Source organism: Amblyraja radiata, chromosome 32 (genome assembly GCF_010909765.2).
Source record: "Amblyraja radiata isolate CabotCenter1 chromosome 32, sAmbRad1.1.pri, whole genome shotgun sequence".
Taxonomy (NCBI): domain Eukaryota; kingdom Metazoa; phylum Chordata; class Chondrichthyes; order Rajiformes; family Rajidae; genus Amblyraja; species Amblyraja radiata.
This window is the reverse complement of record NC_045987.1, coordinates 8,472,783-8,694,773: the sequence shown is the minus strand read 5'-3', so window position 1 is coordinate 8,694,773 and position 221,991 is coordinate 8,472,783. Positions and strand designations below refer to the sequence as shown.

General features: G+C 39.6%; 7 protein-coding genes and 1 long non-coding RNA gene across 20 annotated transcripts; 4 read left to right on the top strand and 4 right to left on the bottom strand.

Moving 5' to 3' along the window:
- Window positions 1-10,624: 10,624 nt before the first annotated feature.
- gle1 (GLE1 RNA export mediator) lies at window positions 10,625-41,839 on the top strand. Of its 3 annotated transcripts, none has more exons than XM_033049069.1 (16): window positions 10,625-11,263; window positions 13,818-13,985; window positions 17,813-17,923; window positions 21,536-21,684; window positions 23,978-24,038; window positions 24,434-24,688; window positions 25,485-25,698; window positions 27,528-27,640; window positions 28,507-28,576; window positions 30,039-30,181; window positions 32,439-32,629; window positions 34,480-34,609; window positions 35,534-35,638; window positions 37,185-37,267; window positions 37,818-37,881; window positions 39,978-41,839. In XM_033049069.1, exons 1-16 carry the CDS (start codon window positions 11,165-11,167, stop codon window positions 40,044-40,046), a joined length of 2,025 nt encoding a protein of 674 aa, XP_032904960.1. In that variant the 5' UTR covers window positions 10,625-11,164; the 3' UTR covers window positions 40,047-41,839. The 3 variants fall into 3 exon arrangements, with proteins under 3 accessions (XP_032904960.1, XP_032904958.1, XP_032904961.1); XM_033049067.1 differs by having other exon boundaries at window positions 10,626-11,263; window positions 17,810-17,923; XM_033049070.1 differs by lacking the exons at window positions 10,625-11,263; window positions 13,818-13,985 and adding an exon at window positions 17,669-17,689.
- Window positions 41,840-47,441: 5,602 nt separating this feature from the next.
- Window positions 47,442-124,905, top strand: sptan1 (spectrin alpha, non-erythrocytic 1). Of its 9 annotated transcripts, XM_033049058.1 has the most exons (60): window positions 47,531-47,588; window positions 50,284-50,347; window positions 55,640-55,716; window positions 56,550-56,712; window positions 57,896-58,021; window positions 59,900-60,040; window positions 60,773-60,919; window positions 61,752-61,885; window positions 62,349-62,493; window positions 62,919-63,073; window positions 63,901-64,036; window positions 64,580-64,681; window positions 65,792-65,929; window positions 67,213-67,323; window positions 67,416-67,493; window positions 67,909-68,064; window positions 68,704-68,908; window positions 70,801-70,982; window positions 72,545-72,788; window positions 73,727-73,849; window positions 75,226-75,443; window positions 76,037-76,129; window positions 76,299-76,433; window positions 76,931-77,079; window positions 78,723-78,782; window positions 81,234-81,432; window positions 81,728-81,826; window positions 87,251-87,289; window positions 88,616-88,651; window positions 90,259-90,306; window positions 91,399-91,490; window positions 91,674-91,818; window positions 92,179-92,360; window positions 93,466-93,565; window positions 93,990-94,187; window positions 94,408-94,554; window positions 96,146-96,249; window positions 97,734-97,896; window positions 98,304-98,318; window positions 99,037-99,168; window positions 100,048-100,185; window positions 101,998-102,102; window positions 102,683-102,891; window positions 103,052-103,172; window positions 104,073-104,194; window positions 105,314-105,446; window positions 105,952-106,050; window positions 107,438-107,597; window positions 108,595-108,671; window positions 110,424-110,633; window positions 111,093-111,389; window positions 112,511-112,623; window positions 113,984-114,001; window positions 115,440-115,502; window positions 120,351-120,405; window positions 121,663-121,859; window positions 123,038-123,091; window positions 123,174-123,320; window positions 123,574-123,721; window positions 124,590-124,905. In XM_033049058.1, the coding sequence occupies exons 2-60, from the start codon at window positions 50,318-50,320 to the stop codon at window positions 124,713-124,715; spliced, it is 7,539 nt and encodes a 2,512-aa protein (XP_032904949.1). In that variant the 5' UTR covers window positions 47,531-47,588; window positions 50,284-50,317; the 3' UTR covers window positions 124,716-124,905. The 9 variants fall into 9 exon arrangements, with proteins under 9 accessions (XP_032904951.1, XP_032904950.1, XP_032904949.1 ...); XM_033049060.1 differs by lacking the exon at window positions 50,284-50,347 and having other exon boundaries at window positions 47,442-47,588; XM_033049059.1 differs by lacking the exon at window positions 98,304-98,318 and having other exon boundaries at window positions 47,530-47,588.
- Window positions 122,448-123,042, bottom strand: LOC116990916. The gene is made up of 2 exons (XR_004416654.1): window positions 122,844-123,042; window positions 122,448-122,719 (listed from the first exon to the last, which is right to left on the bottom strand). It is a non-coding gene; the product is annotated as an uncharacterized LOC116990916 (long non-coding RNA).
- A 2,383-nt stretch (window positions 124,906-127,288) lies between the features above and the next one.
- Window positions 127,289-150,211, bottom strand: dync2i2 (dynein 2 intermediate chain 2). Its single transcript, XM_033048710.1, has 8 exons — window positions 149,634-150,211; window positions 138,642-138,751; window positions 136,856-137,013; window positions 133,780-133,889; window positions 132,740-132,904; window positions 131,723-131,949; window positions 131,189-131,346; window positions 127,289-128,357 (listed from the first exon to the last, which is right to left on the bottom strand). Exons 1-8 carry the CDS (start codon window positions 149,967-149,969, stop codon window positions 128,119-128,121), a joined length of 1,503 nt encoding a protein of 500 aa, XP_032904601.1. The 5' UTR covers window positions 149,970-150,211; the 3' UTR covers window positions 127,289-128,118.
- A 44-nt stretch (window positions 150,212-150,255) lies between these two features.
- Window positions 150,256-160,903, top strand: set (SET nuclear proto-oncogene). Of its 2 annotated transcripts, none has more exons than XM_033048712.1 (8): window positions 150,256-150,586; window positions 152,315-152,372; window positions 153,535-153,677; window positions 155,057-155,160; window positions 156,120-156,233; window positions 157,051-157,221; window positions 157,732-157,878; window positions 158,059-160,903. In XM_033048712.1, the coding sequence occupies exons 1-8, from the start codon at window positions 150,514-150,516 to the stop codon at window positions 158,080-158,082; spliced, it is 834 nt and encodes a 277-aa protein (XP_032904603.1). In that variant the 5' UTR covers window positions 150,256-150,513; the 3' UTR covers window positions 158,083-160,903. The 2 variants fall into 2 exon arrangements, with proteins under 2 accessions (XP_032904603.1, XP_032904602.1); XM_033048711.1 differs by lacking the exon at window positions 150,256-150,586 and adding an exon at window positions 150,789-150,948.
- Window positions 160,904-162,106: 1,203 nt separating this feature from the next.
- On the bottom strand, window positions 162,107-168,091 carry LOC116990768 (protein cereblon homolog). Its single transcript, XM_033048713.1, has 2 exons — window positions 167,698-168,091; window positions 162,107-162,313 (listed from the first exon to the last, which is right to left on the bottom strand). The coding sequence occupies exons 1-2, from the start codon at window positions 168,059-168,061 to the stop codon at window positions 162,159-162,161; spliced, it is 519 nt and encodes a 172-aa protein (XP_032904604.1). The 5' UTR covers window positions 168,062-168,091; the 3' UTR covers window positions 162,107-162,158.
- A 6,859-nt stretch (window positions 168,092-174,950) lies between these two features.
- pkn3 (protein kinase N3) lies at window positions 174,951-206,409 on the top strand. The gene is made up of 22 exons (XM_033048962.1): window positions 174,951-175,132; window positions 176,874-177,168; window positions 178,951-179,105; window positions 179,922-180,051; window positions 180,686-180,825; window positions 182,340-182,547; window positions 183,084-183,266; window positions 183,543-183,652; window positions 184,513-184,656; window positions 184,984-185,059; window positions 185,452-185,617; window positions 186,998-187,109; window positions 188,039-188,124; window positions 189,057-189,123; window positions 191,125-191,216; window positions 192,394-192,570; window positions 194,923-194,985; window positions 196,707-196,783; window positions 198,924-199,066; window positions 199,597-199,704; window positions 199,847-199,927; window positions 204,160-206,409. Exons 1-22 carry the CDS (start codon window positions 175,112-175,114, stop codon window positions 204,367-204,369), a joined length of 2,844 nt encoding a protein of 947 aa, XP_032904853.1. The 5' UTR covers window positions 174,951-175,111; the 3' UTR covers window positions 204,370-206,409.
- On the bottom strand, window positions 206,159-211,437 carry zdhhc12 (zinc finger DHHC-type palmitoyltransferase 12). Of its 2 annotated transcripts, none has more exons than XM_033048974.1 (5): window positions 211,192-211,437; window positions 209,648-209,784; window positions 208,691-208,792; window positions 207,777-207,946; window positions 206,159-207,683 (listed from the first exon to the last, which is right to left on the bottom strand). In XM_033048974.1, exons 1-5 carry the CDS (start codon window positions 211,286-211,288, stop codon window positions 207,368-207,370), a joined length of 822 nt encoding a protein of 273 aa, XP_032904865.1. In that variant the 5' UTR covers window positions 211,289-211,437; the 3' UTR covers window positions 206,159-207,367. The 2 variants fall into 2 exon arrangements, with proteins under 2 accessions (XP_032904865.1, XP_032904866.1); XM_033048975.1 differs by having other exon boundaries at window positions 207,777-207,943.
- Between the last annotated feature and the right edge of the window lie 10,554 nt (window positions 211,438-221,991).

The window sequence follows — 221,991 nt, the reverse complement described above, 5'->3', positions numbered from 1 at the left end:
TTGTTCCGTTGGACCTTCAAAGGTCTGTGTATCATCTCAAAGATCTGTGTACCTTCCCAGTGATCTGGCCCTCCCTCCACCAATACTCGATAGAACTTTGGCTAAGTGGTAGCACCCTTTGCCTCCCTGATTTTACTTAACTCTTCCTTTCTTGGATCAACACTTTTGCCGATGAGTTAAAGCTCTGTACATTTCAGTTACATTCTAGAGAAATAAATGGATGCCCAGGCTTCACACAAAGGAATTGTTCACTGTTGGAGGAGTTGTTTTTCGATGAAATGTTAAAGTGAGTGTACATAAGAAATCTCACAGCATTAATTAAACACATGTCTGCAGTGTTGTGATATTAATTATCCCTCAACAAACATTTATCTGCTGATTATCACATTTCGTTTAGAGATACACCGCGGAAACAGGCCCTTCGGCTTACCGAGCCTACACACCGACCAGCGATCCCCGCACACTAACGCTATCCTACACACTAGAGACAATTTACATTTATACCAAGCCAATTAACCTACAAATCTGTATGTCTTTGGAGTGTGGGAGGAAACTGAAGATCTGGGAGAAAGCCCACGCAGGTCACGGGAAGAACATACAAACTCCGCACAGACAAACACCCTTAGCCAGGAACGAACATGGGTCTCTGGCGCTGTAACTCTACCGCTATGCCACCGTGCCACCCACTGACCCCATTTGTAGGAGCTCCGTTATTTAGTGGGAACATCCAGAGATGATTAGCGGTGCTGTGTGAACGCAAACGTTCCCATTCACCCCCATCCCCCTTTTCAACCTTATGTAATACGCTGGGTTCCTTCCAGGCAGTTAGCTTGTCAATGTGCTTGTGTTACAGAATCTTCACGTGCTTCAGATCCTCACTTTGGACAGTGACAACTGTCACCACCACTTCCTCCAAGACTTAATTCTCCTTGTATTTGTCTCTCCCAATATTTCTTCCTACATTTCTGAGTCATTGACTACTAAATTATATGGCAGGGTATTTTCATTCTCAGTCTGTACCCAGTTGGTCGTACTCTTGACCCAGTTGCAAGCTACCAATTCCATTCTCAGAGACAAGCACAAAGTATTTTAAAAGTGAAGTGGTTTGCGATATTCTGAAGCCATGATAAATGCTGTGTAATTTTTTTTTCTTAACTTCATCAGACAAATGGGATTACATAGCTATAAACGGGAATACTGAATATGTTATACTCCATCACCACAACCATAGAAAATGTGCAACCAACATCTTCCTCTTACTTGGTAAGAAGCAATTAGAAGAAAGTTACAATTTATTATACAATCTGCAGATGATATATGTAAGGGAAGGAAAGAACTGCCGATGCTGGTTTAAATCGGAGATAGGCACAAAATGCTGGAGTAACTCAGCGGGACAGGCAGCATCTCTTGAGAGAAGGAATGAGTGATGTTTCGAGTCAAGACCCTTCTTCAGATGATATATATATATATATATAATATATTTAGCACAGCCTTAATGATTTCTTTATCCAAGTTGTAAAAGGATTGGTCTCTTTCCAGGGAGTTGATAACATGTTTAACTAAAGACTATTTGTTGCTCAAATCCTTGAACCTGATTAGTGCTGATGGGGTTAATTGAGGAAAAAAATCCCTCAGAGGAGTACTTCATGTTGGAGACGAATATTAACTATCTAGCACGTTCCATAGATGTAAGCTATAAAATTTTGCCGAGCATATCTAGACTAGTACTATGACCTTTCAATTCAATGCCCATGTTTGTGCTGATCCACATTTTTCCAATGGTAGTTTATCAACACCTTAATTTTGAAATTCACATTCCTGCTCCTTTCAAAGCTCCATTGCTCCCTGCTTTTGGAACATCCTATATACCTCCAACCCCAGCTAGAACTCTGCATCTCCCACTGCCTTCACCCCACCACACAGCCCAAACCTAAGTCACCATGGTCATAAGTTCAGTTTGTTCACTCGATCTTAAAATCTACCCAGAGCCTAACTGTAAGTCAATTTCTGTCTGATTGCATTCCTCTTATGATATCTTCATCCAGTTAAGGCACTATAAAAATTTTAACTGTTCTATTCCTGCACAGGCAGCCATTAACACTCTATGTTTACATTACATGTGAGTTTAATTCTCAAATCAAATTATTCTCCACTGATAACATAATATTGCATTCAAACTCAGTTTATTGAGAAATGCAACACAACTTGTCATTATAGAGAAAAGCTAGGAGTGGGAAAGCAGATAATTAAGGACTTTGTAATTCTGGTATTACATGTGTAGTATATCAATATCCTCTGCAAAGAAATGAAAGATGATTTCCACGAGGTTTGAAATACAGATAACAAAATATATTTATGAACATCATTTGCCCTGCAAAATCTCGGGATGATGTTTGTAAAGTGGTTTAGTGGATGCACAATATGAATTAAATTCATAAACTCTGTCATCAATTAACAGCCATTTTTCTTTGCAGGGAAAAATCCAACAGCAAGTATTGACATCATGGAAAGTTTCAAGAGGCTGGCAGATTGTTCAAATATTCCGGAGCTCACAATCTACACACTACCTCAGGAAGACGGTAACAACAAGATTTCTATGAACAGACATAAATGCTTTTGGGAATACTTGTCGACAGATTTAATCACCTTGCTATTGAATTGAGAATAATACTTTGCAAAAACGTTAAAGCACATTGTTTTCATATTTTGGTAGATGAGATTTTAAATGCCGTTACACAGCAAAACTTTGAGAACTTCGGAGAGATGTGATAAAGGTCTTCACAGTACTAAAATATAAGGCTTCAATAAATTAGGTCACAAATTTGAAATCTGCAGTCCTTGCCCGAGATTAGAGGTGATATAAAATTTCAACATAAAAATAATACTCGGCAGGACAGACTTTGTGTTTTGTTCGTAAATGAGTAAGGACTACAATATCGGTTGGTCTATTGCATTTCTTGGAAAGTGCTGTTCTGGGTTGGGGGTTCCCTGATGACAAAACAGAAGCTGTTGAAGTACAGCAATTAAACAACAGAGCAAAACAGATAGATTAATGTTCACCAAAAATCAGTATTGGTTATACATTTATTGCATCTACTTTTCTTTAAAGGAATCTGCAAGATCAGCACACCACAGGTTGGTATATATATATATATTTTAAATTCATTTAAAACATTTAGCTAAATACAGAACTTGTTATTAACAAAGTGCAAAAATGAATATTACACTTTGTTTAAAAAATACCATACTGTATTAATGAAACAAAGCTTTCAAGATTCAACATTCAAGAAAATTAGAAAAATACTGTAGACTGCTGTTTGAATTATATTGTTCCATTTTTTATCCTCTCAAAGACCATCTTGACTTTGCAACTAATAGGGCCACCTTAAGATATTGCAACATTAGTATATTAACTGAGAGTTTAACATGCTGCACAAAGTAAAACTCGGTAATTAATGACAATTACATTATAGTTATGATATAATTTGAAACATTCTCTCAGGCCCAGAATGGGAAGGATGCAACGTACTCAGTCTCATTCTTGCACGTAATCATAGTCAAGTCAAGTTTATTTGTCACGTACACATACGAGATGTGCAGTTGTTAAAGGTCTAAAACATATCACATTTTGGTTCATTTTTCCAACATTGCCCCTTTCTCTTTTTATTTCTCTTTCTAAACCCAATTTGATTTTACTATTTACTTCTCCATTTTATCTTTTTTTTCCCCTTTCTGTATCCTTAAATCAAATTGTTGGTGCTATGATACCAGCTTGTACCCATAAATTAACGTCCGAAAAAGAACTTCACTTAAAGGATGCAGAAAAAAATCTAGTTAACATTGTGAGGTGACAAAAAACATTGATTCCACGTTCCACGTTCTAGTTTGTTATATAGATTTTTGAGAGTCTGCCCAAGTTTGAAAGACTTGCTCTGTCGCAAGCAAGTTACGAACAATTGTACCCTTTGACCTTTTTTAAATTAATTAGTTCTAGGTTCTGTCAGATTTTAGTTACAGTGTTTTTATATTACAGAAATAAAGGAGATCAATTCGAACAAGAGACCGTTTGAGCAAATCGACCACAACTCACCATTTTGGAACCAATCTACGTTCAAGGATTCTGCAACAAAATATAAAATTATAGCTTTCATTTTCAGTGTATTTAGAGACACACGTGTTAAGAAATCTTGTGATTCTATACAGATTTTTGCTTTTTTAGCAATTAAAATTTGCAAACAATATTTACATAAAATATAATAATGGTTGTAACAATTATACTAGCAAAGAGGACAAAGATTTTTCTGTAACAGCATAGTTGGCAAACTTGTATTTAAACATTAATTGATCATTAATCAACTTGAAAACATCTAAATATAATACTACAGTTCATATTAAATGCAGTGTTATTATTTGTTGCAAGTTGATGCTGAATATTATCAGCAGGTGCATGTTTCCAGCTCGCATCCTTACCTTGTACAGTAGCTGTTGGTACCAAATAATGAGACAAAATACTAATAACTTGATTAACTCAGCCACATGAAAATTGAACCCTCATAAAGAAATGCAATATTTGCAGCTAATACTTGATAACTCCCAAGCGAATCTTTGCACTAGAATTAACAATCCTACGTGGTCACCGAGTCATACAGCATGGAAACAGACCCTTCGACCCATTGAGTTCACACCAACCATTGATCCATGGGCGGATATCCCAGAGGGGGACACGTCCCCTCCACGTTTTGAGAGGTGGGGGAAATCACCCCCCCCCCCTCTCCCCATGTTTTATAATCCGGATTTTGAAATTCAGTGAAAAAAAAAATCTATTAATCATCTACTGATGATCGAGGGCGCCGATTGAACGAGGGAGACGTCAGTCAGCAGGCAAGGGGGGGCGGGACATGATTCAGCGCGATGATTGGAGGGGGGAGGTGTCGGTCAGAGGTGGAAGTGGGGGTGGGACAGAGGATAGAGAGCGGTGATTGGCGGAGGCAGACGTCCTGGTGGAGCAAAGGTCATAGAGCAGAGCTTGAATCGGCCCGTTCGCGGGGCTTTTCATCGCCCAGCCCGGCGCTGCTTAAAACCGGCCGCGGGATCTTCCATCGCCCCGCGGTCAAATTGCTGCGTCGAGGCGATCGAAGCTCGTGATGTTGAAGCCCCCGCCAGGCAATGGATGATCCCATGGCCGGTTTTAAGCAGGCGAACGGGCCGATTGAAGCCCCACGATTCAGTGTCGGTCACCAACCAGGTCAGCTCCCAATATTATCGGCCACAGGGCCCACGGCCGAAGCCTCGGCGTGTGTGTGTGTGTGTGTGCGCGCGCATGTGGCGACAAGAAATTGTGTTCCCCTCATGTTTTGACAGCGATTTCCGCCCCTGCATTGATCACCCAATCACACTAATTGTATGTGATCCCCATTTTCTCATCTATTCACCAAGACACCAGGGTCAATTTGCAATGGCTAATTAGCCGACTAACACGCAAGTCTTTGGGAGGAAATCGTAGTAGTCAGAAGAAACCCACCTGGTCAAAGGGAGAACATGCAAACTCCACACAGACAGCACCCAGGGTCTCTGGTGCTGTGCAGCATCGGCTCTACCAGCAGCGATACTGTGCCATGAGGAAGTAATTTGAAGGCGTACTCTTATGAGCCTGGACACAATTTAATACACATTATCTGTTAGAGATTGAGGAAACTCAGTATTATGAAAAGCAGATGGAAATACTTGGAATATAGCAGATTCTTCAATTGACTTGGAATGGAATGGAATACTTTGTCACATGTGACAAGGCACAGTGGGATTCATTGCTTGCATACCCAAGGTCTGCAAATAGTCACTACATACTGCGCTGACAAAGTTACAAAGTACCCCCGCTGGCTCTCCCCTCATGCTCTGTTAATTTCAGACCTGCACATAAACCCAATTGATAGATCCAGGTCTTAACCTTTTCAAATACAGTCAACAAAATAGAGAGAGTAGTCAACAAAATAGAGAGAGTACAGAGGAGATTTACTAGAATGTTGCCTGGGTTTCAGCAACTAAGTTACAGAGAAAGGTTGAACAAGTTAGGGCTTTATTCTTTGGAGCGCAGAAGGTTAAGGGGGGACTTGATAGAGGTTTTTAAAATGATGAGAGGGATAGACAGAGTTGACGTGGAAAAGCTTTTCCCACTGAGAGTAGGGAAGATTCAAACAAGGGGACATGACTTGAGAATTAAGGGACTGAAGTTTAGTGGTAACATGAGGGGGAACTTCTTTACTCAGAGAGTGGTAGCTGTGTGGAATGAGCTTCCAGTGAAGGTGGTGGAGGCAGGTTCGTTTTTATCATTTAAAAATAAATTGGATAGTTATATGGATGGGAAAGGAATGGAGGGTTATGGTCTGAGCGCAGGTATATGGGACTAGGGGAGATTATGTGTTCGGCACGGACTAGAAGGGTCGAGATGGCCTGTTTCCGTGCTGTAATTGTTATATGGTTATATGGTTATAAATAAGATCAATTTGTTGTTAGTTGATACTAACTTTAAAAGAGAATAACAAAAATCATAGACAAGGCTGAAAGAAATATTTAAATTATAACTGAGATCGCCATTTTCCACACCGGTCCCCTTTTCGTATACACTTAGAGTCCTGCAACTTATTCTTTCTCAGCCAGACCCATCATCCCTTTCAGGAAGAAAGGAACTGCAGTGCTGGAATAACTCAGTGTGTCAGGCAGCATCTGTGGAGGGGATAGGTATTTTCTCAGACTCTCTTTTGAGTCCTTTATTTCACTAATCCACACTAGCAGTATTTTACAATAGTCAATTAACCTACCAATGTCTTTGGGATTTGGGAGGAAGCCCACACTGTAAAGCGGAGAATGTTTTAACTCATCAACAGCACTCATGGTCAGGATCAAATGGAGTTGTGGTGGTGTATAAACATAAAAGTCCAAATTGGTCAGTAAATAACAGTTAATTGAAAGATTACTTTATGTTATTGGCTTTGTACTCCAATCTCTCCAAACCTACCAGCTGTGAAATGCCTTCAAGTATGCTAGAATGCATTTCATGAGTACACCATGCACATTTGCAGGCGAGGGAGACTGTCAATGGGACCTGTTGATGATCACTGGCCATTTCCAAAGAAGACTATTTGGAATCCAGAGCAAAAAAAAGACATCTGCTGGAAGATGGGCAGGGCAGGGCAGGCAGCATCTATGTAAGGAAATGGACAGTCAATATTTTGGGTTGACATACTTTCTCTGAACTGAAAGAATATGGGGTGGTAATAGCCAATATAAAGGGTTGAGGGAAGAGCTAACAAGCAAAGGTGGATTAGTTGATAAGAGTCAGGTGGGAGAAGAGTAGGGTGGAAAGAGCAACAGAGGCTGGGAGGTAATACATAGATACATAGAAAATAGGTGCAGGAGTAGGCCATTCGGCTCTTCGAGCCTGCACCGCCATTCAATATGATCATGGCTGATCATCCAACTCAGTATCCCGTACCTGCCTTCTCTCCATACCCCCTGATTCCTTTAGCCACAAGGACCACATCTAACTCCCTCTTAAATATAGCCAATGAACTGGCCTCAACTACTCTCTGTGGCAGAGAGTTCCAGAGATTCACCACTCTCTGTGTGAAAAAGTTTCTTCTCACCTCGGTCCTAAAGGATTTCCCCCTTATCCTTAAGCTGTGACCCCTTGTCCTGGACTTCCCCAACATCAGGAACAATCTTCCTGCATCTAGCCTGTCCAACCCCATAAGAAATTTGTACGTTTCTATAAGATCCCCTCTCAATCTCCTAAATTCTAGCGAGTATAAGCCAAGTCTATCCAGTCTTTCTTCATATGAAAGTCCTGACATCCCAGGAATCAGTCTGGTGAACCTTATCTGCACTCCCTCTATGGCTATAATGTCCTTCCTCAGATTTGGAGACCAAAACTGTACGCAATACTCCAGGTGTGGTCTCACCAAGACCCTGTACAACTGCAGTAGAACCTCCCTGCTCCTATACTCAAATCCTTTTGCTATGAAAGCTAACATACCATTCGCTTTCTTCACTGCCTGCTGCATCTGCATGCCTACTTTCAATGACTGGTGTACCATGACACCCAGGTCTCGCTGCATCTCCCCTTTTCCTAATCGGCCACCATTTAGATAATAGTCTGCTTTCCTGTTTTTGCCACCAAAGTGGATAACCTTACATTTATCCACATTATACTGCATCTGCCAAACATTTGCCCACTCACCCAGCCTATCCAAGTCACCTTGCAGTCTCCTAGCATCCTCCTCACAGCTAACACTGCCCCCCAGCTTAGTGTCATCCGCAAACTTGGAGATGTTGCCTTCAATTCCCTCATCCAGATCATTAATATAAATTGTAAATAGCTGGGGTCCCAGCACTGAGCCTTGCGGTACCCCACTAGTCACTGCTTGCCATTGTGAAAAGGACCCGTTTACTCCTACTCTTTGCTTCCTGTTTGCCAGCCAGTTCTCTATCCACATCAATACTGAACCCCCAATACCGTGTGCTTTAAGTTTGTATACTAATCTCTTATGTGGGACCTTGTCGAAAGCCTTCTGAAAGTCCAGATACAACACATCCACTGGTTCTCCCCTATCCACTCTACTAGTTACATCCTCGAAAAATTCTATAAGATTCGTCAGACATGATTTACCTTTCGTAAATCCATGCTGACTTTGTCCAATGATTTCACCACTTTCCAAATGTGCTGCTATCCCATCTTTAATAACTCTCTAGCAGTTTCCCCACTACCGATGTTAGACTAACTGGTCTGTAATTCCCCGTTTTCTCTCTCCCTCCCTTCTTAAAAAGTGGGGTTACGTTTGCTACCCTCCAATCCTCAGGAACTACTCCAGAATCTAAAGAGTTTTGAAAAATTATCACTAATGCATCCACTATTTCTGGAGCTACTTCCTTAAGTACTCTGGGATGCAGCCTATCTGGCCCTGGTGATTTATCGGCCTTTAATCCATTCAATTTACCCAACACCACTTCCCGACTAACCTGGATTTCACTCAGTTCCTCTATCTCCTTTGACCCGCGGTCCCCTGCTATTTCCGGCAGATTATTTATGTCTTCCTTAGTGAAGACGGAACCAAAGTAGTTATTCAATTGGTCCGCGCATATCCTTGTTCCCCATGATCAACTCACCTGTTTCTGACTGCAAGGGACCTACATTTGTTTTAACTAATCTCTTTCTCTTCACATATCTATAAAAACTTTTGCAGTCAGTTTTTATGTTCCCTGCCAGTTTTCTTTCATAATCTATTTTCCCTTTCCTAATTAAGCCCTTTGTCCTCCTCTGCTGGTCTCTGAATTTCTCCCAGTCCTCTGGTATGCTGCTTTTTCTGGCTAATTTGTACGCATCATCTTTTGCTTTGATACCATCCCTGATTTCCCTTGTTATCCACGGATGCACTACCTTCCCTGATTTATTCTTTTGCCAAACTGGGATGAACAATTTTTGTAGTTCATCCATGCAGTCTTTAAATACCTCCCATTGCATATCCACCGTCAACCCTTTTAGAACTAATTGCCAGTCAATCTTGGCCAATTCACGTCTCATACCCTCAAAGTTACCTTTCTTTAAGTTCAGAACCGTTGTTTCTGAATTAACAATGTCACTCTCCATCCTAATGAAGAACTCAGCCATATTATGGTCACTCTTGCCCAAGGGGGCACGCACAACAAGACTGCTAACTAACCCTTCCTCATTAGTCAATACCCAGTCTAGAATAGCCTGCTCTCTCGTTGGTTCCTCTACATGTTGGTTTAGATAACTATCCCGCATACATTCCAAGAAATCCTCTTCCTCAGCACCCCTGCCAATTTGATTCACCCAATCTATATGTAGATTGAAGTCACCCATTATAACTGTTTTGCCTTTGTTGCACGCATTTCTAATTTCCTGTTTGATGCCATCCCCAACTTCACTACTACTGCTAGGTGGCCTGTACACAACACCCACCAGCGTTTTCTGCCCCTTAGTGTTTCGCAGTTCTACCCATACCGATTCCACATCCTCCAAGCTAATGTCCTTCCTTTCCACTGCGTTAATCTCCTCTCTAACCAGCAACGCTACTCCACCACCTTTTCCTTTCTCTCTATCCCTCCTGAATATTGAATATCCCTGGATGTTCAGCTCCCAGCCTTGGTCACCCTGGAGCCATGTCTCCGTGATCCCGACTATATCATAATCATTAATAGCTATCTGCACGTTCAACTCATCCACCTTATTACGAATGCTCCTTGCATTGAGACACAAAGCCTTCAGGCTTGTTTTTACAACGCTCTTACCCCTTATACAATTATGTTGAAAAGTGGCCCTTTTTGATTTTTGCCCTGGATTTGTCTGCCTGCCACTTTTACTTTTCACCTTGCTACCTATTGCTTCCGCCCGCATTTTACACCCCTCTGTTTCTCTGCTCACCCATTTAAGAACCACACCACCTCTTATTCTCTGTTTATTATTGTTTTCTTCTTTCTCCCCTACATGTTGGGTCTGAATGCTTTCCTTCTCTGCCTCCTGCCTCACACACTGTCTAATAGCTTTCTCTATTTGAGTCCCTCCCCCCAACCATTCTAGATTAAAGTCTAATAAGTGGACAAGTGGGGTAGAAGATTGCAACCTTCACGTGGTTCGCCCAGTTTCGACGAATGCAATCAACCCCGCGTGCACAATCAAATAGAACAAGTTGTCCTACAACTTTAGGCTGTGCACACCATATGAGAGAAGAAGAAGTGGACAAGTGTAGAAGGATCTGGGCCAAATACAGGTAAATGGGAATAGCTCAGATAGGGGCATCTTTGTCACCTGGAACTAGATGGGCCGAAAGGCCTGTTTCCATACTATATGACTCTATATACAGATCACTGTCCTATTTAGAACAATTTGGAATGCTTCCTTGCATTAATATTGTGTGTCTCTCACACACATCAGTTAAGGACTCCGTGCTCATTTTATCCTCTTTATGAGCCACACACAAAGATAAAATAACCTCGCCTTCCATCCATGCAAAGCCTGGTCTCCATGGCGACACGTGGGCGGGCCATAACCCGGAACTGGAAATGGATGTGGGACGATTTTTTTAATTGTTGGTCGGGGATAAGACGGTTTTCGGTTGTTTGACCGATAAGTTGCCTCGAGCGGGATATCATGCCTGCCGAGGATAAACGCTGGGAGACTTTGCAGGCGTTGCGCAACTCGAAGAAAGGGCGGCTGACCTACGACACGAGCTGGCTGGAGGACGGGGAGGTGAGTCCGCCCAGCATCTGTCTCCCGCCTGGGCCCCAACCTCAGCCCCTCCAAGCCTAATACAATCATTTTATTTTTTTGTGATAGACCAGTATCTGGAGGCCTGACTTTCCCCAAGAAGGAGGGTCCCAACTAGAAAAGTAACTGTTTACTCCTTCCCCGGATGCTTCATGACCCACTGAGGCTCTTCTGTACTTTGTGTTTTGCTAAGGATAGGTTTAGTGTTTAGGTTTATGATTGTCACATGAACCAAGGTGAAGAGGAAAGCATGTTAGACAGACAAATCATATATTATACACAAATACAATCAAGCCAAACTCGTGCAATAGGTAGAGCAAAGAAAAAGATTCGGGGTGCAGAATAGAGTTCTCGGCATTATAAGATGACAGTATATTATTAGAACAACTAGAAATGAAGCTATATTTATAAATAGAATAGAGATTTAAAGTAGTGGGGTGATTGTATCAGACGCTAGCAGATCTTCCTCTGGGACCATCATTGCAAAGAACCGCCATACTGCGGTGCCAGATTCCAGCATCTACACTTCCTTGTGTCTTCTAAATTCTGCTTACTTGGTATTACAGTTATTGATTTAGTGCATTAGTGATTTTTTAGTATCCGTGTGTTTGTAAGCCTGTTAAGCTGTCCCAAGTAAGAATTTCATTATTTTGTTGTTGGTACATGTTAGTAATTAAACACTCTTGATTTCACTCTTGACTTGTTTCCTCCCACCCCACACACCCCAAACATAGATTTTAAGTTTAGTTTAAAGATGCAGCATGGAAACAGGCCCTTAGGCTTGCTGAGTCCATGCTGACCTCTGATCACCTGTTCACACTAGTTCTATGTTGTCTTACTTTCTCATCCACTCTATACACATTAGTGGCAATTTTAGAGGCCAATGTTGTCTTTGAGATGTGGGAGAAAACCAGAGACAATCCATGCGGCAATCACAGACAGAACATGCAAACTCGAAACAGAGGCCAGCCAAGCTCAGGATCGGACATGCAACACTGGTGTTGTGAGGCAGCATCTCTATCAGCTGCGCCACTGTGCCAAATTTCTTTTTTTTTACATCCCAATTTCCCTTCAGTTGGATGTCAAAAAAAAAAAGAATTGCAGATGTTAACAATTTGATATCAAAGTAGAAATCGTTGGAAGTACTCAGCAGATCAGGCAGCATATGTGGAAAGAGAAACTGGGTAATGTTTTAGTTTGGAGACCCTTATTCAGTCTTTGACCAGATACGTTAACTCTTTCTCCTAACACAGATGTTGCCTGATCTGCTGAGTGTTTCCAGCATTTTCTCTTTCTTAGCCTACTTAGAAACATAGAAACAGAAAATGGGTGCAGGAGGAGGCCATTTGGCCCTTCGAGCCAGCACTGCCATTCATTGTGACCATTCTTTTGGTGGGTTCCCTGTTCCCTTCGGAGCTTCTGTGTTAGATTACCCAAAAGCCTCTTTCCTTCCCCCCCCCCTTTTTGTTTCAGAGGTTTTGGGAAAAAGGCAGGAGAATGGGGTTAGGAGGGAGAGATAGATCAGCTATGATTGAATGGCAGAGTAGACTAGATGGGCCGAATGGGCTAATTCTACTCTTATCACGTATGACCTTTGGAATTCCTTGTCTGGACTGAACAGCCCTCTTTTGGGATGCCTTGTTCTTTTTTTTTTTTCAAACATATGTGTTGTGGTCAAATGTTATTCTCTTTAATCAGCATAACTTCAACGCATCTGATGCCATTAATATTTTCCATTCCTGATATTGAAATCAACAGCAGGAAATTGCTTCAGTATTCTTGAAACACAGTTCATACAATGTTTTGCTACCTCGATCTGGTTCTACACTGCTCCCCACTCGCACACCCCCCCCCTATCCTTGTGAACCTACTTTGATGAGGGTCTTTGATAATTCAATACATGCACACGGTTTGAATGTGTCTGTACTGTACTTCACGAACTCTGAAATATCTCCATTTATATCACTCTGGCAATGGCTTGTAGAAATACAGGTGGTAGTTACAAGATGAGTGGGTGAAAATTTAAAACTCGGGTGCTCTGAATGCTCAGAGAATGATGGATCCCTGGGATTTTCTGGTTGTGGAGGCCAGATCACAGGGTGAGTTTTAAAGAGGATTTTTTTGAGAGATCGGGGAACTGGATCCTCGACTTCCTCATTCACAGACCACAGTCTGTTCGTATATTGGTGAAAACTGACACAAATCAGCCCTGATCATATTTGAGGGGTGTGTTAGATATTTTATGTGACATTGGAAACTATATTGATAACCTGGATAGGAATGTGATGCATATTAACTAATCCAATGCAGATGTAAAGATTAAAAAATGTATTTCTTCTTGTTGCTATAATCCTAATAAAATGTGCACTGTGTTATAGACTTGAGGAGAAAGCAAATATGTTTTTGAAATAGAGCTGGGAAGGTTTAAAAATTGAATGTTCTGCAGGTCATTGTGCATTTTGGTAAAAGTCTTTCGAGAATCAAGTTATTTCACAGCTCTTAAATTTTATGTCATGCAAAGCCCTGTTTTTTTTAGGATATTTTGGAACAATGCCAATCATCACCCAAGCTATCTGTAAACTCAGCATGGGTACTGGACCACTTGTCACGACCCGAAACTCAGTCTGGAAACGACCAATTACCAGAGAAGTCTGTTCCTTCTCCAGATCCAAGAACAGAAGAGGAAAATAATAACAATGAGCAGGTTAGTTCCCATTCATTAATGTTAATTTTTTTCCTGTAAATACAGAATAATAGATATTGTTGATCACTGACTTTGTTTAACTGAAACACTAACCAGGGATGTTACAACATTTTGAGATATTAACAATCAAGCCTATAATTTATCCCATCAGATAAAGCATAAAAATAACTTTAATTTGATACCGAATTCACTTTCATATCTTCAGTATTAAAAACGTTATGGTCATTTTCGTACTCGGAAATTAGCATCTTGTTCCCTATTGCTTTTCCATTAACTTAAAACAAAAGCTGTGATCGAGGACAGTCAAAAGCCCATAACTTTCTTAAAAATTAAGAGAACTGAATGAAATTTGCAGTTATTATAGATTGAAGCATTCTGAAACAAATATGATACATCTTACTTGGATGGCCTGAAATTAAAGTATATAATTAGTTAATTACCTAATTAAGTAGCTAATTACAAAATTAACCGTTGTGACAGAAATAGTAATAAACACCCAGACGGCCTTGAAAATTCAAAAATGTGATATTCTCATGATCAGAACTTTAATATTAGTGTTATATGCTGTAAGTCCGTAACAGACAGGTAAAGAAATTACAATTTCTAGCAAAAGACCAAGTCTTCATGGGGAAGACTATGTGGGGTACATGGGGTACCTGCTAGCTGGTACATTGGCATATCGTAATCAGTAGCATCATCATAATCCTCAGACTAACCAATAAGCAACTCTGTACACCTTGTTTTTCCTCAACTTTTCAATTTTGGCATTGTGAACTACAGGTTTTTGCTCTTCAAACCACGTATGACATGGTTTTCTGCCCACTACTTTCCCGTTCAGACTGTCTTTTTCCAAACGAGGTATACAAGGACAATTTTTAATTGTCCATTTTTAATTTAATATCCCTCTTAGACTCGGGCATGACAGAGAAATTAATTTCAAGGTGAGCTTTAGCTGGGCATTTGGATTGACAATTTTGCATTTCTTCTTCGGTGGCATTTGAAAAATTTAAGGAAAAAAACCACCGAACAGCATCAAGTAGAAACAAGTTTTTATTTGCAGTTTTAGGAAAAAAAAGTAGAAATTATTTAGTTCAACAAAATGCCTAAAGGGCCTGTCCCACTTTCACAACCTAATTCACGACCTCTGCTGAATTTGCCCTTGAATCATACTCACAGCATGGCCGTCACGAGGTCGTAGGTAGGTCGTAGCAGGCCATGATGTAGTCTTAGGTACTCGTGGCATCGAGTAGTGTAGTGGCCATTTGGCCTGTTTTGCATGTCATTGTGGATGGCATGTGCCTTTAAATTTTAGACTGCCCGTTATAATGTGGGTGGGATTTATGACGTGTCTTTGGGGCGTGTTTGCAGCTTAACTGCTTGCGCAGAAGTTTAGTTTATAGATTCGTTTTGGAGAGACGATGGAGAAGGTTAATCCTTCGAGCATGTCAAGGCATGTAATTGTTACGGAGACACGAGGAGCTTTCTAATATCTGAAGTAATGAGCTGGAGTTCGAAGAAGATTGCCGTAACAAGTCGGAAAAACCTTGGATGTATTTTACTGTTTACTATCTACAATAAAGAAAATATTCATCAAAAGACTGTGCTGAAGCTTTATGAATGGAGAAGCTCTTTATAGATTCGTTTTGGAGAGACGATGGAGAAGGTTAATCCTTCGAGCATGTCAAGGCATGTAATTGTTACGGAGACACGAGGAGCTTTCTAATATCTGAAGTAATGAGCTGGAGTTCGAAGAAGATTGCCGTAACAAGTCGGAAAAACCTTGGATGTATTTTACTGTTTACTATCTACAATAAAGAAAATATTCATCAAAAGACTGTGCTGAAGCTTTATGAATGGAGAAGCTCTGAAGGTCTCTGAGGCAGCTTGCATGCGTACCGAAGATATTCCCCTTATCCATTCTCATCCAATTAGTGGCTAGGGTGCTAATTACCTGAAAGATATGAAAAATCTGCCGCTACAAGTAGGTCGTGGCGTTTTTCTAGCATGATGAAAAATGTCCACGAGTAAAAAAGGTTGTGAATTAGGTCGTGAAAGTGGGACAGGCCCTCAACACAAGTTAAACGTTAAAACAAATAGTAAATATCCAACAAAAAATTCATATTCATCCGTGTCATCAAATCAATTAATCTAAATGTATCAAATTCATCTAAATTCAATTACTAGATCTAAACATCTATCCCATTCTTAAGAATAGGCTAAAAATAACATTTTAAATAGCCAAGATATCCAAATAACAAACTGATCCCATTCACGCAAGAATTCACAATATAACATGATTTTTAAATCTCACTATGTCATGAATTTCTTTGCCAAATTTAAGGAATTGAATGTTTAATTCCCATAAATTTTATTCTGTAAAATAACACTGCAGCAGGCAAGGCCCAAGGGCCGTTTTACACAGACATGTGTTCACAAACATCCCCTCTCGAGATAATCAAAGTCTTTTTTTTTTGCACAATCATGTCATAAGAACATCTAAATTATCTATATTTTGTGTAATTGTCTATCCATGATCAATATTTTCATACTAAATATTTGACTAAAAACTATGTAGTGGAAGTTTTGAGTCAGATATTTAGTATGAAAATATTGATCATGGGTAGACAATAACACAAAATAGATAATTTAGATGTTTTTATGACATGATTGTGCAAAAAATAATGAGTTTGATTATCTTGAGAGTGGATGTTTGTGGATTATGATACAGAGATCGGATTGTGGCCACTGCCATGATTTTGCTCACACTCACAGTAACTCACAGTAACAGCCGGCAGGCAGGACACGGCCGATATCGGGGCCTAAAAACATATTTCGCATTATCAGATTAATATGAAATTACACCAAACACTAGATATGATAAACGTCCTACAGTACATATCTTTGGTTTTGTCCTGAACTTGCGATCCGTGATTTTGAAGGCGATGAAGTTCATCCAGCGATTCAATAGTCAAGCAACGTTTTTTTTTTTTTTTTTAATCAAGAACGGAATGACAGAACAAAATTTCCTCATAAGCTTGTCTCACTAAGAAATCCCTCCCCGACAACCTATAAACACCTTCATTTTACTCACCCCCCCCTCCCCCCACAGCCTCTCGAGTCGCACGCACAGGCAGTGGGCAGATCTAGAGCGCCACTGATGGCAGGAATTTGTAACAACGCTACACTAACATCCCAGACTTGCCTGACTCTGCTATACAACTTGAGGATTTCTCCTTTTATCATATGGTCGGTACAGAATATGGTACAAAGAAAATGGTGGTGGTGTCATTTTGAACATGCTTCATGGTACACTGATGTGACAGTCATAGCTCAATTCTGCTCCCTTGACCTGTAATTGCTGTTCATAAGATGCCGTCCCTTTTATCTACCAAGGGAATTCATCGCTACCATCTTGTCTGCAGACTACATACCACCCCACCTTAAGGTGGCATCTGGCAAATTATACTTTGTCTGTGGCTCTCTTGATACAGCAAACTGATTCCTTATGCATCACCACTGGTAAATTTAATCATACCAGAAACATACTTCCTGAATGCCATCAGCACCATATATCATTGGCAGCTGTACCTTCAGCTGCCTCAGTCTTTATCCCTGACTTTCTCTCTCTCCTTTCAGCTGCTGCTTTGAATTTCCTCATTGTCCAAACATTTTTCAAGTTGTCTTGAATCCTCCCATTGAAAATGGTCAGAGTTGAATTCTGTTTAATATTTCTGTGAGGTTCCCTGGGATGTTTCATATATGTTATCTGAAAAGTGTTTCAAGAACAATTTCCTTATATTCATTTTGTTCCTCTCTGTTTTCAGCAGTTGGATGAGGAATTGACTCCAGAACGCGCATTTCTGCTGCTTTCTCCTGAAGCCACTCAGATCGAAGGCTATGTTAAAATGTATGAGACAGTCCACAAAATTAAGGGCCAGGTGAGACATGGAACATAAAAATATTGTCTGTGTTTTGTTATGAAAATTTGGGCAAGTACTGTAGTTTGTGGTCTGCTAGTACTGGGTATGCTTCTAGGCTACAAGTGGTCAATTTCTGGACATTTAGACTACCTATGAATATCAGACAAATAACATTTGGAAGAGGAAAAGGAGGAGGTCATTGACCTTTAAGACTTCCTATTTATTAATAAGATTCTACCTGGTATTCCACCTCCACATTCTAAACTACAATGCTGAGAACTATATTCTGTATTCTGTATCAAATCATCCCTCTTTCTGCTTTCTCCTTAACCATTTCTCTGCTCCTCTTTGCTCTACTATTGTTTTTGAGTTTGAGTTGAATATATTTATGTATAGCATCTGACCTGGAATTAATGTAATGCAGTAGGCATGGTCTTTAGCAAGGCTTTTGACTGTGGCCCTGCATAGTAGGCTGATTCAGAAAATCAAGGCACATCAAATCCAAAATTTGCTTGACGATAGGCACAGGGTAGTGGGCGAGGGTTGTTTCCCTGACTAATAACCAATGGTCTACTGCAGGGATTGGTGCTGGGACCTTGTGTTTGGCGTGCACATGTCTGGGTTTTGATAGATACGTTTGCTGAACCACTAAGATAGGTGGAATTATGGATAGTGAGGATGGTTGCCTAAGGTTACAGAGGGCAATGGATTCGCTGTAAAGTTGGATGGAGTGATGGCAGATGTAATTTAATTTAGACAAGTATAAGGTAATATATTTTGGGTTGTCTAATACTGGCAGAATATGTACTGTTTATGGCGAGGAGTTTGGAACCATTGATGTACAAGGGGTTCTATGGACGCAAGTTCATAACTCCTTGAAAGTGCTGTCACGTGGAGAGGACCATGTAGCTTGTTTGTCTTCACAGGCATGGGTATTGAGTGCAAGAGCTGGGACCTCAAATTGCAATTGTATAAGATATTTGTTCGGTTATTCTTGGAAAATTATGCACTGTTCTAGTCACCATGCTTTGGAAAGGATATGGTAGAGTCAGAATGAGTGCAGAATTGCGTCACCAGGATAGTTACAAGGAGAGGTTGGGTGGAATAGAATTGTTGTTAAAATTGAGGGGCGTAGATGGTCAGTCCTTTTCCAAAGATAGGGGGCTCTAAAACTAGACGTCATGGGTTTTGGTGAGGGGGCGGAATGGGTGGGGGGTGAGAGTGTCAAGTTTTCTACAAGGGTTGGTGAGCATATGTAACAAGCTGCCAGAAGAAGTGGTAGAGGCAGGTGCAATTACAGCATTTAAAATATATTTGTACAGGTGCATGATTAGGAAAGGAATTGAGGAATATGGTTCAAATGCAGGAAAATGGGATTAATGTAGGTGGACATATTGGTTGGCATGGGTGTGATTGGTTGAAGGGCCTTGTTCTGTGCTGTATAACTCTGTGACTCCAAAATTTGTGAGGATTCTCTTCAAATATTGTCCCAAGGTCTTCCAGTGAAAGATACTGGGGTGGGGGGGACGACAAAACATGGAGTGGCAGAGATGTGCAGAACAAGAATGGCACTTTCTGCACACCATATCCATGCTGGCCCATTTTGCCTACTTTAGGCCAATAGCTATGCCTTGCCTATTCAAGCGTCTGTCAAAACATCTCTTAATCTGATTTCACTTCTTATTCTGGCAGCACGATCCAGATATCAACCAGTCTGTATGTAACAGAATTCCTCTCATATCCCCCTTAAAACTCCTTCCTTTCACTTTAATCCTATGTCCTCTTGTTATTAATTCCCCTACTAAAGGTAAAAGATTCTGATAATCCACCCTATCTATGCCTCTTATAAATTTATATCTTATCAAATCATCCCTCTTTCTGCTTTCTCCTTAACCATTTCTCTATTCTCTGCTTCATAATGTTTTGATTTATATACTGGGTGGAAGCATGTTCATAAGGGCCATTGTTGTAACCTGTTTGATAATTACTTCACGTCTTCCTAGCCATTGATGCTCTGAATACCATTCGAAATGTATCTCGGTGCTCTGGTAACAAATTCAATCCATTCCTGTAAGCCTCATAAAAGATTCTAACCTTGTAAGTTTGCTAACTGCAGAGCTGAGAGCCAGAATAATTTACAGTTTTGGTAAATGAACTGATTTCCTCAATTCGACTGCCAAATTTTGTGTGCTTTTATTTTCTCGTAATCTACATTTATCTTTAAGATGGCTAGTTAGTTATAAGCATAGCTGGAAAATGTTTTTTAATTCCCCTTGAAGGAACTCAGTGTTTGGCTGAATTGTTCATACCATCACAAAGTGATCCATGACTTTTTTTATTGTCTGAGTATTTTAAAATGACATTGGATAGGAGATGATCATGGTATACTCTCCTCTGTCCATCGGGCATGATGCACAGAAGTTTGAAAACTCATAACTCCAGATTTGGGAACAGTTTCTACCCAGCTGTTACCAGGCAACTGAACCATCCACTCATTGGCTCGAGTGCAGTCCTGAGACTGGAGACCTTTGAACTATCTTTAATCGAACTTTATCGGACATCAGTATTATATCTTTGCACTAAATGTCGTACTCATCCTTTATCTATGCACTGCGAATGTCTTGATTGTATTTATGTTTAGTATTTGACTGGATAGCATGCAAATAAAAGCCTCTCCACTATCTCTGTACACATGACAATAATAAACTAAACTAAATCTGCCACTGACGCTTCAAAGAGTCAGCATTCTATGTTTAGAATGAATGCCTAGCTGAATGAATTATTTTATGGCTACTCTCTTTTGTCTCAAGAGCCTCCAAGGCGAATTGGCCCATTGAAACTTTGCATAAATGGTTTGAATCCGATTTTTCAACCCATTCTAATTTATGTAGCTTGTGCTGCACCATTGAAAGGGATGAGGCATCCCTAACTGTCTAATGTCTTGTGTCACTGCTTAATGTGTTGAATGTTATGCAACAGGCCAGTCAGCAAAATGGATTTGCTGGCATTTGCGCTCAACTTGAACAGTGTGTAAATATTGAAAAAATTACTTGTTGCTTTAATAAAACAGAACTTTTACATGGTAAAAGTGTGGGGTCTTTCTACCCCTGCTCAAAACAGCAGAGGTGCTTGGATTTGGATATCATTTGGATATGTGTGTCCCGCACATGATCATCATTTTGATATGTGTGTCCCACATTTCCATGAAGCTATATTACTGCATGGATCCAAAGTATTTCATTTTCTCAGTTGTGTACAGTAATAATTACATTGTCAAATGTTTTTGTAGGGGTGGTGAAGATCAATCTGATGGCACAATAAAATGGAGCATAATTCAATTAAAAAAACCCAACCTTTTGTAATAAAAATAGGGATGGATCCAGTTTTAGATATTGATATTAATTATTTAAAATTGAGATTACGTGTGCAGTACTAATGAATCGACTAACACTTCCTCTCTCAACCAAAAGCAGGTTAAATCAGTCGTTGATCATCATTTTTTCTTTTTATGGAATTTTAATCGTGCATTCAGCTAATGCCTTTCCTTGGTGATAAAAGTGACTACTTCAGTAGTATTACGTGAACCCTGAAGGATTTAATAACATGGAATTTAATTTTATCTCTCCTCAGGCTGAACTGAAGCATCGCCAGGAACTTCAACAGAAAATTGTTCATGATCTCTCGACATCATCCACTGAACAAATGAAACGATTTGAAGAATCCCTGGAGCTTAAGCAACGGCAGGAATATGAGGAGATGCGTGACATGATGGAGAAAGGGTAAGAAAATTGAAGGGTATGGGATATGCTTTTCTGTCGCTTCAGACAAATAGCTAAACTGGCCACTCTTCATAAACCTCAATAATTAACCACACATTTAATGAATAAAAATAACCCTAGGGTGACTTATACTGATGTGTTTACCCTAACCCCTCACTGGATTTATTAATTCTCTTGTGCTGAAGATATAATTGTAGTTTAGGGATGAATTGTTAACGAATCAAGTCAGCTGGTACCTCTTTTTCTTCCTCTTAATACCACTCTGTATAAATTGCACAGGTTTAACAGAACCGAATTGTTGTTTCACCCCAGTCTCCTGACGCAAAATCTAAGATGTTTGCTGTGTATAACAGGGTGTATTGTACCATCATGGATACAGCATTAAACTAAAGCTCTTTCTGACACCGTCACTGATGTGCTGACACAAGGAACTGCACGAAAGGTTCTGACCCAAAATATTGCGTATGCATGTTCTTCACAGATGCTGCCTGACCCATTGGGTTACTGCAGCGCCATGTGTGCAGAACTGTTTCAAAGATGAAAGCAGACGTTTGTCCTATTGTCCTGATTATTCTTTTGTTTCTCATTCAAAGTTCTGAAATGAGAACATTATGTTAGAAATTTATTGTAGAAAAAGTCTGGCCCTTCTGTTCAATGTCAAGAACAAAAATGATTTTCAATTTGGCTAATCCTGTGTCCCAGTTGTGGTTTGTAATTTTAAAAGGCATGACACCAAGTGTCTAGAATATTTTATGTACCTCAAACCTCGCCTTGAGAAACATCTCTAAAGTGGTTGATCTCACTTCATAATTCAAATTCTTCAGCCAGAAACCTATCCTTTGTAGCTTCTCCAGTGCAATCACACCTTCTGTTGTGTGATGACCAAAAATATATGGAATTGCATTGGCCTTACTGAGTGTTTTATGCATTTTGTAATATTTTTTAGCTTTGCAAAAGGACAATTCCCAATGGCGTTCCTTTTACTACCTCCTTTCCTGCCCCCTGTAGGAATCTGAATGTTCACTCCCAAGATCCACTTATTCCTCTAAATTGTTTATCATTTTATAACAATTATGTATTCTCTTGCATTTATTTTCCAGCCCAATGCATTACCTTGTATTTCTTTGCATTTTCTTCAGTTTGTGTTTTTCCTGGCCTCACCTGTCCAATTATATCTAAATGATTCTTACAACCTTCTTCCTTAATGTTAACCACAGTCTTAATTTTCATTTCAGTTCCAAATTTAATCTTGAGTTCTATTTATGTGTAAAAGCAAAGGACCTAACCTAAAAAGCAAAGGAGTCTTACCTTTTGTTGACCTTTACTCTTTGCCCATTTATGGATTCAACTTACTGCTTCCTCTGGATCCAGTGGGCATTTCTTTTACTAATCATACTACCATGTGGGTCCCTCCAGATGCCTTTGGTAGAATCCATGCGGCCTACACAGTTTAAATCAAGTTAACAAAACCCTGATCTTTCCTCAAATCCATGCTATCTTTGAATGTAGTGTTTCTAAATTATTTGTATTTTTCTTCATAATTTCAATTTAATATTTTGTTCACCGCTGATATTAAGCCATCTCACCTGTAATTTCTTCGGTCCATTATTTTATCCTTCTTTATGTAGCCAGACATAAACATATTACAGTGCTGCTTTCTTGGTTCTTACTGTGGACATATTGGCTGCTAGGTCACATTATATATTAACTACGTACCAAAGGTGCTTTCATGGCTGTAAAATAATCTAGCGCATTTTGAGGTCTTAAAAGCTGCTACTTAAATGAACATTTTCTATTTTCATTTGTAAGATGCACATTGCTGAAAATGAATCTTTGTTTACGTTTAAATTGCCTGGTCATGTGGAAACAAGTTGGGACAATTTCTGCGGTGACAATTTCCTTCAGTAAATTTATATCACTTTTGTTCTTGGGGATGTAACATCTTCAGATTCTGGTGTTAATGATATCTTTCTAATTTTATTATTTATAATGAGTGCTTTTATTAATCAAAGATAATAGAAATGCTTAAATTATATTATCTTAATTTTAAGTTGCTCAATTACATTTCTTTGTTTAATACTCTGGTGTTTGGTTGACTTTTTTTTAGACCACCATAACTGTGACTTTGAATGAACTATCAATTAGTTCCAGTCCTGCTGATGGTCCTTTTTTGGTCTGTGCACAGATGCAAGCCAAATCTAAAACTTTTCGTATGGCTTTGGGGAGGGGTTGTGGGGGAAAGGGAGCAAAATGATTTTGCATATAAAACCAAAACAAAGCATTTCCTTTGTAGATCTCTTGAAGCTCGAGGACGTCAAGAAAAGTTAAAAGAAGAACACCGGCGTAAAGCTAAGGTGAATAATAGACTACACTCTGCCTAGTGGAGTTGTTGGCGATCGCAAGGCGCCAATAATTATATCCACAGCTGGAAAATAATCAATAGGATGATTCTGGTGACTAGGAGCTCCAGAGCTAGGGTGCATGGATGTAAGATTAAATACGAGAACATTTAGATAGAGATCAGGGAATGCTTTTTAAAGATTGGCATATATGTGCATAGTATTTAAAAAAAAAAAAAAAAAATTCACGGCACTGAAAAAGCTTTTTAAACCTAATCAGTTTACACAATCTGTTTTAATTTTAACCAGCGCTTTCTCCCACCTTTCCTCATGTTGCGTGCAGCATAACTTTCTATTCCATCCTGGCTGCTGTTTCATAGTTCAATGTCCTTTTTTCCTGTTTTGTGTAGAATATGAACCTGAAACTACGAGAAGCCGAGCAGCAGCGGCTACGGCAGAAGGAGTTGGAGCATCAGAGGCAAGCAGAAAGCCGAGATCGACTGCGCAAGTTGAATGCTATCCAGGCAGAAGTGTTACATCTGAATATGCAGATCGAGCCCTACTTGAAACAGAAGGACCTTGTGGGACTGGACCTCTCGGAATACAGTAATCGTGGCAATCAACTTTGCAGCCTGGTGTCAGGAGTTATTAAGCTCACATCAGAGGTGTGTGTGTGGCATGAATGAGCATGAAGTGTAGATGGAGTTAATGTTGAGGTCTGGTCTGTGTTGACTGGGCTACATCTCCAACTCTGCACTTTCTTGTGGATTTTGGCAGAGCTGTTCCCACTAAGAAACCTTGGGTGTGTGAGGAAATGTCAGTGACGGAAAAAAGTAGATTCGTCTGTGCCAGTGCAGACTATGAAAATAAGCAAGTTCAGTATTCAGACTGCGCATGCCCAGGTCATAGGTAACTCGCGATAACCATTCTTGACAGCTGTGCTGCTGCATGGAAACAGACCTGCGTAGTCAGGATCGAACCCGGGTCTCCGGCACGGCAAGCACTGTTGAATTGCCACTGGACCGTCCCCTCCCGAGTGTCCCATCCCTGTTTGGGGGTGGCCGAAGATGGCTGGGGTGACCCTGGACTGATGGGACATGGGCCCGGAGCAGTGGCAGCCTGGAGCAGTGGCAGCCCAGGCTTGCAGCCAGCGCCAAGTCCAGGGCTGTCGGTTAACCCGGCGGGTCAGGCAGAGTTGAGCTAGAGTTAGCGCTTCTTCCCCACGCTGGCTGTAAGCCTGGGCCGCCACTGCTCCGGGCCGGTGCGGCTGAAACGCAGGCCTGTTTCCATGCAGCAGCGCAGCTGCCGAGAATGTTTATCACGAGTGACTTTTGACATATCCCATGATTCCTTGCAAATTTCGGAATACCAAAATCGCTTATTGCCAAGAGCAGGAAAGGAAGCATATTACTTGCATTGTGAATGTCCATATTAAAAAAAATACTAATTTGCTCTTTGTAGGGTGGCTTGCTACAACAAGAGGACATGCTGAATGCAGAGCGAGCCCTGCTGCAAATGAGAACGCTGATAGCCGCTATGCATGAGAAAATTGCTGCTGTAGCAGCAGAGAAGAAGAGGGTAAAAGAAGAAGAGGAGAAAGCACTTCAGAAAAAACAAGAAGTCAAAACTGAAGTAGCACCACCAGCTCCTCAACAGAAGCCCACTCATAAAGAAGGTATTGTAGTGTTCGTATTTGTGAGAAATCTATTTTTGGCCAGAGGATTGGGAAACTTTGAAAGGACAAAAGAAGCTAACAAAAAGTGCAATACGGGGTGAAAAGATGAAGTACGAGGGTAAGCTGACCAAGAATATAAAGAAGGATAGCAAAAGCTTCTTTAGGTATGTTAAGAGAAAAAGATTAGTAAAGACAAATGTAGGCCCCTTGAAGGCAGAAACAGGTGAAATTATTATGGGGAACAAGGAAATGAGTTGAACATGTACTTTGGTTCTGTCCCGAGTAAGGAAGACACAAACAATCTCCCAGATGTACTAGAGGACAGAGGATCTAGGGAGACAGGAACGGAAAGAAATTTGCATTAGGCGAGAAATAGTATTGGGTAGACTGATGGGACTGAAGGCTGATAAATCCCCAGGGAAATTGGATGAAGGAGAGCCAGTGGATGTAGTGTATCTGGACTTTCAAAAAGCCTTTGATAAGGTCCCACACAGGAGATGTGGGCAAAATTAAAGCAATTGGTATTGGGGGTAGGGTATTGACATGGATAGAGAATTGGTTGGCAGACAGGAAACAAAGAGTAGGAATAAACGGTTCTCTGTCAGTGGCGAGTGGAGTGCCACCAGGCTTGGTGCTGGGGCCGCAACTATTTACAATCTATATTAATAATTTAGATGATGGAATTAAAAGTAACGCTAGTAAATTTGCAGATGACACAAAGCTGGGTGGCAGTGTGAACTGCGACGAGGATGCTAGGAAGTTGCAGGGTGACTTGGACAGGTTGAGTGAGTGGGAAGATGCATAGCAGATGCAGTATAATGTAGATAAATGTGAGGTTACCAACTTTGGCGGCAAGAACAAGGAGGCAGATTATTATCTCAAGTGGTGTCAGATTAGGAAAAAGGGAAGTGCAATGAGACCTGGGTGCCCATGTACACCAGTCACTGAAAGTAAACATGCAGGTACAGCAGGCAGTGAAGAAAGCTAATGGCATGTTGGCCTTCATAACGAGAGGATTTTAAGTATAGGAGTAAAGCGGTCCTTCTGCAGATGTACAGGGCCCTGGTGAGACCACATCTGGAATATTGTGTGCAGTTATAGTCTCCTAATTTGAGGAAGGACATCCTTGCTATTGAGGCAGTGCAGCGTAGGTTCACGAGGTTAATCCCTGGGATGGCGGGACTGTCACATGAGGAATGTTTGGAAATACTGAGCTTGTATTCACTGGAATTTAGGATGAGAGGGGATCTTATAGAAACGTATAAAATTATAAAAGGACTGGGCAAGATAGATGCAGGAAAAATGTTCCCAATGTTGGGGGCGTCCAGAACTAGGGGCCACAGTCTAAGAATAAAAGGGAGGCCATTTACAACTGAGATGAGAAAAAACATTTTCACCCAGAGTTGTGAATTTGTGGAATTCTCTGCCACAGAAGGCAGCGAAGGCCAATTCACTAGATGAATTTAAAAGAGAGTTGGATGGAGCCCTAGGGGCTAACGGAATCGAGGGATATGGGAAGAAGGCAGGCACGGGTTACTAATTGTGGATGATCAGCTATGCTCATAATGAATGGCTCAAAGGGCCAAATGACCACCTCCTGCACCTATTTTCTATGTTTATTGAATAGTGCACAAACAAAAGCTTTCATTGTATCTCAGTACATGTGACAATAATAAAACAAAACTAATAAGTGTGATTGTGTTATTCAGGTAATATTTAAATAATTTGTATTTGATTTATTAGAACTGTACAAACAAATTAAGATTTGTGGAAACAAACAATGAATTAAAATCTAATTTAATTTGCATTATCTTTTTATTTCTATATAGGGCTACAATTAAAGGCAGATTCAAGCATTTTGCAATGGTATCAACGGTTGCAGGATAGCTGTAATCAATGTGCAGCATCCATTAATGATCTTAACAACAGCAAGGATAGTAAGGTAAAATAATATTAAATGCTTTTGAAGTAAATTGTAATAATTTTACTTCCAGACAATTTCTGCACGAACGTTGTCAACATAGTTCAGTCCCTTTTGTAAACTTTTCAATGGAAATCTCTCCAACTGGCCTCATTTAGACTTTATGGAGCATCAGATTTAATTTGCATTTTGAAGAGAAAGCCGATCGTTACAGTTGGGTGATAGTTGATAGCAATTTTAACCCTGGAAGGTACAATTAATTCTCCATTCTACAGTTTGTATGAGTTTTGCAGGGCTGTAAATCATTGCATTGTGGCATACATGATTCTCTACTGTACCTTTTTATGTAACTGAACAAGGAATTATCACCTAAATAATTTCAGCAAAGTATCCTATGGTTACAATCTGTCTGTAATTTAGCTCTCGACATAGTGTGTGCCACGTACAAAGTGCAATCTAGTTATTTAACTTGACTCATCTGACAAAAATCTAACTTTAGAAAAAAAGCAGGTATGTGGGAGCACCATTATTTGTGGGGTTTCATCCAAGTTGTACACCGTTTTGACTGGAAAATGTGTGGCAATCCTTCATTGTTGCTGCATCTAAATCCTGAAATCCCCATCTAACCCTATTGTAGAATCCGATGATTAGAAGGAGAGTATAGTTCATGAAGGTGGCTTACCTCTACATTCTCAAGGATAATTAGGAATCCTTGATTTTACTTATAAAAGTCACAACCTGAAAAATTAATTAAAAAATACAAAATCTATTTAACTTGGCTGGAAAATTAATACATGTAGGCAATGTTACCCAATATCAATATAAGTAAATAATATTTCCCATTTAAGTTATAATGCACTCAGAAAAGTTTGTACATATGTTTCTAGGTTAAGAAGATTAAAATGGATCTTCAGAAGACAGCAACTATTCCCGTTGGTCAAATATCTTCTGTCGCAGGTAAATGGAAAAAAAACAACACATTTTTGTTTTTCAATTTAGTAATGCCATAATTTATCTGTTCTACAATTTGCCCCTTCCTTTAATTTCTCCTGCCATGCCCCATCATACATAAATTCTGACCTCATGGTCTCATACTAATCATTTGTTCTATTTAGGGGTTTTCTCCTATTGCCTCCCGAATCTATTGAAGTTTATGATTACTTGCTGGAGCACGGCTGCAGAAAACTAAACAGGAGAGATAGCATCTGCAGAAAAAGAGTTGTTGAAGAGTGCTTAGTTAATTAGAATTGGAGAATAGATATCTGGTATTATTTCGAACATTAAGGGTGTTTTTTTTAGTTAAAATGTATCTCTCAGTTAACATCATTGAAATAGATGGTTTGATAAAAAAAGATAATAAATTACTGAACTAGTATAATATCATCAAGAATTAGATGGAACCTGGTGAAATAATAGGCTTTATCTGAATATCTAGAATTGGTATATAACGATCTTTACTCTGGGTGAACTATTAGTTTTGTGATACTGTAGACCAAAGAGGGGTAAGAAGGCAGACAAAAATAAACAAAACTGGAAGTAGTATTACACTTAACCCAGTGATTAATATCAGATTGCATAGATCTTAATTGTTGTTGGCTTTGCTTTAAGCAAGTGTTTTGATTGTTGTGTTGGTTTAACACCATCAAGCCTCTCGGCAACAAATGCATTCTGTGGTTGTTGGGGCAAGATTCCCAAGCCTGGTTAATATCTTGGACTCGCATTCATATGATGTCCTAAAATTTTTAATAGTCGGTAAAAATGGTTGATAATTTCTCACATCGCCATTTGTAGGAGTTCTCTGTGTAGATTAGGCTGCAAATTTTGAGTTTTAATGGTATTACATTTCAAAAGTACATCATCGGATGTCAGATGCTTCAGGATATCCTCGGGATGTGAAAGCGGTTGTTTAAATGCAAGTCTGTCTTTTGACATTTGTTCAGCCAGAGACTTTTCTGTTCATCGTTACAATTTAGTTTCTGCTTTTATAGTATGTGGAGTGTGTTCTGGAATTTATTTCCTTTACCATGTCATCAAACTTTCCAGCCAAGGTATCCAACACAATGTAAAGTACTGTTTTGCCTGAGACACATGGCACATGAGACTTCCTTTGGGATTTATTTGTGGAAATCCGGGCAGTTCACTCTCAATTATGTTTGCACAGAAGTAGAAGTACATACTGGGATAATTTAAACAACTCAATAAATGGGGGGGCGGGGGCATCAGTGACAAACAGATGTGAACTAGAATTGGATTTGTTTTGAAGTAAATGTAAACATTTGATTGATGTATTATTTTCTGTTGAAATACAATAGTGAAAATACTGCACACAGTGAAATCATTTTTCTTCTGCTGAAATACAAAAGACATGTCAAATAATTTTTGCGCTCTTTTTGTACCCCTCCCCGTCTTCATCGCCAAGCATCTCACCTGCGTGAAATCTTTGACAAGATCAATAACCTCCTCCTTGGCAAGCAAATATCATCAGGTGGGAAGTTGGTGTCGATTTCTCAACACCCACAAGGTCAGGAGTTTGTCTATTACAAACTGGCAGAAAAATTTGTGGTGAGCAATTAATATTAATGCCTGTAAAATGATTGTGCAATGTCAAACCAAGGACCTGCTATGTGCGCTAAAATACATGTAAAAGAAAAAAAAATGGTGTAGCTCCCATTTATGACCTCTTGATATCCTCGGGCGGCATGGTGTCGCAGTGGTAGAGTTGTTGCCTTACGCGCCAGAGACCCGGTTTGATCCTGACAATGGGTGCTGTCTGTATGGAAATTGTACGTCCTCCCCGTGACTGCATTGGTTTTCCCTCTGTGCTCCGGTTTCCTCCCACACTCCAAAGACGTACAGGTTTGTAGGTTAATTGGATTCGGTAAAGATTGTAAGCTATCCCTAGTGTTAGGATAGTGCTAATGGATGGGGGATCACTGGTCGGCGTGGACCGAAGGGCCAGTTTCCACGCTGTATCCATAAACGAAACTTATTAATTAGCACAGAGGCCGACTTCAAAAGATCCTTCAGGGGGGGTGAACCCTCGGAAAGCGCCTGGACCTGATGGTATATCTGGTCGAGTTCACAAAACCTGTGCAGACCAACTGGCTGGGGTTTTTGCAGACCTTTTCAACCTCTCACTACTGACGTCTGAGGTTCCCAAATTTTTTTTGCTCTCTCGTTTATCATATTGTTTACAGTGTACTATGTTTACATATTCTGTTGTGCTGCAGCAAGTAAGAATTTCATTGTTCTACCTGGGACATATGACAATAAAACACTCTTGATCTCTTGATATTTATAGTAAAGCTTCTCAAAGTAATGAGAAATTAAGATAATGTTCAGGTGAGATTTCTATTCACTGTAGCAGTAGAGTTTTTGTTTCAGTGCGAATTAAGATAACTATCTTTTTCTTTTTCTTCTCATTCTGTCCGTCGGAACCAGCACCACTGCGTCGCTAATGTTTTCAATGATTTAATAATAATAATTCTCATTCTTAATACTTCATTTAACCGGAGTGTCCGAAGGAGATGGGCAGATACTATTTCTTGATTTCCAGTTGTTAATGGTTTTTACTTCTCATTCCTCTCTCTCTAGCTTTGGAGTTTTGTTATCCTTTAAAGTTAAAACCAAATGCCTGTTTTTCTGTTGTTTTGAAGAATCTCATCAGCTGCAAAATTGAGGCATACTTCCCTATGTATCTATAAAGCATTAATTGCATTCAAAACTCCCAGAGGGATAATGAGAGCTCATTTTAACTAAGTGCTATAGAGAAGAGCAAATATTAGTCACAGAGCTATACAGTAAGGAAACGGGTCCTTTGGCCCAACTTGTCTATGTTGAATACGATGTGTACCTGAAATAGGGCTGATATCTCTCCAAACCTCACTATCCATGTACCTGTCCATATGCACATATAAAATTCTTAAAGGATTGGACTGGCTAGATGCAGGAAAAATGTTTCCGGTGTTGGGGGAGTCCAGAACCAGGGGTCACAGTTTAAGAATAAGGGATAGGCCATTTAGGACTGAGATGGGGGAAAGGTTTTCACCCAGAGAGTTGTGAATCTGTGGAATTCTCTGACACAGAAGGCAGTGGAGGCCAATTCACTGGATGTTTTCAAGAGAGATTTAGCTCTTGGGGCTAAAGAAATCAAGGGATATGAGGGGAAAAGGCAGGAATGCGGTACTGATTTTAGATCAGCCATGATCATATTGAATGGCAGTGCTGGCTCGAAGGGCCGAATGGCCTACTCCTGCACCTATTTTTCTGTCTAACATCTTTTAAATGTTGTAATTATAATTAACATGCATTCCATCGTGGTGTTGTACGATGCAGCAGAGTAGGTCATTGATCCGAAGATGGCCACAAATTGCTGGAGGCAGTATCTCTGGAGAGAAGGAATGGGTGACGTTTTGGGTTGAGACCCTTCTTCAGACGGATCTTCTTTGAGACCCGTCACGACCTGAAAAGTCACCCATTGTTTATCTCTAGAGATGCTGCCTGTCCCGCTGAGTTACTCCAGCATTTTGTGTCTCTTCGATTTAAACCAGCATCTTGCAGTTCCTTCCTGCACGGACCATTGAACCTGTAGCGGCAAAGGTGCTTTTGCAATTTCTTCTGCAAGCCGTTTGAACATTACATTTCATGATACAAAAGGTTGATTTTATGCGATCTGTTATAAATACATGGTGGAAAAAAACCCATCCTAAATTCTTTGGTGTTTGGGTCGGGTATAAAATGTTATTGATTTTAATTGGAAAGCCATAAGTACAGTGTGTGCTCCCATTCTAATGTTGCTTTATTTCATTATTATTTGCAGAAACAAGGGGAGGAGGAGGTTGCATCTCACCATGAAGCTGCATTTCCAATAGCAGTGGTTGCTTCAGGGATCTGGGAGTCTCACCCGAAGGTTGGCGATATTTTCTTGGCCCACTTGCACCGAAAGTGTCCCTATGCAGTCCCGTTTTTCCCTTCATGGAAAGATGGGTTACCAAAGGAAGAATACCAAAGGTAGAAGCCCCCAAACAACATTATACCCTCAAAACTGCAAGCATAACTGATCTGATTTCTGCTATCTGCCAGGTGGTTATTCATCGCCGTTGTTTTAGTGCTTCTAACCCGTTAACTACAATGACAAGCTACTTCAGCTGTCTCGCTGTGGCTTTTGTAAATACCTTTCTATGTTGGCCTTTTTCCATTTTCGAAAAAGATATTGATTTATGTATTGCAATTTATTTGATAAAAGTTGGGTTGCCATGTAAACGCTGTAGACAACTTTGTGTCGTTCACTAGTATGTTGCTGGGATTGGAGTGTATTCGGTTTTTGGGGAGATTGAGCAAACTTGGATTGTTTTCTCTGGTGGGGGGGGGTGAAAACTGAGGGGTACGCCTAATAGAGTATATAAAATTCTGATCGATAATGATAGGGTAGATGGTCTTTATTGCAGAGTGGATATGTCAAATGCCACAAGGCATAGGTTTTTGAGGAGGAGAAAGATTAAAGGAAGACAAATGTTTCCATAGACAGAGCGGTATGTGCTTGGAACATGGTAGAAGCGGGTATGATTGCAACATGAAAGAAGCATTTAGACAAATATGAACAGACTGGGAATAGAAGGATACAAGTCTTGTGTTGGCAAATGGGATTAGTTTAGCAAAAATCAGACTGCTGGAGGAACTTGGTAAGCTAAGCAAGGTCTGTAGAGAGAAATGGACAGCTGACAGTTTGGGTTGGGACCCTTCAGACTGGAGGGGGAGGGGAGAAGGGGCGATGGAAGAAGAGGTCAACATCATCTTGGAACTCTGAGGTGTGGGTGCAGGGCTATTGAGGCCAGCATCAGAAAGGGCGAATGCAGGAAGAAATGACAGGGCTGGAGCTGGATCAAGACCATTACAGGCGGATGGTGGCTTAGAGGAGAGTGGGGTGTGGCTTAGGCAGTGGCATATGAAGTGCGGCGGTGTGGTCGGGGCCCCAGCCTGTATGTGACTGGAGGAGCTGTGGTCTCAGTTTAGATCGACATCATGGCTGGTGCAGACATGTTGGGCCAAAAGGCCTGATCCTGTGCTGTACTGTTCTATGTTGATGTTGTACCTCTTGTGTGGCTGTTTCAAAAGTACAATGATACAAATTGCTTTCCTCTACTGAAGAAAGCTGTTGTGCAATCTGCGACTCTCAATAAAACAATGAAGTAAAATTATAGTTTCCAAAAAACAAAATTGAAGTAGCTTTGGTAAATTTATAAAACTCTATGCTTATGAACAGACACCGCTCCAATGGCATCTTGAAGTTTACCAACTATAGCACTGTTGTTGGATTATAATGGGTCATTAGTCAGAGTAGAGGAGGGAGATCAATATTCTGGTTTAGTGTGACAGAACAAAACTCTTGCTGCCAATGTTAGCAAGGAGCTGATTGTTGGCTGAAGAATGAAGGAGGTTGCAGAAAGTGATGGGGTTGCCTGGACCATCGTCATCATTTGAACTGTGATCATATTTTCATGGTTTAGCTTGATACAAATTCCATATTTTACTATTTTAGTACTTCTGGCAAACCATCCTTTTCAGAGCTCGTATGAGATGGTGTTTCTATTAGTACAAAAACAAATGTACTAGAAATCGGAAATAAATATAATTTGCAGGGAATACTTAATGGGTCGCACAGTGTCTGTGGAGAGAGAAACTGTTAATGTTGAAGATAAACAACCCTTTGTTTCTATTAAAACTCCTTTCTTTGTAAGTTTGTGTTTAAGGATTCATTTTGTGATTCTTTCTGGGGGTGATGAAGTGAACCAGTAGAACTGCAAATTGCTCTTCCCTCCGGAAGTATAATTAAAGTTTTCTCCTTTAATCCCTGCTGGTAGGTTATTGGGGTACAGAGTGCAGGAAAATTGTGTTGAGCAGCAGGACAACTTTCTGAAACGGATGTCTGGAATGGTTCGTCTGTATGCAGCCATCATGGTGTCAAGATGGCCCTATGGAACAAAGCAAGGGGTAAGTAGAATAACCAAATGCTATTGCATTAGTTGTGCAATTAACGATGATTTGTTCAACTGCTGACTTGTCCAAATCTGAATCAAACCCTAATGAATATGGGACCACATTGCATTGGACTTAGCTTGCACCTTCCCGCACTAAACTTTTTCAACTGTGCTGCCCCAATTGCATTTCTGGTGTTGCCCTGGGGCCTGTTTCAAGCAGGCTTTTTCTGCTGCTGAATGTATGACTATCAGAGATGTGTAGAAGCATTGAGGATGAAAAAGTAAATAATTATAATTTAAACCATCTTTAAATGGGATTGTCAAACTTAATTAAAACAAATGAATGAATCCATGCTAGATGTGCCAGAAATGGGTAGTGATTAACTGATGAAACTGCAGTTAGCTACTTGGCTCAGTAAATCATGCAACACCCCTTACCTTGGTGGCAAGTTCAGGCGTGGAGCGTGAAATCAGATATTACCGCACCTGAGTTTCATACCTGTGCACAGGTGTTGAAATCTGGAGCATGGGATTATTTTCTTTGTAAAATTAATTTATCTTAAATGTGTTAAAATTGTGTTCCTACATTTCTCTCACAGTACAATTATTTACACAAGCTGTGTATTTATTTCAATGACTACCCCTTCCCGCAAATTCAATTTTTAAATTAGCTGATAAATTTTTAAAGAGGAGTTCCACAGGTACTACCCATTATACAGCATTATAACTGCATTATAATGTAGAATTTATAGCAAGGAAAGGGTAGTGTGTCAACCTTAAGCCTCCTCCCACCTCTTCTATCCCTATCAATATATTTTTCCCTTCCTCTTCCTTGTGTAACAGTCCAGATCTAAGAAAGATAGTTGCGTTATTCTATTGAGACTTGCTAATGATTGAAATTGACATTACAACAATTACTGTATGATTCTATGCCTAGGAACATCCACATGACCTGAATCATGCTTGGCGCTGGTTGGCTCAGATGTTAAACATGGAACCATTGGCTGACGTGACTGCTACACTACTCTTTGATTTCTTGGAGGTATGACACTACTTGCATCATACTATTTTTCTAATGTAAGTAACAGACAGTAACTAGACTTTGGATTCCACTTAAAACTGCTTCAACAATTCAGACACCCTTATCATTATTGGTAGGCTGTGGAATAATGAAATGGTTGGGAGACTTTTTTTGGATAAATGGACTTTGTTTTCAATGATTACCATATCATATATGCAAAGCTTAACCTCAACTAGCCTTGTGACAACTTTGAAGCACCACATTGAAATAAGTAAGCCAAAGCCAAAGCCAAGAGATAGCGCAGAGGTAATGCAGTAGAATCGTACTATAAATTAGGACGTTTGATTATTGTTGATCATTGTCACTCATGTTATGAGTCATACTTTGCAGTTACGCCCACTAGCTTTACAGTAACCCTCCCTGCCTGGTTCCCACATTATTAGAGAAATGTGCTAGCATGAAGTTACCGATGCTGTAACGTTAATAAAGTCTTTGGACCTTTATCATGGTGTAAGGCTTCAGTTATTTGGACAGTGACATCGCAACAGTTATGTTGATGTTAGAAAAATTGTATCATTCTCCTTGGAGTGGGAAAGATTGAGAATTTGCATAGGCGTTCAAAAATATTTGATGGTTTGACTAAAGAAATTATTTCTACTTGACATTGTGGGTGAATAAGCAGCGAAACAGCTTTAACAATTTAAAAACTGATGAAAGGTTAACCCTGTTTCTGTCTCCTCAGACACGGCCTGATCTGCTGAGTATTTCCACCCTTGTGTGTTCATTCCAAATTTCCAGCATCAGTAGTATTTTTATTTGGTTTTATAATTTAGTCCACTGCTACTTTTCCAGTGTTCTTTGCCTCTATTAGAGAGAACAAATGCAAATTGGATGACCACTTCAAGCATGAAGCACGACTCCAAGCTTCCTGTTGCTTTAATTGTCTATCTCACTCCTCTTTGACTTCTGTCCTTGCCCTCTGACATTGTGCTAATAAAGCTCAATACAAGATCAAGAAACAACATATTATCTTCTGACTGGCACAGTGCACCCTTAAACATTCAACATTGAATCAACAAGTTATTTTTATCAGTACCTTTATCCAGCTTTCTTTACAGAATCCTTTGGTGATATCAGAAGTTTTGTATTTTCACCTACTCTTGAGAATATCACTGATTATGTCACTGTCTCTCCTGCCTTATACCCTATCACATATTTTTCCTTTCATTCTTTCTTCATGTCTTTGTGTCCAAATAAAAGTATTTCAAGCTCTTCCCAGATCTGATGGTAGCTCCTTGATCTTAATCGTAAACTCAGTTTCTCTCTGCACAGATTGTTGAATGTTTCCAGAATTACTATTCGTATTTGTTTGTAGGAGATGCAATAGTAACTTTCAAGAAAAAATGAGGAATTTACTGGGGAGGGGGATTCATTGGATAGGTTTTTCAAAGAGGAGGCTCCGGTGGAATACATTAAGTTATAGCCTGCACTGGAGTATGACAAGGTAGATGTGTATTATTCCCATTAATATTATGGAGTTTAATATTGCTACTTGTTTCCCCAACAGGTCTGTGGCCATGCTTTGATGTTAAAGTACCAGAATCAGTTCTGGAAAATGATCCGACTAATCATGACTGAATATTTCCCCAGGTAGGAAACTAATGATGGTAGCGGATATTTATCCCCTCATGGAATACACAAAGATAATCCAAGAATATTGGGATGTTATGTTACTGTTATTAAGTTTGATGTTATTTTGCAAACAAAAATAACGTATTACTTTACTAATTTTTGTGATTTAAAGGCACCCCAAAATGTGTTGATAAAGAAAGAGTAACTATAATTTAATAATATTAGTTGAAAACAGCTTCAGAAAAAGGTGCAGGAATGGGTAATTTGTCCCCTTGCGCCTACTTTGTCTGAGGTTCAGTTTTTCCTTTGACCTGAGGTTATTTACTGAGTCTGAGCATATTCATCCCTGAACTAAAATCACTAAAATTAGATAAAGCTTTTACAATAATACTTGTTTGTAGGTTATTGACATGTGTAAATCAACAGCTACATTTTTAGTAAAATGACAGATTTTGCTAATCTTACTACACATCGGGAAGCACTTTGAGATGAATTGATATTACAAACAATCTATGAATATGTGTGTATTAAAAAATATAAATAAATTACTTCTGATATTTTTCTTCAGGATTGAAGCTGTTACAGGCAATGGTCAAGTTGGGGCCGTAATCCGTTTGCGCCAATTCCTCGAGGTAAGTGCTCCTCTATGTATGATATATTTTCTCAATTCAAGCTCTGCTATGATTTTTGGACGTTTTCAAATTGATGTGTATAGAGTAAAATAAAATCCTCTCCCCATACAGTGATCATTAAATACACATGTCAGCAAAAGGACCTAGAGATAGCAACATTTATATTTAATTTAATGCAATAATGTGTCCCTAAGTGCTTTGCAGGAACATTATCAACTGAAATTTAAGGCCAAGAGATTTAGTAGGGGTTAATTTCAGAATTTGAAGGCTTGGCAACTAAATGCACAGTAGAGGAATAGAGGGATTAACGTATTGGAGCAAGGAACCTGCTGACATTTAATGTGTGCACTCAATTTCAAGCCAAGTTTCTGTATTACAAATACAGATTGAAAGTACCAGAAAGCTTTGATTTATTTAGCACCTTGCATGACTTTGATAATCCAAGCCAATTCACATAAATAATCCCAATAGAGAATACCTGGAAAAAGTAATTTTGCTGCCATTAATGTTAATCGAAGATCATTTCTGTTTGGTCTATCCACTGGACACTAGGTTAATGACCTCTGTAAATTGCCCCTAGTGTGTAAGATATGGTTGAGAAAGAGGGAGAGCATAGAACTAGCGTGATCAATGGTTAGTGTGAACTTGATAGGTCGAAGGGACTGTTTTCATGCTATAATCTTTCAATCAATCATTAATAAAGCTTGTGTATTCTACACATTGCAGGAGAATTCCACATGTTAAATAACATTGTTTTCAAATTGCACATTTCAGAATTCAAAGTGCCTTTACTTGTTTCATTAGCGTAATTTAAAATAATATTTGTGGTAAAAGTGATTCAAGAAATTTGGCCATCTTTCAGCGGCTAGTTATTTAATGTTATGATCAGCTGTCCAGTCTAAAATATCTTGAAACTTTAAAATAGTTTGAAAAATATAAACAAGATTCTAACAATAAAATTGGAATGGGCTTCAGTACAACATATCTGATCTTTTAGATCAGATTTGCCTGAGAAATATGTTTCCTACAAGTGCTGCTCAACCTGCAGAGTTTCACCAGCAATGCCTTCCTTGAAATTAGTAGATTTATCAATAGCAAGGAAGATTATATAAAGGTAAAGCAGGATACAAATCCAATGGAAGGTTGGGCGGAGCATTGATAACTGGAATTTAATCCAGATGAGTGCATGGTGATGCCTTGTGGGACACTAAGGAATTTTGATGAACAGAAGGATCTCGGCTTTCAAGTTCATAGTTTCCTAAAAATGGCACACAAGTAGATAGAATGATGAAGAAGGCTCCTAGCATGTCTGCCATCATAGATCAGGGCATAAAAATTGGGATGTTATGGGGCATCTGTAAAAACACTGGTTAGTGTATTTGGAGTTAGACACAAAATGCTGGAGTAACTCAGCGGGAGAGGCAGCATCTCTGGAGAGAAGGAATGACGATCAGTCTGAAGAAGGCTCTCTACCTGAAACATCAACCATTCCTTCTCTCCAGCGATGCTGCCTGTCCCGCTGAGTTACTCCAGCATTTTGTGTGTATCTTTGTTTTAAACCAGCATCTGCAGTTCAGTCCTATACAGTGTATTGGAGTATTGTGTGCCCTTCTAGTTTTCTGACCACAGGAGGATATGTTTGCACTGAAGTTAATGCAGAGGGGGATAACTGGGGTGTTGCATTGATTGGAGGACTTTAGATATGGGGAGAAATTAGACAAGCTGGGTTAGTTTCGGTGATCTTAGAGGTATTTGAAAATATAAGGGGCCAAGAGTGGGTAGATCGTCTGAATCTTTTTTTCCCCATGGTACGGTAATAAGTTAAGGAGATAGGAAGGATTTTTTAACCAAATGGCTATTTTGTAAAATTGCTGCCAGAAAAATTATGGAATCCGATACGATGATGAGACATTTAAATAGGCACTTGCACGGACATAGGCAAGGCATAGAAGAATATGGACTGAGTATGGGTAAATTGAATCTGTGTAAACAGGCAAAATGGTTGGCATGGACGTGGCGTGCCAAAAGGCTTGTTTCTGCGCTGGACAATGCTATGACTCTAAATTTTTGATTTCTCCTGTCTGTCTGCGTTACAGAAAAGCTTGAAACAAAAAGATTTTCCTTTACCGAAGGGCTACCTAAAACCTGCATTCTGGAAGTCGTGAACAATTCAAAGGACTGGATCAACAAGCCAAGGAAATTTTACTTGCTCTCGACTAAATCATTTTTTAAATTTTACTGTTATATATTAATATTAAAAATAATTAACTTAAGTGGGATTGTCGATATTAATTGAATGTTTATACTTAATTTGTCAGTTCTACTGTGACTTAAAGCTTTGTGTTGCTCTTGATGTTCAACATTTTGTAGTCCTCTAAGCTATAGTAATTGACAAGAGGGCAAACAGTGTTTGAGAAGCTGTATATTTTAATTGATTGTTTGTGATTTGGGGTTTATTGTGTAACATGAAATGATCATGTGACTATTATTGTATGAAGTAATCAGCATCCACTGTCGTCACAGGTTGCATCAAGTATTTACGGATCGGTGCAGTTGATGTTTCTTGAGAGTATTAATAGGTTGTGGGAAGCCTTTATAATATGCTGTATACTAACTTTGTAAAAATATTTGTGGTATCTTATGCATTGGACACTCAATCTAATGATTGATGTGAATGGTGAAGTAACTTGCCTAGGATTTGGTGAATTATTTCCTTTAGAAGGCATCATGTTCTTTTTAAATATTGTTTTGCTAACTACTTGGTTTCTGTTAACTGTGTACCTTGAATAGTTAAGTAGCCTGCTATACTTCAAACTTACTATCTTCCACCAAGCACATTCTCCCCTTGAAGTATCATTGATTGTATTGAGCAACGACTTTACTATATCTGTCCTCTCCACTGAGGAGTACTCTGGTAATCTGCCTGATGGGGAACCAGTTAGATGTGGGGTTGGGACGTTTTACTCAGCCCTTTTCTGCTTATCCCATTACTATATTTTCTACACTTTATAAGGTGTATTTTGCCACTTCCCTGGGAATAGTTTGGGACAATCATGCATATAAATAAATTAAGTATTTAAGGCATTTAAGGCATTTCTAGAAAATTATAAAGACCATTGCATCCTTCTGCTTTGTGACTTTGTGGTCCACTTAAGCTGCCCCCTGTTGTATTTTCATTTTTCAACCGATAATTCTATTTATTTCATCATTATGCTCACTGAGTAGAATAGCCTTGTGCAGAAATTTCTATTTGCATAGAATTTTCAACGCCTCGGATGGCTATTTGGCCCATCTAGTCCAAATCTGCATGAGTGGATATAATAGGCTCTTCCTACCCTGCCCCATCAGCAAAATGTTCTTTCTTCATTGAATTTATTGGTGGTTCTCTTGTATTTATGAACCCCCGTTTTGGATAACTTCCCTACAAATGAAATTTTTTTTCTCCTTTAAATAGCCATTTATAATTTTAAAGATCTCTAGGGTAGACACAAAATGCTGGAGTAACTCAGTGAGACAGGCAGCATCTCTAGAGGGAAGGATTGAGACCCTTCTTCATACTTTAAAGATCTCTACCTCTCCTAGAGTTTAAAAAAAAATGTTGTCACGAAACTGAGATTAACTAGCCTTTTTTTTTAAATGGAAAAATAACCATGTGATACCGTTTCTGTATTTCTTCTGTGCAAGGAGAATGAAAATTAGAGGTCAATTCATAAACAATTGTTGAATGAACATGGGCTATCCTACTTGATTTTGGTCAGAAGACTTTTTGTATTGCATTGTGTCAAATCTATTTGCGTTTTGCGAAGAGCGCTTGTGTTAAATGTATTCCTAAATGCAATAGTTTAGAGAATTTTTGGAATTTAGCATTTATGAATTCATGGGTTTTGTCCTTTTGTATGCAAGATGCAGTATCCACTTTATGTAATGATTTTAACATAGCAAATATATTCCAAAACAACACTGACATTATCAAACAGAAAATTGATATTGTATCATGTGAAGGTAGTGGTGCAATACTAAACTTTTAAAACTTAAGTTGGATTTTAGTCTTCAGGAGGGGTAGAGAGATCATACGACATAGGAGCAGATTTGACCCATTGAATCTGCTCTGCCATTCAATCATGGCTGAAGTATTTTTCCTTCTCAACCCTATTCTCCTGCCTTCTCACTGTAATCTTTGATGCCCTTACTAATCAAGAAACCTATCTGTCTCAGCTTTAAAGATAAATATAATCTGCAATCACCGCTTTAGAGATAAAGGAGAAGATCTCCAAGCTTTTAGGAACTTGGATCTAAATGGTGGAGTGATTTTGTTTTTAAATAATTTTACTGAGTAAGCCAAAACTCAAAGTATGCAGAGGGGCTGAAAGAGGCCGTACAGATAGAAAGGGGCAAGACATGAAAGCGAGGATTAGAATTTTGAAGTTAATGCTTTTCTGAATTGCCATATCATGGAGAACTGATAATTGGGATGATGCTGTGTATAATGTTCGTGTTTTGAGGTGAGGGATTCAGCAGAAGATGGGCGAGTTGGATGGTGATAATTGGTTGGAACAGTCTAAATCTGTCACAGAAACAATGTTCAAAACTTATCTTTGTCAGAAAACATACCTTGCTTGTGAGCAGTGAATCAATGTTCCGAAAGATGCGATGTGACAGATTCCGTGTCTGGGGAAACAGTCTTTGTGACAAGTACTTTATTTTTTGTCACTGAACCATTCCTAAATGACAGACAGGCTGACAATTTATAAATACCAGGCCAAGAGAGTGATTTGATAAACGTGGGTATTATTATGATATAGTGGAAACTGTTGTGCTTTAGAATGATGATGCTGAGGAGTAGCACATAGGCAAGCATTAAGAAGGAAGTTGAAGGATGAATCAAGAGTGTTTAATTGTCAATTGAACCGAAAACAAAACAATTGAATTATTTCTGACTTAGTTTCTTACTTGCACAGTGTATTATGTTTACATATTCTGTTGTGCTGCAGCAAGCAAGAATTTCATTGTCCTATCTGGGTCACATGACAATAAAACTCTTTTGACTCTTGACTTGACTCTTGACAGATCTGTAAACACAGCACTCATGAATAACACAATAATAAAAATAAAATCGACAAATTAAAACGCATTGTTAACGCAAAACAAAAGCCCGGAGTCCCTAGTTCAACCAGGACCATTGTTATTAATAATTTATTTGGTGTTTGTAGTGTTTAAGAGTCAGATTTTTGGGAAGATGCTGTACCTGAACCTGAAGATCACAATTTTCAAACTCCAATATCTTCCTGATGAAGAGGAATTGGCAGTAATTCATCCAACAATAATGGCGTGATTGTTATTTAATGGTGGGTAGGAGCTGTGCCTGGCTACACAGTCATGGGTATAGAGTGAGTATAGAAGGAACTATACTGTGTCTGTCTGTGCTGATGGTTATCGAGGAGGAAGTGTTATCAATTCGTAGCTATCTGGTCTGTGATGAGGACATCACGATCCAGTTGCAAAGGATGCACAGAGACCCAGTTCTGTGAGCTTGGTAAGTTTTGAGCGGATGATGGTGTTGAATGCCGAGCTGTAGTCTATGAACAGCAGCTTGATGTATGTTTTCTTATTGTCCAAGTAGCCAGTGCAGAATGGAAAGCTAGCAAGATTGCATCTCTTATTGATCTATTGTGGTCGTGGCAAATTGTAGTGGGTCCAGGTTCTTGCTAAGGTAGGTTGATATGCGCCATAACCAACCTGTCAAAGAAGTTCATCGCCACAGATGTACTACATGTCTAGTTATCAAGGCATGCTATCTTACTCTTTTGAGCACCAGTATTATTGAGAACTGCAGATGTCTGTAATGAGTTGCCCACAAACACTCTAGACAGTTGGTTGGTGCAGGTATTGAGAACGCCACCAGGTTTTTGAGGGTTCAAACTTATGAAGGATCTTATGATGTTGTCCTCAGTGATTGAGATAAGATTGTCAGAGGATAATATGATCAACTGTCAGTCTGCTGGTTGGTCAAGGAGGATTATCCCTTATGCTATAAGAGGAGTGCAATAACTTAATCCCACTCCTTTTTTGGCTGAGAATGAGAAGTATCAGCTGGGTTTCTAGCTGATTACCATTTAAAGACCTTTGCTGTGAATTATGTCAATCTATTGTAAGTGTCTTAATTGCATCTAGAGGTTTCTGATCTAATTTATTTCAGTTTATATCAAAATGTGTTTCTTTGGCCTTTGCACTATCTTGGTCGGTTTATTGTATTTAGAATAACTGATTTATTGTATTTCTCTTTTGTTAACTAATGCTCCTATAAAGCTGCAATAAATAAGAATTTTGTTGTTCAGTTCATATGACGAACACTCCTGAACCTTTTGAAGAGCTTGGGGGATAAAGTACCATCTGTGGAGTAAATGGATGTCAGTTTCATGTTGAGACTGCATCAGAACTCAAATTAGAGGTAAGGTAGTCAATGTATCAAAGTGAGAGGGAGAGGCGAGTTGGAGACTGGTAGTGGTGGGGTTATTCAGTTTGTGGAATGATGAGCCAATGATGGGCTGGGGGAGGTGGCATTCAGATGGCTTGAGGTTGGAAAGTGTGAAGGTGTGGAGAAGTTGCGGTGGTCATTGTTACATTGGTAATTTGAAATTAAAAGTCAAGAGAGGGTAAGAGGCCAGGTGAGGGTTGTCCAAGTGGAAGGGGAGAGCTGGGGACATAGAAACAGATTGTCGGTAAGGGGTGCGGATTCCTTGCTGAAGAAATAATCAAGTTGAGTTTATTAACATGCACAGTTAGTCTGATTTTTGTGGTGGTCCCCGAACAGTTCATCTAGAGATGTTAATGTCCAGGAATTTGAAGCTGCTGCTTCTATTGCTGACCCACCAATGAAAACTGGCACATTTTTAAAAAATCAATGAATAGTCACAAAGACAGTGACAGCAGAACATAACATCTTGTTAGACCCCAAACACGGGGTGCATGGGTACAAACATGAGTCTTCTGTGAGGACTGCCCACTTGGTGTCGGGGAGGATGAAGTTAAGGGGGAGGGAGAAGGTGACAACATGGCATGGGGTGAGATATTACATTGAGGGTGGGGGGGGGGGGGGGGGGGGAATTAAATTTAACATTGAAATTGACAGAGAGGTGAACAGTTCTTTGCCCCAAGCATTCACTGCGTAAATCCTCGGCAGGAGGGGACATTTAGTGGGGGAAAGTCCTTGACTCTGTTTGATTATTCTGAGCCCATTTGAATTTAAAAATATATATTTTGAATGAAGGTACAGAATCACTGCAGATGTTGATTTGCACTTGGTTGTTTAATACCCTAAAACTAATATGGAAGAGAAATATGAGGGAAGTGACTGAAAAGTATGTCATTTGGGAGAATAAAAATGTTTACAGCAATGTGCATGCCTGATAGCACAGGTAAACAAGTGCTAAATAGGAAATCTGACTTTGGAGTAGAAAAAAGTACAACTTTTATTTGTTTCCAAATAATGGATCTTTTTGTAGTATTAGACAAAAAGAATTAGATCTTTTTGAGAATAATAGCTTTGCCAATACTGGCGACAAAAAAAAATGCTGAGTAATTTGAACAGCTGCCAATTTTTAACTGCATTTTCCAGAGCCTTTCCTGGTGGAACGGTGGTATTGTGGGCTCTGCAGATATTTGGTGCAGTGTGCACAATGCATAGGATTGCGTGATTAGGTTTGGGACAGAATTGCATGTGGTAGAAAAATCTGCCTTATTTAAAGGGGAAATGTTCTTAACCTGAGTACCATTAATTGAAAGGAAAAAAATAAAATAGGAGGAGTGTAGTGTGTTGATAGATTAGTTAATTGTCCTAGACTGGACAGGCAAGAAACTGCAGATGCTGGAATCTTGAGCAAAACACAAAGTGCTGGAGGAACTCTGCAGACAAGGCAGCATCTGGGGTATGAACTTTTCAGGCTGGGACTATTCATTATCCTAGACTGCTGAGGGACCCTTGTAGCAGCAGCTGAGATGTATTACCTTGTACAACTCCCATTGTGATAGGATTTCTCGCTAGGCATCTGGTCGATATTTCTCTCTGGTTTATTGTAATCTTTATCAGATTTGGCTCTAGTATTTTCTGCATCAGATTCTACACTAAACATGTAGCGTGTTGGATACATTGTTCTTTGGATCATAAGACAGAGCAGAATTGGGCCATTCAATCCATCAAATGTGCTTTTATTCTGAGGCTGTGCCCTCTGGTCCTAGATTCTTCTACTACTAAAAACATTGCATTTGCCTTCCTTAATACCGACTCAACATGCAAATTAAAGTTTTGGGAATCCTGCACTTCCAAGTTCCTTTACTACTCCAATTTCTGAATCCTTTCTCCATTTAGAAAATGGCCTACACCTTTATTCCTTCTACCAAAGTGCCCACTCAAAGTCCTTCTGCAGCCTCCCTGCTTCATCAACATTACTTGCCCTTCACTTATCTTTGTATCATCCCATGCAATTCCAACATCCAGATCATTCATATATAGTGTGAGAAGTACACTTCTCCCAACACCGACCCTTGCAGAACACCATTAGTCACTGTAGGAAGGAACTGCAGATGGCTTAAACAGAAGATAGACACAAAAAGCTGGAGTAACTCAGCGGGACAGGCAGCATCTCTGGAGAGAAGGTTATTTCTTCAACTGCTTGTTACTTCCTCAAAGAACTCCAAGATTTGTCAGGCAAAGTACCCTGAAACCTCATCCTTAATAATGGCCACTAAAGTCTTACCAACCACTGAAGTCGGGCAAACCGTCTTATAATTTTCTTTTTTTTTGCCTTGCTTGCTCCCTTCTTAGACAGTGGAGTTACATGTGAATATGTGTTATCTTCTAAAACCCATATGGGGTGAGTATACCTCGTATCCCGTATCTATAACTTGCATCCCTAAATATTCTCCCATCAGAATAGTTGTAAATGTATAGGCTTGCACACGCCCCTATGTCATTTAATCTGTGTCCCAGTTCTCCCTTACCAAATATCGTTGTAAATGTACTTTTAACAACTGGGTGCTCTCACAATAGTATGAAGTCCCACTTCATACTATTGTGAGGGTACCCAGTTGTTAAGAGTAGTTCACCACCCACTTCTTAAATAGGCAATACATGCCATATTTATAAAAGAAGAATTCGAGGCATGCGAAGTATTCGTATTCTAGTATCGCTTTCTCGGGACAATTAGAAATGAGCAGCACATATGGTCTTTCTGATGTCACCGACAGTGCTTGAACAAAATAAAACCCCTTCGCGTATAATCAATTACTTCGAAGAGATGATTTCAGTAAATGTTAATTCGGAATGGTGCGTGGTTGCCGATGCAACACTGCAGAGAGGATATGCGGAATTTACCGAGGCTGTTCGGAGCGAATCTTAGCGTTTGATCTTTCTGCTAAACACCCCAACATTCAAAAGCCTCTTGACCTTGAGAGGATTGGAGCGGTGCAGTGTTTGGGCGACGGCAGAGCTCGCCGAAGCAGGCGCCTCACCCCGATGACGGAAAGTGCCGAAGTAGCTGCCGCGCCCGCTTGACGGAATTGGCCGAAGGTGCTCGGGTTTTGCTCGTTTCCTTGCTGCAGAACAGTGACATCATCATCGCGGTCGGTAAAAGAGGCCGGAGCGAGCTCGGAGGGCGACAGTCTGCAGCGATCGGCGAGCGAAGGAAGGAAGGAAGGAAGGAAGGGTTTTGGTATGTTTTACATTTATCTGGAAATATGATGGTTTAAAGTCAGTAAATCATCCATTTCAATGCTCCGTTTTTTATTCAACCTGCTTAATATATACAGATATATATATATATTCATATTTTAAGTGCGGTTGTTGAGAAAGCATTTGATTGAATAAACTATTGAGGTAAAACATCAAATTTCTGTTTGATTTTGCGTTTTGTTTTGACTGATATGGGAGAAGGGTTTCCAGTCAACGTGGTTATCGGGCGTTGTCTCCGGTCCAAGGAGCGAGGAATTTTAATATATACATTTGAACTGTAATTATTGAACTGGAGAATTGAACTGAATCTGTCTATCTGACATCTGGAGTATTTTTACAAAAATATCCAAAGACAAAATATGTAAAATATTTCTGTTCCCCGCGGCTGCGCATTTTCAGTTTTTTTTCTTATGTGCTGTTGCATACAATTGAACGGCATGTTTAAAATAATGTTAAACATGGCTTTTCTCCCCCCTGGTTTTTGGTGTTTTCAATCACAATGAGCTTTAAAATGGCTGCGGGGATGGGTTTCCTGCGGTTTCGACCGCAGCAAGGTCAGAGAACACAACTAGAATATAAATATCCACAGATGAGAGAATCGGTCCAGAGGTTGTCTTGGGGAGAGGACTCGTCTTCATTGTGGCAATGTGGAATTCTTCCTCCAGGGAAGGAAGGTCAGAGGAGAGCGGTGGGTGGTAGAAGGAAGAAGAAAACAAATGTATTCTCTCAAATAGGTTGGCAGATGATCTTGGATTGAATGAATGGGGAATACATAATTTGATAGAAATAAATGGATTTGGCGAATGGCCCGAAAGGAAGAGAAAATGTATTAGAATAGCTAATTCATTGTTCGGTATTTATAAAATCCATGATATGAAACTATTTCTGGAAATCAAGTGGGGGGTGGCCGGGGGAGATTTAAAATATTTTATTGCGACAAAATGGACCTTAAAATAATCCCACATTAATTAACAGAACAGTTTGAAAACTGGTTAATTTAGATTCCCAATAACAGATGTCAGGGCGATTCCTCTAGCAACAGTTGAGGAATGCAATGTTTTTTTTCCCCCAATGATTAACTATATCCAGGAACATGTACAGTGAATCCAAATCAAAATGTGATGTTGAAATGAAAGCAGTTTTATGGCCATAAAATTATGGAAGCCTGAGTGGTACTGGAAGCAGGAGTTGTGTCAATTTTATCATTTCTGTTCCAGGACCGTTTCATTTGTTTAATGCAAAGGTTTAGTTGGTTAACATGATTTTAACAATTGTTTTCTTTTCGTTAATTTCATGAAAACATGAAATTAAAGAAATCTGGCCTCCACAAAGACATTGTTAATATACTTTTTAAATATGGACATGCCAGAGTTTATTCCATTCTGCTGGATTTTTGATGATTTAAGCAAATTGTCCATGCTTATTTTTTGGAACTGTATTTTATCACAATTATTACATTAATCAGTCATGTATATTATGAAACAGTGACCCATTCTGTAGGAATAATAGATCGATGGGCCATTCAGATTACATTTGGAAGATGTTTGCAAGGGATTCCCAGCTCTTTCCTGGAGCACAATTTATTAAAAATCCTCATGTGTTTTGCAGTGCTGCCGATGTGTAATCTAAATTTAATTATCTCAAACGTATACAGGGAGGGGAAGATATTTTAGTCGGGGCAATAGGTTAAAATTGCATAATGGTGAAAAGTCCAATTGGTGGTGTGGCAGGATATCTTTCAGGTGATGACAGTAATTAAAGCTGTGCATCATGTTATTATTGGTATTTTGTTCAAATGTTTATGTATCATATTTATAAACATATATACATATAAACATACTGCATAGTTAAAGAAGATGGTATTTTCTTTGAGCTGTTGCAAAATAAATGTTTTCTGTATTAGGATTTGACACGGATTTAACTACATAAATAAAATACTGATTCTACAGTTAGATCATTTATGGGGGGGGGAGGAATAGAACCAGTCTGATACACAATGTTTTTAATTGCCACATTTTTGTAATAGGGTGTCTGTGCACTAGAATAACAGCTCAAAGATTTCGTAAAGTTGAAGATGTATGCAAAGGTTATGCAATTGGAAGCTAGTGGAAAACTGCAGTGAATGTGTTTTGTATACTGCATCAAAAACAAGGTCAGGGTGGAGTTAGTTATTGCTTCACTAGTTGTGATGGAATGCAAGATAGACACAGAACGCTGGAGTAGCTCAGCGGGACAGGCAGCATCTTTGGAGAGAAGGAATGGATGACGTTTCGGGTCGAGACCCTTCTTCAGATTCTTCAATTGGAATTTAATTTGAATATCCTAATTTTATTTAAGGTTATAAAATTGTGCCGCCACAGTTTTAAATTAAATTACTTTTTAAAAAAAAGTTCCTTTGCTAATAATCTAAATAACGATGGTTTTCATGGAAGAAATTAGAACTGAGCAAACCCGCCATTTCTAATCGAAATAGAATTGGGAATTTGATGCGGTTGCCTAAATACAAATCACAATTACCTCGTGTTTGAGGAGGCCTGAATATAATTGCCTTTTTGGTTCAGTGTTCAAATTTAGAGAAACAAATACTAAGGAATTTAACAATAACACTTTTTATATTGAAATATCCGATCTTTATGCAGAATGTATTTTGTGTGAATTGTTTTATAATTATTTAGCAGATATACTGCTTATCAAACAGCACCGCTCATCATGTCTTCATTCCGTAAAACCAAACTGCAGGTATTGTGTATTTGTGGAATATAGTGTGATTGACTGACTGTTAATTGGTATGTACTTCAGTAACATGAAGATGATTACAAGAGCAATAAATTGGGTGACGCATGTAGCATGCTTTGACAGTTGCATTTTACCTCCGACTGATATAACAGAATTCCTTAATGATTTGGAGTCTCATTTGCATTTTTATTTGCTCTTAGAACTGTTCTTCTAACTGCCTTTCTTCAATTAATTACTATTTACAACAAAAATTCTCAGTTGAAATATTGGCAGCTGACGCACATTTTTTTTTGCAAGGGCAATTGTATAGAAACTAATGTCCTACCTTAGTATCATAGTCCTACCTTGGGTAATGTTTCTTAAAGATGTCCTACAAGGTTATCATTCAACACGCGTTTCAATTAACTTAAAGTAATAGTTAGATTATTTATAATCATTCTCTCAAGGGATCTTTTTCTGTGGAAGTATTTATGTTACTATAAATTAATTTAAACTTAATTATAAGTTTATATGGCAGATATTAATGTTTCTCTCAAACTGTTGTAGAAAGACCTGAGTATGCTATGTAGGATTAATCTTTTAATCTTGGTTGCCTTTTTGTAAAACAAAGCTTGCACAAAATACTTTCTACGTGTGAAAGTTTCATTTATTTCTGTTCACTTGAGCTTTCTGATATTAATTTGGCTCGTGAATAAGTTGATTAGTTTTAGTCTGTCAAGCCCACTTTTTATTCTCAGTCTGAATATTAAACAGGATTTTAAAATTATTTCTTCAAAATTTAGTTATCACTGACTGCAGCCCATTCTTTGCTTATTCACATGAAAGGCAGGTAGATGTTTTGCTCCATTTCTTTTTCAATGCTTTTATAAACTGTTCATACACTAAGAAGCATGAATTACTTGGGCCAGACTGTTTGGTGATTTTTAAACAATATTCAACTTCTTCCTTTTGTCCCTGCATCTGTTCCCCATAGCTTTCTGAATACTCTTGCTGCAAATGTTGATCATTTTAAATTATGGCATGACCTTGGAGTGATAATTTTGGCCATCGTTTGGTTGCTGGTTTGTGTCGATGTAAGGGAATGCTGTCCATCAAAGTGTGCAAGTGATGCTGTTGAGCAATGATGCTGAGACATGACTTATCTTTTCAAATAGCATGTATTTTTGCCCCTGGCATTATAGAAATTGTTGACTACCTCAAATGGTTTTATAATGTGGAAATAAAACACAATATATATAATCTTGGCTTGGTTGTATGTTTATATATATATTTCTAGTGCACAGCTGAAGCTTTTATTATACTGAATGTAATTGTACACTTGTCTTTTTGTAAGAATATAACAGTAATGAAGCATGTTTGGAAATACAAATTAAGGTGGCAGCAGCAACTATCTGTTGTACTAATGACAAGTGCTTGGTAACTGCAGCCATAAATTAATGACCACCTTCCGTAAATGAGGTATGGAACAGTAATTCCATTCTACTTTTATCTATTGATCATTCAATTTCACGTAATTTAATCATACTGGATAGAATATTCTAGTAAGTTGCTGATTTGTGTTATCAGTCTGGGCCACGATGCAATGGGAGTGTCTTATTCCTGAGCAGCTGGTGTGCAGTATTGCACATCAGCAAATGGCCCCTTGAGATTTGGAGTGGAGGATTGTGTGGATTGGAGACAAGCTTAGCTACTTGTCGGCTTTTATTAAAGTAATATATATGCTCTAGAACAGGTGTTTTTTTTCAGTACTGTTTTCATATGTATTATGATCCTCAGAAATATCAGACAGTTAACCATTTACAGAGCCTGATCCTGAATAATTTCTGTGAAATTCACTAAGTAAATTGTCAGTGTTTCTTTGCTCTGGGAAGAATAAGGGCCAGCAATGCAGAGTACAACTGACATCAGCTGTTCAGCAGAAATGCTGGATGTTATCCCAGGTGTAATTGTTTTAATAATACATCATATAAACTACACAGCTAAAAATATTCAGTTGTTTTGTAGGAATGTAACACAATGAATTGTAATGTAAATGCAAACTAAATTTATGAAACAATATAAAATAACATGATTCTCAAATAACAATATAAAATAACATGATCTGGCATTCTTATCTATTTAATTCTGGTAAAGAATGCCTTCTGATGATATGTGAGGAATTTATTGTTGGATTTCGCTCCAGAAATGCAATTAATCTGCAATGTTCTATTTGATCACAAGCAAATCATGATCTATAAGACCACATTTTGTTTCCAGAGGGAATTTGCCAAAGGCTCGATCTATATAACAATTGGCCTCTGAATTTGCCAGATACTATGATTAAATTGGACCAGGCTGTTGTGAATTCAGACTGTGAGAATTATTTTGACAACATGACACCATCTTTAATCAAATTAGAATGGAATTTTAAGCACAAAGAGTAATGATTCTGTCTAGCATTAAATGAATAGATTCAGATTAGGAACAACAAAGGGAGTTATCTCTTTTGCAGTAGTCATGAGATTTAAAAAGTGCTCGTCTGCTGAACCTATAATCTATCTCTGTATTCTGCAGGGTGGAAGGTGCAGAATTGTTCCCTACTGCTAATGTTGTTGTGGTAGAATGTATTGTATATATATATGTATTTATATATTTCTGTTTGCTTTTGAAGTATACAATTGGGACCCTGAGAATCTTGTGTTTGGAACTTCAACCATAAATTCATTTTTGCACTGTGGGTTATTATGTATGCAGTCGAAGTGCAACATTAAAAGCCATTCTTTTAATTTCCTTCAAATGTTTCCCTCTTCCCTAATTACAGTATAACTCCATGACTTTCTAGACTGGGGGATTTTCTGAAGCATTGAATGTTATTCCCAATAATACAGTAATGCCAATGGACTCTTAATTCGCTTCTTTAAATGTTACATAGTATATTACTTTTTCCAATGAACCCAGTAAGTTTAAAGGGAGTATAGGAAGTGGGGACCTGGTAAGTTTCAAGGGAACACAGGAAACATGACCTGGTGATTCAGATGTCGATTCATCAGAATTTCCAAACAGTCAAAGAAAGATTATCAGAGTTTTACTACATTGTGTCTGTGATTTAGATAATAGCTGTTGAATTTTACACACTCCTTCAGAATGTGTACAGTTTGTGGGGTGATAGCAGAGAGGGCAGGGGAGACTTGTCATGAACATTTGCAGCTCTATACGTATCAGCTATAGGAATGTTGGAGAGATCCCTACATTTTCACCTTTTTGAATTGCTGACTAGGAATATATTTTAACTTACCAGTGAACATTGTTTCCAGTGTTTGAACAACTGCTTTTGTTTTCTCAATTAACAATGTTCTGACTGCTACAGTGGATTTTAGTCATTACTTTTCTAAATCATTTAGTCATTTATTGTCTTGTGAATGCTAGCATGGTATTTTGCTATTTTTTTCTGAGCATTTTTTCCCCATGTCCGCTCCTCTGGTGAGGTAGAATTCTATGCATTCCATAACTTGCGCAAATGACCCCCCTCTTGTTGAGATAAGTGCACAGAAGGCGCTCTAACAATGGGAAAGGGGGACAGATTGAACTAACACACAGAATTGTGTCACCTGTGGTTATGTTGCAACTGTTAAAATGGATTTGAAGTTTAGCTGACTAAATATACAAATTAATCTGAGATGAACATGGATTTAGAAATGGGCAGTAATGGCTTTGAAGCTCATTTTGGACCAAAGATGTGAGACAGCCACTTTGGCCTGCCCAGTCTTTTAATTGGAAGAAATTTCTGTCCGTATAACTTTGGGTAATGAATAAATAGCTTGCTAGTTTTGGCGACAATGGAGTGCTTTGGAAACACAGTATGGCAAGAGGCCCTTTAGCCTTGACTTAAAGCATCTAATTGCACTCGCTCCAACAGTAATCCTATTTTATTCTGTGCACATTCCAAGCAGATTCTATCAATTTAGAGAGATAGCGTGGAAACAGATTATTTGGCCCACCGAGTTCACACCGACCAATGATCACCCATACACTAGTTTTATTCTACATACTAGCGACAATTTACAGAAGCCAATTAATCTACAAACTTGCCCGTCTTTGGAATGTGTGAGGAATCCGGAGCACCCGGAGAAATCCCACTTGGTCACAGAGAGAACATACAAACTCCAGACAGGCAGCACCCATAGTCTGGATCAAACCTGGGTCTCTGGTGCTATAAGCAGCAACTCTACTGCTGCGCCACTGTGCCGCCCCGATCACTTGCCTGTGTGCTAAGGGCAATTTACAGGAGCCAATTAATCTACGACCCTTTACAATTTTGGGATGTGGAAGCAAACCAGAGAACTCGGAGGAAACCCATACAATCATAGAGAGAATGTGCAGACTTAACACAGATGCACAGGTGGTCAAAATAGAACCTGGGTCCCTGGAACTGTGCTAGCTGGACCACTGGTAATGGTGGTAATACAAAGCCTGGTGTCACTCGCTTTTGTGAAAGTGCTGCAAAACATTGCTGACCTGGTGAGAATGTTCTTGTTTGTGTTGGGAACTAGTGGTTGTTGTACTGTGTGAGGCCGACCCATTTTTATGCATTTGTGAAGGGGGTTACTGATATTGGAGATTGATCATGTGTACTCGATTGAGATCCAAAGGCAGAAACAGGGTCTGATTCTGTGCTGCATATTATGTTGTGGTAATTCACCAGATTTTGCTTGTCTAGTAGCCTTGATATTTTTCAGCTGATGGATGGCTTTATCATTCTCTTGGTGAGCTGTAGTAGTATTGACCTATTGAGATGTGGTGGTATTGAGATTGTGGTAGTGTTCTGCGGGATGAATACGTGGATCCTTCCATCAGTGGCTCTCTTTGTTTGAGGAGATGTTGTAAAATGTTCCTTCCAGCAGGGACTAACTGCTTCTCTATTTTGGAGTTTCTTCTTGGCTTTTCGATAGGTGAGATGTTGAGTGTTCGGGTGCTGGATTCCCTATATGCTTTATCAATCTTCCATACATTAGGTTACAGTATTAGAAAATTTATACTATAAAAGAGTTTGAAATCCATCAATAATTCTGACAATGTCATGACTTAAAGCTACTCACAAAACATTCCATGTTGAATAATTTATTGTAACTTGAAGAAGCTTGCTCTGGTTCTATATGTTTTAAAGTCAATGACATCGGGGGGGGGGGGGGGTGAAGGAATGCTTTGATTACGGGGATGGAGTTGACTATTAGTTGACATGTTTGAGATGGCTTTTTAATGTTGTCTTCATTTATTTCTAAAATCAATTTTTAATATGTATTTTTATGCCTGTAACAGAAAATGGATTCCACTGGAGTAAAGATTCTAGATTCAGCAGATGACATCCAAGAAAGACGCCACCAGGTGCTAGATAGGTATGAGCTTTTAATTGAGACATATGCAGTAGATGCTGGAACCTGGAGGGAAAAAATGTATGTTAATTACCTTGTGGAATTTATATAGAACAATTGAAGTTGTAATAGTGGCAGCTTGATGTCCAACAAAGGCATTTCTCATCTGCATGAGTAAGGTCCAGACTAAAATGGTATGCAGGTTCTTGTATCGAACGACTTGGCCAAATTAGCCCTATCTGACCATTTTAGTCTATCTCCCCTATCAGAATTGCATTCAGTGACCTGCTGGATATCTACAAGTGAATTTTCATTTCTCTGCTTTTGTTAAGTTCAGATGGAGTCAGTTTGGAGATCACAGTAACGTACATGGGACAATTTGGAGCCATTAGCCTTTGCACAGGAGGGATATAGTTATACAGGCTATGTAAAATTATATCCCCAGGGAAGGGTGCAGTGCATAAGGACATATTGCTAGCACAGGATATCGTGATGTGATTGCTTTCATACACCTGCTTACCGGCCTGTGATAGGTAGCAAAGTTAGAAGCCAGAAGGTCTGAGATGAATGCTGGTCACTGCCCCATGTTTATTTCAGTGGATGAGCACTTGTTTTAAACAGCCGCCAAGAAGTCTCAAGAATACTTGATCTGGTATCAGGTCAGATGTCTTCTAAGTGTTTGAGACATGAGATATTTGCACTTTTGTTCTTTGGTGTGCCTGTTTTATAGGCTGTGATTTTCTGATTTGTTTGCTATCATCAGTTCTCACAATTATTTTTTTTATTTTACTTGGGTGTATCTGGGTGAGGGAAAAATCAAGGGCCACAATTCAAGTTACTCTGTTTTTGTGTGCTAGGTACCAGCGGTTCAAGGAACTTTCTATTTTGCGAAGGCAGAAGCTAGAAGATTCTTTCAGTTTTCAGTGTTTCCGCCGTGATGCAGATGAATTGGAGAAATGGATTCAAGAGAAACTTCAAATTGCATCTGATGAAAATTATAAGGATCCCAGCAATCTGCAGGTGCTTGATATTTCGGACCTCTTTTTGAGAGGTTTAGCTCTGTGAAAGTATTGTTTTGCATCTTGTTGTTCATTCCAGTAGCAGTAAATCTTTATGTCAATTTGACATTTTTTAGAATGAAATTTTCAGCTAACAAGTAATTTTGATTCTTTGATATATGCAGTTTTATGTACAAAGAACTTGCTTTGCATGAACTCTGTGTGCATCTGGTGATTAGTGGTGTTCCACAGGGGTCAGTGTTGGGTCTGCCACTTTTCAACTTTTCGCGTTGTATATCAATGATTTGGCTGATGGAATTGATGACTTTGTGGCCAAGTTTGCGGATATTACGGAGATAGGTGGAAGGGCTGGTAGCGTAGAGAAACCAGGGAATCTGCAGAAGGGTTTGGGAGAATGGGCAAAGAATGGCAGATGGAATAGAGTGTGTGGTCATGAATTTTGGTAATGGGCATAAAGGCTTAGGGTTAGACTATTTTCTAAATGGGGAAAAGATTCAGAAATCGGAGATGCAAAGGGACTTGGGAGTGTTGGTGCAAGATTCCCCAAAAATTAATTTGGAAGTTGAATCAGTAGTAAGGAAGGCAAATGCAATGTTAGCATTCATTCAGAGAGGATGAGAATATAAAAGCAGGAATGTAATGCTGAGACTTTATAAGCATTGGTCAGACTGCATTTAGAGTATTGTGAGCAGTTTTGGGCCCCATATCTGAGGAAGATGTGCTGGCATTGGAAAGCGTTCAGAGGAGGTTTATGAGAATGATCCCAGTGATGAGCGTTTGATGGCTCTGGGACTACTCGCTGGGGTTTAGAAGGACAAAGGGGGATCTCAGTGAAACTTAGGGAAATTAAAAATACAGAAAAACAAACTTAAACATATTTGAGACATGGTAAAGTCAGACATGATTTTTGTTTTTAAACTTTCATTCCCTCAATGAAAAAAACTGTTGTGAGCTATTTCTAAATATGTTCTGCTGCAAAAACATGTATTTCACTATAATTGGAGTTGCAATACAAGTGCTTGCAATATCCTCAGTTTTATAACTTTTCGTAACACCTGCATAAATGAAGATTGTCCTTGCAGGTAAAGATGCTGCTTGTACCATACAATTATTGCCAAGCATGAGGTAATGCCTTCACTAAAGGAAATAGGAAAATTATGGTGTTTTGTTTTTATCTTTGGCAGGGTAAGCTGCAGAAACATCAGGCATTCGAGGCTGAAGTGCAGGCTAATGCTTCTGCCATCATCAAACTTGATGAATTTGGTAACAAGATGATTACAAATGAGCATTTTGCCACAGAAATTATTCGAGTAAGTGGGTTTTCTGTTGTATGGTTTCATGTTTATGTATTGTTAATTAGAAATGTAATTTTTATTGTTAATCTTTAGTCTTTCACGCCCTACCGGACTACACAACGACCTATTGTAACCACAGTACACATTGGTACTCACATGGAAGTAGGTGCCCCTTGCTGTGTAGTGCAGTGCTTATGCTTTGAATTTCCTCTCTTGAGTTGAAAATGTAATTATTTTACTTTGACTTTATTATTGGCTGTCCTTTTAAAATTGTTAATATTGAATTTCTGATCTGAGCCTCGGTGTCACTTTGTAATTGGCTGAGAACATTTTAATAATAAAGTTGAATTGCCTCGTAGTACTATCCAAGCTTCGTTCATAAGTGAAACGTGCTGGTACTGCATCATTTTCAATATTGTGGTTCTCTTCAATCATCGTAGTTAACTAAATGCCTTTCTTTCAACTTTGAGGGTAGGAAGCAGTTTGTAGAGTATTTTCTGACAGTAAATAAAAGCAAAGCATTATTTGTGATAACCCCATCAGTACAAGTAGAACGTTGCTTATCAATTAAAAACCATATTATTCATGGTGGGGATAGTTGTTTTGAAACTGCAAGCATAAGGAATGTTATCTTGCATTTGAAGTGTATTGACTCCTTTTGGCATCTTTGCATGTGTAAAATTACACTCAAACGATTAGCTTTGGTTTAAAATGGTTTACTTCATCTTTATAGTTTTAGCTTATCCAATCTAGTTGGGATCCACTTAAATTCACGACATTTCTCTTCTGCCTGTTGTATGGCTGCAAAATGGGGAAAAAACCTATTATGACTTTAAATTCTAGTTTTAATTTAAAAAAAAAAAACCCAAACCGTTAACATTACTTTTTCTTCACTTCAAGTAATATTCACATCTTTTTTTTGTTTTCATGTGCTCCTGGTGGTATAGTCTAATGGTGTTTAAAAAAAAAATTTGTATACTGTTCAAGGTTTTCCAAAAGAGTTTGCTGAGTGAAACAATCTTCTTTACAAATGGAAGCTCTGAGAGCCTTTTTAGACGAGAGGCTGTGAACATCTCTCTGTCTTATAAATGGGATCTCTTGCCACAATCAGCTTTTTTTTGCTGAATATTACCCACAATTTTTTGTTGGTTATGATTCTGGTGGATTTTCATTTAAAGCCAGAAGGGGAGGCCAGTAATATATACTATCAATTGCAGTAATTTTCACCTTTTAAGCTTTGGGGGAAAAATTGTGATGAATGTATCATCACAATTCATCTAGTTTTGTGATTTTTATCATTCATACCTTATCATAAACTTTCTACTTCCCAAAATAAGAGTGAGTCCAATGCTTTCAGAGTGGCACAATTGGTCTTCTGGTTTGAGCATTTTACATTGGTTAGACCATTTAATTTCCTGAAATTATATTTATGGTAAAATAGTAATACACGATTAACCAAAATGGGTGTCAAAGCTTCTTATTTGATCACCTTTATTTTTGAATGTGTGTGTGTGTGGCACTCATGTGAAAAATATAATACAAAGTTGAGAATATAATGTCCAGTTTGAAATCTGTAGTGTGGTTGCAGGAAGCCTTTGTTGTAATTTTATCAACAGAAACAGCTGTCAGAGGTTGTTTCCATGTTTTCTTCTGCTTCCTTTGAAAGAATGCTGTTGTAATAGAACTTGATCAATGTAAAGCTCTTGAAGGTAATCTACCACTACTTACATATAAGAAGACAGCTGCAGTATTATGTGGGACACCAGTTTGTACAGAAACATTAATTGTAGAATTGTGATGTGATGGCATTCAGAAACCTAACACCATTTGCCTTCATTCTGTTTGCAAAAAAAAGCTGATTTTCTTTGATCAGTTTCGTTTCTGTCTTTCAAGACCCGACTGGAGGAACTTCATCAACTATGGGCGCGCCTGCTGGAGAAAATGAGGGAGAAGGGGATTCGACTTCTTCAGACGCAGAAGCTGGTGCAGTATCAGCGAGAGTGTGATGATGTCATGGACTGGATCAATGATAAGGTCAGTAGTTTGTTTTAGTGATAAGAATTGGAATATCCAGTTGCACAGCAGGAGAAAACGTGCAGTTGAATTAGATTAAAAATGGCCTTTGAATAGTTAATGAGAGCATCATGTTCCATCATACCCTGCAACGGCAGCTTCTCCATGTTAGAAAGATATGCCCGTACAAAAAGCTGCATGTTCTTAAATGGTCGTATTACTGATGGAGAGGTCAATAATTCATGTTAACCATTAAACCCCTGTGAGAGTTAGTAGATGGGAGCGTTTATAGCAATCAACGTTGAAAAAAGAATATTCACCCAATCATGTCTCTGCTAACCTTTCGAATGAGCAGTTCATACCTCCATCACAAAAGCCTACTGACTTTTGTTTCGTGTTTGAAATTGTGCTTTGTTTATTAAAATGTAACATTGTGTACTTGAATAGTAATATCATCAATGCCCTGGAGTTTCACAAGTTTTATTTTGGGGGATCTAAGATCTAAGATCCACGTGGCACAACAGATAATCTGCCTGAAATGAAGTTCTGAGCCTAAATGTCGGGAAAGATGCTGTGGATTTTTTAAAATTGAGAAATAGGTCTTATTTTTAATTTGGTTCAAAGCTATTTGATGAGTTTCCCTTTTTGTGGTGCATAATTTCATTGATTAACATGGATAAAATATTTTACATTGTACTTCGTTTCTTTGTATTTCAAAATAATACTTAAGCTAATTAAAGTTTCAACTTTTAGGAGGCTTTTGTCACATCAGAGGAAGTTGGCCAGGATTTGGAGCATGTGGAGGTTTTGCAGAAGAAATTTGAGGAATTCCAAACTGACCTTGCAGCTCACGAGGAGCGTGTTAATGAAGTTAATCAACTTGCTGGAAAACTGGAACAGGTTTGAGAAAGTTTTTTAAGTTAAGAATGGGTTAGCTATTTATCTATAGTTCTGTTCTGAAGCTAAATTTGCACTGCAATTCTGCATTATTGTTCGTCAGCAAGACAGAGTGGGCAGTTTGCACAGCAGATATAACTGCTAAAATTGGGGTTATAATATTTTCAGAACATTTAGAAGGCCCCTGTCAGCGAGCTTATATGTGATGTGGATGAGCATGCAAATACATTTGTTATTTATGGGTGTGGTGGAGGGGAAATACCAGCTGCTGTTTTCTGAATTGCAACCAGGCAGCTGCAATTCAGGATCTAAGAAAACGGGATGTAGAAAAACACTGAATTCCAATTACCTGATTTTTGTGAAGCAATTGTTCATTCCACAACATCTCTTGTATTCTTCCAAGAAATTCTTCAGAAGCTCATCTAATTTGCTTATATTTACTTGCCCATAAGGAGATACTACTTGTTCATGGGCAATGTTTTAATTGATATTTTTAATGCAACTATACACCCAATTGCACTGTTGCATTTGTGTAACAATATGAAATAATGTTTAATTTTATAATTGCATTTTGCCTCTTAATACATTTTCAAATTGATGGATTTAATAATATTAAATTTAATTGAAATCTCAAGGGAAATATCAGTTCAATTATCTGCAGCTAAATGTTTTTTTTATTCAAACTATCTCAAGTCCTCTTTTAAAATTCTGCCTCATTACGTTTGGATGATAACATATATACTGCGTATTTTTCTGGTGCGTTCCCTTAGGAAAGTAATGTAAATACGTTAATTGTGGAGAGAAACCTGTTACTATCATCTTTCTCTTTCTGCAGGAGAATCATCCTGAGCTGACACTTATCACCCATCGTCAGGATGAGGTCAATGTTGCTTGGCAACGACTCAAAGGCCTGGTACTACAACGGCAAGGAAAACTTTTTGGAGCTGCAGAAGTACAGCGTTTTAATAGGTGAGTCAACTGTTACAATCATGTCTGAGAAAATAATAAAAGCTTCCTGAATAGTGAGAAGGATATCCCGGATTCCAGTACTTGGTAATCTGCTTTGAGGAAACTGCATATGCCATATTTAATCCCAATCAGTTTAATTTTCAACGAATTATTGTTCCAAACTCTGCAGGAAGCTAAATAGTTCCTTTTTGCGGGTTTGGGGAATAAAAGCTTTGTAATTTAGCCTTTAATTGAGTGGTGTTTATGTGTTATTTTAAGTTGGATGCAAAATAAACAAGAACCCTCTTTTCAATACTTTAATTCTCTTGCATTGTATGAAAAATAATTTTCACTAATATACTTTTAAAACTATTTTCATGGTAAAAAAAACATTGAATGGAAGCAAAGAAGAGTTAGATAGTGTGTGTGTTAAATTAGTGTTGCAGTTTCAACTTCTGAATAAATGCTTATTACAACATTATAGAGATGTGGATGAAACCATTAGTTGGATTAAAGAGAAAGAACAGCTAATGGCTTCGGATGATTTTGGACGTGATCTGGCCAGTGTGCAAACACTTCTTCGTAAGCATGAAGGCTTGGAGAGAGATCTAGCAGCTCTGGAGGATAAGGTAATCCTAGAAATCTGATGGCTAGAAATCTACAAATTATTTATGTGCTGTTAAAATGTAGTTTTGGTTTCTGTATGATAATTAAGTGCTATTAGCACTAAATAAATAATAGACTTTTAAATAAATTCATGTGCTTTAGCTACTGGAAAGAGCTCAACTTGTTTATATGGTTGCCGATGACCTATGGTGACTGATATCTGACATTGTAATGTTACAGATTTAATAATACTATTTATTCATTCCTAGTGCTATAAGCGTCAGATTATAAATGAAAAAAATCATTCCATTTGGCATGGAGAACAGTTATTAAATTCTTAAATATTTAAAGTAATGAAAAGATAACTGCAGCTAAAATTGCAACTATTATTTGGCACAAACATGAGATATATTTTCATTGATATTAACTTTGTATTTTTGTTTTGCAGGTGAAGGCACTCACTTCTGAGGCAGATCGCCTGCAACAGTCACACCCACAGAACGCAGCCCAGATTCAGGTCAAACAAGAAGAGCTTATTCAAAATTGGGAGCGAATCCGCACCTTAGCAGCGCAAAGGCATACCCGTCTGGATGATTCATACAGGTAAAAGTGGCAGTGAGAAGGCCAAATAGTTACACTGGGACCTCAAGAAAGTGGCAAGGGAATTTGCTTTCTATTTAGCCAGTATTAGTATTCTAATACGGGGCATATCTTGCAAACCTTTTATTGAAGTAACCATAAATAGGACTTTCAAAATCTTTGTTTCATGTTGACTTGTCAAAGTGACATTTTGCCTTAAAGAAGCAATTAATTATTTTCTCTCATATGATTAACAGAGCCGCACTGGCTCTGGTATGTTTACTGCTGAAACCTATTTGTATCCTAAACCTGAACATTTCAAAGTGCTCCAAGCTAGCCTCCCATCTTCCAGTCTTTGACTCATTCAAAGTTTTGTTGCTTTTAGCCAAGTCTGCATCGTCACATTATTTTGTTTTTTCTATGTTGCCCAATATCGAGGTTTGTTCTTGTGTTTTCACCTCCTTACTCAAATCTTGCCCTGACTTCTTGTCATTTTGTGAACTACAATTCTGGTCTCCTTTTATCCCCACTCCTATTGTTAGCAGCTGCCCTCTGTAGCTGTGGAGCTCCTTCGCCTGGAACACATCGCTAAGTCCCCGCCCCTCATATTCTTTATAATCTTTTCAGTTTGCCTTGGTCTTTGTCGTCATATTTCCTTCCTCGCTTAGCTTGTGGCCTTTTCTTTGAATGGTAGTCTTGACTATTGGATTAAGCAGAATAATCACAAGACTTCAACAGCTACAGTGCTTGAAGTGTTTAATTGTCTGGTTTTGTAGTAAAGTGTTCTGTGATGGCTGGAGAATTGTTCATGAAAGTGACCATAGTTTGAGACTATGTTAAATTTTTCCCAGGCTGCAACGTTTCCTAGCAGATTTCCGTGACCTGACAAGCTGGGTGACTGAAATGAAGGCGCTCATCAGTGCTGACGAATTGGCGAATGACGTGGCTGGAGCAGAGGCATTACTTGATAGACATCAGGAACATAAGGTGATTCTAGTCTTACACCATTCTAAGTGTGTAGGCTCACTTGTTAAGGGATGTGAATAGTCCACTAATTGCCTAGTCAAATAACTATTAAAAAAAATTACCAAAAAAAATTACTATAACACGGAAATTGTTGAAGAAGCACATATAATCATACTAATTACCTTCTCTACTAATTTACACAGCATAAACACACTTCTGCTATATTCAGGTACTCATTTTTTGATGTGATTGTGATGCCTGATCGATTTTAATGGTTACATACTTGTTTATTCAAGTGTGAAACAGTCATGAATGGAGCTACTCTCAACTGGTATTATTTATTAAGCTTGAAGATGAACAGGCTGTTTCCAACTTTGATATATCTAGATCAATCCAGGTTTTGTTTCATTCACAAAATGCAGATGGAGAAATTCTGCACTGCTAAAGACATCACTGCCTAATTACAGATTAATATTATTGTAATAAACGAATAAAGCAGATTATAAAGATTTTAATGACCTGAACAGAAATTAATGTAACCTTTACATATCTGATATTTTCCAGGGTGAAATTGATGCTCATGAAGACAGCTTCAAGACAACAGATGAAGCGGGACAAGCCCTGCTTGCTGGTGAGCACTACGCATCTGATGAGGTCCGAGAGAAGGTACGATACTCCCGCATTGAAGCTGTCAATATTTTTTGCTGTTAAGGAAATTGCAATGTTGCTCTTTTTTGCTGTTAAGGAAATTGCAATGTTGCGAGTCGCATTTGCCCATGGCCTTATAAACCCTTCCTATCCATATACCTATTCAAATGTCTTATAAAAGTCATAATTGTATTCATGTCTCTCGCTTTCTCTGGCAGCTCTTTCCAGATATGGATACCTTCTGAATGAAAATGTTGTCTCTGTTGTCCCTCATAAGACTCTCATCTCTCCCTAGGCATATGCCCTCTAATTGTATAATCCTCTATCCTGGGTAAGAGACTCTGAGCGTTCACTTTATTCATGCCCCTCCTGACTCCTCAATGAGGGATGAGAGTGATATTTCACAAAGGAACTGCAGATATTGGTTTACAAAAAAAATACCAAGTGCTGGAGTAATCCAGCATGGATAGGCAAAACGAGACACAAGGGTGTCAGATAATGTATGAGCAGGCATCTTGTACCTGTCAAGCTGTGCAAATTTATCCACCTTAATGTGCTATAAAACTGCTATTGTTTCCTTGTTGATAATATGTATCGGATCTTAGACATCACACTTTGCTCTTTAGTAAAATCGGATGCGAAATATTAATGTAATATCTCCCTCATCTCTTGTGCCTTGGCACAAAGATGACCATGCTGATCTATAAAGCGAACAATTATTTCCCTAGCTCCCCGTTTATTCTTAATATACCTGTAGAATCTCTTGAGATTTTCCTTCACCTTGACTGCCAGCTCTGTTTCATGCCCTCTTTTTGCCCTCCTGGTTGCTTTGTTAAGTGTCCCACTATTCTAATACAGAAGGATTTGCTTGATCTCAACTGCCTAAATCTGACATGTGCTTCCTTTTTCTTCCTTGATCTCGTGCTTAAATCAGTCATATACTTCCTTTTTCCTGACCAGAGCCTCAACATCTTGTCAACCAGTTGGGATTGTACCTTTCTACATAATAGAAAATTGGATTTTTGGATATCTAAAATTTGTCTATTTCTGGTAATTCAAATAATCATAGGTGTATATAATTTTTCTGTTTGAATCTAATGATTGTAAATGTCTTGATTTATTTCTTAGCTGGGAATTCTTGCTGAGGAGAAAGTTTCTCTTCTCGACCTGTGGGAGCTCCGTAGACACCAATACGAGCAATGCATGGATCTGCAGCTCTTCTACCGTGACACTGAGCAGGTGGATAACTGGATGAGCAAACAGGAGGTAAGTTAATTTCCATTACTTTCCTTTTTAATTATTTTACCGTTCACCTATGCCTCTAGTTATCATAAAATTATTTTATTTTACCCCAGTTGCCTCTGCCTTGGCCTAGCATAATTTAATTCTGCAATATTAAATCTGTCTTCAACTGAACTCTTCAGTCCCCTGGTCCTATCACTACTTGTACTTTGGTGGTCAAAATTGTACTGTGCACTTCGACATAATATTTTTCTATTATGCACAGTATATACCTGCCCTTGTATTCTGTGCCTTGTCTACTTGACCTGCTATTTTTGGGACTATGTAGTCATGCACTTGCAGCTCTCTCTTCAATTGCACTTTACTATTCCAGCACTTTGCATTAGCTTGCCTTGCTGGCTCTTCCCAAATGCATCAGTCTGCATTTCTCTGGATTTAACTCATTTTGCCACTTTAACCAATCCATTGGTATGCTCTTTAAAACCTATTATGGCACTTGTGTTTTAACCTTAATAGGTCCTTTACCTTTCTGTATTTATAAAAGCTCTTGGTGATATCCTTTTATTTTGCATACAATTATTTTTTTTTCATGCATCTACTTTGCTTTCAAAATGTATTTAAAATCATTCCTGCACTTTCTGCGGTCTGGAGTATAGAAGGTATTGCCTTGTTTGTATCTTAAACCTTGTTGGACCCCTTTCTGTTATGCTTATTGGTGCGGAGGAAGTCTAGAAATGGGGGTTCTGAACATTTTTCATTGATTCATCCGTTTTTAATTTATTAAAACAAATTTGCTTGAACTGTCTCCATTCTGAAATCCTCTCATTCTGCTGGCTCAGTTTACATTTACTGAGGTTTGGGAATGGAATTTCACATTGACAGCTGTATATTGAATGAGAAGTTGAAAGATGTGGTCTTCAACTGCAAATTACAGATTAGATTGTAGGATAATGAATGGCTGGCGAGCTTTCATGTAAGTTTTCAGCACTAGAACTAGAGAAAACGTACAGTATTTATCATTAGGTGCAAGTTTATGCTAAAATCATACACCCTTTTTATACATAGTCATCTCAAACCTTAGCTAATCATATTTCATAAATGTGGTTTTGCTGAACAAAATCCATCGTTATATCAAAATAATTAAAATATTGATTGTAAATTTTGTCTACTGATGTCTTCTAATGCTGCCTCGAGCAATAATTTTGGAATACTAAGCTCTCTCAAGATTTCAGGAGGTGGCAACAAATATGGAGATTTATTTTCTGGTGGAAACAAATATATATTTTTTAACTTTTGATCTTATGTAGGCTTTCTTGTTGAATGAAGATTTGGGAGATTCACTTGATAGTGTAGAAGCACTCCTGAAAAAGCATGAAGATTTTGAGAAGTCCCTTGGTGCTCAAGAAGAGAAAATTACGGTAGGATTGGCAAACTTCTTCCAGTTCATGATATTTTTGTTATGTGTTTTGATCTTCACTATTTGTAACTATACCATTTTTTTTTCAATCAGGCATTGGAAGAATTTGCTACCAAGTTGATTCAGAGTGATCACTACGCTAAGGAAGATGTTGCAGCTCGTCGTGATGCGGTAACTTTATGTTGCTTTATCTTTTAAATGTCCATGAAATATTTTTTTTTCATTTCAGAGATTTTTATATTGTGTAATTGTTTAATGAATAGATAGTTTTAAATTATTTCCATTTACCTACTACAGATACTTAATGCACGAGAAAGTGATCTCTTCCCATTAGGATAGGCTTATCTTATCAACTAATTGTCACAGAAGTGGGCATTGTACCCTTGTGCTGCCTCAGTAAAAGAACGGACCTATTAGTTGCACTCAATTCATTTTTGCCATTGCTCAGCATTTAATTTACTACTTTGAATATACACTATTCTTTTGAAAGTTGCCAATGAATCGACCTCTATCATCCCTTCTGACAATGCATTTCAGATTTTTAACAACTTGCTGAGTTTCTCATCTTACTGATTTGTGTTTATAGCTGCTGAGCCGTAGGAATGCTCTCCATGAGCGTGCCATGTATCGGCGTGTGGTGTTGGAGAACTCCTTCAGTCTGCAGCAGTTTTTCCGTGACTCGGATGAGTTGAAGAGTTGGATAAATGAAAAGATGAAAACTGCCACCGATGAAGCTCACAAGGTGAGATTGTGCAGTGGTGTAACGCTACTGGTATACAAATTGTGTTGATCAAAATTTATATCTGGATATTTAATGTCTCCTGCATTGAGCAGTCATGCTCTCTGGAGCATCTTAACTTTAATGGATCTTAAAACAGTTTGTATCTAGTTACTTAAGGGTGGTGCAGCTGGTCAAACTGCTGCCTTACAATACCAGGGACCCAGATTTGATCTTCACCTCGGCCGTTATCTGTGTGAAGTTTGCACGTTCTCCTTTTGACTGTGTGGGTTTGCTCTGGGTGCTCTGGTTTCCTTCCACGTCCAAAAGATGTGGGTTTATAGATTAATTGGCCACTATAAAATTACCCTTAATATGTAGGGTGTGGACAAGAGAGTGGAATAACAGAACAAGTGTGAAAGGGTGATTGATGATCTGAGTGGTATCAGTGGGCATAAGGGCCTGTTTCCATAGTGTATCTAAACTCAAACTAAATCAAACTATTCTATTTAAATAGATTTTATTCTAAAATTCCTAACCACAATTGGGATTTTTAATGTTTAGGATTAGTTTTAAATAGTGAATTGTTCACCTGGGATTTATTGTCTTCAATGCAGCAATATTTTGAAGCATTTCTTTGTCTTTGTAAATTCTTGGATGTAGGATCCCTCCAATTTGCAAGGAAAGGTTCAAAAACACCAGGCTTTTGAAGCAGAACTTTCAGCCAACCAGAGCCGCATTGACACTCTGCAGAAAGCTGGCCAGGAACTGATTGATGCTAACCACTACGCCTCAGATGAAGTGTCTGCTCGTATGAATGAAGTCATCTCCCTGTGGAAAAGGCTGCTCGAGGCTACAGAAATGAAAGGTCAGGAAACAACAGATGTTTTGTATAGATCATATGATGGTCTTGCCAAGAGCAGCCCTGCTGCTAAACCCAGAAAAATATACTTTGTTGAAAATATTAACAATGGTACAATGGACGTTTGTTGTTCTCGTACACCACCTGACAGTGCCCACTTTGTGCGAGTCTGGGCAGTGGATAATGCTGCACTCTCTTGTTATCCAGTATTTTACAATCATTCAGACTTTTCCAAAGAGGTAATTAAATGGTGATCAAAAGTCTGAACACACAGGTTTTTCCTCCTTCCACTCTTTTTTGTTTTCCAGTTCAGTCTGACACGACCTCCCATTCAGTAATGACTATTATAGCACAGATGCCACTTGAACGGTTTGCTATTGAAACCAGGATTGGCAATATTATCCATTCTAAGGAATAAGGTTTTATTCTGCAGGAAGAAATCAGTACACTGTTTGGGTATGCTTGTAAATGGCAAATAGAATTGAATCTGGAGAAATTCGAGGTGGGCGGGATTGGGGAAACCAGTTGATTGGGAGACCTTGTAATGAAAGAACGGGGAGGGGGGGGGTTTAAGAATACATGCCCATTGATCTGAGACTGTTTGATAAAATATTATGAAGCCATATGGGGAGACATGGCCAAGGTGTAGAACTTAACAACGTGGCACAACTGTATATATAGCTTGTTAGGCTGCATCAAGTACAATTCTGGATAGCAGATGAAGGATGTGTTCGTGGAATAAATTAGAAGATGCTTATCTGAGTAGAGGAATTACAGATAAGAGGAGAGATCAACTTGGGCTGCAGCAATTTTAATGGGGGAGGGGGGAGGGGGAATCTAAAACATCATGTAGAGAGGTCGTTCTGGAACTATCTGCCAGCAAGGGGATGGAAGTAGACACCCTGCCACATTGAAAAGGTATCTAGATAGGCATGAAGAGCCTTGACTCAAGACTAATATTTGTAGAGTGGGAGTAATTATAAAAACCCTAGTTTGTGTGGACATTGAAACTGGTTCCTCTGATATAAACATCTGTGAAATATCCATGTTCAGTTATGTTTGCTTGTCGTGCCTTTGGCTCTTGAACTGTCTTGATTACAAATTATTTTCCAACTGTTTTGATGTAGGTATGTGATGGGACTTTTTTTGAAAACCTCCAACCTTAGTTAATGATATAGTTACTTAAAGGGAAGGTTTCTTGGCTTAAGCTTGACCTACTTACTGAGACATAGGTAGGCCTGCAATCAGCAGTGAGGCATCTCAAAGCTGCTTGCTTTCACCTTTTATACCACTGATTATCTTCTCTGCTGGCTCAGTCTTGCTGGTGGGACAGGATGTAACCAGGGGTGGTGACTTGTGATGGAGAAGTCTGTCTATCAATAATGGTTCTGTGAATATGACTGTTAGGTGTTGCTTAGGCAGCTTTTGGAACCGCTTTCCTAATCTCAATATCAGTCCTCAGATTTTACAGGATTAACTGAGCAAGAATTACTTTGCATTATCTGCACTTGGTGCCTCGATTAATGACACTGAATTATTTGCCAAATGTTTTTTTGTATTTTAAGATATTGGCTATGATGCAACTGAGTGACTTGGTCAGATCATTTCAGAGGGTTGTCATCCTGTGCTGGTCATGAAGGCTAGACTGGGTAGGGGTGACTGATTCCCTCCCATGAAAGATATTAGTGAACCTGAGGGCTTGTTGACAATCCAATAATTTTGAGATTGTCACTCCAGTTAATAATTTGAATTTAGTTCCACTGCTGTCTCAGTCATTATCTGATGTCTTTGATTTACTAATTTGGTTCTGCCATCATTATGTTAGAGGAAGGATGGGAGAATATTATTGGGAGTGAAGTTGAGTCGGTAATGTAGCCTTTGTTTTTGTTTACATACAGGCATTAAACTACGTGAAGCCAACCAGCAGCAACAATTTAACCGGAATGTGGAAGACATTGAACTATGGTTGTATGAAGTTGAAGGTCACCTTTCTTCAGATGATTATGGAAAGGATCTGACCAGTGTGCAGAACCTGCAGAAAAAACACGCACTGCTGGAGGCTGATATTGCAGCACACCAGGTATAGACATTTTTAAAGTGCTGAACTTGCAGTTCTTCAAGTGCTGAACTTGAAGGTCTGAATTTCCTGCAAGGATTATAGTTACAGGGGAACACAGTGCCATTTTGTTCTCTATCCAGATGCTCAATGTTCAAATTTAAGTATCAAATCTTGAATTTATTCCTCCTTGACATGCTTGTAGGTATCGATAAACATCAGTTGGAAATGGGAATGATGGCTAATTGTATTTACAACATTGATCAGTTGTTTACAGCATCCCAACTGATTCAAGGCCAAAACCAGTTAATTGATTGAAATCAGACGTGTAACCTAGGACTTTCCTGGTCTCTGTGATTCATCTAGTTACTGAGCTAAAGGAACTTTAGCGAAGGACTATAAAGGCCTCAATAAAGAAAGGAAAAGTAGGCTGATGATTAACATTAAAAACAGATGGTCCTCCATAGAAAGGAAAATAAAAGCTTAATGTAGGTCTGTATGTTGCTTCCTCCTCCTGCAGTCTCTTGGGATAACTAACTTTGACTATTGGGTCTCATTTATATAGAATTATAGAGCCACACCCTTTCACAACATTGATGTATCAGATTTCATAAGAGAATTGATATTTCAATATCTGCCAATCCTGGCTGCGAGATTGGATTCTGATTGTTTCTTTTCCTCTCTGCATGTCATTTTCTTTAGGGATTTGTCTCCACCCAGTAATGCGTTGTTTTATTTGAACGGCACTGTGCTGTTAAATAAAATGCTGCGTGGAAATAATGTTTACTTAAATAAGACTCTGCCATAAATATTTAGCAGATATAAACTAGTTTCCAGCTGCTTTTAAAAGTGAATCACATTATCCTCATGGAAGCAAATAACACCAATCAAAATGGTGAACTTAGGTATATAAGAAATAGATGTGGGCGTAGGCCATTTGGCCTCTCGTTCTTGTTCCACCTTAAACAAGATTATGGTAGATTTTTCATATTGGACTCTTTCCTGCATTATACTGCTGTTGTTGATGAGAACAACCAACATTTGTGGTGGTTTTAGTTTGTTATCCAAAACATTAGGTGGGATCATTTTACAGGAAAATAATTTTCACTTAAGACATGGTTATAAACATTTGGCTTGGCTAATTTTTAGGATTTTATTTAGTTAGCTGAGCCAGGAGTGACAGTAAAAAGTTAAGATGCCACCACCGGCCTTGTTTAGTCGTCATCATCATCATCGTTGAAAACGTCAACGGGCAGGGTGCCTTACAATGCTATGTACGACAGCGATTGCAACTTCTACTGAAGTATGGATGGCCGTTGGCTCGCTAGGAGCTCATCCTCCCTTTGACAGGTCTTGTTTTTGGTCCTGTCGAGGTCCACAGCCCCCTCCTCACCTGGCAAACCAGGTGGGGAAGACGATTTAGTCGCCGACCATGGAGCAGGTAGCACGGGATTACATGGTACCCGTGGCGGAGGGGCGGGGAACTTAGTAATACCACTCATTAATCTTTTCTACAAATACTTTCATTGTAGATGGTGCTTAATGCAAGAATAAAACCAATTTTATTTGCCTTGTTTTGCTTGAAGGACCGTATTGATGGGATTAATATCCAAGCCCGGCAGTTCCAGGAAGCAGGACATTTTGATGCTGATAACATCAAGAAAAAGCAAGAAACTTTAGTTAGTCGTTATGAGGCATTGAAAGACCCAATGGTGTCCCGAAAACAGAAACTTGCTGATTCTCTCCGACTTCAACAACTTTTCCGTGATATTGAAGATGAAGAAACATGGATTCGAGAAAAGGAGCCCATTGCTGCTTCCACAAATAGAGGTTAGGCTTATTTGGCATGTTACAGAATGTTGGCATACTTATTTCCTCTGTGTATATGATCGTTCAAAACAGAAAGAGGAGTTTCAGGAAACATACACAGAACTGCAGATGCTGGTATTCTGCCTTCTGAGCCAATTTCCTCCCATCAATTAGATTTTTCTATTAATTGAACACCACCCATGTCAAGACATGTTTGAATCGCACAATGCAGACTGGGAACATAAGTAACACATCTGAAATTTAAAAAATGTCTAGTAACAGTAAGCAGATTGACATTAAATAAAACATCTGGCTCAACATTGTCCTTTAGGGAAGGGTGGTGGCTTTCTAACTGGATGTAAGTGATTCCAGATGCACTGTGATTGACCCTTAACTGTCTCTTCGGGTCAGTGGCCATTGGGAATGAGTAATAAATGCCTGTATTGCTCGCGATGTTCACATCTTGTGAACAAATACTTTTTAATAAATCTTTGTGGTGTTAATTTTGATCTTATATGTAGACCTAAATAACATTGTGATGCACTCTTTTGGTTCCTTGCAAGCATGCCTAATATGCTGTGTTGTCTTGCCTAATCCTGGCCTTGGTGCTTCTGAATTAAAGAAGGTTTGTATCTAAGATGGTAGTAACCTCCTGCCACCTAAGATGGTAGTAACCTCATCCCACCTCCTCTTCCAAGGCCACCACCACCATTGGAGGTAATTATGTTTTGGCATTGACTAGATTAACCTGGTCTTATTAGCCTATGTGTCGAGGCAGTCCTCGGAAAGATTTGAAGATTTCCTCTGCCAATGAGACTGCTTGCTTCAAATGTTGGAACCTTGCATGCGTTTAGATAACTTTCCAAACATTAGACTTGATAAAACTTGCTGTTTATAGATTTTAACAAGCATTCTTTGGGAGGATGATTGATGCTCAGATTTTAAACCCTGTGTTTCAGGAAAGGATTTGATTGGCGTACAGAACTTGCTTAAAAAGCACCAGGCGCTCCAGGCTGAGATTTCTGGTCATGAACCACGTATTAAAGCAGTGGCTCAGAAAGGCCAAGCCATGATTGAAGACGGTAGGTGTTGTTAAAAGCATAACAATTCTGTCATTGCTTTTTATGTGCAGGTTTGGTGACAATAAATTTGTGGAAGTCCAAGAATGCTGATTTTAATCTCCTGATTCTGCAGATGATACAATTAACTTGAATTGTGCATGTTTATAAAATGGCAGTATGATGGATTCAAGTTGTGCTCTGGCAGGGAGGGGGGTTTAAGATAATGAAGAGCCAGTGTGGCTTTCTATCTCATTCCTTCTCTCCAGACATGCTGCCTGTCCCGCCCGCTGAGTTGCTCCAGCATTTTGTGTCTACCTTGGCTTTCTATCTCATTGGTGCACTTTACACCCAAGTCTATTCCAGTATCAAGGGCAACATGATAATGCCGCTGTTGGTGTTGCTGCTTCACTGCTCTTAGGATCTGGGTTCAGCCATGGCCTGGGGTGCTGACATATGCATTTGTATGTTATCCCCATACTATGGTTTCTTTTCACATCTCGTTCTGTAAATATCCCTTGGGAAGTTGGCTAAAACAACTAAAGGGCTGGACATGTTAAGGATAAAGTTTATTCAGAACTATCGAGAAGTGAGAAGGGCAAATGGACTGATGTGATAGGACAGTTTGTAACTGGCAATGCTAAATTACGTCCTATGTGGAGTAAAGTAGGAAAGATCCTTAAATAAATGCTTCCTTTTTCTAAAGAGGTGTTTTACACACTTTTCGAAGTAAAGTGAAGGCAAAATTGAGGTGGAAAATGTGGAAAAGAAAGGTGTGATATATGGAAGTGACACGTCATTTAATGTCAGGAGGGAAGAACGTGAAACAAAGGAATGCAACGTAGCATTTTTTAAAGAGCTACTGGTAATTATGTCCATGGCAAAGGGAAAATGAATGGCTCCTGATATGCCCATTTTAGGGATTAAAAAATACTAAATAGAATTACTTTATTCAAGCTTGTTAAAAATGACAATTTGCTGTTGAATCCAAGCCTGTGGAAACCTCAATGGTGTTGCAGCCAAAATTGGAGAATGCTCCAGACTACATCCATTCTATATTGTGCTATATATTATGGATTTGCTCTTTATGCCAATACTCATATTTTAATTAGTGGGTGTATAACTGAACAAGGAAAAGAAAAATGGATTGAATACAAGTTATGAGATTCCTTAGTTACAAGAGTGCCATGTTTAGAGAATTGAGTTATCTTGAGTGCCAACCTCAACGTGTTCTTGATGTTTTCTCTTTATATTGTCCGTAGTGAAAGTTGTTCAGGACAAGGTAAAGATGGTAAATGAGATGAGATTCATAAGAGGGACAGGCAATTTAAATCCAAGTTGGCACACCAAAGATGAGAGTAATTTTTCATTTCAACAAAATCTATTTAATTTTTTTTCAGGTCACTTTGCGAGTGAAGAGGTAAACACCAAGCTAAATGACCTGAATCAAAAATGGGATTCCTTGAAAGCCAAGGCTGCACAGAGGCGTCAGGATTTGGAAGATTCGCTACAGGCTCAGCAATACTTTGCTGATGCTAATGAGGCAGAGTCTTGGATGAGGGAGAAAGAACCAGTTGTTGGCAGCATCGACTATGGAAAAGATGAAGATTCTGCTGAGGTATGGTTCTTTGTTTCTGCAAATATAGTTTACTATGCAAGCTCCATAGGTCATTGGAGCTGGGAAGCATGGAGTGGAATATATCCTGTTTGCAGGATGGAAAGGGGCTCTGCATGAAGAAATGGGAAATTAAAAGTGGAAGAGATAACTTATCCATAAACACTAGGTTTACACTATCATCCAAAATCAAAATTGTGCCTGCTGAAATTTATTTCCAAGGAGATTAGTGCTTCACTCAGATGAAGTTGTGCTTGACACTTGATGCAGGTTCAGATAGCATTACGTTGAATCTGAAACTTATTAACCAAATGGCACAGGATGCCTCAAAATTTCTGGATTCAGATCGGGAATAGGGAATCTGTCCATTCTTTACTTCGTAACTGAGTTGACACCTTTTTGAGCCCTTCACATTGCCCTCTGCATAGAGGAGCTAATGTTGTATTTGAGAATTAGACTTTGAAGTTTTGTGAATGCCTCATTCCATTGCTGGATAAAGTGGGTGAATGTCATCCTCTGACTTTATGCTGTTTGTTGCAGTTGTTCATGCACTGAATTTTATTTGATGGTACAATAAAAATCAACATTTTTTCCAGGCCTTATTGAAGAAGCATGAAGCTCTGATGTCTGATCTAATTGCATATGGAAGCAGCATTCAAGCATTGAAGGAACAGGCTCAAGGCTGTCGTGTAAGTAATTCTAAACTTATAACCACGTTGACAAATTTTCTTTACTGAAACTATAATTTAAAAAAATTGGTGAAGCTTACAACTTTTAGCCATTAATTTACTTCAGTTGTAAATAAATATGTGTCCGATGGTTGATTTAACAGGTCTCTAATTACTCCTGTCTTTTCAGCAACAAGTAGCTCCCTCAGATGATGAAACTGGGAAAGAACTGGTTCTGGCACTGTATGATTACCAGGAGAAGAGTCCTCGTGAAGTAACCATGAAAAAGGGTGATATTCTTACCCTGCTAAACAGCACTAATAAGGTAATATAATGCCAGGACAGACTGTAGGCGTAAAAAAATGTGTGCTGGTTTTTTGTTTTGCTTATGTTAGTGCCGTAAGTCATTTTAATTTCTTCATCTTTAATTATCTAGGGAGTATGCTTCTGTTTTCTGGGTGAAACATTTCATTGCATTATCAGTTGATATTGGATAGAACATAGAAAATAATATCTATTTTGTCTTTGGAAATGTAGCTCAGTGGTCCTCAGTGCTGTAAGATACAGTTATTTAGACATGCAGTTGTAGAATGAAAAACAAAACACATGGAACAGTCGTGGATTTTTCACATTATTTTGTAATAAATGCAGGTCGTCTTTATTCTGATATGTGAGCACATCAAAGACCATATGGGTAATGCTATGTCTGTCATATCCAAGTTAGGCAAGGTCTATCAAAGGTAGTTTATCTAATAATAATTTACTTTGACTTGTGTGCATTTATGTGCACTGTTGATATATCTCTTTGATTTTATTCTGAAGGATTGGTGGAAAGTGGAAGTGAATGATCGTCAGGGATTTGTTCCTGCTGCCTACGTTAAGAAATTGGACCCAGCGCAGAGTGCATCACGTGAGAATTTACTGGAGGATTCAAGTAGCATTGCAATACGTCAGGAACAGATAGAAAACCAGTAAGTAACTAAATTTGCTAATGTATCACCAGGCATAGAATTTTGTAGAAGTATTAATTTATTAAAGAGCACTATGCATTTTTAGTGGTTAGATTCAGTATTTCCATTTTGTGTTGGATGACACCCCAGACCTTTGTTAATAGCGATCTTGTTTTTTTTTCCTTCAGGGGATAATTGGTTGAGAATGGCAAATTTAGAGTGCTGGGGCTAGTATGAAAATTGTGCAGGACCTTGGGGAAAGAGCAGAAGTATGGTACTTATGGAATGTGTTGCACTTTGAGAGGTCGATTGTAAGGGTAAAGTAAAGAGTTAATAGCAAGATCATTAACAGCATTGATGTACAGAGGGATCCTGGAGTCCTAAGTCCATGGCTCTCTGAAAGTTACAACACAAGTAGATAGTGGTAAAGACAGTGTATGCTTGCCTTAATCAGTTGGGGGCATATAGTTAGGGAGTCATGCAGCTTTATAAAACTTTGGTTCGGCCGAAGTATTATGTGCAGTTCTGCTCACCACATTACACCACATTGCAGTTCTGCTCACCACATAATGCTGCCTGGTTTAGAGGGTATTAGCTTTAAGGAGGGATTGGGCAAACTTGGATTGTTTTCTCTGGAGTGTCGGAGGTTGGGTGAATACCTGATAAAAGCATTAAAAAAATTATGAGAGGCTTAGCCGGGATAGACTGTCACAACCTTTTTCTCCTGCTGCCAATATCAAAGATGTGAGGGATAGCTTTAAAGTCAGAAGGGGAATATTCAAAGGAGATAATCAGTGCAAGTTCTTTGCATAATGCGTGCCTGGAACATATGCCTGGCAGTGGAGGCATATATGATAATGGCATTTAAAAGGCGTTTAGATCAGCACTTGGATATGGAGTGATGTGAATCACATGCAGGAAGAGGAGTTTAATTTGATATCATCAGCACATACATTGTGGGCCAAGATGCCTGTTCCTGCGTTCTATGTAAAGGGATGGCTCTTTAAAAAAAAAGTTGAGCTAAATGGTCCCATTTGGTGCTGGATTGATTAAAACATTTTTCTTTTTCCTTCAATCTTTTCCTTTTCTTCCCGACTTCGATAAATTACAATAATAATAAGAGTGAAAGGATGGATTAATATTCAATAAATATGTATATTTGACAAGTGTAGGCCTATACAGAAATCTGGTTCATGGACAAAGGGCTGATGTCTCATCTTGTGCTGTAAAGGTTCTGATTTCTGTGCACATATTCTGATTGCATTGATTTCTAACTTTCACTTCTGCACAATATATTTATGGCTTTCCCAGGTATGCAGGCTAAACATAGTTGGTTAATTTGACAGTGTCTGGCAACTGGTAATAATTTAGCAGTTTGGAGTGAGGTAAATTATTAATCCTCGACGCAATTTGCACGAGTCTTTAATGGTTTCTTTACAGATTCCTGAAGGAGAACTGTTTTTACCAACCAGTTCAGTTGCTTGTGGCTCATCAAACCTCAGTCATCATCTATTGCTGTCTGCTGCACCTATTGACCCAGAGTCTTTCCTTGATCCTTACTGATCCTTACCATGTACTACTAATTTTCCTTTCTTCAACAGCTGCTTTTAATTCATTAATCCACTAATGATGCATGCTGTACTCTGCTCCCTTTGTCTGTCCAGGGCTCTGCTAGCTAAGGAGGTTGGCAGCGTTGTGCTCCGTATGAAGCAGGTGGAGGAATTGTGAGTAGGCTTGGCTGATCCTCACTAGATGTGATCTGTGCATTTCCATTCACTATTGGACTGCATTTTTACTAGTGTTTATGGACACTGGATGAATCTTTTTTTAATATCTTGCTAGCTTAAAGATGGAATTGCTTTGAAATGGGATACCTATGTACTCACCACATTACAGCTCAAGCTATAGTGAATGAGTTAAGTTTGTTCTCCTTGTCAACTGATGAGAGTGTGAAATTCATCAAAGAGTAAGCTATTTGACAGTGAATCTACCACCTTATGGACACTGGATGAATTATTCATTATTTTAGATGCATGGCTTTTTAAATTGTTCATATGTTTATTTCCAGCCAATGCTGTAGATAGCACATCCTTCTGGTTAGGTTACTTGAATTAACAATATAAATTAAAGTGATTGAATGGTTTGTTATCTTCATTGTGCGGAGGGGGGGGGGGTTGCAAAATAACCACAAAATTGCTGGTTATTTTGAAGTTTTTGACAGTCGGCTTAGTGAGATGAGGTAAATGTTTACATATCTTGGTGAGTAAAAGCTAATATGATACGCTGTCTGGAAATGAAAACCAAATTTGATAAATTCTTAACAAAACTATTGAGCAAACAATGTGTGTTGATAATTTGGGATGGAGAATTTTAGTTCATCTACCTAAATCCCTGAATTTTATTCTAGGTAAATGCATTAACTAAACTATTTGAACAAGGATTTATTTTTGTACTGGGATCCCAATGAAAAATAACAAATTAATTTGAATCCTGACAATTGTGTACATATAAAATCACGTCTGAATGCATCCAGTGACCATGCTACTTTCTTGTCATTTCAAAATCATTTTGAGTTTGGTTCTCGCCAGTTATCAAATATAAATCCAAAAATGCAATGTTTAAGAGAAGTGAAAAATAATTTTTCAGCACGAGGGGATAAATCCACTGTCCACGTATTTCACTCAAATAAGTTTAAGGCCCTGTTTCTACAAGTTTAACTGATACTTGTGAACTGCAAAATGTTTTTTCATTGTTAAAGGAAATTTGCAGTCAGTAATGGTGGTGGAAACTATTGATGCTGAATCCATTCATGCGTTCAGAAAGAATTGGATAAATAACTGGATAGATAATTGAGGGAGAATAAATAATGGAAAGAGGAGGAGTGGGACTGGTGGAATTGTTTTAATTGGAGGTGGTAGATTCACTGTGTCAAATAGCTTACTCTGTGTTGTGAAATTCTGATTTAATGTAATACAGGCAGCTTGGAGGATTTTAATTTAGTCTGGAGATGCAGTATGGAAACAGGCGCTTCGGCACAATGAATCCTCGTTGACCATCACCCATTCACGCTAGTTCGATGTTATCCCATTTTCTTATCTACACCCTACACGCTAGGGACAATATATAGAGGCCAATTAACCTACAACCCCGCACGTCCTTGGGATGTGAGAGAAATTCCATTTGGAATATTTTGGAGGACCAAGAAACCAAGAACCGGAGCACCTGGATGAAGCCCAAATGGTCACATGGAGAACGTGCAAAGTCCACCTGGGACTCTGGCACCATGAGGCAGCGGCTCTAGCAGCTGCGCTACAGTGCCCCCAACTCATTTAAGACCGATTTATTGCTGAAATCCTTAAGGGCTTGTCCCACTTTCACGACCTAATTCACAACCTTTTTTACTCGCGGACATTTTTCATCGGGCTAGAAAAACGCCCTGACCTACTAGATGCCACGAGTACCTACAGCTAGCATCACAGCCTGCTACGACCTACGACCTCGTGATGACCATGCTGCGAGTATGAGTCAAGGGCAAACGGCAGAGGTTGTGAAAGTGGGACAGTCCCCTTAGACCACCTCAATTACGATTCCAAAAATATCTACTTAGTTGAACCTTTTGATTTTTTGATAAAGAAGACTTTTGGCATTTTCAAAACAAATGATTTAAGTATACGCTCAGGATTGGAGGATGCATCTGAAGTAATAGTGTGAGGTAAAGTGAATGGGCAATGTGAAATGAGGCCAAATGTATTCCAAAATTTGGAAGTACTCCTCAGATCAATTTAGTGATATTTCGGGTCGGATCGGTTTTGAAGAGGGGCTTTGACCTGAAATGCCATCGATCCATGTTCTCCAGAGATGCTGCCTGACCTGAATTACTCCAGCACTTTGTATCCTTTCTTAATAGAAAGCTGAAATTGGTTCTCTAAGTATACATTATCGCTCGTATCCTAAGTGCAATGTTGCTTCAATTTATATCAATAAATGCAATTGTTAATCAGTCATCAGGTTTTTATTCTTTTAATCATCAGACATTTTGTATTTGTTTTTTTCTGATTTGTCTAATGATATGGACAATTCTATATTGTGATAGTTGTAGTTTGTGTTGTCATAGCCTTCCTTTTAATTGGTAGAGATTACTGTTGAGTACTTTTTGCTTTTCATCCTTTCTACAGATACCAGTCGATTCTGGAACTGGGCACGAAGCGCAAGGATATGCTGGAAAAGAGCTGCAAAAAGTTCATGCTTTTCCGTGAGGCCAATGAACTGCAGCAGTGGATAAACGAAAAGGAGACAGCATTGACCAGTGAAGAGGTGGGGACTGATCTAGAACAAGTGGAAGTACTGCAGAAGAAATTTGATGACTTCCAGAAAGTAAGCACTATTTCTAAATTATTCTGATGGGTGGGGGAGAAAGTGAAACCTTCAACTCGTAACCCAGATGTGAATACCATAGTTCTTGCATATTTGATTACTTAATAACATTAATAGTTAAGGGTTTGTGTCAAATTGTATTTGTTTTACTGTAAACAAATTTACATTTTGAAATCTTGGGTTTTATTTTAAATATTTTTTCACCATCCAGCGCTTGTGGCAATATTAATGTGTTCATAGTGCATAAAAATGTTCAAATCGATTAAATTGTTCATTTAGCTGATTTATTTTTAAGGATTTGAAAGCCAATGAATCTCGCTTGCAAGATATTAACAAGGTGGCAAATGATTTGGAGTCAGAGGGTCTGATGGTTGAAGAAATACAAGTAGCTCAGGTAACGTAACATTCATCCACATCATCTCAGTAATAATTCAATGCCAAGCCAGATCAGTACAGGTGCACAACCTTTTATCCGAAAGCCTTGGGACCAGACACTTTTCGTAATTCGGAATTTGTTGGCCTTCGGAATGGAAATTTTTTAGCGTAGATTTTAATGGCTGGCTCAGTGGTAGAGTGCTCGGCTCATATCCGCAAGGTCGCGAGTTTGCGCCTTGATCCCGGCAGTTCCTCGGTCGCGAGTTTGAGTCTTCAATGTAGTTTTTTCTTGCAGAATAAATGTCTGTATGAAATGCAGTGTGTTGAATGAATTCCTGAATTTGTAAATGTGACCGCAGCATTGAATCACCTCTCGCACTCATGTCACCCTAGCGGGGCTACATGCCCTTAGGCGGCCTAAGGCGACATTTTCACACTCTTATATCCATGTGCAGCAGAGGCGACGTGCGTTTGGCGCCAAACGTGAGCTTTGGCATGCCATGTTTAGCGCCAAACGTGAGCTTTGGTGAGCTTTGGTGTGCAGACGACATCCTGGAAAAAATGTCCGGTTTCTTCCAGGTAGGCGATATACCCTCCCGGGCAATATACCCTCCACTTCTCTTTTATAGAAACATAGAAACATAGAAATTAGGTGCAGGAGTAGGCCATTCGGCCCTTCGAGCCTGCACCGCCATTCAATATGATCATGGCTGATCATCCAACTCAGTATCCCGTACCTGCCTTCTCGCCATACCCTCTGATCCCCTTAGCCACAAGGGCCACATCTAACTCCCTCTTAAATATAGCCAATGAACTGGCCTCGACTACCCTCTGTGGCAGAGAGTTCCAGAGATTCACCACTCTCTGTGTGAAAAAAGTTCTTCTCATCTCGGTTTTAAAGGATTTCCCCCTTATCCTTAAGCTGTGACCCCTTGTCCTGGACTTCCCCAACATCGGGAGCAATCTTCCTGCATCTAGCCTGTCCAACCCCTTAAGAATTTTGTAAGTTTCTATAAGATCCCCTCTCAATCTTCTAAATTCTAGAGAGTATAAACCAAGTCTATCCAGTCTTTCTTCATAAGACAGTCCTGACATCCCAGGAATCAGTCTGGTGAACCTTCTCTGCACTCCCTCTATGGCAATAATGTCCTTCCTCAGATTTGGAGACCAAAACTGTACGCAATACTCCAGGTGTGGTCTCACCAAGACCCTGTACAACTGCAGTAGAACCTCCCTGCTCCTATACTCAAATCCTTTTGCTATGAAAGCTAACATACCATTCGCTTTCTTCACTGCCTGCTGCACCTGCATGCCCACTTTCAATGACTGGTGTACCATGACACCCAGGTCTCGCTGCATCTCCCCTTTTCCTAGTCGGCCACCATTTAGATAATAGTCTGCTTTCCTGTTTTTGCCACCAAAATGGATAACCTCACATTTATCCACATTATACTGCATCTGCCAAACATTTGCCCACTCACCCAGCCTATCCAAGTCACCTTGCAGTCTCCTAGCATCCTCCTCACAGCTAACACTGCCCCCCAGCTTAGTGTCATCCACAAACTTGGAGATATTGCCTTCAATTCCCTCATCCAGATCATTAATATATATTGTAAATAGCTGGGGTCCCAGCTTTTTAGTTCCCCTTTCTTCCAGGACCGACCGGAGGTTCCGCTGTCACGTCTGCGGGCCACCCTCGGTGAACGCTCACTCAACTTTGTCTTGGGATTCCTACTCTCCCGCGCAATGTACCCTCACCTTCTCTTTTATGAATGGGGATTTAGTTCCCCTTTCTTCGAGGACCGACCGGAGGTTCCGCTGTCACCTCTGCGGGCCGCCCTCGGTGAACGTCCTGTCTCCCTGTCCCTGGGATAGTAGGGGGCGATCAAACAGCACAATACCCCCCTCCCCCTCCAACTCCAGAGGAATCCGCTCCCCGATGGGCCGCTACGGCGACAAGTGGCAGTTCGCCCACAGCCCGAGCTGCGCGACCCCAAGAACAAGACGTACCTTGCACACCATCAGCTTCTGCCCATACGGGGAGCGTGTTCCTCTGGAGCTGGAGCAGGGCTGGGCTGGAGTTGCTGATCTGGGATCTCCGTGCTTGCAGTGGGCCTGGGGGTCGGTGTCCCGATGAGGGGGCACAGCTCGGGCTGTGGGCGAACTGCCACTTGTCGCCGTAGCGGCCCATCGGTGAGCGGCTTCTGGTGGTCCTGACGTCTCCGGCCAGTTTGCAGTTTTCCTCTGGAGTTGGAACGGGGCTGGGCTGCTGCTGGCTGTGGGTCTCTGGGATCTCCGTGCTTGCAGTGGGCCTGGGGGTCGGTGTCCCGTTGGTCCTGACGTCTCCGGTGACTAGCACTGACCTGCTGGCATTGCCGACGTGAAGACAGTGCAAAGCCCCCGCGCCGGTGCAATGGGCGGGGAGCTGGAGAGGGGGGGGGAAGGGGTCACACACATGGCCGGGAAGCAGAGGGGTGTAGGTGGGGTGAAACTGAAGGGAGCGACAATCTGCTGCTGCCTGCCCGCTGAGTTAAAAAGTTCCCACGCAAGACTCACGATACACTGTGTATCGTGAGTCTACCGTGGGAACTTTTTAACTCAGCGGGCAGGCAGCAGCATATTGTCAATTATTAACCCTCCCGCGCAATATACCCTCACCTTCTCTTTTATGAATGGGGATTTAGTTCCCCTTTCTTCGAGGACCGACCGGAGGTTCCGCTGTCACCTCTGCGGGCCGCCCTCGGTGAACGTTTTCAAGGACCTTTCTTCAAGGACCGAAAAAATGTCCGCTATTCGGAGGTTTTCGTTATTTGGATCTTCGGATAAAAGGTTGTGCACCTGTATTATACACAAACTCAACATTACTTGCTAAAATTGGGGGTTTTGTTTTGGATGTCTAGGCAGTGCTCCTTGATAACTCTGTGCTATTTTGTACAGCAGTTCCTTTTGGTTTATTTTGCCTTGTTTGTTCATTTGAGTCTTGTTACTTAGCATGTTGAACATAAAAACATGAACAGGAACAGGAGTGGGGCCTTGAGCCTGCTGCTCAATTTCGATCTGATCATGGCTGATCCAACTTTAGCCTTAACATCACTAATTTCTCTGCATAAGTTCAATAGTCGTCGGTCTCCACCTAGAATGAATTTGGCGAGTCTGCCTCCACAACTCAATTAATCTATTTTTGTTCCTAAATGACTCTTTTAATCCCTAGTAATTTACTAATTCAACTATCCTTGTGTCATCAGCAAATGTGGCTAAACTTCACTCTGTCCCTTTAAATTATCAATATAGATTGTTATAGTTGTGGCCTCAGCCCTAATCCTGTGGCGGCAGCTCACTAGTTACTGACTACAACTCTGAAAATGACCCTGTCATCCTGATTTGTTTTCTGGCCATTTCCTTGTCCATGCCAGTATATTGCTCCAACTCCATGCTCTATTGTGCAATAATCTTTTATTTGGCATTGTCTAGAACTCTTACTGGAAATCCAGGTATACCACTGATACCCCTCCATCATTCTGTTTGTTACATTCTCAAGTAACCCAAGCAGATTTATCAAACCTGATTTCTCATTCAATGTTTACTACTTGAAAGTCTTAGGATTTTCTAAATGTCCCGTGAACCTCCATGATAATGGATATTTACCCAATTATAGATGTTATACTAACTGCCTGCTATTTCCTGTTTTGTTTCATTCTTGAATATTGGAATTACATTTGTGTTTTATCCAGTTATCTGGGATTCTATAATGGAAAGATTTGGTACATTTGCAACCGGAACAGCCACTTTAGGACCCTAGGATGCAGCCGATCAGATTCAGGGAACTTGTCATCTTTAATCTTTTTAAAGTGGATATTGACAGGTTCTTGATTAGTAAGGGTGTCAAATGTTATGGAGAGAAGTCAGGAGAATAGGGTTTAGAGGGAAAGATAGATCAGCCATGATTGAAAGGTGATGTAGACTCGATGAGCTGAATGGCCTAATTCTGTTCCGAGGACGTGATAGATTGCCCAGTGCTCCTCTTCTAGTGATAAATAGATACAAAATGCTGGAATAACTCAGCAGGTCAGGCAGTATCTCACGAGAACATGGATAGGTGATGCTTTGGGTCAGGACACTTCTTCAGACTGATTTATTATTATTATTAGAAATATTTGTGTCTTCTGCTGTAAAGACAGGCCTAAAATAAATCGGAATTTCTGCCATTTCTCTTTTCCATTATTAATTCTCTAATATTGTCCTCCAATGACCCAATGTTAATTTTACCAACCATCCTTTTTTAATAGCTGGTGAACCAACTGCATTGATATACTATTATTTGCTAGTTTATTCTCCTTCTATTTTCTCTCTCCTGTAAATTTAGCGATCTTTTCTGAAAATTTCCCACTTCTCTTTACAAAAGGGTATGCTTTTAATTTGATGTCAACCCCAACTCGCTTAGTTAGCCACAGATAATACATTCTTCTTGTAAAGTCTTTCATTCTCACTGTAAGATCCTTGGAGATTTATGAAATGCTTTTGCTGATCTACTGCCCACGTGCTACTACCATTTTATCTATTTATGTTTAGGACAAGCTGAACTTTGTAATTTCACCTTATTAATCAATTAATTATTTATTTTATTATTTATTTGGAACAGAATAAAAGAATAAAAAGCAAGTGTGAAACAGCATACAAAAAACAAAACAAGAATATTTATAAAGTGTCATAAACAATATCTATAATTAAATGAAATCGTATGTGTCCGAAAAGGAGCAGGAAGAAGCCAAAGCTTATTAATTCCCACCCCTGATTCAACTGCTTGTAATTATCTTATACAAATTTAGCAGCTTTATGTACACCAGCCACTATATGTACACCAAATTATTTACATTTATACAGTTATACCATATAATCTCTGTTTTCTTGAGATCTTTAATTTTAAGTATGTGATTAGTTTGAGCTTCAAAACACTCCGAGACTTTCTATATTTGACCAGCTCTGTGCTGACCCTCTTGTTGGTGTCATCGGCAAGCTTGGTGATCAGTCTTGAATTTTCGTCTTGAATTCATTTTGGCTATATAAATAACAGCCCTAGCATTGATCTGTATTCCCTACTAATTCCAAATTTGGTCCTTCACTTCCTCTGGTTTAATCAATTTTAGTGTACCTCCCAATTGCCATGATCAGTGGTGCGCAATATAGCAAGAAATATTATTCTTTGTTTCCTGTTCGAAACTTTGTTTTAATTGGAATTCACGTTTTCTGTTTTGCTACCATTTGTGTCTTTCCTAAAATCCCTGGACTCCAATTGAGAAGGAAGCTTCAACACTGCTAAGCCATCTTAATCATGGGGCTTAAATTAAATATATTGATCACCCTCAGATCGGTCTATTGGATGGAGATTTGGAGTCTTGAGCCAGTTACATATTTGTGACTTTTCTGTTCCTTTTTCTTATTTCAGGAACAATCTGTTCTATCATCTGCTCCTGTGGTTGTTAAGGTAAGAATCCCAATATTTAAATGAGTTAATGGTATGAAGGGGAAATATCAATTGTTATCCTGTAAACAGTGGTTATCTTGGCTGTAAATGATAGCTGCACAGTTTTGGTCTATAGACTGATGTAAACAAGAGACATGAGCATTGAAATTCTCGTGTGTTGCAAGTTCTTTGGGTCATTAATTACCCTCTTTTTTTTGGGGGGGGGGGTTCATAGTTCCCTTGCTGCAAACTTCAGTTGCATGTGCAAAGACCAGATATTGTCTGAGGCTGGCTTTGGAATAAAGGAATGGTGAGGTAGCCTGTGGAGATGGAGTGGTCAAGTCTATGTCCATGATTGGAACAGAATTGAAGCCCTGTACTGTCACAGGGGATTGTTATGGGGGGTGAATAAATGGTTAAAGATTGTGGAAGAGAAATAGGGACAAGACTAGGTTCAGTGGAATGCAGGCGAGGAGACCGATGCTATGGCTTGTGGAGCAAGGGAATGGGGATCAAGATTTGGCCAGCAGTGGAGAGGGGAATTTGGGATGGGTGCTGGGCAGTCGGAGAGAGTGTACTGCAGCCTTGGGTTCTGGTAGTATTAAGACTTGGGGTTCATGGATATAGTTGGGGATGTTTAGGAGTGGTGTAGTGGTCTGCACAATGTGGTGAGGAGGAACATGGAAAGCTGGGTTGAAAATTTGAGGTAAATGTGGAACTTCATTGGAATTGGTCCTAATTTAACAAAATAGAAAAAGCCAAAAGCACTAAGCAGGTTTGTGGTTTTCAAAAATAAATGCGAACTGCTCTACTGCTTGTTTTGGGCATTGCTTTTTTTTTTCCAATTTAAGACATTAAAATTGTGCGTTAATTTGCAGTTGTAATAATCACTTTTTAAGTCTTAATCACAATTTATAATCAGACTAGATTTTAGATTTCCAATCTCCTGCTGGGTTTTATTATCTTTTACTTTGGCATCTGTGCAATTTAAGGTGCATTTACAAGGGAGAACATTTGCTCTGGTGTGATTTTTCTTTTCAAAATTTAATACGTTTAGACCATGGAGACAAAAAAAGAGGAAAGTTACTATTTTTCTTGTGTATTTATCTTAAAAATGCAATACCGTGAATACTGCATATAGTATTGGGAGGAATTTGACTGACGTCAAAGGGAATCTCTGTTGTAATTCCTATCTTGTTTAAATCCATATTGGGCATGAGCTGCATACAGTTTTGTGATTCATGCCATATTGATATATTGGCTGCATTGATTTGTATGCACGTGTATCTTATATTTTATTATCTGTATTTTCTCACTTAAAAAGCTTGTAATTTTTTTTCCCCCTAGGATGAATCTGATTCAAAAACTGCATCGCCATGGAAGGTATGAGTTTTCTTTTCAAGGATCCTACACTATTTTCCTGAAAAGCTACCTGATTTGTGCAATTCTTTCATTTTCCAAAGGTATAATTCTACCTGATAACACCACTTTTGATTTGGTCGCTTTCAAAATTCTCTCAACTCTGCCCTCGGCCAAGGCCACTGTTATACAGTAACTGGAAACAAAATAGTGGATAACTTTATTCTTTGTACTGGTCTTTAAAAGTTGTATATTGGTAGCTTTTCCTGTTGCTTAATTTATACTGGTATGAATGGCAAAGTTTGAAATACTGATGAATTCCATTTTGACATCAGCTGCAGCTTGCTGGCAATCATTTAGGATAAATTTGTAGTGTCAAATTAAACATTTCTGATTGCAGCTTGACAGGATTTTCTTCAGCCTTGTTCTCACTAATTTTCATTATCATGGCTACATAACTGGCTGTTATTTGAAAGCAGAGGGTGATGGTGGAAGGTTGTTTTTATTGTTATTGTTTGTCATCTATATCAATAATTTGAATAAGAATGTACAAGGCATAGTTAGTAAGTTTGCAGATGACACTAAAGTAAGTGGTATCCGAGACGCTGAAGAAGTCTATCAAGAATTACCATGGGATCTTGATTAACTGGGTTAGTCGGCTGTAAAATGTCAGATGCCTTTCCATTCGGATAAATGCAACATGTTGCATTCCGTGAAATTAAACCAGCGTATGACTTTTGCATGAATGGTAGTGCCCTGAGAAGTGTTATAGGCATAGGTGTACAAGTACCTAGTTCCCTGAAAGTGATGTAACAGGTGGGCAAGGTGGTGCAGAAAGGTTTTGGCATGCTGGCCTTAATCAATAAGAGCATTGGGTATAGAAGTTGGGATATTATGCTGCTGTTGTACAAGACATTGGTGAGGCCACACTTATGATTGAGGCATGTACAATGACAACATTGAAAGAACATTTGGACAGTTACTTGGATAGGAAAGGTTTAGTAGGATATAGGTCAAACAAAGGCAAATGGGACTAGCATTGTGGGGCATCTTGGTTGGCATAGATTAATTGGGTCAATGTCCTGTTTCCATTACTCTGTAGAGGGTTGCCAATGTGTAATTTCCGGAAGATGTCAAGGAACACCTGATGAATAAACACCAAGTCACAGCTTGCAGTAATGTAAACTTAAGCAAACTGGAATATTTTTATTTGCTTCCAAGATAAAATTAAGAAACTGTTAACTGGTTTTGCAAAACCAAAACTTTGAAGCGCTTTTATTTGTGGAAGAGCTCGCATCTTTCATTATTCTCATCTCATCATTATACTTGTCTGTACCTTTTTAACCTGGTGTTTATGATTCTTAATTCATTGTAACTTTGGCCTGGGAAGACTTTATTAATTGTTGATATGGACGGGTTAATGGTGCGGGGTGTAACCTGCATTTCCCATTCTGCACTTTCTCATGCAGTCCATCGAAAATGAATTCTAAATGAATAGCTGTTGATGTTGGTCTCTTGCATGCCATGGTGGTTCTAAATAGGGATATTTCTAATTTTAACATTTCTCTTCACTAACTGATGGATCGTGACTGATTTGGTTTTCCGCTGCTGTGACTCATCGTTGTAATTAGTCTGCACGACTGATGATACAAGCGGTGACTAACTTTAATGCCATCAAGGTAAGAACTGATGGAGCTCCTGCTTTCTGTCACTGCCTCTTCTGCGTGGTTCTCAAGACTTTTGTATTTTGCTCATTTGTTGAAGTGCCCGGTTGAACTGTCAGTTTGGTTATTGTCACATGTGGCCCAGTTCTCATTCTTCATCCGTACTTGTTAATAAACCAGTCTTGAAACAGAGTGACAAAAATTGCTATGAGTAATAGTGAGGTAGTGTTCTGGTATTATAAGTTAACCCTTTGCATCAATTTATGATTTTTCTGTGCATGCATATGTATTTTGCAACATGATAGAGAAGTAGCTGCACTGCAAGGGTAGAGAGGGAGAAGATGAAGATTTGAGTGTAAGAGCAGGGAGGTTCTACTGCAGTTGTACAGGGTCTTGGTGAGACCACACCTGGAGTATTGCGTACAGTTTTGGTCTCCTAATTCTTGCCATGGAGGGAGTACAGAGAAGGTTCACCAGACTGATTCCTGGGATAGCAGGACTTTCATATGAAGAAAGACTGGATAGACTCGGCTTGTACTTGCTAGAATTTAGAAGATTGAGGGGGGATCTGATAGAAACTTACAAAATTCTTAAGGGGTTGGACAGGCTAGATGCAGGAAGATTGTTCCCGATGTTGGGGAAGTCCAGAACAAGGGGTCACAGTTTAAGGATAAGGGGGAAGTCTTTTAGGACCGAGATGAGAAAAACATTTTTCACACAGAGAGTGGTGAATCTGTGGAATTCTCTGCCACAGAAGGTAGTTGAGGCCAGTTCATTGGCTATATTTAAGAGGGAGTTAGATGTGCCCCTTGTGGCTAAAGGGATCAGGGGGTATGGAGAGAAGGCAGGTACAGGATACTGAGTTGGATGATCAGCCATGATCATATTGAATGGCGGTGCAGGCGCGACGGGCCGAATGGCCTACTTCTGCACCTATTTTCTATGTTTCTATCTAGCAGAAATTAAATTTTAATAAATCAAGTAACTCAATTTAGATGATACTTGAACTACATTGTTAAAATATAACAGATAAAATAATTGAAAGGATTACATTTACAGTGATATGTCTGTGGATTTTATTGATTTGTACCTTTCCATTATTGTCAGGAACTGAATGAACAATGGAAGTCCCTACAACAGCTGGCTGAGGAACGCAGCCAGGTCTTGGGAAGTGCACACGAGGTACAGAGATTCCACAGGTGAGTAGCTGTGTTAGATTAAAATAAATGAAATGCAGGAAATAAATGGGTTTTGGTGAATTAACTTTATTTAATTGCAAAAGTATTTATAATTAAATAATTGAGTAAGATTGACTTGATAGTTTTTTCTGTCCAAGTAAATCATTAATAATGGTTTAAAATACTTGTATTGATATTGTGCAGAGATGCTGATGAAACCAAGGAATGGATCGAAGAGAAAAATCAAGCTTTGAACACTGATAATTATGGACATGACCTTGCAAGTGTTCAGGCCCTGCAGCGCAAACATGAGGGATTTGAACGGGACCTTGCTGCTCTGGGAGATAAAGTGAGCTGGAATTTTGGAATTTTGGTCTGTATTAAATGTCCTAGTTTAAATTCTTTCTGAAAATGGTCTGTTACTTCCATAGTAAATAGCAGGCTTGTTTTTGTAAATGTCTGATTTGACTGAATCTCCAGGATGCATTTTAAAGAGAGAAATCATTATCTCCACCCTAAAGCAGCAGTACAAATTCAACGTCATTTTTTCTAAAATCAGAATTGAACTAAATACATAGAAATTAGGTATATCCTAATTCATACTGGAACAGAGATTTAGCCTAATGCATCAAATGCTGGTCCAAAATTTATTTTTGTGTGTTTTCCAGTGGGATTTGTTACCTGACCGAATTTTAATTGTTGAATGCAGGTGAATTCTCTGGGAGAAACTGCAAACCGATTGATTCAATCTCATCCTGAGTCAGTTGAGGATGTCCAAGAAAAATGCACAGAACTGAATCAGGCCTGGACTAACCTGGTGGAGCGTGCTGACCAGCGTAAAGGAAAATTGAACGATTCTCATGACTTACAGCGTTTCTTGAGTGATTTCAGGTAACATGGTAACTCTAGACTTTCTTGTAAAGTGCATGTTGGTGGCTATTTTGTACATGTTGTCACTGCACAGATATATAACTGGAACACCAACCTGCATTGTTGATAGAACAGTACAGTATAGGAACAAGCCGTTTGGCCCACTACGTCCCTGCTAAATATGATACCAAATTAAACTAATTTCCTCTGACCTGGTGCGTGTTCCAACTATGAGTTTAAAAAAAATACTTGCCCCGCACATCTCCTTTAAACTTTGCCCCTCTCTTTGTCCTCTAGTCTTTGACATTCCGATACAAGGAAAAATTATGTGTCTCATAATTTTATATACTCCTGTCAGGTTTCCCATCTGCCTCCAACGCTTCAGAGAAAACAAACTAAGTTTGTCCAAACTCTCCTTGTAGCTTTAAAAAAACAAGCCTTAAAATGCTGGAGTAACTCAACGGATCAGGCAGCGTCTCTGGAGGATGTGGTTTGATGATGTTTTGGGTTGGGACCCTTCTCTGCAATTTCTCCAATTTCCCCTCAAGGCACTTGAAAATCTCACTCACATTAGCCTGAACCTTGTACATTTGAGAGAATATGAACCGTGTTTGTGTAATTTTGCATAATTTAAACTTTAAAATCTATGTTGTATTCTGGTAAATCTTTGTCTTTCCTCCAATGCTTGTATGCATTTCTTAAAACTTGGTACTGCTCACAGTGTTCAAGAAACTTGGACCTGGTATATCTGAGACATAATTTCACAGTGTGGAAATAATCCTATACTAAGACCATGTTATTTTTCCCACCTTGCTCTCAACTCTTCCTATAGTCTACCGTTAGGAACACACAATAGCACAGGGAAAATGTGCAAACTCCAGGTCGCAAAGAAGGTCATGATGGAACCCAGGTGGCTGCCGTTGTAGCTGAGCCACTGCTAATATTTTTCTCTTTTTACATTGGAAGTGATAACGATGTTGTCATTTCTAGTTGCCATTTCCCATACTAGAACCCTACAACAAACTCAAACTGCCTCCTTGGATAAGAATTGTAAAACATTCGTATTTACCTTGAGGAAAGAGCTGTTAGAGGTTATGGTTAACCCAACCAATTACTGTTTTCACAGGGATCTTATGTCCTGGATCAATGGAATCCGAGGATTGGTGTCTTCTGAGGAACTTGCCAAGGATGTAACAGGAGCAGAGGCCCTTTTGGAACGACACCAGGTGATTAAAAATCTAAACTGATTCTTTTCCCAAAGTTGTGATGGATGATCATTGGAAATTGTCTGCTGGATTACTTTACCAAAGTTCCATTGCTTGAGTAAGGAACAGTACCAGAAAATATTGCAATTTTAACACTCTTAACATCTTAAAGTGGGGCACTTTCTCTCTGGAAAGAAAGGTGTTTATTTTTTTTAAACTATTTTACTAACTGCAACAATCCTGATCTGATAAATACATCAATGTGTTTTGCTACTATTTCCGATTCCAATGCTTTTTATTTTAGCAGAATAGAAAATCTGTGATTTCATGGTGTGTGTGCAGGAATGCTGATTGAGGAATGACAAACTATGAAACAATTTTCTTCAGGTAATACTGCTCTTAACTGTGTTTTATTTCTCTCACTCTTGCCCTTGGGACGCTACAGGAACACCGTACTGAGATTGATGCCAGGGCAGGCACATTCCAGGCATTTGAACAGTTCGGACATCAGCTCTTGGCTCGTGGGCACTATGCTTGTCCTGAAATTAGGGAGAAACTGGATATCCTGGAGCATGAACGTGCAGATTTGGAGAAAGCCTGGATCCAGCGCAGAATGATGTTGGATCAGTGTCTGGAGTTGCAGGTATTTGACCACATTATGTTGTCAAGCAATTACCTGTATAGTTGATAGACTAAATCTGTGGAAGGGAGCTTTGTTACTGTGGTTAAGATCTCAGTTGAAATGTATTAATTTTGTTAGTCAAAACTACAAAAGTAAATATTTTCTCGTAGATTTAGAACAAGGTGTAATCAATTACAGTTACAGTTACAATTGCACTTACAGTTTATTTCTCCTTTTGCAGCTGTTTAACCGTGACTGTGAGCAAGCTGAGAATTGGATGGCAGCACGTGAGGCATTCTTAGCCAGTGACGACAAAGGTGATTCCCTGGACAGTGTGGAAGCCCTCATCAAGAAACATGAAGATTTTGATAAAGCTATTACTGTGCAGGTAATTTGGGGAAACAAATCTGATGCAGTATGACAATTTATAGAAAAAGTGTACGGGGCGAGATTGAGTAGATTGAGCCTGTTTTCTCCAGAGTTTAAAAGAATGAGAGGTAATATCATTAAATCTTGAATCTACCGTGGCAGCCTCAGACTAAAGCGTCAAGGACCAGGAGTCATTGTCGCACAATAAGGGGTAGGCCACATGGTGCTGTGTTGAGGAGGAATGTCTTTGTTTAGAGTATGATGAATCTTTAGAATTCTCTGGTACAGAGAATTGTGCAGGCTCAACTGTTGCGTTTTAAAACTGAAATTAATAATATTTCTGGATATTAAGAAAATCAAGGCAAACAAGGAAATAGTGCAAGAAAATTGAGCTGAGGAAGGAGGTCACGCAAATAATAAATGGCAGAATTTTTGCGACGGGTTATGTGGCCTACTCCTGCATTTTTGTTATTATATAATTGAATAATGTACAAGTAGGCATGTCACATTTAATCATGAAAAATGCGAAGACACTTCGAGTGGGCAGATATTAAAAGATGTTTAAAAGAACAGTGGCATAGCGGTAGAGTTGCCGCCTTACAGTGCTTGCAGTGCCAGTGACCCATGCGCGATCCTGACTATGGGTGCTGTCTGTACGGAGTTTGTACGTTTTCCCCGTGACCTCGTGGGTTTTCTCCGAGACCTTCGGTTTCTTCCCACACTCCAAGTTTGTAGGTTAATTGACTTGGTATAAGTGTAAATTGTCCCGAGTGTGTAGGATAATGTTAATGTGCGAGGGTTGCTGGTTGGTGCGGACTCGGTGGGTCGAAGGGCCTGTTTCTGCGCTGTATCTCTGAACTAAAAAAATGAAACTAAAGTAAGATCATTTGAGAATGAAGAGAGAAATAAAGTAAGGTAGAGCCGTTTGGAAGAGAATTCCAGTGTGCACTGGCATAAATGCTGGAAATTGGGCAACTAGAATTTTATATGATGTAGAAAATAAGTTAATTTTCTGGTTCTGGTAATCACTAAGAATTTTCTAGATAGAAACATATTTCTGTCTCGGGGGATTTCAGCCATTTTGATTTGCGCAAACTTTACCTACTTAACAATACAGTGACATCCAGTGGCTAGAACGGGATATTTCAACATAATTGATCTTCAATAAGGATTGTTCTGTTCTTGATTATTCTTTCAGCATACCTCCTTCATTAAGAACTATTTACATATTTAGCATGAAGCCTTGTTGATTGCATTCTGCAGCTGCTAAAAGATTTAGATATTGTATGTAAAATTTCAGTCACTAAGGCGTAAAATTCAAATTGCCTGGCTCAAAGTAAAAAAAATACTTTGATGCTTGGGTCACTTGAATTCCAAGGGAAAAGGCCGTGGTTAATTGCCAGAAAATACAAAATGCAGTCCATATTCGATGTAAATTTTGTGACTTATTTTTATTACCAAAGTAGTAAAGTACTAAATACCAAGATGGCATTCTTTGACAACCCTGCAAACACTGATCAATAGAACATAGCTATGTGTGAATCTGAACAAGCTTTGGGTTGGAAGCTGCCATCAATGTGGCTCATGTTTGCATTCTCTACTTGTGATAGGAGGAGAAAATTGCAGCACTGCAAGCTTTTGCTGACCAGCTGATCGGTTCAGAACATTATGCAAAGGGAGATATTTCAAAACGTCGCAATGAGGTATTAGATAGGTGAGTGATTTAGTGTACAAGATATTGATTTAACCAATTTTTGATGTTTCTGGTCAAAGAAGTTTGATTTTTTTTTGAACTCAACATTTATTGACATAACAAAATACACATACAGACAAAACAAAGAAACACACAAAGACAGTCGCAAAATGACAAAATACAAATCACCTAACCTCTATTAGCATCGCATCAAATCCTCTTAACATTCTATCATAAAAGCATCCTAGAATGTTAAGAGGATTTGATGCGATGCTAATAGAGGTTAGGTGATTTGTATTTTGTCATTTTGCGACTGTCTTTTGTGTGTTTCTTTGTTTGATTATTTTAAAGTAATAGATTCAGCAATTGGAAATTTTTTCCCATGTATTTGGCATTGATACTATCACAAATAGGTTTGTGATCCAGCTACATCTATAACCAAACACTTGAATTTGAACAGGAGCAGTTCTGCATTGCTAAATCATAGGTGAACCCGAGTGTGAGAATAACACAGAATGTTTCCAATAATAGTGAAGCTATCTCCTCTTGATGGAAGCGGATTTTCTGTTTGCAGCAAGGGTACACTGGGTCCACCTCTGTGTTCGAATAGCTTGGTTCCAATCAAGGCAGCATACCATTTTAAAGGACTTTCTGCTCATAATCTTCCAAAGTCTCCAAATGTACTATCACTCTTCATCCATAACTTAATTTTCCTTGCTGCCCCCCCCCCCCCCCCCGGCATCATGCATACATGTAAAGCAGAAACAGGTGGGTTTGCTCAATCCCTCTAGCCAGCTCCACCATTCAGTGCCATCATGTACCATCAATATCATAACCTCAAATCAATTCTCCTGCCCCACTAGTATGTCTTTTACTCTACTTCTACTATAGCCCTGAGAGGAAGAGTGTATGAAATGCTTCTGACCTTCAGGGAGAAAAACCTTTGTGTTGCTCCTGTCTTAAATGGTCAACCCCTCCTTTTTGAAAAGTAATTTGTACTTCTCAACATCTTCTCCACATTCACACTTTCAAGATCTCTCAAAATGTAATGTTTAAGTAGTGTGCTTTCATTTTTTTGAACTCCAGGTATAAGATCTAATCTGAAGCCTTTTGCAGATGTCAGTCTAGTAAACCTCTGAACTGGTTCCAGTCCATTTACACTCTTTATGTTAAAAAAAAAATCATAATGTACCTATTACCACAGATGTGGTCTTGTTCATTCCCAAGATGATGAAAGCCAAACCTCTCTATGTTTGTATTCAATGCCCCTCACTATAAATAAGAAGATCCTGTCACATTTTCTAACCACTTACGATACACCAATACCTTCATGCTAGTCTTTGACAATTTTTACAGCAGGATACCATGATTTCTTTATTCTCACCTCCTGAAATGTGAAAGGAGTTCTTGGAAACAAAAAGGTACTGTGTAGATTTCAATCTCTTGTGTGCATCTGAGGGGATTTTGTGTGTCTTTTTCCCCTCATTGTTACAATGCCTTGATAGGTGGCGCCGCTTGAAAGCTCAGATGATTGAGAAAAGATCAAAGCTTGGGGAATCACAGACCCTTCAGCAATTTAGCCGAGATGTCGATGAAATCGAGGCCTGGATCAGTGAGAAGCTTCAGACGGCAACTGATGAATCTTACAAAGATCCCACAAACATTCAGGTAACTAACTTTAAAATGTTTCTCTTCCTCTGAGCCCCAAGCTTTGCATATAGGCATCCCCTGCTAAGAGATCAGTTATCTGTTTAGAAACTTTGGTGCAGCTGTACCAAAGGAGTAACAGAGATGCAGAGGAACTCCCTGGATTAAAATAAAAACTTTAAAAAGCGCTACTACTCCTTTGAGGGAAGGTCTTTGGCCTCTGCCCAATACCTTCTCATCTTAATGGCCTTAACACTTGGAAACACTCTCTGCTCTGAGCACTGATCTCTGACCTACCTTTCTGAGATAAATCTTTTGAACTGAAGACCTTTTTGGCCTGTTTGTATTATATGAATGGAAATTGTAATTGAATCTCATATTTTAAATATTCAATATTGATGTAATCTTTTCTCTTAATCTGTTTTTAGCTATCCAAACTGCTGGTAAGTGATTGGTGGGTTTTGTCTAACCCAGGATTATGTCTTGTCTTAATTTAAGTAATATTGAATTTGTTAGATTGTGTTTTATAGACATAACCTTTTCCATTTACTGCTTGCAGTTTTACTGAGTGTCTTGTGATTTTTTTTTTAATTTGATGCATCTGTCGTATTAATGTTGCTTCTGGCAATTATAGTCTTTTGTGTGTCTGTGGTGTAACAGATAATTCTGCTGATTCAACTATCTGGTATTCGGTTTTAAATTAATACTAAATAAATTAACTCAATTGAATGTCCTTGTTGCTGGGAACTGGTGATTGGTGATGTTTAGTGTGTGGTTTGTGTCTGTGTTCACTGTTACAATCCCAATTGTGATTTCCTCTGAGACCTTGTGAAGGGGTTATCTTCTTTCTGAGGTAAAACTAATCTTCGAAAAGAAAACTTGGGTACAACATCGTTAACAACTGATCCAACACAAACTTATTTGGCTGTTGCAAATTATACAAATAATTCAAAATTCTGATATAGCTGAGATGCACTATAAATAGAAAGTGGAAAGACTGGAATTCCAAGGAAATAAATAATTTTGATGTATTTCAGGACAAAGTCATATCACTTTAAAACTACTACAAAATACCTTTGTAGTAGGTGTGACAAAAGGTCTCAGAAGGAATCTTTGAATGCTGACGACCTGTGTAGTGAATGTTGCGTTACTCCCCTACAGAGCAAACACCAGAAGCATCAAGCATTTGAAGCAGAGCTTCATGCCAATGCCGACAGAATCCGTGGGGTCATTGACATGGGGAAATCGCTGATTGACCGAGGGGCTTGTGCTGGTAGTGAAGATGCTGTCCAGGTAATTGCAGAACATAAGTAACTTGGATATCGAAAGACCAGAAATAAATTTGTCTTGTACATTATCACTGGCTGGACAATGAAGATAATTGCTCTTGATATTCTTGGCAATTAAGTATTTAGGGGGTTGGGTCGGTGAAAACAGAATTTCTAATTCTTCTGGGAAAGACGGGCTTGCACTTAACATCCATTCACATCTCAAAACTCTAAGCAACAACAACCTAAAGTAAGGTATCTGGTGTTCTTTTGGTATTTGATGTATTACTTCTGCATCTTGAAGTGGCTGGGTCTACACACTGAGGTATTTTTGATGTGCAGCATCTTTTAGTTGCTTCAATGAAAACGATTAGCAAAGGCGAATCAAAGTAAATACACAATACATTTTATAGGATTCGTTACACTCAATATCTGCCAATATACTTGAAGTAGCTTATTTCAGGTCCTGATTTTAGAACAGTTCAATGTTGTTTTGTTGGATTCCAATTTTGCCAACAGGTAATGCAGTAAAGTATTTGGGCAACTTACCTCAGAGTTTTATGCACTGGGCTAGTAGCATGCACATCTTTTAATGACACAAACATGAAGGACTACCTATATACTACAAGCTGTACTGTTGGGGAACAATGTGTCCCCCAAGAAAATATGAGAAAACGCTCCAATATGCTTGTGCAAATGCTTTACCTTGACTTGGAATAGCAATGATTTTAAGATCATTGTTCATTGTCTGTGTACGAGTGGATAGATGTATAGATGAGATGAGGATACTTAGCGAAGTCTAACTTGCAATATGTACTATCAGCAGATTGTTTATTTATGGGATGGATTTAGCAAGATTAACTGGTGACTGACGAGCTGCTTGAATTATCCTTCTGTCTAATAGGCTCGTTTGGGAACGCTGGGTAACCAATGGGGGGATTTGGTGCAGAAATCAGCAGAAAAAAGTCAGAAGCTGAAAGAGGCCAATAAGCAGCAAAATTTCAACACTGGAATCAAAGACTTTGACTTCTGGCTATCTGAGGTAAGTGGATCCACATAATATTGCCCAGATTTTTAGATTTTGACATTAATTCGATAGTTTCATTTCATTGGCTTTGCTAATGGCTGCAATTGTCTGTATAAAATAAAAAAATATCTTGCAAAGTATAGTGAATCAGAAGATTGCAGTTTTTAGTGAATCAGATGCATGGGTGTTTTTTGGATACAGATGGCTATGGAGGGTAATGTGGCCACATTCGGTCTAGGTGTTTGGTGATGGGAGGGCATGTAAGACATTTCCGGCAAGATTTGATTGGCACAAAAGATTGATATTTAAAAAAAAATCTATTTTGATTAACATCTTTCATCTGATTGTTGTGTTATTGGGAAGTAAGAAAATGTAAGTCCTCAACATCCTTTCCATGTTAGACATCATTATGTCTCGAGAAATAGTCGAATGTATATAGAGCAAATCCAAATCCCTGCCTGGATATTCAGGGCATTAAGTGCAATGGTTGGGATGTGGCAGTTGTATAAAACATTGGTGAGGCTGCCCTTGAGGTATTTAGCATTGGTCAGCCTGCTACAGAAAATATGACATTCGGATGGAAAGATTTACAAGGATGTTGCCGGGATTCAAGGGACTGATGAGTTATAAGGAGAAGTTGGGCGGTCTTGGACTTTATCCCTTAGAGATATCTGAAATCAAGAGGGGTGGAGATAAGGTAACTGCACAGTATTTTTCCCCAATATTGGGGAATCAAGAACTAGAGGGTATAGATTTGAGGTGAGAAGGAAAAGATTTAATAGGAACCTGAGTGGCAATTTTTACCACACAGTGTAGTATGTATATGGAACGAGGTGCCAGAGGAAATAGCTAAGGCAAGTACTATGATAACATTTAAAAGACGTTTGGACAGCTATATGGATAGGAAAAGTTCAGGAAGATATGGATCAAACGGGCAAATTGGATTATTTTAGATGGACATCTTGGTTGGCTTGGACAAGTTGGACTGAAGGGCCTGTTTAAATGCTCTATGACTTAATATTAGCTACCCTTATTTTTGTTGACTTGAATTGCATAAGAGTACAGGCACACTGAAAATCATACCTTTTTGTCCTGTAGGTTGTCATGATTTTTTAAAAATAGTTTTGTTACAGAAACACTGGTTTCTCAATTTGAAATAAGTCACAATCAAATCAAAATGGTTTATTATTAAATGGTGTACACAGCTTGTTGAAGGTCTAGTGCTGTGTTCTGAGTTGAAAGCCATGCTTATGTTGCACTTCTGCCAATGAGAACCTTTGCCCCATTTTCCTTATAGTCTATCCTATTTTAATTTGGACCAGCATACAGGATTATTTATGAGTCCGAGCATCTGCAGCCGACCCACTTGTAATTAAGAAAACCTCAGGCAGACAAAAGGACCAGTGACTATCCCCTTGATGTCATGCCTGGCTGATTCTTTGTCATGTCAATACCTTTTTGTACTTATAGTCTTCTATGTACTTCCATGCATTGTAACATTAATAAGTAATGACAACATAATGTTGCACTTTATTCCTGTATACTTCCTATTAAAAGCTGATAGGAAGACCAGTAATAGAATGTGAATTGAATATCCAGAATTTGTGCTTTCCAGACCCAGCCTGTAAATGTGAAAGGTTCTTAATGGAAAGATTCTAAAAATTTTGAATTTGTGAATGATTGTTTAGCTTTATGCTGCTATTTTGTATGAACCTATTCTATCAACATTTCTGTCGCTAAGATCCTTCCACCTGTCGCTTGAGGTGTTTGGTTATTTCCATTTTTTAAACATGGTACTGAGTCACATTTTGTGTTCTTAATTTACAGGTGGAAGCTCTACTAGCCTCTGAGGACTATGGGAAGGACCTGGCATCTGTAAATAACCTACTGAAGAAACACCAGCTTCTCGAAGCTGACATTAGCGCGCATGAGGTAATGATGTGCTCTATGGAAGTTGGGCTCTAATTGCAAATAAGAACATTAACGTTAAGCAGAGTCACAGGTGTATGAACTGTTAATGGATCATTTGGGCTCATGTACCCCTGAGAATATGCTAGTTAAGCTTTCTGCTCTGGGCTGTGTAATAAAACTTTGCTGGAACAAAGATTTTTGCATGGAGCATGTTTTATGTTATCATGCATAACTTTCAAAGGAAAATTACAAATAATGCTTTATTTGGTTTAGTGATTTGAATAATTGAATTTTACGGTAGACCTATTGACAGCTCCTTAAAAGACCACTCCTTATTCAACTCCCTGCATTTTATTCTATTTGCCCTTTTTCATTTGTATTTACATGAAGCATTTTACAATTCATAATGCTTATTGCTCCAAAAGAATATTTGGTTTGGCCAAAGTCTTTGCTTACACTGGGCAGTTTATCGAAACCCATAGTTTGTTTAAAAATTGCAGTTTTTGTTCTAATGGCTTGCTTACTACTTTACAAAAATGATTCAGTTTGATGATATCATAGACATACTTTTCTAAATAGTTTAATTACTTGATTGTTTTAGGACCGTCTGAAAGACTTGAATCTTCAGGCTGATAGCCTCATGTCCAGTGATGCCTTTGACACCACCCAAGTAAAGGACAAACGCACTGCGGTGAACAGTCGGTTTCAAAAAATAAAAAATATGGCCACAACTCGTCGCGCTAACCTGAATGAATCACATAGACTTCACCAATTCTTCCGTGATTTGGATGACGAGGAATCTTGGTTAAAGTGAGTTGGAAAGGGCTTTTGAATGCTTTAGAAGTGATGATGTTCTGTTAAAATGGTGCTAATCAATTAAATTATGTTGAGCCACTTCAACGTGAAAATCTTACAACTAGTTAGCTGTAAAAGTGATGCAGGATGATGCATTTTCTTTATATTTGGACAGGGAGAAGAAATTGCTTGTGAGTTCTGAAGATTACGGACGGGATCTGACTGGAGTACAGAACTTGAAGAAGAAGCATAAACGCCTGGAAGCAGAGCTGGCTGCACATGACCCAGCAATCCAGGTTTGAATAAAACATTGACCTAGCATTGATGGCCTAAGACAACTTTTCAAGGGACCTGGTTTGTCAATAAATGTATATACTGGTATATCATTGTACCAAATTAACAATTGACAAGTCTTGGATGAATGTCTTTGTAAACTGTGGGTTAATTTGAGTCAAATCATAGAATGGGATTGAAGAGAAAGAGCAATTCATGAATCTCACTCCCCTGTTATTCACCATGAAAATGGCATTTAAGAGGCTTTTAAATGGGTGCATGGATATGCAAGGATACGGATCACGTGCAGGCAGAGTGGATTAGTTTAACTTGGCACGACCTGGATATTACGTGTTATAGGGCTTGTTTCTGTGTTGTACTGTTTTGTGTATCTAGATTGAGTATTTTCCCTTTCCCTTTCCGAAGGTTACTATTGAATCTCTGTCCACAATCCTATTAGCCAATCTATATTGGAAAAATACACAATATAGATACATAAAACTACAACACAGAAACTGGTCCTTCAGTGCATCTTTTAAACACTTATGTCAGAGCTATTGACCTTCTGAAGCAGTTTCTCTTTTATTTGCATTTGCTGGCCAGTCCTGGCACCCCAATAGAGAATTACATGGGTGCTGGATACTTTGACATGGGAATCTGAGCCATGTTTGATTTTTGAACAAAATTAAGGGTGCAGCTGTTGATTTAACCACAGAATTAAACATCCCATTCCTAATATTTCAGTGATACTAAAACTACCCTCTGTATGAAAAGATTGCCTCTCAGATTCCTTTTAAATCTTTACCCTCTCTCCTTAAATCTATACCCTCTAATTCTTGATTTCCCCTACCCTGGGAAACGTCTATTCATTGTTAACATTAATGCTAGTTAGGATACTCATGGTTGTTGTTCTTTTGCAATAGTCTGTACTGGAAACGGGAAATAAGTTGTCGGATGATAATACGATTGGAAAGGATGAAATCCAGCAGAGACTGTCACAGTTTGTGGCACACTGGAAGGAGTTGAAGGAATTTGCAGCTGCACGGTATGTTTGGTTTGTCCATCATGGCTTTCGAGGGCTGTGTTTGTGTTGAGTAATGTTTTTATTAGCTTATTGCAGACATGGTTGGTGTATGGAGGGTGCAAAAAGTCTAAAATGCAGCAAACATATTTGATATCTGTGGAGAGAATGAACAAATTCTTCTTTCAGACCTGGGTCTTAAAGGACCTATTTTATCATACCATTTGTAATCACAGTGACTTATAGCTATCAAGTATTTGAAATGTCATTTCAAATGTCTCCATTGTCAGAGTGAGGCTAAATGCAAATTGGAGGAACAGCATCTCATATTTTGCTTGGGCAGCTTTCAGTTCAGTGGTATGCTAATTGATTTCTCTAACTTCTAAGTAACCCCGGCATTCCCCCTCTCTCCATCCCTCCCTCACCCAAGTCACACCAGTTTCTTGTTTTCATCCAACAAACAGCTAAAAATAGCCTGTATATATAATTGTTACTCTTTTGCATATCTTTCATTCATTGTTCTTTATCTCTCAACATTATTGTCTCTATCTCTCCATTCCCTTTCCCCTGACTAGTCTGAAGAAGGGTCTCAACCCGAAATGTCACCCATTTCTTCTCTCCAGAGATGCTGCCGGCTTTTTATGTCTGTCTTCAGATTAAACCAGCATCTGCAGTTCCTTCCTACACATTTGAAATGCCATCACTTCTCTGCAGCAGAAATTGAAGCATTTAGATAGGATCATGGGAAGAAAAACAAATTAACTAGTTTATACACAAGGAACTAATAAAATATCTTATGATTGAAGATCATTAGTGCTTTATTAAAAAATCGAACCATCAAGACAAATGAGAGATGTGTTGAAACAAAAGCAAAACATATAAACAACTCAATCGCAGGAATATTCAATAAGGAATTTACATTTATGCTCTATTTTTAACTGAGAAAATGTATTGTGCTTTCCCATCGATGGCAGTTATTTTTTATTCTCCCTGTTCCTTTCTCAAAATCTAGTCAGATGTTTCCTAATTTTTCCATGCAGATAAGGATCAATAAAATTTGTGTTTTATGAAAGTGATACTGAGAGCATGGAACTGGTGTATTGTTTTTATAAACACAAATAAGTCAAACTGTTTTTGTTGCAGAGGACAACGTCTGGAAGAATCCTTGGAATACCAGCAGTTTGTGGCAAATGTTGAGGAAGAGGAGGCATGGATCAATGAGAAATTGAACTTGGTGGCAAGCGAGGATTATGGAGATACACTTGCTGCTGTACAGGTCAGTGTCTTGTGATTTGCCATTTTAACCCATTTGTTAATATTTGCATAGCATCTGATGCAAGTTACGGTAAACCTCTATCATATTGTCAGTGATACCAATTTAATTGTTCTGATAAACAAGGCACAATGCTGAATCTGAAATGTTTATTTATCTGTATGGTGCTAACTTTCCCATCTCCTGCACCCAGAGGATCCCTGGCACTTAACACCCATCACCTGTCAAGCTGTAAAAAACAAAGTGGTGGAGGAACTCATCAGGTCAGGCAACATTAGTGGAGGACATTAACAGGCACCGCTTTGGGTCGGGACCCTTCTTCAGACAGAAACGTCATCTGGCCATTCTCTCAATAGATGCTGCCTGACCTGCTGAGTTCCTTCAGCACTTTTGTTCAAGACTCCAGCCTCTGCAGTTTGTTTTCTCTCTACTTTATACTGTCTATTTCCAGTGCTGTATCTAGTTATTGTAGACTTGCTTTTAATTTTATTTCTCTCCGTTCTCCAAGGGATTGTTGAAAAAACATGAAGCATTTGAAACTGATTTCACAGTTCACCGTGATCGAGTGCATGATGTTTGTACAAGTGGCGAGGAGTTGGTAAAGAAGGTAAGAGGTTTTTAAAAATTAATTTGAATATGTTTTCTATTGTTAATGGTTGTTTGGATTTTTGCTTTAATCTTTAACTGCTGATTGGGAAAACCCTCACTTTCTGCGCACTGGCCTATTGATTTTTTTTGGACCGAAACCATCGCTTTCCACCGCCCCAGCCCCGTCTTTACACGCTTGTTACTACAAGATGCTTTAGTTGGGCAAGATATTAACATTGCAGCCTGTCAAGAGCTGACTGACCAGTAGTTCATTGTAAACTGAATGTTTAGTACTGTTCGGGTATCAGTTAGGAATGGGTTTTGTTTGGTTTCTGAGTTTGCTTATTTTGAGCGCCAGATAACAGTAGCAAATAAATGTCCCGATTACACAGTGGATGCAATCTCATTACAAGGACTGAAGTGATTGTTGCCTGAGGGAAGCAAGGAATAGGTGATCGTGATCAATGTGGCTTTGCCATTCTTGTTCACATGCTATGAACACATTTTTAAGAAGAATTAGGACAGTATTATTGTTCTTGGATGGAAGAAATGACTGGATTTATTCTCGCTATCAGCAGTCAAGTGTTCATTGAATTAGCAACCCTTGACTCAGCTATGCAACTCTTCATCATGCTTGAAGGACAATCAACATTTTAGAATGAGCATGTGATTTACTTTGAGTTAGCAGTAAATGTTGCTGTTGAATTGTTCACCAGCATTATGTCAGGGGGAAGAACCTAGCAAGAGTGAGAAAACAAAAGTTTTTAAAAGAAATTAATACTAGTCTTACAGCTAGTGTTTCTTTGATTGTGACTCTATATTTGACATCCTCTACAAATCTGACTTGGGGCCAAAGGACTTGCTAATAATTATCTTTGGTGCCCTCATTTAGAAGTATTAACAACTGGCTGCAATACACGAGCACGCTGTTCCTTTTACTTTCTGTAATCCTTTCAAATGCTTATTTATGCATTTGTCTGAACTATGTAATACCTGTGTAAGGGTCATTGAGATGGTTTCACTTCACCCAGCACATACACGTGCTTAGGGGATGTTAGAGCTCGGCCGTTTTCTCCAGGGTCATTAAAACTTCCACTTGAAACTGTGGAGTGTACCTTTTCTTTAATAAATGCTTTATGCCAGTCAGGAAATGCATGCAGTATAAAGGATTTAATCCCTAATTTTACACCACTTTAAATTAAATAGGCCGTTCTAGACGTTGAATTGATTGTACAAGATATTTCAATGTTTCACATTTATTTCCATACGTACGTAAAAGGCAGAAATGAGATTAATAGGAAACTTTAGCCAATATACGATAGTCACGTTTGTAGTCCCTTTAATGTTAGAGCTTGCAAAGATGCACATAAATAACTTGTACTGAAGCTATTTTCTATCACCTACAGAACAATCATTATGTTGAGAATATAACTGCAAAGTTGAAGGGATTGGAAGCGAAGGTGACAGAGTTGGAGAAAGCAGCTGCCCAGAGGAAAGCGAAGCTGGATGAGAATTCTGCATTCTTGCAGTTTAATTGGAAGGCGGATGTGGTTGAGTCATGGATCGGTAAGTTTGTCGGCTGTTGTGAACTTGCTGGTCATTGAAGGTTAGGTAGCGAAGCTATCAGGTAAATCAAACACATGAATAAAACGAGGTTTCACATGCACCTCCACTAACTTCATCTACCACATCCAGTGTTCCCAAGGTGGCCTCCTTTACTTCAGCTTGTGCTCGATCCTCCTTACTGAATCTCCCAGTTGCTAACCATTGTAACTCCCCTTCCAATTCTGACCTTTTTACTCTGGGCCGCCTCCATTACCAGAGTGAAGCCACATGCAAACTGGATGAACAGCACCTTGGGTAACTTACAGCCAACTGTATGAACATTGAATTCTCCATTTTTAGGTAACTAATCTAAAAGCCCCCCCTCCCCCCAACAACTTCTCCACGCCCCTCCCTGTACACCAACTGGACGCACATTTCTCCCTTCCCCCCTCCACTCATATTTGTTTCTCTGGCTTCACAATCGCACTTCTTCTATCCTTATCTCTCACCTTTTTGTCTTTTCATCTCTTGCTTTTGTCCAACCATCTACCTACCAAAACCTCTCCTTGCCTGTATCTACCCGTCACTTGCCAGGCTTTGTCCTACCTCTCCTCTCTTCCAGCTTTCTCTCCCCAACCACAATTGGCCTGAAGAAGGCTCCTGAACCAAAACATCACCTATCCACATTCTCCAGAGATGCTGCCTGACTCACTGAGTTATTCCAGCACTATGTGTCAGTTTTTTGTAACCCAGCATTTCCTGTCCCTTGCACTAGCTCGAGAGCTGATGTTTCTGCTGATGCTCTGACTAGCGAATAAACCCATGAATTTCCTATCCGATAATACAGTAGAGATAGGGTTTTGTGAACATTTTTAATGAAGATAGAGGGTTTAGGAAGGGCAGCAGAATTCATGACCTTTTTTTGTGGAGTAATTAAAATTGGGGATACTATAGGTGCTTGGTGAAATATATTTCACATGATTTTAGTTACATTTGTTTCTTGTTTCATATTTCATAGGTGAGAAAGAAAACAGTTTGAAGACAGATGATTATGGCCGTGATCTCTCCTCTGTACAAACGTTGCTGACTAAGCAGGTATTTGGCAAGTTACAATGTTTCATTTTGGCCCTTCAAATTTCAGACCATTTTACAGGTTTTTGGTTTAGGGGTATGAGATGGCAGGAGGAGATAAGATATGTTTAGATATAGCAGAGTTTCCTATAGCATTGTGGGAAGATTGACTTCAGGGAAGAACTATTTATATTTGCCTTTATTTATTAATTTGAACCAATATTATCTTGGTCTAAATAAAAACCAAATTATTGCAAACATTTTGGTCAGGTAGCATCTATGGACAGGCGGTCAATGTTTTAAGTAAAAAACATCCTTTGTCTGTCGACATACTGCCTGACCTGCTCAGTGTATAGAATATTTTCTGTTTTTATTTTGGATTTCTAGCATATACAATTTATCACTTTGTTTTGTTTTATACCCTGGTCTTCATAATTCAGCTTTAAGTATTCTACTTCTTCCATATTATACAATTATCTTTGATATATCTACTTTATGTCATGAAAACCCTTTGCAAGGGGTCATCGTGTTTTTATAACTTTTTCAAAGAGGGATTGGATTAATTTTCAATGGTATCTTGCTGACCTAAGGTGAATATGATGCAGTCTTGCATGTCAAATTGTTTAAATAGTCTGAATCTGGAAATGGGACACAAGGGTTCTTCCAAATTTTCTGGCACCAATGTGCAATTGTATCCTTTAAAGCCTTCAATTAGGAGCTCAGTATTGAAGTTGGGATTGTGTTTGGCAAATCATAGCAGGAAGATTGTTGCTTTCATGACTAACACATGCTGTGCTTAATTAGAAAACATGATATTTAGGTTGTAATTCAGTATTAACGAACAAATTTGTAATGTAGTCAAACATTGGCTTTTTGCTCATAATTTCTGTGATCAGTTACAGTAAAGATATTCATGAAAGTTATTTACCAAATACTGGAAAAAATGCATTTAAATTGTAAGTTTAGAATCATCAATTAGTGGCTCCCAAGCCATGGATACAACATGTGCACTACTGCATGGCAGTAAATATGACAAAGCATATGTATATCATGTTAAATGTTTTTAATTTTTTAATTTCTATGCCGCTTCTTGCAATTTAGAATTATCCTAAATGACTTTGCTGCTCATGTACTCTTAATGAAATGTAGAAGTCATGGTGGTCAATTTGTATATGATATTGTACCATAAATGACTAGGATTTAATACCAATTAAGTTGACATTTTGACAAATATCTTATTGGAAAACTTGTTGCTCTTTCAATTATGAATTGGGACATGTCTCATCTGAAAAGTAGGGCCTCTAACAATACTGAAATAAAGTATCAGCTGAGATTTTGTTTTCTGTTTTTGAGCATGAGATAGAATCCCCTACTCTTCATGCTCAGACACATGACTACTATCCGCTGATTATGTGCTCATTCCAATTCTAATAATTTCATGTTTTAGTTTGGAGTCTCCCATCCATTTTAACACTAGATGCAACACTATTCTCTGACTTGTTGCCAGTTGAATTGGCCGCTAATAAGTGGAAAAGACTGGCCAATAAAAAGGTCTGTACCATTTCAACAGTTTGGTGATCTTCAGTTCTCTTATTCCTTTGTATGATCTCCCCTTCCACAGCACCTCAAGCAACCACAATCCAAACAAGAAAAGAAAAATTAAGCTAGGTTCTTTCATTTATTTGTTTCTCTATAGCGGTCGATGATCAGTTGGTGAATCATTACTTCTACCTTAAATTCAAAAGACAAAAGGTAATATTTTGTTGTCCTCCGCAGGAAACATTTGATGCTGGACTGCAAGCTTTCCAACAGGAGGGGATTACTAACATTACAGCTCTGAAGGATCAGTTACTGGCAGCTAAACACATTCAGTCCAAAGCCATTGAAGCACGTCATGCTTCATTAATGAAAAGATGGAATCAGCTGTTGGCCAATTCAGGTGAAAGAAAGAAGAAACTACTTGAAACCCAGGAACATTTCAGAAAAGTAAATTATTTTTAAATTCTTGTCTCCATGTATAACATTTATGAAGGGCTTTAGTAGAGCAAATGGGAATGGATCTGTTTGCCCTAGCTGAAGGACTTAAAAAGTAACGGGTATAGATTTACAGTAATTAATGGAAAGTGAGAGACGTGATGAGGAAACAGTTCATCACGAGAGAATGGTGGAGGTGGAAAACTACTGGATGGGTGGTTGTAGCAGAATCGCCTGCAACTTTTTAAGTGCCTAGATATGTATTTGAAGAACTGTTACTCAGAGCTACAGACAGAGCAGTGCTGGAAGGAAAAGAGATTGGGTTGGATAACTCTCTTTCAACTGGCACAGACACACTATCCTTGTGCCATAAGCTTCCAGTGATTTTAAGTATGCTTTTGTATGGTTTAAAATTGGAGCAATTTATACATGTAACCTCAAAGGCTTGTTTACTGACTATCTTTTCCACAGCTTGAAGATCTCTTCTTGACCTTTGCTAAGAAAGCTTCAGCCTTTAACAGTTGGTTTGAGAATGCCGAGGAGGACCTCACAGATCCTGTGCGATGCAACTCACTGGAGGAGATAAAGGCCCTGCGTGAGGCTCACGAGGCTTTCCGCTCGTCTTTGAGCTCAGCCCAGACCGATTTTAACCAGCTGGCTGAGCTTGATCATCAGATCAAGAGTTACCGGATGTTTTCTAATCCCTACACCTGGTTCACTATGGAAGCCCTGGAGGAGACTTGGAGAAACTTGCAGAAAATCATAAAAGTATGTGTACATTTTCTTTAAATGTAAAGGGTGGGGGGTGAAATAAGATCAAGAATTAGCAGATGTGTCGGCCATTTGGAATTTTAACCCACATTACAATTCAATAATAACAGCAGATTTTTTCTACCCTGTTTCTTTCCCTAAAAAAACAAACAAATAAAATTATGTGTTTCGAATGTACTTACTGACTTGGGGAATTGCGGTGCACCAACAGTTCTGGAGATCAATAACCAACCTTTTATGAGAGTAAGCCCTAGTTCTAGATCCCTCACATATCCTTGCCACATGTATCCAAATGGGATTATATTTTTTTTAAATCCTCTTTCAATAAATTACTTGTCAATCTGGAAAGCTATGGATCTTTCCAAGTGGCATTCGCAACATTTTATGAGATGGCAAACTCAAAACTATTGGGGTACTACAAATGTCCCTCATGCAAACATTGCAACTATCACCAACTTGGGTAAGGGAGTGAGTTTAATGCATCCAGGTTAAACTAATCATACAAAGCTAGCTGAGGAAATAAACTGTGCCGAGGATGCAAATGCTCTTTAGTGATAAAGGATGAGTAATTGTGGCCGAGGTGTGGCTGAACAAGACAGCCTTACAGTAGGACAACCAATATGCTGAGCTTATCTTTTGTGAACTTTCCAAGTAGATTACCTCAATGTTGTTATAGCCCATTGGTGCACCCGGGTTGGGAGCACTGGTACAGGTTACTGTAAAGGTAAACCATTGCCGTGATATAATGCTATCCCACAAACCTGTGTAGAATTATTTTTCATAAATGAAATTTTAAATCCTGTTGCTAGTTTCAGTAGTAATGCATTATTTTCCTCCAAACAGACCCACCTCATCTGAGCCTTTGCTGGCCTTCTAATCTGTTCTTATTCCTTCCAGAGTGTTGCTATTTATCAAAGTAATTTTCTGCAGGTGATAATATCCATTCTTCTCTTTTTACTGGATGGGAGAATTAGAGTCGTTTTTTTCGCCTGCTTTACTCTCAGTGTAGTATTCTTCAGAGCTGTTGATCATCTTGGTTTTTTTATAAGTTTAATGAATAATAATTCATTTTGTCCTTGCTCTGTCACACTAAGTGAATTTTACTGGTCACTTAACAGGAACGAGAGATGGAATTGCAGAAGGAACAGAGACGCCAAGAAGAGAATGATAAATTACGTCAGGAGTTTGCCCAACATGCAAATACATTCCACCAGTGGCTGCAGGAAACAAGGTGAGGTGTCCCTCTAGTCACTTCTCACTGTTCTGCAATGTTAAAATTTGAACAGACAAAATTTTTGTAATGTTGGGGATTATTTCATATATAAAACACGTGACCTAGCTGTGCGAAAAGGGCCCATTTATAATATGTTGGTATCTAGAACAACATATCATTACTTTCACATTAGAGCTGGATATTATCAATTAGAAAATGGGAATTTGGTACTCTCTCCTTCCAAAATGCTGTTATGGCTACAAATTATACAAAAATGTTAAAACAACTAAATAGATTTGGGTAATTATATTGAGGTAAGATGTTCTAATAAAGATCACCCACTATGAACTGCATGCTGCAGGGCTTTGCGAAGATGAACCTCTCTTACTGTGTGGCTTTTAGCCCTTCGCAGTGGATAAAGGACAGCAGGACACAAGTGGAATCTGATCCATCTTTGTATAAGACCATAAAGCAGTTGTCACTGACCAGAAGAAACCCTGGCTGAATTTCTCACAGTTACACTTGATGAAGCCAATATAATTGGTGGAATCTGGTTCATCTTAATTCAGAAGGGCGGCACCATGGTGCAGCCGGTAGAGCGGCTGCCTCGCAGCACCAAAGACCCAGGTTCATTCCTGACCTTGGATGCTGTCAGTGTGGAATTTGCATTCTCCCTGTGACCATGTGTTTCCTCTGGGTGCTCTGGTTTTCACCCTCATTCCAAAGATGTGCTGGTTTGTTGGTTGTAAATTGCTCCCAGTGTGCAGGGAGTGGACGAGAAGCGGGATAATATAGAACTAGTGTGCTGGGGTAAGGGTTGGTCATCATGGACTCAATGGGCTGAAGGCCCTGTTTCCATGCTGCACGACAAAAAAAAAAAGTAAACTGGCTGGTTTTCCGACATAAATGCATTAATCATGTGATTTAATTAATCTGGTGTAAATTGTAATTATTAAACTTTTTTCTTTAAAATATTGCTGAAGAAATAATTGCTACATTTCCTTGGTTATGAAGAATCAGAAGTTTCATGCAGAATACCATGCAGTCTTTGGATCTTTATGGCTGTGCTCGCTCCACATGGGGCTGTCTGCTAGAAACCCTCCACTTTGTCTCAGCTTTTTAAGCATTTCTTTAATTCTATCGTAAATGCCGTGGTCAACCCTTTGAAATGTCTTCCCGCCTCTGTAATATTGAGCACGTCAAATGTTTCTATGATGTTGTGTAACTCTGCCGTTGCTTTAAATGGTGTTAACTAATGTTTATTACATGATGATGAATTTGCAATTTAATGTTGATTAATGAATTTTGTTGTTCTCTCCTTGTAAAATCCTGGAATTTCTGCTTCTTCTGCTGCCTGATGTTTGGATGCTGTCTACAGGACATACCTACTGGATGGGTTAATATTGCTTTTTGTTTTGTACTTTGCTGTGATATTGTCTGCCTCTTGCCTGTTGCTTTCTTTTGACTTGTGGTGGGAGAAGGTGATGAGAATGTTAACAAACTGACAATCAAGGCCAAAACCTATTGATGTAAATCATTTTATTCAATCAGTAGAAAAAAAGTCAGATCTGAAAATGGAGATTTGCACCTGGGTCTTTCCCACCATTTACAGTTCTTGTTAATAATAGAATTGAAGGAAGGGGCGTTTTCTCGTTGAGACAATGATTTCCACCCATAATTAAAAATAAAATGAAACAGTTTTTCAACGATATTGATCCAAAATTAATATTCTGTGGATTCCATAACTTTTATATTTAAAAAAACAAAAAAATACTACAGCAAGTCTGAAAGAGAAACTAAGTCAATTTTTCAGGTTAATCTTTCATTAGCATTGTTATTTATCAGAATTATTGACTCTTTTATTGTGTTTTGCATATATATGAGTCAATTACTGTCAGTCTTGGGCATTAATTGACAGACATAATGAAATATCAGTAGCGTCCCAGTTTGTAAAGTTCTGTTAAAAGTGTAAAGATTGGAATCTGATGCCTACTGAAGATAGTGTGTTTGAGGTTGAGGATTAGCTAACATTCCCTGGACATCGGGAGTCATGCTGACCCTTTTGAAACTGCACGTGTCATGTTTAGAGTGAAATCCCAGAATTTGCTGTTCAATGGGTGATTTACATTTTGAGTGAGGGGTCAACATGGCTTTTTTAAAGGTGCAGCAGATTTAAACATTGTTTCTGTAGAGAGAAGCAGGAAATTGTGTAGATCAGTGAATAATTTGTTTCAACCTTTTGGCATAAGTCAAAAAATACGACTACTGCAGATTCTTAGTAATTTCATAATTTTGAGAGGGCATGTGAAATTTTTTCATCTTAAAATTTTAATGTAATGAAAAGACTGAACTATCTATTAAAGTGGAGGGGAGGGGGGGCTTCCTAAATGCTCTGGTCAAAATATGAGTTTTGTGGAGACTTTTAAAGATAGAAAAGATTAGTAGGAGAGATGCAAATGTGAGTGGGTTTTACATTTTCAGACTGGAGTGTGTTGGTTGCATCAGTTGGATAAATCAAATACAGAAGCAGTTTGTTAGCAAGGATTTTTAAATCACTGAATTGTGAGCAGAGCCAGAATGATGAATGAAAGTTGCCCCTACATAAGACAGGTTTGGGTAACTGCAAAAATGCTGCTTTTCGTAAACACGATAGTTAAAGCAGTTGAACTATGTAGCCCTACTATCCTTGTTTGAGATTACAATTCTAAATCTGAAACCCTCTGACTTTTCACATGAGCATGGAGGAAATTGTATTTCGACATGACTTTCCGTTCTGAACTCATTTTTATATTTGTGTTCTTTCTTTTCCAATCTTGTCGTCTTTTTCCTATTAGCATAGCGTACCGTCGTGTCATTCATGTCTATCAGTATGAAGTTGGGGATGATCTGACTGGAAGGTTTTTCTTTCTTCCTCATTTTTGTGTTGTTTGTAACGCACTTGCTTACTTGCCATCTGAATGGCTTTTTCCTCCGGTACTAATGTCACTGCTATAAGCTCACAGCTTTTGTTCATTTTCCAAAGGACAGGGCTTTTTGGGTAAATATTTGTGTGGCTTTATGATGCTGCTGCTGGCATCCTGATTGGATCTGACATTGCGTGGAGTAACTGTGATAGTGGATCCCAGTTACCTTTTGCCTGAGGCATAAATGACCGTGGGATCTGTGTCATGGAGATTTAATGTGGACATCTTTTTGTTTGTAAAACTTCTTGTCTGAAACTGACATCCTGGACGCCCGCAAATAGTCAGCACAATCTTGTTGACACATTATTTTGGGTGCAATGTATTCAGAAACCCTTTTTAATGTTCATTTAGTGGCAGTTATGTCACCATTGCTTCCAAATTCTAGTTATTCTTGAAGGTGGTGTTTTTTTTTTGATAAACGTGCAGATCTAAACTGCAGTCAGGAGCGTGAAGCCTGTCTGATTAGTTTTCAGATCGTACCACCCATGAAGTGGTACCTTGCATGCCGCCGTTCCAAGTGCCAAGCTACTTTCTGCTACCATATCTGAGGTTACATAGTGCAGCCCAATTGAACTTGGAATCTTGCTGTTTATAGATTTTAAATTGTTCAAATAATAATTTGGGGGAATGCTTGCAAACCCAAGCCCAAATGGCATGTGTGTAGCCATCTTGTCTTGCACATGGCCCATGAGACTTAATTTGATTCAAGGTTTTTTTCATCCTAGATTGTTTATACATTGGTTAGACCCGAGGGCCAATTTTGAAACAGATAATTAAAACATTAAGGTGGCTCCTCTATTTATGCAATCAAGTTAATTCCCTGAGCTCCCAAATTGTTTTATCCAGTTGCTCTGAATGCATGACTATGAGTGTCTGCATCTCCACTCACAGATAATCCTCATTGGATAACTTATCGCAGCGACTCTAGCTCACTTTTAGCTTGACCGTTTCAAGGGTTGTGATCTTATACTTTGATAACTGGGTGATTCCTTTGCTTGCATAGGACATAAGAGATGGAACTTGTGGATCTTGACTGCATAATGAAAGAATCAAAGTTTTGAAGGATGGCTTCCATTGTGGGTGGATGTCACGGTAGTGACATTATGCTTTTGGATTCATTGATGGCTCTTAAATAACATTTTTTTTACTACCATTGTCCTTAGTTTTGTTGGAACTGATTGCATGCTGTTTTGTACAGCTCATTTAAGAGGGAATATTAATTTAAATAAATTTATTCACCTGGAATGGAGATTCTCTTGTGATATCATCAATGTACATATACAGTGCCTTCCATAATGTTTGGGACAAAGACCCACCATTTATTTATTTGCCTCTGTACTCCACAATTTGTGATTTGTAATAGAAAAAAAATCACATGTGGTTAAAGTGCACATTTATTATATAGGCTATTTTTATACATTTTGGTTTCACCATGTAGAAATTACAGCAGTGTTTATGAAAGTAATCATGTTTAGTATTTTGTTGCATATCCTTTGCATGCAATGACTTTGAAGTCTGCGATTCATGGACATCACCAGTTGCTGAGTGTCTTCTCTGGTGATGCTCTGCCAGGCCTATATTGCAGCCATCTTTAGCTTATGCTTGTTTTGGGGGCAAATCCCCTTCAGTTTTCTCTTCAGCATACAAAAGGCATGCTCAATTGGGTTCAGATTGGGTGATTGACTTGGCCACTCAAGAATTGCCATCACTCTGATATAAGTTAATCTTCGTCTCATTTGGCCACAAGACCTTTTTCCAGTACTGTGGTTGTTCTTTTAAGAACTTCTTGGCAAACTGTAACCTGGCCATCCTATTTTTGCGGCTAACCAGTGGTTTGCATCTTGCAATGTAGCCTCTCTATTTCTGTTCATGAAGTCTTCTTCAGACAGTGGTCATTGACAAATCCACTCCTTAAGAGTGTTTCTGATCTGTCGGACAGGTGTTTGGGGATTTTTCTTTATTATAGAGAGAATTCTTCTGTCATCAGCTGTGGAGGTCTTCCTTGACCTGCCAATCCCTTTGCGATTAGTAAGCTCACCAGTGCTCTCTTTCTTCTTAATGATGTCCCAAACAGTTGATTTTGGTAAGCCTAAGGTTTGGCTGATTCTTGTTTCTCAGTCTCATAATGGCTTCTTTGTCTTTCACTGGCACAACTTTGGTCCTCATGTTGATAAACAGCAATAAAGGTTTCCATAGGTGATGGAAAGACGGAAGGAAAGCCTAGGTGCTGATAGCTCTCTTATACCTGTATTGATGAAGCAAACACACCTGAGCAATTACAAACACCTGTGAAGCCATATGTCCCAAACATTATGGTGCCCTGAAATGGGGGGACAATATATAATATATAAACACAGCTGTAATTTCTACATGGTGAAACCAAAAAGTAATAAAATCTGACAATGTGCACTTTAAACACATGTGATTTTTTTTCTATCACAAATCTCAAATTGTGGAGTACAGAGGCAAATAAATAAATGATGGGTCTTTGTCCCAAACATTATGGAGGGTATTGTAGCTAAAGCAGCATGTACACTTGAAACCGAACTGCTACATGGAATCAGATTTTTTTAAACAACATACACAAGGGTTTTGTTTTAGCCAAACTTAATTTTCCATTGGTTTATATGGGCTTTACTTCCAGGAAGGAACATTTCATCTGGAACTTAATTAAATTTGTTAAATAAACAAATGGTGAAGCTGGTTTAGAGTCGCAGCCGTAAAAGTCTATTTGCCTACTTCAAAATTAATTCATTAATTCACATATCTAGATGCCACACTTACTGACATGCAATTTTTTAATGATTATTTGCACTTTATTTTCTGCCGCACCTTCTGTGATTTGGAACAATAATCTTCTCGGCTTCTACCTTTGTTCTGCATGGTCCAGTTATTAGGAATTTATGACCAAGGCCTTGTGTCATAAAAGGCTTTATGCCCTTTTATTACTGATTGCCTGAGATAACTGGGAACTACAAAATGTAGAAGGGCTTCTATCCTAACACTTCCTTTAAAAAAGCTTGTCTGTAATATTCTTTATAACTGGATCATTCCAATAATATTGGTATATCTCAGTTGATTCTACCATTGATCATCAGGAATGAATATAAAATTTACTTTATTAGTTTGGAGAAAGAACATTGAGTTGCAAACGTTACATTGGTGCAGATTGAAGAGTATGACTTCGAACAAAGTCCTTCTCTTTCTTTCGCCCTCATCATTCCATCTACCTGTAGATTTGCCCTTTACCGCAACTATCTCTTCCTGGGTCTTAGGATTTAGCTCTACTCGAGCACCTTTGGTGGTGCAGCCACCTCAGCTCCAGGGACACAAGTTTGATCCTTATCTCCTATCTGCGTGGAGTTCGCACGTTTTCTGTGTCAATGTAATGGTTCTTGTTGGATGCTCTAGTTTCCACTTTCATCCCAGGACATGCTAGTAGTTTATAATAGGCTACTGTAAAATACCCCCTAGTTGTGGGTAAATGGCTTAAAAATCAAAAGGATTTTGATTTTCCCTGTAGCCGTCTGTCATGTTCTGGGTATGAGAGAATAAGTTGCACAGCTGCAGAGGAAAATAGGAAGCGGGGATGCATCTGATGAGATTGCTCTGCTGGTAGTTGGTGCTGACATGGTAAGCTGGATGGCCTTGCATGTTTTAATAAATATGTTAATGAATTTAGGTTCTCCAACTTTCATTTCTAAAAGCCTGAGTATTGTTGGAAAACTTGGCTTACCCCGACTGACATGTAACCTTTGTAGAACAGGAGCAGATTTATATTAGAAACTAAATGGCAGCCAAGTCTTTGTAGTCAACTTTGCTACAGCACATGCTGCACATTAAAACAGAGAATGGAGAAAATCAGATTAATGAAGGGAACAGATCATTTACATGCAGAGAAGCAGAGCACTTCCTGTCAGATTACAGAATTGTGAATCAAGTTGAGTTTTCTAGCGTTGCCTTTACAAATAAAAGCATTTTTTTAAACTGTAGGTTTGCAGCCTTATGAGTGACAGTTGTGAATATTGAATATGACCACCTTTTCTTGATTTTTGGAAAGAGACAATGCCAGAGTAACTCAGCGGGTCAGGCAGCATTCCTGGAGAACATGGATAGGCGACTTTTTGAGTTGGGACCCTTCATCAGACCGATAGTCTGAAAAAGGATCCAGACCCAAAACATCCACCTATACATGTTCTCCAGGGATGCTGCCTGACCCGCTGAGTTCAGCATTTTGTCTCATCCCATGATAAGGCAGCATCTGTAGTTCCATGTTTCTACTTTCTTTGATAATTAGGTTAGTTATTTTGAATAAATGTAATCTTTTTCAAAGTAGAAGAGGCCACTAACCTTGTTAAATGTACTTTTTAAATCATGAAAGTTCAATTAACTTGTGCCTTATATTAGAGAGTTTACACTGTTAATTTTCAAGAGAATTAGATTTAGCTCTTAGGGCTAAGAGAATTGAGGGATATGGGGAAAAGGCTAGAACGGGGTACTGATTTTGGATGATCATATTGAATGGCAGTGCTGGCTCGAAGGGCCGAATGGCCTACTCCTGCACCTATTTTCTATGTTTCTAGAGCTTGTGTAGTTGTTTTAAAATAATTAATTTTAACTGAGAAACCAATCAGTGACCTGCCTTTTAGTTCTAGAATTGAAATTGCTATTTATCCATTCTGAGCATGACATTTCCTAGAATTTATTTTTAAAGGTGAATTATCTTAATAATGGCACGCCTTCATTAGATCATTTTATAATTGTGTTCAACCTGCACATCAGGTCTTGCATGGTGGAGGAATCGGGAACACTGGAGTCACAGCTGGAGGCAACCAAGGTATGGCAAGTTTCATTCTCTAAATATTGAATTATATAGATAAGGGAGGGATACTGAATACTCAGAACTAAAAGGAGATGTTTTGAAAGATTTATGAATCAGTACTACAAGGAGAAAGACTTTTGGATTTGGAAATTACTATTTGTCTTAGTAATGAGGTCAAATTGGGAAATATTTTGTTTGCATGGAATCATTATAACATGGAATGTTTTTCAAGTTATTAAATGAATTGAATAACAATCTTGAGAGTTAAGGTGAGTGGAAATTAGGTCAAACTGCTGTCTCTTTTGTCCTTGTTTCAGCGGTTTTTCAAAAAATCTCGAATCATTTGAGAGATCATTTTCTTTACCTGTTACTATTCGTTTTACTTTTTACCCCAATCCCAAAAAGGAACCCATCGAATCTGTCCGATTTCACACTTAAAATCGGTTTGATTGTTATTTTCTATTAAAATGGTGCCTTTCAGAAATTGTTAAGCAATTTCTCATTGAGTTGTTTTGTCAACAATTGGTTACTCGTCAGAAGCTTTTCTCCTTCCTTGCACCCATTATAATAAAATAAATGGGTAAACTTGGTAGGGCACGAAATTTCGTTCAGACTTTGGTCTGAATGACAATAAAGGAAACCCCTGTAACCACTGCAAAAAGTTGTGAACAGTGCCCAGTCCATCATTGGCTCTGACCTCCCCACCATCAAAGGGATTTATCAGAGTTGCTGCCTCAAAAAGGCAGCCGGCATAGTCAGAGACCCACACACTCATTTCACCCCTGCCATCGAGAAGAAGGAACTAACGTCCAGGTTCAGGAACAGCTTCTTCCCTACAGCCATCAGGCTATTAAACATTACAACCTCAAATAAGCTCTGAACTACAATAGACTTATTATTATTACACTGCTATTGTTTGTTTTTTGAGTATGTTGTGTGTGTATATATTTGCATGTGTATATAATATATCTAATATATATAGAAAATATACACACATACACACACGGGGATGTGTGTATATATGCACTCAACTTTTTTTCCCTCTCGTTTATCATATTGTTTACAGTGTACTATGTTTACATATTCTGTTGTGCTGCAACAAGTAAGAATTTAATTGTTCTATCTGGGGCACATGACAATAAAACACTCTTGACTTATACATTCTTGGTGTTATTTGCATTTGGAATGTCATTAATAATATGGTTGCACATTTACCTTAGTGGTACCAAGAAACTGTAATGACTTCCTTGCCTATAATGTCTTCATTCACAGAGAAAGCATCAGGAGATTCGAGCAATGAGAAGTCAATTGAAAAAGATTGAGGACCTAGGAGCAGCAATGGAGGAAGCATTGATCTTAGATAATAAGTACACGGAACACAGCACTGTGGGGTTGGCACAGCAATGGGACCAACTGGATCAACTGGGCATGAGAATGCAACATAACCTGGAACAACAAATACAGGCCAGGTAAGCAATTACAGTTTAAACTGTAGGTACACAAAATTGCTGGGGAAACTCAGCGGGTGCAGCAGCATCTATGGAGCGAAGGAAATAGGCGACGTTTCGGGCCGAAACCCTTCAGACGGATGGGGGGTGGGGGGGGGGAAAGAAAGAAGGAAAAGGGGAGGAGGAGGAGGAGCCCGAGGGCGGGCGGATGGGAGGGTGGGAGGAACCCGTCTGGGGACCTTGCGTCCTTATGGCATTAACATTGAATTCTCCCAATTTGGCTAGCCCTTGCTGTCTCCTCCCCTTCCTTAACCCTCTAGCTGTCTCCTCCCACCCTCCCATCCGCCCGCCCTCGGGCTCCTCCTCCTCCTCCCCTTTTCCTTCTTTCTTTCCCCCCCCCCCCCCCACCCCCCATCAGTCTGAAGAAGGGTTTCGGCCCGAAACGTCGCCTATTTCCTTCGCTCCATAGATGCTGCTGCACCCGCTGAGTTTCCCCAGCAATTTTGTGTACCTTCGATATTCCAGCATCTGCAGTTCCCTTTTGAACACAGTTTAAACTGTGATGGTCTTAAGTGGGTGGAGGAGGGCTGCAGGGAAGATTTTTCCCCCCCACTACTTTTAGGTTGAGGAAGCTGGGTTGTTCTCCCATGGAACAAAAGATTTGATAGATTCTGGTTTGGGAAAGGAGGCAAAGAAAAGCAGTTTCCATTACCTCGTTATACAAAGCCACATGTAGGGTTTTGAGCAGGAGATACGGGGTGGGGCTGAAGAATCTGAAAGCATTTAACGTCTCTGAATGCTAAGACTTTGATTTTAAAGGGAAATGAACAAGAGAAGTAAACTTAAAAGGTGCAAAACAGGTGAAATAGTTTGTTTCAGTGCTGTGTGTTATGATTGTGTTTATAGTTTGTTTGGTTGTTTGTCTTTTTGCACAAAAGTCCGCGAGCATCGCCACTTTTCATTTCACTGCACATCTCGTATGTGTATGTGACAAATAAACTTGACTTGACAAGTTTTGATATGAAACTTGGCTAAGAACATGGCATTAGAAACCAAGCAGTTGGCTCCCTGGAAGTGTATCTTGAAGTAGGAATACAGAAAAACACATCACCATTCCTTGACCATTTTCAATTTGCACTCAGCTGGTGTGGAAGTTGTATATATTTCAGAAAATTTAGATTGATTTTTATATTTTATAGGAACACTACCGGTGTGACAGAGGAAGCTCTTAAAGAATTCAGCATGATGTTCAAGTAAGTGTGGGTTTATTTTGCCCAATTTTGTTTTGGAAATTGTCACCGTGCTGACATGTTAACATTTTAATTTTTCTCCCAGGCATTTTGACAAGGACAAATCTGGACGACTGAATCATCAGGAATTTAAATCATGCTTACGCTCCCTGGGTTATGATTTGCCGATGGTAGAGGAAGGAGAACCAGACTCTGAGTTTGAAGCTATATTGAATGCTGTTGATCCCAACCGGTGAGACTAATACATTTTGGTTTCATCACAGTGGGGGTGAAATAAAAGGGGGAAGGAGACATATGTATATGTACTTCAGAAGGGAGTGGGGAGCTTGCAAAGTAAACCACTTAAAATTTGTTATTGTAGTATACTATGTGATAATACAGTGACAGTTTCTCTAACTATTTTCAATGCCAGTAAAACTAGATTTATTTTTTAAAATATTCATATTTTACTCCTTGCATTGATGATTACTTTGTGTTATTTGCAGAGATGGATACGTTTCACTACAGGAATACATGGCCTTTATGATCAGCAGAGAAACAGAGAACGTTAAGTCTAGTGAAGAAATTGAGAGTGCTTTCCGTGCCCTCAGCTCAGAAGGAAAACAATTTGTCACACGTGAAGAATTGTATCAGGTACTGCAGCACGTATACAAGATGTTTGTGATCAATAATAGACCCGTACAGCAGACATTTCTACCCACATCCGCTAATACTTTACGTAATGGACCCATATCCCTTTGTACTTTTTAAATACCTGTCCAAACATCTTATAAATTTTGTAATTTTATCTGCCGCCTCCGCCACCTCTTATCGTAACTTGTTCCAGAGAGCCACAAACCTCTGAAAACCTACACCTCAGACACATTATGTTCTCTAGGTTTAGATTCCACTGTGCTGGGCAATGCACTGTCCTATCTATGCCTCCCATCATTTTATGAACATCCATTAGGTCACACATCTAATCTCGTATTACTACAGCTTTCCATTCCAGGTAATATTTTGGTAAATTACTTTTGCACTCTCTATTGCTAACACATCTTTCCTGTAAATTGGCAATCAAAACTAAGTGCAGTCTACAGCTGATTTGGACAATTGCAATATGACATCCCAACTCATGCGCAATGCCTTGGCCTACGAAGCCCGGCTTGTCTCTCCTGCCCTTTTTGGAAAAAGTGGAGAACTCCAGTCTTCTGGTGCCTCTCAAATGGCAAATGAAGCAAAAATCTATCAGAACCCCAACACTGTCTATCTAAAACAAAACAATTAGATAATTAGAGCATGGAAATTGTAATTCTAAAAGGAACCAGTTGTTAGTGATTGATGCCATAATGTCACGTTGATTCTACTACTGAACTTTGCTGTACTCAACCAGATCAGATTGTTTTAATATTGAATCCAGACTATTTGTAGAAGCTCATTGTTCACGGACTCTAGTAAAAATCTATGATAAACATATTACAATTTTGTCTAGATTGACTCGATGATTCTTCTTTCTTTCTAGAACCTGTCCAGGGAGCAGGCCGATTATTGCCTCTCGCACATGAAGCCGTATACAGATAGCAAAGGCAGAGAGATTCCTTCGGCCTTCGACTATGTGGAATTCACACGATCGCTGTTTGTGAACTAAGCTTCCAAAATCTAGGCTTACCTGCTACCAGTTATTCTGCATGACCCTGCCTAACTTCCATGCACCTATAAACTGTGCAGCAAGACTACAATTAATCGGTTTGCTTGTGCTTTGCCTGAAAACTTTTTTTTACTCTGTACTCTTTACTGTAGTGTGCTGAAAACATTAAACACTTACGGATTCAAACTGAGAAATGGTGATATTATTCAATGACTGGGGTAACACTTTGCATTGGAGTTCCTTCCTTAGTCAAGCCTTTCATTTTCAGATTTTCACAATAATACAATTGAATATACATTGCCACCCATCAACTTGCAGCTGCCCAGAGGTGAGATGGTGGTGGGTGGGGGAGAAATAATGTGGTGGTATGCTGCAAGAGGAAAATAGTAGCTAGCAAGAGCAAGGGAAATGAGTTAATGCACAAGACACTTCTTATAAAATATAATATTTTTTGGGGTTCATTTGCAATAAGTTTTGACATACAGCATGGAAACTGGCCCTTTGGCCCACCGAATCAGCCCTGATCCGCGACACACTAACACTATTCTACACACACTAGGGACAATCCGCAATTTTACCATGCCAGTGTGGGACGAGACTGGACTTCTCGGAGAAAACCCACACAGGTCAAGGAAAGAAAGCACAAAATCCGTACAGACAGCACCCGTAATCAGGATCGAACCCGGGTCTCTGGCGCTATAAGGCAGCAACTCTACCGCTGCGCCATCATACCGCCTACTTTGGATACTTGTACTAATGCTTAGTTTAACAGTTCTGGAATGCAAACAGTGGTATTACATTGAAACTAATAGGAAACAGGTGTTTTAAGAGTTTGCTTAGCACAGGTACAATAGAGTCGTTATCTTCTATGCATAGTTCTTATAACTTTGTTGCACATGTGTGAGGATGCCATTGCATTTGTTTTGCTAACCAGATGGGGAGAAGACCCTCTGAGCATTTGACAGCTCTGGGCCTGTACTCACTGGAGTTTAGAACGATGATGGGGAATCTCATTGAAAATGACCAAATAATGAAAGGTCTGGATAAAGTAGATATGAGGAGGATGTTTCTGCTACTGGGAGAGTCTAGAGCTTCATAATAAAAAGACATGCTTTTAGAAAGGAGATGAGGAATTTCTTTAGCCAGAGGGCGGTGAAACTGAAATTCATTGTTACAGACTGTGTAGGCATCGTAAAGGCTCTTGAATAGTAAAGGTTGAAGGTTATGGGGAGAAAGGAGGACAATGGGGTTGAGAAGGAAATATAGATCAGCCATGATTGAATAGTGGAGTAGACTCAATGGGTTGAATAGCCTAATTCTGTTCCTACAACTTATGAGTATTGCAATAGCAAAGCAGATTCTGGATCAAAATGCAAGCCAAAAGAAAGATTCATAAAATGGACAATGGATCAGCGTTCTCGTCGCGCCCCCCGTCAGTACCCAGGCTCGCCTGGGGAAGCCAATGATCCTCCCAGCAGACTAAATTCTACAAGACGACGCCTGAGAGCCAAGTCAAAGAATCCTAGTCATTATCCCAAAGCCGAAAGCAGCAACAACGACCAGCCTCAAGAGCACCTAGCAGTTGCACCTGCTCTCTGAATACTACAACTGAATGTTGAAGGCCTCTCTGCAGCCAAGTGACACCTCATCGAAGTCCTCGCCCACCAACACTCCATCGACGTCATCTGTCTCCAAGAGACTCACGTTGGGCACAGAGGAAGCGGGCCGTTACACCATCAATGGCTTTGATCTTCTTTGCTATTCAGGACTGGACAAGGCCCCTGCTTGGCCAGCCTTCACAAATGGGGCAGCAGCCCAACCGCATGGTGTGCTTGTTCAAGAGGCAACTGCTTGGCTAAAGGACTTTGCATTCGCTAAATAAATAAATAAAATTGACTCCTACTAAGGTAATATTGGTCAAAACCATCTAGTAGCACTTGCTCACCAATTTAGCCAGTTTGGGTTTTGCCACGAGCTGCAAAATGTGGACCAGGAGCTAAATACTAGAGCTGAGGGAAAACGCAAGTGCTCACGTTGTATCTAGACACAAGATGATTGAGTGTCAACAAGGAGCCCTGCTAAAAACTGACCTCAATAGTCATCAAGCAAAGACCACTTAGCCAAGTCATACCTCGCACAAAGAACGATGGTTATGGTAGGTGGCGACGATTCAACCAGTTCCAGAATATCAATAATAGTTCCAGCCATTGACCTTCTGTCATAAAATCAGTGCAATTGTTTCCATGTCTCCAAAATAACTGAACAAATCAGTACAAGTCAGGATACTTGAATGGGCAAGAGGTGGTTGTAGTCTGCCTTGCAAACCATGGTGACCAGTCTAATCCTGAAACTGGCCAGAGAATGGATTTGCCCAAAAGCTACTAACCAAAATCTAGCAGTCATTGTAATAAGAACTTTCTTTTTTAAACTTTGCTACTGCTAGGCAGTGCCGTATGGCCAATTGAATCCAACAGTCAATATCATGAGATTGAATAAACAGCCAGTTTCATAAGCTTCAAAAACAACCATCAAAAAACACAATTTTAGCTAATATTAAATTAAATACACACACATAAATTGAACATTTGATATTTTTAATAAAAATTATTACATCTTGAAATGCAAGGATGTTACAGCTCAGATCATTTTGTTCTTCACTTATTACAACACTGAAATTATTTAGACCTCATCCAAAGAGAAATCTTGAAGTGTATTTAGTGCAAGGTCAGTTTATAAATCCATTAGATTTTTACCCATTCCACCAATTTCTCTTGATTGGGTCAACTCTGAAAAGCAGCACAGCACAAAGCCTTGAAAATTAGAATAAACGTGCTACAATGTTAGGGTGGAAATTCCAAACTACTTTCAGTTTTGTAATGAATTGACAGGAAATGCTAACAGCACTGTCATTGTCATTATGCCAGCGAGTATTTTTCTCACCCAGTGATCGAGTGGTTTTCAATGAGAGGACGTTGTAATTTTGAACTGAATTCCACTTCTCTCATGAAATACATGTATTTAGGGATCTTGACCGTCCTGATCCACTTCTGCAAGGCCCTGCAAATCTCCTTTTCTTACCAGACATGCAAGCAAAAGTAAAAAATCAATCAAATGGTAATAAGAGGATTCTCCATAATGCTGGATGGGAACACCCAATTTAAAAAGGCTGGATGAGTTGCTGCTCATGTATGCTTGACCCAAGGAATTACAATTCTTGTTCATAAATACTTTGTATCTGCCTTAAAAAAAATATTACGAATACGTGTTAAGCTGTAAATAAATCAATATTAACATTTTAAATAATCTTAAGAAAATATGCTAAATCAGTTGATGATGTATAATCTCACAATCCTAAAGAGATGGGGTAAATTTCCCCAAAGCATCTCACTCGGTCTTTAGTCAATCAATCTGCTACTTCATTAGCAAGCTGCTCGAGTAGATTCATCTCTCTTGGTCCTTGCTTCATCAGTTCAGCACTCAGCTGCCAGATTTTGACACTTCCTTCCGCATTACCAGCTGCAAGAAGCTGTGGTTGTTTTGGATTAAAAGCCAGGCAGTAAACTGGTTGGTTCTCTGCACACTGCTCAATAGAAACCGAGGGACAGAGAGAGCTCTGCCCCAGGTCAAAAATCAACACCGTTCCTGTTGGAATAAGAAACAAAATTTCCACTCAATCTTTAAAGGTAAAATATCTGTCAACATAATAATGCATTTCTGCTGACCCACTTTAGTAGCCTGTTCTCACCTTCTTCCCATGGCCCTGGTTCCCTTTGGCAACAATAAATATACCTGCTGGCTGCCGCATATATTTATTAACTTCATTTAATTACTATTGTTTTCTATGGGAGAAATTGCCACAAGTTCATCACCCTCTCATGAAGCAGTTTTTCCTAATTTCAAGTCTCTTATCCTGAGGCTAGTTCTGAACACTGTCACCATAAGGAACATTCTTTTTAGTTCTGTTGGAGTTTTATAGGGGTTTCCAAAGGTCTTATTGTCACGTGTACAAATTAAGGTACAGTGATATCCATTCTCTCATTCTTTTATACTCCAGTGAATTTAGGCTCAACTATACCAATCACTTCTAATGGAGTAGGTGCTGCCATCCCGGAAATCAGTAAAGGAAGCATTTGTTACACACCCTCCATGACAAGTGTCCTTCCTTTGATGTGGAGACCAAAACTACACACTAAGCTCCAGATGGGGTCTCACCAAGCCCATTACATCTGCAGCAACACATCTTCGCTCCAGTTCTTAAATCTTGCAATGGAGACCAATGCTGCCTTTGATGCCAAACGTTGAGGTGCAGCAAGAAGATTGCCTTGTTAACTATTTACTGCACTTAAACTTTTGCTTTCATTGACTGCTGTATTATGAAACAGAGGTCTTCTTGCGCATTCTCTTTTTCACAATTATCACCATACAAATAATAGCATCCTATTTTTACAACCAAATTGGATAATCTCAGTTATCCACATTAAACTGGAAATGCCATGCATTTACCCACTCATCTAACTTGTATAAATCACATAGGAATCTCTTTGCTTCCTCCCAGCACACTAACCTTTGGTACAGGACCTTATCAATAGCCTTTTGATAAATTCAAATGCACCACATCCACTAGTTCTACCGTATCTATTTGACTAGCTACATCGTGAAAAATTACAACTCCAGTAATTTGTTCATTTCCTTTTCTTTACCCACGCACACTCTATAATGCCCTTCCTAGCGATCAAGTTGGATACAAGATAAATTTCGACTGACATGAGACAACAATCGCAAAAGCCCAGGCTCATTGCAAAGTTTATGGAGGCAATCTCCCATAATCTGCAAAAAGGTTATCCTTTATTGAATACATTAAACAGTAAATACCAGAAAAGATCCAACCTACTGTTAACCGGTGATCAAAAGCTTGATAAAAGTTATAGATTTCAAAGGATATCTTAAAAGAGGGAGAAAGGAGAGGAATGGGAATTCAGAGGCAAGAAGCTATAAGCAATTTAAAGCACAGTTGTTGATAAACAAAAGTTTGCAAAAGACCAAAACTGGATGAAGAGATTTGAGGGGGAGGAAAAAACATAGAAACATAGAAAGTAGGTGCGAGAGTAGACCACCAGGTCCGTCGAGCCCGCACCGCCATTCGCTCATGGCTGAACACTAAACAGACACACTTACCCACAAACAGTAGACACAAGACACAGAACATAAGACACTACCCTCCCCTTTATACCGCTATCACCCCTCTCCACCCCAAAAACCTCATGATCTCCTGGGGGAGGCAAAAAAACGGATAAAAACCCAGGTCCAATTCGGGAAAAAAATCCGGGAAATTCCTCTCCGACCCCAATCTAGGCGATCGACACTTGTCCAGGAGATCACTCAGGTCTTACTATACTAACCATACCTAGGTCCATATCCCTGCCCTCTCCCCGTAGCCCCTTATCCCCTTGGCAGCTAAAAAAACATCTATTTTAGTCTTAAATATATTTAAAGTTTCTGCTTCCACTGCTCCCTGGGGCAGTGAATTCCATAAATTAACCACCCTCTGGGTGAAGAAGTTCTTCCTCATCTCAGTTTTAAAAGAGCCCCCCCTTATTCTGCAACTATGTCCCCTAGTTCTAGTTTCCCCGATCATTGGGAACATCCTCGGTGCATCCACCCGATCAAGGCCCCTCACGATCTTATATGTTTCAATGAGATCGCCTCTCATTCTTCTAAACTCCAAAGAGTAGAGTTCCAGCCTACTTAACCTTTCCTCATATGTCAATCCCCTCATTGCAGGAATTAATCTTGTAAACCTTCGCTGCACTGCCTCCAGGGCTAGTACATCCTTTCTTAAGTATGGACCCCAGAACTGTACACAGTATTCCAAATGTGGTCTCACTAATACTGTGTACAGCTGCAGCAAGACCTCCGAAGTTACCGTGATAGGGAAGGTGAAGGCATAAAGGGATTTGACAACTTAGATAAAATCTCAAGTCAGTGTACATCTCGCAGTACAGGAGTGACCTGAAAGCCTTCGTGAAAAATATCACTTGGATTTATATATAGCATTTCTTACCAATTAGTTATGTGGGAGGAATCCAGAGCTAACATGCTTCAGGTTCTGTTTCTTAATCCAGAATGTATGTCACAGGAATGTGGTAACAGAATGGTTAAATTACTGACTCAGCATCAAGAACCTGGACCATTATTCTAGGGACAGGAGTTTAAATCCCACCCATGGCAACTGAGGAATTTAAACTCAAGTAACCTATAACAAAGCATCGATCATGAATCTACAGGTTATCATTTAATGAAAAGTCAGTTCAAGAAATGAAATCCACTTTTTCGAACTCATAGCCTAACTCATTAACGTAATTGACTCTTGACTGCTTCCTCACTTCGGGATAGTACCTCTGCACCAAATGAATGAATAAACAAAATTCCCCACCAAAGCTAAACCCAAACTTTTAAAGGATCACAGCACTTACCTTCTCCTGTGGCTGCAGCAAATACAAGAGGCCGGACTGAAGACCAGCAAACACTGAAGAGATAAGTTTGAGATAGCTGAAGAGAAAGAACGGGCTTGGCTTGCAACATGGAGTACAGATGAACGTGTCCATCAGTGCCAGCAGTGAGAAAGAGGTTTCTGCGAGAAGAAAATATATGCATTGGATAAATACCCAATTTTACAGATAATGTATAGGACTAGTTCAATTTACCAGAAATCTGTATTCTTTTTTCACATCGTATCTTAAAATTGTTCCAATGATAGAAATATAATAGCCATCTTGCGTATGCACAATGATCAGATGATCCATTCATTGGACATCGAGATTACAATCAGATCACCCAGGTTTTTATTTAATGGCAGAGCAAGCTTGAGGAATCAAGTGACCCATTTGCTCCTAATTTGTATTATCTCATGGAATAATTTCAATCGCCTGAGGGGAGGCTTCAAAGTGGGATTTTCCCAATTTTTATATCCCTTCTGGTAATCTGCCATTCATTGTTCATAAACAGACCTGTGAAATGGTGAGCAAGCAACAGCATGTACAGGACCACAGTGCGGGGAGAAGGTGAACAGGGCTGGCGCCTTCAATGGAATGGAACCAGAGCTCAGCGATGCAAGAGTCAGAACCTCTGTTGAACACTTCAGCACATAGCCGCCCTCCACACCAGCAATGAACACAGTCTTGTCCAGATGAGAGAAAGAGAGAGCAGTCACACCAAAAGAAGTGTTCCCATGTACCTGGGGATGAGTTAAAAGATACAAAAAGGCTATAAGAAAAAGGTTTACTTTGTATAACTAGTCAACTCAAGCTTCTATAATTATTGACTCCAGGTATAGCATTCCTATACACAAAATGTTGGAAACACTCATCAGGCCATACGACACATGTAGAGCATAAAACAGGTTTTAAATTTCAGGTCAATTTCTGGTGCTCTCATCAGTTTCCCCCGTCACAGATGTGTTGGTGAATCTAATGAGCATTTCCAAATTTAGTTTTTTTAATCTCACATTTTACACAACTGCAGCATTTCTCTTTTAGTTTTCAGAATGGCTGATTTCCTGAAAGTGTGATGTTTTGCTTTTCTTTTCAAACTTGGTTATAAACTGCCATGTTGAAAAATAATTGATAAAAAAGGAAAAAATATTCACCTACCACCAAGTCTTCTCCAGTCATATCTACCCTGTAGGGTTATCTAATGTCTCGGCTCATAATTATCAGATCCCTAAATTTGAGTCCAAATACTAGTGCAGATCTACAAATGCAGATCTGAGCACACGAGGTAAAAAAGTAATGCAATGATTTTCTAGACGACAGGTATCAGCAAGCATCTTGGCTTTGATTATGAACAAGTAAACGTGTCTCCATTGGAATAATTGAAAAGCTTGCAGCCAGGTTGTCGAGGTAAAATTCTGATGATATTCTGCTTCTGTGGTTGCCAAATTTCAGACGTGGAAGCAACAATCTGCCAGCTTTGGGAGAACCTCAAACTCAATTTTAACATCGAATAACATTACAAAGACTGCTCGCCTTAAGTTTGACATTGCGTGGCATCTGCTGAACGACAAGAGCAAATCCATCCTGCAGTACTAATTGACCTTTGCCATCCATCGCCCAGTTGAGAATCTTTCCATCCGTACTCGCACTCAGAAGATTAATTCTGTTGCTGCGACTCAAACTCTGGTTCCACTGCACCTGTTTTGGGAGGGAACAGACATGTTTTATACTTAAAACTCACCACAGGTTAAACATTAGTGAAAGAAAATAATGCGACTCTTCCTCCTCCTCCTCTCAATGGTGTCTAGTGGATAATATTATTCCAATAAAAACCAGATGTCCATCACCATCATCTTGCGCTCATCCAATTCTAACTGTAATCAATTTGCACCAAGACCCCTTCACCCATTGCCCCTATAATCACCGACTTTCTAGGTTCCAGGTACAGAAATGTCCAAATCTTAGATTATCATCCTGATTTTCATAACATCCCAAGGCCTCAAGCAACCTACTGCTTCCACCATAGCATTACACTCTCCATGCCTGCTCTCAACTATTCCCTTCTCGAAGGTACACAAAAATGCTGGAGAAACTCAGCGGGTACAGCAGCATCTATGGAGCGAAGGAGATAGGCAACGTTTCGGGCCGAAACGTTGCCCATCTCCTTTGCTCCATAGATGCTGCTGCACCCGTTGAGTTTCTCCAGCATTTTTGTGTACCTTCGATTTTCCAGCATCTGCAGTTCCTTCTTAAACACTATTCCCTTCTCCACAATTACGGCAGCCATGCCTTCAGTTGCCTCAGCCCCAAGGTGAGCAACTCACTCTGCCTATGTTGTTTTGTTTTAAATCCCTCCTTAAAATAATTTCATGGGCTTGAAAAAACAGAATTTCCATCACACTAAAAATATTCTAGCAATGGTGATGTCAACATAAATGCTGGTGTGGAAAGTGTGAGGCACTGAATTTATATTTGCTTCAATCACATTGAAGATCTGGAATATAGTCAAAGCAATATTAAAGCAGCAAAGGGAAAGCCAAGATGTTGAAAATGGCCCAGACTAAATATTTTACCTGATAAACAGGCTCACGGTGAGTATCTTCAGATATTCCTGATCTAGCGATTAATGGATCATCAGTTTTACTGCAGTTCCACACTAACACCTCTCCATTGTAAAGCCCACCTGAAGAAAACATACATTTAGATCACAATCTTTTCCTATCCTTAGTTGATTAATACTGATATACAAAATATCATGAAACATCAATGTATTGGCCAGTAAGTTGAATGCTAGGTCAGACCTAGGCTGGACTCATAGGATACAGCCCAGTTTAAGTTGAGTACAATATAAACTACAGAACCGGATAATCTTGCTGTAAGATATTGCATCTTTGGAATGTGGGAGTCTTTTTATAATGTCAGCACTCAATTCATGCCACCCGTCTTCTTGAATCTCTGCAATCCATGTGCAGGAGTTTCCACTGTACACTTTATCTATGGGGTGTCAGGATTTTGATCCAGTGGAGATGAAGGAACATAACAAAAACAGGAGCTGGAATAGGCTATCGAACTCTTGAAGCTGGTCCAACACTCAAGAATCGAATCTTGGCTTCAATGCCACATTTATGCATTGTCACCATGCCTCCTTTCCTGTAGGGTTCAAATCCCTACTAATCCCTGCCTTGAATATGCTCGTGATTGTATCGTCATGCTCTCTGGGGTATGGAATCCCAAAGAGACAACTCTCAGAGCCCACAGATAAATATCTCATCTCCATCGTAAATTGGTATACAGACCCTCATTCTGAAACAATGCTCACTCATTCCAGATAACTACACTAGGGGAAACATCCTCTGCACCATTCTGTTAAAACCTCTCAAATATACATTTAAAAAAAATTCCCATTCTTCCGCACTTATATTGTAGGGGCACCCTCTTCATGTCACCAGCATCATCCCAGGGTTCAACTCAACAAACCGTCACTGTACTGTCTGCAATGCAAGTGTATCCCTCTTTAAATATGGAAACCAAAATTGTAAGTAATACTTCAGGTGCTGTCTCACCAACGCTCTGTAAATTTCAATTAAAGGTTCCCTACTTTTACACTCCATACCACTAGCAATAAAGGGCAACATTCAATAATCCATGCTAAGTACTTTTCACAAACACATACCAACTCTTGATTTTCATGCACCAATACACAAGAATCACTGCTCCTCCATAATGAACTTGGAAGTAGTGAAAGTATGGAATGGAATACTTTATTGTCACATGTGGCTAGGCACAATGAAAGTCTTTGTTTGCATACCCCAACGTATACAAATAGCAGCCACCTACAGCACTGACAAAGTTACAGAGCACGCCGGCTCCTCCTTTTGTTCTTCCCCCTCCCCCACAGCAGTCCCCCCACGTCGGGTCCCCATTGTCCTTTGTTCTCCCCCCACCTCCTTCACAGCGGTCCCCCCCACACCGGGTCCTCCATTGTTCTTCACCTCCCTCCTTCCCGGTGGTCCTCCACGCTCTCATTGACCTTTGTAGCAAGTACTCTGGATGGGGAATGTGAATGGCTTGGCAGCATCCAGAGATGAAGGTAGCAGAGTCCTGAAGGAATAACAGCCAGGGTGCTTCAGCAGCTGGTAGTGAATGAATTTAAATGAGCGATGAACCTACCTGACCTTCACAAAAGCACTGTAGATGTGACCACAGTGCTCTTAAAAGAGACAATGCCCCATCTTCACATTGAACGAACATGTTGAATGGAATAGACTTAAGAATTTATTTGGTAACTTAGAACTAAGTATTCACAAGGAATTGTGGAAAGGTCTATCATCATCTATAGATTTATCCTATCACTACAATCTAGCCAGGAGATGAACGCAGCTTTAAAGAGCAGTGCAGAAGGGCTTGCCAGGAATACTTAAAAATGAGGTGCCAATTTTGTGAAGTTGCAAAACTGGGACTACATGTTAGTTCACTACCAACATATAACATCAAAGCACTACAGTGCTGATGCCATGCTGAGAAATTGGATGGTGTTGATGTTCAAAGAGAACTGGGTTCATGCAATGAAAGCTAATAATCGTCTAATAGCCTGTCTCTCCCCTTTGTTGACCATCAGTGACTTGTGAATGCAAGTTGCTTTTACTGCTGCAGGAAATAATTTCATTGTTCCATTTTCACTACATATGACAATTAAACACTCTTAACTCCTCCAGTGGTAGTAATGATGTACTGCGTGAACTACAACTTAAATTATTATATTGCATAAGAGCATTTTGAAATATTATGTTGTCTCTTTGAGCTCTTCAAGTACCTAATATTTCAATAATGTTATATTCAATTTCAATAATTACTGTGTATGCTTTGGGGAATTTTCAAAAAGTGTTGACCAAGACACCATCCATTCTCAATGTATTTGTTAAAAAAGATATGCAGTAAAGGGATGGAATGTACAAATGATAAAGCTCACAGCAATCACTGACAAAATGAGGAAAATCTGATATTAGGGTCATGTGCAGTAAAGCATAAAAATCCAGAAACAGCTTTCAGTGATTGCCTGCTCCTCCATTAGGGGCAGGCTGTAGCACAACTCTAACCTCAACCCTCAGCACCAAAGTACTAGGGACCAAGCATATGTATGTACTACATACGTTGGCTTGCACAATTATGGCCTGGTTACCTAATGCAACTGATAATTTATTGTATTATTGTTTGGTGTATATTTATTTATTGCACAAATATGTCTATAAAGCTGCAGCAAATAAGAATGTCATTGTTTTGGACCCACTGATAATTACACACTCTAGACTCTTAACTCTTTTGTATTGATTTACTCTACTGTATTTCAGTTTATAAACCCCATGCCACTAAAATCTTTGGGAACAGGCGAGTTCATCCCTAACACCTCAACTAAATAAACTCCAACCAACATCAAAACAGAGACATTGGCACATTACTATTTGCAGGAATTTGATTTGTTAAATAGTAGATTTACCCACTTGGTTGCAATGTGCATCTTACAATTTTGTATATGTGCAAGTCTTTAGTTCATCTACTTCCTTCAAAATCTGAGATTAGTTCAATGGTCCAATTATAGTTCCCCTTCGATGGAGAGATACAAACTTCAAAAATCAAAACCAAAATTCATACCAGCAATCAAAGAAGGTTCTGTTGGGTGAAATGCCAGGCTCATGACAGCACTGGAAACATAAATCACAACATTTGGTCGGTTTGGATTCAATCCTCTGCGATCCAGATTCCAAGTACACACGTAAGATTTCTCTGTGCTCCAGTCACCATCTTGTAACCTGTAATTATTAAATATTATTCTGGGCAACTCTAAAAGCATGTTACAAACATATATAGGTACATTTACTGGCGGTTTCCAAATTAAAAAATACTAATAAAAATAAATCATTTTACTAATTGTGAAAATCATTCATTTTATGTATGCATTTTTCATGAAAAATAGTGACAGGAAGAACAAATTTGGGCATTTTTCCACCATACTGCATGAACCGGAAGCTGCCAGCCTATATTAATTCATTAACAAAGATCATGTGGCATTAAAACTTACAAAAACGTATATTAGAAGTTCCTTCGGTACTATTCTGGTCATTATATTAAATGGTTATACACCAATGGAGTTTTTTTTAAAAAGCACAATTATGGGCAGCACAGCAGTAGTGTTGCTGCCTTACAGCGCCGGAGATCCAGGTTCGACCCAGACCATGGGTGCTGTCTGAACTGAGTTTGTACGTTCTCCCCATAACCGCGTGGGTTTTCTCCGAGATCTTTGGTTTCCTCTCACACTCCAAAGACGTACAGGTATGTAGGTTAATTGGCTTGGTATATGTGTAAATTGTCCCCAGTGTGTGTAGGATAGTGCTAATGTGTGCAGGGATCGCAGGTCGGCGCGGACTCGGTGGGCCGAAGGGCCTGTTTCCGCGCTGCATATCTCTAAAATTTAAACTAAAATGAGATTCCACGATCAGAAAAGAATGAATAGCTTGCATCCCAAAACTCGTAAAAAGAGATGGCTAAGAATGACCCAATTTTACTAACCCAATGAGCAGAGAGAACTGGTACTCATTATAACAGATGTTGAGGCAAATAAGATGGATCTATTTAAGGGGAAGCTAGACAAGCAAATAACACAAGGTAAATGACGATCTTTTAAAACTATTCTACTGCTCCTGACAGCAGTCAACATAGTGAGTCTTTTCAATAACAATTCAAAACAGACTACAACAATACAGTTCCACTCAGGATAGTCCTGGCATGCAATTCCATTAATTGTTTCATTTGTCTGTCTGTCTTCCATCAGATCTCCAAGAAGACAGGCTTAGATGATTTGCTAGCCTTTCAGCAACTTTGAGCGATTTAACATTTCCCTTGTAGTTCTATTTGATAGTATGCATTGATCACAGTATCCAAACAAACATTTTCCTAATTTAGTTTAAATGAACATTATATGCCAGATGTGCTAGATCCAAGCAGACATCTGATATTCTTCCATTTCCTAAATGTTAAGAGCATAAGTAGCATAGTAAAAGCATATAACATAGTAAATTCATATTTTTATACATCAAGTGTATCTGTCTCCATCTTTCCATCAAGAAACAATGCACGGCATTTGCCAAAGGAGTTCCACAGTGAACTGAATTTCCAGTATCAATGGTCTAAACAATGGTACCAATAGCTGCCTATGCATTCCACATATCATTCCTGAGAGCATTTCCTACACAGAAATTGATCCAAGAATCTTGATGGAAGTGAATAATTGGCCTGCTTGATTTGTGAGATGTTATCGTTGTGCTTCCCGACTCAGACACATTCAGCAATAAGATCACCCAAACCAGGCCAGCAAGTATTCATCTCAGTCAAGAACACCAACAATGAACAGATGGACGATCTTGGTTATTTGTCACAATACCTGCCATATGAACAAGCAATAACAGAGCCGGTTGCATTCCACGACACGCCGGTGACATGCAGCAGTCGCTCGCAGGCTTCTGGATAATGCAGGGTATATAAACAAGAAACCTACAGCAAGAATTAAACAAAAAAGAATTGTTAAACTTCCTCCGAGTCAATAAAAGGAAAGTATATCCACATACTTGAGGATCTTACTGTATTTAGTCATTAATCAGTCAAATGGTAAGATGTCTATCATTGTCAACAAAGAAAGCAGAACAGAGAAGACCTAGTGAAGGGAAGGGACATTCCAATCCATTGAAAACCATTCTTACGGCCAAATTCGCAAACAGTGGAAAGGGATTACAAATTCTATTGCTCCATGCTAGACAGTCACAGCACCGGAGTTCCAAGAAGTAATGTTCACGAGCAAGGGTGCCACAATTTCCATTAGTCCAAGAACTTGTGCAAGGGCATTGCAAATTTTTGTTGCTGAATACTTTGTTTTGAACATCTTATGGAAGTGCCATTTGTAAGAGTAGGGATGGTGGTGTCCCAATCCAGCAGCATGTTCTAAACATTTTGTGTCTACCTTCCATTATCTGAATGGTGTCAGATTAGGAAAAGGGGAGATGCAACGAGACCTGGGTGTGCTTGTACATCAGTCACTGAAAGTAAGCAGGCAGTGAAGAAAGCTAATGGCAGGTGGGCGTTCATTGCGAGAGGATTTGAGTTTAGAAGCAAGGAGGTCCTACTGCAGTTGTACAAGGCCCTGGTGAGACCACACCTGGAGTATCGTGTGCAATTTTGGTCTCCTAATTTGAAGAAGGACATTATTGCTATTGAGGGAGTGCAGCATAGGCTCACCAAGCTAATTCCCAAGATGGCAGGACTGACATATGATGAAAGAATGGGTCGACTGGGCTTGTATTCACTGGAATTTAGAAGGATGAGAGGCATTCTTATAGAAACATATAAAATTCTTCAGGGATTGGACAGGCTAGACGCAGGAAAAATATCTCCGATGTTGGGGGAGTCCAAAACCAGGGGTCACAGTTTAAAAATAAGGGGTAGGCCATATAGGACTGAGATGAGGAAAAACATTTTCACTCAGAGAGCTGTGAATCTGTGGACTTCTCTGCCACAGAAGACAGTGGAGGCAATTTCATTGCATGTTTTCAAGAGAGAATTAGATTTAGCTCTTAGGGCTAAGGGAATCAATGGATATGCGGAAAAAGCGGAACAGGGTACTGATTTTAGATGATCAGCCATGATCATATTGAATAGCGGTGCTGACTCGAAGGGCCAAAAGGCCTTCCCCTGCACCTATTTTTCTGTTTTTCTATGTTCTATGATTTCTATGCTTGACTGACAGTTCTCAGCTCGACTGAAAGTGCTCAGCTGCATTTTCCATGTCACTGTAAAGTCGTATTTTAATCATGTAACACTGTAAGCAACAACTAATATACAGCTTATACTTATTTTTTATTGATGAAATGGTTCTTTAAATCTTTATTAATTTATGCCAAGAACAAGCTATCACAATTATATAGTTACACACCGCAGGCAAAAAAATCCACATACTCCAACATGTCACTCCAATAGTTTTAAAGTTTTGGTGACGCTCATTAAATGCAAAAGGATAGGAGTAGGGTATTTGTTCCTCTTGAGCCTACTCTGCTCCACAGTTACATCACAGCTAACCACTTGCACAGACTAAAGAAATATCACCAATAATGTCCCTCAAAAACTATCCCTATAAAGTAGGCACATAGCCAACATCTGTATTCTCAACATAGGCAGCAATAAAGATAATGATTTTCCTGCATCCACCCATTGCATTGTACATTGCATGCAGATTCAACTGTCAACATACCAACAAGATCACCACTCCCAGGACAATCATGCCAGAAATCTTCTGGTAGTCAAAAGAAAATGCAACAAAAACACATGAAAGAAAAAAAAACATCACGTTGGAAAGAACCGTAGCATCTATTGAGCAAGAACCTGCTTCAAAGAAATGCCTCGCCTTTGAACCTGGAAAGGGAGGTGGAATAGAAAGAGGAAAAAGATTTCCCAAAGTTCAGGTAAACGTGTGCAATTTCTACAGGTAGAAATTAATCCCGAACACAGATCTACGTCACCTCGGGATCCAATGAAGCACAAACTCAAATCAAGAGACAATCATGACGGATATACATAGAAACATAGAAAATAGGTGCAGGAGGCCAATCGGCCCTTCGAGCCAGCACCGCCATTCATTGTGATCATGGTTGATTTTCCCCAATCAATAACCCGTGCCTGCCTTCTCCCCATATCCCTTGATTCCACTAGCCCCTAGAGCTCTATCGAACTCTCTCTTAAATCCATCCAGTGACTTGGCCTCCACTGCCCTCTGTGGCAGGGAATTCCACAAATTCACAACCCTCTGAGTGAAAACGTTTTTTCTCACCTCAGTCTTAAATGGCTTCCCCTTTATTCTAAGACTGTGGCCCCTGGTTTTGGACTCGCCCAACATTGGGAACATTTTTCCTGCATCTAGCTTGTCAAGTCCTTTAATAATTGTATATGTTTCTAGAAGAACCCCCTCATCCTTCTAAACTCCAGTGAATACAAGCCTAGTCTTTTCAATCTACGCTGCACTGCCTCAATCACAAGGATGTCCTTCCTCAGATTAGGAGACCAAAACTGTACACAATACTCCAGATGTGGTCTCACCAGAGCCCTATACAACTGCAGAAGAACCTCTTTACTCCTATATTGAAATCCTTTTGCTATGAAGGCCAACATTCCATTAGCTTTCTTCACTGCTTGCTGTACCTGCACACCAACTTTCAGCGACTGGCCCAGGTCTCGCTGCACCTCCCCCTTACTTTGCATACCATTCTCAAGAAAATTACTTCATGGATACTTGACTGATTAGTCACTTATTTTACATCAAAGCAGACCTCAATGGTCTCAAGGACTACATCTTTTAAAACTCATCAGAAATCTCATCAAAAGACCCAAACTAATAAACTTTTATGACATCAGCTATTTAAAACCAAAATACTGTAAACGCCACAAATCTGATCTGAATTTTACAAAACATTTGAAACACTCAGCAATTCAGCAAGATTCAGACAGATTAAACATAACAGAAAAATGGAAAAGTCATAAATAAATGGCAAGGATGCAGACGAGTGTGGAGTGGACATGAAAGAACAAAAAGGAAAGTATCAGATTAAGTGGAACACAAGGGGATTAAATTACAAAAAGATGGTACAGGTGCACAACCTTTTATCCGAAGATCCAAATAACGAAAACCTCCGAATAGCGGCCATTTTTTCGGTCCTTGAAGAAAGGTCCTTGAAAACGTTCACCGAGGGCGGCCCGCAGAGGTGACAGCGGAACCTCCGGTCGGTCCTCGAAGAAAGGGGAACTAAATCCCCATTCATAAAAGAGAAGGTGAGGGTATATTGCGCGGGAGGGTTAATAATTGACAATATGCTGCTGCCTGCCCGCTGAGTTAAAAAGTTCCCACGGTAGACTCACGATACACAGTGCAGATTGTCGCTCCCTTCAGTTTCACCCCACCTACGCCCCTCTGCTTCCCGGCCATGTGTGTGACCCCTTCCCTCCCCTCTCCAGCTCCCCACCCGTTGCACCGGCGCGGGGGCTTTGCACTGTCTTCACGTCGGCGATTGCAGCAGGACCGTGTCAGTCACCGGAGACGTCAGGACCAATTGGACACCGACCACCAGGCCCACCGCAAGCACAGAGAACCCAGAGACCCACAGCCAACAGCAGCCCAGCCCAGCCCCCCTCCAGGTCACTCTCAACCCCGTAATTCGGGCGGGAGAAGTCGCCGTTGCTGGTGCCCCGCAAAGCAGTCTCCCACCGGGAACCCGCGGGCTCCCGGTGTCACCATCCACTGGAGTCGGGTCGCAGCAGCTCGCCCCCACAGCTCTCCACGCTCCGAAGCTGGCTAGCTCCACGGAGGTAGGTCCACAGGCTCCACAGCTCCCACCGACCCCCAGGCCCACTGCAAGCACGGAGATCCCAGAGACCCACAGCCAGCAGCAACTCCAGCCCAGCCCCGCTCCAATTCCAGAGGAACACGTAGGGGCAGAAGCTGATGGTGTGCAGGGTACGTCTTGTTCTTGGGGTGGCGGATGAGGGGGCGCAGCTCGGGCTGTGGGCAAACTGCCACTTGTCGCCGTAGCGGTCCATCGGGGAGCGGATTCCTCTGGAGCTGGAGGGGGAGGGGGGTATTGTGCTGTTTGATCGCCCCCTGCTATCCCAGGGACAGGGAGACACAGCGGCTTTTTAGACTGGTGGGCAATCACTTCCAAAGTTCTGCCCACACAGTCAGTACACCTCTCCTACACTGCATTTCATACAAACATTTATTCTGCAAGAAAAAACGACATTGAACTCAAACTCGCGATCGAGTAACTGCCAGGATTAAGTCACAAACTCGCGACCTTGCGGATATAAGCCGAGCACTCTACCTAGCAATGTTACAAAATTTTGAGATTTTAAAAATCAAGTCTGTAATTTATCCCATCAGATAAAGCATAAAAATAAGTTTAATTTGACACCTAATTCACTTTCATATCTCAAGTATTTAAAACGTTATGGCCATTTTCATACTGGGAAATAAGCATCTTGTTCCCTATTGATTTTCTATGGACATAACAAAAAAGCTGTGATCGTGAACAGTCAAAAGCCCATAACTTTCTTAAAAATTAAGAGAACTGAATGAAATTTTCAGTTATCATAGATTGAAGCATTCTGAAACAAATATAAAATAATCTTACTTGGATGACCTGAAATTAAAGCATATAATTAGTTAGTTACCTAATTGTAGCTAATTTCAGACTTCAATTACTAGATCTAAACATCTATCCATTTCTTAATAAATGATTAACATTTTTAAATAGCCTAAATGTCCAAATAATATTCACAAATAATTCACAATAAAACATGATTTTTAAATCTCATTTACATTAATTTATAGGCCAAATGGAAGGAATTTAGTGTTTAATTGCTGTAAATAAATGCCCATTTAAATCAGCTTTCCAGTGGGTCCCTGTGGAACGCGCTGGTTTAGAACGTTCACATTGCGGTAGATTTGTGCCCCAAATGCCGAGAAAAATACTGCGCGATATAATGGGCTCAAAATGAGCTACTCGCAATATTAAACTTAGTATAAAGGGATCTTTAGAAGCCCTTTTTAATGTAAAAATATACAACCTAACTTCTGCTATTTGCTTTATGAGACCCTGCGGTTGCTGGCGGTCGCGGGTTTAGAGATTGATTTTTAAACTACTATAACTATTATTCAAGGCCTTTAAACCTAATAATAGCTTTTGCGACGGGGTCTTCCAGCGATTTTTCGTTAATAATTAACTAGGCTGAACATTTTCGATTGGAACAGCTTAGAGAAAATCGCGTTTTAAACCCGCCCCCTCTAAACGGCGCCAAAATCGCGCACACCCTCAGCAGCAGATCTTCAACGACGCTTCAGGTAGGCTTTGCAACATACCTACTCTACCATTGAGCCAGCCATTAAAATCTACGCAAAAAAAATTCCATTCCGAAGACCGACAAATTCTGAATTACGAAAAGTGTCTGGTCCCAAGGCTTTCGGATAAAAGGTTGTGCACTTGCACTGCATCCTAAAATTTAAATATGGTCGTAAAATAATTCTCTTGAAAAACACCGGGGCTTGATGAGAATGTCTAGGTCTCCAAGAGCTAATTAGTTCCACCTATTTCTCCCCTCCACTCATCCCCTTCCCTCCTGCATTGCAATTTTGTCTCTCTAGCTTTACAACCTGCAACTCTTCAAACCTGTCTCACAACCTCCTTCTTTTCTGATCTTTGGCCTTTGTTCAAACCAGCTGCCTATCAAAATCCCCCCCCCCCCCCCCCCCCCCCCCTTGCCAATGTCCACGCATTACCTGCCATGCAGGTCCTGTCTCTCCCTTTTCCGGCTTTCTCCCCCCCCCCCCCCCCCAATATAATCAGTCTGAAGAAGGGTTTCGACCCGAAACATGACCCATCCATGTTCTCCAGGAATACTGGGGAATTTCAACTTAAATAGTGAACATCCTTGTAAATCTTTACTGTACTCGTTCCGGCTTAATGACTACTGCTATTATAACTTGGAAAAATAAATACTTGTACTTTGGGATATGCTGAGCTTTGTAACTGTGGAATATTTTTTGAAGTGTTTCTACAAGATAGACTGAGAGCTTCTGAATGGATGACCCATGCGTACAAATTTCTTGGAAGCCTTTGGATATGGAAATCTGTGAGACATAGCTGCAGCAAGAACCCAGGTGGTAGTGAGGGGGGAAAAGGATGCCAGGGTATTTCTCCATGGATGTGAGAGATTGTGGGATTGGACAAGAAAGAGACCAGAATTTTCCACTTGTCTGATGTAAATCTGACTCAAAAAAAAGTTAATAAAAGTTGCATACCATAAGGTACTTTTAAGTTGGGGGGTTTTTTGGAACCCGACTGGAATTATTTTTATTAAATAAGCAACATTGATAAGCAGCATCAGCTTTTTAACATTTTAACCAATTATCTCTTGCACGAGGATTGGTGTCATATCAGCATTAAAACTAAATTTTTGTGGGCCTGACAGGGCTGTGAAAATTTTCAAATTTTAACCTCTCAATTAATTCAAAACCACACTTTCCTTGTGGTTAAAATTACATTACGTATACAAGGTTCAACGTATTGCCATTTACGTTGCCATTCAACATGGCAACGTAAATGATCTTGTTAAGCAGACAAAATCACTAGTTTCGATTCCCTATATTTTAAACAAGGAGATTGTTACTGCACAATAGCAGTCCAATAACAATCTTGTCAGAAACTAGTCTGGTAAATGCGAGCAAATTAATTTCTGTGGCTAAAGTTCAGTATCTGTTTTCGTATAATTTACATTGTACATATTTAATCCGACTAGTCCGAGGTAATTCAGACAATTTTGCCCTCCCCACAAAAGATTTATCCACCTATGTTCTAAGATATCAAAGGCTTGTGCAGCATTTTATGCCAAATCTATAAAAGAAACCTTGTCACGGTGTTTGGTTTTGCAGTTTGTTTCCATGAACTGTTTTTATTTTTGGCGCAGTCCCAAAGAAAGCTCAGACCAATTTCAAATTTATTTGAACGCCCTGCCAGATGTCTGAACTTGCCTCTTCATCGCAATACAGTGCAATTTAGTTAGTGCCCAAGTTAATTTGCGGTTAAATAAAATTAATTTCTGCATGGTGTCATCATATCTCCTTTGTTCATCCAAAAAAAGGATCTGGAAGTTTACATTTCTGCTTCCCAATAATTATTTGACTAACTTGATTTGAAAGCAAAGACTGGCACATGCATAGCACTTTTCCAAAGCATTTGGTCAATTGAGAATCTTTGAGTTATTCTTATAATGGAGCACTGATATGCTGAAAGGTTGTGGTACTGAAAGAGATTATAGTGGAATGTATTGTGTTTGATCTCACAAACTTATTCTTCTCCCTATTAATGTTGGAAATACATCCTTGGTGTTATAAAAGACAAACCTCTTCCCATTTCTCTATGATGAATTTTATATTTCCACATTTATTCCCAGATTCAGACTCAACTCAAAATCTTCATCTATGACTTCTAAACTTGACTGTTCCAATACATTCTTCCCTTGTATAAATTTGCAGGCATATGAATTAGGAGCTGACTACCCACTGTAATTTAAAAACATCTTGTTTTGTGTGATTGATTGAAAGATACAGCATGGAAACAGGTCCTTTGACCCACCGTTTTGCAGGCACCTTTGGAATTTCTACCCTGCAGGTGGAACAGTGTGTACGCAGGTCTGAAGAAGGGTCTTGACCCGAAACGGCACCCATTCCTTCTCTCCAGAGATGCTGCCTGTCCCACTGTTCAACTTTTTGTGTCCATCTTTAGTGCAGACGCAGGGTTGTGATGAGAGAGTCTGGCACCTTGTCATGAATAACAACAATGTCAGACTGTTGCCCGACCAGTTTGTTGCACAGCACTCCTAATTTTGACACCATTCCCCAGATGTTTAAGGAACTCCACAGGTCAAGCGAGCTGGAAGCAACTTTGTTGTATCTTAATTTGATACCTAGGTCAATACCATGTAGTCTATCTGCAAAACTCTCTCTCTTAATGTAGCAGTAACAGTGCAAAATAGGTTTGTCCAGTTATTTTAGTGTCAAACATTCATAATGGAAACGGAAACAAGGGACTGCAATGCTGGAATCACGAGCAAAAAGCTGGAGGAACTCAGCAGGTCAGGCAACATCTGTGGAGGGAATGGACAGATGATGTTTTGGGTCATGATCCTTGTTCAGTTCAGTGTTGGATTAGGGAGGGAAAAGCTGGAAAAGAGAAGTGGGAGCAGGACAAAGGCTGGCAAGTGTGAAGTGGATATCAGTGAAATGGGGGTGCAGTGGGGGTGATTGGCAGACGGGTGACATAGAGATAGAAATAGAGACAAAGACTGGAGGTGAAAAGAAGATAAAAGGTGTCAGCTAAGGAAAGAAGAGAAGGTGTGGAATATAATGGCAGAGAGAGAAATAAGGGGCTATGAGAAACAGGAAAGAGGGAGGATAAAATGAAAAATGGAGACGGAGATGGGAGAAGCATACGGAGAAAGAGAAGGATCGGGGTGGTAATAGAGGGGGGGGGGAGAGAGGGGGTGATACTTGAAATTTTTGTTCAAACACTCTTAATGATAATTTGGAGTCACACGGAAGTTACACCATACAGGGCTGGCAGATTCCCTATCTGAACGACACAAGTGAATCAGATGTGTTTCTACCATCGATTTGATCATATTTGTGGTCTAAGATGTTATTATTTTTCCAAATTGATTGATATTAATTGAACTTAAATTTCACAGCAGCATTGTGCGATTTAACAAATTTTGAGATTAAAAAAATCAAGTCTGTAATTTATCCCATCAGATAAAGCATAAAAAGAAGTTTAATTTGACACCTAATTCACTTTCATATCTCAAGTATTTAAAAAGTTATGGCCATTTTCATACTCGGAAATTAGCATCTTGTTCCCTATTGATTTTCTATGGACATAACAAAAAAACTGTGATCGTGTGCAGTCAAAAGCCCATAACCTTCTTAAAACTGAATGAAATTTTCAGTTATCGTAGATTGAACCATTCTGAAACAAATATAAAATAATCTTACTTGGATGACCTGAAATTAAAGCATATAATTAGTTAGTTACCCAAGTGTAGCTAATTTCAAACTTCAATTACTAGATCTAAACATCTATCCATTTCTTAATAAATGATTAACATTTTTAAATAGCCTATGTGTCCAAATAATATTCATAAATAATTCACAATAAAACATGATTTTTAAATCTCATTTACATTAATTTATAGGCCAAATGGAAGGAATTTTGTGTTCAATTGCTGTAAATTAAAGTCCATTTTAAATCAGCTTTCTAGTGGGATCCTGTGAACGCGCTGGTTTAGAACGATCACATTGCGCTAGATTTGTGCCCTCAAATGCCCAGAAAAATACTGCGGGATATAATGGGCCCAAAATGAGCTACTCGCAATATTAAACTTTGTATAAAGGGATCTTAAGAAGCCCTTTTTAATGTAAAAATATGCAGCCTACCTTCTATTATTTACTCTATGCAACCCTGACAGCTGCCGGTGGTCGCGGGTTTAGAGATTGATTTTAAAACTACTATAACTATTATATGAGGCCTTTAAAACTAATAATAGCTTTTGCGACGGGGTCTTCCAGCGATTTTTCGTTAATAATTAACTAGGCTGAACATCTTCGATTTGAACAGCCTAGAGAAAATCGCGTTTTAAACTCGCCCCCCTCTAAACGGCGCCAAAATCGCGCACACACGCAGCGACTGATTTTCAGCGACGCTTCAGGTAGGCTTTAAATCGGGTCTCTCAATATTATTTCAGGTCTTTGTTGCTAATCCATGAATTTAATTCCCGTATCACTGTACATTTGTTCAACTTCATTATTGAAGACCTTTTTTGCAAACTACCTTCAGGCTTTACAACCAATAAAATCTAACTGAAGTTGGATCAGAATCATTATATAGAAAATGCCAATGCCAAAGATTATGACATAAGATTATGCAATAAATTTGCTTAGATTATCTGCTTTCGTATTGCTAACGAAGCGACAAATATTGACCACGACATCGGTGTTGAGAAGAACTAGCTTCTTTTACATTAATCATAGAAAACAATGCAGATTTTTGTATAATGTAGCAAACATGTACATATCTGCCATTCAACAAATGTATGCAGAAGAGGAACAAGTGCAAATAGAAATTTGTCACTTAAAGAAGGTGTGTATGTCTCTGTGATATTCTGAAGCCGTTAAGTATATTAATATATCATTTATATCCTACACATTATGCACAAATACGCATTAAAACACAGGAACAAATCCTTTTCCACCACGATCAAAATACCACAATCAATCATAGTTCCTCATCTATTTTAATACAGGAAATAATTCTTCTTCTTCTTTCGTGTGGCATGCACAGCCTAAAGTTGTAGGACAAATTGTTCTATTTGATCTTGTGTTTGTGTACGTCGAGTTGATTGCATTAGTCGAAACAGGGCAGACCACGTGAAGGTTGCAATCTTCCACCCCAGGAAATAATTAAAGTTTGCAAATATAAATTAACTGGATGAAAGATACGCGTCATGCAGTTTCGGAAGGGTCTCAACCCGAAACGTCACCCATTCCTTTTCTCCAGTCACTCCAGCATTTTGTGTCTATCTTCGGTGTAAACAAGCATCTACAGTTCCTTCCTCCACATGTAGTGTTTGTTTATGTACATGCAAGGACAGGTTCATGTCAAGAATATCCTAACCAACATATGAACATTTAGTTGTCTACATATATTTTGATATAATTGAATTCACAATTATATTGTACGTGTTGTGAAACTACACAGATCTTGAAATATCCTAATTCCCACTAACTCACTGTCTGTGGCTGGTCTACCCAGTTAACTTCAAATCCATCAAACGCGTGGCTCTGGATATTCTTCCTTAACTCCTTGATCACCATCGGCTCCACTTGCCGCAGAAAGCGGGCTAGGCGTGGGAAATCAACCGATGGTTCGATGCTGCGATCCGCGACAGAGAGGTCTCGGCGGTCGGAAAGCTCTGTCTGCGTACTGATCTCCGCGCTGCGTCGTATCTGCACTGAGGCTTCGGCGCGCCGAACTTCCACTGTTTGACAAACTGCGTCACAGAACTCGGGAGTTTTTCTCCAGTGCGACTCCACCGTCACGGCCTCTTGCGCCTCGTCGGTGAACATGGCCCGTCGAGTTACAAAATCAAACGAAATCTCAACCGATTTTCATTTATTTCTCGACAGAAATGCCCCCAAGCCTAGAACTCATCCGCCTCCCCTACACACACAAAAAAAACCCTCATACACCGAGCATGAGCTAATATTCGACACGATCCAATCAGTGCGCCCTGTCACCATGACGACCTGGTCCAATTGGTGCCCGCTGCTTCGTGACGTCACCGCCGCCCTCGCGCCGCCGACGAGATGGGCCAATGGAAGGCGACGCTGAAGGGTATGTCGGAGCAAGGGCGGCGCGACGCGCCTGCGTGGTGGCGGCGGCTCGGAGTGCTGTGCTGTGGTGTGTGTGTGTCTGCGCGCGCGTGCGTGTGGAGCTGCTGGGCTCGAGCGTTTTTTTTCCACTGTGATAGAGGCGCGAGACCCACTCTGAGCCTTCGAGAGGGGGAAAGAGAACGAGTGAAGGGAAGATTAAACTAAATAAAAGCGCATCTAGAGCTTTTCATCTTTTTTCCCCTCTTTTTTTATTTCCCCCCTCTTTCCTCCTTCCAAGATGTCGGTCCCAGCGACAAAGATGAGTAAAAAAGAGGTGAACTCGAACCATGATGGAGCAGACGAGACCTCAGGTAATGAGACGCGTTTTTTTTGGGGGGGCTAAATGTGTTTATTATGTGTAATGCTGGTGAGTTTTGTTTGGAGGTTTATGCAAGTTGTGTGAAGGCCTGGTTTGAGTCGGTATTAATGTATGTAATGTGTGTATATGTGCGCGGAATGGCGGTCCCACGCTCCCCCTCTCGGTCAGGCTGGAGAGGAGCTGAAAGGCAGCGCGGGAGGGTAACTCATTCACTCCGGCGCCATGTTTATCAACTCGCGTACAGACGGGAAAAAAAAAAGAGAATCTCTCCTCCTCCTCCCTCATTGTGTAAGGCGGCCGCCATGATACCAGGAAAGAGAAATGGAGCCGCCGCGGCCTGCTCTTCGGCCGGAGGTGAGTTGCCCACCACTCCCCCCTCCCTCCCCTATATTTCTCCACACGCAAGACAACCGCCTCCACGCGAAGCCAAGAGCGGGCAAGGGCAATGTGCTGCGAGGGAGGTTCCGACTGCAGCTCCCCGCTAGTCTCTGCAACGCTTGGGGCGGATTGCAGACTGCCGACTGGGGGAATCAGAGGCCTAACCACGCGGCCTGATGTTAAAGGGATTATCTGCTCCTTGTTACTTGGACTGAGGCGATTTGAACCGCGAGCGCCGGAAATGGAAAGCCACAATACTACTTTAGACCATTCCTCTACACATGGGGCATTCGTGGAGATTACATTTATTGAGGCCCGCGTTGGTTTTGAGACTTTTGTCACTTCCCTTTTAAAGAAAAAAGTATATATGTTCTTAGAAAATAAACTAAGCGTAAATGTCTGAGGGTGGGAAAGTCAAATACATTTATAGAATTTTGATGCAGGAGTGAATTGAATACACAAACTAGAACCAAAAATCGCATTATAAGACAGACCCAAAAGGTTGCCTATTTCCTTCGCTCCATAGATGCTGCTTCACCCGCTGAATTTCTCCAGCATTTTTGTCTACCTCTTAACCGATTTTAATTGATCAGTTATGTTTCAGCGATTTTTCGCTGCAATTCATTTATTTTATAGTATTGTACTGATGAAGTAGTTGGGGAAGGAACCACGCGGCCGGTAATTTAGCGGGGGTTCATTCAACACAAAGGGAAGCAGCACTCAAACGTGGGTCGCAGGCGATTTGTTGACGTTTCTTGGTTTAAATCCGATATAATTGCGATCGGATTGGGATGGAGGGAGGAGTCTCGGACTAATGTGTATCTGACATCTATTTATGAATGTAATGTCCTTTTACGTTATTTTTCCGATTCTGGTCAATTTCGAAAAAAGAAACGGATTGCGTACTTGGAGTATGGTCTAGACGCAGATTTAGCAAAAATTCTTTCCCGGTTTTTAATACTCGAATGTTGTGTATAAAGGCTAATTCGTAGAATATTAATGTCCTTTCGAGCTTGTCCATTGCCTTCGAAGATTTAAATATTTTTTAGTACTTGCACAAGTCCGTGTCCAATGATGCCTAATCAAGAGTTTACTCGCTCTGCTTTCAACTCAAGTTTGAGGGTAGCATTCATTAACTTGTATTTGAAAGGGAGATTGTTTTCAATTGGGATTTAATAAAAGCATATTTGATGTAATTTTTTGTTTAGAATTGCCAAGGAATTCATTTAATTCAGAGCAAGTTTTGACATTAAAGCCAGCGTTAACATTTTTAAAATATCTGCTAGAATTGTGTTTTTCTGAATTTTAAGAAAATCTTTTACAAACACTACTTTCCTTACAGAAAAAGAGCAACAGGAAGCCATTGAACACATTGATGAAGTACAAAATGAAATAGACAGGTAACATTAAGGATACTCTAATTTTGCATTTTGGCTTCATGGAGTAAAAACAAACTATGTTGTATTGACAGTTCATTGTTTGAAAATGTTTCCACTACATTTGATTCTGATGTCCCTGTGACTTGATTTGTAGTAAAATAGCTTTCAAAGCTTTCCTTAGTCATTAAAAACTATAGTAAATCACATAAGATGGCTTTTAAAGAATTATCTATATAAAATAACAGTTGTACTAGAGGATCTGCGTATTAATGTTATTGTGTTTTTATCAGTTTATTTGGGATGCTTTCTCTGATTTTCAATATTTACTATCTGCTGATGATAATCTTAACTCTTGGGTTCCCTCTGAATCCATTTCATTACGTTGTGGGCATATTGTTGGTCTCTGTTCCAAAGGCTCTTAAGTCAAAGACTCTTATTAGGTATTCCAGAACTGAATGATAATTCCTTTGCTGGATATGTCACATCCCATGACAAATGGAAATGTTGAATTGTGACCTGTTACCAGAATTTTAACACAACTTTTAGTTCTTTATGAGGACATGTTCAATTGGTTCAAGTAGTTCTATGCAACAGTTGTGATTTAAATATTGTCTTGTTTGGCTGTTGTAAAACTTCAATCCCATTACATTCTAGGCAGCTTGATACAAAGTCTGTTCACCCATTCTGTTTAGAAATTAAGTGTAAATCTTAGAATTCTTTGAATTTAAAAATTTCATGTTTGAAATGTGAGATTCTGGCGAAAAAGGACGGTTATGAAACAATTACAGTCCATTTAAATCGTCATATAAACTTGTGGATTATGACTAGTTATCAATCATTTTGGATGGTGAAAAAGTGGGGGAGGTGGGAAGTGAAATAATTGCTGATATAAGGGAGAACTTTTAAGTTCAGTGGATAACTTGCTATCTTGGCAGAGGTTCGGGCAACAGTTGATTTTGGCATCTAATGAAGGATAAGTAGTTCTAAGTTCTCAGTTAATCTAGTTTCACCTGCTTTTTCAATGGTGCAGAGAGTGACCTGTAGTAATGTATGCTGGAAGGGGAACAGATTTGTATGGTAAAATGTATGTCTTGAACTTAATGTATATTCCTCCTTATATCCCAAATGTCTTACTACTAATGATACTTATGAGTTATTTAAAACAACACATCTTTTTATTTAGACTGAATGAACAGGCAAGCGAGGAAATTTTGAAAGTAGAGCAAAAATACAACAAGCTACGCCAGCCATACTTCCAGAAGCGGTCAGAACTCATTGCCAAAATCCCCAATTTTTGGGTGACTACGTTTGTCAACCATCCACAAGGTAAGTAGTGAAATGAAGTAAGTTAATCGTAATTCTTAATTGTGATACTTTTAAGATTGTTATATGTGTGTGTGTTTCAAGATTGAGTGAAGTGTAAACTTGGAAAGATTAAATTTTCATGCTCAAGTTTTACTGCTGAGCAGAAAGTGTCATTTTTCAAATGGCCTTTGTTCTGTTTGTTACTATCTAAGTGGTGTAATACTTTAATTTAAAACTAATGTTTGATGTAACTGAATTTTGTAGCATTTGTAATTGCTTGCCAAGGGATGACCTCTGGAGGGGACCATTGCTTATTGCACTGTAACAGCTTGATAATTTCAAGCATTGAGAATTTAGTATTTATGTGGAACTAGCATCCCTGGATTATGCTGCTTCTGAGTCGAGATGTTTTTGTTCCCCACGGTAGATTTTAGCTTTGTGCCATTGGCGTGCACTATATAATTAAATCTTGCTGTCATCTTTTTGTAAGTTTAACGTTTTCCCAACCTTTAAGTTAAATACGGTAGTAATCATAAAGCCATGTTAAGTTATCTTCATCTTAAATCTAAATTTGATTACTCAACACTTTTTGGGTAGTTTAATTAATTATTCTGACTGCTTTTCCATATATAGTGTGGAGATTGAATGAAAATTATTTGCTCATTTTACGGTACAAGGTAGTGAATTAACCCGCTTCATGAGGGGTTTCAGAACTTCTGTGGAAGTTTTGATTGTTTCTGTGGTGAAATTGGTAGCATTTGGATGACACATAAACATCCAGGTTATTTGGCAAAGGGAGAAGATAGCAGCTATGCATTTTCCATCCATTGCCTGCCTCCCTTGCATTCCTGACAGGAAGTCCTAAACTTTGATGTGCTGGGGCTGAAAATTATGTCTACATTCTAGCATTGTTGGCAAGCTGAACATTTTTTTTTAATGTAGTCATAATAGTAGCAATACATGCTTGTTTCTAAATTGTTATAAGATTTTTTTAAACTGCTTGCTTATTCAATAACACTTGCAATTATGTGAATAAACGTGCTTGCACGAAGAGCCATTCTCCAATGTGCAATTAAAATGGAAGAAATTCAAATGTGTTGTGGGAAATTCCTGTATCTGAATGGAAGATGACTCCCTTAACATGTTTGAAGATGTTAGCTGTGGAATTCTGTCACTTGCTAACTTAAACTTTTAGACGTGGATGCATGTTGGCATGTATTATTTTTGTCATTAATTGTTGAACTCAAATCCTGTGATCGTATTGATTAATATACAAATTGTTAACTAATTCTGTGGGCTTGAAACTGCTAGGCTGATGCGATTGATGCATCCGTTCTGGGCGGACAATCTGTAGTATTCAGATCAATTGAATTAACTGTAGTTTTTTTATTCTTTTCCAGTATCTGCACTTCTGGGAGAAGAGGATGAGGAGGCACTGCATTATCTGACAAGAGTGGAAGTGACAGAATTTGAAGATATCAAATCAGGTTATAGAATAGATTTTGTAAGTACATTATTTTTGTGGTGACAAGTAATATTGTGTATAAAAAATGTTCTATAGAACCAATTGGGAAAATATTTTGTATGCACTTGGATAACCCACAACAATGTTACATTTTTAGTATAATTTATACGCATGGGTTATTTTCTTTTTTCCTATGACTTGAAACTACAGTATACATAGTTTAAAAGACGTAAGCTGTGCGAACATTGGATTTTTGAGTACCAGTTGTAAACGTTATAGTTCTATTTTTGTAAAGTTTGGATTTTAACCAAACCTGCTTGGCACTCATCCAAGCTTTTCTGGAGCTTGTAATAAAATTGAAATTTTGGGTATTGATCCATATTTGATCTCCAATTAGGAGTAAATTAATTAATCCAAGGTTTGGCACAAATAGGGACACTTATTGTTTTGGAGGGTGAGTTTTCTGTCGTGGCTAATGTGCCATATTGCTCTATCAGAAACTCATGGGGAGAGGACACACCTTCTATGTTGAGTTAGCAGACAAGTCTACTCTAGTTGTGGTGTTCAAGTCTTTGAAAGTCAAGATTCATTACGTGTTCTCGCTCAAATAATAATGCATTGGTATTTCGCCTATTGTGGATTGTTTAAGGTAATAAATTTGAAGTAAATGAGATTTGATTTTTGTGCAGGTCAGGCAGAATTTTATATTAGTATAGGCATTTTGTATTAGGACCATTATTCATTTGCTACTGGTGTTTTTGGGAAATTACTCGGTGTTAGTCCACGTTAAATACATATGGTGCACCGGATTCAGAATTCCTTTTTGTATAGTTACGCTACGAGTAATGGGTCTTGCAATGGTTATGACAACTTTGTATGAGGTGATTTTATTTTGCTCTTGCCCATGTTTTCTTTTGCTTTCAAAATTTTGACACCCCCTGCTTCTTAATTGTGTTAATCACAGAAGACAACTAATAGGTGTTTTTTTTTTCTTTCAGTATTTTGATGAGAACCCATACTTTGATAATAAAGTCTTGTCCAAAGAGTTTCATCTGAATGAAAATGGAGATCCATCTTCAAAATCAACAGAAATCAAATGGAAACCAGGAAAGGTATGACCAATAGACTAAGGAGATGCATGTTAAACAAAAACAGAAAATTATGAAGAAACTCAGCAGGTCGGGCAGCATCTGCAGAAACATACTTATTGTTATGGGTGGCCTTTTGGTTTTACTATCTTAAGAATGGGAATTAAAGTTAAATTTCTCCAAGTTAATGGAGAACTGAACATTATCTTCTGATTAACATTTGTTTCCTTTGAGAAGTACTTCATACTACTCGCAAGTTGTTTACAAGCTAAATGTCCAGTACTATGTCTTTTGGCTCCATTAATTTCTATTGATTTGTCTTTTATGTAGAGTCTTATAGAGAGGGTGATCAGTGATTTGTTTTTTTAATAATTCTAGTACTGCTGTGGTGTATTGTATCTCCAAAATAGTTTACTACTGCTTGTGAGGTTGCTTCTGGTCCTCGAAGGGCTTCCCTTTTTACTTATTTTTAAATTTGAAGAATTGTGTTGCAAGGGATGGAAAGGATCATGTACAAACTCGATTGTTAAATTTAATTTTGCTTTTAATATTGTTTTATAGTGCTGATTGAACTATGTAGATGAAGTACTTTATTTAATAGAGCTTGCAGAATGCTTCAGAGAACATATTAGATGCTCTGGTAATTGATGTTGAAATAAGGTACTGATTATTTTTGCCCTTTTTTCACCTTAATAGTAATGACATGTGCTGATTTGAATTTATCCTCGATTTTTCACTTGAAAAATAGCTGTTTGAGGCTTTTTGTACCTACTGGTAATGCATTTAAAATACCATTATTGATCTTGACTGTGTGTAAAAGATGTATTTACTTTGTCTTAAGGACCTGACAAAGCGCTCCAGCCAGTCACAAACCAAAGTGGGCAGGAAGCGACAGCATGAAGAGCCAGAAAGCTTTTTTACCTGGTTTACTGATCACTCGGATGCAGGTGCGGACGAACTGGGAGAGGTTATCAAGGATGATATCTGGCCGAACCCCTTACAATATTATTTAGTGAGTGCATTTTTTCTTTGCAAACGTGCACATTTTGATTGTTAATTGCCTTAAGAGCTAAAGGATTTCTGCTTTGCAGACAGCTGACCCACAGGGAACTTGGCTTTCTATGCAAAATAGCATGTTTACCAGTTGTCGATCATAAGTAGCCCACGTTGGCTACAGCGGATCAGTAGTCTGGCTATGGCTGGACTCCTCTTCTCCCTATGCCCCACCCCAATTCAGTCACCATGGTTGACAGTCGTTTTGAATTCTAGATGTTAAAACATTTAATTCCTTGCTGCTTTGCTTCAGCTGAATTTGCCAATAGCTCCTTAATCTTAGTCTCAGCTGCAGTAACTGCTTTGTCAAACTATTACAGTAGCAAGCTTGTATTTGAATGATTATCATTTGATGCTGTAAATGTGTTGTAACAGCTTCTGCTTTATTTTACTTTGCACTGTATCTCTATGTTAATTTTAAAAAACTTGCGAAGTCCCATTATTGAGAAGGATAACAATGTATTCCCAGGTTCCAGACATGGAAGATGAAGAAGGAGATGGTGAAGATGAAGATGAGGAAGAGGAGGAGGGTTTGGAGGACATTGATGAAGAAGGAGATGAGGATGAAGAGGAAGATGAGGAAGAGGAGGAGGAAGGGGAAGAGGAAGAGGCAGAGGTAAGAGCTATTTGCTTCTGGTGCTTATGCTTCATGCTTTTTCTCTGCACTGAATGTCGACATCAAAATTTACCATTAAGCTCGTGTCCTGGAATAGAAATATTTACAGTTGCTCAGTTATCAGTTGCTCTGGAGCAGAGTTTAGGCATTTGTACTTACCTTTGTTCTTTTTCTTTTTAGGAGGAGGAAGGCGAAGATGACTGATTTGTTTGCTGTTGACATTCACCTCTTCCCCCTACTTTTTTTCTCTTTAGTCCCTGGGAGCAAGTTGCTGTCTCTTTGTGCTCAGTTTCCTTGTTCTCCTGAGGTCCTTAAACCATTATACACAATTGGGATGAGTTACATGCGCAAACTACAGTGGCAATCTCTTTCTGCCATTTTCCACGAACTGATATGAATTGTCCTCCAACCAGCTGATCAGCAGGCAGATATCCATAGTAATGTGATTTTTTTTTTACTTTTTATTTTAACCCCATCACCACCAACAAACGCAAATTCCCTCTGCTGGAAGCCCAGAACTTCTCTCTACCTTTTGTGCTGTGACCATAGATGATTTGAATAGGCTTTTTTCTTACCTGTTCTGGCCCAGAGATTACACTGTTTCCATGTATTGTGGACAAATAGCAGTTACCATCAAGTCCTTGTTTCCTTCTCTCTTGTAACAAATCGGGGTGTGATTGACGCACCTGAGGTAGATGCAGCTGGTTGGGTTCTACTGGGTGGGTTTGTTGGGTATTTTGAGGACGTGGCTGTACTTAGCACGTTGATGCATTGTATATTTTTACAACATCCCGTGCAACTAAAGCCAATACTTTTAAATATTAATCGATTTGAGCCCCACAGCAGACGGTGACAACCTGTAGAATCTTATTGGAATCTACATTCTCTAATGTAATTTTTTTTTGTTTCACTGGAAAGGAAAATTGCTCAGTTTTAAACGTTAAAAGTGTACAAGTTGCTTTGTTACAATAAAACTAAATGTGTACACAAAAAGTGTGTGGTGAGTTTACTTTTCACCTGGAATGTTCTGAGAGCTTGTTATCAAGACATCTTGAATAATTATTTTATAACGTTTAGAGGAAATTCTATGGAACTGAAGTAATATCTGACATCTGAAGAAGGGTCTTGATCCGAAACGTCACCCATTCCGTCTCCAGAGATGCTGAGTTACTCCAGCATATTGTGTCTACCTAATATCTGACTGACCGTCCAAATTGTTGTTTCAAAGTGGCCATTCCAAATTTTTTTTTTTGCATTCAATATTCTTTAAAACCAAATAAGTTACAAAAGTTGAAAACAAGTCGAAAACCAGTCATGTCATCTGCTGAATGTGATTTTATTTTTGGTATTGCAATTTAATATGCAATTTATTTAAATGCAGTATAGGCATAAGAGCAATTAATGTATTTGGTCCTACTATTGTACACTAAGTGTTTCTAGCCTGGTCTGTATTCAAATATATGTAAACAGCCCAAATGTGTGTAATTAGATTCCTTTTCTGTATTTAATAGCTATTAGATTGTAACTAAAACAGAATAAGATTGCAACTTGGCATTCCCTTTACTCAAATGGGTCCAGTGCTGCATTGCAAGTTTGATAACCATATTCTGCATTGGACAGTTGGTTAATTAATGGTGTCTCTTAAATTCCAAGATTTGTTTTGACTTCTAGTTAAGTTTAAGTTGTGTGTTGTCTTGGCAATAGCTATATATCTGATGGCTTGTTTTGTTGATCTAAAATGCGCCATGGGTACCATGCCAACTGCGATTAGCCCCATTTTACAGATTGTGTACAGATAATTATCTGAACCTCCGTTGGGCTTGATTATTGAATTTGAATTAATGGTACAATACATATACTGGATTTGATGTGTTCTTGAATACATTTATTTCTGGTTATGTTATTCGTGGTTTTTTTCATTTGGGATTCAATTATCCGATCAGTAATGTGACACCACTGGGAGCTTAGTTTTCAAAATCCTAAATGCAAGTATTTTAAGCTCATTTAGTTTAATTTTCTTGTTGCTATTTCATGAATTTATTTTTTTCGTACTAAATAATAACCATTTTGAATTGCTAATGTGCAGTGAAAAGGTTAGTCTCCGAATACCAAACTGTTTTGTGGGTTGAACTTGTCCCAATTCCATTAATCCTGATTCATGCAGTTTTGGTTGTTTTTTTATTTTGCGTTGACCTTTTCTCACTTGTTTGACTTTTCAATTGCTGAGTGGGAAATTCTATCACTTGCATTAACGGTTATAAAATAGGCCATTATGTATCGCTATACATGCCTTGTTCCTAAACCTTGCCAGAATGGTGCCCTAATTTGGCTTTGTATATTTGTCCTGATCTACATTTCAATGAAATTGCAACAGTATTATGAGAATATCTGCTTAACACCTGCCCAATACCCCCTTAGACAGTAATATAACTGGAGCAACTAATGAGTTTCACGGGTGCAAATTAAATTTCTGCTGGTGTGTAGTATATCTTCAGGAGTATTGTACATTAGCATGTTTTTTTCCCCACTGGGGGATATACATTTTTTTAAAGAATCCTTCAGTTGAGACTGTCTTTGCCACTCTCTTGAAGGATAATTGTGGTCAAGCTCCTCAGCAAGCTTTACCAGCCATTTACCATTTGTCTTCATTCGGCAACTTAATGGAACAAAATAATAATTCGACCACCAGCTAGCAGAAGGGATATGTTCCTATAATTTATGGTTCTGGAAGTATTTTAATAAAAGATGGTATAAAATTTACTGATAACCAGAGCTATCTAGATTTTTGGAATTTGTTTACATGTCTGTCCTGGCATGTAACGTCTTTTTGCTTGATGTTCTGGAGAGGAAGGTGTATAAACAATATTTTAGGATATTCCACTGGTTTGTAGACACCCATGTACTGGGGTTTGTTTCACATGACAGCCTGAGGTGTCGTGACTTCATCTTTAAAACTTTGTTTTTTAAACAAATAGTTCTCATCTGTCCTGTTATCAACAATAAAGTTTGTATACATGTTTTGCCACAGTGCTGTACATTGTCTTTACTGCTCTGAATGTACAATGCCAATAGCATTATCCAATATGTTAGCTGGACACTAGTCGTTTAATATTTGACATAACTTTGTCATTTAGCTATCGAGAATACTTTGCTGTTGATAGCTCCGGATAGCAGCAATCAGTGACCAAAATTGCTTTTTAACTGCATTTTGAGAATTGACCAATGGCTTTTGATAGAACTATAGTTGAGACTTATCTACATTAGGTCAGAAAAGAAATCCATCCTAAGAAATCAAGCACTGTTTCTCTAACTATGCTCTGGAACAGTGTGTGTAATGTACATTGTTTAAATCTAAAGTACAATTCATTTCTGTCACTAGAAATGGTGCTCAATTGCAGAGAACTATAAAATCCAATGAAAGGCAAACACCAGGAACTATTCATGAAGGGGATTCTGCAAATTGATTGAAGATTTGTTATTGTCATGTTCTTAATTTTGCCTGTGGACTTGATGCTCTCCTAACTTGAATATATATGAAAATAGATGATAATTGCCTTAGAAACCCTGATCAGCCTACAACCAAATCTCTTTGTTCTCTAGTATTGATCATGTGTCCAATGCTGTGGAGTACTAAAGTACTATGTTTTTGTTATTGATTTGTCAACTTCCTAAATTATTTTGAATGTGATGGCCCACGTCAGAATAAAGCTGGCAACAAAGTGATGCTGAAACCATATTTGTTGAAAGTAATGTATAATTCCTAACATGTAGTTTGTGCTAGAGTTCTGTTTTCTTTCAAATTAGTGGGAGAAGAGGAAGAAAAATACTTTCTCTCACTGAGCCCGACCACTGACTCTACATCCAAAGAGTAGTGGTAAGGCTACTCTTTGGATGTAAAACATTTTCATCTTGTCCAAACACTTCCTGTATTAAAAAGGGTCTGTTTTTGTCAAATATGACCACAGCTAAAAACTAGTTTTATCCTTGTGCCATCGCAAATCTAGTTTCATAGAGGTCCACAATAGGAGCATTTTTTATTATTCCCCTTTTTAATTCATGACAGACCTTTCAGCTAAGAGGAACATTAAAAGTTGTCAAACAACATTTAAATGTGTAAGAATTGCACATGCTGGTTTAAACCGAAGATAGATACAAAAAGCTGGAGTAACTCAGTGGGACAGGCAGCATCTCTGGAGATAAATCTTCATCTTGTGGAAAGCATAGTCAATTATTCACCAAACAAAATATTTATTTTTAATTATAAAAATTAAACATGGATTTTATTGTTGGTATGACTTGGGCACCATAAGAAGTGTAGCAGCAAAGTTCTCTTGCAGAAGTCTGTCTATAATCAGGGCAACAAATGTCTCTTCAGATTCTTCAAATTCTTTATCTGTAACGTGTTGAGGCCAAATATTGGGCTGAAATGACCACCCTGATGAAACGAACAATCGACAAACATGAAACAAAAAGTGAAGAAAGCAAACAGCATTAACCCCTCTTCCAGACCATTATACAATAGCAACAGTAGTGACGAGCTTTGCATATTCGTGAACAAAAGTTGAGACCAGGCCAAAGGAAGAGATCTGAGAAGTTGAAGAAAGAGATATAATTTAGAATCGAAGAATGAGGGGAAGGGGTTCCAGAACTTGAAATGTGGACAGGTATATGGATGACTAAACCTGATAGGATTAACAAAAAGTGTTGTACCAGAGCCCAGCTTTGGGCAAATTTACATGGAGGGTTGTATCTTGGATCGTTTCAAGAGAGAGTTAGATAGAGCTCTTAAGTCAGGGGATATGGGGAGAAGGCAGGAACAGGGTGCTGATTGTGGATCGTAGGGCCGAATGGCCTACTGTGGCACCTATTGTCTATAAGCAAAATTTGGAATGCCTTTGAGAATGTTCAATCCATGCACCATGAACACAAAGCAGCCAGCACTGGGAAAGCACAGAATTTCCATGTTTCCCTACCACATAGGACATACCACACCAGTTGCCAAGTAACTTACTAAGTCACACTTGGGCACGTGGGAGAACATGCAAATTCCACACATACAGCACTGGAGCTCAAGATTGAACCTAGTTCCCTACAGGGTTTCTTCCATTATGAAGCCATAAGACCACCCACTTGTCCCTTCAGGCACCTCCTGTCCTTTCTATGGAAGAGTCCGTGGTTCCAACATTGGTATTTCAGCTACCTCTAAACCCATAAAATTGGAGTGCAACCATGTCCTCCATCCTGAAAGGATGCTCAAGAAGAAGCCACCAACTTGATGCAAGTTATATTAGAAAACATGAAAATAGGAGCAGAATAGATTACTCAAGCCTGCCCTTCCATTCAATATGATCAAGCTTGATCTGTCCCATTCCTCAGCTCTTATCTGCCATTTCCCCTTAGCCCCCAATTCCACTATCTTTAAAAGGAAAGCCCCAATGATCGTGATTCTATAACTTTCCAGGGCATCTCCATTTTAAATGGCAATTGAATTTGTCACAACTCTCAGTTTGAGACTTCCACCCATGATAATTTCTCAACATTACCCTGTATTGCTCATCTCAGAATGTTAAACTCCAAAAGAATACAGATGCAACTTTTTAGCCACTTGCAAAAGGACAACCTATAGCCAAGGGAATCTTCTTAGGATTGCTTCCAAAACTAATATATCCTTTGTCGAATATGTTAAGGGGACCAAAACTATGCGGTACTTCAGGTTGGCCTCACTAACACCCTGTACAATTGTAACTCATTAAACGAGCCTGATAACATTTTGAGATTTATGTACAAGAACACCTAGATCTTCCTGTAAAAAAGGACACAAAGTGCTGGAGTAACTGGGGTGACCTGTTACTTCAGCATTCAATGTCATTTTTTTGTAAACCAGCATCTGCAGTTTCGTTTTTCTAGATCTCCCTGTCTTTCACTCATTTATAATCTCTATCTATTATTATATTACTAAAAGTCTCGTCTTGTTTCTATCTATCTATCTATGCGTACGCGATCTGGGACCTACGGCAAAACGGTACACTAGCTCAAACATTTATGCACCACCTTACTCAGTTTTGTCTCGCGGTCGTTCCTATAAAGTTCCGTTCAGATTGATATATTTCGCGAGAAATGTTACATTTTTAAACTTAAAAAGTCAAGATTTGAGAATAAATTCTTCATTCTGCAGCTATATCTTCAGCTATGACTTCACAATGCTACATTATTGCAATCTCAGCACACTCAGTCCTGCCAGGTGTGGGGGGGAGGGGAAAGAAGAGGGAGGGTGAAGAGATAGTGGGGGGGGAGGTGAGGGATAGGAGGGGGTAGGGAGTGACTGAAGGTAAGGGAGAGGTGAGGGAGGGATTGGTGAGGAGAGGGGAAAGAAGAGGGAGGGTGAATATGAGGGATGTGGGGAAATGAGCCACACCTACGCAGTTGGGGGCTATGGATGAGTGGTGGAATATTGCGTTGGGGAACGGGTGTGGTGAAATATTGCATTAGGGAACGGGTTGCGTTGGGGGACCGGGCCTTCTGTGTGACGGACCCAACGGGTCCCACTTAGTCTAGTTCTTTCTATTTAGAGGTCTGCCTTTTGATTCCTCTTAACAAAGTTCAAAACTTTTCCATAATAAACTAATTTGTCAGGTTTTTACTCTTTGAATCTATATCCTGTTGCATCAGTTTAGTTTGTCACATGTACCGTGGTACAGTGAAAAGCTTTTTGTTGCCTGCTAACCAGTCAGCAGAAAGACAATACATGATTACAATCAATCCATTTACAGTGTATAGATATATGATAAGGGAATAACGTTTAGTGCAAGATAAAGCCAGCAAAGTCCCGTCAAGGGTAGTCCGAGGGACATCAAAGAGGTAGATAGTAGTTCGGCACTGCTCTTTGGTAGTGGTAGGATGATTAAGTTGCCTGATAACAGCTTGGAAGAAACTGTCCCTAAATCTGGTGGTGTGCACTTTCACACTTCTTCCCCTTTTGCCTGATGGGAGAGGGGAGAAGAGGGAGTGGCCAGGGTGCGACTCGGCCTTGATTATACTGCTAGCCTTGCCGAGGCAGCGTGAGGTATAAATGGAATCAAGAGACAGGAGGTTGGTTTGTGTGATGGCCTGGGCTGCGTCCACAATTAGCTGCAATTATTTTACAGTCCTTGATGGAGCTGTTCCCAAACCAAGCTGTGATGCATCCTGATAAAAATGCTTTATATGGTGCATCTGTTGAAGTCGGTGAGAGTTGTAGGGGACATGCCAAACTTCCTAAGCCTTCAAAGGAAGCAGAGGCGTAGGTGTACCTTCTTGGTCGTTGCTTCAATATGGGTGATCCAGGGGAAGTTGTTGGTGATATTGACCAAGGAATTTGAAGTTTTCGACCATCTCTACTTCGGCACCATCAATGCAAACTCAGGTTAGCTTCTTGAATTCGATCACCATCTCCTTTGTCTTGCTGACATTGAGAGAAAGGTTGTTGTCTCGACACCAGGACACGAGGTTCTCAATCTCCTTCCTGTACTCCGTCTCATCATTATTTGATAACAGCCCCACAATGGTGGTGTTGTCAGCGAATTTGAAAATTGAATTAGATTTGTACATGGCTGCGCAGTCATGGGTGTACAAGGAGTAAAGAAGGGGGCTGAGAACACATCGTTGCGGAGCCCCCGTGTAGAGGATTATTGTGGAGGATGATTCGTCCCCTATCCTCACGGATTGTGGTCTGTTGGTCAGGAAGTCGAGGATCCAGTTGCAGAGATGAGTGCTGATCCCAAGTCCTGCGAGTTTGATGATAAGCTTGGATGGTATAATGGTATTGAAGGCAGAGCTGTAGTCTATGGGGTCTGACGTAGGTGTCTCTTTTCTCTCGGTGTTCTAGGGATGAGTGTAGGGCTAGGGCGATGGCATCATCCGTGGACCTTTTGTGGTGGTAGGCGAACTGCAATGGGTCAAGGCCGCGGGGTAGCCTCTCAAAGCATTTCATGATGGTGGATGTCAAGACCACTGGACGGTAGTTGTTTAGGCATGAGGTCTTGCTTTTCTTCGCCACTGGGATGATGGTGGTCTTCTTCAAGCAGGTGGGTACTTCAGAACGGAGTAGGGGGAGATTAAAGATGTCCGTGAATACTCCCTCTAGCTAGTCCGTGCAGCTACTAAGGACACGGCTAGGAACTCCGTCTGGTTCAGTTGCTTTCCGTGGGTTTATCCTCAGGAAGGCCAATCTAACCTCTGTTACAGTCACCCTGGGGGGAACACATCGGAGTCTGACAGATCGGGTATATCCGCTCTGTTGGCCTATTGCTTGAAGCGAGCATAGAAAGCATTCAGTTCATCGGGTAGGGTTGCACTATCACCAATGATGTTGCCTGACCGTGCTTTGCAGCCAGTAATCTTATTCAGACCGTCCCACATTCTCTGTGTGTCTGAGTGTACATGTCCGTGTGTACATGTTCTCCCACTTCATTTAGTGTTAACAACAAACGGACATACCTGATGCCTGCTCCTGTCTCCAAGCAATTAATACCAGTAGTGACTAATTATGGGCCAAAAACTGATCCTTGGCTACTCCACGAATGATATCCTTCCAGAGCCCCATGTCTTCACATTTACATTCTGTCCCCCTCTCTCTGCCATTCTCTCCCTCACATACAATCAGAGTGTTTTGAATTAGAGCAGGTTTGTGAAGGATGGAAGTTGGTCAAGTGGAAAAAGGAGTTATATTTTGCCATCACCCTTGAAGGTGGTATGTTCTTTGTAAAACATCACATCAGCAGACAATATTTGGAGCTGATTAAAAAAAAATTGAATAAGGGACATGGAGAAATTGAGGAGTGTGGTTGAGACATATCGAAAATAGTGGAGTAGGCTGGGGGGGGGGGGGGTTTGGGGCTTTATTTATATCAAATTAATGCACCAAACACCCCCCTAGCCTACTCCACTATTTTTGACAGGTCTCAACCACACTCCTCAATTTCTCCATGTCCCTTATTCAATTTTTTAAAATCAGCTCCAAATATTGTCTGCTGATGTGATGTTTTACAAAGAATTATAATCTTAACATCTACCGAATGTTTCCTCTCAGAAATGGGTACATTGAGTTTGAGTTTAATTTATTGTCATGTTTACCAATGCACAAAGACAATACGTGATTACAATCAAGCCATCCACAGTGTACAAATACATGATAATGGGAATAATGTGAATAACATTTAGTGCAAGATAAAATCCAATAAAGTCCAATCAAAGATAGTCAGAGGGTCTCCAATGGGGTAGATAGTAGCTCAAGGCTGCTCTCTAGTTGTTGGTAGGATGGTTCAGTTGCCTGATAACTGCTGGAAAGAAACTGTCCCTGAATCTGTCCGTGTGCATTTTCATACTTCTATACCTCTTGCCCGATGGGAGAAGGAAGAAGAGAGAGATAATTTCCCATTCTGTCTTTCTAGCCCTAGGAATCCTATAATTATCCTAAAATAATAATATTATTTGCACAATCTATAATGCCCTGGAGCCATTTGCCAGAGCTTATTTGCCAAATGCTCGAACTCTTTACACAATAATTTAGGGAGTATCCTCATCATACAAAATACACAGTTTCAAGAAATCCATAATTGGATTTGCGTTTGCCTTGTCAACAATATATGTATACAAAGTGTTCAAAAGGGAACTGCAGATGTATGTATATATGTATACACACAGGCACAAATCGCGTTTGATCCCATCGATAACGACAATCGACGACTTGCAGGAAAATGTGCTTTTAATGCATTTGCACGTACAATATTTTAAAGCGCTGTAACTGATATCGAAATGAAGAGACGGAAACAAGCTACTTGCCTAAATGGCTGTGACATCTGGGACACGTTGCCACTGTCCAAGAATATCCAGGAAACCAGGAGACCTGGTCGTCCGCCGGCCAGTGCTTGTGGACGGCAGCTCGCTTGAAAGTGAGCACCTGGAAACGAAGGCCCTGCGGGTTCTGGAAGAGCAGCACCGGGACCCTTCGCTCACCGATCAGCGTGTCGTTCCTCTGAGCTAAAGCCAAGGGACTGGCCACAAATTTAAGGTCCCGACTGACAGCCACCTCGTAACCACATGACCTGCACAGCAAGAGCTCGTCCCCCGACTCCTCTTCCTTCCCCTGACTGGCGTTATGTCCGCTCACGGCGGAGACCGACATCAGCAGCAACATCCACCACATCTTTCAGGCCGCTTCCCACTCCTACCCCACCTGAGAGAAAAAGTAAAATATAACGTGTTAATTTCTCCAGAATAAAATTACTTTCAAATACATATTTTTTATCGCCGTAGCCAGCAAATTATTTCAAATTTGCCCGGGACCCATGGTACTGTAACGCATTTTGCAGCACATATTTTAATTCTCCAGCCTTTTTAACTATAGCTTTCCTGCAACTTACATTTAAATGTCTTAGAGAAGAAACACATAGCAATGTAAGAGCCTCGGACATTTATCTCCTCCACCCCCTACTGGCTGGAGGATTCTATACACTTTCTGCTGTTGAGATAGAATCACTTCATTTCACGGGTTCCATTAATATCACATCCTACTTTTCAAGGTCGTCTAAAAACAATTTCCCTTTCAAACATGCAAGGGAAACTTGCATTCGCACACAGCCTAAAGCACGTTGCAGCTAATTAACTACTTTAGTAATTTAGAAAATGGAATAGCCATTTAGCATTCAGGATGACATAAACAGTATAATCATTATATACAAAATATCTTGTATCATAGAAACATAGAAATTAGGTGCAGGAGTAGGCCATTCGGCCCTTCGAGCCTGCACCGCCATTCAATATGATCATGGCTGATCATCCAACTCAGTATCCCGTACCTGCCTTCTCTCCATACCCTCTGATCCCCTTAGCCACAAGGGCCACATCTAACTCTTAAATATAGCCAATGAACTGGCCTCAACTACCCTCTGTGGCAGAGAGTTCCAGAGATTCACCACTCTCTGTGTGAAAAAAGTTTTTCTCATCTCGGTTTTAAAGGATTTCCCCCTTATCCTTAAGCTGTGACCTCTTGTCCTGGACTTCCCCAACATCGGGAACAATCTTCCTGCATCTAGCCTGTCCAACCCCTTAAGAATTTTGTACGTTTCTATAAGATCCCCTCTCAATCCCCTAAATTCTAGAGAGTATAAACCAAGTCTATCCAGTCTTTCTTCATAAGACAGTCCTGACATCCCAGGAATCAGTCTGGTGAACCTTCTCTGCACTCCCTCTATGGCAATAATGTCCTTCCTCAGATTTGGAGACCAAAACTGTACGCAATACTCCAGGTGTGGTCTCACCAAGACCCTGTACAACTGCAGTAGAACCTCCCTGCTCCTATACTCAAATCCTTTTGCTATGAAAGCTAACATACCATTCGCTTTCTTCACTGCCTGCTGCACCTGCATGCCTACTTTCAATGACTCATCAGTCTGAAGAAGGGTTTCGGCCCGAAACGTCGCCTATTTCCTTCGCTCCATAGATGCTGCTGCACCCGCTGAGTTTCCCCAGCAATTTTGTGTACCTACTTTCAATGACTGGTGTACCATGACACCCAGGTCTCGCTGCATCTCCCCTTTTCCTAATCGGCCACCATTTAGATAATAGTCTGCTTTCCTGTTTTTGCCACCAAAATGGATAACCTCACATTTATCCACATTATACTGCATCTGCCAAACATTTGCCCACTCACCCAGCCTATCCAAGTCACCTTGCAGTCTCCTAGCATCCTCCTCACAGCTAACACTGCCCCCCAGCTTAGTGTCATCCGCAAACTTGGAGATATTGCCTTCAATTCCCTCATCCAGATCATTAATATATATTGTAAATAGCTGGGATCCCAGCACTGAGCCTTGCGGTACCCCACTAGTCACTGCCCGCCATTGTGAAAAGGACCCGTTTACTCCTACTCTTTGCTTCCTGTTTGCCAACCAGTTCTCTATCCACATCAATACTGAACCCCCAATGCCGTGTGCTTTAAGTATATATACTAATCTCTTATGTGGGACCTTGTCGAAAGCCTTCTGGAAGTCCAGATACACCACATCCACTGGTTCTCCCCTATCCACGCTACTAGTTACATCCACGAAAAATTCTATAAGATTCGTCAGACATGATTTACCTTTCGTAAATCCATGCTGACTTTGTCCAATGATTTCACCACTTTCCAAATGTGCTGCTATCCCATCTTTAATAACTGACTCTAGCAGTTTCCCCACTACCAATGTTAGACTAACTGGTCTGTAATTCCCCGTTTTCTCTCTCCCTCCCTTCTTAAAAGTGGGGTTACGTTTGCTACCCGCCAATCCTCAGGAACTACTCCAGAATCTAAAGAGTTTTGAAAGATTATTACTAATGCATCCACTATTTCTGGAGCTACTTCCTTAAGTACTCTGGGATGCAGCCTATCTGGCCCTGGGGATTTATCGGCCTTTAATCCATTCAATTTACCCAACACCACTTCCCGGCTAACATGGATTTCACTCAATTCCTCCAACTCCTTTGACCCGCGGTCCCCTGCTATTTCCGGCAGATTATTTATGTCTTCCTTAGTGAAGACGGAACCAAAGTAGTTATTCAATTGGTCCGCCATATCCTTGTTCCCCATGATCAACTCACCTGTTTCTGACTGCAAGGGACCTACATTTGTTTTAACTAATCTCTTTCTTTTCACATATCTATAAAAACTTTTGCAGTCAGTTTTTATGTTCCCTGCCAGTTTTCTTTCATAATCTATTTTTCCTTTCCTAATTAAGCCCTTTGTCCTCCTCTGCTGGTCTCTGAATTTCTCACAGTCCTCTGGTATGCTGCTTTTTCTGGCTAATTTGTACGCATCATCCTTCGCTTTGATACTATCCCTGATTTCCCTTGTTATCCATGGATGCACTACCTTCCCTGATTTATTCTTTTGCCAAACTGGGATGAACAATTTTTGTAGTTCATCCATGCAGTCTTTAAATGTCTTCCATTGCATATCCACCGTCAACCCTTTTAGAATTAATTGCCAGTCAATCTTGGCCAATTCATGTCTCATACCCTCAAAGTTACCTTTCTTTAAGTTCAGAACCATTGTTTCTGAATTAACAATGTCACTCTCCATCCTAATGAAGAACTCAACCATATTATGGTCACTCTTGCCCAAGGGGGCACGTACAACAAGACTGCTAACTAACCCTTCCTCATTACTCAATACCCAGTTTAAAATAGCCTGCTCTCTCGTTGGTTCCTCTACATGTTGATTTAGATAACTATCCCGCATACATTCCAAGAAATCCTCTTCCTCAGCACCCCTGCCAATTTGATTCACCCAATCTATATGTAGATTGAAGTCACCCATTATAACTGTTTTGCCTTTGTCGCACGCATTTCTAATTTCCTGTTTGATACCATCTCCAACTTCACTACTACTGTTAGGTGGCCTGTACACAACACCCACCAGCGTTTTCTGCCCCTTAGTGTTTCGCAGCTCTACCCATACCGATTCCACATCCTCCAAACTAATGTCCTTCCTTTGCATTGCGTTAATCTCCTCTCTAACCAGCAACGCTACCCCACCTCCTTTTCCTTTCTCTCTATCCCTCCTGAATATTGAATATCCCTGGATGTTCAGCTCCCAGCCTTGGTCACCCTGGAGCCATGTCTCCGTGATCCCAACTATATCATAATCATTAATGGCTATCTGCACGTTCAACTCATCCACCTTATTACGAATACTCCTTGCATTGAGACACAAAGCCTTCAGGCTTGTTTTTACAACACTCTTATACAATTATGTTGAAAAGTGGCCCTTTTTGATTTTTGCCCTGGTTTTGTCTGCCTGCCACTTTTACTTTTCACCTTGCTACCTATTGCTTCTACCCTCATTTTACACCCCCTGCCTCTCTGCTCTTGTACCCATCCACCTGCCACATTAGTTTAAATCCTCCCCGACAGCACTAGCAAACACTCCCCCAATCATAACTTTGGCTGAGAAAGAAATGTTGTTTGGACATTGGCGAAAATGTCTTGCTATTTATTCTTTAAAATATTGTTCCTGAATCTTACATATCTGCCCAAAAAGGTAGATGAGACACGAGAACACACAAAATAGGAGCTTTGAGCCTGCTCCATCATTCACCAATATGTGTGCTGTTCTTCTACCTCAGCCCCATTTTCCGGCACTATTCACACATCAACTTGATTTACCTAATGTTTAAATAATCTATCAATTTCTGTTTTCAAAGATTACAATGCCTGAGCATCCAGGGTAGAGAATGCACCACTATCTGAGTGAAGAAATTTCTTAATCCTAAATGGGGTCTTTCCTAAACACAATGCAATAGCAAGGAGAGACATTAGCTTGGATGCTGTATAATCGGTATGGGTAGAACTGCGAAATAGCCAAGGGCAGAAAACACTTGTTGGAGTGGTAAACAGACCACCAAACAGCAGTAGGGAGGATGGAGATAGCATCAAGCAGGAAATTAGGGATGTGTGTATCAAAGGTACAGCGGTTATCATGGGTGACTTTAATCTACATATAGATTGCGCCAACCAAATTGATAACAGTGCCGAGGAGGAGGATATCCTGGAATGTATGCAAGATGGGTTTTTAAACCAATATGTAAAGGAACCGACCATCCTAGACTGGATATTGTGTACTGAGGAAGGATTATTTAGCGATCTTGTTGTGCAAGGCCCCTTGGGCAACAGTGACCATAATATGGTGGAATTCTGCATTAGGATGGAGAGTGACACGGTTAATTCAGAGACTAGGGTCCTGAACTTGAATAAAGGAAACTGTGAAGGTATGAGACGGGAATAAGATAGGATAGACTGGCAAATGATACTTAAAGGGTTGACAGTGGAGATGCAATGATTTAAAGACTGCATGGATGAACTCCAGAAATTTTTCATGCCTGTCTGACGATAAAATAAAACTGGGAAGGCGACGCAACCGTGGCTGAAGAGGGACGTCAGGGATAGTGTTAAAGCCAAGGAAGAGGCATATCAATTGGCCAGAAGAAGCGGTAAACCAGAGGACTGGGAGAAATGTAGAACTCAACAGAGGAGGACAAAGGGGTTAATTAAGAGGGGGGGGGGGGGGGGAAGAGCATGAAAGAAAGCTTGCAGGAAATATAAAAACTGCTGAAAAGTTTCTATAGGTAAGTAAAAAGAAAAGATTAGTGAAGACAAATGCAGGTTCCTTACAGTCAGAGACAGGTAAATTCATAATGGCAAACAAGGAAATGGCAGAACAGTTAAACGAGTACTTTGGTTCTGTCTTCACTAAGGAAGACACAAACAATCTCCCGGAAATGTTAGGGGACCGAGGATCTAGTGGGAGGGAGGAACTGAAGGGAATCCTCATTAGTCAGAAAATGGTGTTAGGTAAATTGATGGGAATGAAGGCAGATAAATCACCAGGGCCAGATGGTCTGCATCCCAGAGTACTCAAGGAGGTGGCCCTCGAAATCGTGGATGCATTGGTGATCATTTTCCAATGTTCTCTCGACCCTGGATCAGTTATATATCAGCTGTAGACGTGAGGGTAGCCAATGTAACTCCACTTTTTAGGAAAGGAGAGAGAGAAAACAGGGAATTATAGATCAGTTAGCCTTACATCGGTAGTGGGGAAGATGCTGGTCAATTATTAAAGATGTTGTAGCAGCACATTTGGAAAACAGTGATGGTTTGGTCAAAGTCAGCAAGGATTTGTGATGGGGAAATCATGCTTGACTAATCTTTTGGAATTTTTTGAGGATGTAACAAGTAGAATGGATAAGGATGTGGATGTGGTGTGTCTGGGCTTTCAAAAAGCCTTTGACAAGGTCCCACACAAGAGATTAGTGTGCAAAATCAGAGCACATGGTATTGGGGGTAGGCTATTGACATGGATGGAGAACCCGTTGGCAGACAGGAAAGCAAAGAGTAGGATCTAACAGGTCCTTTTCAGAATGGCAAGCAGTGACTAGTGGGGTGCCACAAGGCTCAGTGCTGGAACCCCAGTTGTTTACAATATATATTAACGATTTAGACAAGATAATTAAATATAACATCTCTAAGTTTGCAGATGACACAAAGCTGGGTGGCATTGTGCGCTGCGAGGAGGATGCTATGAGGCTGCAGGGTGACTCAGATAGGTTGGGTGAGTGGGCAAAAGCATGGCAGTTGCAGTATAACGTGGATAAATGTGAGGTTATCCACTTTGGTGGCAAGAATAGGAAGGCAGATTATTATCTGAATGGTGCCAGATTAGGAGATGGGGAGGTGCAATGAGACCTGGGTGTGCTTGTACATCTGTCACTAAAAGTAAGCATGCAGGTACAGCAGGCAGTGAAGAAAGCCAATGGCATGTTGGCCTTCATTGCGAGAGGATTTGAGTTTAGGAACAAGGAGGTCCTACTGCAATTGTACAGGGCCCTGGTGAGACAATTGTACAGGGCCCTGTAGAGTATTGCGTGCAATGTTGGTCTCCTAATTTGAGGAAGGACATTATTGCTCGGGACATGTTGGCCGGTGTGTATCACTCTGTCTCTAAAAGCTTTTGTTTGGTGCTAACCAGTCAGCAGAAGGACAATACATAATTCCAATCGATCCATTTACAGTGTATAGATACACGATAGGGGAATAACGTTTAGAGCATGGTAAAGCCAGCAAAGTCCGATCATGGATAGTCCAAGGGTTATCAAAGAGATCAACAAAGTAGTTCAGCTCTGCTCTCTGGATGTGGTATGATTATTCAGTTGCCTGGTAACAGCTGGGAAGAAAATGTCCCAGAATCTGGTGGTGTGTGTGTGTGTTTTCACACTTCTATACTTTTTGCCTGATGGAAGATAAAGTTATCCTTAGTTTTTAAAGAAAATACCTTCTAGCCATCCCAACCAAAGATCTTATAGCGGAAGATCTTTGATCCCAATGGTGTCAATCGCACCACCTGAGCCGTTGATGAACCACACCCCAGACCGCCGAGCTCAATCACCCCATCCACGCTTCGCCCCGCCCTTCGTATCCAATTGGTCGCGGCTGAGATGACTGACACCGCGTTATCCAATGGGCGCACGAAGCGAGCAGCCCGCGCTTTAAATTAGGGCGGGACTCGAGGGGGCGGTTATAGTGCACGGGGTTTAAAAATATTTTTTAAAAAGCCGTTAGACGGTATGTAAATAGTAAAGGCTTGGAAGGGGAAAAAAATAAAACAAAACACGTAAGAAGCAGCAGCAGCCGGAGGAGAATAACTGACAGTATCCGAGGCACGATGGCGGGAGATAGCCAACAGGTCAGGAATGGTCGCGGTGGCGACGGTATATCTTTGGTGGTCTCGGGGACTGGCAGATAACTCTCTTGAAGTTGAAGTATCCTCCCCGAAGTTAGACACAAAATGCTGGAGTAACTCAGCGGGACAGGCAGCATCTATGGAGAGAAGGAATGGGTCACGTTTCGGGTCGATACCCTTCTTCAGACTGAGTCGGGAGAGAGGGAGACTAGTAGAGATATGGAAGGGTACAGAGCATGTCGGGTGTGAAAAGGACAGAGCAGGGCCTGGTCGGCACTGAACCCATACAATTATGACTTTTGGACAGATATAGATAGGAAGGACGCAAAGTGTTGGAGTAACTCGGTGGGTCAGCCAGCATCTCGGGAGAGCATTTCGGCTCCGGACCCTTCTTCAGACTGACCTCTCCAGGGATACTGCCTGGCCTGGCGAGTTGTTCCACAGCGTTGCATTTTTATTTTGTAAACCAGCATCAGCAATTTCTTGTTTCTACTAGGTATAGGTGGCTATGGGGGGCAGATAGACAGATGGTTGAACGAAAGCCATGAATGAAAAAGAGTGAGTCACAGGATTGGAGGTAGACACAAAATGTTGGAGTAACTCAGCGGGACGGGCAGCATCTCTGGAGAGAAGGAATGGGTGACGTTTCGGGTCGAGACCCTTCTGAGTCAAAGGATCGATGAGTTGTGAATTGTGAAGCAAGAGGAAGGAATGCAGGTGGGAACAATATAGGTGCCAGTCCAGGTGGGACATGGGGAGTGGGGGAAATAGGTTGGGGTGGAGGGATGGAAGAAGGTTGGGGGGGAGGAGGGAAGAAAGTGAGGGGTTTGGGGTGAAGGGTTGTAATCACCTAAAATTGGAGAATACAATGTTCATACTGTTGGATAGGAAGAGCAATGGCCTCAATGCAGGCAAATGGCACCAGCCCAATCAATATGTCAATTTGGTTGGCATAAACAAGGTGGACTGAAGGGCCCGTTTCTGTATTGTGCAGCGCAATCATCCGATGAGTTTAGTCAAAATAAAACCAGACTTGGCGACTTTATGACTTTATAAATGGAAAATGCTTAGGGGATCAGGTAGAATAAAATTGAGCTAACTGCGCTACCCTTCCCTGTGTAATTGGAAGGAACATTTTGGTCATCTGCCTTAATAACTCGTTTTTATAGCTTGGAAGCAATGTATCCACTAAATCCACTAGTGGGCTCCACTAACTATCCTGGAGGTATGCCAATGGTGTCATATATAACATGTCAACCTGTGGATGTAACTTGCTGTTTTAGCAAAGTAAAACTTATTTACACTCGATATCACAAAAGATAGCACCTTAAAAAATTACTCCATAATTACTGAACTGATGAAGATACAAGAGACTGCAGATTCTGGAATTCCAAGCAAAAAACAAAGTGCTGGAGAATCCCAACAGGTCAGTCAGCTTCTGTGAAGGGAATGGGCAGATAACGTTTTGGATTGGGATTCTTCTTTGTAATCAGAATTTTTTTGGGGGTCTTTTTATTACGAAATTGATGTTAATCTGGTTTAGTGAGTGGTAGGTTTGCTTCTCAGTCAGAAGTTGTTATTAGCATTGTGTAAGGAGTTGATCACAATTTAGGCGTAGTACAACAAAACGGATAATACAATGCTACTTTCAGTAGAAACCTGGTATGCTATCTTCATTGAGTGGCAATTTAATTTGCAATATCACTGAAAATACACAACTGTTTGTTTTTTCATTTAAAATAAGGTGTCTCAGTTGTTGATGAGCCAAAGATTAGACCTGACACAAGGAGCTGACTTCTTAGATCCCAACATGCAGCAAAAACTGGAAGGAGTAAAAGGTCTGATTCGGCGTGAAATACAAAAGGAACTTAAAATCAAAGAAGGAACAGAGAACTTGCGCAAGGTAATGACAAATAAAAAAAATCTGGCACATGTAGAAAACATTCTAAAGAGCTCGAATCAAAAACTGGAACACCTGCATTGGGAACTTCAGGAGCTGAACGCACAAATTGTTGTCATGGATAGGGACAATCTGAGAGGTGAGTGCAAGTCTTGGACATCCTTTTCTGGAATATCATTGTTCAAAATAATGATTCGTTTTTAAAATTTGTAGTATTTTCCTTCATAAGCAGTTCTGTCGGTTGGACACATTTTGTTATATATGCTCTGTTGTTGATCTTGAGTTTGGCTGACTTGGTGGTTCCATGTGCCTGTCACTCTTTGTAGTGTAAGATGTAAATGTAGTTAAGTTGTGATCTTGGCTGGGTAGTTGGTGGGGTTGCAGTAGTTGGTTCCCTAATAAGGCACAAAAACATACTATTTTATCCATAAATAATCATGGAGCTTTTAATAATAATAATAATGCATTATTGGAACTTGGGGGTATTGTTCAGCTGAAATTGTTGTTTTCTTGATGTGTGGTAAAGTTGTCTCACTGATCTGTTGTAATTTAAAGTCAAAGCTTCCCCTTGCACTTCTTCATTAAACCTTGTCAACCTTGTTATTTCTCGGTGTGTGTGCCCACTCCACACATGTCCTTTGTACTGAAGTGTTGTGATATTGTATTTGAGTTCTACCATCCACAGGTTAAGGCTTTACAAGCCTTGTGATGGGTAGCAGGTTTCTCTATATTGTGTACGGTTTACAAAGAGCAGGTTCATTCATGTGGAAAGGGAACAGTTAGTAAATAGATGTAGGGGATTTTTAAGAAATGCATTTTATTTCACTAAATTGATTTGTGTACAGGCACAGCATGTCCTCCGGAATTTGCGGTAGTTATTTGTAATTAGACTATCTTATGGGCGGGCCAAATAACCCATTATAATTATGAACAATTTTAAGAGTTTTATTATCTTAGGCATTCTGCCATAGTGCAAACACTATGCAAAGTGTAAAACACAAATTGCTGAAGTAACCTAACAGGTCAGGCACCATATATGCAGAGAGACACAAGGAGCTGCAGATGCTGTGTAAAACAATATGAAGTGTATACTTCATGCCACCTTGTATTAATCTGCAAAGATGTGGGTGCATAACTTGTTTGATTCAACAGAGAACATGAAGGCAATCTAAATATTGGAATAATGTTGGTACAAAGGTAGCTAGACGTCTTCTATAACTGAGAAGTCTATTGCTCAGATCACTTGCTATAATACTTTGCTGCAGGACATGAAAGTAATTTATGACCGACATTGTAATCCAAGCACAATTCAGGAACAAACTTAATGAAGCTGTTGAGAATTTTGAAAAACTAATGTTACTGTATAGCTTAGATTTTCATTTGATTTTTCAATGTTGTGCATTGGCGCTGTGAATTCGTTGATTTGAGTAGGGTTGACAGTATAATAAACCTTCAAATTTTGCACGCAACTAAAGTAAATGTGGTATATCAAATTAACTGATACACCTAACAATTTATGCTAATACTTAATTAGCTGAATGTTTTTTAACTGGGAGGAGGATGTTGCTTTGCTTCGTGTCTGAGAAGCATCCGAAAACACTTTATACAGTGTACATTTTAAACATTTAGTGCAGTGAGCTAAAATAAACAGCATCTTTTTGTGATATTGTTCAGGAGAGTCCTCTTTTAACCTGGTGGGATCTTTATCAGGATTTGAACTTCTGCAGTATGCAGGCAATTTTGATGATTTAATGTCTTGTTGAAAAGTTAGTAAGATTTAAAATTGTAATGTTGCATGAAATGTTGTAATTTTAAAACAAAAATCATTTGTTTGATGCAACGGTTTTATATTATGGATGAGTCTGAATTTTATGGTGACTAAATGAAGTACCTACCCCAAACTAACATTTAATTTCCACAGATAGTGAATTATATCCAGACTCCTGTTGCTGGGAGCAGTGTGCATCACCACTGAACAATAGAATCGCAGCTCTAAAGAGACAGCTAAGTATTGAGTTGAAGGTGAAACAAGGAGCAGAAAACATGATCCTAATGTATTCAAATGAATCATCAAAGGTAAACTCACTACACACAAAGTTAACTGTCTGAGGTTTTCGAAGAAGATTCAAAATTTAGTAGAGTGCATTAGATAATGTTTCACATTGCAGCTATAGATTTGTTCATTGAGACACTCCTGGGTATTGCTTTTAATTACTTTGAGGAATCTTTAACGGGAAGGTAGAACCAGAGGGTTTGTTTGACAATGTAATTTATTCAGAATTAATGTAAAAGACAGAATGATTATAAATTGAGGCTTTTGAGTGATAAAATACAAATGGCAACGATTGGCAAAGATCTCATTGCTTGAGAAATTATATTTTGAAATTATAGATCTGACTTTCGATAAACTTGATATGTTTAAGTGATAGGTGCCGTGTTTTTGGTTTGGAGATGGTTTGTTAGCCAGTGGTAACTTATTTTTATGCTTCTACGCTGGGGAATTCTATCAATTCTGCAAACACCCCCCCCCCCCCCCCCCCACCCTTCTTAGTGATTTAGCCATTAGACTGCAGTATTTCACACTAAGAGGTAGTCCAGTTAAAATGTTTCTGAGTCAAATCAAATTCTGTGGATTATTTTTTCTCATTCATCTTCTGAGGGGAAAAAACTTTCTGTTATCTCTGGACTGCAGTAATCCATGATCTTATTGGTGTAGGTGTTCCCCTACTGGGGTTCACTAGTAGCAACTTTTCTCCTTGTTCCCACTTAAATGCAACTACACCAGGCAAAACACATTTGGCAATGTGAAGTCTGGTATTTTAATGTTAACAAGAAGTGCTTCATCTCAGCATGACATGCTTAAGAAAAAAATTATTCTGTGTTTGCTGTCAGGATCGTAAAATGTTAGCAACAGCACAGCAGATGTTGCAAGACAGCAAGATAAAGATTGATATAATTAGAATGCAGATCATCAAAGTAACTCGAACTAATGGAACACCTGAGGATGTCGGTGAAGGTCTAGGTAGGTACAGAAACTGGAACTGCATGTTAAAAAATGTAACTATTTCATGCAATTTCAAACATCTATTTGTAAATTTTGTGGGGATACAGAATATGTTCCATTTTGTCCCTTTGCCTTGTGCTTGTTAAAACTGCTTTGGTTGATGAGCATCTGGCTCAGAGTGCTGAAACTGCAAGTTCATGCTGTTGTGCGGAACCTTGTCACATGTCTTGCTGAAATCCATATATAGGTCTACAGCTCTGCCCTCGTCACTCTTTTTGGTCACTCTCATTTAAACTGCCCGTGTCATCTTAAAGCTATGCCCTCTAGTCTTCAAAGGCGTATGTTTCCTCTAAAATCAAATGCCAACAAAAAGCAAGGTTGTTCTTTCATTGACACTGACTCTAAATCCTAAAAGAACCCTCTCCAGTAGTAATGTGGAAGTACCTATGCCAGAAGGACTGCAACAATTGAAGAAGGAACCTCACCGCCACTGACTAGAAGTCAATAAGGACATGCACATTTTCCCGAAACGTTTTAAGTGATTTTACTGTCTGTTGACATCTTGGGCAAATATCAGTGGGATTTTTGCTTTATTAAATCGCATGTTAAACTGATATTGTATGATTTTCTACTTGTTCTGTGTTCAATCAAGGTACCATCAGCCCTCTGGAGCTGCGCATTGAAGAACTGAGACACCACCTCCGTGTTGAGTCTGCAATAGCAGATGGTGCAAAAAATGCAGTGAAATTTCTGGATGGAAGGAAGGATCAAGACAGGAGAGTACTGGCAGAGGTACAGTTATATTGTTCTTGAACAATTGCCCCAGTTGTGCTGAATTTATCTGTATTTATCTGAACACGTTACTTCACTTGGACGTTTACCATTTTTTGAATACGTTTATTAAAAATGGTGGGAATTTTTAAAGTTACAATTATGTCTTGAAGTTGTTTAACACAAACCAAAAGGTTGGAAAGTATCTTTGGGAGCATGATTGCAATTAACTACGTTAATGTGAAAATGTAAGAAAATTCCGTGGGGAAACTGCAAGTATTGCATTAACTGAACATCCCCATGGAAGGTAATGTGGGAATGATGCATGGGAGCAACTGATGATTGCTTCGGGGGGGGTTTAAAGAAGGAATTGAGTTTTTGAGTAGAGATTGGATTGTGGTAAATGTTTGCAAACCAATGTTAGACTACAGTTGAAATACAATAATTTGGAAAGGATTTCCAGTACAGAAGTTTTCCAAAATGACTGGGTAATAATGCAGTTATAAAGAATGAAGTAGCCTAAAGAAAACCCGATTATTTCTTAATAGGGACAAAATAGTCACGTAGAAAATTGATTCAAGAGGGGGTGACTTTTGTTCATGTAATGGGTCTTGAGACAAATAGAATGTTTTGCCAGAATGCAGAAAGGCAAGAGTATTAGCGACAAAGAGAAGTTGAACAGACTTGGATTGTTTTCCTTGGTGTGTGGAGGTTGAGGGGCGACCTGATAGAAGTATATAAAATTGAGAGGCATTAATAGACCTTTGCATAATGTATGTTTTCAGTAGTACGATACGATACAATAAACTTTATTCATCTTGGGAAGGAAATTGGTCTGCCAACAGTCACAGCACACAACAAGATACTCAAAAGCTTGAAATTGAAAGTGGGAGAAAAAAAGGACAAGCGACTGTTGGCTGGTTGCCCTATGCACAGCGTCTAAACCAGAACGAAAGAACAAACAAACGTTAGTAGTAATCGGTACAAAACTCAGTTGATATGGAATTGCACTGATAAGTTTAAAGTCTTTACTATTTTTTCAAAAAAATAACCCTTTTTACTGATCATCCATTTGTAAAAAAAAAAAATCAACCTTTAAAGTTTTCAACTTTTGAATTTGGACCAGTTTGCTTTATATGGTGAAGTGTTAATTTCATTATTTTTAAAGCTCTTATACAAATCTTTTGGAAAATGGTTGTGTAAAGATTGCTGTGAAATGCTGTAAGATCTTTTATCTGCCTGATCAGGTGTATACGGACCCTTTTATAATAGATTAAGGTTGGTATCTCTGCTGCTAAATCTCCATGATTTTGTTGCATTTGGACTCTTTTCACTTCTTTATGCTTCAGTCTCAACTTGTACCACGTCAGCTGTAACGGTCATTTCTGTCATTACCTACAGATGTTCTTCCAAATGGACAAAGAATAAATTGAGCATAAACACAAAAAGCTGGAGTCTACTTGTAAACAAAATGAAATGGCTCAATTTTTTTACAATATGTTTTTTTTCTTAAAGATATTTTGTTTTCACACTAGGCTCAATCACAATTGCAGGAGTCAGCCCAGAGAATGAACCTGCTTCGCATGTCACTGGAGTGCCGCTTAAAAGAGCTCCCTAATGATCATCCTGTTCAGGAAGTTATCAACGAAGAGCTGCAAATGGTGAATTCACCCTCGGTGGCATTAACGCATGTTGGTGCTTCATATCTCTCCATGGCTTTTATTAAATCGGCAGCACTCACAGGTAAAGGCTCTTATTTCCAAATGACCAAATAAAATGCTGTTGCACACCCCCCTTCCTGGAGGTGCTGTCACATACCTTTATTCTTAACACTACCTCATTTGGGTATTCCACTGTTGTATTTTTATTTGCACTATTTCAGATTGCACCACATACAATTCTGCACCATTTTGCTGTCTTGCATTAGTTGTTGTATTTATCATTACAGCTACACTCGGCCTCGTGTGACCAAATAATTTAATTGCTTCTTGGCATGTAACAATAAATGAATCTGAATCTAATGGGATGATTGTAAGCCTTTGTTAATATATCTTGTTGGCGATCACTGTGTAATGAGAAATTGAGATCATAGTTTTATTTCTCTCTCGTCTAACCCTGATGGGAACGCATCTGATTTTTCTCTGAGCTTTTCCAGAGCAATGTAGCTATGACTGATGCCAAGGTGACAATGCCTGTGGTTATGGTCAATAACTCCCCAATGGCGTAATGTGTTGATGACAATCTTTTTAAAACTTGTATTGCCTAATTTAATTCCACAGGGATATTAGAAGTGAAATTAATAAGGTGCCACCAACTTCTTGAAAATGTTCCAGTTTGTTTTTGGTTGGGAAATGCTTCCTCTAGTCCTGAAACACCTCTGTCATCTGTCAAGGCACGCACAGGAATGAATATTCATGGCCGTCATGCATTAAGTCGATATTTAAAATCTGAAGAGCCAAGTAGTGAGTATTTGGTTGTGCATTTTATTCTTGTGGGGTGGGAGGGAGGGGGTTTGCTTGTAAAATTTGAACTTCTTCTTGGGTACCTATGCCCTGCAGATTGCAGAAAAGTAAAATGACCCCCACACTTGCCAGCCTGCCTTCGGCTTGCTGATGGGTGATTTGGTATACTATTTAAGCAGGTACCTCTTTCCAATACTGTATTTAGTGGAGGACTGACACTTGAAGAAGCAGAAAATGTTTGGAGATTGAATTAACATTATATTTTTTTTACTTCAGCTGAAGTGAGTGCTATTCTGAAATTGGACAATCAAATCGTAGGACAAACACACTGGCGTTCAGTGAAGAATCAAGCATGGGATCAGATTTTCAGCATTGAACTCAACAGGGTACAATATTATTGATAATGGCAGTTCACCTCTAAACCAGCATGATTGAAATTTTGATTTGGGGATTATTGTTTTTTGAGTAGAGAACAGATTGTGGTAAATGTTTGGAAGCTAATGTTAGACTACAGTTGAAATACAATAATTTGGAAAGGATTTCCAGTACAGAAGTTTTCCAAAATGACTGGGGTAATAATGCAGTTATAAAGAATGAAGTAGCCTAAAGAAAACAAGATTGTTTCTTAATAGGGACAAAATAGTCAAGTAGAAAATTGATTCAAGAGGGGATGACTTTTGTTCATGTAATGAGTCTTGAGACAAATAGAATGTTTTGCCAGAATGCAGAAATGCAAGAGTATTAGCGACAAAGAAGTTGAACAGACTTGAATTGTTTTCCTTGGTGTGCGGAGGTTGAGGGGCGACCTGATAGAAGTATATAAAATTGAGAGGCATTGATAAACAGTCGTACCCTTTTTCATAGGATAATCTCAAGGACGTAGCTTTAAGATGAATCGGCAAAGTTTAAAGTAAATGTGCGGGGCAAGATTTTTATACAGAGTGGTGGTTGTCGGGTGGTGGTGGAGTCCACTGGACTTCCTCAACGTTTATTATTATTATTATTTTTTTTAATAATGAAGACTAATGCTGCAATAAAGTAAAAACCAAAGAATGTTTTAAAAACTAACCAAATTCATTAACTGTTAAGTAAACCTGTAACTTGTGTGGTTGGCTTACAAATAATGGTTATGGCCATTTTGTTTCTTTCAGTGCAATCTCTTTAACTTTATTTTTTAGTGGTAAAATGTTTAACACTGAATGTTGGTGCAATGTGAACACTAATGTTTAAATTTCCTACCATGTAGAATCGAGAGTTGCAAATTGCTGTTTACTGGCGGGATTGGCGAGAACTCTGTGCAGTAAAGTTCTTGCGACTTGAAGACTTTCTGGACAATCAGTGCCATGCGTTGACTGTGTGTTTGGAGCCACAGGGGATACTTCATGCAGAGGTAAGTTTGTTCTTTCTGTAGCTTGTAGACTTCATTGTGTGTGCTGCCATTATGGGTGAGCCAATTTATGTTGCAATGAGGGATATGTAGGAGCAGGCTGGGGAGATCAAGAATTTATCTCTCATTCAACGAGCTGTGCTCCTCACAGGTTCAAAATGGCATGGATGAGGTTGGAATCTGTAATTTGTCCAATTCTGACTTGCACTCTAAAAATACGTTATTTGAAACCAAGAGTCGTGTTAATTTTTTGTGTGTGTACGCAAGTACTGATTTGCAGCATGAATAAAAAGCTGTGTAAAATGCTCAACTATGTGTGGAACGTTGTAGGTGACCTTCTGTAATCCTGCCATTGATCGATGCCCAAAGCTACGACGTCAGAATCGAATCTTCCCCAAAGAGAAAGGTGGGCGCCATCAAATATTTTCTATGTACGTCAGTAATGTTTAAATACCAAATAAGATTTTTTTTAACATTGAATAGTTTGTTGTGGATCATTTCTGATGGTCAATTATAGGAATCTAGTGCATTGAATGGAAACAAACCTGTGGAAGTAGTAGGAAAGAACTGCAGATGCTGGTTTAAATCGAAGGTACACACAAAATACTGGAGTAACTCAGCGGGTCAGGCAGCATCTCAGGAGAGAAGGAATGGGTGATTTGTAACCCTCTGATTTGAATGTTTTTTCTTTTGAAGACGGGTCTCGACCTGAGGAAGAGTGGTTGTTTTGGTGCTGCTTGAAGTGTTTTTGGTACATATCTTCAGAAGGATTTCACTGAAGAACTTGCCTTTTCACAGGAAGAAACTTTCTTCGAGCATCACAGATGAACATCAATATTGCCACTTGGGGCCGTCTAATGATGAATATGCTGCCTCCTTGTAGCACCACACCAACAAGTCCACCGCAACCTCCAGATCACAGTTTCGCACGGCACCATTCCAACACCACGTCACCAGAATCAAGGCAAGTTGCACAAGGCACTCTCAAAGTATTCAGAAGGTCGATTGCATATGTGGTGGGAAGCGTTTGGAAAATGAGCTAATGTATTGGGTCAATGATCCTTTCTTGGAGAAAAGTTTCGTCTGATTTTTAAGCAAGTTCAGAGGCAAGGAAAACTTATAAGAGCAAGTAACTGGTTGGAAGACAAGATTTGATTGAATGATAAATGGGATGATTGGGTAAAGGTGGACTTGTAATAGAAAATAGATGGATCTAGAGGGACTAAAGATGACGAGCACAGTCGTTAGCATGCGGCACCCTGAGAAGAGAAAACACAAAAAAAAACAGTAGCCCCATCAGGCCTCAAGTCTTCCCTTCCATTCAATATGATCATGGCTGATCTATGCTGGCCTCAATCCTCCTTGTTCCCTCAACCTTCAAAACTTTGATTTTTAAATTATTTATGCACCATTATCATATCTAATAATTTGCCCTTTATCCTCTGGGGCAGAGAATTCCAGGGATTCATTACCTGCTGATTAACATTTTTGTAACCCTCTGATTTGAGTGTTTTTTTGTTTTTGTTTTTGTTTTTGTTTGTAGCTAGGTCTTGTGGCTGTCTTACTAGTGAAAATTTCTCAACATCTATTCTACAAAGTCCCTTCTGGATTTTCTGCTTGAATAGTGTCGTCTCTCATTCTCTTAAACTCCAAGGAATACAGACCCCAAACTGTTTATCCTCTTGGGAAAAGTCAGTCCTCTTATCCCAAAAATTAGACTGGGGAATCTCCTTTGGACTGCCTTCAATGCAGCTTTTTTAGGGCAAAGGGACCTAAACAGCACGGTATATTTTGATGTGGCCTCACTAACACACTGTACAATTATTTAATTAAAAAAAAAACCAAAAAAACCCTTCCTATTCTTAAACTCTAAACCATTTGCACTAAAGGCCAAAATGATGTTTGCCACCCAAATTATGTTTGATGTTTGACCTGCCTGGTGACTTTGGGTGTGCACTAAAATATTTGGACACCTCTGAACAACTCTCTTCGGGATGTAGGAGGAAACTTAAGCACACAGAGGGAACCCATATGGTCATACAGAGAACTTGCTGACATCACACAGACTGCATCCAATTCTGGATCGAACCCAGATCTCTGGTGCTGTGCTACCCAAATTGTGACAATACATTAAACACTATTGTGATGCCCTTTCTATAATTGCTATCCTGATTCCCGGAGGGAAGGGGTGATATTTGAATGCAGTGCTAATAATAGTGAAAGGGATCCTATGGAAAAAATTTGAACAAAAATAAGATCATTTTATAAAACTAACTCTCCAGACCTCCAAAACGTAATGTTTTTTGTTATCTTGATATTTATTAATTCTGTGCACATTACATAGGGACTTTACACCTGTCAACCTAAACTTCAGCCCAGAGCTTCCTCCCAAGCCAACTCGGATTTTTATAAATTGTGCCTCAGAAGAAAGGATGCTTTTATTGGCTGACAATCAGGTGAGAGGACAAAGCTACTAGTATAAATGATCTATAAAATAAGAATCTATGGAGCTCCATAGATGCTGCCTCACCTGCTGTTTCTCCAGCATTTTTGTCTACCTTTGATTTTCAAGCATCTGCAGTTCCTTCTTAAATATAAAATAAGAATGGTATGGTTTTACTTTGGTGTTGAAGGGGGGGGGGGGGGGGCAAAGGATTTAAGTCAAACATTTTAATTGCAGTAACACATTAACTTGTGAGAAATCGGGTAGATGATGAGCACAGGTGCTTTTCTAGATATTGCAACCAAATACATATACTAACAGGTCATTTCAGTTCTTTGAGTGCAAGCGATTACGTTAATATATTCAAGAGATTATGCTTCAAAATATATTTGAAGTAATATGAAGTACCTTAGGATTTTTCTGGGGAAATAAGACTAAAATCACTACAGCAAATACTTCAATTTAGATAGAGAAAAAAACATTCCATAAGAGCATTATCAAACAAATTATTGGAGAGCTGCACAAGATATTAGAACAGAAAAGCTTGGTCAATTCTGAATATTTCAAGGAACGCTACTCTTTTAAAGAAGGAATGAAAAGCATATCTTTATAGAATGAATCCCACCATGCAAGGCTGTACCAGCTGAAAGAATGGCAATCAAGGGTGGAATGATTTGAGGTCTGGGATATTCAAGACTGGAGATGGCAGAGTACAGATGCCTGTGAATTGTAGGGGCTGGAAGTGGGCAAGACCATAATTAAGTTTTGTTTGAGAATTTTGTGTGAGGTGTTATTAATTTGAGCCCATGTGGGTCAGGAAGTAAATGAGCTACCTGTACTTTTAAATATTTAGTTGCAATTATTTAACTACAATATACTCGTCTGTTTGACAGAATATCAAGAAAAGTAAAACACATTTTACTTTGTTTTTATAATATCTAGGATGTAGTTGAAAATGACACAGATATGATAACTCAACAGATTAACCAGTTTCCCGATGTATCAAATAAAGCTTGGTTTACACCCAGGTAAGGCCCTAATGTATGAAACATTGATAAACTAGACAGCTTGTTATATTGAATTCAACTTGGGTACAATTTTTGAGATTTTGTTACCTTTGACTGAATTGATTTGTCTTTGGATTTTTTTTTTTTGACCAAATGTCGATTGGCTCCTTTATATTTGTGTTACTTCCATAATCTTAAAGTGCCGATCTTTGTTTGCATTTATATCCTCCTCCTCTCCCCTTTTTATCCCTCCCCAACAAATGTCTTGTGTTGCTATTTCTTAAACACTTGTTATGGTATGTGATGTGTGGTTCCCTCCAGTACTTCATTCACTACCTTAAGTGATCATATGCTCGGCAAGGCCACCATCATAATCAAGGACCAGTCTCGCCCCGGTCACTTCATCTTTCCCATCTCCCATCAGGCATTGGGTACAGAAGTTTGAAAACTCGTATCTCCAGATTCAGGGACCGGTATCTTCTCGGCTGTAATCAGGCAACGGGACTATCCTCTCACCAATTAGAGCGGCCCTGACCTCCCATCTCCCTCATTGGAGACCTCCAAACTATCTTTAATCAGACTTTACTGGACTTTATCTTGCACTAAACGTTATACCCTTTTTCCAGTACTCTAGTGGGCGGCTTGATTATAATCCTGTGTAGTATTTTTGCTGACTGGATGGCACGCAACAAAAAAGCTTTTCACTGTACCTCTGTAGATGGGACAAACTGAACAAAAAAAACTACTTCATATATGAGCTTTGATAATAATTACCTCAAAGCTGCTCACTAGTGAAGAAAGAAACATACAGGAGTGAAACGTTTTATATTTTTCCTTTTTGAAGAGAACTGGCTTCCCTGCAGTTCCAAAAATTCCTGTTAAAACTGTCTAGCAGTTTCTTCTTGCCTAATGTTATTTGGTCCTTGCTAAAATGTTCTCTTATTCTTTTGCAGCCAACAGATCTTGCACATTGAAGATTTCAACTGTTTGACCCTGCTTGGACAGGGTCATTTTGGAAAGGTATGGGGTATATTTGCAATTTTCTATCTTTTGGAAAGCGAATTGTTCAATATCTTAATGTTAGTTACTACAAGTTGCATCTGCAGGTTCCAAAACAGATGTAATAATTTAGACAGTCTGAGGAAGGGTCTTGACCCAAAACATCTACTTTCCTTCTATCCAGAGATGCTGCCTGTCCCGTTGAGTTATGGGCCTGTCCCACTTAGGCGACTGCACAAGACTATACAGTCGCCACATGTTTGTGGGTGGTTGCCGGGAGTCGCCTTCATGGTCGTGAGGAGTTCCCGCATTCTGGGAACTAGTCGCGGCCTCATGGTGTTGAAAAATTAGCGGCGACTAGAATGAAGCCGCCTTGGAGAGTAGAGAGAATTCTCATGCTGTAGGTGAGTCACCTGGAGGTCCTAGTTGGTTGCCAGGAGGTTGAAAGTTCTTGTAGGTTGTAGCCGGTGCTGACCGGTGAATTTCATTGGCTCATTGGGGGGAAAAGACGTAAGCAGTAGTTTTTAGAACCAAGGATAACTGACATTGCAGCCCTTGAGTGAGATGATCAATTCCTGTGTAACTTTTACATGTTCATAACTTGAACACATCAACCATAAGAGAAATTTAAAGATTAACTAAATGATGCTTGATTTTTTTAAATCTAACTTTTTGATTAGTACTCTGAATATGGTCATAATTAGAATTGTTAGTGTGAAAATGTAGAAATCTATCTCTGCAGCAAGATAAGAATGAACACGATTCACAAATCCCATTTCAGTGATGCCTCACTTGGACAAAGTCTTTGTTCTCTTCTAAATCAGAGGTAGAACTTTTCTTCTCGCTGCTATCTTTTTTTAACCACCTAAAAGCACTTCAGGAGTTTTATTTTTGATACATGTCCCTCTCTCAAATTCTAATTGACCTATCCCCTCACACCTGATATTAAACACTAACATGAGAAATCTTTCTGAGTCCGACAAGCCAGCTGCTCGTTGTTTAGGTCAGTTCGGTGGCACAGCTGGTAGAGCTGCTGCCTCGCAGCACCACAGACCTGGGTTCGACCCTGACCTCGGGTGCTGTTTGTGTGCAGATTGCATGTTCTCCGTGTAGCAAGCTGGGTTTCCTCTGGATGCTCTGGACTTAGTGAGCTGAAGGGCCTGTTTGTGAGCTGTCTAAGCTAATAGGTGAAATTATGAACAGATCTTGGCTAGGACACGTCTTTCCTCCCAATCTACCACACCCCCTCACCACCCCAACCCCCTCCAAAAAAAGCTGTTTTTTTTCCCCCTTTACTGTAATGCTGGCATGAGAACTGAGGGACAATTTCAAGGTTCAGTTTTATGTTTAGTGTTTAAATGTAACTATCCCAAGCAGTAAAATTCAGTTATAACCTACTCTATTTATGATGATATTAATTATGATTCATATTTCTAGTCATTTCTGGCCTTAGTAGCATTTTAAAGCGTATTCTTCTGCCTTCTGAAATTAAATGAGGCATTTGGTGGTGCAATATCTATCCAATAAGCTGAGCACTCAAAGATTCTCTATTCATCCTCAAGACTTGCTTCATTTACTTAAGATAATAGAAACATTTAACATACTTGGAGGTGTAATGGTCTGTGATACTGAACCCAAGGCATTTAAAATATTTTGCTTTGGGATGGGTTTTCCCACCATGTAACTGTAAAATGAATATGTCTCAGACCAGCTGAGTCATGTGGATCAGAATTTTTTAAGTTTTTAATTTTTTTCTCGGCTGTCAGTCGTGTTATGTGCATGGAAGGAGAATAAGTCTTCATTTTGAAACTCTACAAATAGCTTGGTATCCTTGGATTGGGTGTGTAAACTTGTTTACACAACTTGTGTCCCCTGGAGAAATTTTGATGCAGAATTTAACTGTTATAAGAAATATGGTCTTTGACTTCCATGGAATCCTTTGGCACAACTGGGGATGTGGGGACCTTTCAGAAATTTGTTGCTATTGGTAGTAGTACTTCCTAACAGTTTGCTCTTTTCCAGGTGCTTCTTGCAGAATATAAGTTGACAAAAAAAGTGTTTGCTATTAAAGCTTTGAAGAAAGGAAGGATAGTGTTTCGAGATGAAGTAGACAGGTGAGTGTTTGCTACCCTTGCAATAAATTGTACCCAGGATGTTAAAATGATTTGAGTTGTATGTTAGAATAAATCTTAAGGCTTGGTTGACATTTTTAAATTCTTAAGGTCTTTGTAGCTGAAGGCATGGCTGTTCTTGGTGGAAGAATTATAACAGTAAATGCACAAGACCAAAATTTGAAAATGCAGTTGGGTCTAGAGACGATTTGGAGGAAAATGTATGGTGAAGGAATTTTAAAACAAAAATTAATTTAGTCACCAGTTTTAATGAGTTTTTACAACTTGAGTTTAAAGAATCACATGGAAGAAGCAGCCAGGACTTCTGGAAAGGCTAAGTCTTGAGGTGATAAATGGACGGATGAGGGATTTGGAAACATCCACTTGAGACCAAGTGAAGTTGGGTATCCAAGTATTACATAAATGTGATGAGTTTCTGCCCCTGCCACCCATTTGGGCAATGAATTCCATACCTTTATCCTCTGAGAGGAAAAATGTGTTGGTTTCTCCCCCCCTTCCACACCTTTTAATCATTTTAATATTTACTTTAAAACCCACACCCCTCCACTCTTTTTCATTTGATATTATTGTGTGCAGCATGTAGATGAGAAAAGATGGAGTTCAATGAAGGATGGGGCAGGAAGTGTGTGACTGACTACCAAAGGTTTTTGGGGTATGCAGCAGGTCAGGCAGTGTCCATGGAGAAACAATTAATATTTTCAGTTGATAAACTTGTCATCAGAATTGGAGATTATTGACCTGAAATTTTAAAACCACTCCTCTGCACATGCTCCCTGACCACTTACTAATTTTATTTCAGATTTTAAGTATCTCCATTTGTTTTTGCTCTTTGACTGACTAAGACTGGATAAATAGAAAAGGAATTTGGGGAGTACAGTTTTATTGGAAGGTACGGTGAGCGGTTGCAAAGACTGCAGACAGGTCAAGTAGACCAAAAGAACATTGTCTCAATGAAATATTAGTGACTTTGGGTCGAGTTGGAACTAGGCTTTTACCTTTGCTGAACTGTATATTGATCCTCTTTGCATTATTAACAGTTAACCAGTTTTGTTTCTAAGTTTTAGTAAAATACTGTTTGTTGTTTAATGACTGGCATGTAAATGAAGATTGCTAAAACTCTTCACTCTTCTATTAACCTGTTGCTGTGTTGAATTTTTAGCCTGATGTGCGAGAAAAGAATCTTTGAAACTGTGAGCTCTGCTCGACACCCTTTTCTAGTGAACCTCTTTGCCTGCTTTCAAACCCCAAATCATGTTTGCTTTGTGATGGAGTATGCACCTGGAGGGGACCTGATGAACCACATTCACTCCAATGTCTTCTCAGAACCCCAAGCTCGGTAAGTTAGCGAGGCGCATTTGGAGTATTGTGTTTAGTTTTGGTTATTCTGCTATAGGAAGGATGTTATTAAGCTGGAAAGAATGCAGGGAAGATGTATAAGGATGGCTTCAGGACTTGGCCTGAGCTTTAAGGAGAGATTGGGCAAATTAGAGCTCTCCTCCTTGGAGCACAGGAAGCTAAGAGGTGTTCTTATAGAGGTGTATAAAATCATGTGGAGAATTGATAGGGTGAATGCACAGTAGTTTTTGATTCCCCTACTGTGGGTAAAAGAAAGGACATTGGTTTAAGGTGAGAGGGGAAATCTTTAATAGCAGCCTGACGGGCAACTTTCACTCTGAGGGTAATGGGTATATGGAATAAGCTGCCAGGCGACGCAGATGAGGCAGGTACAATAAGAACATCCAAAAGACACGTGGACAAGTACATGGATAGGAAAGGTTTTTAGGGATATGGGGCTGAAAGGCCTGTCGCCATGCTGTATGACTGAATCCGAATGGTCCTCTAGAATTTGGCACCTGATCCTATCCACAGTGTTGTGATGTGGACATTAGGGGGCAATCTGCATATCTGGTGAAACATGGGTATAATTTAGCAGGAGTTCTGGAATGGATCTGATAACTCTTAGCTCATGAGTTCCAAATTGCAATTTTAGAAGTTTGTAGTTTTCAGTATTGAGTTTTAGAACTGATGGTCAGTATAAACTCAAACCAAGGGTTCAGGGATGGACATTAAATTCTGGCCCTCACAGCAATCCCTACGTTCTGGGTAAATAATTTAAAATCCTTTTGAACGGAGTATTAAGTATTACTCTGGCATGAAAAGGAACATTGATGGGCATCTTGGCCATGAAAGCTCATTCCGTAGTTTAGCAGTATAATGTGAATGAACTCTCATTTACAATCCATCTTGGCCATTTTTCATCAGTTGCAAAGGACATTCTGTGCCAGAACAAACTTCAAATGGTTTGCTGAGACTTTACACCTGTATATAATGTGGTCGTATCTTCTTCCATCAATAAAATACCAAGGCACTGGATGAATTGCACCGAAATCATGCTTGTTACAGATGCAAGTCCTAAAGGAGGACAGTTTTGTGATGGAAGAAATGTTTTCTGGCATCTACCTTAACATTTGTCATTACACTTTTTTTCTAATGTACGCATCCACCACAAAATGATAATTTTGATTTGTTTATCTTTAATTCATCTCATCCATCAATGTTTAAAACGTGTCTCACCATAGCCAGTTTTCATTTGAACTCCAATTAGTTGGAACTTCTAATGGTTCTTGTGCCTCTGATTAAATTTGTCATAAATAGAAAAGTAAATTGAATGATGGGATGAAATAGTTTAGCTACCAAAGAGAATTGATGCACTTGGACTATGTTCTCTCCATCTATGGGTTTAGGAGGAAATCTGATTTGGGTTAGAAAATAATAAAGTCACAATGCTCCCCAATAGATTAGTCCAGCATGAGAATACTTTTATTGTGAAACTAATAAAATGTATGTGAAAAGTTTATATTTAATAAAATAAAGAAATACAGGAATGTAATTCTTACAAGACCATGTATGTAGAATGAATTGAGATGGTTTATTTTTTAAAGAAAATAGATACAAAGATATTGCAGAATGTGGAAACATGGAATTAAACTTTGGGATGGCACAACTAATGTCACTGTCTCAGTGCCTGCAATCTGGGTACACTGATAACCTGGTGCTGTCCTGTGGAGTACCCTCTCTGCCACATGAGTTTCCTCCCACGTCCCAAAAATGTGATGGTCGGTAGGTTAATTGGCCAACAGTGTACAAGGGGGTTGGTAGAATTAGGTCAAAGTGATGAGAATATGGGAAGAGTATTAAAGTGGGATTAATAGAAACATAGAAAATAGGTGCAGGAGTAGGCCATTTGGCCCTTCGAGCCTGCACTGCCATTCAATATGATCATGGCTGATCATCCAACTCGGTATCCTGTACCTGCCTTCTCTCCATACCCCCTGATCCCTTTAGCCACATCTAACTCCCTCTTAAATATAGCCAATGAACTGGCCTCAACTACCTTCTGTGGCAGAGAATTCCAGAGATTCACCACTCTCTGTGTGAAAAATGTTTTTCTCATCTCAGTCCTAAAAGATTTCCCCCTTATCCTTAAACTGTTATGTAGGATTTTTTTCAAATGGATTGATGTGGCCTGTTGCTCTGCTGCATTTTTCTGGCTGTAAAAAGATAAAACCCTACTGGGAAATTGTGTATTAGAATGAAATAACTGACTTGTTTTGTTGATAAATACTTGTCATGTTTTTCCTTTATTCATTATTAAGTTGATTTTGAGTTATCTGCTTTGTTTCCCCAGGTTTTATTCGGCCTGTGTAATTCTTGGCTTGCAGTTTCTACATGAAGAAAAAATAGTTTACAGGTAACCTTGGCTTAAATACACAAACATTTTTTCCTTTTATTTAAACGTGCACGCAAATACTTTTGAAGGATCTGTATATACAGGTGATCTAAAAATATTCTCCTTAAATCATTAGACATTCATTCGGTAAACTGAAGTTCACAACCCAACCTTTGTACACCAGCTGACCTATTCCAGGCAAACTCAATTTCTGCCTCTAGTTGGAGGGTGCTCTGCTATAATAAGAGTTCTCTCAACCCCATGCATAAAACGGGGGTGCATGGGAATATGTCCTTTGGCCCACACTGTCTGTGCTAATTATGATGCCAAATTAAGCAGAAGACGTCTGAAGAAGGGTCTCGACCCGAAACGTCACCTATTCCTTCACTCCATCGATGCTGCCTCACCCGCTGAGTTTCTCCAGCATTTTTTTTTTTTTCCCTTTTTTTTTTCCAGCATCTGAATTTCTTTCTTAAACATGCCAAATTAAACTAACTCCATCTGAAATGTATGTTCCACGTTCATGCATTAAGTGCCTGTCTGAATGCCACAAGTGCCTGACGACAGGGTCCTACCTACCCTCATGGCAGCATATTCTAGGCATTTACCACTTTTTTTAAAAATTGCCTTTATAGTTTTTGTTTTAAATTTTCTCCCTCTCGCCTTGAAGCTGTGCTCTTAGGTATTTGGAACCTCTACCATGGGAGAAAAAAACTTTGTCCACCTACTTTGTCCATTATTTTATAAACATCTGACAGGTCACCCCTTTGGCATCTAATCCAGAGAAAGCAGACCAACCTCTACTTGTAGCTAATACCAAGTAATTCAGGCAACCTTCTTGCATCCTCTCCAAAGCCTCTACATCTATTCTGCAATGTGGCAATCAGAATTGCACACACTATTCCAAATGCACCCTAACCAATTTTTTGTATAGATATAACATGACTTCCTGACTCTGGTACTCCATGACCCAACCAATGAAGGCCAGTATGCCAAATCGTTGTCACCTACACTATCTAATTTCAAGCAATGAACTTGAACCTCAAAATCCCTCCCCTACATCAATGGTCTCAAGGATCCTGTTATTTATTGCATACTTTATCCTTGCATTTGAACCCTCAACAACATTTTGCACATGTCTGAACTAAACTCCAACTGTCATTTCCTCACCCATATCTCTAATTCATCTCTATCCTCTGAAAACCTAATTCACTATCCATCAATTTTTGTTATCTACAAACTTACTGATCAGATCATCTACATTTTTATCCAAGTCGCTTTTACATATCTCAAACAAGGGGCTTCGGCATTTATACTTGCAAAAAATTGCTGATCACAGACGTTCGATGGAAAAGCACCCCTCCACTACTATGCTCTGTCTTCTGTGGCCAACCAATTTCTACCAAGTCACCTATGCTTGTGGTGTGTAGGAAAGAACTGCAGATGCTGGTTTAAATCAAAGGTAGACATAAAATGCTGGAGTAACTCAGCGGAACAGTCAGCATCTCTGGAGGGACAGAATGGGTGACGTTTCGGGTCAAGACCCTTCTTCAGAATATTGTGCATCAGCCTACCATGAGGGACCTTGTCAAATGACTTGAGGAAGTTCACGTGAACAACATCTACTGCCCTATCCTTTATCAATCATTTTTCTCACTGCCTCAAACTTGATCAAGTTTGTAAGACATGACCTGGTCTGACCATCCCTTATCATCTGACATCACTTTTTGCCTCTTTTGCAGGGATCTGAAGTTGGACAATTTATTGATGGACGCTGAAGGTTATGTGAAAATTGGTGACTTTGGACTTTGTAAAGAGGGTAAATTTCCTGGTTTTCCTTGAGTTGTTCAATATATAATTTAACGGTAGATGCATAGCTCAATAGATGGTGATCTGCTTTGCCTTTCTTGCAATTTTGGTTTCTCTTTGCCTCTGCATGGCATTTATAAATCTGTGGAGCAAAGGTGTAGGATTAAATTTGAGAAACTGAGCATATTTTATTTCTGTGACAATTAGTTTTCAATTAGACAATCAAGCCAACAGCCTGACCATAAATACAGTGGGAAGAGGGGAAAAGAGAAAAAAATCAAAGTAGCCATTTCAGGCAATTACTCCATCTGTGATTATGTTCATATTACATAAGAGAAGTGGAACATCATCAGTCTTGACCTGGATGTTCCATGTTTGAATTCCCCGAAGCCATCGACTGTCTTGGCTAAAAATGAATGGCTGTGTGAATGAGGTATTGGAGAACCTAACAAGAAATTCGTGATTTTTATCTAAGGAAGGTACATTGGAAGATTATTCTAAGATATGGGCAAAAGACAAGGTGCTGGAGGAACTCGACAAGTCCGTGGATGGAAATAGACATTTTGGGTTGGAACCCTTCAGACTGATGCTATAGAAGGGAGATAGCTGGTTGAAAGAGGTGGGGGGGGGGCAGGGGCAGAGGTGGGCAAGAGCTTGCAAGTGATGGGTGGATACATGCAAGGATGTATTGATTGGCAGATGAGGCAGAGAAGTGGGAAATAATAACCAAGGTTAGGTGAAAAGGGGAGAGGAAAGAAAGTATGGGGCTGAGAGGTGGATAGGTGAGAGGTCCTTCTCCACTCTGAAGGAGGAAGACTGACTGAACTTTATTGCCTTCCATCACAGTGATCACTGGTGGATGTTTATGTTAAGTTCTATTGTGTATTGTGTTTTAATTGTATGGCTGCATGGTAACTCAAATATCAATGTACCTAAATTTGTGCATGTGACAATAAGTGTGAACTTGAACTTGAGACTCCTGACCTGAAACATTGGTTGAAGGAAATGGACAGGCAATGTCGCCAGGCCTGCTGTTTCTCCAGTTTAAAAAAATATATAAACGGAATCAGGCCCGTACGAAGCTTTTCAAAAAGGGGGGTGGCATGACAGGATTGCAAAAAAATTATTTGAAATAATGTGTGCGGGGTCCAGGGCCCGCTTAAGGGCCCTGGAAGCTCTGGGGTTTTAGATGCGCTCTGGTGCATTCTGAGCCTTATTTTGGAGCATTTTTCACCAAATTTATAACCAATATTTCAGAAATTAACAGGAATCTGAGGTAGCTTTTTCACACAAAGGGTGGTGGGTGTATGGAACGAGCTGCCAGAGGAGGTAGTTAAGGCTGGGACTATCTTAATGTTTAAGACATTTGGACATGGATAGGACAGGTTTAGATGGATATGGGCCAAACGCGTGTGAGTGGGACTCGTGTAGAAGGGACATGTTGGTCGGTGTAGGCAAGTTGGGCTGAAGGGCCTGTTTCCACATTGCATGTAGATAAGTAGGGCAGATTTGAAAGAAGAGTGAAATGTAAAGGCAGAGGGGTTTATGGGTGGAAAGGAACATAGGAAAGGAAGGGGGATGGTGGGCTTGGGCAGATGGGTGAAGGGAAAATAGACACAAAGTGCTGGAGTAACTCAGTGGGTCAGGCAGCATCTGTGGAGAACATGGATAGGTGATGTTTCACAGTGCTGGAGTACCTCAGCGGGTCAGGCAGCATCTTTGGAGGAAAGGTATAGATGATATTTCAGACCCTTCTTCAGTAATATTCATGATGTGACATGTATAGACATTCCTGAATGTTACCCAAACCATCGTGAGCTACTTTGTGATGGTGCTTGCCCTCTCCTATAATGTCTCTGCTGCCTTGGGTGATGCAGGACAGGACACAAGCTTTGGGACACGGTGTGCAGCTGTTGCAGTCTGTCCCAGCCTGGTAAAAGTGAGGATGGCAGTGGAAAGATTTGTAGACATGGGAGTGTATCAACACTTTTTTTGCAGCTAAGCACTGCCTGAAGCCCATGAGAGTGGTTGTGAGAATTTTTTATAAAGGAATTGAACAGTTTCAAGGATTGAGATTACCTCAGCTACTGTTTTCCATATGTATATCTTAACAGTACACTTTATTGTAATTAAAATCATTGCATTTGCAGAAATGGGTTTTGGTGATCGCACAGATACATTTTGTGGAACTCCTGAATTTCTGGCTCCAGAACTACTCACGGATACCTCCTACACTCGAGCGATTGACTGGTGGGGTCTGGGAGTCCTCATTTATGAAATGCTTGTGGGAGAGGTGAGATCTTCACTTCCTTGATCTGGGTACTGTGGGATTACTCCTGTGATGGCCCTTTCCAGTGTGGATGGTTTTGGATACAAGGAGATGCTGAGCACTGTTGGCATTTAACATGATAAAAAAAATTGTTGAAATTGAGGGGTGTTCTTTGGTGCCTTTCTCAAGTCTACAATAACAGGCTCGGAGCAAACATTCACTCTTTACCTCAAGCTGGAAACTACTTGTGTTTTAAAAAAAAAAATAGAAGTAATGTTTCTGGGGATAAAATATAATTAAGTTATAAGAAAGCTTTGAAAATACTCAGCTGAAATTGTGCCGGCTCTGTCAACAATCTTGAACCATCTATGATGAGGTTGATTTTGCCTGTATGTTGTTCTCTCCCAATGGCAAATTTTATGAGAGCTTCAATGACGAAGTGTGCAGTCAAAGAAATTGAAGAATAAAGCTGCTGAATTTCAGTTTATTTACACTTCTAAGCCTACTATCTACGGTCCTAACGTGGCAGTATGTTTTGTTTGATTTGCTTGTAGTGCCCTTTTCCAGGAGATGATGACGATGAGATATTTGACAGCATTGTTAATGATGAGGTACGCTACCCACGATTCCTATCAACTGAGGCGATTTCTATCATCAGAAAGGTCAGTTGAACTGACTAGTTAATATTTGCAGGTTGCCGTTCTGGGGAGAAGAAAGTGACGTTAAGAAAGGGAAAAAAAAATATCAATGCTGACAGCTTTTTCTTACTCCTTCTCCACCACACCCTTGCAATACTTTTTCCAGCTGCTGAGAAAGAATCCAAAACATCGTTTAGGCACCGGTGATCAGGATGCAGAGGAAGTGAAAAAAGAAATGTATTTTGTGGTGAGTAATGAACACAATGATTGGGAGATGACGTAGAGTAAATAACTTGCATCGGGCATTTGAGACTGGAAGCAATCACCAAGTTTCAGAATTCCCACTGGACTATTATCTCCACAGTGAACTGGCACAAGCATTTGTGTTTAAGCACTTGGTCTGATAACCTGCCAAGGATACAGCAGGTATAATTTCAATGTCTGTAGCTGGAACAGAAGTTGAAAAATGGGATAGGAAGCAGCAGATTTTAGGAGAATGTGATCAAAAGAATGAAATAGGCTGGCAGATGAAATGTTATCCAGTTACTTGTTAAATGATCAACGTTTAAAGAATGGGGCGAGGCATATAATTAAAATGGTACTTAAAAAAAAGAAAACTTAGGGACAGGGCAACATCTTCAGATTTCAGGCCTTTTTATGTGAACTTTTAAAGATGGGGGGGGAAGCAGAACTGCGGATAAACATCAGAGTTGTATCTGTGATGGGCTAAATGGCTGACTACTGACATTCACTGACATTTTGAATAACCTATTGCTACAGTTAATGTACCACCTCGGGTACTGTGAAACGTGGATGGCATTGTTGCCTTGCCATATCCCAATATAATGGAGATATCTGGAGCAAATGTCAACTAGGAGCTACACAGAATGGGGAAAGTTAACCTTCAATTCTCCTATCCACTTTGTTTCATCTTATATCTAGCTGTAGAGTAGGTTTCAATAGCCAAATGAATGAATAAACTAGATGAATATTATGAAGTACTATTCATGGAACAGGCAAGTAATCCTAAACAAAGGCAAAACCGTTGTAATGGGTGACTTCAATCTACATATAGATTGGGTGAATCAAATTGGCAGGGGTGCTGAGGAAGAGGATTTCTTGGAATGTATGCGGGATAGTTATCTAAATCAACATGTAGAGGAACCAACGAGAGAGCAGGCTATTTTAGACTGGGTATTGAGTAATGAGGAAGGGTTAGTTAGCAGTCTTGTTGTACGTGCCCCCTTGGGCAAGAGTGACCATAATATGGTTGAGTTCTTCATTAGGATGGAGAGTGACATTGTTAATTCAGAAACAATGGTTCTGAACTTAAAGAAAGGTAACTTTGAGGGTATGAGACGTGAATTGGCCAAGATTGACTGGCAATTCATTCTAAAAGGGTTGACGGTGGATATGCAATGGAAGACATTTAAAGACTGCATGGATGAACTACAAAAAATTGTTCATCCCAGTTTGGCAAAAGAATAAATCAGGGAAGGTAGTACATCCGTGGATAACAAGGGAAATCAGGGATAGTATCAAAGCGAAGGATGATGCGTACAAATTAGCCAGAAAAAGCAGCATACCGGAGGACTGGGAGAAATTCAGAGACCAGCAGAGGAGGACAAAGGGCTTAATTAGGAAAGGAAAAATAGATTATGAAAGAAAACTGGCAGGGAACATAAAAACTGACTGCAAAAGTTTTTATAGATATGTGAAAAGAAAGAGATTAGTTAAAACAAATGTAGGTCCCTTGCAGGCAGAAACAGGTGAGTTGATCATGGGGAACAAGGATATGGCGGACCAATTGAATAACTACTTTGGTTCCGTCTTCACTAAGGAAGACATAAATAATCTGCTGGAAATAGCAGGGGACCGCGGGTCAAAGGAGTTGGAGGAATTGAGTGAAATCCAGGTTAGCCGGGAAGTGGTGTTGGGTAAATTGAATGGATTAAAGGCCGATAAATCCCCAGGGCCAGATAGGCTGCATCCCAGAGTACTTAAGGAAGTAGCTCCAGAAATAGTGGATGCATTAGTAATAATCTTTCAAAACTCTTTAGATTCTGGAGTAGTTCCTGAGGATTGGCGGGTAGCAAACGTAACCCCACTTTTAAAGAAGGGAGGGAGAGAGGAAAACGGGGAATTACAGACCAGTTAGTCTAACATCGTTAGTGGGGAAACTACTAGAGTCAGTTATTAAAGATGGGATAGCAGCACATTTGGAAAGTGGTGAAATCATTGGACAAAGTCAGCATGGATTTACAAAAGGTAAATCATGTCTGACGAATCTTATAGAATTTTTCGAGGATGTAACTAGTAGCGTGAATAGGGGAGAACCAGTGGATGTGGTGTATTTGGACTTCCAGAAGGCTTTCGACAAGGTCCCACATAAGAGATTAGTATACAAACTTAAAGCACACGGCATTGGGGGTTCAGTATTGATGTGGATAGAGAACTGGCTGGCAAACAGGAAGCAAAGAGTAGGAGTAAACGGGTCCTTTTCACAATGGCAGGCAGTGACTAGTGGGGTACCGCAAGGCTCAGTGCTGGGATCCCAGCTATTTACAATATATATTAATGATCTGGATGAGGGAATTGAAGGCAATATCTCCAAGTTTGCGGATGACACTAAGCTGGGGGGCAGTGTTAGCTGTGAGGAGGATGCTAGGAGACTGCAAGGTGACTTGGATAGGCTGGGTGAGTGGGCAAATGTTTGGCAGATGCAGTATAATGTGGATAAATGTGAGGTTATCCATTTTGGTGGCAAAAACAGGAAAGCAGACTATTATCTAAATGGTGGCTGACTAGGAAAAGGGGAGATGCAGCGAGACCTGGGTGTCATGGTACACCAGTCATTGAAAGTAGGCATGCAGGTGCAGCAGGCAGTGAAGAAAGCGAATGGTATGTTAGCTTTCATAGCAAAAGGATTTGAGTATAGGAGCAGGGAGGTTCTACTGCAGTTGTACAGGGTCTTGGTGAGACCACACCTGGAGTATTGCGTACAGTTTTGGTCTCCAAATCTGAGGAAGGACATTATTGCCCTAGAGGGAGTACAGAGAATGTTCACCAGACTGATTCCTGGGATGTCAGGACTGTCTTATGAAGAAAGACTGGATAGACTTGGTTTATACTCTCTAGAATTTAGGAGATTGAGAGGGGATCTTATAGAAACTTATAAAATTCTTAAGGGGTTGGACAGGCTAGATGCAGGAAGATTGCTCCCGATGTTGGGGAAGTCCAGGACAAGGGGTCACAGCTTAAGGATAAGGGGGAAATCCTTTAAAACCGAGATGAGAAGAACTTTTTTCACACAGAGAGTGGTGAATCTCTGGAACTCTCTGCCACAGATGGTAGTCGAGGCCAGTTCATTGGCTATATTTAAGAGGGAGTTAGATGTGGCCCTTGTGGCTAAGGGGATCAGAGGATATGGAGAGAAGGCAGGTACGGGATACTGAGTTGGATGATCAGCCATGATCATATTTGAAGGGCCGAATGGCCTACTCCTGCACCTAATTTCTATGTTTCTATGTAAACTTTAAAAATTATTCAATAGTTGCTACCAAAATATTACATTCATTTCTGAACACTACTTCAGCACAAATGCCAAAACTATGAGTGTGCAGAAGAGATTTACTAGAAAGAAAGCAAGAGTAAATTATGTTGAGGATGTAGGATTCTCATTTAAAATACTTTTGTACAGAATATGAAAAAGGGTTTAAAACTCTTTTTTCCTGGTAACATGAGGATATTGATTTAAAGAGCAATAGAGCCAAAAGTGGCATTAAATTGTGATCTGGAGAGCATTGCTTGAAAAGGTGTAAGCAGCTTCATAGCATTAAAATGATAATAGATTCCTGGAAGGAAAACACTTGGTTCTAGGGGAGAGGAATGAAATTAATTATACTTTTCCCACAAAAAAAACTCCACTGGTAGAAGAAGCTGATTCTGACTTTCTAAGAGCTAAGTACTGAGAATAGAGAAATCCAAAAGAGAAAATATTGGTAATAGCAAGTCAGACAGTATTTGTTGATAGATAAACTGTCAATTTTGAATCTGACATTTCTGAAAGTTAAAAGTTAGAGATAAAAAAGGAAGTCAGTGGCAGGGTGGAAATGGCTGGTGATGCATCATGGGGAATGGTGGTCTTGGACAAAAGTGGGGTTAACATGACAAACATGCCAAAGTTGGGGTCCAAGCATAGTAACACTGCCAGTTATCAAACAGGGAGCCACAATATTTAGACATTGATTTAAAACTGTCCGTAACGCAAACCTTTCTCCCAATTGTGTATTTAATTGGGAGAAATAATTTGTTCATCATACCCATAGTTAGTGGCACAATGCCTGGCAAATCAGAGAACAGCCAGTGAGTTATTCTGACTATCTTGTACATGTACCATTGATATATTTTGGCTATAACCTGATTCCGTTTATTTTAAAAAAATCATCTGACACTCTCGCCCACAACTTTGTTTCACAGGAAGTTGATTGGGTGGCCTTATTTGCTCGAAGATTAAAGCCACCGTTTGTACCGAAACTAAATGGCCAAAATGATGTCCAGAATTTTGATAAAGAATTTACAACCCAAAGACCAATCTTGTCATTTTCTGACTTGAGGATACTAACGTCACAGGAACAGGCCATGTTTGAAGGGTTTGATTGTCTGACTGACCTGTATAAAGATTACTGACTTCATTAGTGTCTGTGCTGATGTCATGCCTCGTAAGAATGCTGAGTGCTTACTGCTGGGCAAAGTGAGAAAGGGAGACCTTTGCTGCAATGATGTTTGAAACATCTCGTTACTACCAGATTTGAATGTTAACATTTAGTTTCCAAGATGAGATTCCCTGAGCATTTGTTTCATTTTGTGAATGTAAATTATTCCTCTTCCGGAATCAATATGTAACCTTTAATATAGAAAATTGTTGATGTGCAAGAGTTTGGAAATGAACTACACTATTGCAATGGGGGGAAAGGGGCTCCTATACTGAGAAGAGAACTTTTATCTTGAAATTAATTCTCCACAATTTTACTTTTATCTAAGTTGTAGGTTGCTATTTGCACAATTCTCACTTTCTGTATTTAACACGCACTGTCTTGGGCAAGGCAACCTTCCAAATTTGCCATCTTATTTTCTGATCAGGATACTGTAAATCTTCCTGGAACAGCACCAGTTCTTTCATTTTTCCCCACCATGTATATGGAAGCAAACTTGAATGTCATCATAGTCTTTTGACAATAGTAAAATTATAGTTGAACAATTATAAAGTGTGAGTGGAGGTTAATTATGAGCTAATTTGTTCCACTTCTCTTCCTGCTTCCCCACCACCTTCCTCAAATTTGGAAAATATTGTTCTATCTCTTGCCTTCTATCACTCAGTGATGCATTTGTGGATATATTCAAATAGCCTTTCAATATGTGATAGCTTTATCTCTCTCTACCTTTCTAGAGCAGAGAGTATAGTAGGAAATCTGCATCCTGGAAACTAAAGATGATTTAACTATCAAAAGCATAGCCATGGCCCTTTTGACTTCTCTTTTTCGAGGGAATCTATTTGGCCTGTCACCACATCTATAAAATTAGAACCAGGACATGACAGGTGATTGTTGTTCATGATAACTTTTATCACTTTGGTTTGCCATTAAGTATGTCCATGTGTTTCTAGCACTTGTGGGGAAAGCAAGTATTTTAAAAACTATTGCACTTTAAATATCCATTGACATTTTTTTGCTCTGTTGCCATTAACAAATGAGTAGATTATTAAATGGTTTAAAAGTGAGTTGTACAGGGAAACTTTTATTGTTGCTCAGATAACTGTGTTGGAGGTGATGATATTAAGCTTCCATCGTGCATTCAATGTTTCCAAATCTTATGATTGGGAGATTAGTAACTATCAAGAACATAATAGGAAATCTGAGCAAATTCATCCTTCTGTTAAATACACCCATTAGCAGAGAGATGAGAATGGGCTGCAGTCCTGACCTAGTTGTGTAGTCTGAGGAATGGCGGTATAACTACAAGTATTCGGGTATTAAAAGCATATCATTCAGAAATCTTGGGGTATTGCTTTATTATGAAGAAAAACAAAGCTATTTATTTTTTTTGTGCAATGCTAATTTTGTGCGGACATATAATATGGAAATTGTCCAAACTTTTTTTTTAAATTAAAGAGCATTGCTCCTATTTATAGATGTAACTTATGGTTTGTATTTGATAAATTCAGCAAAATAAAATTTTAATTTCTTTAATCTATTGCTACTCTTTGGCAGCTTCTTAGCAGGAAAGGTCTAGTTCTGGCATAGAGCCTGCCCATATAACACAAGGCCTGGAAATTGTATTTGTATGTATCCAATTCCACTCTTGTCTGACCTCATTCTGAATTTACTTGTGCTCAAAATTTCCTTTCTTAATGTATTAATATCATGGACTATCTATAATGAAGGCATATAAACAGAAAAATCAAATGACTAAATCCAAATGAAGATATGAATTTGTTTAATCAATATTTTTTCACATGATAATGACTCGAGGTAGAGGACAGTAATCCAAAAATAAATCCAATATTTTAAAGAATATATCAATCTGTTCCGAAGATTATTTTTAAGAAAAGTAGCAAGTTGTGAAAAATATAAAACAGTAATACAGTTAATATACTAGTAGTTTTAAATCTCTGTACAGTCCAGCTGCTTAAATTCAATGTTAATTAAATTCCTGTTCACAGATTACAGTAATCTTTTTTGCCAGTTGTGCAGTGATTTGCTGTTTTTTTCCAATGTATCAATGTCATGAATGTTGCTGAGATTGCTTTAATTGTTATAGTACATGTTGAGTAAACTGCAACTCCCCTGCTTTTCTAGTAGGATGAAAGTATGTTTAGAAATGAGAGCACAAATGGGGATTATAAGATAAAATTAAATTATTTGGGAAAACATTGGGAAAAATGAGAGTATACTTCCAATTCAATGGAAGAACAAAAACAGTTACGTAGAACAAGAGATTAAATCAGTAAGTACATTAATTAATGCATTGCTTACATTTCTGTTAAAGAAATTGAGCGATGCTGCTTCTCGGCGGTATTTTGCCTGCAGATAAATTTCAGCCTCTTTCTGTACACTGGACTAGTTTGCTATTTCATGTGACCTGCAAATGTACTTTAGAGTTTATGTTCACTATCATCCAGGTATCTGAAAGTAGATGATAAACTGATCAATTGTTTTTGAGTTTTTGCCATGCACTTTGCAAAGACGGGTTGTGACTGCTGTGCAGAAACTCTTGATATGCACACAATCGTGCTAAAAACAAAATCCTATAGTGTTAGTTACCAGCATTGGAACAAATGCTGTATGCCTGGATAGATTTGGTAGCTGAACAGTACCCTGATCTAGGTTTTGATTTTCAATCCCACAGGTTCATTTAGCTAATTGTGTTTTGAACACCATGACAGCTGTAACTGCTTAAATGGTGTGGTGTGCATGTAAAATGTCTGGATAGAACTCAGTCATGATAGGAATTGGTGTTTGCAGGCATTATTGGCAATCAAATGGAGAAGGAATTCATCATTTGTTTTCCCATTTATGATGGTTGAAGTTATTTAATTTTTTTTTAGTTATCATCCAGTCTCCATCTTAGTGAGGTAGTAAAGCAAATTCAGCAAAGATGAGATCACGAATGGATACAAAACCAAATGCTAAACCAACCCATCCTCTTCTTTAAAATAAATCCTTTCCCATGCAACAGTCTTGCATACACAGAAAAACACCCACAAATTCCCAAGAATGCCCTGATCAAATGGATTTTCCTCTGAGCTGCAATGTTTGAGGTAAGAAATGCGATGGCGGGACATAAACTCCCAAGTTGTGGTATTGCTGGATACCAGATACAAGTGCGATACCAATAACAGCATAACCACCACGGTGAAAATGATAATGATGATGAATGCCAATAGCAGGAATGTGTTGATACGGAGCCACTCTTTCCACTCAGTTTCAGTACCGAATCCAGACCTACACATAAGAGCAATAATATTTAGGAATATTATAGATATCAGGCATTGTGCAGTAATTAACTATGCAGAATTATTTCATGCTGATCCTTACCAGGCAATGTGGAAAGCCCACAACAGGACAGTCAATTGAGAAATCAGGTAGAGCATAAAGAAGCGATGATTTCTCTCCCCCACACAGTTCTCAATCCACGGGCAGTGGTGATCATATCGCCGTACACAGTGTTGACAGGACTGGCAGTGTTTAGACCGCATGGGTTGCTGCTGAAACGAATGAAAATCATTAGAATTTATCTTCTAAATCAAATAGAGTGCAAAAATGAGTTAAGGTTAACCTGAGGTGGAATTATTCAATGTTCTGCCTGCTTCTGTAATACAGAATCGACAGATTGAATCCCACAATCCCAATTTAAATTTGCCAAATTTACTAAATTATTTCAACATTTTAGCATTTACTTTGTTTTACAGAAAGAAAATGTCAGGGATTAGTACCCAACTAAAAATACAGATTTATGATATTTTGATATAACAGGCTTATAATTTAACACCAATTTATATTAAACTGCAATTTCTTGGAGCTCACTTTAGCTACTGGAGTTTCCAATTGAATGCAATAAATAAAAAATGATTGCACTTCGTGTGATTCATAATTATCTAAATCCAACTAATATAGCTTAACACCTAACAGTATTAAGCATTGGTCACTGTTGGAGATACCTCTTTCAGATTAGATGTTAAAAGATCATGGCAAAAAATACAGGAATTCTCTGATATCCTCCCCATTATTATTTGCTCAACAGTACACTAAAAACAGATCATCTGATTATTTTTTTTCTCACTTTGTTGTGGGTTTCACTGACATGGTCAGCACTTTATTGACCATCCCTAACTTTGACAGCCTTTCAGGTCGGAAACAGGCCCTCGTCTGAATTGCTTTTGAATTTCTTGAGATTTTTATACTGGACTGATACACTTTAAACCTGTACATTTAGAAAAATAAATTCCCACCTGGACCATGCAGTAGCCACAGCGCCTCAATCTCTGGGCTTTCTGTACCACAGGGACCATCTGTTCCTCGTCATCCCAAACACAATGAATCGATCGAGACACCTGGGTTTGCAAGGAACCAGCAAAAACCTCAGGAACTGAAAAACTTAATCTTCAAAATAAAATACAGAGCACTATGTTTATTGGAAGAAAGTGTTAATTTTAAATAAGGGGGTAAATATTTGCAAACAATCATATGAAGCTACCTGAATTTAGGAAAGGCAAATAAGTACATAAGGAACATAAGACTCCTAGTAGCAATGGATGAAAATTGGGAGAAAGCTCACATGAAACAAAAACATCAACATGAAAGAATAGCACCAATTGCCAGTTTCTTTACTATAAGTTTTGTCTATAGGTGACCCCTCACGTTTTAGAGGGTTGTGTTCCTTGAAAACAGTCCATCACAAATCTCCGTAACATGAAGCTGCGTCATTAGTGCATACGGCACGAAACACGAGTTAAAAAATATATGGATGTTTATTTACTTTTTCTCCCAGTAAATTCTGTGAGAGCAAATTTTATTCCGTGTCTCTGATTTGTGACTTCTGTAAGGGGCAATTCCCGTTACCCAAACAGTCCTAAGGAATTGCAGATGCTAGAATCTTGAACAAAACACAAGGTGATGGAATAACTCAGTGGGTGAGGCAGCATCTGTGGAAAATACAGAAAGGCAATGTTTCGGGTCGGGACTGACGAAAGGTTCCGACCCGAAACGTGATCTATCATGTCCTCCAGAGATGCTGCCTGACTCGCTGAGTTGCACTCGCACTTTGAGCCCTAACACAGGTTGCCTGTAATTTCGGCTCTGGAGCAATATCGTTTCTACAGGATATAACTTATTTGGATACTCACATGGAGGAAAGAATGCAGCCTCAGCTACCTGTGGCATATTGTGCTAGATGGAGATTGATTTACCTTTAGTTCATCATCAAATGTGACGTATCCTGGATCCATGAGGGAGGTGATGAAGTACAGTAACATTGAACAGAGAACGAGCAGGAGGAAGGTTACTGGCTTTAGGAACTCGCCACGTTCCTCGCTCTGCTTCAAATCTGTAATTAACAATAACAATTATTTGCATTCGTTCAGCATTTTTCACATGCAAGATGAGGAAAGTGACAGGCAAATAAGTAATGAAAATGTAGTCATATTTTCTCCTGGTTGTGGAGAGGATGTTTCCACACGTGGGAAAGTAGGATTACGGGACGTTCTTTTAGGAAGGAGATGAGGAGAAATGTCTTTAGTCAGAGGGTGGTGAATCTGTGGAATTCTTTGCCAATGAAGGCTGTGGAGGCTGTCAGTGGATATTTTTAAGGCAGAGATAGATTTTTGATTAGTACAGGTGTCAGAGGTTATGGGGAGAAGGCTGGAGATTGGGGTTAGGAGGGAGAGATATATCAGCCATAATTGAATGGCGGAGTAGACTTAATGGGCCGAATGGCCTAATTCTACAATTCCTTATGACCTTCTTAGACAGTCCTTCAGGATCAGGAATGACATGCTTCTGCTGGAGTTCTGCAGATTTTAGGCCAGTGTTGCACCCATAAACTTTGTCATTAGTGGGGCAAAAGCTGCTTGATATGAAGGTAGTTATACTCTACATAATTTACACTGGGCTTTTGTGTGTTCAAATGGATTCTTAAAGCCTTAGCAAATGCTCCTCCATTCTATGAGGTCTTGAATCTGATTTTCTCATAAATTGTGGGAAGGAGTACAGTGTCTAATCCAGGTTTCAGGTGGTGGACAAGCGATGGAGCCTGCCCAATCGAACCAGCACTGTAAATAGGGCTTCAGAGCTAGGAATGTTGGGCTGGAGGGGGATACTAACGTTGGTCTGTCCGGTTTTGTGCAGTCTCTGCATAACGCCTCTTCAGTGCTTTGAAGAGCTTACTGTAGGCTAATTAGGATCAGAGGTGAATTGTAGTAAATACCCAAAGGGCTTGACTAAGTAGGAATGAGGTATAGATACCTCCCTGGCTGCAGCATCTAAAACTAAAGGGCACTGTCTCAAAAGAAGAGGGTTGGTCATGCAGGTAAGATAATATTTTCCTTCAGCCAGAGCATAGAATCTTTGGAAGGTAGACAAAAATGCTGGAGAAACTCAGCGGGTGAGACAGCATCTATGGAGCGAAGGGAATAGGCAAGGTTTCGGGTCGAGACCCTTCTTCAGACTGAATGCTGCCTCGCCCGCTGAGTTTCTCCAGCATTTTGTCTACCTATGTTCTCCCCGTGATCTGAGTGGGTTTTCTCCGGGCGCTCTGGTTTCCTCCCACACTCCAAAGACGTGCAGGTTTCTAGGCTAAGTGGCTTGGTATAAATGTAAAATTGTCCCTAAGTGCGTGTATGATAGTGTTAGTGTGCAGGGATCGCAGGTCGGAGTGGACTTGGTGGGTCTGTTTTCACGCTGTATCTCTAAACTAAACGACCCACGGACATGTTGGACCCACTGACGGCCTCACCCGTTCTGTGCAGGAAGAGAATCAACGTCACCGCCCAGGTGAGCGCCACGTGACCGGCCCGCACCGCGAAGCCGGCGGACAGAACCTTCCGGAACATTCCAGAACAAACGCCGGCTCGCCGACCTCGCGTCCCGGCGGCGTGGGGCCACCTTCAGCCGCGGCGGGAGCGGAGCGGGCGAAGAGGGACCATCACCGGGGCCGGGAGCGGAGAACAGTCCGCAGTCAGCGCCTCGTCCCCACCCCCCGCCGTCTCCTCGGAGACAGTAACACGGCTGCTCATTGGTGGCGACGCCCCGTTTGGTTGGAGGTAAGATCAGTCCCGGCATCTGCGCTGCCGCCGGGGACTGGATCTGAAAATATTATAAACAGAACTGGGACTTGATTGACGAAATAGGTTCTCATCTAGTTTTAAAGGGGAGAAATGCTGCAAAAATGTTTGGGGAACATGAGCAGCACCAGAATAAGAAATACAAAGAATTTGTGGTAAAACCAAACTAAGAGGCAAAGATCCTATAGCCGCTACAGGATCTTTGCTTGAGGTACCAAGATTTCTCTCTCCGTCCCTCCCCCTAGTTCTCCGATTAGTTTCACTGTCCCCCTGATTAAATTTACTGATTGCATCCTTCCTTGTCAGCTTTCCCTCAGCTAATAATGAACCATTCTACATTTCTTTAACCGCATCTGCTTTGATCTGTCGTTTTCACACCTTACCCCTCCATATCTCTGGTCTCCTTATAACCATATAACCATATAACAATTACAGCACGGAAACAGGCCATCTCGGCCCTACAAGTCCGTGCCGAACAATTATTTTCCCTTAGTCCCACCTGCCTGCATTCATACAATAACCCTCCATTCCCTTCTCATCCATATGCCTATCCAATTTATTTTTAAATGAAACCAACGAACCTGCCTCCACCACTTCCACTGGAAGCTCATTCCACACCGCTACCATTCTCTGAGTAAAGAAGTTCCCCCTCATGTTACCCCTAAACTTCTGTCCCTTAATTCTGAAGTCATGTCCTCTTGTTTGAATCTTCCCTATTCTCAAAGGGAAAAGCTTGTCCACATCAACTCTGTCTATCCCTCTCATCATTTTAAAGACCTCTATCAAGTCCCCCCTTAACCTTCTGCGCTCCAGAGAATAAAGACCTAACTTATTCAACCTATCTCTGTAACTTAGTTGTTGAAACCCAGGCAACATTCTAGGGTTCCAGGCAACAACCCAGGCAGTCCTTCTCCCCTGACTCTATCTAAAGAAGGGTCTCCACCCGAAACGTCACCAATTCCTTCTCTCCAGAGATGCTGCCTGGCTCGCTGTTACTCCAGCATTTTGTGTCTGTCTTATATTGTAAATAGAACTGGGACTTGATTAACAACAGAGTTTCTCATCTGGTTTTAAAGGAGAGAAATGGCGCAAAGATGTTTCGGGAAGATTACCAGCACCAGAATAAGAAATACAAAGATTTTTGGTAAAACCGAACTAAGAAGGACCAAGATGTGTGTGCTCCAAACCAAAGTGTATTAGACTAGTTTAGGGGTAATTAACTACATCTGATCGTGATGTTATTTCTTTTCAAAGGGTCATGAATAGGTTCACAATATGTGCCAGTACAAGGTGCAGAAATGGTTAAGAGCATTTGCAGTGCTGAAAAGTTTGAGATTAGTTTATTGTCAAGTGTACAGAGGTACATACAGTGAAAAGCTTTTGTTGCGTGCTAACCAGTCAGTGGAGAGACAATACATGATTACAATTGAGCCATCCACAGTGTACAGATACGTGATTAAGGGAATAAGGAATAACATTTAGTGCAAGAAAAAGTCCAGTATAGTCCGTTCAAAGATAGTCCGAGGATCTCCAAAGAGGTAGATAGTAGTTCAGGAGTGAAGAAGGGTCTTGACCCAAAAGGCCTTCTGTCCAGAGATGCTGCCTGTGATTGTGATGTTATTGCTTAAAAAAAGGGCCAGGAATAGGTTCATAATATGTGCCAGTACAAGGTGTCAACTCTGGGTACATGAGTCAGAATCTATTTGAGATAATCATTCATTATCAATCCCTTCAGCTTCCTCCTTTAACTCTGGGACTATGTCAGAATCTCAGGGAATGAATGTAATGGATTCTACAGGGAATATCAGGATGACGTATATAGATAAGCATCAATAAATGAAATATGAAATTTTATTTTAAGTTGTAAGAACTTTACATTGTTCCATTTCTGTATTGCAAACATAGTCAAGTTACAAAGTCTTCTAATAAAATGAATATTAAATATTTGGTCATAGTATTTATCACCCAAGTTCCTCTGCAAATCATTCAACACCAAAAACCTCCACGTGATTTTTCATTTCATCCATCCAAAAATATAATTTTTGCTCAAATACCCAATAATGCGAGATGGCATCCTGGTAAAACTTGCAGTGTAAGTGACAAACGGTGGTATTTCAAACATTGGTGAGCAAAAACTGCTGTAGACAGGAAATTCTATTTTAAAACCCTTCAGTACAGAAGGGTATCACTTGGCCTATTATGTCTTTTGTGTTTTACTTTCAAAGCACACTAATCCATTTAGGTCATCTTCCTCTACTCTTTGCTACAGCTTTATCCCTTTCCATGTATTTATCCAATTCCTTTTTGAATCGTATTATTCCAGAGCCATTTCAGTCAATATCACAAAGGTTTAGACTTCAGTGCACACTTAGAAGTGGTGAAATATTGGATGAGCTATCTTTTTTGAAGAGGCATTAAACACAGGCCCCATCCACACTGCCAAGCAAATGTTAGAGTCCAGGGCAAAAAGGCCTTGTCATTGCAAATCCTTTTTACATTAAAAAAATTAAATACAATCATTGCCACCACCACTTTGTTCCTTTAACCAATTTCCTGGGTGATGAGTAAGGAATAGTCTTTCAATAACCAAGTATCATAAAGAGCAATGTGATAATGACCGTATATCTTTTTTTAAATACAACTGAGTGAGGGATGAATATTGGCGAGCACCAGAGAGAATTCCCCAGTTCTTTAGCTACCTGAGGAGGTCAAGGAAAGAGCGTTCACGTCACAGCCCTGTTTCCACCAATCTTTCCACCACCAAGCAAAAGAAGCGCAAGACAGACACCATTGTATGCAGATGCCGAGAAGTGTGTTCAGCTCTGGCTGAACAACTTTTAATCTTGTGTGTGGACTCGATAAGAAGAAGAAGCTACCTGAGAAGTCAGGTTCAATGTCTTTGAAAGCCTGTGCCTCCAATCGCACTACAGTTCTTCTTAATGGGACTAAGAATGTTAGTCCATTCATGGGTTCGGACCTCAAAGCTAAGGCTTGAACCTGTGATCTGACAGGGAATGAAACTTGATTGACTTTTATTGTAACGTAAACAAAATGGGAATGTAGTTTGATACTTGCGCTATTGAACCTGGTGCAAAACAAAGACCCTTTGGAACAATAAATCTGGAAAATGAGGAACGGTCAGTGCATGAGCAGGAACGTGTTGGGTGCCTTGAATTCCTCATCCATGCCCCTTCCAGATCGCAGACAGAAGGGGATATGTGAGTTGAGGATTTGGGGCTATTACCAAGCACACGACATCTCAGATGCAGCATCACTGTTACGGCGGGTTCTTGTTGGGGACCATCCCATTTCTGAACGGGCGTCATCTGTGTTTGTCAACTTTGGCCAGCGGCTGTAGCGTTTGGTGGATTGCTTATTATTCCAAATCCGTGGTTTTGTGTTCATCTGAAACATAACATCATATTTAACACTTGCCCTCTGAAGAGACTTATGAAAGCAAAGTAGACTGCAATTTAGAAATGTCATTGTATCTATATTTGTCTTCCATTCATAATGCTAATGGACCAAAATAATTCAGTTGTGTATATTGCACAATATCAAAGACTGGCCATGCTTTCATTTCTCTGCTACCATCGGGAAGAGGGTACAGGAGCCTGAAAACTGACCACCAGCTTAAAGAACAGCTTCTTCCCAGCAACCATCAGACTTCTGAACACTGCACAACTCTAACCTCAGCAACGATAATCTTCTATTGACAGTATATTTGGTTGCACAATGGACTTCATTTTTTATATTATCATGGTAACCAAGTACTACGGTTGTTAAGTTATTGTATTTTTGATTATTATATATTTACATGTGTTATTGCATTTTCAGGCCTGTTAAGCTGCAGCAAGAAATAATTTCATTATTCCGTTATAGGTATATATGACAATTAAACATACTGACTTGAACTCTTGTTATAAATATATATGCATGTATACATTGGAGTTCAATTTTTAAGTAGAACAAAAGTAGGCAATTTGATGGCCTTGAACATGCTTCACCATTTAGTAAAATCCGCCACCTCAATTCTACATTCCTGTCTAATCCCTATTTCTCAGCCCTGAATATATTCAGCGATGCTTTCTGAAAGTCCAGGTACACTACATCCACTGGCTCTCCCTTGTCCATTTTCCTAGTTACATCTTCAAAAAATTCCAGAAGATTAGTCAAGCATGATTTCCCCTTTGTAAATCCACGCTGACTCGGACCGATCCTGTTACTGCTATCCAAATGTGCGGCTATCTCATCTTTTATAATTGACTCCAGCATCTTCCCCACCACCGATGTCAGGCTAACTGGTCTATAATTCCCCGTTTTCTTTCTCCCGCCTTTCTTAAAAATTAATATTACAATGTAGAGTATGTGTATAATGTGTTATGTATGTTGCATTATACAGATCTAATGTCTAAAAGCTAGATATTCTGAAGCAATTCAGACATGCAGTGAGGTATGTGGATTACATTTCTAGCTAGCTGATCTTATCTTATTAATTCCTATTAAAAAAATCGCTTATATTGTTATAGGAGTGTGGTGCGAGTGGATTTTTCTAAATGGAACTTCTACCTTGGGTTGTAAACCTAACTTGTGATATATTATGTAGATAAAAAATAGTTTTACCTGTGGGCTTTGAACACTACAACACCACTACTACTTCAAAAAACTAAGATGGTCTATGGACTGTGTATTTTGTTTGCACTACTAACTTTGGTTTTGCACAATTATGGCTATCCAGTATTACTGTTATTAACTGATTGCATTATTGATTATTATATATTTATTGTGGTATTGCCTTAATGGTCCTGTTAAACTGCAGCAACTTTACCGCTGCACTGCGGTGCCACCCCAAATATTTAAAAATCTTAACTTTATACCTTAACTTTGACAACATAATTTTCTCTAACCTGTACAAACACTGCGGTGTTCATCTGAAGTGTCTCCATTCGTTCGTTCATTCTTGCCAGCCAGTCCCCGTGGTCCATGATCAGCAGCTTTAGGTCATCATTGGACTCCTGGATAAAATCAAACCCAATCTCGCTGCTGGGTGATACAGCCTGAATCCAGGAAAACACAAAACACGTTTCAAACATGGTTCTACCCTGATCTGACACTTTAGTTTAATTTAGATACAGCGTGGACACAGGCCCTTCAGCCCACGCCGGCCAGCGATCGCCGCATACACTGGCACTATACTACACGCTAGGGCCAATTTACAATCTTTACCAAAGCCAATTAACCTACAATCCTGCACATCTTTGGAGTGTGGGAGGAAACCGGAGCACCCGGAGAACATTCACGTACAAACTCCGTACAGACTGCACCCGTAGTCTCTGGTGCTGTAAGGGAGCAACTCTACTGTTGTGCCACCGTGCCGCAACACATGGTTGGAGCATCACCAACACGTGGTTCCTACTACATCACCATTTCAACAACTCAGCATAATCATCTTCAACCCCTGAGATAATTTTGGGTGATACAATACATTATCTGCATTATTTGTCTGCAAATTCAATAATAACATTCAGAAAATACACCAGGTGGGGCAGTATGATGGCAGACTCGCCAATCGTCTTTCTCGCCCTTTTCTTCTTTTGTTGTTTTTAGTCTTGTTAAATGTATGTTTTAGTGTATCTTTAGTTTTGTATTATGTGGGGGGTGGGGACATTTTTAATCTCTTTCCTCGACGGAGATGCGGCCTAACATCGAGGAGCTGGCGGCCTCTTGCTGGGGATCGATTTCGGGAGCTCCAACCACGGGAGCCTGCGGACTTAACATTGTGGAGTTCGCGGTCCCTTGGTTAGGGTCTGACTTCGAGTTCCAACCGCCATAGCTTCGACCGCCCCGATCGTGGGAGCTTCGATCACCGGCTGCGGAGTTTCGATCACCCCGACTGCGGATGGTTCGACTGCCCCGTCCGCGGGAGAATAAGGAGGAACGAAGATAAGACTTTATTGCCTTCCATCACAGTGAAGAATGTGGGGGAGCGCTGTGGTGAATATTTATGTTAACTTTTATGTAGTTGTGTGTCTTGTTGCATTTTTGGTATGGCTGTATGGCAAATCAAATTCCTTGTATGTTTTTACATACTTGGCTAATAAATTAAATACAAAAAGAATTGGATCAATAATAAAGTAAAAAATATCCTTAGCCTTGTAGAAAGAACAAAGGGGTGAGGCTGCCTGGATACATTTCCATGGAACTGGCATGGACAAAATGAGCTGAATGGGCTCTATGTATTCAACTATATTCTATGACTATAATCCAATTATTTTAAATATGATGTATGCTTTGCCACTCCTCGGCTCCCTCTTGAAAGTAGGCACAGGGATAGCATGCACAGTGCCAGAAAATGGTTGCTTTACTGAAGGTGGCTCAAGGATTAACATTGGTCCGGATATCAGTTACAACTCCACAGTTCTTTTTCAATACTGTGCTGTGGTTTCCTTCCACCTGATGAGGCACCTCAGCCCTATGTCTTATTAAAAGATGGGAACATCTCAGCTTAATGCCTTATTGAAGAATGGGGATTGATCTGGACTGCATTGGCGTGTTCTTGGTCCTTGAAAGGGGCTTAAACACCAAACATTCTGTCTTGGGTAATTATGCCACTGACGTTAAATTGTATCCTAACTTGAGTGATTCCGTCCCAATTAGACTAGAAAAATACTGGCAATTATGTTCATTAATAAAATTAATACTGTCATCCTGTAGAATAAGGAATCAAATTCATGCTTTTGGAGCTTTGCAATGGTTCAGGTTTATTATTGTCACATGTACAGTGAAAAGCTTTGATTTGTATGCTATCCAATCTGATCAGATAAAACTATTCATAAATACAATCAAGTTAAAAATTCAAATATAATAGGTAGAGCAAAGGGGAAGATGCAGGGTGTGATTATTCACTTGTTCCACCACAGGATTGAAGCAAACTGGTGAGTAATTTAAAAAAAATTAAGTGCATGCTACCTCAGCGATGGAAAGTCGCAAGTGTTCCAATTTGTCAATCTGGTTCCTTAGCCGATCCTCCAGATCTTTCATCAGAGCCAAATTTTCATCAGTCTTCAGATTTTCCCTCTGAGACATCACGATGACCTGCAGGAGGCTGCAAACAAAGTAACTGAATATTGTTCAAAAGCTCTTATGTCTGAAATGTTGGCTACAATTTTAGATACCATCTCCATTTTGACCTCTCTTTCTCTGGCATAAACGTGAAAGAGACCAAAGCATGTCAGAACTGACCAGTTCTGATGACAGGTCAGAATTGAAGCTTGTTTTTATCTCTTCACAGATAATGTATGACTTGCTGAGTATTTCAAACACTTTCTGATTTTATTTCAAATTGTCACCGTCACATCACCCACACCGTAGCGTTCTAGAATGGTTGCTATTTTCTTCACTTTTTTTCTCCTCCCCTTGTCCATTTTCAGTCGCCTCCGTCGATCTGCAAATAACAAATGTTCACCACCCCTTCCAGCAGGCACTGCCACACATCTTTCTGCAGACTCCCGATCCGAACCGTCACCTGTCCATTCCCTCCCCAGATGTTGCCTGACCAACTGAATTCTAACACCCCATTATGTTTTTCTCAAGTGAATACAGACCCAGTCTCCACCATTTATCTTATTGACCGTCTCCGGTACGGGGTTGGTATTGATGGCACTGCCCTGAGCTGGTTTGTCTACTACCTCAAATATAGGAGTTTCTCTACAAACAGCTAGCCTTTCCTGCCGGGTTCCACAAGGCTCCATCATAGGCCCCATTCTCTTCTCCCTGTATATGCTCCCCTAAGGCCAAGTCATTCAAAGGCACGGCATTTCCTTCCACTGCTATGCAGACGATACACAGCTCTATCTCCCCCTGAAATCCAACAACCGATCAAATCTACTCAGCCTTATGCACTGCCTCGAGGATATAAAGTGTTGGATGGCCCAGAACTTCCGCCAACTAAACGAGAGCAAGTCTGAGGTCATCCTACTCGGCCCCTCGGACTCCATCAAGACGATAGCAGGCAGCCTTGGAAGCCTTACCCCCTTACTCAAACCTCACGTCAAAAACCTTGGCGTGATATTTGACTCCGTGTTGAAGTTTGACAAACAAGTCATTGCTGTGGTAAAAGCGAGCTTCTTCCAGCTTCGCACGATCGCTAAAATAAAACCATTCCTCCAATTTGACGACCTCGAAAAGATCATCCACACATTTATCTCCTCCCGCCTTGATTACTGCAACTCCCTTTACACTGGCATCAGCCAATCATCCCTGTCCCGCCTGCAATTGGTCCAAAATGCCGCAGCGAGACTTCTGACGGGCACCCGAAAAAGGGACCACATCACCCCGATTCTGGCCTCTCTCCACTGGCTCCCAGTGCAGTTCAGAATCAATTTCAAGCTCCTCCTTTATGTATACAAAGCCCTTCACAGGCTTGCCCCCACCTACATAAAAAATCTGCTAACCCACCATACCACCTCCAGGTCCCTCAGGTCGGACGACTTGGGGTTACTGACCATCCCGCGGTCTAGGCATAAGCTCAGGGGCGACCGCGACCTAGACTATGGAACAGCATCCCTCTTCCCATCAGAACTGCCCTGTCCATCAACTCACAAGCATTTCTTGAGCTCCTCTGAGGGAACGCTGTATGTATGTATTTAAGTATGTATTGTTGATCTATAAGCCACTGTTTGTAGCACGTTAGTGCCTGCACTGATGTAAAGCACTTCGGTCAACGAGAGTTGTTTTTAAATGTGCCATAGAAATAAAATTGACTTGACTTGACTTGACTTATCCAGCAAGCCCGTCATCCCAAGAACCAATGTGAAAAGTATATCGGTTTTTAGGTAAGGAGGCTTTTTGACCCTACTTCTCATTATGCGGCTTATTGTACTGTTTCCTTGACTGGCATATCTATGAAGCACGTTGTGACATTTTACAATAATTTGATTCAGTGGTTTTATTAAACATCTGGAAGGTGATAACTGCAACAAAGAAAGTGCAATGCATTTATTAAAAAAAATAATTTACAAAACTGTTTTTAAAAAAACTTTAAGCAAAAGTTTCTTAAGTGCAGTGATAGGAAATAAAAGGATTTATCGGCAATAATATTATGGGCAGGAGTTCACAAGGTCACTTGGTGTTGGTGAATATGCTTGGGTGTCACGATACCTCTTTGCTTGATACAGAGCGAGGGGACGTCATAGGTCCTTGCGGAGAGAAAGCGGGTTTTAAAGTCCTAGAGGAAGGACTAGGATTCATTGGGCTCACAGGTGGAAGCTGAATTTTCATGATTACAAGTACTGTACTCAAGAACACAAACAAATTTAAAAAAGCAAAGTGGTACATTGACTAGAAGTACGAAATAAAAACAGGTAATGCTTTAAACGCTCAGCAGATCGAGCAACTTCAGTAGAGAGAGAATAAGGGTTACAGTTTCAGGTGGCCTTTCTTATACAACCGTTGCCTGGCTTCTGTCTTCCTCACCCGAGCAAATAAAGATCAGCTACATTACAAAACACTTATTATCTGTTATTCAAACAGAAAACTTCAACAACAGGTTACCCTAACGCACTCACCTGTTGGGGGAAGGGGAGTGTGTTATTTCCTCTGAACGAGACGGCTACTCGTGGTGGTCTTAGATTAGTAATGTCCCGGTCTCTAAATAGTTCACTGCAATTTGGGCTACAAGTTGAGTCTCCCAGGGGAATGTGAGGAATTCAACCTCAGTTGGTATTGGAGAAAATCAGGACTGGATACCCTGAACGGACCGGATTTAAATGTTTCAATAGCTGATAGGGATTATAATTCATGACCCTAACTTTAAAAAAAATCACTGGATTATTGTAAGTATATACCCTCAACCAGTGCTTTCTTTGTGGACAAACTGATGCCGGTACACGTGTATGTATGGCTTGAATGTACTCATGTACAGTATAATCAAGACTTAATTGGATAGCACGCAAACAAGAGCTTGTCATTGTACTTTGATACATGTGACAATATTAAACCAATACCACTGAGGCCACCCTCTCCACTTCCTACACTCAGGAAAAAAAATAAGCTTATTTTAGCTCATTTTGTAGCTCAATCCCCTGAGTTCTGGTAACATCCTGGTGAATCTTTACTGGTCCCTTTCCAGCATGAGACATCCTTCGTATAAGTAGGGCAACCAGGATTGCACACAGTACAAGAGAGTTCGAGTTAGATTTAGCTCTTAGGGCTAAGGGAATCAAGGGATGTGGGGATAAAGCCGGAACGGGGTACTGATTTTGGTTGATCAGATTTTGAATGGCGGTGCTGACTCGAAGGGCCGAATGGCTTACTCCTGCACCTATTTTCTAGGTTTACTCCAAATCTGATCTCACTAATGTATTGTACAGTTGTGGCATATCTCATTTCCTGCATTCAGTACCTTTGTCAATGACACACAAACACCTTCACCCTGCCTATCCGTGTTGCCACTGTACACCCACGTCTCTCTG

Excerpts from the sequence above, each read along its gene's own strand:
- gle1 (XM_033049067.1), top strand. The coding sequence starts at position 11,165 with ATGCCTGCCGAGGATAAACGCTGGGAGACTTTGCAGGCGTTGCGCAAC. Across the intron at positions 17,924-21,535 it reads TCCACAAAATTAAGGGCCAG|GCTGAACTGAAGCATCGCCA; the intron begins GTGAGACATGGA and ends ATCTCTCCTCAG. Across the intron at positions 25,699-27,527 it reads GAAGCCCACTCATAAAGAAG|GGCTACAATTAAAGGCAGAT; the intron begins GTATTGTAGTGT and ends ATTTCTATATAG.
- sptan1 (XM_033049058.1), top strand. The coding sequence starts at position 50,318 with ATGTCTTCATTCCGTAAAACCAAACTGCAG. Across the intron at positions 93,566-93,989 it reads CCCTTTTGGAACGACACCAG|GAACACCGTACTGAGATTGA; the intron begins GTGATTAAAAAT and ends GGGACGCTACAG. Across the intron at positions 104,195-105,313 it reads AAGGAATTTGCAGCTGCACG|AGGACAACGTCTGGAAGAAT; the intron begins GTATGTTTGGTT and ends TTTTTGTTGCAG.
- set (XM_033048712.1), top strand. The coding sequence starts at position 150,514 with ATGTCGGTCCCAGCGACAAAGATGAGTAAAAAAGAGGTGAACTCGAAC. Across the intron at positions 150,587-152,314 it reads TGGAGCAGACGAGACCTCAG|AAAAAGAGCAACAGGAAGCC; the intron begins GTAATGAGACGC and ends CTTTCCTTACAG. Across the intron at positions 152,373-153,534 it reads GTACAAAATGAAATAGACAG|ACTGAATGAACAGGCAAGCG; the intron begins GTAACATTAAGG and ends CTTTTTATTTAG.
- LOC116990768 (XM_033048713.1), bottom strand. The coding sequence starts at position 168,061 with ATGTGGTGGATGTTGCTGCTGATGTCGGTCTCCGCCGTGAGCGGACAT. Across the intron at positions 162,314-167,697 it reads CAGATGTCACAGCCATTTAG|GGTGGTCATTTCAGCCCAAT; the intron begins GCAAGTAGCTTG and ends TCGTTTCATCAG.
- pkn3 (XM_033048962.1), top strand. The coding sequence starts at position 175,112 with ATGGCGGGAGATAGCCAACAG. Across the intron at positions 183,267-183,542 it reads AAAATCTGAAGAGCCAAGTA|CTGAAGTGAGTGCTATTCTG; the intron begins GTGAGTATTTGG and ends TTTTTACTTCAG. Across the intron at positions 188,125-189,056 it reads AAAGCTTGGTTTACACCCAG|CCAACAGATCTTGCACATTG; the intron begins GTAAGGCCCTAA and ends ATTCTTTTGCAG.
- dync2i2 (XM_033048710.1), bottom strand. The coding sequence starts at position 149,969 with ATGTTCACCGACGAGGCGCAAGAGGCCGTGACGGTGGAGTCGCACTGG. Across the intron at positions 138,752-149,633 it reads GGGTAGACCAGCCACAGACA|GTTTCTTGTTTATATACCCT; the intron begins GTGAGTTAGTGG and ends TTCTTGCTGTAG. Across the intron at positions 132,905-133,779 it reads ACCGTGAGCCTGTTTATCAG|GTGCAGTGGAACCAGAGTTT; the intron begins GTAAAATATTTA and ends CTCCCAAAACAG.
- zdhhc12 (XM_033048974.1), bottom strand. The coding sequence starts at position 211,288 with ATGTTCCGGAAGGTTCTGTCCGCCGGCTTCGCGGTGCGGGCCGGTCAC. Across the intron at positions 208,793-209,647 it reads CATTTGATGATGAACTAAAG|GTGTCTCGATCGATTCATTG; the intron begins GTAAATCAATCT and ends TTGCAAACCCAG. Across the intron at positions 207,684-207,776 it reads TGGGCTTTCCACATTGCCTG|GTCTGGATTCGGTACTGAAA; the intron begins GTAAGGATCAGC and ends TCTTATGTGTAG.